This window comes from Cervus canadensis, chromosome 14 (assembly GCF_019320065.1).
Source record: "Cervus canadensis isolate Bull #8, Minnesota chromosome 14, ASM1932006v1, whole genome shotgun sequence".
Lineage (NCBI taxonomy): Eukaryota > Metazoa > Chordata > Mammalia > Artiodactyla > Cervidae > Cervus > Cervus canadensis.
Genome location: NC_057399.1, coordinates 17,296,569 through 17,584,926, shown reverse-complemented (window position 1 = coordinate 17,584,926; position 288,358 = coordinate 17,296,569). Strand labels below are relative to the sequence as shown.

The following is a 288,358-nucleotide window of genomic DNA, read 5'->3' as shown; positions in this document are numbered from 1 at the left end:
TCCTCTCTCACTTTCTCTCTTTTTCTTGAGATGTTATTTTTCTAGGCAAGCAGGTAGCTTCCTAACTCCTTTATCAGTTTCAGTCTAAGAAATGGAAATTCTGAGATATTTTCCTCTTCATCTTTGAACAGGTATTTATCTTCCTAATGTTTCTCAGAACCACCTGTGAATTTGTACATAGCTTGAGATTATCAACTGGATTCCAACTTCTAGCCTTAGTTCTTTCTAGTTCTGGGAAGCTATGCAAGCCACGTAAAGGTTTAACATAGAGCACATGAAGTATTTTATCTATATTTGACAGATGAAAATCTGAAGCTCAGAAAAATTAAGTGATTTGTCCAAAGTCACAAAGCTATTGAGTGGAGTTTTGAACACTTGACTTTGATCAGTCTAGCTCCAAAATCCTTGCTATTGGACTGCGTGCATCCTGGCATCAGTTTCCTCTCTAATAATAATCATCTCTGCTTTATCTTCCAAAGAATTTTTGTGAGGATCCAGTAAAATAATATTTGTGAAAGTGTTTTATAAACTCAATATAGTGATATATTCAGAAAGGCTAGAGAAGGACATTTCCAACAGAGAAAAGCCTCATGGTCAGGGGCTTGGAAGGCAGAGTCTGACATGCCTAATATAGAGTCAAATCACACTGACTTGAGTGGGGCTTCACGTGGTAGAGCAAGGATCTACAAATGTTTTCTGTAAACAGCCCAAAAGTAAATGTTATGTTTTGTGGCCCATTTGCTTTGACTCAAATCCTCCCCTCTGCATAAAGGCAGCCACGGACAATATGTAAATAAGTAAGAATGGCTAAATTCCCATAAAACTTTACTTACATACACTGACATTTGATTTTTATATACTTTTCACTTATCACAAAATGCTATTCTTATTTTGAATTTTATTTCAACCATTAAAAATGTGAAAGCCATTTCTACCTCACAGGGCACCCAAAAACAGGCAATGGGCCAATAGGACATAGTTTGCAGATCCTTGCTACAGAGCAGCAAAACTGATGAAGTAGCTGACTCATCTGTATAATGTTTGATAGCCGCCCAGTGTCACTAAAGTTCATTAGGAAGAGGATTACAAGACTATTAACTTTGAGCTGCTAGAAACCGAAAAAGGTGACTAACATCAGATTGGACTACAAGGAATTTTGTAGTATGGTTAACAAGAGATCTGAAGGTAGAGATTCCAGGGCCTGTTCAGACATTTAATCATGTCATCAGTGACCCAAACTCTTTTCATCCTTTTGCTCCTCTGTTCTCAACATGTTGGCTTTCCATGTTTATGGTTCATGCTTCTTACTCCTAATATTGCTGCATGGATCTAAGCATCATGTCTTCATGATACTGTCTGCAGCGTGAAAGAAGGGGTAGATGATTCACCAACAAACCTTCCCCTGTATCAGTCTCTTTTGTCAAAGTAAATGTTTTCCCAGAATTCCTTCAGCAGAATACCCCTTAGCTAAAATTGGGCCATGTGGCCGAATCCTTGAATTGAAAGGAAAATGCAGTTGTCATGACTGGCTTGTATCAATCATCATTTGTCTTAGCATGTGCCTGCTCCTATAACAGAGTACCATAGACTGGGTGGCTTAAACAGCAAAAATGTATTTCTCACAGCTGGAGAGACTGGGAAGTCCAAGGTCAAGGTGTTAGTAGATCACTTGACTGGTGAGGACCCTTTTCCTGGTTTGTGGATGTTAAGCATCACTCTCATGAATCTTTTTGTAAGGGCACTAATCTAATTCATGAGGGCTCTACTCTCATGAAATAATTAGCTTCTTAAGGCCCCACCTCCAAATACCACCACACTGGAACTTTAAGCTTCAACATATTAATAGGGGGTTGAAGGGGACAAGCATTCAGTCCATAGTCCATTTATCGCTTTGGCCCAAACGAAACTAGAATTCCTTTAGCAAGGAGGAAGTGGAGTGTTGACTGTTGGATATGCCACTGACAGGACGTGCCTCAATGAAAGAAACAGTGTCTTGTGAGAAATTGAGCTAGAAGCCAATATGAAGTACAATGGAATTTCTGTGTCCCCACAAAATTCTCTTTTACTCCTTATCATGTAATATGGAAAGTATAAAAAAATACTTCCATTTTTCTAAATCAACTGTAAGATTGCTGAAGGCCAGGACCGTACTTCATTCATTATGGTGCTCTCGGCATCTGGCACATGACTGCAGTTTAGTAGGCTTTGAGAATACTTGTTGTTAGAGCTTGCTGGCAGAGTTCAAGAAATCTACCACCACATCAGTATTTATTACTTTTTTAAAAAATATACATTTATTTATTTATTTGACTGCACTGGATCTTACTTGCCGCATGTGGGATTTAGTACCCTGACTAGATCAAATCCAGGCCCCCTGCATTGGGAGCATAGAGTCTTAGCCTCTGGATCATCAGCGAAGTCCCCAAATGTTTATTTTGTGTAATTTGCTCCCTATCACATCTAAGGACACATGTACTTAAATAGCACAGTTTATACCAAGTCACGCATGCTCATTCGCAGACAAATTTCTGAGGTTGGCTTCCTTTGTAGCTGGGGTTTTCTATATGCTGCACCCTCTTAGCCTCAGGTCTAAAGCCCCTTGATCCATCCACCCCTCATCCTCTTGATCCTCTCCTCCCACCTTTTTCCTCCATCCCCATTTCCCATGACCTCAGACAGGGATGACAAAGGAGTCTGACCTAGGGTGCCAATTCCAACTGTACTGGTGGCCAGTAGAGCCCATTTAAAGAAATTGTGAGCATAGGACATAAAGAGAGACCAGTGTTTGCCTGTCCTAGCCTCAGCGGTTCTTGGAGAGTATTGCTTGATCCTCCCCAGAGCTAAGGAGGCTCTGCCCTCAGAGTCACGGTGGCTGCAGGACTTAAGAAAGCAAAGATCAAGGGACATGAGGCTGCAGTGGTCCAGGCCAGCTAGAACATTCTGTCAGCGTGCACTAAGAAAGAGAGAGACAATGGCCAAATTATGGGCTGAAAGCCAGCGCGGGCAGCAGGAATTGACAGGTTGAAGAAAGGTTGGCCTTGAGAAAGAAGACGAAAGAGAGAACCATCTGAGCAGAAGGAACTATTTTCAGGCACTACATCTCATGTCTGCAAAATCCATTCTCTATGCCAATAATTGTTATAGGAACAGCTCTTAAGTAAACTAGGTCTAAGGGAAAAAAATGATCTAGTGACTATACTGTTCCCTCAATATGTGTGAGAACAGTCCTACACACACACACACATGCAGAGTCTTACACTTTTTCATCATTAGGGTTGCTTTTTTTTGGATTTTCACCCTTCTTAGGAACATCACCCTTCTCTTGGATTCTCCTGTCACCGTAGAGGAATCGGTTGTGCAGCCCCTGAGCTGAAAACTCAGCTGTTTTCTTATCAGTATGCTGTACTGGCCTGAAGGCTTATTTTCATTTTAGGTATGTGTGTTGCTGGGAGCGCTGAGTGGGCAGCAGATTACAAATAGAGGCCTTAGGCAGTGGTAATTGAGGGCTGGTACAGGCACTGTGGCTAACGGCTTAGAGGGAATATTGCTCCTGACTAGGTGCAGAGAGGCTAGAATTTTCCTGTGAAAATAGGAAGTGTGGACAATGGTTAATGACTTCAAACTGCAAGTGTCAGAGTATCTGGGGAATCTATTTGCAAGGTTGCCGTTAAAGCCCTGCTGCTGAAATTCATCCTGAGTGTTGCTAATATTGACTGTGTTGTCCTCACCTGGCATATTACCTAAGGTTGTTTGAAAGGACTTTCTCCCACCTCCATCCCACTCCATTCACTGGTACCCAGGATTTTCTAAACAGAAGCTAAAACTTGTTTTCCACAAATTAGTTCACATCGAGGGACTATCTGTCATGTGGTAGGTATTTGGTGCTTTGAGAGATGAATTGTGCTTACCTAAAGGAGTTTACAATCTGGAAAATTAGATTAAAAAAATAAATTAGACAGAAAAGTAACATGCTGGCTTAAATTGGCATGCAGTCATTTATCTTTCTCACCATCAGAAATGCTCTCTTCAGATGTATCTCAAAATTGTCCACAAAAGAACCTCAGTGATGACGAGAAAGAATGCATAGGACTGGCACTCTGGGGACAAGGCCCCAAATAACCCCATCAAAACCCCAAAGTTTTAGAAATTTTGTGCCGTATATTACAGCCCTCATATCTACATTCCTAGAACCGGAAGGGCAGAAAAAAAGAAGGGCTCACCCTCTGCCTTTAAAAACAGATCCTTCATTTACATCTCAATGACCACCAAACAGGCATATAGCCACACATAGCTGCAAAAATGTGGCCTGTATTCGAGGGAGAAGTGTGCCTAGCTAAGTGTGAAGTTAGTTTGGAAGGAAAGTGGAGAATAGACAGGCAAGGAACAATCATACAGACCTCTTCTGGCCTCCATCACTATTCCATTACCACTTCTGACTTGCATCCCTTATTCCGAAAGTAACTGGGCTGGTATTGCAAGAATTCCCGACTTCCCATCATAACAATTCAGACTTTTGTTGTTTTATATATATGTTTGACTGTGTTGGGCCTTAGTTGCTGCATGCAGGATCTTTAGCTGCGGCAGATGAACTCTTCGTTGCAGCATGTGGGATCTAGTTCCCTGACCAGGAATCAAGCTAGAGCCCCCTGCATTGGAAGCACAGAGTCTTAGCCACTGGACCACCAGGGAAGTCCTACTTTCATTGTTTTTAAATGTCACCTCCTTCACCCAGCCTTCTTAGGTTTTCCCTCTTGCTTACCTGCCTCTTAGGGGCTTCCCTGGTGGCTCAGCGGTAAAGAATCAACCTGCCAATGCAAGAGATGTGGGTTCAATCCCCGGGTCTGAAGGAGCCCCTGGAGAAGGAAATGGCAACCCACTCTAGAACTCTTGCCTGGAGAATCCCCATGGACAGAGGGGCCTGGAGGACTACAGTCCATGGAGTCACAAAGAGTCAGACACAACTTAACGACTGAACGACAACAACATCCGCCTCTTAGGAACTATCCAAGCGCTTTATGTTTCTTTCTTGGGCATGCACGATTTTTACCTTGCTGCATAGCTATTTCTGTCTACTAAATTGTAGACGTCTTGAGGACCAAGTCAATTTTAAAATCATGTCTGTGGCCTCTCGATGTCCTGCATACACTGGGAGTTCATGTGTTTGTTTCAGGGTGAGCGACTGTCTCATACCGGTGGAAACAAGGGACGGCCTGGCATGGGCACCATGGAGACACACACGTTATCTTCAGTGGCTGCAAAGATAATATATTGTGGAGATTATTTCATTTAGCTAAGCGGATTTGGTAAAAAGGAAAAATGAGTTTGTTTGGGGACTACTGGGAGCTTTTTAATATAACTGATGCTGAGAGTCTCAAGATTTGGGATAAAACCCTACCCCAGACAGCTCATGAAAGCATCACATCTACGAAATTTGCCATTACTGAATGACATGGTGTAGAAAGGCTGTTAGTGAGGGCTAATGCCTGTACAGACGGTGTAATGAAGAAACGCGAGGTTTAGGCACAGGAAACCACAGCTCCAACAGAAGGAGCTGAAAAGATATAGATAAGATTAGTGACATATGTAAAGGCCCAGATACTGTGTGACAAAGTCTACCCAGCTGAATAGGCTGAAACCAGAAGTAATAGCAAGGCCATGTTCTCCCTAATCCTCCAAGATAAGCTGTTCCATCCAGAATTATCAGCCAACAATCTTCAGGGTATCAGGCTGAAAATGAAGTTTCAGACTGCTTTGATTCCTCATCCATAAATGAGAAAGTGCCTGAAGGATCTTTATTTATTCTCGCTCCCACCGAAACACTCTTCAAAAAGTGCCAATATACTAGCAACAGATGCATAAAGCTTCCCTTCCTTTGATTGACAGAACATGATATAAAGCAACCCTCACTTGACATTTCAGTTTCATAAGACTCCTAGCAGGGGGAGGGAAAAAAATTCTTGAAAAAAAAAATCCACTAGAAAATAAAGAGGATTTATGCAAACTCACATGAATGTTTTCAGACTGAAATTTAGCAGTTTTATTTCTCTCCAGCCCTTATTTGATATTTCAGGTTGCAGACGAATGATTTCAGCAGGAGTAATTTCAGCCACGTGCTTCTTAATGTTTATAACTTATTAAAACAAAGTATTTACATGTTAATGTTTGTTGATTACTGGGTGTTTAAGTTGCTTATTTATAAATGATGGGGATATTCACTCTGGGGAGGAGGTATTTAATTTGGTGCTGTGTGTGCTTTAATTTAGATTTCAAAATAAGTAACTGAATGAGAAAATGTCATCCACACCTAAGCATTTCAGTTTCAAAAGGTCATCCCATGGTTAGTTTGTGTATTTAGAAATTCTTGTCACATTGTTCAATAAGGTATCCAAGTCAACTGCCCCCCTCTACATTTTTCTAGCAATCGACATATAAATGTTCTCTTTGAAATAAGAACTGAATTTAATGCCTACATATTCCTTAAGGAAGAAGGATTGGAAAGTCTTCCAGATGAACGTTTTAGAAAGATACCAATTCTCTTCTGTTATCAAAGGTATTTCCTTTTATATTTAATTTCTTTATAAGTTTTTGCAAAGATTACCTGGAGTTAAGTTGTTCACATTCTGTGGCAAGCATGGTGTGCTAGAACTCCAGCAGGCCAATATTTTCTGACAACATCAAAGCTACTTTGGATCTCGAGGTTGACTTGACATCACTCAAAGAGCATTTCAGATGGTGTCTTCAGACTGCAAAGACAACTCTGGGAGAGTAAGAGCAGGAGAAAGAAGATACAAAATTGGATAAACCTTGGCTAGATGGAAGTAAGTTTTATTTCAGACATCATTTAGTTCTCTGTGTCTCCTGCTTTCCCCACTCTCAGTGGAAGAGTAGAGAGAAGGCAACTGTTGCTAATAATCCTATTATCAATTTTTGTCCGATGATGTGATGAGTGGTATTCCTCATCTCCTGCGTGGGCAGGCAGTTTCTTTACCACTAATGCCACCTGGGGGGAGGGGGGGGAGAAGCAGGGGAGTGGCTTAAAATCTTGGTTGTTTCACCAGAAGGAAGTGGAAACTTAAGGAAAGCAGGCAGGGTGGTAATGTTTGCTTTATGAACTGCCAAATTCATATCTTGACGCTTAAGTCCCTAATGTAGAATATTTGGAGATGAGGGTCTTAGGGAGATCATTAGGTTGTAAGGTGGAACCCTCATAACGACATTAGTACCCTTTTAAGGAAACACATCCTCTTCCTCTTGCCCTCCCTTTTTCTCTCTGCCTCTTCTTTCTCTCCCATTATGAGCATACTGCAGGAAGGAGGCTATCTACAAGTCAAGAAGTGGTCCTAACCAGACGTCAGATCTGCCTCATCTTGATCTTGGACATCTCAGCCTCCAAAACGATGAGATATTTATGTTCATCATTTAAGCTATGCTGGCAGTGGTATTTTTGAAATAGTAGCATGACCTGACAGACGGTTCCTAATGACGGTACACTTGTTGACAAAGAAGTACTCTCAGAAAAGTCAGAAATGAATTGTTAAATTGCCCCTCACAAACCTTTTATTTTTTTTTTAATTCAATTGGATGAAAGATTCTGTAATGCCTCCAAATTTCAACCAGTGGCCAAGGAGCACTAAGGACTCTTTATGAAGAACAATCTTCACTGTGGAAAAGAAAGCTTTGTCTAATTCCTATAGCAGGAAAAGAGAAGAATTAGCTTGAAAGATAGACTTCTACTCTTCTTTTCATTTGGTATCCAAAGATTCATCATAGATAAAATAATTCAAATGATACATGAGAAATGGATGTAAAGCGTGGGCTTTGGTGCAATATTAGAGCTACACAAGTCAGCCCTAGAAGAAAAGATCTATTTAAATTTTACATATATGCTTACCTGTGAACCCTGAATCAGAAATAACTTATAACAATATATATGCATTGTTGTTTAATATATATATTATTGTTGTTTAGTTGTTAAGTCACATCCAACTCTTTTTGCGACCCTATGGACTCCACTGCCCATGGGATTTCCCAGGCGAGAATACTAGAGTAGGTTGCCATTTCCTTCTCTAGGGAATCTTCCCCACCCAGGGGTTGAACCTGCATCTCCTGCATTGGCAGGAGGATTCTTTATCACTGAGCCACTTGGGAATCCTTATATATATCATTGGTCCCTAAAAAGTTCCGGGCTTGACTACCAAAGCCTGTTTATAATAAGATAATTGCTTTCTTTTTGATAATTGTATTTACTTATTTTTGGCTGCGCTAGGTCTTTGCTGCCTTGTGTGGGCATTCTCTAGTCGTGGTGAGCAGAATCTACCCTTCACTGTGGCGCGCAGGCTTAGCATCGCAGTGGCTTCTGTTGTGAAGCACAGGCTGGAGGCACGTGCCCTTCAGCAGTTGCAGCTCACAGGCTCAGCACTCGCAGCTTCACAGGCTCGGTAGTTGCAGCTCACAGGCTTAGTTAGCCGGCAGCTTCTGGAATCTTCATGGACCAGGGATTGAACCTGTGTCCCCTGCATTGGCAGGCAGATTCTTATCCAATGCACCACCAAGGAAATCCAAAGGCCTGAATATTTTAACTGTAGTTGACAATGCCTCTACCCCTTCAACCTATTTTATCAGTTCACTTAACCATTAAATAAATTACGAATAAAGTAACTTCTCTTTCATTTATACCTGGAAGAGACACCCAAGATATTACAGGTTAGGAGTAGGGATGTGACTGTAGGAACTTCCACTTTCTGGGGAAAATGCGAAGTTATCCTGTAGCATTTTAGAAGTATTTTATCATACCTGGAAAAGGAGAGACACTTACCAGTAGACAGTATTGAAATAAATGGTTGGCACAGAAGTTTCTCCTAAAATTTTAAAGTCCTTTTCTTAAAAGTTCATATGGTATGATAGGAATTCTGTATATTTTATCTCATTTATGTTTCATAATAACCGTACGAAGTGAGTACTGTAATAATTCCCACTTTACATAGAAAAAAAAACAACTGAAGCTTCCTTCTGAGCCTAAGTGAGAAAATGTCAGTAAATAGATGGAGACCACACAGTTCATGAGCAGCCGAGTCCCCATTGTTCTCAGCTCTGCCTGATGGCAAGCCCAGCCTGTGGTCACTTTATAGTGCTAGCTTCTGATTCTTATAGTTGGGAGTCCCTTCTACACATCTCTTGCACAAATATTTATTTTATTAATGTATTGTGTTGAAAAAAAAAAAAACAGCCACAGCCTCTGTTTTATTTGCAAAATCTCTGGATCTTCAAGCACAATGAAAATACTTCAGAATATACAGTCTGCACAGGACTGCCACTGTGTTGCTTATAATTAGTGTGGTGTTTGTGTGCATGTTTAAAAGAATCATTCTATCATTCAAAACTATATTTTCCATACATAAGAATACATGCTTTGCTAAAGGTGACATATCAGAACAACACATAATTTCAGGATAAGCATAAATTAAATTTAAACTTGTTTTAAAATACAAAAACATTAAATATACAGACTAGCCTCCAAAAATGGCCATTTAACACAAAATTGTTGAATAATTCATTGTGTACTATATAAGCAAATCCTGCATTCAGTTGACATTGGTACAGGTCACATATAAGATGATGCATTTACTATAACTCATGGCCACTATTTATTGTCTAAATTTCTTACAAATACATAATATTATCTATAGAGAGACCAGATAAAATATGGATGAATCAGTCAAGACTCCCTTATTCCCTTCCACATCTGTACAAGTCACAATAGATGGCTTTTACAAATAGGCATATCCTCATTAGCACAGGAAGTGCATTCCCAGAAATGGGAATGCTAAGTAAATCAGTACCAACCATTCTTATTATGACACAGCCTCTGTGAGGATGTGGTTCCCCACATGGCATTTTGTTCAATCACTGACAGTGCCTAAAATAGTCCTTGTTCAAGAGCAGACACCCAATAAATATTTGTTGAATGAATGAATGGTTTATCCATTCACTTCAGCATCCCTGAAGTCATCACATGCCTTTCAAGACTGTTTCTTCTGGGTACTAGCCACGCCACTGCAGCCTGTTTCCCTGTCTGCGGGGATGTTTATCTGGCTGAGCGCTTCCACCCAGCCTGGTTGTGGGTTGATCTTTTCACCCTGTTACCCCACCTGTGAGCTTGTCTCTTGAAGGCACCCCCAAGCCACTGTCACCCTCACATTTGAAAACCCCACTTGGTAGTCTTATTTGTATTATTCCCTTCCTCTGGCTTATTCAAAAATACACTTATTATTAGCAATTCTGAGTCAAAGTAGTTCAACTGAACATGAAGCAACAGCAGACTTAGAGACTCAAAAGAGTGAACAAACTGACTAGCAAACCGCATTTAAACTGAACAAAGTAGCTCATGTCTGTTACGAGTCACGGAAGGGGCCTGGCATCCAAGGCTCTCTTCTGTACCAGTCACCCTTTTATAAGAAACTTAGCTATAAATAACATTATTTGTACATCTTCAATAAAAGTATGTCTTCAATAAAAGACATATGTCTGTCTTCAAAAAAAGTATTTCAGAGACAAAGAGTAATAAAGCAGATCAGTAGCATAGAAGAGACTCCTAAATACACACCTGCCTTCTAGTTAGAAAACAGCAGATATGTTTTACTCTTTTCTTTTGCTTTACTCTTTTTTTTAGCTCAGTCATAAAGTGTACAAACCTAAAATATAAATTTTAATGAATGCTACATAAAAAATAGCCATCACACAACCCAGATACTGGTCATTACCAGCAAAGCACACCCACATATCCCCTTCCAGTCATTATTTAAAGAACTCTGAAGTTCATGACCAAAGATCAGTTTGCCTATTTTTTACTTCTTGTAAATGTTTATATAGTGTAGACTCATCTATGTCTATTTCTTTCACTCAGTCTTTTTTCTGTGATTCATCACTGCTGTTGCAGGTAACAGTAATTCATTCATTCTTATTGCTGTATAGTATTTCATTGTATTAGTGTATCAAAATGTATCCATTCGTTTTTAAAAGGCATTTGAATTTTTCCCAATTTGGGCCTCTTGTGCAAATTCTTGTACATGTTTTGTGCTGCATGTATAGCATTTCTATTGGGTATATATCTAAGAGGAAGATTATCAAGGACAAGCAAATTTTTAATTTTTAGAAGGTATTGCCATAGAGTTTCCCAAGTTGTATGAGAATTCCACACACATGGAACTTTTGATATATTCTGGAGTTTTTTGGTTTTGGTTTGTTTTAGTCATTCTTGTGGATGTATGACTCTATTTGCATTTCCTAGGTACCTTATGATGTTTAATGTCTTTTCATTTATCTATTGGTCATTTATATATCCTTTTTCATAAACCATTCAAATTATTGCACATTTATATTATGTTGTCTGTTTTTTCTTATTGATATACATAAGATATATATTAACACATAATATGTTGTATATGTAATATAATGTGTTACATATATACATATAGGTGGTGCTAGTGGTAAAGAATCCGCCTGGCAATCCAGGAGATGTAAGATATGCGAGGTCAATCCCTGGATCGGGAAGATCCCCTGAAATGGGGCATGGCATCCCACTCCAGCATTCTTGCTTGGAGAATCCCATGGACAGAGGAACCTGGCAGTCTACAACCCACGGGGTCACAAAGAGTCAGACACAACGGAAATGACTTAGCACCAGCACCATATATGATAGGAGCTTTTTGTTGAAGATGCACATATAGCAAATATCTTCTTCCAGTCTCTCTCTACTACTCTCTCTCTTTTCACTACTTGAAGATGTCATATGATGAACCTTAGTTCTGAATTTTAATGCAGCCCAAGTAACCAATCTTTCCTTTTATGGCTAGTGTTTACTTGTATTCTATGTAAGAAAATTGTCTAACTCAAGGTTAAAAAAATTCTTCTACATCTTCCAAGCAGCTGTATGATTTCAGCTTGTACATTTAGCTTTGTGATGTTTCTGGAATTGATGTATGGTGTGAGTAAGGGATCAATATTCACTTATTACTTTAATAGGGATATCAACTTGATTTAGCATTGGTGTTTGTTTTGTTTGGATTTTTAAATAATTTTTAAATGCAATTTTTTTCATGTTTTTAAATTAAGATATAGTTGATGTACAATATTATATACTATGGGTTTATAACACAGTGATTCACAGTTTTTAAAAATTATAGTCCATTTATATTTACTACCAAATATTAGTTATATCCCCTGTGTTATACAATATATCATTGTTTCTTATTTTATATATAATTACATGTGTGCATGTTCAGTCTCTAAGTCTTGTCTGACTCTTTGTAATCTCATGGACGGTAGCCCACGAGGCTCCTCGGTCCAAGGGATTTTCCTAGCAAGAATATTGGAGTGGGTTGCCATTTCCTCCTCCAGGGGCTCTTCCCAACCAAAAGATTGAACCGGTTTCTCCTGCATCTCCTGCATTGGCAGGCAGATTCTTTACCACTAAGTCACCTGGGAAACCCACGTAATAGTTCATGTACGTCTTAACCCCTTACCTCTATTTTCCCCCTCTCTCCTTCCCTCTCCCAACTAGTAACCACTACTTTGTTTTCTGTAGCTGTGAATCTGTTTCCCTTTTTGTTATATTCATAAGTTTGTTTTATTTTTTAGATTCCACACATGTAATATCATATCATACACTATTTGTCTTTCTCTGTCAAACTTATTTCACTTAGCTCCAAGTCCATCCACATTGTTGCAAATGGCAAAATTTTGTTCTTTTCTATGGCTGAGTAGTGTTTTATTGTATATATTCTGGCATCTTCTTCATCAATTCATCCATCCATGGATACTTGTGTTGTTCCCATAAGCTGGCAGTTGCAAATAATGCAGCTTATAAACATTGGGTCCATGTATCTTTTTCAAGCAGTGCTTCTGCTTTTTTAGGTATATACACAGGAGGGGAATTATTGGGTCATATGGTAGCTCTATTTTTAGTTTTTGGGAATTAGTCACTGTGTTCTACAGTGGTTGCACCAATTTATATTCCTATCAGCAGCATACAAGGATTCCTTTTTCCTCCACATCCTTGCTAACATTTGTTATTTATGTCCTTTCAATGATGCCATCTGACAGGTGTGAACTGACATCTTATTGTGGTTTTAATTTGCATTTCTCTGATGATTAACAATTTTGAGCATATTTTCACGTGACTGTTGGCCATCTGTATGTCCTTTTTGGGAAAATGTCTATTCAGGTCTTCTGCCCATTTTTAAATTGGATTGTTCTTCATTGGTTGGTGTTAAGTTGAAGTAACTGTTTATACATGTGGGATATTAACTTCTTATCAGTCATATCATTAGCGAATATTTTCTCCCATTCAGAAGCTTGTCTTTTCATTTTGTTGATGCTTTCCTTTGCCATGCAGAAATGTTTAATTAGGTCCAATTTGTTTATTTTTTGCTTTAGGAGGCAAATCTGAAAAAAAAAATACTGCTATAATCTATGTCAAAGAGTGTTCTCTGTATGTTTTCTTCTAGGGGTTTTATGGTTTCTGGTCTTAGATATAGATCTTGAATCCATTTTGAGCTTATTTTTATATGTGGTGTGAGAAAATGTTCTAGTTTCGTCCTAAAACATGTAACTGCCCAGTATCCCCAGTAACACTTATTGAAAAGACTGTTTTTCTCCACTGTATATTCTTGTCTCCTTTGTTGTAAATTTGATCTATATGTATGTTTTTGTGTCAGTACCACACTGTTTTGATTACTGAAGCTTTATAATATTCTGAAGTTAGGAACGTGATTCCTCCATCTATGTTCTTCTTTCTCAAAATTGTTTTGGCTACTTCAGGTTTCTTTATATTTCCATACACATTTTAAAATTATTTGTTCTAGTTCTGCAAAGACTGCCCTTGGTATTTTGATAGGATCTATACTGAATTTGAAGATTGCCTTGGGTAGTATGGTCATTTTAACTATATTAATTCTTTTGATCCATAGACACAATATATCTTTATAACTATTGTCTTCAGTTTCTTTCATCAGTGTCTTACAGTTTTCTGAGTATAGGCCTTTTAGCCCCCTTAGGTAGGTTTGTTCCTAGATATTTTGTTCTTCTTGATGCAATGGTAAATCATATTGTTTCTCTAATTTCTCTTTCTGTTAATTTGTTGTTAGTATAAAGAAACATCACAGATTTCTGTGTATTGATTTTGTATCCTGCCACTTTAAAAAAAAAATAACCTTGTTTTACATTGCCTTGAATGTAAATATAATATGATTTGTTGTAAAATCATATTTATGTGAATTTGTTTCTGAACTCTATTGTTTCCATTGATCTGTTTATTCGTATTTGCATCAATCCTAGTTTAGTTCAGTTCACTTCAGTTCAGTTCAATCGCTCAGTAATGTCCGACTCTTTGCGACCCCATGAATCGCAGCACGCCAGGCCTCCCTGTCCATCACCAACTCCCGGAGTCTATCCAAACCCACGTCCATTGAGTCAGTGATGCCATCCAACCATCTCATCCCCTTCTCCTCCTGCCCTCAATCTTTCCCAGCATCAGGGTCTCTTCAAATGAGTCAGCTCTTCGCATCAGGTGGCCAAAGTATTGGAGTTTCAACTTCAGCATCAGTCCTTCCAATGAACACCCATGACTGATCTCCTTTAGGATGGACTGGTTGGATCTCCTTGCAGTCCAAGGGACTCTCAAGAGCCTTCTCCAACACCAAAGTTCAAAAGCATCAATTCTTTGAACTCAACTTTCTTCATAGTCCAACTCTCACACCTATACATGACTACTGGAAAAACCATAGCCTTGACTAGACGGACCTTTATTAACGAAGTAATGTCTCTGCTTTTTACTATGCTGTCTAGGTTGGTCATAACTTTCTTTCCAAGGACCAAGTGTCTTTTAATTTCACGGCTGCAGTCACCATCTGCAGTGATTTTGGAGCCTAAAAAAATAAAGTCTGCCACTGTTTCCACTGTTTCTCCATCTATTTGCCATGAAATGATGGGACCGGATGCCATGATCTTAGTTTTCTGACTGTTGAGCTTTAAGCCAACGTTTTCACTCTCCTCTTTCACTTTCATCAAGAGGCTCTTTAGTTCTTCATTTTCTGCCATAAAGGTGGTATCATCTGCATTTCTGAGGTTATTGATACTTCTCCCGGCAATCTTGATTCCAGCTTGTGCTTCATCCAGCCCAGTGTTTTTCATGATGTACTCTGCGTATAAGTTAAATAAGCAGGGTGACAATATACAGCCTTCATGTACTCCTTTTCCTATTTGGAACCAATCTGTTGTTCCATGTCCAGTTCTGACTGTTGCTTCCTGATCTGCATACAGGTTTCTCAAGAGGCAGGTCAGGTGGTCTGGTATTCCCATCTACTTCAGAATTTTCCACAGTTTATTGTGATCCACACAGTCAAAGGCTTTGGCATAGTCAATAAAGCAGAAATAGATGTTTTTCTGAAACTCTCCTTGCTTTTTGATGATCCAGCGGATGTTGGCAATTTGATCTATGGTTCCTCTGCATTTTCTAAATTCAGCTTGAACATCTGGAAGTTCATGGTTCACATATTGCTGAAGCCTGGCTTGGAGAATTTTGAGCATTACTTTACTAGCGTGTGAGATGAGTACAATTGTGCAGTAGTTTGAGCATTCTTTGGCATTGCCTTTCTTTGGGATTGCAGTGAAAACTGACCTTTTCCAGTCCTATGGCCACTGCTGAGTTTTCCAGATTTGCTGACAGATTGAGTACAGCACTTTCACAGCATCAACTTTTAGGATTTGAAATAGCTCAACTGGAATTCCATCATCTCCACTAGCTTTGCTCAGAGTGTTGCTTCCTAAGTCCCATTTGACTTCACATTCCAGGATGTCTGGCTCTAGGTGACTGTGAGTGATCACACCATTGTGATTATCTGGGTTGTGATTATCTGGGTTGATTATCTCTTTTGTACAGTTCTTCTGTGTATTCTTGCCACCTGTTCTTAATATTTTCTGCTTCTGTTAGGTCCATACCATTTCTGTCCTTTATTGAGCCCATCTTTGCATGAAATGTTCCCTTGGTATCTCTAATTTTCTTGAAGAGATCTCTAGTCTTTCCCGTTCTATTGTTTTCCTCTATTTCTTTGCATTGATCACTAAGGAAGTCTTTCTTAGTTCATGTGATCGTAATAAACTATCTATATAAGAACTTTCTTTCCTCTTCTTTAAGGTTACCTTTGCTAATTTTGGCCATTGGCACTTCCATATCAATTTTAGAATCAGATTGTCAATTTTCACAAAAAAGTTTATGAGATATTTTAGTTTTAGGGAGAGTTCACGTTTTAGCAATAATGAGCCTTCTCTTTCTCAAACATGGTATGCCCTTCATTTATTTAGATATTATAAATTTTGTCTGAGTGATCTTTTAAAATTATCTATGCAGAAATCTTGTACATCCTTTGTTAAATATATCCCTAAGTATTGATTTTTTATACTATCGTACATGTATCTTTTTCCATTTTAATATATAATAATTTATTGCTAACATATAGATATACAATAATTTCTTTTGACTGTTTTTAGATTTTACAGTTATACAGTCATGTCATCGGCAAATAAGATAATTTGCTCCTTCTCATTTCAGTCCTTCTACTTTCTATTTTTCTTGCTGACTAAGACCCCTAATAGAATGTTGAATAAAAGTGATGATAACTGATATCTTTATGCCTTCCCAAGCTGAGGGCTAAAACTTTCAGTAGTTTAACCTTGAGCTGATTATTTCTTGCATATTTGTTGCATATTTTGACAACTATTATCTGACTGGAGAAATTTATTCTGAGTATACTGTGAGTTTTTATTATGAGTAAATACTGAACTTTATCAAATGATATTAATGCATCTATTGAGATGGTCATATACTTTTCTCCTTTATTCTAAAATAGAAGTGAATTTCATTGATCGATATTTCAAATGTTAAACCAAATTTTTATTACTGAAAAACTATAACTTGCTTTCTACTATTATTTTTATATATTTCTGGATTTAATTTGTAAATATTATAATTTTTGCCTCTATATTAATAAGAAACATACACTGGCAACATAGCACCTACTTCTTTTTTTGTGCTATGCATTAGGCCCTTGTATATCCATTGATTATCCCTTTTGAATATAACAATGAGTACATGACCTTCCCAAACTCTGCAACTATCCCTTCCCTCTGGCAACTGTAAGTTCATTTTCTAAGTCTGTGAGTCTTCTGTTTTGTAAGTAAGTTTGTTTGTATCATTTTTTTTTAGATTCTACACATAAGGGATATCATATGATATTTCTCTTTCTCTGTCTGTCTTACTTCACTCAGTATGGTACTCCTTAGGCCCATCCATGTTCCTGTGAATGACATTATTTCATTCTTTTTAATGTCTGAGTAATACTCCATTGTATATATGTACCACATCTTCTTTGGGCTTCCCTGGTGGCTCAAAGGGTAAAGAATCTGCCCATAATGCAGGAGACCTGGGTTCAGTCCCTGGGTTGGGAAGATTCCCTGGAGGAGGGCATGGCAACCTCTTCCAGTATTCTTGCCTGAGAATCCCATGGACAGAGGAGCCTGGCAGGGCTACAGTCCATGGGGTCGCAAAGAGTCAGACATGACTGAACAACTAACCACACACAGCACTAACTACATCTTTTTTATCCATTCCTCTGTCAATGGACATTTATTTTGCTTCTGTGTCTTGGCTATTGTAAACAGTGCTGCAATGAACATTGGGGTGCACATATTCATTTGGGTCATGTTTCCCTCCATATATATGCCCAAGAATGGGATTGCAGGGTCATATGATAGCTCAAAATAGTACCTACTTCTGAATTAGCAGCATCACATGACTTCCTACCCATGTTTTGGTAAACAGAATAACTTCTTTCAATTAGAAAACTGGCATCAGTGCTATGTCTCATAAAAATCAAAGGCTTGCTATGGAGAACAGTGTGGAGATTTCTTAAAAAACTGGAAATAGAACTGCCATATGACCCAGCAATACCACTCCTGGGCATACACACTGAGGAAACCAGATCTGAAAGAGACACGTGCACCCCAATGTTCATCGCAGCACTGTTTATAATAGCCAGGACATGGAAGCAACCTAGATGCCCATCAGCAGATGAATGGATAAGGAAGCTGTGGTACATATACACCATGGAATATTACTCAGCCATTAAAAAGAATTCATTTGAATCAGTCTAATGAGATGGATGAAGCTGGAGCCCATTATACAGAGTGAAGTAAGCCAGAAAGATAAAGAACATTACAGCATACTAACACATATATATGGAATTTAGAAAGATGGTAACGATAACCCTATATGCAAAACAGAAAAAGAGACACAGAAATACAGAACAGACTTTTGAACTCTGTGGGAGAATGTGAGGGTGGGATGTTTCAAAAGAACAGCATGTATATTATCTATGGTGAAACAGGTCACCAGCCCAGGTGGGATGCATGAGACAAGTGCTCGGGCCTGGTGCACTGGGAAGACGCAGAGGAATCGGGTGGAGAGGGAGGGGGGAGGGGGGATCGGGATGGGGAATACGTGTAAATCTATTGCTGATTCATGTCAATGTATGACAAAACCCACTGAAAAAAATAAATTAATTAATTAAAAAAATAAAAAAAATAAAAAAAAAATCAAAGGCTTACATAAACATGAGTGAATATAGCTGAGAGTTTGATGAACTCTCTTGGGCTATGGATCTGCATAACAGAATGTGGAATGGAGGGAGTCGCTGGCTCTGTACTTCGTGGCCATGTCTGTGAACCTGCAACTGTCTCTTGTTGATGGGTGTAATAAATCCATGTAATGTTCTGCCTTTAAGATAAAGTCCAGACTCCTTAACACAGGTCTGTGGGGCCCTGGGGTCTACATATCTTTCACCTCACATCTCACTCTTCTCCTTAGTTCTCCCCTGCAATCCTCTTGCAACCTAGGTGACTCATTCATATTGACTTCCTTGCAGTTCGTTCAGGATGCCAGGTTTTCACTCATCTTGCCGGCTGCAACTTGCTTCTCTCCTCACAGCAACTTCATTTTCTATTCACAATTCAGCTTAAGTTTCCTCTCTTGGTATGACTCGTTATATAAGGCTATGACTGGGATTAGATACTTACCTGAGTTTTTGTCCTATAAACTTGAGCAGCATATAAAAGCCAATCTAGAAACATGTTTATTTGACTATATGAATAAAAATGTATGTACTACCATTATCTCACATAGTCATCATCTGATCACATGACCTTATATCTACTCATCTTCTCAGTATAAGAACTAAAGACCAAAATAAAAGTGCAAAAAAGAAAACTAACCACTAATTTATTCATTGCTTAAGTCAGCAAATAATTATTGAATACTGACTCTGTGCTAGGCACATGCTACACATGAGGGATATAGCAGAAGACAAGAGAGGAAAATTCAAGAAGTTTATTCCCTTGTGAAGGAGACAACCAAGTCAACATAAAGAGGAGGAAAAAGGGGTAAATATTTAAATTACAGTTGAAATCAACTCCATAAAAAAAAAAAACAAAAAGCTTACAAAACTCCAGAACATTGAGAGTGGGGAATATTTATCTCAGTGAGAATTGTCAGAGAAAGCCTCTTTCAGGTGGTGACAATGAAACTAACTTTGGAAGAATTGAGAAACAAGTCAAGATTCTTACCCTAACACAGTTCTGAACCAGGATACTTAAACAAATCATTATTCTATTCAATTTTGCCTATCTCATCAGTTCTCAAAGTGTTATCCAGGGACCAGTAGACTCCTCCCTTTCAAAGGAGCCAAGAAGTCAAAGCTATAATACTAAAAGATCATAATTGTAAAGTTATCTTGCCTCTTTTACTCTCATTACATCGTGATAGTGTGAAGATTTCCAAATGCTACGTGACATGTGATGTCACAATAGATTAAATGAAGAAGCTATCTTTTACTAAAACAGATATAAATAAGATTTGCAAAAAATGTATAACAATGCCATTTTCTCACTGAATATTTTTATTTTAGCCAATATGGATGTGTTGATAAACTATGTATTCTTTATGTTAACATGTAATGAGTTTATTATTGCTATCTCATAATAGTTTAATAAATACTTTAAGGATTTGCCAGTTTAATTTCTCTTATGGTAAATATCAACCCACATAAAGTAGTTCTCAAACTAGTGTAAAGGGGTCCTGAGACCAAAACATTTGGGAACTGCTGGTTTAGTTGGTAGAGTAAACGTCAGTTAAAAAAAAAAAAAAATCAGTAGATGAAATGAAGATACTTTAGATGACATATATGAAATGATTCCTTACAGCTCTCCAACTCTGAACACAAAATGACAGCATGTGCCTGGGAATGCAAGCGTTCAAACATCTCCAGTGTTCCTAGAAGTCCAATGTTTAGCAGGCTGCAGACAAAAGACTCTGGGTATTTGAGTAAATGTGGTCAGGGCTCCACAGGGAGGAGGGTTCTCATCTAGTTATTTGGTGCCTTGTAAATCCAGCCTGAGCATTTTCTATTTTAATTGGGAAATGTTGTAGCCTCTTGCTCATAGCACAAGGGATAAGAAACCAGGCATTCTTAAGGGAAATAAAAATAGAACCAACTCCTCAGTTTAAATTTCTGGAGTCTTTTCCTTGAGATGTTGCCTACAAGTTTCTCCCAGCCAATTACTCTGCACCAGGACTGCTAAGTCACTGTCCAAGATGATCAAGCCTAACTCCATGAAATAGTCAATCACTCCATGCCGCTGCCTGCTCCCTGGGCTCCATGGAGCAGTCTCTTCATTGTATTTGAGTCTGATTTTCACTTCCATTAGTGAATCTAACAGCCACAAAATAGCCAGCTATGAAACTGAGCCATAAGATCAGTAATGGATGAAACGTTTCTTCAACATTCATTTAAAAAATTTTTTTCAGTCTTCTGTCATTCCAAAGAAAAATTATCTATTTCTCTCTGTAAAAGTCATATTTACATTGTACCTGAAACTAAATGAGAAACAGTGAACAACAAAATAAAGTATCCCACCAAAAAAAAAAAAAAAAAAAGGAATAGCAATGTGTTTAATTGGCAGACTTGGGGAGAGGCTATTCTTATAGCCTTGTTTAATGTACTATACTCTAAGAAACATATTTGCACCAGATTTGCAAGGAGAAATTATCATATTACTTTGAGAACCCTTCTGTGTGAATTTAACCTTTTGCTAGGTTTAACTTTTCCTGTAGTAAATAATCCCATGCAGATTTATAAAAGGTAATATATATGAAAAGTGCCTTCTAGTATAAAGACATATACTCATATTTTGGATTATTATTGTAACTAAGGAAATCAAAATAAACTATGATCTCTTTAAAGAAAGGCTATTAACAGTATTTCCATTTAATTCTTTCCATCAGTACCTAAAGGGTGCCTTATTGAATCCAGAGTCTCCTTTTTCTTGACTAATGGAACATTTCTAGACTGAAACTTTGGAGTATATATGCCATCAAGTAAGCAATTGGAATCAGGAACACTCTTTGTTTAAAGGGTCTCTAAATCTTCCCTGGATACTAATTAATCTATTCCTGAAATATTATCTATTAGTGAAGTTCTACAATATGCATCCCACTATGTACCTGAATACTAAAAAAAAAACAGTTTGTAGATGTTAAGACAGAAAATGAAAAAACTTTACTACTATATAATTCATATATATTTTATATAAATTTGATTATATATTATATATGTAATTATTACATTATAATCACTTGAATTCTATAATTATTGTTTATATCAAGAGATATAGTTTATAATTATAAACTATAAAAAGATAGTTAGTTTATACTTATTTATATGAATTTCTTTGAGTGCATTGATACATTCTCCAGAGCTAGACTTACTAATTCAGATAATCAAAGGGTTTTCAGAATTTTAGGGGAAAAAACATGAAAAGGCAGGCATTAGAATAGCAAACTCAAAATAATTGTAATTGCTATTCTGAGGATTCAATTTATTTGAACAAACTTGACTAGTAAAAATAATATTCAATGAATATGAAGATGTGGCTTCTTCATTGTGTTTCCCTGAAATAGATTGTTAATAGTTTAGAAGACATAAAAACACTGTAAGATGAAACTACATCAAGTGAAATGACTCTGTTTTTAAAGACTATGAACAGCTGAATACAAATCTGTCAACAGAGTTTTATAAAACTTGTCAAAACTGGTAATAGATGGTAGGTATGCAGATATATAGATAGATAGATAGATATGGCAAGCTTCACCTATCAGTTCAGTTCTGTCGCTCGGTAGTGTCCGACTCTTTGCAACCCCATGGACTGCAGCATACCAGGCTTTCCTGTCCATCACCAACTCCTGATGTTTACTCAAACTCATGTTCATTGAGTTGGTGAAGCCATCCAACCATCTCATCCTCTATCATCCCCTTCTCCTCCCACCATCAATCTTTCCCAGCATCAGGGTCTTTTCTATTGAGTCAGTTCTTCATATCTGGTGGCCAAAGAATTGAAATTTCAGCTTCAGCATCAATCCTTCCAATGAATATTCAGGACTGATTTCCTTTAGGATAGACTGATTGAATCTACTTACAGTCCAAAGGACTCTGAAGAGTCTTCTCCAACACCACAGTTCAAAAGCATCAATTCTAAAAAAAAAAAAAAAAAGAATCAGTTCTTCAGCACTCAGCTTTCTATATAGTCCAGCTCTCACATCCATACATGACTACTGGAAAAACCATAGCTTTGACTAGAATGGACCTTTGTTGGCAAAGTAATGTCTCTGCTTTTTAACATGCTGTCTCCGTTGGTCATAGCTTTTCTTCCAAGGAGTAAGCGTCTTTTAATTCCATGGCTGCAATCACCATCTGCAGTGATTTTGGAGCCCAAAAAAATAGTCTCTCACTGTTTGCATTGTTTCCCCATCTATTTGCCATGAAGTGATTGAACAGAATGCCATGATCTTAGTTTTCCAAATGATGAGTTTTAAGCCAAATTTTTCACTCTCCTCTTTCACTTTCATCAAGAGGCTCTTTAGTTCTTCACTCTTTGCCATAAGGGTGGTGTCATCTGCATATCTGAGGTTATTGATATTTCTCCTGGCAATCTTGATTCCACCTTGTGCTTCTTCCAGTGCAGCATTTTGCATGATTTGCTCTGCATATGTTAAAGAAGCAGGGTGACAACATGCAGCCTTGATGTACTCCTTTCCTGATTTGGAACCAGTCTGTTGTTCCAAGAAATGCAAAAAGGCAAAATGGTTGTCTGAAGAAGCCTTACAAATAGCTGAATAAAGAACAGAAGTGAAAGGCAAAGGAGAAAAGGAAAGATATACCCATTTGAATGCAGAGTTCCAAAGAATAGCAAGGAGAGATAAGAAAGCCTACCTCAGTGATCAATGCAAAGAAATGGAGGAAAACAATAGAATGGGAAAGACTAGAGATCTCTTCAAGAAAATTAAAAATAACAAAGGAACATTTCATGCAAAGATGGGCTCAATAAAGGACAGAAATGGTATGGACCTAACAGAAGCAGAAGATAGTAAGAAGAGGTGGCAAGAATACACAGAAGAACTATACCAAAAAGATCTTCATGACCCAGATAACCACCACGGTGTGATCACTCACCTAGAGCCAGACATTCTGGAATTCGAAGTGAAGTGGGCCTTAGGAAACATCACTACAAACAAAGCTAGTGAAGGTGATGGAATTCCGAGTGAGCTATTGATGATTCTGTGAAAGTGCTGCACTCAATATGCGAGCAAATTTGGAAAACTCAGCAGTGGCCACAGGACTGGAAAAGGTCAGTTTTCATTCCCATCCCAAAGAAAGGCAATGCCAAAAATGTTCAAAGTACTACACAATTGCACTCATCTCACACACTACTTTTGAGCAAAGTAATGCTCAAAATTCTCCAAGCCAGGCTTCAACAGTACATGAACCATGAACTTCCAGATGTTCAAGCTGGATTTAGAAAAGGCAGAGGAACCAGAAATCAAATTGCCGATATCTGTTTGATCAAAAAAGCAAGAGCTCCAGGAAAAAATCTACTTCTGCTTTATTGACTATGCCAAAGCCTTTGTGTGGATCACAACAAACTGTGGAAAATTCTGAAAGTGATGGGATTACCAGACCACCTGACCTGCCTCCTGAGAAATCTGTATGCAGGTCAGGAAGCAACAGTTAGAACTGGACATGGAACAACAGCTCTCCTATAGAGAATGGAAAACCACCTTACAGTAGAATGCTATATACGTAAAAGGCATGACTGAATTTATGAAATCACCATTTGCCACCTATTATAGAAATAATTGATTCAGGCAAGAGTCATCAAAAATGCTAATACTGGCAGATCAAAGCTTGATTATAAACAGTATATTTCCATAGTCTTAAATGTTTCTCCACAAATTGCTATTACTCATCAATTAACAGGAACAAAACATATATTAACTAAATTTACAATGAATAAACCTGGAAAATATCATCTAAAGTAAGTTATAAAAGTTAATGGCACCAAGAATATGGATATCTTGTACCTGCAGAAATGTTGCTCCGAGAAGAACATACTTCAGTTCTATGATACTTCTGACAAAAATGCACCAGAAAACACTGGACAGGTTATTGGGACATTATACAAGATAATTGGTTTTTACTCGTCCAACATATCGAGGTCAACAAAGACTAGGGAAGACTCACAAATTGTTTCAGATTGAGGAAGAATTAAGAAATATGAAAACTAAATGCAATGTATGGCCTTGGATTAGATCTTATACTTTGTAAAGGAAATTAGTAGGACAACTGGCAAAATTTGAATAGATCTGGCTTCCCTGGTGGCTCAGATGGTAAAAAGTCCACCTGCAATCCAGAAGAGAAAGCAATGGCACCCCACTCCAATACTCTTGCCTGGAAAATCCCATGGACGGAGGAACCCGGTAGGCTACAGTCCATGGGGTCGTGAAGAGTCAGACATGACTGAGCGACTTCACTTTCACTTTTCACTTTCATGCCTTGGAGAAGGAAATGGCAACCCACTCCAGCGTTCTTGCCTGGAGAATCCCAGGGACGGGGGAGCCTGTGGGCTGCCGTCTATGGGGTCGCACAGAGTCGGTCACGACTGACGCGACTCAGCAGCAGCAGCAATCCAGGAGACCAGGGTTGATCCCTGGCTCGGGAAGATCCCCTGTAGAAGGGAACGGCAACCCACTCCAGTATTCTTCCCTGGAAAATCCCGTGAAGAAAGGAGCCTGGCAGACTACAGTCCACAGTGTTGCAAAGAGTCAGACACAACCAAATGACTAACACTTCATGTATAGATTAGCTTAATAATATTTTTATCAGTGTAAATTCCTCAAATTTAAAGATTTGACTATGATTATGTGGGAGAGTGTTCTAGGAAATATATATTGAAATCTTAACTATGATTATGTGGGAGAGTGTTCTAGGAAATATATATTGAAATCTTTAGGGGCAATAGGGTATCATGTCTAAAACTTTATCTTAAAAGGCTCAGAAAAATATAATATATTAGGCACACCCTCTTTGTGCATGTGTTATGTGTGTATGTATGAGGGTGGGAATGGTAAAATAAATGTCCTAAACTGTCAGTATTTGTGACCCTGATTGAAGGATACACCAGAGATTTTTGTACTGTTTTTGCACCTTTTCTGTAAGTTTAATATTATTTCAAAATTAAAAGTTAAGGTAAAAACTCAATTCTCTCCCACCTTTTAATAAAAGGACATGAAATCATGCTTTTATGATCATAAGCACACACAAATACAAGAAGCTATGGTCCAGAGAGTCTAGAAAAATGATTCAGGATAGTATTAAACTATCAAAATATAACAAGGAAAAAAGTCTATTTCACCCAGTTCTGTCTCTCAGGAGATGGATATCAAAATTTGGGTTCCAAATTTATATCCACTTTTCTCAATTCAATTTATTGATTTCTAGTCTCTCAAAGATTCATTTTGGCAGATTGCATCCCTTTCTAGTATTTCTCAGTAAGGCCACCTTCCAAATAGCCCTCTACAGTTTTATAAATGTCCTCTACACGACCACATATCATTTCCCTCTTCTGTAGAAAAATAGAGAGATTTCTAAATTCCTAGACAATTTCTAAACAATACCTAGTACTTTAATTTGAGGTATTGTGCCTAAAAATGATCTCTTTTCTCCCCTAGATTTTGGAGTTAAAGTAGAGAAACTTCAATGTTATGCAGAAAAGATATTGAGTAGATACTGAATATCTACACCCTCTGTTTCTTTACAAGATAGGAATGTAATGCAGCCAATTTCATGTTTTCTCTCTGATTTTCTCTAATTCTAGATATTGAGTTTCATGATTAAAGTTCCTCTGGGTATGATGTTTTTAAGGGAATCTTGGTAAATCTTAAGTTTGTTGGTGTTTTAAACTACTGTAAAGCAGTATTTTCTCTGTGCCACTTTCTTCTAAATTTCAAAATTCCTGATCAATTAAATTAGAACTTGTGTTTTAGAAAGTTAAAACCTTCTCACTCAAGAGAAACTACATAGTGTTTTTGCTGTTGGGAAGATAAAGTCATTGAGTGTTGGTATAAATCTGTTGTTACAGAGGTCCCAGTTAGATTCAAGTTGATGATGATGATAACGCTGACGACAATGGTGGTGATAGTGAGGATGATGATGTTGATGGAAGAGGAAGAAGGAGAAGGAAGATAAAATAATGATGCTAACTATTATAAGTGCTAACATTTGAGAACTTACTTAGGCCCTCCTTTAAATGTCTTACATGCCCTTGACATATTTGGTCTTTAAAATAATCCTATGAAGTAAGTATTATCATTATGCCCACTTTACAAGTGAAGAAACAGGTAAGTTGCCAGAGGTCACAGAACCTAAAATGTGGAGCCAGATTGCAAACCAGGTCAGTAGGTCTCTTTCACCTTGACATGTTGAATTAGGAGTTCTTGCCTCCTCTATCAACACTCAGCTGCTAGATTTCCTTGACTTTTCAAAGAACCCAGGAGTTGAATGTTAAGAATGCTAAGCCTGTCCACTGTTGTAGTTCAGATATATGTAGATAGGTCTGACACACTTCTGAGGAAAGGGGACTATGGAAGCAAGATTGTAGGGGGATGTGTGTGTATCTGTGTTTGTGTCTGTGCGTGTAACAGACAGACAGACAGAGGGAGGTTGAGATTCATAGATGAGGGTAAACTCAGTAACTGCTGAAAGCAAAAGGCAGCAGTGCTTCTACATAGAAGGACACTGTCCTGGAATCCACCCTAACGTAAGAGTCAGGAAAGTGTCTCTGCCTTGGGAAGATGAAAACTAAATTGCAAAACTGAAAGAAGAAAGAAATTCAGGTTAAATTTCAAGCAGTTCTGCTGGGTGGTCCTCTCCGATGCCCATTGCAACAGAAGAGGGGGACACGAGAGGGGACAGGCACTCGCAGAGGACGGAGGGTAGAGCAGGGAGCCCAGTTGTCTTTGAGGTAGAGATGGGTCAGCCCCACTGTCTAGGCAGCAGAAGATAACATTAGCAGCCAGGTGGCATCAGAGCGGCTCCGCACTCAGCCACCAAGTGAGGCAGGCTGCGCAGAACCACAGGAAAAACAGCTGAGGAGCAGGTGCATTGCCTGGCACTTCTCACATGAGGAAACCTTTCTTGGAGCCTGAACTGATGCCCAAGAAAGCAGAAGGCCCGAGTTCCTCTCTTTGAGAGACAGAAAATCTTGAGTTCTCAGCCTTGGGAGTAATCTCTTCAAATGACTCGTTCTCAGACTCCCAGCTCTTGGCACCCAAGGACATTTGAGTTAGCAGTAACATTAAGCAGACTCTTTTATTAGACTGCTTCCTATTATTTAGTTCTTAAGATCCCTGCTTCTACTTCATAATTTTCTGTTATAAAGACGATCCAGGAACAAACAAGCAGGCAAATTATGAGCCTGTGCATTTTCCCGACAAACCAGCCAACCATCTAAATGTAACTGATGATTTGCTATCTTTCATGCTTTTTTCCCAACTATAGGTAAAAATTTGTTTAGACATTTAGATAGATCTGGAACACTACCATGACTTCATTCTTTCACTCATTCAGCAAACATTTGTTGAGTGCTTTCTCTATGTCAAGCAGCGGATCCATACTGTGAACAAAGTTTGTAGTGTGGGGAGAGAGATCATTGACTCAGTGCATAATTAATAAGTTAATTATTAGGGTTGTTAGAAGGCACAACTGCCATGGAGAATAGAAAAAGTAGAGCAGAGTAAAAAGAATCAGGAACCACAGGCAAGGGGAGATTGCAGTAATAAATAGCATGAATAGTTTTAATTTTTATTAATGGGAAGGCTTCCCTGGTGGCTCAGATGGTAAGGAATCCTTCCACAATGTGGGAGAACGGGGTTTGATCCCTGGGTTGGGAAGATCCCCTGGAGAAGGGAAGGGCTACCTACTCCAGCATTCTTGCTTGGAGAATTCCATGGACAAAAGAGCCTGATGGGCTACAATCCATCAGGTCGCAGAGAGTCGGACACAACTGAGCGACTAACGCTCACTTTCTCACTTAGTAATGGGAACAACTTAGAATTGTTTAATCTGACTCAATCCCAGCCTGTCTCCAAATGTGCTGCCAACAACCCATAGTGAAGTTGTCCACATGGGAATTTCCAGTTGGGATAATTTAGCTGGAATCATTTAACTTATTAAATGTAATCATTTAACTTTGTATATTGTGGTAAAATTGATGATATGTTATAGAAATGCCTAGTTCTAGAAATTAAACAGTTTAATTAGAAAACTGTTGACTGCTCTTCTCACAGGTAGGAAAAACAGATTCTGAGAGTCTGAGTGATTTGCCCCAAATCATTCAGTCATTAAATGTCATAAAGAGAAATACATCTTCATCAAAAAAAAAAGTCTTTTTTGTAGACACAATTTTCAAATTTTCTGTAATAAGATCACTCTTATATTTCCTGTTTAATTTTTATTCCTCATTCCCACACCATCTCCAATTCACCCTATTTCTCCCAGCCTTGGCCCTTAGTTAAGTAGGGGTGGTGGCAGAGGGGTGTGTGTGTGTGTGTGTGTGTGTGTGTGTGCGCGCGTGTGTGTATTCTTTAGGTGTTTCTTTACATAAGTACTGGAAAATATGAATACATTAGTCAATCCCTTTTAAACACAAAAGCAACATATGGACAGCATTCTGTATTTTCTTTTACTTAGTGGTCATTCTAAAAGAGATCCCTTAGGTATTCCCCTAAGTTCTCCAGTTCCTATCTTGCAGTGAAGGACATAATACTAGCAGTGATCTTTTCTTGGCAGAGATTGGGACTATGGAAGAGTTCTTGAATCACAGTTTCAGTTAGAAAGGCTGCAGTTTAATTCCAGACAACAGAAACCTGACTTACAGAGACTCCAACAAACTGGCGTTTTATTTTTCTCTTATAACAAGAACTCCCCAGGCAGGTGGTTGTTGGCATCGAGTCAGTAGCTCAAAAATGAATCAGGGACCTGGATCTTGTTTTTTCATGCTACCACTCTTGAAAGTTGGCATTTATCCTCTTGCTGTTGCTTTGCAATTGTAAAAAGCTATTGCACCTTTGGGCATTATCTACATTGGAGGGGCTGGGATTAAAAGGCCACTTTCTCAAGCAGCTTTCAGAAAGGAAACTCTCTGCCAGGCCTCCCGTTATACCCCAGAAATGATTGGCTCTATCTGAGTCACGTGCCCACTTCTAGACCAATCACAAGCCAAGAGTAATAATGTCGCCTTGGCCCATATAAACCCATCAACCCTAGGAGCTGATGGTGGGATCCTAACCTCCCAGAGATCCAGGGTGGCTTTTGTTTTGTTTTGTTATACCTCTTCCTGACCCAAGGGCTTCCCAGGTGGCACAGTGGTAACCAATCCACCTGCCAGTGCAGGAGATGCAAGAGACATGAGTTTGATCCCTAGATTGGGAAGATTCTCTGGAAGAGGAAATGGCAACCCACTCCAGTGTTCTTGCCTGGGAAATGCTATGTCCAGAGGACCCTGGAGGGCTGCAGTCCACAGGGTTGCAAAAAGTCAGACACAACTAAGCATGCACGTGTGAACAAAGCAGGGTTCTTTTAGCAAAAAATAAGAGGGATCAAGAATGATTATTAGGTGGGCAAAAGCCAATATCTATCTCTAGTAGTCACTGCTTATATATTTTAGATCTTAAGAAGTATGAGGTTTCTATTAGCTATTGAAGGTCTAATACATCTTCTCACAACCCACTCATTGTTTCATTAGGTGTCCTTACTTTAATATATTCTTTCAAGAACATAGATTTTAAAAAATTAAAAGTAAAATTGTATGAGAACAAGAAAATGAAAACAAATGGGGGGAATTTAATTTCTTTTACTGTCTGTGATGAGAGGAAAATAGGAGTTCTGTACCTGGCTAGATTGAGAGTATGTCAGAATAAAAATCCATGCTCTATTAAGGCTATCCCAAACTACACAATAAATATAGATCAAATAAATATATGCATATCCTAGCTCTGTCCTTAATATGTACTAATTGCAAAGGGAAAATTATTGACTTTACAGTAGAGGAATCTGACAGACATCACTGTAATCAAGGGACCAAAGTTAACACCATTAATAATGAGATCAGTTGAAACCCTGTGTCACCTGAAAGGATGCATGAGCAGAATAACTTGCCAAATATGTATAACCTATATCTAATCATGAGGAAATAGCTGACAAGCCCAAATAAGAGATATTCTACACATTGACTGGCTTGCAACTATCAAAAATATCAAGGTTATGAAAGCTAAGGATAGACAAAGAGGAACTGTTACAGAGTGAGCAGAGGCTGAAACTCAGTGACAGCTAAATGCAATGTGTGATTCTGGACTGAATCCTTTTGCTGTAAAGAACGTTATTAAAATAATTATCAAAACTGGAAAGAGGCTGGGGAGTAGGTGGCTGGAACAAACTGATTTTAATTTCCTGATTTTGATGTTCGTATTAGTGGTATAGCAAGAGAGTGCCCTTTTGTTGGGGGAGGAGGACTAAAAGTATTTAAAAGTGATGGAACATTATGTCTGCAACTTATTCTTGAAAAGTTTGGAAAGAACAAGGTTTTCATATCATCTTTGCAGGTTTTCTGTAAGTTTGAGATTGTTTCAAAATAAGAGCACGCCTCTTAATTATGATATATATGATATATAGAGATGCCTATTCTTTATAATGACTGCATAGTATTACGTTATAGGGCTTCCCAGGTGATTCAAATGGTAAAGAATCCACCTGCCAATGCAGGAGCCACAGGATATGCTTGTTCAACCTGTGGGTCAGGAAGCTCCCCTGGGGGAAGAAATGGCAACCCACTCTAGTATTCTTGCTGGGATAACCCCACGGACAGAGGAGCTGTCTGGACCACAGTCTGTGGGGTCACAGAGAGTTGTATATGACTGAAGCGACTGAGCGCGCGCGCACACACACACACACACACACACACACACAGTATTCTGTTACAGGGACAGGACTAGTTTTCTAAAGACAGACATTCAGGTTGCTTCAATCTGAGGCTATTACATCCTATGCTGCAATGAATATTTCTGTACCAATACTGTTTTGCTTTGCACATGTGCCACTTTATAAAATAAATATCTAGAAGTAGCAATTAACTTATTTTAAATGGAAGCCATGTTATAAGATATATATCATTGTTTTTGTTTAGTTCCTAAGTCATGTCTGACTCTTTTGCAACCCCATGGACGATAGCTCGCCAGACTCCTCTGTCCAAGGGATTTCCCAGAGAAGAATACTGAAGTGGGTTGCCACTTCCTTATCCAGGGGATCTTCCGAATCTAGGGATCGACCTCTGTTTCCTGCATTGGCAGGCAGATCCTTCACCACTATCTGAGCCACTAAGGAAGCCCCAATATATATATAGTGAAGTGAAAGTCACTCAGTCATGTCCGACTCTTTGCGACCCCATGGACTGTACAGTCCATGGATTTCTCCAGTCAAGAATACTAGAGTGAGTAACCATTCCCTTCTCCAGGGGATCTTCCAAACCCAGAGGTTGAACTCAGGTCTCCCACATTGCAAGCGGATTCTTTACCACCTGAGCCAGCAGGGAAGCCCCAATATGTATAGTGCACAATGCAAAATGATGAAGTATTAGCTAAATGTATTTTTTGGCTGGTTAATTTGGTTTAATAATACTTTCATTTATTGCTTCAACAAATATTTTTTGGTTCACTGCTGTAGAGTAAGTTCTATATCAATTCTAGAAACAACCCAAATCTTTTGCCTTCAAAAACATGAAAGTTTGAGAGATCTAGCAGGACAAATTTCATTAATTTAAAAAATTTTCCAATTTAAGATATGTCTTTATATATTGATAATTTTTAAGTGGAGGAAAAAAAGAATTAGTAATCTTTTTTGCCCTTGAGGTATATAGAAAAGTTTTGCCAATGTGGAAAGGAAATCTTTTTAAAAAATTTAGATACTTAACTAAAATTACTTATCAGCCATCATTTTACTATTAATATCATATTCATTAGTATTGACATTGTTAAGTCATTTCAAGTAAGTCCAGTTAGACATTTGACACACCTATTTCTCTATTTTTTTCCTACACTTTAAGGTTACACTGTGCTTCCTTAGATGTAAGTTTTGTCAACCCACTCCTAAAAGATTGAGAACAATTGCCCATCTCTTCAAGAACAAAATATTATTTTCAAGGTTGTTTTTTCCACATCTTTTCAGAAAAGAATTCAGAAGTAAATACATTCATAAAAATGTTTCAAGCATAAGTGGAGGCCACTAAAGACACCACTCTAGGAAACTGACACTCACAGAGCTGACAAATTGCATAAATGGCCTTTTATGGATATTGATACCAGCTGTGCAGACAGAGGAGGCCCTCTGTCAAGAATTCATCAAGGAGATCCACAAAATAAATAATTGTGCAAATCTCAGACTACTCTTAGCCAGCATGGTTAAGGAGCAAATAATAACAAACAATTAAGCCTCCAATTACAAGGAAATAATTCTCTTAAGGTCAAAAAAGTAATTCCTCTAAATTGAGGACCTCAGTGAAAAAGTTTTGAGTTGGATCCAGAGTTGTAGTCCAAATTTGAAGTCAAGCTCTGATTTTTAAAAGACAGTCAAAGCCCTGGTTGCAGAAGAATGTAGTGGTTAGGAGCATGGCATTGGCTTGGAAAGGTATCTTTACAATTTTATAGTGTGAACATCGCATGGGTCAATGATATACCTTCTAGGAGTTCTAGTTTCTTCAGCCATTTAAGGGAGAAAATAACATGGCTCCTCTGTCCAAGGAATTCTCCAGGCAAGAACATTGGGGTGGGTTGCCATTCCCTCCTCCAGGGCCTCTTCCCAACCCAGGGATCAAACCGGGGTCTCCTGTATTGCAGACACATTCTTTACCAGCTGAGCAGCCAGGGAAGCCCATTTCTAAGACCTAAACAGAAACCTAATGTATCTAGTCTTAAATTTGCATCTGGATGTGCAGCTTGATTTTTGTTGGACATTGAGCAAGTCATTAAAGAACCGCCCTGAGCCCGCTTTTCCAGCTTTACCTATCTCCACACTTCCCCTAGTAACTTAAACTTCAGAAATGATGCCCATTAGTTCATGTTATAGTTCCCTGTACTGTCTCACGTCTGTTCCTCTTCTATGTTCTTCATGATCAGCTCAAGGGTGACATTCACCAGAAGTGTCGTCTGGCCACTGGCTTTTCCACCTGGCCAAGTTCAGCATGTGCCTGTGTGTGTTGTTATCTGGCTTCTGTTTGGTTTATTTAAAGTCCATGCTTTTTCCCCTTCACCCTCTCCTTTTCCTCCACATCCATCCTGAAACCTTATGCAGGACAGAGGGAGCTCCCAGCTGTTTTCTTTCCATCAGTGTCCCAATAGGGGGTGAGGAGAAGTGAGGGGGGGATAGGGAGAGGTGGGGTATACAGGAAGTGAGAGATGCATGAGGATGAAGAGGTCCATTGGGATCAGACTGTGAACTGCCTTACATGTGAAGGAGTTTGCCTAAATCTTAAGGGTAAAGTCTTATGGCGCCTACAAAGGGTTTTAGTAGAACAGTGGTAAGGATCTGATATTTTATTTAGGAAGATGGCTGGGTGCAGTGAAGAGGATAGATTGGAGAGATGGAAAGATGTCACAAGTGCAGATTGGACCCTGAGAACAATTCTTGCTGCAAGAATTCTTCCCTCTCCTCTTCTTCGGGTTTGACAGGAGTTGTTTGGATGGTGTATGGGCACAGGTCAGTGGCCTGTGTCAGGAGCGCTGGAGACTTCCAGAGCATCAGGGGGTGGGTGTCAGGATCCGTGAAGCATGAGTCAGACTCAGCAGTGCAGTCTCTCCCCAAGCTCCCCTCTCAGTCCTGCTTTCCTTTTAACAGAGAAGGTGCAGGTAACACATATAACTCCTAATGAAAAAACAGAGTTCGAGAAACAAGGAAAGACAACAGATAAAGAAGGAGCATGCCTATAAAGCTAGTTACCACTTTGCACATGGACTCCATGCAAATAGGGAATTCCGTCTCAGTGGTTCTAAATTTTTAGTTGTGCCATAATCACCTGAAGGACTCATTACACCAAAGAATCCATAGTTCAGATTCTGAAGGTTTAGGGTGCGGCTGGTAATTTATAACCATGGCTCAGACAGTAAAGAATCCACCTGCAATGCAGGAGATCTGGGTTTGATCCCCGGGTTGGGAAGATCCCCTAGAGGAGGGCATGGTAACCCACTCCTAGACAAGTCTTCCTCCAGGACAAGACAGAGAAGCCTGGAGGGCTACCATCCACGGGGTCACAAAGAGTGGGACATGACTGAGTGACTAAGCACACAGTACATTTACAAGTCTAACAAGATCTCATTTGAGACCGATGCTGGTGGTCTGAGAGCCACACTTTGAGAAGCTCTGTTCTGTTTTACTCTTTTTGATCCCCTCTGTTACCTGCATTATTTCAACAGAAGAAGAAATAGTTATTGGAAGACTAAATAAGCTATCCCCTGCCCTAGGTAATAAGTAGAAAACAAAACTTTGGAGCTAGGTTGTGTTTGGCTGAAAAGCCCACATTTCTTCCCCGCTCATGTTCCCCTTTCCTCCACAGCCATCCTAAGACCTTATGCAGGACAGAGGGAGCTCCCAGCTGTGTTTTTCCATTGACGTCCCAATTGCCCAGAGCTATTAGGAAAGAAAGAAAACTATTCCTTCTTTCTGCGTTTTGTACAATGCATATGTTCCTTCCTTGTACTTATAAAGAAGGCTCATTGCCCTGAGATATTTCTTCTGCATTATATTTTTTTCCTGAATTGTTATAAGCACCAACAATAAATTTTGCCCCAAACAGGAGTTGATAACCCTCCTGAATTTCCAAAATTATCTCTTCAGTATAGTTCTCTTTTAAAATGGAAGTATAGTTGATTTATAATATTGCATTCATCTCGGGTGTACAGAAAAGTGATTCAATTATATATCTCAGTGTAGTTCTTATTGACATAGTTTAATATTCCTTGAATCTAGCTAGCATTTTTGTCTCTGTATTTTGTAATAACTCATCAAAATTTAATTTCATAAATCTAAATTTAAAAAACCTAATGTATTCTTCCTCTTCCCCTCACTGTCTCCTTTTCTTTTCCCTCTTTCTTCCTTTTATTTCCCCCTTTTCATGCCTCCCCCTTCCTCTTGTTTTTCATCAGGTAGGGCTGAGCAAGGCAGATAGAGTGGGGGAGAGAGTAACCCAGCTTGGGATGTTAAAACTCCAGTGAAGTGAGGAAGGTTCCACACTGGGTCTTGATGGGTGGCCCCATATGTGACATTGCCAAATTTAGCAAAAAAAATGGAAGGCTAGTTAAATTTGAATTTCAGTTAATCAATGAATTATTAATATTTTTAGTGTAAGCTTATTTGCCACAATATTTGGAACACACACTTAAAAAAATTGTTTACCTGAAATTTGAATTTAACTAAATGTCCTTTATTTTATCTGCCAAGCCTACCAGTGTGAGATGTCAGAACGCAAATATCAGGGATGAGAAGGGTATGAACATGGGGGAAGGACCAGTAGGGACAACAGCTTAGAACAGAGTGTCAGCCAGGTGAGTTGACAAGGATGCTCCTAAAATAGAAGGAAGATGGCCCAAGAGATTGCTTATTAAGATTGATGCCTACTGTGAATGATGTTGTGGATGGGAGCTACAAAGTTGAAAAGGAGAAAACTAGAATGAGTCCTATATTGTAGGATTGGTATTGGAGATGCAAGTGTGAATTCATGGTTGATCATTTGAAAATGTCACATATGTTGGCTTTATATGCATAGACTGTCACTGGAATATGCATACAAAAGTGCAGCAGTATTTACCTTAGGGAGTAGAAGTGAGTGGTTGGGGCAATAGATGGAAAATTACTTTTCTTTATATTTCCTTTGCTACTTTTTAAATTTTATGCCACGTGCTCATATTACCTGCCCTGGACAGTATTTTTTTCAGCTATTTAAACATTTTAAAAAAAAATTAGATCTGTTTCAAACCTTAATATTAGAGGTGACCAAGAACTTAGAGGTTTGTCTAGCCAAATTCATGGTATAACTGAAGACAAAAACAGTTAAGTGACCTACACATCCTTTTTCATGTTCTTTCCCAATATCTCAGGATGCTGAATATATTTCCTTATGTTCTACAGTAGGATCTTGCCGCTTACCCATTCTATATATAATAGTTTGCATCTGTTGGCAACCACAAATCTGTTCTCTGTGTCTGTGAATCTGTTTCTTTTTTGTAGATAAGTTCTTGTCATATTTTAGATTCTACATATAAGCGATATCATATGGTACTTGTCTTTCTCTGTCTGACTTACTTCACTCAGCTTGATAATCTCTCTATGCATCCAAGCTGCTGTAAATGGCATTATTTCATTCTTTTCATAGCTGAGTAGTATTCCATCTTATATATGTACCACACCTTCTTTATCCATTCTTCCACAGATGGACATTTAGGTCATTTCCTTGGGTGTTGTAAAGAGTGTTGTTAAGAACACAGGGGTGTGCTTATCTTTTTAAATTATAGTTTTGTCTGGATATATGCCAAGGAGTGGGATGGCTGGATCATACACAACTTTATTTTTAGTTTCTTGAGGAACATCCAAGCTGTTTTCATAGTGGCTGTACCAACTTACAGCCACCAACAGTGTGGGAGGGTTCCCTTTTCTCCATACCCTCTTCAGCATTTGTTATTTGTAGATATTTTAATGGTGGCCATTCTAACTGGTATGAGGTGGAACCTCATTGTACAAACTGCAAACTTTTCATTTGTTATGACTATATTAGCTTTATTTCATCAAATCTAGCAACTCTTTATGTTCCATAAAGAAATTTTAAAAGTGCTATAGCTAATGGAAAGATAGAAACCACTGTGATGTGCATGCTGGTTTCAGACATGTTAAAAACATGAAAAAATACACATCTTAAAATTAATGTAATATGATAGAATTTACCAAAAGGAAAAGATACAGAATATAAAAGGTCATCCAATGGTAACTGAGAAATAAATGGGCATAAGTAAAGAAAATTAGGCTGACATTTAAAAACCTTACAAGAATTGGGGGGGTGGGGAAACATGAAGATATAATGAGAAGTAAATACCTCAGTCTTTGTACAATTTGGAGCAAGAAAGCATAGACAGTTTGCACACACTTGGAAGTAAACAAAAAAACATAAAATAGAATTGGAGTACTTCTGAGGAAGACATTCACTGGTGTCAAATAATTTGGCCAGAAACTGAAACCCACTCCCTGTTTTATAATGACATGTCAATGGGAGGTGGCAGATGTGCATTTCTGCATTGGACACAAAGAGGTAGGCAACACTGAGGACCACCCAGGCGGGGTAAGGGTGGAGACCACCTCTGGGTCAGCACAGGAGTGAAGTTAAAGGGGCAACAAAGTAAGAAGAGGGTTTTATGAGGTCTGTAAATAGGTAAGTCTAAGCATGAATGCCCTAGAGAACTATAGGCCTGTCTACTTCTTCCATTGACCCTGGTGAGATACAGAAATTGAAAAATAATGTGGTTATGTATTCAGGTAACCTCCCCCATACCATCAGCTAATCAGCACCATGTAACCAAAGTTGAATTCCGAAAGGAGGGAACTATGTCTCCGGAGGGATGCAGAGGCTTTCCCTAGTGTCCCAGTCTGGGATGAGAGGGGTCCAAGCAGTCTGTGGATAAGATCCCCTGGAGAATGAGGTTGGAGAGTAGGGTGTTCAAGAGGGAGTAAACACTTCATTGAGATGTTGAAAGAATTAAGTGAATGACATTACCACATCTGTCATGTGGTAAGTGTTCAATGAATATTATCTATTGTTAATTTTTTTTTAAAAGAGCTTTGTCAACCATAAAATACTATACAAATACTTATGTTGTATAGTCTGTTTTAAACATCATCAGGATTAGATTCTGATTCTTGGCGCTCACAATCTAGACCTCTTGCAGCATGCCACATTATGCTTATTTTATGCACTATTACTTTAAATTGAACCCTTTTTCAATAAACTGCATCATATAAACTTGTTCATAAACAATAGTTTTGTGCATGGTGTGCTGTGTATCTTTCAGATATTTCCATAATACATATGCACAATGTAATATAAGAACATAGATTTTTCTTTTAAAGAGCAAGACTTAACAGTTTCTCCTGAATTTTATTCTGTCATTTGACTACATTATATTTCTGATGTTCAATTTGTACTGAGTACATTATGGACTTCTCTAGGGAACAGAAGGAAATTTTTTAAGTAAACATAAAACGCTCTGATAAATCAAAACATGTGAATGAGATTTCTGTTAAAAAAAAAAATAATGTTCCACTCAGTTTTGAGACTTCAAATAGACTTCAAATAAAAACCATCCACACAAATGCAACAAAAAATTATAACATATTTGTTATGGAAATAATGCATAGGCTTATTTTTAAAGGTTAGTTCCTATATACATACAAAGGGAATCTTGCTATAAACTAATTGTGATGAAACTTAAAACACTGTAAATTCTGTGTAGCCTGATTTAAGCTGAAAATAAGAAGTGAAATTTTTTTTTAAATCCATACATAAAGGCTTGCCTCATAAATGAGCCATAGTGTCTCTCATGCTGAAGACTCAACTGTACTCTAAATATCACAGAATATCACCTCCAATATCAGGTCTATGGAAGTATGACCTTGCCTGGCCCACTCACAGATGCATTCCCAGTAACTAGAATAGTGTCTGTCATTACAGGGCTCAATAAATATTCCTTAAATGAATAAATGAATGAACAATTCACATACACACTCAGTGATTTAAGAAATCCCGATCATCAGGAGATTGGGATTAGCAGATGTAAACTATTATATACAGGGTGGGTAAACAACAAGATCCTTCTGTATAACACAGGAAACTATATTCAATATCCTCTGATAAACTATGATGGAAAAGAATATGAAAAAGAATATATATGTATAACTGAGTCACTTTGCTATACAGCAGAAATAAACACAACATTGTAAATCAATTATATACTTCAAAAAAATTACACACACATATATATATCTCCTGATTACTGATTATCAAAATACCAAATATAAAAACAGATCATTAGGGAAAAGTCCCATGAGCTTACAAGTTTGGCACAGGTCAAAGTGCAGCAGGGGCACAGAGGTCTGGAAATGTCAGCTCAGCCAACTAACCAATTAGATTTAGGAAGTCACACAGCTAAGCCATTTACCTTCTCTGGTTTCAGTTTCTTCACCCCTAAACTGAAGGGCAGACAGACTAGAAATATGATTCTGAAGACTCTTCCAATTCTAAAATTCTGTGATGCTGTAAGTATAAAAGACCCATCTCTAAAGCATTTATGAGTAGGTTTACTAATTTTTTCCTTGAGATGAAAACAGAGAAACTTGTAGCTAAATCACTATCAAAATGGCAATGTGGTAGAGACTTCTGGGTGTCCTCCAAACCTCTTCTCCCATTCCTGGGCACAAAGTGTGACTGCATTTCCCATTCTTCCTCTGCAGTGTAGCGTGGCCAGGTGCCCACGTGTCCACATCTGAAGGATAGACTATTAAGAAGTGGTGTGCACCACTTTGAACCATGGTTCAGAAAACCATCCTCATATGCTCCGCCACTCCCTTCCCCTTCCTGATGTCTGGAATCGTGACACCCATACCCCGCACTGTGCCTCAGACACATGTGTAGAGAGTCACCATCAGTCTGAGCTCTGAAAAACCCTGTGGAGTAGAATATCTACTCACTTTCTTACCCTGAAATGTTGGGAGACAATTCTCCATGGCCTTTCATGTTTCTCCGTGTCCTGGGAGCAGACGCACTGGCCACCGTTTTTTCAGGCTATCTTTCCAAGATGTAAAGATAGTGAACAGCCTCAGAAGATGGAGATAGTGTCACCCATAGAAGCAAAGAACAGGTTGCTTTATTGTCCAGTGTAGTTAATATAATATCTCCCTCTGGGGCAAAGAGCATCTTTGCTTGCAACTCACTATGAAAGATGCACTTTCCCTAAACCGAAGGATTCTTTCCTTGACTCAGACTCACTCTGTGTGCAGTGTTCACCTGGGACACTTCACATTGCCCCGTGGGACTTGAAGAACATGGAAAAATGACACAAACATGAAGCTCTCACTGCTTTCTGTGGCATGAGTAATCAAGTCATTTGTCTCTGACCTGGACATTTTGTGTCTTCTGCCAGCTTCCAGAAATCTGTGGCAGGCTAACTCATGAGACTGTGAATAGAGTAGGATCTCAGATTTTCACAGTTTTTGATACTTACTTATCTTAGAAAAAAACCTGATATCTTATGGGAGCAAGCCATTACATTTTGGGTGTGTGTGTGTTTTTGTTTTTTTGGTTTTTGTTTTTTTTTTTTTTTTTTTAGTTTTAACTAATATAGCAGTAGTCACTTTCCTACTGAAAAATCAACAAGAAATTAGAATAAATTCCCAGGTGGTGCAAGTGGTAAAGAGCCTGCCTGCCAATGCAGGTAGACACAAGAGATGTGGGTTTGATCCCTGGGCTGAGAACATCCCCTAGAGAAGGGCACAACAAACCACTCCAGTATTCTTGCCTGGAGAATCCCATGGACAGGGGAGCCTGGTGGGCTACAGTCCACGGGGTTACGAAGAGTCTGACACGACTGAGGTGACTTAGCACGCACCTTATCTTTAGTCAAATAAGATGATGAAAATAAACTATATGAGTCTGTTAGGTGAGGAATTGAACTAGGTAAATATTTTCAAAATGTGTTCAAGTAGACACTAGTCCTATCAGATAACTTGGTGAAAATAATGCACTGTATCCAAATATGTTTGCAATGCGCTCACAGTTTGTAATACCCTCCAGCTCATGCTGGAGCATCAAGCGGCGGAGAGGAGAATACACCACATCCAAGGTCAGGAGCGGCGGTTGCGCTTCGCTGGACTGGCGGGGTGAAGATACTCCAGGTCCAAGGTCAGAGAAACCCCAATAAGACAGTAGGCACTGGAGCAACTGTGAGGAGATACCCCACATCCAAGGGCAAAGGAGAAGCCCCAGCAAGATGGTAAGAGGGGCAAATTAAGATTTAGAATCAAACCCCATTCCTGCCAAAGACACTCAGGGGGCTCAATCAAACCTCGTGTGCACCAGGACCCAGGGACGCCACAGAGACTGAGACAGAACTGTGTCTGAGCGTCTCCTGTGGAGGTCCGGGCAGACGGTGGTCTGCCACAGGCATAGAGGCTCTGGGAGCAGCAGACCTGGGTTTGGCATAAGCCCTCTTGGAGGAGGTCACCATTAACCCCACCATAGAGCTGCCAGAACTTACACAGGACTGGGAAATAGACTCTCGGAGGGCACAACAGACCCTTGTGCACCAGGACCAGGAGAACGGAGCAGTGACCCCACAGGAGACTGCCCCGGACTTGCCTGTGGGTGTCCGGGAATCTCCGGTAGAGGCCTGGGTCGGTGGTGGCCTGCTGCAGGGTCAGGGCACAGAGTGTAGCAGTACATGCCTGGGATCTTTTGAGCGAGGTCACCATTGTCTTCATCACCTCCACCATAGTCTGGCTCCAGGTAAACAGCAGGGAGGGAACACAGCTCCACCTATCAACAGAAAATTGGAGTAATGATTTATTGAGCATGGCCCTGCCAATCAGAGCAAGACCCAGTTTCTCCCTGAGTCAGTCTCTCCCACTAGGAAGCTTCCATAAGTCTCTTATCATTCTCCAGAGGGCAGAGTCTGAAAACCACAATCACAGAAAACTAAACAACCTAATCACATGGACCACAGCCTTGTCTAGCTCAATGAAACTGTGAGCCATGCCGTGTAGGGCCACCCAAGACAGACAGGTCATGGTGGAGATTTGTGACAATTTGTGGTCCACTGGAGAAGGGAATGGAAAACCACTTCAGTATTCTTGCCTTGAGAACCCCATGAACAGTATGAAAAGGCAAAAAGATAGAACACTGAAAGATGAACTCCCCAGGTCGGTAGGTGCCCAATATGCTACTGGAGATCAGTGGAGAACTAACTACAGAAAGAATGAAGGGATGGAGCCAAAGCAAAAACAATACCCACTTGTGGATGTGACTGGTGATGGAAGCAAGGTCCAATGCTGTAACGAGCAATATTGCATAGGAACCTAGAGTGTTAGGTCCATGAATCAAGGCAAATTGGAAGTGGTCAAACAGGAGATGGCAAGAGTGAACGTCGACATTTTAGGAATCAGTGAACTAAAATGGACTGGAATGGATGAATTTAACTCAGATGACCATTATATCTACTACTGTGAGCAAGAATCCCTTAGAAGAAATGGAGTAGCCATCATGGTCAACAAAAGAGTCTGAAATGTAGTACTTGGATGCAATCTCAAAAATGACAGAATGATCTCTGTTCGTTTCCGAGGCAAACCATTCAATATCATGGTAACCCAAGTCTATATCCCAACCAGTAATGCTGAAGAAGCTGAAGTTGAACAATTCTATGAAGACCTACAAGACCTTCTAGACATAACACCCAAAAAAGATGTCCTTTTCATTATAGGGGACTGGAATGCAAAAGTAGGAAGTCAAGAAACACTTGACAATAGTAGGCAAATATTGACCTTGGAATACAGAATGAAGCAGGGCAAAGGCTAATAGAGTTTTGCCAAGAGAATGCACTGGTCATAGCAAACATCCTCTTCCAACAACACAAGAGAAGACTCTACACATGGACATGACCAGATGGTCAATACTGAAATCAGATTAATTATATTCTTTGAAGCCAAAAATGGAGAAGCTCTATACAGTCAGCAAAAACAAGACCAGGAACTGACTGTGGCTCAGATCATGAACTCATTATTGCCAAATTCAGACATAAATTGAAGAAAGTAGGGAAAACCACTAGACCATTCAGGTATGACCTAAATCAAATCCCTAAGCATTATACAGTGGAAGTGAAAAATAGATTTAAGGGGCTAGATCTGATAGACAGAGTGCCTGATGAACTACAAACAGAGGTTCGTAACATTGTACAGGAGACAGGGATGAAGACCATCCCCAAGAAAAAGAAATGCAAAAAAGCAAAATGGCTGTCTGAGGAGGCCTTACAAATAGCTGTGAAAAGAAGAGAAGCAAAAAGCAAAAGAGAAAAGGAAAGATATACCCATGTGAATGCAGATTTCCAAAGAATAGCAAGGAGAGATAAGAAAGCCTTCCTCAGTGATCAGTGCAAAGAAATAGAGGAAAACAATAGAATGGGAAAGACTAGAGATCCCTTCAAGAAAATTAGAGATACCAAGGGAATATTTCATGCAAAGATGGGCTCAATAAAGGACAGAAGTGGTATGGACCTAACGGAAGCAGAAGATATTAAGAAGAGGTGGCAAGAATACACAGAAGAACTATACAAAAAAGATCTTCATGACTCAGATAATCATGATGGTGTGATCACTCACCTAAAGTCAGACATCCTGGAATGTGAAGTGAAGTGGGCCTTAGGAAGCACCACTACAAACAAAGCTAGTGGAGGTGATGGAATTCCAGTTGAGCTATTTCAAATCCTAAAAGATGATGCTGTGAAAGTGCTGCACTCAATATGTCAGCAAATTGGGAAAATTCAGCAGTGGCCACAGGACTGGAAAAGGTCAATTTTCATTGCAATCCCAAAGAAAGGCAATGACAAAGAATGCTCACACTAACGCACAATTGCACTCATCTCAATCACTAGCAAATTAATGCTCAAAATTCTCCAACCAAGCTTCAGCAATACATGAACCATGAACTTCCAGATGTTCAAGCTGGTTTTAGAAAAGGCAGAGGAACCAGAGATCAAATTGCCAATATCTGCTGGATCATCGAAAAAGCAAGAGAGTTCCAGAAAAACATCTATTTCTGCTTTATTGACTATGCCAAAGCCTTTGATTGTGTCGATTGGATCACAATGAACTGTGGAAAATTCTGAAAGAGATGGGAATACCAGACCGCCTGACCTGCCTCTTGAGAAATCTGTATGCAGGTCAGGAAGCAACAGTTAGAACTGGACATGGAACAACAGACTGGTTCCAAATAGGAAGAGGAGTACGTCAAGGCTGTTTATTGTCACCATGCTTATTTAACTTATATGCAGAGTACATCATGAGAAATGCTGGGCTGGAGGAAGCACAAGCTGGAATCAAGATTGATGGGAGAAATATCAATAACCTCAGATATGCAGATGACACCACCCTTATGGCAGACAGTGAAGGAGAACTAAAGAGCCTCTTGATGAAAATGAAAGAGGAGAGTGAAAAAGTTGACTTAAAACTCAACATTCAGAAAACTCAGATCATGGCATCCAGTCCCATCACTTCATGGCAAATAATTGGGGAAACAGTGGAAACAGTGACTGACTTTATTTTCTTGGGCTCCAAAATCACTGCAGATGGTGATTGCAGCTATGAAATTAAAAGACGCTTACTCTTTGGAAGAAAAGTTATGACCAACCTAGATAGCATATTAAAAAGCAGAGACATTACTTTGCCAACAACGTCCATCTGGTCAAGGCTATGGTTTTTCCAGTGGTCATGTATGGATGTGAGAGTTGGTCATAAAGAAAGTTGAGCGCCGAAGAACTGATGCTTTTGAACTGTGGTGTTGGAGAAGACTCTTGAGTCCCTTGGACTGCAAGGAGATCCAACCAGTCCATCCTGAAGGAGATCAGTCCTGAATATCCATTGGAAGGACTGATGCTGAAGCTGAAACTCCAAAACTTTGGCCACCTGATGCGAAGAACTGACTCATTTGAAAAGAGCCTGATGCTGGGAAAGATTTAAGGCGGGAGGAGAAGGGGACGACAGAGGATGAGATAGTTGGACAGCATCACCAACTCAGTGGACATGAGTTTGGGTAAACTCCAGGAATTGGTGGTGGACAGGGAGGCCTGGCGTGCTGCAGTCCATGGGGTTGCAAAGAGTTGGACACGACTGATCAACAGAACTGAACACAGTTTAAATCTTTCCCCGTTCCTCCCTGGAGAGTCACAATGCACATAAGTTTATTAAAGACTCTGAGAAATCCTGTAGTAAAGAAAATTATTTGCATTATTTAACCAGCAGTATTTCCTACATTTTTTCAGCATAACCTCTATTGACATTCTAGGAGATGAGTGTTCCGTGGAATACACGGGGGGAATGCCGGGCTAGATCATTTCTAAAATCCTTTTGCACATCTATGATTCAAATGTCTGAAAATAAGTAAGAAACACATTGTTTCATGTATTAGACAAATGTGAAGTACAATCAGTGCTTCTTAAACTCTAATGTATCCCAGGGAATCTTGTTAAATTGCAGATTCTTATTCAGAAGATCTGTGTAGTGCCTGATATTCTGGATCTCTATTGCCCAGGAGATCTCAATGTCACTGGTCCACAAACCATTTTCGAGTAGCAAGGAACTAAGCAATACAAAATAATAGTCATACTCATGATGATTAAGGCATTAGCAAATTGGCAGATAAGGCAATGTTACTGCAAATTTTTACTATATATTTAAAGTAAATGGTCCACACTTGAGGACAATATTAGACAATTTAGGGATGCTTTCAGAATTGCTCAAAATTACCTGATGAATTTAGGGACATGTTTACTTACTAGAACAGTGTGTCAGTGTGGGGTTCTGCATCACTGTATAGCTTATTTCCAATATACAAGTTCGAACACAGGCTCAGGCTCTTCAATAAAGCCGCTAACAGTTTGTGATTCAACCCAGGAGGAGGGATTTATTCGGCCAGATTTTAATCTACATACTCTGGATTAAAGATGACAAAAATTTTTTTCCGAGAAAAATTTCTTTCTTTGTTTTGTTTTCTCCTAGCTCAGCTTTGAATGTTGTTGACCTATGTTTCAAGAATCATTTTCCCCACTCTGCTCTAACAGCTCTAAAGCAGATTTTTAAAAACAAAATATAAAGGCAAGGCATGTGAGATCAGGTGGAAAGGTTATAAGGAGATGCGCTTATAGGAGCAAAAATAACTTAAACCATCAGTGAAGTTACTTCCAACAACGAAAACGAGAGAAAGTTTGACATGTGCTAATTAAGGAATTTGATATGTGTGAATTTGTTTCCAATTATGAGATCTGAGTCCAATAATGAATTCTTTGAACCTGTTTCCAAAGTAACATATTTGGTCCTATAATAAAATTTCATCCCAGTCTCTAAGTAAAAATAATTTGCCACCTTCATGATAGTGAGAGGGAAAATGTCAAAGAAGGTACACTGCATGCTCTCAATGGAAAAAGTAATTTTAAAAAAATTTAAATGATAAAGATCTGTGTAAAATGCATGATATTACATGAAATAAGAATAAAAGAAAGGTCCTTTCTTTTATTGGTCCTATGAGTAGACAATAAGAAAATGAAAGCAGTTTAGTATATGGGGTGATTAAAGCTTGAGTGAATTTTTCTTTCATTTTTCTTTCTCTTAACACTGGATTTTCACTATTGATAGACATTATGTTATTTAAAATGGGCTTCCCTGGTGGCTCAGAGAGTAAAGAATTTGCCTCCAAGGCAGGAGACCAAAGTTTGATCCCTGGATCAGGAAGATCCCCTGAAGTAGGAAACGACAACCCACTCCAGTATTCTTGCCTGGAGAATTCCATGGACAGAGTAGCTTGGAAGGCTATAGTCCATGGAGGTGACAAACAGTCAGACAGAACTGAGGGACTAACACTTTCCCTTTTTTTCACTTGTTAAGACAGCTCTTGCTGATAGATCTGTAGAAACAGTACCAGTTATGTTAATGGAACTTGGAAAAACACTGTATTTGTTTTGTTAATTTTTTAACAGTCAAGGGGAGAAATATTGAACTTCTGCCAATGTGCTGTGTAAGACTAAACTATACATAAGGAATAGATAAGAAACAGCAGAAAATGGACGGCCCATCTAAAGTGAACTCAGTTCACTTTACAAAGGTACTTGTTTACAAAGGTGCAGTTGGTCAGGGCTTGGGGGAAGCAACAGGGTTTAAGGCAGTTCTTTGGGTTGGGGTTTAGCAGACAGGGAACTAATGTCACCATTGGGCTTGTCTCTGGGACCCCTGCGGGTGGCTGAATGGAAAGGATCACTGAAGGGAGGAGGCGTTCTGGCCGGGGAGGTCGGGGAGGACCAAGGAATAGATAACCTGACATCCTGCTCCTCCTGCCCTCTCGTGTGCTGGTGCATCCTATCCGTAGATCCCAACCAAAACCAAAAGACAAGGGAGCTGGTTGGTGTAGGTCGGCTTCCTGGGCCCAGAGTAAGAAGGGTAGATTGTGGACCTGGAGGGATAAGTGAAAGAGAAGTAGAACAAAGCGCTATGCAGCAGGGCCGGATGGGGTCTGTCCATTTACACATGTGTTCACGTGAGGGCGCATGCTAAGTGCTTCAGGCTAACGCTTATGAAGAAAAACATGGCTAAAGGCGTTTCTGAAAACCTGGAGCACTGCACAAGCATGTTTATTTCTCCTCATGTGCCAGAGTGCCCATGCTGTGTTTGCTTGGCTGAAACAAAATGTCCTAAGACATCCTGCACTCTCCTTTGAATTAGTAGCAAGAGCTAATGGATCTTAAAATAAGAAGGCTCTCGCTCTGACCTTTGCTTAAAAATCACTCCTGATCACACCCTTATAGCAGGTTGGTGGTGGTTTAGTCACTAGGTCATGTCCAACTCTTGCGACCCCATGGACTGTATCCTGCCAGGCAAGTCCATGGGATTCTCCAGGCAAGAATACTGGAGTGGGTTGCCATTTCCTTCTCCAGGGGATCTTCCCAACCCTGGAATTGAACCTAGGAAGTGGCAATCCACTCCAGTACCCTTACCTGGAAAATCCCATGGACAGAGGAGCCTGGTAACCTACAGTCTATGGGGTCGCAAGAGTCGGACACGACTGAGCGACTTCACTTGCCTGCATTGCAGGCAAATTCTTTACTGACTGAGCTACGAGGGAAGCTCTAGCAGATTCTACATGCATATGTGTATGTATAAATATGAAAATGAATAAATCACTTTTATTCCCTCAGGAGACTCTCCTGACTTAATAATTAGCACCCCCCATAAAGATACTTTACAAATTTTTTTTGCTAGAAGTGTAAATTAATGATAATGGTGATGATGATGATAGCTATCCCTTATTGAATGTTGACTATGTGTCAAATTACCTGCAGGTTAGTTACTATTATTGTCTCTTTTTTAGCATCATATGGATGAAGAACTGAGGCTAAAGGTAGTTCCTTATTTTTTGTAAGTCACATGACCAGAAATAAATGACTAGCATTTGGGGGCCATCAGACTACAGAGCCCAAGAATTTTTATTTATTTATTTGGCTGTTTGGGTCTTAGTTGCAGCACACAGAATCTTCAGTCTTCATTGCAACATGCAGGATCTTTAGTTTCAGCATATGAACTCTTAGTTGCGGCGTGTGGGATCTAGTTTCCTGACCAGGGGTTGAATCTGGGGCCCCTGCATTGGGAACACGTAGTCTTAGCCACTGGTCCACTAGGGAAATCCTCAGAGCCCAAGATTCTAAACACTCTTGCTTCTTTCTCTGAAAATAGTGCATTATACACTTTTTTTTAATATTGAAAAAGATGACTAATGTTCCCTAAAACTTTTGCTTGAAAGCTAATCACATAAAATGCAAAAGAAAAGACATCAGAGGCAGGGTGAACCCAGGTGAAGTGTCAGCCAAGGAAGAAGGTTCTACATTGATCTCTGTCTACTTGCAATCCCCTGCCAGTCACGGATGTTCTCTGTTTTGCACCATTCCATCTAAATTGGAATATTTGTCCTCCCCTTCCCTACATGATTGCTCTGAACACTGGTAGCTAAGTTTGATAATTCCATTGAATCTATATTAAAGTCCTGAAATGTGCTAATAAAATGGTTTTGCTGTAGGCCTTAAACTTATTCCATGTCAGCTTTGTTCAATGAAATTCTGAGAAATCTGATAGAATTGTGCAATGTGCATATGGCCATATTGCATCTGTCAGTGTAAACCAGCTTTACTAACATGTTAAGCTGCTTTTATAAAACATACTGATCCACCAAACCAAATATGGAGAGCCAAGTATTATCCATGTTACTGCATAGACTTCAATGCTCCAGATATTACAATATTATAAAGAACTAAATCATAATTCTCACTCTACTTTGGAATACCCAGGATAAATAGACAATTATACATTATTGAGCCTTGATACTTCTCCAACTCTGGATGACTTGGCCAGTTTCTGTATCAGATGATAGCCCAGAAAAAGATATAAAAATGGAACCCCTCAGTAAGCCAATTTAATGACTTGCTAACAACTTTGACAAAAAGGTTAACGATGAAATTAAAATATTTATGTAAAATGACATATTGAGGTTAACAGTGGAATTCAATTATCCATGCTATCCATTAGCATGGAAGGCTGAGATGTTTCCGTAAATTTCCTGAAGCTTTGACTGCCCCATAGCTTAAGCCATATTTAGCAGAAGAGATGAGAAAGAATTCACTGGCTCCAAACTGATCAGATTTGCCTCGTGGCTGTGTGCCAGTCTGTGCTAGTGCAGATGTGTGAATTGTAGGCTGCCGAAGACAATTCTGTTATATTTCTTGTTATTGCTACAGGCTAGAGGAGACTTTATCTGGGCCAGACCTGCATTTCTGAAACAGCTTCATGTAGTGGTGACGTGTGTAGTAAAGTTTTTGCCACATTGGTATCTGCTCTCTTTTTCCCCAGGTTTCCTTTGGGAAGCTACTCCATGTCTAATCTCAGATCATGTGGTTGAGATGGAGCATATGACCCACATTTTGACTATCAAAGCAATGAATTTCCTTAGTTGTATTGATTCATTCAGAGGTGGACTCATATACTGGGCCTGCCCTTACATCAAAATTCCATCCCTCTTGGGCACATTGATTGGCTTAGAAATATGGGCATAAACCCATGTTAATCCAACCATGGTTAATTCAGAGTCTTGGAAAGGTACACCCCTCAAAAAGTCTTTTCTGCCAGAATGACTGGCACTATAATAATAATATATAATTATTATATATCATTATATATTATTATATAATTATTATAAATATATACAATATATATAATAATAATATATAATCTTACAGTTATGGGGCACCTGTATGGAGTTTAAGAATGAAGCCCATGAACATAAATGTAGAAAAACTGGAGAATCTAACACCTGATAATGTTGTTTGAGCCCCTGGATCAAAATAGGCCTGAAGAAATAAGTACTGCACTTTCAGTGATATTAGTTACTTTATCCTTCTTTTTGAGATTGACTTGAGGTTTCTGTCACATGCAACAAGAGAGTTCTAAATAATATGCCTCCTAACTATATTTAGTCTCATCTTCTAGTCCTTCTAGAAAAATCCTATTACTTGATCTAGCACTCCCTTGTTAAAGAACATTTAATAATGTCTCTTCAGAGCTTAGTCCTGCAGGCATGATCCAGTCTAGGTCTTGCCTTGGCTGGCTCGAGCATGTGGCTTAGCAGCATGAGGCTAGTTGGGAGGAAGAACAAATAGGACTCAATGCAAGTGATCAGGAGACCATAGCCTGCTTGGGAGAGGAGAGTTGTGGCATCTGGGAACAGTGCCCTGTGGTCATTTCTAAAATCAGGAGTGAAATAGATATGGACAACTGAGGACATGAAACAAATATTTCGGAGATGTAACTCTGGGAAATCTCAGTCTCCAAAAGGAGCCATGCAGTTCCGGGGCTCGGTGAGCTTCCCTTGGTCCACTGGTCCCGTCTGGCAGACCAGAGCTCACTTTGGACAGCAACCATGCTGAGCCTCTCCTGACTCACCCGGCAGGCGGACGCAGGCCGCCTCCACGTGCATTCCCCCTGTGGATAGTCACTCAAGAAGTCAGATGGTTCTGACTCCGCCCCGCAAAGCCCTTTAGTAGCTTCCACCAGAAGAAGCAGAGGCCGGAAAATAAGGTGGCTGCCAACAGGTGTAGCAGGCCTTCCAGCCCCCGGGGTGGAGTTGTATGCCTTGGCTTGGAAAACAACCCAGACCTGGGCTGAAGTCCCAGACCCAACAGGAGTGAGTAGTACAGTCTTAAGCAAGGGTTGAAATTGTCTATGCCTCAGCCTTCTCATCCACAAAATAGTTCTTCCCTCAGAAGTTAACTGTGACGATTCATGGAGAAAAATGTATAAAATGCCTCCCACGGAGAAGTGCTCCAAATCCTCTCTCTCATTACACCCCTACACTGTAGAGAAGCTGGATGTGCCATTTCCTATCCATGGCTGGTGCTCTCTGTTTTTCCAAGTTCCATTTTTTTCCCCTTATGTTTCCCTTCTGAAATTCTACCCTTCCATTAAAATTTAATTCAAAAGCCATCACTTTCATGACGGCTTCCTTCCAACTAGATGGAATCTTTCCTTTGGCTCTTGCTTTTCTGTAAGAGATAGAAACTTCCTTCATATAGGGCAGGAGTTCTTAATCCTGGCTGCATATTAGAACCACTTGGAAATCTATTAAAAAATATTGATGCCTGGGCCCCTATCCCAGAAATTCTGATTTAGTTGGTCTGAGGTGAGGCTCAAGCATCAGTATATTTAAAAAGCTCCCTAGATGATTCTAATGTGCAGTCAAGATTCAGAACTGATGGTTGAATGAGTATGTTCTTAAATAACGTTTGTCAATGAATCAAGCTAGGATATTAATGGCTTAAAGTTTTAATAGACTAAACTTTAAAAACTTGCATTTTTATTAAAAGCAATGCAATACTATGCCTGAAGAATACAAAGGTAAATAATACATTTTTAATGTTTAACTTAAAGGAAGGAATCATAATTTCACTAAGGAGGTACATAAGAGCTGCGAGCATAGAATATGATATATGAGTAGTCGCCTAGAAATATAGCTAAAGTATTTGGGAGCATGAAGCAGGGAAATCCCCTAATTCAAAAGTAGCAGAAAAAGAAGAGTGAAAGAAGCCTCAGTGTGTAGGTGACATTGGGCTGAGTGTTGAAACATGAAAACAGGTTTGCAAAGTCAGGGGTGGAAAGGCTTTCCAGGCCATATAAGGAGGTGTCAAAAACCATGGCTCATTCCAATTCATACACCTTTCCAAACCAAAAATTGAATTGCTAGTAGAGAAAATGGCAACTCTCTGCCAAGTTCTTAGTTGTGAGAGGATGAGAGGATATTTTGAGGGCAGAGGTCTATGTCTCAAATTACGCCTGTAGCAGACCACCTCAGTTGCAACGGACCAGCTCCAACTGCAGTTATTTTTTCCAAAAACAGAGAATGAGTTGCCTTTCAAATCAAGCTCATAGGAAGGATGACTGTGACATGGTTCCAGAATAACTGTACCAAGAACTGGGGTTCCCTAACAATCTATCGTCTTTCTTTCCTCTTGCTTCACTCTGAATGTCAGTTTCATAGTTGCAGGCTTGATTGTCTATGCTGCCATGGCTGATGTCAACTCCTGGATTCACAAGTTCCTAGCTCTTGCACCTATAAAAGCATTTTGAGTAACCTTAATTAGGTCCTGTCCTTTGTCTAGCTGTGGACAAGGAGGTTAACCTCTGACTAACTGATCACTATGGCCCAGGAAGCAGAATCAATAGAAAGATGTCAGTTCAGTTCAGTTCAGTCGCTCAGTCGTGTCTGACTCTTTGCGACCCCATGGACTGCTGCACGCCAGGCCTCCCTGTCCTTCACCACCTCCCAGAGTTTACTCAAACTCATGTCCATTGAGTCTGTGATGCCATCCAACCATCTCATCCTCTGTTGTCCCCTTATCCTCCTGCCCTCAATCTTTCCCAGCATCAGGCTCTTTTCAAATGAGTCAGTTCTTTGCGTCAGGTGGCCAAAGTATTGGAGTTTCAGCCTCAACATCAGTCCTTCCAATGGATATTCAGGACTGATTTCCTTTAGGATGGACTGGTTGGATCTCCTTGCAGTCCAAGGTACTCTCAAGAGTCTTCTCCAACACCACAGTTCAAAAGCATCGATTCTTTGGCGCTCAGCTTTCTTTATAGTTCAACTCTCACACCCATACATGACTACTGGAAAAACCATAGCTTTGACTAGATAGACCTTTGTTGGCAAAGTAATGTCTCTGCTTTTTAATATATGTTGTCTAGGTTGGTCATAACTTTTCTTCCAAGGAGTAAGTGTCTTTTAATTTCATGGCTGCAGTCACTATCTGCAGTGATTTTGGAGCCCAAGAAAATAAAGTCAGTCACTGTTTCCCCATCTATTTGCCATGAAGTGATGGGACTGGATGCCATGATCTTAGTTTTCTGAATGTTGAGTTTTAAGCCAACTTTTTCACTCTCCTCTTTCACTTTCATCAAGAGGCTCTTTAGTTCTTCTTCACTGTCTGCCATAAGGGTGGTGTCATCTGCATACCTGAAGTTATTGATATTTCTCCCATCAATCTTGATTCCAGCTTGTGCTCCATCCAGCCCAGCATTTCTCATGATGTACTCTCCATATAAGTTAAATAAGCAGGGTGACAATATACAGCTTTGATTTACTCCTTTCCCCATGTCAGATTCCTTTTAAGTGAGGCTAGTGGTTAAAATAAACATTTCTTAGAAGACGGGGTGAGTGTTGCTTATAAAAGAACAGAAGAGTATGGGCACATCTTAGAGATAAATCTCTACCACTATCCATCTCTTGGTCAACCAGCTCTCTCATATACCAACTTCTTCCTATGTAAATAATTCCCCCACAGCCTCTGTAGATGACTGGTTGCAAAATTACTCTAATTCCCCTCTTTGCCCTCTACCATGCCTTTTGCAACTACTTCCATTAACAGGTATAGTCTATTTTCCTATCCTTTGAATCCAGGCTGGCCTGCGACTTACTAAAGCCAATTGAACAGGATAGAAGTGACAGTGGGCTAGTTCTGAGCCTTGGCTGGAGAAAGCCCCTGCATACTTCTGCTCTTCTATTAGAACTCTGCCACCAACATTAGTATGAACCCAGGCTAGTCTGATGGAGGATAAAAGAGCCTGGAGGCAGAGCCAGATCATTCTAGGTGAGGCCTTTTTACCTGGCAAGCCCCCCACAATCCCACCATCTGAAGCTGGGACTCATGAGTAAGCTCAGGCAAGATCAGTCAAACCCAGCCAAGACTGAAGAGATGCCCAAGCAACCCACAAACTCAGGAACTAAATAAATGGTTGTTGTCTTAAGCCACTGGATTTTGTGGTCGTGTGTTAACAGAATTTTTGTGGAAATAGATAACCAATATCACCACCAGTTTAATTCAATAATCCCACATGTAAACACAGATGGTATTCAGCTCACCTTGAAGCAAGTAGCTGAATGTCTAGTATCACAGAGTGATGTCTGTTCTTGTCTGTTAGGTGTAGATGTGACTTTTAAGATATTAATATTTAGTGGTATCAGAAAATTAGGAGAATGACAATCAAAACTTGCCACTTAGAAATGGGAGATGGAGAAGCCACATGTAGGGGAAAATGCTAACCCTAGCACTGAGCCTTCCTGTTGATCTTTGCTCAGGAATGCTCGATTTCCTTTCAAAGTGGCCCTCAGGCATTCTACACAGGTGGCCTTGGCAGAAGAGTGATTCCAGCATCCCCCATATACACACACACACAACATACACACACACACAAATCCCACTGGTCAGGGATAATAAGATAAATGATGACTTTAGAAGGTCTCATTGGCATCTATGTATTGAATCATTTCCCTGGCAGTATATTGAGTTCTTTAATTGGCCAATCTGGTGGCTCTGGTTCTGCCAGCTGGGAGATTTTCCTTTTCCATTTCCATCAGCAGCAACCGTGAGAGAAAGGAGAGAGGCTTTGGGAAGTTTGAACACCTCAACCATCCAGCTCACCTACAATGGGTGCAGATCTAAAGGTCTAAGGATTTCCTCAGGGTTTAAACCCCTGTGTTCAGATTTGAGATTTCTCTGGCAACACCATAACTTCTTAAGTGCCAGAAATGTGGTCCAGAAAACAGAACATCACTTTTACTTTTTTCTCCAAGCCTCTGTCTGTCTAGGCCTTAGTTTAAAGAATTAGATCTCTGCCTCTGTCTTGTGCTTGGAAGGGTAGATGGAGAAGGGAGGCAAAACTAATCTCTCTTCCAACCCCGACTAATGCTTGGGAGGAGTCTGGGACATCAGATTTTCTAATTCCCCTGGCATTTTGCCAGTATGTCACTTTAGCTTGGGCTAAGAAATAAATTTTTGCAATTTACCAATGCCTGGATATCAGTCCTTCAGCCATATAGGAAACTAGAGAAGGACAGAAAAGAATTGGTTTGACAAAGCCATTTCTCTCTCCTGCTGGTCAGCTTTCAACAGAGGCCAAGCACATCTTTCTGTTGCAGCCCCATAGAGTATGCAAGAGGCAGCCCCCACACTCCACCATCATGACATTTTCCATAACATCTTCCAAAACTTCAGTCTTGATGGAGATGGGGTTTGAATTCCAAGAGACTGCAACTACAGTTTAACCCATAGCTTCAGATCTGCTTAACAAGCCAGGATTTAGGCCACATTCTTGGAAGATTTTTCAGAGGAAGAAGGGTGCTTTTCCTAGAACTTCCAACATTCTGGGAAAACAAAAGAAATCCTTGACTACCAGAACTCCATACTGAACATTGCTCCTCTAGGGTTGCCCACTAGGATTGATTGGTAGGATTGCTTTCAGTGCTGCATCCAGAGGGATTCTGAGGAATGAATGCCATAATTAATTAGTTATGTCTGGGAAGGTCAAGAGATAGGCAAGTAATAGGACATATGTCATGTTTTACTCTTCTTGTTTTACATCAATTAAGTGTAAGATCAGGTCAGCTATGTGCCTTTGTCTTTACAGGATAAGAATTTAAAAATTTGATAAGCCTTTGAGATAAAATTTGAGAATAGGCTCATATGAAAAAACCTTCACTTCCAGGTAGAATACCTTCACTTTTTGGAAAACTAGTTCATTTGCATATATAAATCAACACTGTCTACAGAAGATTATATTTGCACTCCAGATATGCTAATGCCATCCCCAGTTGAAACTGTCACATACTTAAAGGTTACATATTTCTTTCTTTTTAAATAAAAAGTCAGATAATCACTGTACACCTCATGTTCTATTAAAATAATTTCATCTCTTTGAGGCTCAGATAAAACACCTGTTCTGCGTGCATCTCAGAACTTCCAGTATTGTGATGATCAGATATACTTTGAATACTTTAAAATACTGTATGAAAGTTATTTTTATTGTTTTCTGCCTTGAAAATTGTGACACTCTCTGTAAATTATTTTCACCCTCATGAACTTTAAAATTTTGGCTACCTAGCTTTGGTACTGCCTTCTAGACTGTTCTAGTTTTCTTTTGGGGTAGCTCTCATATGCTGTGAAGATGGCCTTGGCAGGAGTGTGATTCTTGCTCTCTCCATCCACACAAAACTGGACAAGAGTGGAGGCACCACTCATTCCTGAGACTGTCAACATGCAGGCAGATGAGGAAGTTCAGCAGAATCTGGTGCTTATTTCTGAGATACTGGCTCTAGAATATGGGTGGAAGTCAGCAGCAGCAGTAGATGTGGTCCAGCCTTCAAGGAGGCCGTGATAGAGGCCATGGCCTCATTCTAAGTTGATTGTTCTTGAGAGTAACCGTGGCCATGGCTCCTGACTCCCAGCCTGCCTCCTTGTCTTCTGTCCATCTTCCAAGTCACATTTTCCACTCTCCCATTAAACTCTCAATATCTAATAGCTTCTATGAGTCCCTGTCCTCTTTTATTTTACATTTTCATGTATGTATTGCAGTCATTTCTACAGCAAAAAGGAGCCAAGAGTGATGTAGTGCCTGAGAGGAACAATAAATGTGGACCTCAAACACAGGTCAGTGTCTTGTTTATTGAGCCTGAAAGGTAGTAAGTGCTCAATAAATATGTGTTAAATAAGTGAAAGTAGGGGATAAAACGACCTCTGACTTCTGTACTCTAATCAGCCATGTGCTGATCCCAATTCAGCTCCAGACAATGAGTCTGAGATCAAGTTAGGGACAGCCAAGCTGGCTGCATCTGTCCTCTTTGATGAGGGAGGGAAATCTTTCCCACAAACCATGCTCCTGGCATCTCCTGCTTCCACCTCTGTCAGCACCCCCAGCTTCCAGGGTAGGCAAAAAGTCATGTATCCCCCCTGGGGCTGGGTACTGTGTTGCCACAGATATGGGGTTTTGTCAGTAAGGAAGACATGGGTGACTAGATATTGGTTAAGCAACAAATGATGTCTTCCAGGAAAAAAAATCTAACACAAAAGAGATAATAATCCTGGCCCTCCGAGAGTTAGAAACCATGTGAATCTGGACCAAGGAAATGGGAAACCTTCCTAACAAACATGATTCCTCATCCCCATGGTCCAACCTCTCTGCTCCAGGCCAAGCAAAATGTCCTTGCAGAGGATGTGCTAAGTCTAAAGATGGGGCCCTACTTTCAGTCACAGACATGTAAGCTCTGGCTGGGGAGGACTTATTTCTTCAGAGGAACCAGAATTACTATAGCTGACCAAGGTCTTCTAAGTCTCAAGGTTTCTACCTGTCAGCAGTGATGACCCCGAACTGCTCGGCATCGAAGGCTCCAGCCTGTGGTGTGTTTTCCATAATGCAGCTCTTCTGGCCAAGTGTTCTTTGGGCTGCCAATAGTCCTGCCGAATCCTCTCTGAAGGCCTTAAAGGGCTGCTGCAGATTCCTGTCCCTTCAGCATGGATGGTCCCAGGGGAACCCCACTAACCCAGCAATGACCCTTGCCCCTCTGACCTCTCCCAGAGTTCCGTGCCTCTGACCGCAAGAACTAAACAGTCCCATACTATGCCCTGCAGAGGCCCCAGACACTGGGCCCAGGGAGCGGCTAATTGGTTTTTTACAAGCCTAAGATAATTCAGACATTTAAATATTGATGTTCATTTCTGGGCAGCTATAAACACAAAAAGGGGGGAAAAACATGCTTAACTGTTTCCTCTCATTTGGTCTCACTGTGATAATGGTTCTCAGTCAATAAGACCGGCTTTCTAAAAAGGGGACTTGTTTGCATCAAAAGAGATGTTCACTGTGCTCCATCTCATGACAGAATGGTCCATTACTTGGTGTCTACTCTGTCCTCCCATATATTGGGGTGGCAGGAGAGCTATAGGAATCCTGAGTCTGGGGCTGAAGGCAGAATAAATATATATAGCAGCACTCAAGGAAGCACTTCCCAATAGGCAATGAGACTCAACCGAGGATGGGGTTATTAGACAGCCGATCAAGAGTAGGAGCCGTTGTCTTCCTCTCTTTACAGCACAGCTATGAGGAAGGACACAGGTGGGACTTAAGATGCCAGGGGTAGATCACAGAGCTGACACATCCAGAAAGGAACCATAGTACCAGTTCTATCCCTCCTCTCCGATGAAGGCATTCTGCGCTTGTCTTTTTTGTCAGGCCCCCAAAACCACTTGCCCATATGTCCCTAGCATCTGCTCACCTTTTTTCCTTCTACTATTTTGTACTGTTTCTTGAAAGTTCCCCTCAACAAGCCGACAATAATTTATTCCAATGCTGAGATTTCTGTTTTCACATGTGTTTATTATATTAAAAGCTCATAATCTACCCATAGGATCCTCTTCTTTCTTAACCAGGATCAAGGAATACTATTAAGATGCAGAAACAGTGTTAATGACAGCATCCCTTGGTTCAATTAAAGCATCATTAATAATTAATAAATAAATAAAGCACCATTAATATGACAATATAGGTCGTAGAATTGCAATTTGCCAATTTACACATAATTGAAAGATGGTCTCTCTCTCACAAACTTATGTTAATGGCTACCTTATATTTGCTTCCCAGGTGGCTCAGTCAGTAAAGAATCAGCCTGCAATGCAGGAGACCCAGGCTCAATCCCAGGGTCAGGAAGATCCCCTGAAGAAGGAAGTGGCTACCCACTCCAGTATTCTTGTCTGGGAAATCTCATGGGACAGAGGAGGCTGGCAGGCACCAGTCCATGGTGTCCCAAGAGTCAGACATGACTTAGCGACTAACCCACTGCCATGTTATATTTTGTAAGGTTTTCATATTATCACTCTCTAAATTCTAGACTTCATCATTCTAGAATTCTAGAGTCACATATTCACTTATAGTACAAATCAGATGTTAATAGAAAGCACAGTTTCTTTCATTTTTCTATTAAGTGATCCCTTATAAATGCTTAACTGGGTAGCAAGGGAAAAAGAAAAAGCTCAATTTCTTTTAACAACCCAGAAGATTTCATGTTCTTGATTAATTTTTACACTCTTTCTACCTAAATGCTCTATTTTGGAAGAAATACTCCATCTTTCAGATTTCTGCTTTCCTTTCCCTGTTTTCCCTGGGAGGGCCTCTCAGCAGGCAGGACATGGGGAACGGTGGGGCTCTGTGGCTTTGTGGTGGTTTAGGGCAACCAGGTCTTCGGGTCAGCAGAGTCTACCCTGGATCCTCACAAGGTTGGCTGCAGAGAAACTGGTCTGGGCTGCCCAGGAACTGAAGACCACAGAGGGTTGGTGGCTCTCCTTCTGGGAGGTTCTGCTGGGAACTGATCTTGGAGCCCAGAGCTAGCATGACTGCTGGTCAGCATTCTCCTCCATCTGAATCTGGAGCTGGTCATTTCCCTGGTGACTTAGTCCCACGTTGCCCTTGCTGGTGCTGAAGACTCCCAGTGGAAGCTGACCCAGGCAGTCTGCTCCGAAGTCCTCACTGATGCCCCTACACAACTATCGCCTTCCTTCTAGAAAGTTCCTGTCAGACTCTCCTTTAATTTTCCAGACTCCCCTTGGCTCTTCTGGGTCTCATTCATGCCATGGAGAAGCAGACAGCAATTCAGGAGGTCCGCCTTCTGCCTCATCTGGGGGGATCTGTGAGTTTACTTGGCCATGGTTGCTCTTGGTTGCTGAGGGTGGGTGCAAGGTTCAAGCCTCACAGAGCCCCAGGTAGAAAGGAGAGCATAATCCCCTCTCTTCACCTTTTCACTCAATTTAGCACATTTTATTGAATCAAAGATGCCATTGCTTTTAAGATCTACCACTCTTCTATACGCTGCTTAAAAAAGAAAGTAAGTGTCTAGGAAGATCCATGTACACGTCCTGACGCATTCTGATTTAAGAGAGGTGAAAACGTGAAAATCTGTGTACATGAAATGAGTGGATAGTTCGTGCATAACACGTGTTCCTGTCCAGAGCGTTGCCCCCATGAAGACGGAGGCATCTTCTAACCCCTACGAACCTTCCTCCCTCACCTCCTTTTCTCCACAACCCCTCCACAGTGAGAGGAGTATGGTGCGGGCTTTTTATTTCTTGTCCCTGCATCTCTCTGTTACTCCAGGGCAGAAAGCTTCATCACCTAGGTTCCCCTTTCCATGGACAAAACTCATCTACTCAGTTCTGCCTAGCTCTCCATGAGATTAAAACAGTGAATCTGTAAAGTCTTCTGTTTTGACAAGGCTTGGCTCTCGAGACTACATTGACTTTTGACCAAAAAAAAAAAAAAAAAAAAAATCCTTTTTTATATCAGAAATGAAATATTAGATTTTTTCCCCCTTTCTGAACCATTTCTATAGAAATCCCTAAACTTCTAGGAGGCATGCTCTTCGGATGCCCCTGGCAGAATGAGGAGGAGCTCAGTTTAAGAAAATATGGAACAATCAAACAAAATCAAGTGCATCAAACTGTTATTAAAAAATTAACCTGTTTCATTTTTATCTCACCACAGGCCTAGCATGAATCAACAGGCAAAACTGAACACGTAGTAAATTCTAGCAGAAAAACAAAGAATGAAGATATTTTACTTGTTCCCATAGCCCCTTCTTGTGAATACTTCTGAAGGCGAAATTTGTATCATTGATTTTCTTGGCAATTTCCCATCAAAAAAACTAAATTTTTCAAGGGACCCACTGTGGATGTTGAGTTAGTAGTTGACCTCTTTGCCATTTCCAAATTGATAATATCTCCCCCACCAAAATAACCCCTGAGCCCTGCACATTTTGTATTTCTTCATGTAGCAATCTTTGGATGAAGATGAATATTTGCTTCTTTTTGCTATTCTAGTATTAGTATTTCATAGACGGGAAAGAGGTTACACGTGAAAACTGTTATTATTATCTTGTATAAATGTGATGTTTTTTAGTGTTATTTCAGAGCAGGCCAAAAGAGAAATTCCAGGGGCAGGATCTGCCACAATGTAGGGGTTTTGTGCTGCCTCTGAAGCTTTTTTCTTCCTGGCTTTCTTTAAAAAGGAACTTTATTGAGATGGCTGGTGAGATAATAGGAGTGGTTTCTCTGGCCAGGTCTTAGCTGGCTATACAAGGAACAACAATCTCTAAGGGCCTTTCTCCTGGCTAGTTTGTCCCAAGACACTGCCAGAAGATCTAAATATAAACTTAAAGCAATTGTCAGGTCAAGAGCTGATAGTACTACGAGAACACAAAAGAGGTCACAATATGATGACATTTGCTTGTAAATAGGCAGCTAAAAGAAGTGAAAAACCACAGAATCACAGGGATGTTTTCCTTCATAATTTTTGTTCACCAAAAGCTCATTAATTATTTCTCTTTTTTTCAGTTACAGTGTTTTAATCACAGGACTGTCATTTAAAACATGATTTTAAGGGAAACTATCATATTCCTTTAAATATGCATTTTGAAGTGTAATTTTTACCATATTTAGGGCAAACGTGTGTGACACTAAATCTCTAGTACCCTTGACTTTAATACAGAAGTCATCAAAAGTGGAAGCAAGTGAGTGTTGCTGAAATGTACATTATAGAAGTTTGTTTTGGATAGTGACAGTGAGCCAAGCTATGATCAGTTTTACAAACTGATCTTTCGGATCCAAAAATGAATGGAAGGTTTTAGTTAAAAGACATTTGCATTGTATTGGAGGGATTACTGGAGACGGAACATTTTTTATAGTATTAACTGTTAATGACTTTACTAGCTGCAAGTATGAACCAATATTTTCTCATCAGTTTTTAAATGCTGCTTGAAATGACTCCGATGCCTTACCCTGAGTAGCACTTCCCACCAGAAGGTTTATAGGCTGCAACAAACAAAAAGGGCCAGTGAATCTGTTTGTTACAGTCTACTTACTAAAGCTGTGGCTACAATACTCCAGTGCTGAAGTCAGTGAAAAGGCATCATCCAAATACAATCCAAGGAAAATGCAAGCTGATACAGCACAAAGATGCTTTGTTTAAGAATGGCAGAAATTTCCAGCAACTATCTGTAAAAAAAAAAAAAAAAAAATGCAGGATGGGAGGGAATGTAATCAAATAACAAAACAAACCCAAACTAAAAGAGAATCTTTATAAACCAGCACAAGGACACTTTGTTTTTAAGTGCACACAATGAATTTTAAAGATCTTTGTTCAGAAGGGAAATAAAGTATTATGAAGGACTGACACATTTGATGGATGGATGGTTTCTGAAAAACCGCATTATCAATTACTTTTCCTTGTTTGGCTCCAGTCCAGTAATTTTTATTTGAACAAGCCACATGCTAGCATGGTTTTGATTGCAGGAAGTGACTGGTTGTTGTTAAAGACTACTATTTCACTGATGAGCTTATCTGTTCCTCCCCCTCCCCGTTCTGATGGAACTCTGATATGAAAGGCACAGCTTCAGTTGTTATAAACAGAGTCAGGGATTGTTTGGCAGACCCACCCGTGTTTTGCTTTCAGCCTTCCGTGGTACAAACCGGACAATATATTCAGCAGCGCTTCAGAAAACAAACACTTGAATTTGGCTTATTTCTGTCTTTGACTTTGATATGAAAATTTGAATTTTTCTGACATTCAAACCCCTTGTAAATCTAAGTTGTTAGCAAAAACAGTTCTGAAAAAAAATTTTTTTTTTATTAGACATCTATCTCAAGTGAACCTTTCTGAGAAAAAAAGAATCTTTATGAGACAGTCAACCTAAAATGTGTCAAGGATCTTCTCAAACAAAGGGTGTCTTGTTCTTGCTTCACGTATTTTTCATCTAATCAAAATAAGTACATTAGAACATTGCTCATTGGTCTACACATAAGAAACATAGCTAATTAAACTATACTATTAGGTATTATCAATCTTGCTCTGTAATTAAAGAAAGATTTGGGAGTAGCCATCAGCAGGCAGGAAATTATCTATGAAATCAACTGTTGATACTCATGGGATGTGTGTGTGTGTGTGTGTGTGTGTGTGTGTATCCGCTATTCATGATAACTTCCTTTATGATTAGATTTTTTGCATGTTATCATGCCTGAAACTTAAACTATTTCTAAATTCCCAGGATAGTATTTTGACAATAGGCTGTGGATAGTTGCTTGAGTATGGTTCCTAGTTCTTTATTTTAAATGTGAATTTTAGTGACTACCTCCTCTAATGAGAATTTAAAAATAAAAGATAAAAAATAAAAAGATGGGCTTAGCAACTGGGTCATTTGATTAATAGGAACATGAAAATAATTTGAATGAATTAGGATGTAATCTTGTTCAGTGGAGGAAATATAAATTTAGCAACCATTTGCTGATTCACTGGTTCGTATCAAAATTCTCCTAAAGAAAAACCCCTAGCATAGCAAGATTTACCAAATGTATTATTAACCACAACTTATTCCCTGAAAACAAAATATATTTTATATCAAAATGATGTATCTAAGTGTCATATTTCTTTCTGACTTAGAAAAGGATTGTTTGAAAATGGCAAATATAAAACAAAAAACTCTTCTGCAAAAATAATCTTGGGTTTGAAGCTTTTTTTAGAATGTAGATTTTAAACAATAATTTATTTCATTTTGGCTATGCTGGGTCTTTGTTGCTGTGCAGACTTTTCTGTAGTTGGGCAAGCAGGGCCTACTCTCTGGTTGTGGTGTGTGGACTTGTCATTGTGGTGGCTTCTCTGGTTGTGGAGCACAAGCGTTAGGTGCACGGGCTTCTGAACTTGCAGCACATGGGCTCAGTAACTGAGGCTCGTGGGCTTTAGTTCCTCCATGGCATGTGGGCATGTGGGATCTTCTGGGACCAGGGATTGAACCTGTGTTCCCAATATGGGAAGGCAGATTCCTATCCACTGTACCACCAGGGAAATCCCCTGGGTTTGACTATTACTCTGCAGTGAGCAGGTTGGGTGGGTTTATGCAAGTTAGGGAACCTGTCCAATAGTCCATGGGCTCACCTTTCAGATGAAGATGAAATAGAGGTAGATCATTTATATGACAATGTCTGGAACACTTAGTAAATGTTAGCTACCAGTAGGGTTGATTACATGCAACCTAACTGTGAAATAAATACAGGTCCTTCACAGGACATAATTGAAGGCCATGAGGGAAGGTTCATAATAGAAATTACAGGCTTTCCAGTCCCCTAAGTCTTGACAATCAAAACGTAAAAAACAAAATCACACATCCCTTTTTATCACTATTTATTTATTTTTTTATCACTATTTAAATTTCCAGTTGAATTGACTAGTTAGAACTTTATTTGGCAATTCTTTCTCCCAAGGGAACATTTCATGCAAAGATGGGCTCAATAAAGGACAGAAATTAGTATGGACCTAACAGAAGCAGAAGACATTAAGAAGAGATGGCAAGAATATACAGAAGAACTGAAAAAAGATCTTCACTACCCAGATAATCACAATGGTGTGATCACTCACCTAGAGCCAGACATCCTGGAATGTGAAGTCAAGTGGGCTTTAGAAAGCATCACTACGAACAAAGCTAGTGGAGGTGATGCAATTGGCAGTTGAGCTATTTCAAATCCTGAAAGATAATGTTGTGAAAGTGCTGCACTCAATATGTCAGCAAATTTGGAAAACTCAGCAGTGGCCACAGGACTGGAAAAGGTCAGTTTTCATTTCAATCCCAAAGAAAGGCAATGCCAAAAAATGCTCAAACTACCACACAATTGCACTCATCTCACATATTAGCAAACTAATGCTCAAAATTCTCCAAGCCAGCCTTCGACAATACCTGAACCATGAACTTCCAGATGTTCAAGCTGGTTTTAGAAAAGGCAGAGGAACCAGAGATCAAATTGCCAACATTTGCTGGATCATCAAAAAAGCAAGAGAGTTCCAGAAAAACATCTGTTTCTGCTTTATTGGCTATGCCAAAGCCTTTGACTGTGTGGATCACAAAAAAACTGTGGCAAATTCTTAAAGAGATGGGAATACAAGACCACCTCACCTGCCTCATGAGAAACCTGTATGCAGGTCAGGAAGCAACAGTTAGAACTGGATATGGAACAACAGACTGGTTCCAAATAAGAAAAGGAGTATGTCCCCGTGCTTATTTAACTTACATGCAGAGTACATCATGAGAAACGCTGGGCTGGATGAAGCACAAGCTGGAATCAAGATTGCTGGGAGAAATATCAACAACCTCAGATATGCAGATGACACCACCCTTATGGTAGAAAGTGAAGAAGAACTAAAGAGCCTCTTGATGAAAGTGAAAGAGGAGAGTGAAAAAGTTGGCTTAAAGCTCAACATTCAGAAAAACTAAGATCATGGCATCTGGTCCCATCACTTCATGGGAAATAGATGGGGAAACAGTGGAAACAGTGGCAGACTTTATTTTTTTGGGCTTCAAAATCACTGCAGATGGTGACTGCAGCCATGAAATTAAAAGACGCTTACTCCTTAGAAGGAAAGTTATGACCAACCTAGACAGCATATTAAAAAGCAGAGACATTACTTTGTCAACAAAGGTCCATCTAGTCAAGTCAATGGTTTTGCCAGTGGTCATGTATAGATGTAAGAGTTGGACTATAAAGAAAGCTGAGCGCAGAAGAATTGATGCTTTTAAACTGTGGTATTGGAGAAGATTCTTGAGAGTCCCTTGGACTGCAAGGAGATCCAACCAGTCCATCCTAAAAGAAATTAGTCCTGAATATTCATTGGAAGGACTGATGCTGAAGCTGAAACTCCAGGACTTTGGCTACCTGATGTGAAGAGCTAACTCATTTGAAAAGACCCTGATGCTGGGACAGATTGAAGGCAGGAGAAGAAGGGGATGACAGAGGATGAGATGGTTGGATGGCATCACAGACTCAATGGACATGAGTTTGAGTAAACTCTGGGAGTTGGTGAAGGACAGGGAGGCCTGGCGTGCGGCAGTCCATGGGGTTGCAAAGAGTCGGACACGACTGAGCGACTGAACTGAACTGAAGCTATGACTTTGTATATAATTGGGTTTTTTTTTTAATTTATTTATTTTTTACTGAAGGATAATTGCTCTACAGAATTTTGCTATTTTCTGTCAAACCTCAACATGAACCAGCCATAGGCACACATATATTTTATATGTGTATTTTAATAATTAGTAAAGTTCTATTTGTGTATGAAGTAGCTTTATAGATAATAAAATTTTAAACTTAGTTTCATGCAACTTTGATTATAAATTTTCCTAAGAATTGCATAAATAATTCAAAAACATATGTGGCTAACATACTTCATTCAACAAAAAGTGAACTGTCAAAACTTAAGTGTCAGATGTGTTTGTGTGAGACTGTTGTCAACACTCTGCCCTCGAATGGATAAAACACATACAGTTAGGATATTTTTTGCCAGTGCAGTTTTTACTCTCTAGTGTTTACTTATTTATTTTTTTTTGATCTTCAAGGAGATTTCTGAATCTGACTAATTTTTACAACATGATTCACATGTTTACTGTTTCTGGAGCAAGACGTTAGTGAATACTGATTGCTGCATAGCAATCTAAATGTTATATAAATGTTTCTAAATACAACTTGCAATAAATATTTGACAATTCTTTATTTTACATTTTCAATGTCTTATTAAAATATATATGACAATTACAATATGACAATAATAAATCATTTCCTACATGATTAACACATATCTTACAATTTTTAAAGAATATAGAATCCTCCCAGGACAGAAAAGCAAACTGTTTCAAGAAAGCATAAGCACCAAATCTCTTAAGTGTGTAAAGGAGAGATGGTTGTCTATGCTACTGTTTAAATCCTTGATGAACGTCATTCCTGGAGGTTATAAGATTATTTTCAGCATGGTTTCCCTTTTAAAAGCCTTAATTTCTGTTGAAATTCTCTCTGGCTAAATTATACAAAAATGCCTTGATTTGGATTATAAACTGAGAATGGAGAATGAGTGAACAAAAATTAGATTCAGAAATCAACCCTAAGCTACAAAAACACTGCAGTCTAGTAACTGTGCTGGGAAAAGGTATGCCAATTATGCTCTTGTTAACTGTGCTGTGAAATGAAGGGAGATGAAGAAGTGTGGCTAGACTGATCAATGGATGAGTGGTGTCTATGACTGAGCCCTTCAGAGGGCAGCTCTAGTGGAGTGGAAAGAAGTGGAATCTGAAAGCTCAGGTTGGATTCCAACTTGCTTGTTTACTAGCTGTATAATCTTCAAGAGGCCATTGATTTCTCTGAACATCAGTTTCCTCATCTGTAAAATGGGATTTTAATACCCATCCATCCTATCTTCTTGCTCCTTTACATACTGCTAATACCAGATGTAATAATATGTGGCAGTTGTAGGTAAACCCTCATGGCCCATACAGAGATAAGGTATCAGATGGTCTCTCTTATGGATCTATTTAATAAAAATCATACAAATCTTTTTCTACCTCAAACCAAGCAGCAAAAGTGGGGGTGTCTCCATGAATGAAAACTTCCTAGAATATCAGTCTTTTCTAAACATAGTAGTGCACTGGACCAGAGTTTACACTGTGGATGACGGTTCATTCACACTATTTTACATGGATTTCTATTAAAGGGAGTCATGTGATTTACCAGAATTGTTCCAAGCTACATAATAGTTGAAGACAAGTCCTGAATTGAATTATGGCAGTGGGAGCCCACATAGACTCTTAAGGTTTTGCTCACTTTGTAAGACAACTGATCCATTTTCAACAAAGTGAACTGCTTCTACTTCTTCCAAATAACATTCATCCCAGATTGCTTTGGAAGAGGGAAAGAAAAGGTGATCAAGCTTGGCAGATGATCTTGAATGTAGACCTGTTCTATATGACCAATGCAAGTCCCAAATTATAAAACAAAACATTTTTCGAGCTGCAAATGTTTGCATTAACATGCAGGGAACATATACCTCCTTTATGGATGAGATACCATATGGCTGAAATCAGAAAGGTTAAAAGAGTAGGCAGAATTAACCAGATCAGGTTAATTGTGAACTTTCACAATTCCAGTGAAAATAATACTGGACTTTCAAGAATTATTTTCTCGAACAAAGCAGTATGGAATTGAGTTATACTTTCCTACCCCTACCCCATTCCCATGCTGCCCATTTTCAGAAAGTAAATGCACAGTTTTTCCCCTGTAATATCTACCTGCAGGCTGTTGTGATAGTTAGCACCGGTGGGAGCCAGTGCGAAGGCATGACAAGAGCAGCCGAATGGGTGTGAACCCTGCTGCTGTGAAAAGTAGAAGGACCTGAGCTTAAGCACAGTTCTTCTCTTTTGAACTGCGTTTCTCAAGCCTTCAGAGACTCTGAGGTGAGAGGCTGATGGGAGGAAGGGAGCCAAATTAGCTTCCTGCAGCCTTGGGAGTCCTCGGGTTCAGCTTTTGCCCAGTGGCAGCTGCAACACAGTCATCTACCTAATTCACCCTCCACTTTTATTTTAGCCAGAAAACATCTGCTGGGAAAGGAGTAAACCATGCAGGTGGGGTGTGGTGTGCTTAAATTGCATAAATTCAATATCCACTTGTGGAACTCAAGTTTTTGTACAGATATGAAATAAGGAGGTAGAAGACAGAAGTTGTGATCTCTGCTTCAGTACTTGCAAGCTCTATAACCTTTAGCAAGTAACTTCTTCCTGAGCCTCAGTTGATTAATCTTTCAAGTGGGGATAATAATACTTTATTTACTTAAAGGCAGAGGCTGAATGGAGCAGAAAAATCTCTTGAAGTTTTCCTCTAGACTCAAGTAAAGATAACATGAGTATTTCTCAAGTAAGAGGGTTGTTTTCAATAGTGTGTTTCTTAAATATGATTTGCTTTATCAGCTTGGAGTATAAAGAAACTCACAGCTCCTTTTAAATATTCAGACTATTAATTGTTCAGACTAGCTAGAAATTCAGGATCTCTCCAAACACTCTGAACTATTGCTGACATAAGGTATGACTGTTAAAGACAGGATGCCACTCATCATTCCCACACACTCAGCCATTTTTCCTGAAGCGCCGCATTAGTACCAGGGTGAGTAAGGTGAAAGAAGCTTCCTATCATCAACCAGGGGTTCTTTCAGAATGAGAAAGACCCATACTCTCTGCCTCTGGCACCTGGGTCATCTCCTCCAAGAAGCCCTCCATAACCTCCCATCTAAACGAGTTATGCCACACCAGCCTCACCTACCCACTACCCTGTCTTTATTTCTCTTCATACCATGTACCGCCACTTTCACATTTTGCTACTTGCTACTTGTTCAACTCTTTCTCTGCCTCCCTTGATCAGGCTGTAAGCCCCAACAGGGAAGAGATTTTGCTTATGCTGTTTATGTATCAGTCTGAGTCCAATTAGAGGAAAAACACATAGTAATTTGAGCAAGGAAAGTTTAGGATAAAGAATTATTAACTATGACGGGAAGTGGGAGTAAAGTGGGATTGGTGAGTAAGAGGTAAAGAATATAAAAATAGCAGATACACGGAACAGCCATTATCTCTAGGGCTGAGACAGATGACTCAAGAAACAGCCTCCCCAAGACCCATACATAATCTACGGCTGAAATCAAGAACTTGCTCAAGAAGGCACAGCTGGAGTGGGCCGGCCCTGCTGGAAATCTTGCCTTTCTGGCAAGATCCAGAAACCCACATTCCAGATCTTACTGGAAACACATCCTCTGAGGTGCCAGGGAAAGCTGTTTGGGAAGATGTCTCATCAGGGGCACTCAACTCCAAAACCAGTCAAGGAGGATCGTGGAGGAAGCTGCTGGCTGCTATGTGGTACTGACTGTCACCCGTGCTGTAGGAACCTGCTGGGCTTGCACACCAGAACCAGAAACATCCCTTCCTATGTCTTTCCAGTCCCCTCTGTTATAAAAGCTTTGGTACCAGGGGCAAAGGAAACTATTTTAAGGGCCCAGATCCATATTCACAGAACAGGCAAAGAGGATGGATACATTTGGAGCTGAGAGGCGATAAATCAAAACCAGCCACACTTACTGCTAAATTCCCTTATCCTGGCACATATTAGGTGTTCAATAAATATTTGATGGTGGAATAAATTATTTAGAGAATATAAGTGGAAATAATATGCTTGCTTTGCATAATCACTTTAAGATTGAAAGCCCCTGGCTTAGCTTCTAACCTGAAAGCTGCTTCTGAGCCTCAACCCCACCCCCACTCCCCAACTGTGAAGTAGGGATAAGACAAGCCCTCAAGTGATGTCAATAACTTGACTCAACAGTTTGGGAGAACTGCAATGACAGAAGCACAGCCAGAGAGCAGAGGAGACACTCTGTGTTGGGACCTAGGCTGGGCTATGGGTTGCTTCACTTGGCATCTTTCTGAGACATCCCTGTGAGTTATGTAGATCTGCAACATGGTCAAAATGTGAAACATATCCAAGTGATGCATTTTAAAATTACACTCAATAAAAAATAAACATCCTTATTTCTCCAGCCAGTATTCTGTTAACACAAACGGTCAGAAGAGATTGGGACGAAGGTCCCTAATACAAGTATTTGATACTTCCAAACAGAGCATAGTTTCCCCTTTGTCCAGGGACCCATTCAATGGCTTTTCAGGTTCTCTTATTAGGATTCTCATTCCCTGTCCTGGGAAATAACTGCACAGAATTTCCATAAATATGGCCTAAATGATGCCGAATCTTTCTGTATTGACACAGCATGGCTTTCAGTCACTAATGCCATTAAAAAATATTTACTGACCACCAACTATGTGTCAGACATCATTCTAGGCATTTGGAGTGATGCTGTGAACATAACCAGGTCTCTGTTCTCATGGAACTTGCTAAGATTCTGGCCAGAACTTCCTACAGAGGCACTATGGGCAATTTAACAAACTACTGAAAAACTCCAGTGGGGTGGGAGTAAATAGCCAACCCTAGAATAATTGCTGGTGTTCTTAGAAGATTCACTGTCCTAGTGTAGAAACCGTATCACCCAAGTCTTTTAATTTTTGGTTTTTGTGTTGTTTTTCAGTCACTAAGTCCTGTCTGATTCTCTGCAACCCCATAGATTGCAGCACGCCAGGCTTCACTGTCCTTCACTATCTCTCAGAGCCTGCTCAAACTCATGTCCATTGAGTCGACGATGCCATCTGACCATCTCATCCTGTGTCACCCCCTTCTCCTCCTGCCCTCAATCTTTCACAGCATCAGGGTCTTTTCCAGTCAGTTGGCTCTGCCCATCAGGTGGCCAAAATATTGGAGCTTCAGCTTCAGCATGAGTCCTCCCAATGAATATTCAGTGTTGATTTCCTTTAGGATTGACTGGTTTGGTTCTTGGGAATGTTTCAAAATAGTGCAGTCCAATGGAAATATGTGAGCAACATAAAGTAAGAAGGAAATGGCAACCCAGGCCAGTTCTTGCCTGGAGAATTCCATGGACAGAGGAGCCTGGCAGGCTACAGTCTATGGGGTCGCAAGAGTCGGACACGACTGAGAGACTAAACACACACATGTTGAGTTATTTTACTTTTTTCTTTTTTTGTGCTTACTCTTCAAAGCTTCTTAAAGTGTAAGTGTAGATGTGGCACATCTCATTTTGGACTGGCCACATTTTAAGTACCCAAAAGCCACCTGTGTTTGGGTACTGGACAGAGGAAATTCAGAAAAGGCCTGTGGAGTCCTCCATGCTCTTATTTTGGGGAGGGGGAAGATATTTGCTGAATCAAAACATTCTGTGAAGTCTAGTTGCAGGATTTTAGTTAAAAAAAAAAATAGAGGAAGGTGAAGACCACCATAGACTTCCTTAAAACTAGTCCTTTAAAGTGCCCAGCGTGGAGAGAGGCTCATAGAACGTGATAGGTTGGACAGTAACTAGTACATTTGTTGGATTCGTCCACTGAGGCAAGGGATACTATTAAGAAGAATTCTTCATGAATGCTGAGCCATCTCGGTCAATGTCTCAAATTAGAGGAGGGAAAGGACACTCAAAAATACACATCCAAAACTCAGACCTCTTAAGTTAGACACACACACCCTGCCCCCGCTTGATTTTATCTGAATTCCTCCCGCCCCTCTCAAAGTTGGAGGCTAGCTAGGAAAGACTGAAAGCCGCACGGCTTCCCCTTAACCCAGGGAGCTACCCCTGGCAGGACGAGGACTAGTGGTGGAAAACCTGCCGGTCCCAGGCCGTCCCTTACTGCCACCAAGTCCACTCTTATTCCTTAGCCTCTACCATAGGGATGCCCTCCCCCAGGCTCCAACCCCCGGACACGCCCCCACCTTTCCAGCCCTGGTCCCCAATCGTGGCCGACCCGTCACCTCTCGCGTGGCTTCCTGCCCGTTTCAACCGCGACAAGCTCGACTTGCTCTTCCAAAAAAAAAAAAAAAAAAAAAAAAATCGGGAAAATGAGGGGCAGTCTTCTTCCGGATGATCTGGGAGAGGGAGCATCTTGGGGCGTGAAGGGCCGTTTTCTTCCCTGTGGCGGGGACCAGCATCTAGATGACACTATTTTTCCCGCTGACCAACTGATAGTGTGCGGGGTGCAGGTGGCTCTCTCGACAAGGTTTCTCTGGGAATCGGGCGACCCCTGCCCACCTCGGGCTTCCAGTCCCACCCCGAAACTCCACGCTGACGCCCCCGCGACCCCCAGTCTTGAGAGTCCTGGGGGAGCTTCCTTGCAGAGTTGCTTGGGGAAGGCGGCCCCACTTCGGGGTTAAACGGCAATCACAGCCCGCTCGGGACTCGGAGGGCACCCCCCCGCCTCCTCCCGCGTCCCCGCCCCCCACCCGGGTCAGCGTCTTGCAGCTCAGTCTCGGGCTCTGAACAAGAACAGGGGCCCGAATCCGCGTTCACACGGAAAATTATGCCGGCTCCAGCGGCGCGTAAAATTGATGTGAACCGAACGAAGTGGGATCGGCCTGATCCTCCCTCTCTTGTCTCAACAGGGGTTCCGGAGCGTTACACAAGGCCGAGCTTGTCTCTTTAAGGAGACATTGGACCCTAATTAGTCCGCATTCCTGGCGCGGACCGGAGCAAGGGGCCGAGGATGTTTGGGTTGGTGGGGGGCGGGAAGGAAGACGAGACTCGGAAGATCTTCTGATTAACTTCCAGTCTTACCGCCCCCTGTCCCCTCTTTATTTTGCCGCCACCACCACCACCAACATCCAGTTCTGAAGATGCAGCCAGGGCAGCAGCAGCAGCAGCCACCGCTGCTCCCAGGCCCACGTTACTTTGATTGACAGCCGAACAAATGTTTCCCCGGTTCGAACGCTCGCGCTAAGGAACGTCAGCCAAGGCTAAGCTCCGCCTTGGGCGTGCCATCTCCGCCCCGCCTCCGCTCACCCTATTTCGTTGCAGTCATTGGTCCGAGCCACGGACGACGCCCGGGCCCCACGTGGGTTCCAGCCCGGCCGGCTCCTCCCCTCTAGCTCGCCATTTGTCAGGAGTGAAATGATGGGCAGTAACACAGAACGGCGATTAATGTTCAGCCACCTCTGATTGGTTGTTGGAGACGCCTACCGCGCCGGGGGTGGGCGGGACGCTTGGAGAGCCCCCCAAAGTGGTCGCGTGGCCGGCCGGTGATTGTAGTCAATTTGACTGAATCCTCACCTACCGTCGCTGGAGGCGGACTACATCTCCCGGGATGCTCCGCGGTCCCTCCAAGGACGGTTGTGAATATGTATCAGAATGTTAATGATTAGCGGCTGCTAAATTTGGTCAAAGAAGTCACCTACACAGAGTGTGTTGTTAGAGCTGTTCTGAGCGGGTGTTTCAGCTGTTGGCTGCTTTCTTCCCCCTCTCACACACTTGTATATTATTTTGAGGTGCTGTTCGCAGAGTTTGAAAGGAGAGAGAATTAAAAAAAAAAAGCCGCAAGCGTTTCACTCTTTTATTTTTATAATCCCCTTCAATTTGGGGTTAAAAAAAAAAGACAAGAAAACAGGAAGGAAGAAAAATAAGGAAATGAGATGTGGTAAAAGAAGCTAAAAGGTGCCTTTTAAAAGATCGTTGCTGTGAGGTGAAAAAAATCTCCAGAGAAACCAAAAGCACCGCCGAGACCTCTTCCGAACCAAAGGAGTTTGTGTTTGCTTTTAGGAAAGAAGAGAGAGATCATTCATTCGGAGGAATAACAACCAATTAAAAGACAAATAAAAAAAAGTTTGGAGTGGGACGCCGAGCGAGCCAGCGAGCGAGCGGGCGGCGCTGCCGGCGGGCGCTGGGGCGCGGAGCTCGCACTTTCCCGTCCCGGGTGAGCGGCGCGGCCGCGGCGCCGGGCTCGGCGGGCGCGCCTCAGCGGAGCGAACGTCGGAGCGTTGCCGCGGGAGACGCGCGCCGGACAATGCCCGCGGCGGGCCAGTGACGCCCGCGGGGAATGCGGAGCGGTTCGGCCGCCCGCACCCAGGCGCCGCCGCCGCGCGTTCTTGCTGCCCGCGTCACGCGAGACCCAGCGGGGTCCGGGACCGTCCGAGCCGCCTCTCGGACCCGGCCGGCCGCCGCCGCCGCCTCCGCCTCCTCCTCCCTCGGGGCCATTAAAGCCAATGAGCCGCGCGCCTGTGCCCAGCGCAGCCAACTAAATCGGTTTGGATGATTCGCGACCTGAGCAAGATGTACCCGCAGACCAGACACCCGGTGAGTGCGGGCGGTGGGGGCGCGGGCTTGCCGGGTGCCGGGGGATTCCCCGCGTCGCCCCCTGCGCGCTGAGTTGTGTCTTTGGCCTGAGGGGCGTGGAGGGCGGCCCAAACCCCGCACGCAGCTCGAGAGTTGCCCTCCACCCCCCGCCCCTGCCCTCCCCGGGCGCGGGGGCACTTTCGGAGAGGGGGTGCGGAGAAGCAATTGAGTTGTAGCCATTTTCTTATTGTTGTCTTTGAAGCCCCTGGAAGCCGCGCGGAGCTGTTCGCCGTCCCCGCGCCGCGACTCCTGGAGGAGGGGTGGCGAGCGATGGAGGAGGCGCGACTCCGCGCCGGGGCGGGGAGGGCGCCCTCCGCGGCGGCGCGGCTTGTCCGGCGGCGGCTCGGGAGTGCGGGGCGCCGGCCCCTCGCGCCGCGGGCCCCGGGGATCAGCGAGCCAGCCGACGGACCGACCGGGAGAGTGGCTGCCGCGTGCCCCCTCCCCCGACCTGACCGCGGCCCGACGCCATGGCGCGCGTCCCCCCGACGGGCCAGTTTCGATTCCGGGTGGGGAGGCTGTGGGCGCGGCGCGCCGGCCCCGGGGCCCCCGCCGTTGACGTGGGAAGGGAGCGGGGTCTCGAACCCGCGGGGTCCCAGGCGGGCGCGAGAACGCGGGGGCCCCGGGGCCAGCCTCGGCCCGGCTGTGTGGCCAGGGGAGGGGGCGGGAGGAGAGTTTTCCTGGTTCTTTGCCTGCGATGACACCCCCCACCCTCCCGCCAGTGCCGCGTGGTGTTTTCTCCATCTCTCTGCCTCGCTTCTGCCTTGGGCTAATTAAATATTTTATTGTTGTTCTTTAGGCACCGCATCAGCCTGCTCAACCCTTTAAATTTACAATTTCCGAGTCCTGTGATCGGATTAAGGAAGAGTTTCAGTTCTTACAGGCTCAGTACCACAGGTAAAGATATTGACTTTAGCTGATCCTTCTGTTTGCTTAGCTCTTGTCTTCCCCCAACATACACTCCCCCCCCCTTTTTTTTTTCCGACACCACAAAGGTATTACCATGTTTCCTTGTGGGCAGAAAGGGCAAGTGAAGGCCTCTTTTCCTTAGGCAGGTGTAAAGAAATGAAGCGTTTTCTCCTTTTCCCGTAAATTAAAAAAAAAAGGCCGAACAATCGAAACTGGGGACACTTGGAAAACGCTGAGGCCAAACTTTCAATATTGATTTATTGGGGCCAGGCGAATGGACGGTTGGGAACATTCTGGGGCCTTTTGACTTTCTTGGTCCTTTATTATTCCGGGCTTGATTCCTTCTTTCTTCTTTCTGCCATTCCACTGAAACCGAGAGCCCAGAGCCTTAGGAAGTCGCCAAGTAGGCGATTTCATTACTTTTATGCTGAAAAGATGTTTTTCTCTGAAGAGACAATCATTAGATCTTAGAGTACCTTTGAAATATTTTTCTTTCGCTGGATTTTTAATGGCTTGTATTGCTTATTTCATAAATTACGGAATCAAAACAAGCCACTGAACCTGATCCACGCCTTGCCCCTGGGTGGTGGTATTCAACTTGTCTCTCTTTTGGAGGGAAAAAATAAGACATCATTCATAAGACATGCTTGATTCATATTTTCATTAATCTTTTCGTGGAACATTAAAGAAAAAACTCCCTTGTGACATTTTTAGGGGACTTACTCTTGCTTGGAGATGTAGGCATTATTGATGTTTATTTCCTCCTTCATGTTGTATTTAGTGAATTTAGTGAATATTCATTTCTGAATGAGATTCTGGAGTTAATTGGCTAGAGGGTTTTTCTTAAGCAAAACCCCCCACATTTGATCCTTGTTGAAAGGACAAGCCCGGACTGGTTCCACTCACCCTTTTCTCTCCTGCCTGTTTTTCAGTAATGAGGGTGGTACTTAAGATAGTTGATATGGTATTTTGTAGGTGATGATTTAGAGGCGGGAATGTGTATTTGAAGGATGTAAGTCAAGATCTGGGTTGTACTTAGATTTCCTTATTTCTTGAACAGCCTGAAGCTAGAATGTGAGAAACTCGCCAGTGAGAAGACAGAGATGCAGCGGCATTATGTGATGGTAAGAAAACTGTGTCGCAGATTCAGAGTACCTTTTAGTTTGGGGTACCAAAAGCTAGAAATACGTTCAGATTGCTGGAGGCTGCAGGGTTAGAGGATAGTTGCTGTGCAGTGCAGTTGAAGTTGTGGGAATGTGACCATTAGCAACCTGTAATTCAAGGATGTTCTAACTTGCCTCTGACAACCAGCTTTGATTTGAATTTTCGAAAAGTTTAGTTGCACAGGGTATAATTTTCTGTGCTTTGTTTTTACAGATTGAAAAAAAAAAACCTCACTTACATTTCGTTTAGAGTCATAGGCAAAATGTTTTTGTGTTAGTGGTTTTCTTTGTTGTTTTATTGCTCTTGCTTCAAACAGATTTTAACCAGGGAATTTTTCAGTAAACTGTTAGTTTTAAATGTTTTAAAATGTTTTATTTCTTTTAAACAATGGTGAATAAGAAAAGACACTAGACATCTTTTCAGATTTTCCCTCCCCATTCTTCCTCGACATTGTATATTCCTAGTGTGTGTGTATTTGCGTGTGTTTTGTGGGTTTTCAGTTTCTGTACTGTTGAACTGTGGATTGTTGTAGCCTCCGGTACAACCGATTCGTTCTGCCAGAATTTCTTTAATGCCAGTTATACTACATGTTTAAAACAATCAGATCTGCTTTTTCAGAAGTATTACCAAGTGTATTTTTATGCTTGTTCATAAAGGCTCTAGAGTAACTCATTCATTTCCTATCAAGCCTTTTTCCTTTGAATGTATGAACATGAGTAGTGTCCTTAAAATGAGAAGCGAAACTCTGAAGTAGCATCACCTTTTCAAATAGTTCCTGTCAAAGCCTCTGCATTTGTATGAGGTGTGTTGTTTTTGTTATTAACTTGCCTGCTGTGCCTAGGAATTAGAGTCCGTAGAGTACCACATTTTCATCAGACCTTTGTGAGTCATCCGCTTGTGATGTATAAAGATCATTGGAGGTGTTAAGAATACTATGTTTGAGCTTGTTTTTCTTACTTTTGTGAGTTATTCTCTTAGATTCTGTGTCTTAAGGTGGCTTTTAGTTTACTAAGCTGAAGATACTCATAGAGTGTTCTTCCTGATGTGCCACCATTGGAAGGATGGATATTTTGGTTTAGGCGAGGCTTTTATGTTTACTTGGGGACATTTTGAACAAACTAGGAAGCTTGTTTGATGAAAGGCTCAAAATTAATTGCTTTTCCTTCTTTGACAGTATTATGAGATGTCCTATGGGTTGAATATAGAAATGCACAAGCAGGTAAGCTATTATTTCTTTGTAAGTGTTTTAAATGACAGTAATACTGTGCACTTTAAAAAGGAAGTTGTATGTTTTGCAGTTTGATTCTGCACGTTTTTGTGGCCACTTGTATTTTAAAAGTCCGTGTACTGGAGAGAATGCTCTTTATTCAGGTGTGGTTCCTCATCTGTTTAGCATATTATCTTCATTTTAATCATTTAACAATGTAATTTAAGGTGTCTGAATGCATATTAAACTTTGTACACTTTCAAAAGCAGGGTGCTGAAATTTTTAAATGTTTTCTTTTGAAAGAATTAATTTATGTATTTTGAACATTGCAGACTTGCCTAATGAAAGCTTTTCTTGGAAGATATTAAAATGTAAAATTGTAAATTGTCTGGAGTTTTCCTTGGGTTGGTGTGAAAGAATGGATAGAGGGTGAGCTGGGAGGATCAAAATGAAATCTGTGGCACTACAAAAGAAACTGATGTAAATTCCTTGTACTGGCCCCCAGAGACAACTTAGTTGGGTCTTACCAGGAACTGTAACTGTTCCTGCCAAAATTTGCACAGACTACATGAGCCTGATAGGAGGATGTGATAAGGTTCAACCCTGGGTCTTGAAATCTAACAATTAGTTCTGCCAGAAAAACAGAAAGGGAAGAAAAAAAAAGGTTAGTCCGAAAGTGTTGAGAGGTATGACTGAACCAGACCTTTTTTTGCAAGAGACTGAATAAAATGGCTTGGTTTAAGTTTCCTAGAAAGAAAAATAGCATATATGTATAAATACTGTTTGGCAATAATAATATTAAGAGACATTTGTTTTAAGTGATCTCCTAGTGAAAGTGCTTCAGATCTGTGTCATCAGCCATTTCGGAATAGGTGTGTATGTGTTTACCTGCTGGAAAAAGATGAGGGAAAAACAATGCTTTTCTTCTCTTATATTCATGGATTTCATTACCTTCTAAGATTAAAAAATGTAAAATGATCACATACTGTTAAGCTCTACCATGTATGGATTCCTTTTTCAATATGGTTAATTATTACATACTCAAAACATACTCACATCTTTAAAAGATGACTGTTAGACAATAAAAGCAGTCAGATAGCATTTGAAAACAAAAAAGTTGGGGGAGAAAAAGCGTCGTTACATTGATTATTTCAGATACTTTCTTTTTTTTTACTTCATGTGCTATTTGATTATGTCAATATTAGCATTATAGTATAGTTTGTTGCATGTTAAAATTCTTTATTATTTTGGCATCCTTGCCATGTCTGTTCAGATAAGTCATGTAAATAACTCCTGCTTAAACAAAATCCATAAACTTATGCTTGGGTTAGCTTGAAGCCCCTTAGCTCTACCTTACATAAATAATTCACAAGAAAGATACTGTTTGTTAATTATGCTCAATACATGATGTCACTTTAGATCTGGATCTTGTACATGTACTCCGCCCCCCCCCCCCCTTTTTTTTGGTCCTCATCCACCACCCAGTACTAATTAGTGTCTTTTTAAAGATTGGACCAGGTGATTAATATCCCTTTATTTCTCCTCCTGTATCTTATTACCACTTAGTTTCCAGATCTCTTTATACTGTTTACAATTCTGAGAGGCACAGAGCTTGTATTTGGCCATATGTATTTCTTTTAGGGGGCAGGAGGTGCTCTATAAGATCCCTTAATTTTGCACATTTTATACTTCTGTAATTCTGTCATCTTCTTGTCCAGCTGGCCTCAAATGCCATCCATTTAAAATTGAGAATGGACTACATTTTCCCTTTTTTTCTCTTGCTTTTAAATTCAATCATATCAAGAATCCTGAGGGCAGTTTATCACATTATGAAATACAGACAGCCCTGCAAACCACCTACTTATTATATTTTCTTTCTTTCCCCCCTTAAGCACAGAGGCATATCTGTCTTTATTTGTTTTCTTAGGCAGACAGCCTTGGTTCCTCTTGGCCTCTCTTCCAGATGCACTCGCTGGATACCCTCGTAATGGAAAGCAGCAATAAGGCAGGGAAGTTGCCCTCCGGCATAATTGGGCCTAGTTCTCAAGATCGGGTTAGGCTTATTCACTTATTAGATTTGTGTCTCTGAAGGGTTCAAGAGTAGGAGTCCCTGGGGTCCTTGGAAGTACCCTAGTAATTGGTGGCCCTGATATTTGAAACCTTTGTGTATTTTTTGGTTAATGCTCCTGTTCTTGGCTGCTGCCAGCCACATAGTATTTATTTTTAGAGAAATTTTTCACTGGAACAGAAAATGATGGCTGTGCTGGAGTCATGACTCTGTGACTTAGCAAATTGATAAAAGGATAAAAGCCCAGAGCAGTGACAAGCGGGGTGGGGGGTCCAGTATTTATGGTCTCTCCCCTTTCTGTATGATATTCCTCCTCAGTCACCCTGTGCTGATTCTGATAGAGGACTGTAAAGTGAAACCTATGGGGAATTTGTCATTCTGAAATGAAAGCTAATGTAATTAGTACCAATTAAAGTACATTTAGTAAATTGGATTTAATCTTAATTAAGCCTGCATAATGTTGCCAATTTTTAACAATTATGTTTGAGAACATAATTAATTTAAATTTTGGTAACTGAGTAAATAGCATTAGTCTGGTAGAATTAGTTTTTTTTTTTAAGGGGAACTCAGTGACATGACATGGAATTAGAGCATAAAATATGAATCTAATTTCTGGTAATCTTTAGTAGGATCAATAGAGCTGAAGTTGGGAGAAAACCCAAAAAAGTTAGAGCGGAGTGTTCTAGGCTGTAAAGTGAAATTAATGTTTTGCCACTGTCTTTAAGTTCTAGCATGAAAGTGAAGATGATAAGTGGGACATGGTTGGAAATGGCACATGTTTTGTTGTGATTTCTTCATAATGGGATTTTTTAAAATGAAAGAACGTTGGCCTTCATTCCCTAAGGATTTCCCTCAGTTGGGTCTTTTTGTTTTTTTGTTTTGAATGGGACAGGTGGTGGCCGGTGGTTTAGTTGTTACTTTTTTTGTCCCCTCCTGCTGATTGTTCCTTATACATACAGAGTGGCTTCTAAATGGGTCAGTGACCGTGGGCAGAACAGGGTGGTGCGTTCTGTTGATAACATTGCTAAATGCTGCTTGTTGCCATCCTTCACCTGTAATGCTGTAATTAAAGAAGAGGCCCTGATTTAATCTGACAGCAGGCAGTTACCACTCTAAAAAGTGAATGTTGGATGTAGATTAGGAACAATGGATATGTAAATTCGACCTGTAGGAACTGTAAATGGAGACGAACATACTACATTTCGAGAACATCTATGATTTGCTCATAGTTAATAGTCTGCAACTTGCCAATCTCTTTGCATTTAAAAAATCAGCTTAGTATTTGAATTTTAGAAATCGGAAAATATTAGAAGTCTGCAACACTTAGAACTTGCATTCTAATGTACTGCACACGTATATGTACATGTCTCTGTCTTTGTATGTGAATATATACATGTTTTGGAGAAGGAAATGGTGACTCACTCCAGTATTCTTGCGTGGAAAATTCCATAGACAGAGAAGCCTGGTGGGCTACGTCCATGGGGGTCACAAAGAGTCGGCCACAACTGAGCAACTGAGCACCCACACGTGTTTAGGTTGCACATATATGTGTATATATACAGTTATTATTTTTTTCCAATCAGAGCAAGCAAACTCCTGTTTCACTATAAGCCATGTAAATTTTATTACAAGACTTGGGCCACAACCATTTGAGTGCTGCTAAAATATTAATTGAATAGAAATGAAAGGGCCTTGCCAACTGATAGGATATCATAATCATAGCCTCTCTGGTCGATGGTAAATGATGATAAATGACATTAGGAACCTTTTAGCAAATTGTAATAACTACAAGGAGGGAAGCAGTATGGATTTGCATTATATCTGATACCCTCTAGTACCAAGTGGATTGCCAATACTGCTTGTTTAGCATTTTCTAAGGGCAATAGGATATTGATTTCTGACTTACAAGGAACAGCTCTATTTTCACCATTGAAAAGTATTGCAGGTTGTTAAGAAGAAATTGACTTGAAGAGGCCGACTGCTGCCCATCATGGAGCAAATAAAGCAAAACTGCCGAAGCATGGTGGAGCAGCGAGACGGGCCCTCAGCAATTTGTTGCTATTAATTTACCATGCTCGACAGCAAATCAATCGGCATCTACTTCATCTACTGGAGAAAATGCTGTCCAGGGCAGATAAAAGGCTCGGCATGGTACAGAGAATAGACTGGATTGGCTAAAAGGAGGCTGCAGTTAATGTGTAAATAAGTGAAATCAAGGCCACAGTTGCAGAGGAAGCTGTTGTTAATTAGGTTGGTGCTTTTTCGTGAACTATTTTAGAAAGCAGCCGAGGATTTGGAGAGTAAAAAGAGATTTATTGAGGTTGAAGTAATACACGACTGGCCTGGCATTCCAGCCTTGAGTGTACTTGATTCTAGGGCGCAGTAAATTTATCTGGGGACAGTGCTTGCAGTGGAAGCAAGCACTTTGTTTAAAGTTCTGTTTAGACCAGGTTTCCCATAAGGAAACTTTATTTGTGGAGCTTTACTAATTTCTTGTAGGTGTCTTATCTTAGACTGTATATGCTTGAATTGGAGGAGTAGATGCAGGAGTAGGCAAAAATGTGGCTGTTGTTTTCTTACGCAGTGACAGTTTTTCAGGAATGAATGTGATTGAACTCTTGCGTAATAATGAAAGGGAATTGTCGAAGATGGAATGTTTCAGCACAGAGTAACTTAATAAACCAGTGAAAATTTTGCCGCCAGAACTTTCTTTTGCTGTATAAACCTTAGGAAATAATAATCTAGAGGGGCTGAACAGTGGTGGACACTGCCGGACCAGAAATTCTCAAAGAGCGGTTACAAGTGAAATTTCGATAATTGTGTGAGAAGCTCTAGATATAATTAGGAGAGCATGGAGGGGAGGAGGCTTGTGTTTTTATTTTTCATTAAAGGTTTAAAGCCACCTCTTCTAATTTATGATTACCTATCCTTCAGTAGTATTCTATAATTAACATTAACTAAACAGAAGTCATTGATGATAATTTTCCCCCTCCTCTCTGATTGGACATTTTGGGATGAGGGCTAGCTTCAGTCTTATTTTGTAAGTCTAGATATATGTAGATTTTAAGTAAATTTTTTCCCAAACTGAGAGGATCTAGTGTTTGGACAGTTGAAACCAATTGTGTCGGTGCCTCGGGCAGGGCACGGGAGCTGTTGTTTCACATGTCACGGGACCGTCTAGAGAAGGAGGTCTGGAGGAGGAAATTTAACCAGTCAGCGTGTGTGCATAATTAGCATTTTCTGGATTGTGTGGGTTTCCCTCTTTTCTCTTCTTGCATGTTGGGTTCTTAGTTTTCTTTCTGAGGTTTTATAGACTATCTGAAGATTTTTCACCTGAAGCAGTGATTGTTGAGTGGAATTGGAATTTCCTTTCAGTAGACATGAATGTTTATTACCTATCTGGCTTGTGCTTACAGCTGATCTGGGCACATTGCCAAAATTCTTTAATTCTCACAAAGATCCTAAGAAAGGGATTATGACCCATCAAAGAATGATTAAACAGGATCAGATCTGCACGAGGTGATACAGTTATTAGATAGTGGATTCTGGGTTTGAGATGAATTTACCTGGAAGGGTGTGTGTTGGGGGATGGGTCTGCCTTTGTTTGGAGATCAGGCCCCAGCTCTTTTCTGGAATGGAGAACTCCTGGTAGGCTGGGCTAGTCCTTGGGTTTGCCCTTGAGCCACTGCACTTTGGGCTTATACCCAGACTCCCGGAGTGTGGGGGCATTCTCTGCATCTCTGCCTGGAGTCCGGGCCAGAGGCTTGGCCTGAACTCTTTCTCCATCTATCTAGACTGCTTTCAATGGGTGAGAGGGCTAGGGTCGCTTTCGCTTGGAGTCTAGTCTCCCACGCATGGGGGCGAAGAGAGCTGCTTATTTATCAAGATGAGTTTGCTTCCTCCCTGGGTAACCTATTTCTCATTTGTTTACCAACTTGCTTTTCCATTTAACTTTTATCTTTTCCTTGTGGCCTCTAAAACTATGCCTGAAGACAACGGGCTGTTTGTTAATCACCATCTTGTGGGTTTTTGAAGGGGGAAGCTGGGAGGGGAAAATGTGATGTTTTGTGGCCTCTTTGTAGTTCAAAAAGAGGTTCTTAGATGCAGGAAATCGCTCACAACTCAAACTTTTAAATGAAGGCAAATGTTTTGCTTATACTGTTGAAAGACTTTCTTTGCAGCATTCAAACGAAGGGATAGTTCCTTTCTCACTGCCCCTTAGTCCCTACTGGATGGTGCTTGTTTTTGTCCCGTTTGCTTTATTTGCTGGACAGAATTCCTTGTATCCTAAATGATGTTAGTTTGAGCCGGGTTGAATTAGTGGACTGAGGGATAAGATGCATCTTTTTAGATGCTGTTCCAGCCTCAATGAGGCCAGGATAGTGCAGGCACTGGCCCTTGGTTCTTGCCTTCTTCATTTTGTCTTTCCTTTCCTAGAATTGTACTTTTTTTTTTTTTTAACTTTTTGTTTTTGCACCATAGACTAGGTGAAGGCAATTGTGAATTAAATGTTTCAGATGTGTGGTTAGAAGAAATTTGTGTTTGGTTTTAGTGAGAACGTTTTTATTTGATATGACTGGATAGACTGGCTTATGGCTTCAGGACAATAGTAATCCCTTGATGGCTCCAGAGCCAGTGAAAGGGATGTGATATTTAGATGTTTTCCCTTTCTCCCTCCCCATAACTCCTCTTAAAAACCTCTGGTACTTCAGCTGTGGTGGCAGATCCAGTGGTCTAGTGGCTCATTTACCGTCAGTTCTGTGGGCTGGGCTATTGGAGAGGAGTGGGAGGCAGCACGTGTAGGTGCGAAAAATGAATATTTACACTGATGATGACAGTTCGCGAGACTGAGGACAGGACTTGGTCAGAGTAAGTTCACTGAAAAGAGAGTTCATGAAACTATTCACTCCCAAGAGGGAAGGGCCTGAGAAGTTTTAGTCAGAAGCAAAAATGAGAGTCATTTTAATGTGGCCTTAGTAACAGCTGTCGGTGGTAGTTGCTTTCTGTCTGTAAAGAGGGATTTGGCTGGCAATCATCAACGCAAATCTATATGCCCTCTCTGTTTTCATTGGACTTGACCTAGTGTTTATGCCAGGCTTTGACAGTTTCTCTACCACCGAGCCCAGCTTTCCTCAGAGTTGCTGTGTGTAACTGTACTCCATCCAGGGGGACAAAGGGAAGTGTGGGTTTTCTTAGCTGGATTGTCAAAAAAGCAAAAGAAAAACATTCCCAGATGCCGCCCAGGTCCTCTGCCATCTGGTGCGTGGGTCACTTTGTCATCATTTTTGAGGATTTTGCCCACAAATACTTCACAAGTTGTATTGTGGAGGGAGCTTCTGTGATAGATGGAGAGAAATGTGGCAGCCCTCCTGGGCTCCACCGACAGCCTGTCCGGCCTGCTGGATCTCGGCCCCCATACTCACCCCGAGCTTAGGCAGGAGAGCTGGAGCCAAGAAAGATGGATATTGACTTTCTGATTTCCTCGCGAGTGTCACTTCATTGATATCATTCTAATTGGGATTGTGTTCTTATTTTTGAAATACATATTCTGCTTCTGAAAGTCTGTGGGTTATTTTGGATAAAGAGTCTGAAAATGCAAGGACATATAACAGAAAGAAGAGTAATTGTAGAAATTACGAGCACTAGTTCCCCGTAACACCTTTCTTTACAGAGAGCTTAAGGCTTTTATATGTTCTCCTTAATCTTCCTGATGTTCCTGTAAAGCAAGTGGCAAGCTTGGATCCCTGTATTTAGTTTGCAGTGGAGTACCTGACAGTTTGCCAAGCAGTGTCATTCCGCTGGCCCCTTGAACAGATGACACTGGGGCTTAAGGGCTTAAGGGACTAGCCCGGTGTCGCAGTACAGGAGGATCAGCACGCGGGCTGGTAGTCCAGGGTTCACGCGGGTCAGCGGGCGTCCAAGGTGCTGCTGGCAGGAAAGGAAACAGTAGGTTTCTTGACTTTCCTCTCAGGGCTCCGTGCACTGGCCGCACTGTTTCCAAACACCAAACAGTGCACTTGTTTCTGGGAAGTTCTTGGCTGTGTGCAGCATGAGAAGATGGGGATGCTCCTGGCCCTCCAAGAAGTGTTAGAGTGTTGCTAGAGACCTGATCCCTGTGTGTGTGTGAGCACAGAGCCTCCCTCTCCTCTCTGCTGTTCCCAGAGTCCTGCCCTGCCAAAATGGAGGCTTGGGATCGCAAATTAAAATAGGAAGCCCTTTTCCACTGTGAGCACAGCGCTTAGTGAAACTGGCTGTTTTCGCATTTCTTAAGTATACTGTGCAAACACTAGGTATGAACTTGTTTCTCGCCAGCCTCCTCGCTCCCACGTGAAGTTAAGGCTGTGTGAAAACAGGTGTGCCGATGGCCTCCTGCTGTGTCCCTGGTGCTGAGAACTGCGCCTGCCACACAGTAGGTGTGCATGAAATACTTGGTGAATGAGGGAGTCCCCGCATTCAGATCGAGGTAGCCAAGAACGTGTACGGTATTTTTAAGGGTATATGGAGGTTGTAGGATAACGAACATTGAGCTTCCAAGCCTAGTAAGGCCTGTGGGTGCCTACTTATTAAATTTGTGGAAAAATGACAGGAAAGATGAAGTAAAAAGCACCTTAGTTTGGTTTGCTTTTTAGGAGCAAGTTAGGCTAGTTAAAGTAGAATACATGTATTTTAGCATGTGGGATTTGCCTTCTTAAAGATGGAAACATGAATCTTTCCTAACTGAATTTAAAATTCAGTTTGAACATCCCTCTATCACTTGTCAGAGTGTATCTGAAGAATTCTTTTACTATTAATAGGTCTGTGTACTTGTGGTTTGAGTGAGTGTGGGGAGATACTGATCTTAGCCATAGTGTGGTATGCTTAGCTAACTTCTTTTCAAATCAGTAAAAATGCAAGCTTTTGCTTCTTTTCAGGGGACAGGGAAATGAAGATATCTTAGTTTTTTATTGGTGGGGAGGGTACCGTGTCATTGAAAGTGTAAGAATCCTAATCATAACAATAAGTGATTTTAGAGAGCTTGTTTAGAGGTAATATTTTACTTATTCTCACAATAACCTTATGAGGTTACTGCTCTATATTATCATTGTTATTTCCATTTTGTATTTGAGGAGGCTGAGGCACATAGAAGTTAAATAACTTCTACCTACCTCTTCTACTTCTATCTTCTACTTCTACTTCTATCAGCCTACCTAAGATAAATCCTCGGTTTGACTGAATTTCAGATCACTGGTATGGTAGGTATTTCTGTTGAATCTCCAAACATTTCAGATGCTCTGTTTGGAATACTCTCCTACGTCCACCAAAGTACTTTCCTGAATCAGGATTCAGATTCCAGTTCTGACCTTGCCAGTACCCAGCTGTGTGATGCTGCCGTGTACCTTAACTTCTCAGCACTTTGCTTTTCTTAGTTTCAAATAAGAGTGTAAGTAAACACTGAGATCTCTTAGTTCTTTTGTCTAAAATGGCTCTTCTGGTTATTTTCTATGACCCAATGGACAGAAATAGAGACTTCTTTTCAGTCTCAGAAAGTCCCTTTTAACAACTATTTTCAGAGGGTTTTGTTCTTTTAAACTCCAAAATTAACCTATTATATTTTATATTTTATAGGATACTTTCTCATCCATGATTTTATTTAGATTCCAATAATGTTGCTAAAGCATTTCCGCATCTTTTGGATGAATAAAATGACTCCAGTGTTAAATGACAAAGTCACTCAGTTAATTAGTGGATGGTTCATAATTCACTGGCTCCCTGAAGGCCATCATTCAGGCCAGAGTAATGATGCACAACTAGAATAGTTATTGTAAAACATTTAATATTAATGTCATATGGTTTCTTCTGTTTTTGTTTTTTTTTTTTTGGCCATGATACACATATTAATAGTCCTCTGACTGGGGATCAAACCTGGGCCCTGGCAGTGAAAGGCCAAGTCCTCACCGCTGGACCACTTAGGAATTCCCTAAAATTAAATATATTTTGTATGTATATAATTCTAGTGCTGCTTTAAAGTGATTTGCTTTTATACTTTTCTTTTGGCATATATAGTGTTGGAAAAGTATTGGAAAATTTAATCATACAGCTTCTAAAATCATGTAAATTGAAGTGTGGTCCAATAATTTTCTCCTAAAGTGCTAGAGGAGAATATGTAGTAGTTTATTACCTGTTGTGTAATTAGCTCTGGTGGCTCAGTTGTAAAGAATCCACCTGCCATTGCAGGAGGTGTGGGTTTGATCCCTGAGTTGGGAAGATTCCCTGGAGAAGGAAATGGCAACCCATTCCAGTATTCTTGTCTGGGAAATCCCATGGACAGAGGAGCCTGGCCAGCTACAAATCCTTGGGGTCACAAGAGTCAGACACAACTTAGTGACTAAACAACAACAGCAATTAGCTCCTGGGATTAGTTACGCTTCCAGAATCCAGTGCGATGTCAGTTTCTTTAGCTAAGGTTTACCTTGATGATGCTCAGGGTGAAGCAGGCCTGTAAACTGGCTTACAGTGAATTTGAGAGCTTAAGTCATTGGGTTTCTTGTATTGTCTTTTACTTAGAGTTAAGTTTGGACTTTTCAACTTGGCTTATAAGTTAACTGTAGGTAAAAAAAAAAAAGTGGGGGGAGAGGGGGAAATGTATAATCTTGGCCTTTGGTGAATGAAGGACATAGTAGAGATCAGGTTCCATCACTAAGGTATGTGCTCCAGAAGAGAAGGTGGTTTGTTCCTGCCGTATCTCTGACACCTGAAAACAGTTTTTGGAACTTAGCCGAGGAAAGGCTGGAACAACTGAAGGGATGGTTTAATTTTTCATTTGTACTGCATTTCCTATAGTAGAGTATCAACCATTAGTATATGAGCTTTATTTCTGAGCTCTTAGGCAGGACTCATTTTTATGAAGAGCAACAAAGGTCTCGATGGGCTATCCAAAGTTAGGAGTTGTCATTGCAGTTCTCTGCCACAGGCCCTTGAGCTGCTGAGGGGAATTTTTAAAATTGAGGATTGGATTCATGTGATTTTAAAATGACCAGTGTTAGCAAAAGGTCTATTCCTAATTTCATTGCTTGACAGTAGTGGCTTGCTGTTCAGTTAAGTTAACGTTTTGAGTCAATTTTATGTGTGATGAAAAAAAAATTTTTTTTAAGAATTTTCCTTTGAGCAGTGTTAGGCTATTGTAGACAGAAAAAAAAAAAAAAAACAGAAACCAAAAAAATGCTACTGTTGCCAATATTTTACAACCTAGAACCTGTGTGCTGTGTTGCTAATTTCAGAGGTGTGGCCACATCTTATGTGTCTTTCTCTAGGTTAAGAGAGGATCAGTGACTTTGTAGTTACAGATTGTCCATATGTATTGTTGTTCCTTAGTTGCTGAGTCATGTCCAATCCTTTTGCAACCCCATGGACTATAGTCTGCCAGGCTCTGCTGTCCATGAGATTTCCCAGGCAAGAATAGTGGAGTGGGTTGCCATTTCCTTCTCCAGGGGATCTTCCGGACCCAGGGATCCCAGGATCGAACCCGAGTCTCCTGCATTGGCAGGTGATTCTTTACCAGTGAGCCACCTGGGAAGTCTGTCCATATGTGTACCTTTGACAAATATTAATGATAATACCAGGTAACAATTGAGCACCTATTGCAAACCAGCAGGTGCGCTAGGTGTTTCAGATGTATTGATTTGTTTAAGTGAAGTGAAAGTCACTCTGTATCTGACTCTTTGCGACCCCATGGACTTGTACCGTCCATGGAATTCTCCAGGCCAGAATACTGGAGTGGGTACCCTTTCCCTTTTCCAGGGGATCTTCCCACCCCAGGGATCGAACCCAGGTCTCCTGCATTGCAGGTGGGTTCTTTACCAACTGAGAGCCACAAGGGAAGCTCGTTGGTTTGTTTAAATCATAGCCCTTAATTAAGGAAGAGATCTGGTTGCCACGATTGTATATGAGGAAAGTAAGGTAAAGAGAAGCTAAGAAATTTGCCCAGGACTTTGAAGGGTGTAAGTGGCAAGAGTCAGCCCAGCCTCAGAGCCCCTCCTAAAGGACTGTTGTTAGTATGGGAAGCTTGTTTTGTTTTTGGCTTTTACATGTACCTAGCTAGCCCGCTGTGTTCTGCACACAGTGAGCTTAAAAGTGTTACAAATAATAGTGGGTCTACTTTTGGGTGTATATATTTGTATCAGAAAAAGCTTTTTGTGTTCCCAGATTAGCAAATTCTTTGCCCCCTAATCCTTGTAGCGAAGTGGTGTGGAGGGGAGCAGTCTTCCCCTTAACTCAAGCGGCTTTTTCTGCCTCACTGCCCAACCCCTGCTCTGGCTCTGCTTCACTAACCATACAAGTGGATGGAACACTTCTTTTTTTTAACCAAGTGGAAATAGCTTTGGTCTTCAGATTCAGTTTTTAATTTGCAAAACAATTCCTTTATTTGCTTCAGGACTTTCTGCTATTGTAACAGTTGAGTGGAAACATGGGTTGAGGGTAGTTTTTCAGCCAGGGTTGCAGGGCCATGCGCACTGCCATGAATTGGTTAGTTATTCCAGGTTGGGGAAAAGGAGTATACTTTTTTGTGAAAAAGTGCACTGGGTCACTGAACTGATGGTTCATCTTTATTGTAGATTGCACTGCTGGCTTATGGCCTGATGACCACAGGCCTATATTTTTGTGCTTCTGACCATGACATTTCTAAAACAGGCACAGTACCTTTTATAACCACCTGGGAATGTCCAGAGGACTGAAAAATTATTGAGTGCCTGCCTGGGATGAGAATTGGAACTGGGGGGTCCTTGACTGGTTTTTAAAATATCCACAGAGTCCTTGAATTTATATGCAAAACCGTGCGCCTTTTTCTGTGGGAGAAGAGTTCGTAGCCCTCATTGATGCAGAGGGAAACCAGAACCCGGAAGGAGTTTGAGAACTATTTCTCTAGGGCGGTGCTCTCAGACAGAGCAGCCCCTTTCTCCCAAGGACGTTTGGCAGTGTCTGCAGATACTTCTGGTTGTCAGAGCTCAGAGGTGCTACTGGCATCAAATGGGTAGAAGCCAAGAATCAGCTTTGTCTGACTTCTCTAGCTCATTGTATCATGGCGAGAGAACCTGTAAAACTGTACTGTGTTTTCAGGTGTTCTCCCCTTCTCATGATGATAAGCAGAGTTGAGTTGGTGGTAATGGGTTCTAATGTCAAGTTCAGAATGAGGATGTTACATGGTTTTCTGTAATCATCATTTTCATTGGAAATTTCTTGATTTTTAAGTGGGGCCAGTTTGTCTTCGCTACCCATTGAGGGTCCCAGAATTAGTCACTTTTTAGTTCCCTTCTGTTGTTGTTCAGTCACTAAATTGTGTCCACTCTTTGTGACCCCATGTACTGCAGCACACTATGCTTCCCTGTCCTTCACTGTCTCCCTGAGTTTGCTCAAACTCATGTCCATTGAATTGGTGATGCCATCCAACTGTCTCATCCTCTGTCGTCCCCTTCTCCTCTTGCCCTCAATCTTTCCCAGCATCAGAATCTTTTCCAGGATCTCTTCACATCAAGTGGCCAGAGTATTGGAGCTTCACCTTCAGCCTCTGTCCTTTCAATACATATTCAGGGTTGATTTCCTTTAGGATTGGCTGGTTTGATCTTGCTATTCAAGGGACTGTCAAGAGTCTTCTCCAGCACCACAGTTCAAAAGCATCAATTCTTCAGCATTCAGCCTTCTTTATGGTCCAGCTCTCACATTCGTACATGACTACTGGAAAAACCATAGCTTTGACTATATGGACTTATGTCTGCAAAGTGATGTCTCTGCCTTTTTAATCCGTTGTCTAGCTTTTCTTCCAAGGAAAAAGCGTCTTCTAATTTCGTGGCTGCGTCGATTTTGTAGCCCAAGGAAATGAAATCTGACACTTTCCACTTTTTCCCTGTCTGTCTGCCATGAGGTGATAGGACTGGATGCCATGATCTTTGTTTTTTGAATGTGGTTCCTTCTAGGTAACAGTTTTTCAAAAGTATTGTCTTTCAATAGCCTTCCTCTGTTCATGCTGAACGGTGCCAGTGTTTCAACCATTTTCTGGAGGTACCTGTTCGGTTATTATTACCAAGATAGGATAGACTGGGCCACCTGAGAATTCAGTATAACACCTTGGCTTGATCGGCTCCAACTGAGAAATTAGGGCAGCTCTTGCTGCAGGATAGTCCTTCTGCTCTTTCCTTTAGCTTCTGGTTAGATCAGTGTGTTGTGCTTGACTTTGTCTAGTCCTGATTACATGTGGTAAACAGAATGGAACCTGGAGTTTTCTAAGTAGCCTATGCATCTAGAATATGAGTTTATTATATTTTTAAATGTTTGGGCACTGTTCATTGAACTTGTTTGATTTGGGCTTATTTTTTCCCCTTGCATATTCTGTTGTGCCATGCTATGAATGTAGATGACTATTTTAAAGGCTTTTGATTTGGGGGAGAACACAGAACTGTTTGGAAGTGTGGCTTATTACTTCTAAGTATGTCTGTTTTGGTTAACCTCAAAAAATATTATAGTTCACCTAAAGTGGCCAATAAAAAACATAGTGGCAATTTCACAGTTACATGCTTGAGTATTTTTTGGCCAAGTTGGGGAATCCAGAGTGCTTGTTTGGGCTTTTTAATTTTTTTGGTTTGGACATTTTAGTAGAGAAAGTGTGTCCTGCAAAATTCCAGAGTGTCCTTAAATTTTTTCCTGTATGTAGGTTCCAGGAATGTGGAGATGACAGCTCTTCCTTGTAAGCCTTTAAAAAAAAACTTTTTTTTTTTTTTAATTTTACATTTTTTGAGGTTTTAGATTTAGGAGACCCTGGGTCAGACATAGTACATTTTTGCACAGAAGCCTTCTTAAGTAGCAGCTCATTTACAAAGGCTTTATACAACTGACCCAGGAAGGAGACCCATGGTTAGGACCTACTTTAACCAGATCTAAGCAGAGCTGATAGGATTTCCTTACTGTCTAAGGAAGAACTCATAGCATATTTTGCGTCAGTTTAGGATGTATGTAGAAAAAAGTTTGAAGAGCTCTTTGTTGAATTTGTTCTGAGATGGTGTTCATGACAACTTTCCAGATTTATAACTTCCAATTTTTCTTTTTTACAGTTTTCTTTTTTACGTTATTCATTTTTGTTTGTTTGAAGCTCATACAAAGATTAATTTTCTGAATAGAAATTTTTAGCTTCTCAAATTGAAATATTTAGAACTAGCCCTTACAAGGGCTTCCCTGGTAGCTCAGTTGGTAAAGAATCCGCCTGCAATGCAAGAGACCCCGGTTCGATTACTGGGTCCGGAAGATCCTCTGGAGGAGGGATAGGCTACCCCCTCCAGTGTTCTTGGGCTTCCCTGGTGGCTCAGCTGGTAAAGGATCCGCCTGCAATGCAGGAGACCTGGGTGAGAAAGATCCCCTGGAGAAGGGAACGGCTGCCCACTCCAGTATTCTGGCCTGGAGAACTCCATGGACTGTATTGTCCATGGGGTCGCAAAGAGTCAGACACAACTGAGTGACTTCCACTTCACTTCACTTCAGACCTTACGAAGATTAAGAAGATTATAACCTAAAGACTTAAACCTGAAAAAAAGAACTAAATTGTCATGACATCGTTTATTCTTCCCTTATTGATAGAGTTGCAGAGTTAAGTCAGTAGTGCTGGACACCCCAGATGGAAGGCAGAGGCGATAGTGGCTTGTAACTGTTCATTCAACACATGCTAACTGGTCTCATTCTTTGTGGAGGCCACTTTGAGGGTTAGAGTGTTAGGGGAGATTGAATGCTTGCCTCCATGAGATTCTAATGCTCTAATGGCGTTTGGCCCAGTGTGGACAGTACGTGGCAGTGTGTGGTGATGACACGCTTGTGCCATAGGCAGAAGAGGAGGAAGTCTTCCTGGCTTGGAAGTGATTAAGAATGCTGTTACAGAGGATGTGGGGACATTTTAGTGGGACCTCAGAGGAGGAGGTCTTTTGGACAGGAAGAAAGGGAGAGAGGAGGATTCCAAGTGTAAGGCACAGAGACAGGAAAAGTGATGTCCATGTTCAAGTGGTGGTTACAACCATTCTCAGCCTGGTTGGTTGATAGAGGAAATAATGGTTGAGGAGGTGGGTTTGGGAAGCATTATAGAAGGTCTTAAGTGCTGCTTCTATTACATGGGCTATTGAAGGAAAGTGTAAGGAAGACAGTAGGGCAGGGACCATGTCTGTTTGCTAATTTGCTTTGTTCTCAGCAACTTGCATGGGGCCTAACAGCAAATGTTCAATAAATGTTGGTTGACATGATTTGAGTGGAGAGGGCCATGAAGGAGAGAGGCTGGGCTGAAGAGATGACATGTCCTGGAAAGGAGGAATCCAAGTGAACCTGAATGAGGAGTGTGGAAATGAACAGAGAAAGACCTGAGACATTGACCTCTGTAAACTCTCAGAATCAAGGTACCCTTGAGAGAAGAGACCTTGGAGGGGAAACTCGGTCTTAATTATGCAAGTGGATGAGGTGCCTAGGGAGGAGTGAGGGATGGGAACAGAGAAGGAGGACAGGGAGTTTGTGGGTTCCCATCTGCCTCCATATTAGCACCTTCCCTTCATCTCCTGCCAAATCTGTTTTCCTGCCAAAAACCTCAAGGATTCGTTTTCAGCAAGATTTGTATTTGTGCCTTTATTCTATACCCAGACCACAATGGACTTTGCCAGGCAGCCCTTTGTGGGCTGTGGTTTTTGGAACTTATCGTTTTAAGGAAGGTGTTAGACCTTTGTGTCAATGTATGAGAGAGAGACTCTTCATCATTTTGCTTGATTAACTGCCATTACCTTTATATAGATACAATAGTGGGAGTTTGCAAATTATCTGATTTTGGCTTTTATCCTTTTTAAGTTTGGTTTTTTTTTTTTTTTTTTAAGATTAAGAATAGGTACAGAATCCTTTAAATTATTCATCAGCCATGGAAACTCTTTGCTTCAGTCATTCTTCTGTTGCTTTTACATTTTTCTGTCATTCAGTCAACATCTGGATAGGTCAATGATTCTTTATCCTTTTTGTGTTGAGAAATTTTATGTAAACATGAGGCTGAGTCTCTGTAATTGTCTTGAGAAACGACTGTATTTCCAAAGAAATAATTATTCCATTGTTCATTACGTATGAGCTAAATACCCAAATTACAATTTGATGTGAATTACATGTGTGTGGTTAATTTTCTTTTTTTTCCTAATTTGAAGCGTATTCTGTATTTTAAAGCCTTTTCCCTCTTTTAGGACACTTGTCTTAAGCTGGTCTAGTTGAGTGAGAACAGCAGTGATAGTAAGGAAAGTTAAGTAAACATGAAATTAAAAGGCCATAGAGTACATTTTGGTAAACCAAAATATTGCTTGGTGGCATAAAGCCACAGATCCATTCCAAAAAAAAAAAAAAAAACATGCGGAAATGTGGTTTTGCTGTCTGTCATGCAGTCTGTTTCAACTGTCAGAAACATTCGTTGCTTTATGGGGTATTTTTTTTAAGTCTGACCGCAGCTTTTAATTTCCTTCACTCCACCCACACCTCTCACCACACCCCCATGTATCTAGTGCTAATTTACGGGCGTTTTAAATGTAATGACATAATCATCAATCTCAGCAAAAGTTTCTTGTCTTAGGTATGCCAAGTATCACTTCTGTACTTTTGGGAACTTTTGTCAGAACACAGCGATTGTCCTTGGTTTTGAACTTTGCTTTCAAAGTTAAATTGGATCTTTAATAGGTGGTTTGGGGCTGCTTTTTACTTTTTGGTTTTTGTTTTTGCTAAAAAAAGTAATACAGAGATTTTAGAAAGAAAAAGACTCATTCATGGTCCTGTCTCTGACCTAGGCAATAAGCCACAGAGTCAGTGTTCACTGTGTCTCCACTGATTGCACTGTGACTGGTGGAGAATTGTGTCCCCCCTACCACTCACCCCTGCTGTCGAAAAATACTGGACGAGGTTCAAGGGTCTATACACAAAATAAACATGAGCATGCTTTTATTTCATTTAAAAGTACAGGAGTATTGAGAAGCATATACCAAAATGAAACCTTCAGTTCAGTTGCTCAGTCGTGTCCAACTCTTTGTGACCTCATGGACTGCAGCATGCCAGGCCTCCCTGTCCATCACCAAGTGCCAGAGCCTACTCAAATTCATGTCCATTGCATCGGTGATGCCATCCAACCGTCTCATCCTCTCTTGTCCCCTTCTCCTGCCTTCAATCTTTCCCAGCATCAGTCTTTTCTAATGAGTCAGTTCTTTGCATCAGGTAGCCACAGTATTGGAGTTTCAGCTTCAGCTTCAGTCCTTCCAATCAATATTCAGGGCTTATTTCCTTTAGGATGGACTGGTTGGATCTCCTTGCTGTCCAAGGGACACTCAAGAGTCTTCTCCCAGCCTCACAGTTCAAAAGCATCAATTCTTTGGCGCTCAGTTTTCTTTATAGTCCAACTCTCACATCCATATATGACTACCGGAAAAATCACAGCTTTGATTAGATGGACCTTTGTTGGTAAAGTAATGTCTCTGCTTTTTAATATGCTGTATAGATCGGTCATAGCTTTTCTTCCAAGGAGCGAGTGTCTTTTAATTTCATGGCTACAGTCACAGTCTGCGGTGATTTTGGAGCCCCCCAAAATAAAGTCTGCCACTGTTTGCACTGTTGCCCCATCTATTTACCATGCAGTAATGGGACCAGATGCCATGATCTTTGTTTTCTGAATGTTGAGTTTTATTATATGTGCTGCCGAAGTGAGCCCTGAATGTTGAGTTTTAAGCCAACTTTTTCACTCTCCTCTCTCACTTTCATCAAGAGGGTTTTTACTGAAAGTGCTGCACTCAATATGCCAGCAAATTTGGAAAACTGAGCAGTGACCACAGGACTGGAAAAGGTCAGTTTTCATTCCAATCCCAAAGAAAGGCAATGCCAAAGAATGTTCAAACTTTAGCACAATTGCACTCATTTGATACACTAGCAAAGTAATGATCAAAATTCTCCAAGCCAGGCTTCAACAGTACGTGAATGGTGAACTTCCAGTTGTTCAAGCTGGATTTAAAAAAGGCAGAGGAACCAGAGATCAAATTGCCAGATCTGTTGGATCATTGAAAAAGCAAGAGACTTCCAGAAAAACATCTATTTCTGCTTTATTGACTATGCCAAAGCCTTTGACTGTGTGGATCACAACAAACTGTGGAAAATTCTTAAGGAGATGGGAATACCAGACCACCTGACTTGTCTCCTGAGAAACCTGTATGCAGGTCAGGAAGCAACAGTTAGAACTGGACGTGGAACAACAGACTGGTTCCAAATCGCGAAAGGAGTACAACAAGGCTGTATATTGTTTATTTAACCTGCTTATTTAACTTATATGCAAGAGTACCTCATGTAAAATGCTGAGCTGGATGAAGCACAAGCTGGAATCAAGATTGCTGGGAGAAATACCAATAACCTCAGATATGCAGATAATTTCTTATGGTAGAAAGTGAAGAGAAATGAAAACCATAGATATTTAAAGTTCGTTTGATTTACTGGTAACTGTGAGGTTTCTTTGACTTTTTTTTAAAAATGGGCAGCACAATCCTAAAGATTTTTTAGGATCTACTGTTAATTCAGCCAGTAACTTCCTGTGATTTTGACAAATCATCTAACTTTGTGGGTCTCAATTTCTCGTCCATTTCCATAAGACGAGGGTATAGGACTGGATCAGTGTGTTTTATAAGGTGCTGATTCCCAGGCTACCTAACCTGCCACCTGGGCATCAGTATTTTTCTAAACGCTCCAGGGATGTTTCTGATTTGCGGCAGGGTTGAGAGCCAGTGAACTAGAGGAGTGCTTCCAGACTGTAATATGCTTACTAATCACTGGAGATCATGGTAAAATGAGATTGTTTCTGTGGGTCTAAAGTGGTGCCTCATATTCTCCTTTTCTAATGCTCCCGTGATGCCCATTCTGTTGGTCCAACAACCACTTTTTGAGTGTCAAGGAGCCAAAATCTCCAGAATTTTTTTCCAAGTCTGTTAATTTTTATTTCCGTGGTATAGTTTTGGTAGTGCTTGGGAGTCCATGTGCTGCTTGAATAAAAGTCTCCACTTAGGATGTCAAGATTGATAGGCAGTGTGGTGTCTCTGTGTAACTTCTCATTGCTTAAGTTTAGACAAGCATCTCTGGAGCAGTTCAACAGATGGAAACAGTTTGAATGGTGCATTGCTTAGGTAGCCTGACTGAGCTTCAGCTGGTGTCTGGGGTGGTTTCATGGCTATGGAGATGAGGGGCACTTTTCACCTCTCCCCTCTCTGCTCACTGAGACCCCACTCTGCTAAGTACTTAATGCTTTTAACTTCTGTCTCCTTTCTTCTCATCCTTCAATGGCTGCCCTGCTTATATTGGTCTCTAGTTCCTGAGTGATGTTTTGAGTGAATGAGCAACAAGAATCGTGAAATGGTTTATTTTGTTGTAATTTAGTTTCTCATGTTGGCACGTTCTTTGCAGAAAATGAAAATTAAAGCAAGCAAAACTCTAATTTTGGAGTGTATTTTGTTGTGAAAGATGGGCAGGTGTCCTTAAGCTGTGACATGTGTCGTGCTCTGCTTTAATCCTGTCATTTAGAATTAAGAATACAGTATATAATTGTGGTCTTTTGTCTTTGTTTGTTGTAGCACAGTAGCAGACTAGCAGGCAGCGTGATCTCATGGGAAGACCCTGTGGCTGCGGTGTCTGCAGAACTGATTTCTAGGCTGTCGCCCACACTGAAGTAAATATGACTGTGGACGCTTGTGTCTCTACACAATCAGGCAGGGCCTCAGGGAATGCTCCTTATTGGAGCTGTGTTGGAGAATTTTGTGGCCATGAAAGGGTTAGGTTATCTGTCACCTGTTTTTAAGTCCCAGGCAACAAGAAGTTAGAGTTTGCATTGTAGGAACGTTGATGCTCGAGCTGTGCTGCTCACTGTGGCCCACGGACTTGTGCAGGTCCTTCAACTGTTTGCTGCTGGTGGGCCTTAAAGAGCTTGCACGTGCGTGCTTAATTGCTAAGTTGTGTCAGACTCTGTGAGACCCTGCGTACTAATACCTGCCAGGTTCCTCTGTCTGTGGGATTTCTCAGGCAAGACTACTGGAGTGGGTTACCGTTTCCTCCTCTGGGGGATCTTCCCGACCTATGGATCGAACCTCCATCTCCTGAATTGGCAGACAGATTCTTGACCACTGAGCCCCCTGGGAAGCCCCAACCAGACTCTAATCAGTGTACTCCTCTCTTCATCAGGAATATCTTCATTGTTGAAAAAACGAAACCAAGGAACAGCAACAACAAAAAACCCCCACCTAGCTGACTTAATTCTGAAACGAGCCCATTAGTTTCTTGCTGATAGGCAACAGTTTGGGGACTGACTACTTTCGGTAGCAGTGCTTTGGAATATTAAATCAGAAGGCTTATCAGAGTTGTTTTATAAATTAGGAATAGATAAATTGATGTTCATACAATGAAGGAAAGTTTAACCCCCAGAATAAAGTACATTTAAAAGCCACTTAGGTGAAAAGTAAGATCAAGTTCAACATGTTTAAAATGTTAAGTTAAGGCATCTGACTCAGTCACAGGTGGGAAGCTGAGACACCCTGCAGCTTGTGTTTTGGTTAATGCAAAACTTGTTTAAATTCTTCTGAGTACTTCTGAATTCTTAAATTTAATGACTTGCTTTAGAAAGAAATTTTGTTTTTCATTTTCATCATTTTCCTAACACAATATATTTCTGTAAGGCTCAACTGTTATCTGTAGTCTTAAATTGCTAGAAGCTTTGAAATTGAACCTGACTTCCCCTCCATCTCTTCTCCTCTCCCCCAGCCTCTTCTTTACTCTTTACTACGATATATAAAATTTACTGCATCCAGGGCAAGTATCTGTTTACCAAGAAAAGAGGAAGAGAGATCCTTTGCCAGTAGCAAAACATAAATACCGAGAATGTCTTTTCTGGGTCACAGTGCAGGAAAGTGGAGAAACAGCAGATTTTCTGGGGCTGGGCCTTTGACCTTATTCCTCTTTTTCATCAATTGGAGGGACTGTCCTTTATTATTACTGTGCCTGGGAGTCTGTCCTCCCACCCCCTTCTAGATCTGGAACTCTTCCCCCGTGCAGTATAAATTAGTGAGTGATGTCTTCTTAATTGAGAGACAGGAAGAGCCCTAAGCTTCAATCGATACCTAACAATACAGCTGCTCAATTTGTAGCACTATCTAATCTCAGTCTGTCTTAAATAGTACTACATACCTGAAGGGATTATATTAATAAGTCTACTCATAAATATTTCTGCCAATGAGATGTGGGGCAGCATTATTCTTCCCATTTCGTGGTTGTAGAAACAGAGTCCCAGATCACTTAGGGTTTGCGTAAAGTCAGTGGTAATTAGAGTCTCCTTGGGATATGGGACTCCACAGTTTGTCGTTCACAGTATCTGGTATGCTTTGCAGAATGTTCTGCCACTTGAGTCTGGATTCTTCCTGTACCTTTCCATAACTGTCCCCCCAGGTAAACCTTGAAATCAGCCTTGTGACTTCCCTATCTTAATGAATGGTGGCACCATATACAGGCTTTACACGTTGAAATCATGGATTCCTTACTTCCTCCCATTGCCCAAATCTAGTGACGTCACAGCGGGCTGCTGATTCTCCCTGTGTGGCCTGTCTCCTGCCTTGTCCTCCCCGTTATTCCCCGTCAGACCCTTGCTGTCATGCCGGGGGGACAGCTGTGCTCACCTCGAAGCTCATCACCCTGCCTGCAGCCTTGCCTGCTCTGCTCCCTCCTCTGGGCTTGCGGGAGCTCTGGGTACACTTCTGCACCTCTCTGTGTTGTGTCATTCTTCAAGGGCCCTTCTCCACTCCAGGCAGTCCAGCCAGTGTTTCCAGCATGGCTCTAGCCTTTACAGCCTTTACCTAGGTGATCTTGTCTACTCTCAGTAGATGAATCCTCATTTTTTTCCCTACAGTCTGGATCTTTCCTCTGAGACCATTGCATGTAACCTAGTCCTCCTTACCCTTGAATGTGTCACAAGTGCTTAGACTCAACATGTCCCCAGATGACATCCTCCCCCACAAGCCTGCTTGTGGTCCTGTGATCTTTATCTCAGGAAGTGCCAGCACCAGCCACCCCATTTCTCAAGCCAGAAACCCAGAGGCAGGTAATGATTGCCTTTCCCTTTCAGTAGCCACACCTTGTCAGTCCTCTGGTCTTTTGCTGTTCTCCCATACTCCCACATTTGTCTCCTCTCCAGCTATCTGATCATGGTGCATGGCTAAACCAGTTTACTCTTCTGTGGCTTTATCTGTAAAATGGGGGCAGAGGTCATCCTCTTACATTGTTCTCCACTGAAGTGGAGTACCTGGCCGAGAGGAAAGCATCTGTGCATGTTAGGATGTGGAGGATGATACTTATCAGGATCATGAGTAGTAGTACCTTTACCACCGTATTTAAGATGACTCACCGTGAGTAATCCGGTTGTCTCTTAACTGGTCTAACCATTTTGGAGATAATCCCAGTACCTTGGGTTCTTCTGGACCTGCCTATTCGGCCTTATCTTGTCCCCTTTCCCGAGTCCTGTTTGTAGAATCTGAATGTCGCAGGCTGTTGGCTGATCCTTTTGTGGAATGTTCTTGAGCTTTTCCCTGCCCTCTCTCCTTTGTCTAGCAGACTCACTTCACCCTTACTCAGGAAAAAAGTGTCTCCTGTGAAAGCATTGAAAAATACCCTGCATTTTGTTTTTTCTTGTGTTTGTCTCATTTGTTAGATTATGGGCTCTATAAATCTTGACTTGTTCTTCTCTTCTTTTTTCAGAGGGTAACACAGTGCCTGGCAGTATACAGACAAGTTTTGAAAAACTAGGGAATTAATGTGGCTTACATGGTGTTGCTCTCTCCCCGGAAAGTCACTGTAATGACTTCAGCAGGAAGGGGTTTCTTCCACCCTTCCCCATAAGTTGTTGGGCTTCTCTGTGTACCTCCTAGGTACCACACGCTGTCTGTTACTGTGTTTATTTCCATTTAGTCTTCATCTGTACTAGATTATAAAAACTTCAAGTGAAAGTGAAGTCGCTCAGTTGTGTCTGACTCTTTGCGACCCCATGGACTATAGCCTGCCAGGCTCCTCCGTTCATGGAATTTTCCAGGCAAGGATACTGGAGTGGAGTGCCATTTCCTTCTCCAGGGGATGTTCTCGACCCAGGGATCGAACCTGGGTCTCCCACACTGCAGGTAGACTCTTTGCTGTCTAAGCCACCAGGGAAGCAAAAACTTCAGATGGTCCAGATCAATTTGGCATTCACCTCTGATTCCACCGTCACTCCCAGGTTAGAGTAGGAGTGAATGAAAGAGCTGATATCTGAAAATGCCTTGTTGAATTTCCTACATTTGTGGTGCAGTGAGAATTCATATTGTTCCTATTCTCTGAAATTGTCTTTCATCCTCCATCTTTCCTCTTGTGGTATGTTTTGTGGTTATAAAATCTCTTCTGTCCTTCCACAGCCACTCCAACACAATCAGTGACAAGAAGCAGGGTGGAGAGCAGAAATGCCCTGGAGTGTCTTGACCTCCTGTCTGGTATTTATCATAGCTTTCCTAGGAATCGTCCTTGATAGGTCCTTGCTGGCTCCCAAATAAAGTTCAAGCTCTTTAGTGTGGCATTCAAGACCTTCCACAGCCTGACCCCAGTCAACCCTTTCTGTCCTTATTTTCCACTCTTTTTTATTGCCTGCATCCCATGCTTCAGCTTAATGGTTTTCAATGCTGTCTGTACATTAGAATCACCTGGGGGGAGCTTTAAAATAAAATGCTGACGTGTGGGTTCACCTCTCTGAGAGTGAGTTCATCGGTCTAGGGTGAGGCCTGGGCGTTGGTGTTTGGGAAAGATCCACTACTAATATTACTAATATTAGTGTAAATCTAGGGCTGGAAGCCATTGACCAGCTTAGTGCTTCCCATGAAATATAATCTCCTGTAAGAGCTCTGAGAAGAAAGGATTCCACAGTCAAAGAAGCTTGATTAGTCCTGCATTTTTATATACACCTTTTCAAAGATTTATCACATTGTCCATTGAGAGGCTCTGGGATGTCAGCAGGAAAGGAACCTGTTTAACTTAAGCTCCATGTGGCCATCTGACCACGGAGTTCTTTATGTATATAATACCTGTCAAGAACATCTGCATCACTTGGCATAGAACCTACTTTGGGCAATGCTGCTTCCAGCCACATTTCACTTTTAAGTTCCTTCTTTATTTGTCTTTCCTTAACCTCTCAAGTAAACCAGATACATCCCTTTCCCCAGGCTTTTCTCTTTAAGCCCCCCCCCCGCCCCCCCAACACACACCCTTTCATCTTTTTCCTAGCGTGGTTCAGCGTCTGAAATTCCTCTCCATATACTTGTGTTTGCTTCTGTCTCCTGCCTCCACCGCCCGAGTGTGAACTCTATGACAGCAGGAACTCACTTGTCTTGTTCACTCCTGTATCTCCCTCCCTGTGTCAGCACCTCAAGTAAGCCTGACAGATTGTAGGTGCCTGATAAATATTTGTTGATTGGACAGAAAGGCAGTGTTATATTCATGGTTTTGGCTGTTCCTAAGGTTCACATGTTTAAAATTTTTTACCTCCCTGAACAATAAAGAGCAGCTAGATAAACATTTTAAAAGTGACTAGGAATATAGGAACACAAGTAGATGATAAGTCATGTTCTACGCGTTTAATTTTCTCAGCTGCCTGGTAAAATATTAAAGAAGAAAACACGCAGAGGTGAGTGTGAGCCTGATGATAGGAAAAATACTGTTCTTTTTCTGATTATAGAGAGCTCTGAGTCTGTGGTATGGGACTTCTTTTTAAATTAATTTCTTAAGCAGCCTGTCACTGGCAGCTTCTCCCAGTTCATAGGAATCGCACCTGTGTGAGTCACTGACAGTTTGGATGAGGAGTCAGTGAGTTCTGGTGGACTTGTGTGTGTCATATACTGCACCAGTGACGGAAAAACTCCGCAGGAACAGGCAAGGGATTAGTAAATCTGAAGTTAAAACTTGCTAAGTGTTAGAACCCTCTTCCAGTGAGCATATTCACCCAGGTTTGTCTGGGGGTGGGGATTGGGTTTGTGTATCTAAATCCATCTTTGAGATCCCGTAAGTGTGGTGCTGCAGCAATTCCTGGGCCTTGTTTGGAAGGGATTCCGGTGGCATCATCTCTAAGGGGGTCTTCTGCAGCTGTGGCCACTCTCCCCAAGCCTGGCACTGAGCGTCCGACTTCTGAGCGGGTAGATGGGCCTGAGGTAGTCTACGCTTGAGCTCGTGTGTATGACCCCTGTGACCTACTACACCTGGAACTGTCAGGAATTGCTCTTCGTGTGAGATCTGTGAGGGTGCTGATGCCCTGCTGGGGCCTTCTCTTGAGCTGTTAGAATAATTACTGATTCACTCTGGAGATACCACTGGGGAGATTAATCATGACTCACCATACAAGGTGCCCTCCTAGCATGCCATCTAATAAATACCCCATCTCCAGTGGGTCAGGTGATCACAGTCTGGTGTGAATAATCTCAGGAAGGAGGTTGAGTGCCATCTCCTTTGTATTTCTCAGATGATCTTTTAAAACACACGTCCTGCCAGGGTTTCAGAATGAAAGCTTTAATCATTTACTTATCAGGCAGGAATTGTCCAGAGTGGATTTGCATTTCCTTTTGTGTCCTGCTGTGATTACTTATTATTCTTTCTGAGCAGTGTGCCATCCTAAATGCCAGAAAAGTTATGTATTGGGTAGGTAAGCATACGAAATCAGTATAAGCAATTCTCTAGGTGGGTATCCCTTTATGGTTGAAGTGTTCTAACTATTCCCAGACAATGTTACATGCTTGCAAAAGATTCCAGGAGATTCCAACCATCGGACCTGGATTGCAGTTTCTTCTGGTCATTCAACAAGTATTTTTGAGTGTTTTCTACAAATCAGGGTTGGGGTATAGACAGATCTCTCTGCCCTCATTGATTCTCCGTTCTCTGGAACCTTGCTACTCAGGGTGTGGTCTGCAGACCTCTAGGGCCAGTGTCACTTTGGAGTTTGTTTGAAGTGTAGACTCTCAGGCCCCACTCTAGCTTGGATTTTAAGCAGATTCCCAGGTGATGATTATGCACACTAAAGTTTGAGAAGCACTACTGTAGTGCATGTAAACAAAAACATAGCTGAGATAATTTCAGGTGATTGTAAATGTTGTGAAGAAGACTGTAAATGAGCTGGAGAAGACAGGGAGACGAGTCTCGGAGGATGGTGAGGGAAGATGTTTGAGAAGGTGTTGTGTGGACCGAGACTGAAATGATGAGTAGGGAATGAGCCATGAGATCTGAGAAAGGTGGCTCCAGGCAGAGGGCCTCTCCCTTATCCTTCCCAGGCTTAATCTATCCCCGTTTTTGATGCCAGGGCCAGAACTCTGGCAGCCCTGTGGATGGATGCACTGGCAGGCTGTGCCTGGACCTGGGTGGTCGTGCACGTGTTTGACAGGGCAGAGGAGTGCAGGCTGTGGAGGAGCACAACTCCGGCTTTGAGAAGAACCATTTCACTAAGTAGAGGAAACAGTTGAAGGGGACAGAAGGGTTCTCTTGGCAGTGATGGCTTTGAAGAATTGGAATTTTATATAATTGGGAGGAGGAAGAGGAAACTGATGGGGGTCATTGTAGAATTGAAAGGACAAGAGAAAGGGAATTGCTGAGGAATATGGATATAGAGAAACAGTCGGTGGAGCTGGTCAGAGACCTGATGACTGAGTGCAGAAGAAGCCTGTAGCCCAACCTAAGAGGCAGACAGAAAAGTAGAGCTTGTCTCTTTGTGTATGAAAGGCGCCTTTTGGCTTTTCTGGGAATAGGTGTACTTGAGGAGAACTTGGGAAGGCCCATCACAGTTCTTGGTTTTCTTGCTAGCTTTATTCCAATATTCAAATTCCTGTCTTCAGACATTTCTCACATACATTTGAATCATATAGATTATGCTGGGGAAAATAAAGGTGAACGATCTTGCCTTTGACTGTGTGGAGAATTCTGAAGGAGATGAGAATGCCAGCCCACCTGACCTGCCTTCTGAGAACCTGTGTGCATGTCAGGAAGCAACGGTTAGAACTGGACGTGGAACAATGGAATGGTTCCAAATTGGAAAAAGAGTTCCTCATGGCTGTATATTGTCACCCTGCCTATTTAACTTGTATGCAGAGTACATCAAGCAGAATGCTGGGCTGGGTGAGCACAAGCTGGAATCAAGATTGCCGGGAGAAGTATCAATAACCTCAGATATGCAGATGACACCACCCTTATGGCAGAAAGCAAAGAGGAACTAAAGAACCTCTTGAGGAAAGTGAGAGGAGAGTGAAAAAGCTGACTTAAAACTCAACATTCAAAAAACTAAGATCATGGCATCCAGTCCCATCACTTCATGGCAAATACATGGGGAAACAATGGAAACGGTGGGAGACTTTATTTTCTTGGGCTCCAAAATCACTGTGAGCAGTGACTGCAGCCATGAAATTAAAAAACACTTGCTTCTTGGAAGAAAAGCTACGACCAACCTAGGCAGCATATTAAAAAGCAGAGACATTACTTTGCTGACAAAGGTTCGTCTAATCAAAGCTATGGTTTTTCCAGCAGTCATGTATGGATGTGAGAGTTGGACTATAAAGAAAGCTGAGCGCCGAAGAATTGATGCTTTTGAACTGTGGTGTTGGAGAAGAGTCCCTTGGACTGCAAGGAGATCAACCAGTCCATCCTAAAGGAAATGAGTCCTGAACATTCATTGGCAGGACTGATGCTGAACCTGAAGCTCCAATACTTTGGCCACCTGTTGTGAAGAACTGACTCATTGGAAAAGACACACTGATGCTGGGAAAGATTGACGGTGGGAGGGGAAGGAAATGACAGAGGATGAGATGGTTGGATGGCTTCACCGACTTGATGGACATGAGTTTGAGCAAGCTCTGGGAGATGGTAAAGAACAGGGATGCCTGGCATACTTTCAAACTTGGGGTCTCAACGAGTTGGACACCACTGAGCGACTGAACTGACTGATCCTCTCCTACTGTGGGCACAAGGACTGTTTGTCCCTTTCACTATTACCAAGAATGAAAATGCTTAATCGTAAGTCCACATTCAAGGCACCTATACATTTATGTCAGTGGGAAAGGTGGGGGGGGGCAAAAAAAGAAGACAGAGAGTAGGTGAGACACAGGAGACATCAGAAAATAGCTGGCAGGTCTTGCTGTGTGATATGCTGGCCCACGAGTGCAGAGGAAATAAGCACGTGCAAAACTTGAGTGTCTCTGACCAGTTCCACCTGATTCTGTGAAGGCTAGTGCTTGCCCCCACCCCTCTGGTAGAGCTGAGTATAACCTTACCATTGGTTCCAGTATTTTTCAGTCTTGAGAACTGAAATGATTTGACCTTGTGGGAGTAATTGGATGTCTGTCTGGCAAAATGATTGTCATTCTCAACCATGATAAACTATCACTCATCCCTTTAGGAACAGTATTTAAATACAATAACCAGAACCCAGAAGATGTTGGTAGGACGAGCAAATGTCTGGTAATTCCCTTAAAGACTTTCTAGGAAGCTCAAGGGGCGCTTTTCTTTAAACTATTGCAGAAATGCATCAGTGAAATACAGCTTCACCTTTGGGGACAGATGGGAAGAGTTTCATGAAATGTAGGCATTCTGTGATACTCTCCGGGAAAGACATCGTCGCCTGTGTTCCTGCACTAGCACCACACCCATCTATCTTGTTAGAACAAAGGAATGGGGAACCTCAGTGTATGCAGATAAGTGCTCGCTGGGTACTTTAAAAGCACACTTAGCATGCAGTAAGTGGCATAAACATGGGTTCAAAACACAAAGCAGATTGACCTTGCTTGAGTTATTACAATTAATAGACTCATTGCTACTCCCTAGGGGAGGGGAGTGAATAAAACATATTTGATTATTGGCACTTTCATATCATTCAAGGTAATATAATTGAGTACTTTTATATAGTACCTCTTTTTTGTTAGAGGAAGTAGAATGATGAGAGCTTTTACAATTGTCTTAGTACTTTTCAGAAGACAAAAAAGTCTTCTTAGTTTGAATCAGTCCTTTAGGGAACTCATAGATGTCCTGTTAAATTGATTCTTACAATGTTACTACTTCATTATATTGCTTTATTGAGCAATATAAAATATTTTGTGTAAAATAATCACGTGTATGCATATGGTTTATCAGCTTGCTAGCAATGCTGATAATACTTTGGATTTAAATCTAAATCTCTAAGCCTTATTCCAGTCTGGCTTTAAAAAAATACAATTAGTTTTATTTATTAACATGTTCTTACCTCTTTTGTAAAGTTGAATTTTGATGACAAGATAAACACTTGTTGTCAGTTTCAAGGAATACTACAACTCACATGTTTTTTTCCTATGTTTATTAAGTTGGGAAGAATTTCTCTTTAGTCTTCTGACTTTAATCTGTGGACAGGCAGGACCAGTTCCAGAAATTGTACTGTTTCTCAAATAATTTAGAGCAAATCAATAACAAATCAAGGTAATTTATTTAATGATTGAAATTAAAAAAAATAGTCTTGGTTGTATAGTAGTAAAAGGGGCTTGAAGGAGAGAGTTGGATTTATTTGTACTTACTCTGAAAAACATTTCAGACAGAATAAGTGAGGATTTTTTTTTCAGTTTTTTTGTGTTTATGTATATGATGTATGTTCTTGATAAACAATACAGTAAATAGATTCATCTTAAATTTTTTTGGCAGAGAAACTGCTATATAAAAACAAATTAATTGTGAAATGTTACTCTTTGAGAATGTTTTCCTGAAACTATAACTGTTTTTTTGCACCTCCCTCTCACCCCATTGGCTACAGAAATAGTATTGTTTTGTTGTTCTGTTTTACTTCAACAATACTATATAGTAGTGTTGTTCCTGTTTTGATGAGAGAACAAAAACACAAACATTTTTTTAAACTGTTCCTTTTTATGCATGTCTTTGATCAAGTAATCTGTACTTTCTCTCGTTTATTATGTCACTAAAGTAAAATTTATTTTTTAAGGAAATCATATAGGCAGAAATAATCAAAATAAGAATTAAATATTTTATTAGGACGATTTGAGGGGATGTAATTCAGTTCAAGTGTAGGCTTAACTAGTTTTTTGTCTTAAATAACTAGTGTAATTTGTTACAAGTAATAAAGAACTTATGTGATACAATGTGTTTTAATATTTGATACATTTTAAGGGATTGAATTGTGAGATTCTTTTCAGTGCATGACATTGCTTTCCCATGATGCAAGGTAGTTAATAAATCTTGCAATGATTGTTGAGTTGGAGTGTGAAGAAAAAGGGGATAAATGGTTTCTCTCAGTGTTTTTCTGTTTCATTACTAACTGGTCATGCTGCCAGTCTGCTGGCCATCACCACTTTGGGGGGGGTTATTTAGCCTGTCAGCATTTGTGTGCCAGGTGTCAAGTGCGGAACCAAGGGACTCTCATAGAATGCCCTTTTTGTTAAGTTGCCTTTTCCTAAAATACTTTGTGCAAGCAGGTTTTTGTTTTTTTTTTTAGTGGGCTGGTCATTGTTTTTGTTGGTTCTTATTGGAGGGTGACATAAAGGTGGAAAATTATAGGAAGGGAAGATAGAATGGTAGTGAATTGAGGGTAGGAAAATATGTGTGGAATTTTTAAAAAAATGAATATCTTGATGGATTGAGGAAGTCGTAATAAAAGTGTCAAAATTGTTAATGTATTTGACAAACTATGGCTGCAAAAACAATAATTTTGTTATATTTTGGCATGAGCAATTGTTCTTTTATGGGGGCCATTAATGCTGTTTTGGAATATCACGGGCATCTGAAGGCAGTAGTTAGCAGTTCCATAAAGCTCTGAATACCATGATAACATCCAGAAAGCCCCACAGCAGTATTTCAGAATCTCTGCCCGTTTAAATGGGCTGTCTGTGAATGGACTTGCTCAGGGATGCATGAGCCGCTTCACCTATAAATTTGATTGGAAGCTACAGTGCTGGCATAGGCTGATGGATAGCAGATTAGAGCCCTGATTAACCATGAGATTCGAAGACTGGGAATATATTGTCTAAGCAAGATTCGTCAGATGCAATCAGAATTTCAAGTGGTCAGATGAAATTCAAATGTGTATTGTGGGTTTTCCTCCCCTGGTGCTTTTTCTCCTAGGTTGCCTCCCCGCCCCCCCACCCCCAACTCCCTTTCTTTCCACAAAGCTGAAAAATACTTCTTTGATGAATCTGCTCCTTACCCTAAAGCTGTCTGTCTGTTATTCATCAGAAAGCAGGTCGCAGTTCAGTGAGCAGAAGAAAAGATTTTAATAGAAGCTGTGCCAAGGGCTGTAATGCATCATTTTAGGGCCCTAATTACATTACAATGACAAATATCAATGGTGACAACAGCAATAACCTACATCCTTTAATGGCTGTCCTGGAAAAGGAGTTTGGGCCCCACGCCATTAAATTAGACTCAGTTTCAAAACATAGGCCATTAGAAGTGTGTGTCCACAGTATTATTGGCTGATCGGTGAAGCCCAGTGGAAAGGCCTGTAAATAAATGATGCCTCCCTAAAGCTGGGTCCTATGGGACAAAAGAGGCAAAATGAGATGACCATGGAAGCAGCAGTGTTTCCGAGGCAACTGTAGCTTTCAAAGTGAGGAATGACCTGCTTAATTTTATGAAATCACACACACGCATCCAACCCGCCTGATTCCAATTAGCCAGACCAGGAAGATCCATTGGCATGACAACTTAGAGAAATTAAGAAGTCTTTTAGACAAAAGGAGACATTTAAAGACAAAGTTTGGAAGGTTTCTGCCCCCGCCACCCCGCATTCTGTTGTGTATGTGTGTTAACATACATGAATCAATAAAAGAACTTTCTGACTTTTCTACATTTATTTTTGAGGAAGTGTAGATTTGCTTTTTTCATAGTTGCTCAGACTTAACATAGCCTCGGCCCCAAATTAAAGGAGCAAAATAAATACTTCTTGGTTTTTATTTTGCCAGATGAGTGAGTTTCCTTAGAGTAGTTTTTATTGCCTAGATTATGTAGGCAAACTAAAGAACTCAGTTTTCTTATGTGCCCACACATTTTTCAACCCTCCTAGCAAGGGACTATTTTATTTATGTAAACAACATAATGAGGAAAATATGCTTGGCAGATGGTTCTGAGCATTAGAATCATCAGTTTGGTCTGCCCCAAAGTGTCTCATTATCTTTTATTCTCTCCCCCTCCACCTCTCCCTACGAAAAGCTTAACAACCAAATGCCTCTGAGACTGGTGCTTTCAGTCTGGTGAATGCTACTCTATTTTCTCAGCTCGCGCTGGAATTTCACCCTATAACCACTGTGGTATGTTCATCCAGGTGGAGAGTGGTTTGGTGATTCCCACTGCAGCTTTTCATGGTGGTTTAAGCATTCTTAAAGGATAGCTAAATGCTCCACGGGGCCAGGGCAGTAAATTAAATCAGGTCAGCACAGTTGGGTCCTTATTCACTGCTGCTTATTGGTGCTGCGTTTTTGTCCATCCTATTAGGAATGCAGGCTGGAATGGAAAGCTGAGGTCTGAAACTTCATGGTGAATTTGTGTTTTCTCTTGGCTGGCAAAGTTTTTAAGGTGCAAGTATTTAAAAGGTCGCAAAGCCACAGAGTGAGAAGGGTTGCTGAGAAAAGAAGGAAACCTAGATTGCACAAGTAGAGTGTCGCTGTCATTCTGGTTATGACTTAGCAAGAAAAGGAGAATTTTTGTCCTCTTATAAAATGAGGAACTGGCTGTGGATGGAATTTATGTTAAGAATGTCTTGGGGATAGTAATTGCTTTTTGTTTTCTGTTTCCCATCAGTTCTTGCCTCTCCTTTTCCCTACTCCGTTATTTAAAAATAAGCTATTTTGATAGATGTTAAGTGAACTTAATTGCAGTCATCTTTTCACAGTTTATGTAAGTCAGATCATTATGCTGTACACCTTAACCTTATAGAGTATTGTATGTCAATTATATCTCAATAAAACTGGAAAAAATTTTTGTATATATGTGTATAAAAACCCTGTATCTACATGTCACTAAACTATACAAGGAGCCGTCTGCTAATATAAATTAAGGTGAAGATCAGTGAAGCTCTAGGTAGCTTTTTATAGAAAATGTATTGGTATTTCTTTTTTATTTTTAACTTACTGTAGCATGCTATTTGTCTAAAATTTGAACACTTACAAAATTAATAGAGAATAAACTATTATCTGACATTATTGGAACTTTTGCAGCTCAGTACAGTGATAATTAATGTTGCCGAGGTTAGCCTCCATATATAAACAGTTGCTTTTTTGCATACTGAAAACCCTGATGGGGCACGTTTGGAAGTTTTAATGGTTGAGGAAAACATGGCATTTTCCAGCAGTGTATAACTAAGGATCTGAATTAATTAGGTCATGTGGGTGGGTTGGGTGCTGTTCTTTTGGAAGGTTGGAGACGTGATCATGAAATCCCAGTGCCGATGTTTAAAGCAAAGGCCACAAATGTAGAAGTCTAGTGAGTTATTGAGAAAAGTTGGGGTGTAGGGAAGGATGTATCTTTACCATCTAAACTCCAATCAAGGTTTTATAAAGAACCACATAGAATGAATAAGGGTCCTGTTAAACGCTTTTGAAAACAGATTCCAATCGTGAAAATTAAATTCCTTTTTATGTCGTCCTGCTGCTTGAAGATTGACTTTTTAAGATGAGTGCTGGTTAATAAATTGTGGTATTAACGTGGCACTGTTGTCCCTGCCTCCTCCTAATGGGCTTGCTGATGGTAGTTTGCCTCTTCCTTAGGAAATATGACTACTAGAATATAAAGTGTGTTTTAATATCATCCTGCTAATATTTTGGGAATTTGTAACCAGCTGACTGTTCTCTTTATTGCTTTCCTTTTTTTTTTTTCTTTCTTTTTTTTTTTTTTTGCAGGCAGAGATTGTCAAGAGGCTGAACGCTATCTGTGCACAAGTCATTCCTTTCCTGTCCCAAGAGGTAAGGCAGGTGGTTTCAAGCATTGGGCTGGAAGGTACCGTTTTAGTGTTTTTGCAGATAAAACTGATTCTTTGGCCTTGTCTGTCTCTTGGTGTTTGCATTGCATATTTCTAAGATACAGTGTTCGCACTCCAACTTCCACACCTTATTAACATCCATTGGAATATAGTTGTTTTTATATAATGGAGTATTTTCTAATGTGCTAAGCAAAATTCAGTTGTTAAAATACTTTGCTGTCGTTGGACTACGTAGTGTTGCTTAGAATTATGATTTTGTCATAATGGCATCTAATAAGGCAGATTGAAAAATTGCCCAGAGGACAATAGCTGGTTCTACACTTTTGTCACTGAGCATTAAGGATTGGCAGAAGCTATATGAAACAAAGGTTTTTCATAGTAAACAAGCTAATGTAACTTTTGGCCAGCAGCTTTTCAAGTTACTTCTTATTACCTGATGAGCTCTTTACATAGTGGGTGCCTTTGGGAAAAGACACAAAGGATGGACTCGGGACTCACTTCTCAGTACCAGGGCCTTCACGCTCACCATGCCCCAGCGTGCAGCTCACCTTGCTTGCTTCCACTCCTGCTGGTGGACGTGTGCACGCTGCCCACAGGTGTGCTCAGGGCGGGATGAGGAGGTGCATTTCTATTGCATTGTGGCTTCCTGGTGGCTTTTTTGCCCCCCCTCTGCTTGCTTGCTTGCTTTTATTAGTTACAAAGTTTGGGTGCACCCGCTGGAGAAGGAATTTTTGCTTCTGGACTACTGAATTCTTCATTTGCTCAGGTAAGATCAGCTGTGAGAAGGAAGAAGCTAATACATGGAGTAGCTGTCTGCCTTGCAGCCACAGTGCTGATGCCGTGGGCTGGGAGGCAGTGAGGCACTTTCCTCCCACCCTTCGGTTGGGTCACACTGCTTTTCAGGAGGGCAGTTCACCTGCCTGCCTGCCTGCAGGCTTGCACTGAGGTTAGCATGCAGCCGGTGTGTGAACATGCATGTATGTTAGAGGTATGTGGGTCCCTGCCTGACTTCTTACTCGATCATTATTGGGTTAGATCTCAACAGCCATGACGACCTTTCAGTGGGAAGATATCCTTTAGGTCTCTGGTATTCACAAACTGTGGACTTAAATTAACATCCTGAATTCAAATGCTTTTGTAGATCACAAACAACAAAGGATGTATTGTCTTTCTCATCCTTTAGCTGTGACCACAAAATCACCACCCACTGTATCCCCATTTACCTATTTCTACTTAGGATTTGCTTGTTGACCAGATTACACGGAGTGGGGAAAGGCACCAAAGGGGCCTATTTGCATTTCTTTAGGAAGCCTGGCTGCCCCTTACCTGAGCCAGACCAGCCCGTGTCTCTTCTTTAAGCAGCTCTGCTTCATGGAGACAGCCAGTGGGAAGAATGTGTAACCCGTTGTGCTCTGGACAGGCTGAGGTGTTGTTCACCAAGGCAGAGGGAGAAGTCTGAATTTTTCTTGGGGTGGTGTTAGATTTTAGACTTCCGCAGGCACAGACTCCTACACATAATTAGCAGTACAACTTATTCCTGTGGCATTTTTTGCGGGATCTGTGAGGTTATGTTCAGAGGTGGGAGGAGATCGTGGGGTGTTGGTGGAGCTAGCTCATTTGCCAGTAGGTCGTTCTCCCACGTGAGTTATGTTGTTTGTGTGAGCAAGCCCGGTAGGAACAGAATGTGTAATGGTAGTGGTGCTGAGCAAGACTGGACTGGAATTAATTGGCTCAGGACGTCGTAGCCTGTAGAGGAAAGCTGTAGGGAGATGCTGGCAACTCCTTTTCTGCTTTAAGCTGGGAGGATAGGTGTCATAATCTCACTGCTATTTATTTCCCTAATACTTTTGACATTTCTTGGTTGAAATCCTTAACATGTGTCATGAATGACCTGTGTCACGGTTTTCTAAGTCCTGATTCTGTGTATGTCTTCTCTTCTACTTGCTTTGGATCTGATTGGCTTTTCCTTTTTTAGTTTCCTAAGGTGTGTGTATATCCTTTAGTGTGTGGGCCTCTGACATGTTTGTTCCTGTCCATTCCAGGCCTCTGTGATGTTTTGTGTCTGAACACTGCCCACCTTGTTTCCTCTTGTGGGCATTCTCTGAGCATCACATTCCTCGCTTCTATCCTGAGGCCAGATGGACTGTAATCTGGAGGGTGGGGAGGAGACAGGTTATTAGAGGAAGATGAATTCTATTTCCTGTCTCTTCAGAGGCATGGAAAATCACTCTTGCATGGCTGCAAGCGTCACTTGGTGCTGGGACTGAAGGCTTTTAATCTGATCTCTTAACACCAGCTCTCTGTGTGACAGTCTTGCTGCCAGGATGGCAGCTGCGGCATTAGAATTCATTGTGAAATATTTTTGTTTAAAAAGTAAATGAAACTAAAAGTAAATAAAAAATGGTTTTATTCCTAAAAGTATTTAGAAAAAAAATAAAGACTAGTCCTGAAGACTATAGTGTGTAAGCTACAGGACAGTGATTGGAGCTATTTTTTGGAGTTTCCCAGGAACAGGAGGTAAATTTCCAGACATCTAAATAAGTCTGTTTTTAATTTAGCTCCCATGTGCTGATTAATGTACCTGCTTAATATCGCTTGTGTCTAGGTCTAGTGTACTGCATTTTCTAAAATTAAAAAAATATAGTAGTGAATGACAACTATTGAATAAATTTAGTTTTACCTATAAGACTTTTGGGGGGAAATAAGTTGTATAATTACAGCTCAAAGACTTGGAGTATGTCTACGTATATAACGTCAGAGAAAAGTATTTTCTTATTAGGTTTCACTAAAACACTTTAAAAAATTATAGCCGTCTCTACTTCAGTGATGTGCTTACCGCACTCACAGCTACTTCCAGAGTCCCAGAGATATTGCCAACTGTTTACATGAAGTGAGTAGTCATCTCTTACAACTCTGAAAAATTTCACCGGATCCTTCAGTCAGAATTTCAAGAAAGCTATGAGTTGAGTCCTCACCTACCTGAAACTGCTCTTTTCTCCCACTTTCTTTTGGCTTTAGGGGATGGGTAAGACTTCTTTATATCCTGTGGCCCTCAGATTTCTTCTTTAAAAGGCAAATCTCAAAGTAGTAAATGGGAAGTTCTCTGTCTCATTTCAGGTCTTGTTTGCTGAGGAGGAACTGTAATCAGCTTCCTGTTGGCAGTTCCATAAGCAGGAGATGGCCAGGGATGATGACGGTCACGTCTGAGTCCAGTGCTGGGCTCCCTGTTTATAACCTAGTTAAGCTGGGTGACCTTTAGCAAGTGATTTGCCTCTTTAAGCCTCAGTTTCCTCATCAATAGGATGACGTTAATAATAGCATGGAGCACATAGGATTGCTGTGAGGAATACCTGGGATTGTCCGTGTGCAGCTTGGCGCATAATAATAAGCAGCTATTGAGGCTGACTGGCAATAGTAGCTGAGCAATAGCCGAGAAGCTCTGAGTTCCCTTCTAAGAGGACCTGGAGCCAGACCTCCTCCTCTTTTACTCGCTGCTCTTTGGAAGAACGAGTATTGCTTATCTTCCTCTCTGATGTCCTTACAGAGGAAAAAAGTATAAATTAAAACAACTCAGGGCTGTGAACTAGCCGAAAATTCAAGTGAGGTAGCCTCAAGGGCAATTCTCTTCTAGCTCTCAAAAATAGTTTTCCCATTTAGCAAACACCTGTCTCTCCCCAGCCAGCAGAGATCCAAAAGGGTGACAGCTCTTCAAGGTGCTCAACCTGTGGAGCTCAGGAGATGCAGTGATTTTGGATGGGCTCTGTGTCCTACCCACAGAACTATCAGAAAAAAAAAGTTTCTCAACCCTGTTGGGAGGCTGGCTGTTTTAAATACCTGGCGGCTTAGCTGTAGTTAATTTTGTTTTTCCAAGTAGTGTCTGTGGATGAACTCTCTTTTTTCATCAGCGATTTCAGGATATAGCTTGAAGACCCTTAGACCTTAGGAGCCCTCAGCAAAATTGAAGAATGCCTATAAGTATGGGCTTGTCTCCTGTGTCCCCTTGCCCCCTTTCCAGGGACATACGTTTAGGGAGATTCTAACGTAGATTGAAAACTGTGTGCCACTCGTTACACCCTGGCAGCAGGGCACAGTGTTTCTGCTAATTTGGCATTTGCACCAACTCTGCCTCTTGCTGGCTTTTTACTGGGAGAGTTCATCTCTGTGAGTTGTAATACTCCCATACATGCTGAGAGGAACCCCTTTTGCAATGTATATTATATGTATTAACATGTAAAGCACTGGGGAGAGTGAAGGCCAGTAGTTGTCGTTGTTTCAACATTTCCTGGGAAATGAATTTTATTCCAGCTTATTTTGGGTCCCAAGGCATTTGGAGAGGAGGGAGGGACTTGATAAAAACTGGGAGGAGTTCAAGGTAATGCTTCCCAAAGGGCTGGCTGGCAGTCTTCCTGTGAGGTGAGCTGGGCCTGCAGCTCCAGGGGCTGCTTCCAGCAGTGGATGGTTAGCTCCACACAGACCGTCTTTCAGAACAGAGGGAATACCATCTTTCAGAACGGAGGGAGTATTTTTTGGAAAACCAGTAAGTATTATCTTATCCTATTAGATTAAGCATTAAGTAAATATCGGGCACTAGCTAAGGATCTTACTTAGAAGACATTTGTGCTTTTTGGACTTTTCCCTCCTTGGATTATAAGATGGAATAGTTTATTTTTGAGATGGTTATAGAGTATGTTTCATGGTGACCAACAGGTGTTCTTAAGACATTTGAGAACCTCAGACCCCTAATAGATTATAGGTCAGTAGATGGTAATGTATTATGTGATAGTTGAAAGTCTTCTTTCCCTAGAGTAGTGTGTGTATTTTTCAGAAACCTGTTGCTCCCCTAGTAAGGAGCAGAGTCGTTGAGAGAATTAGGTTGTGCGTGAAGGAGTGTGCTGAGAGCCCAAGGACAGGCAGACTTGGGACCAGATCTGGGCTTAGTCACTGGCTTCTTTGATCATGTTGAACACAATACTTTTATTTTTTTTGGATTGAAGTTTTCTCATCTGAAAAATGGGACACCTGTTCTGCAGGGTTGCTATATGAGGACTAGTGATCATGGAAAAGACCTAGCTGGGTATCATGCTGCTGTTAAAGAGACTAAAGGAACAGTGATTTGGGCGAGTTTGTTTTCCTCTCAAGTAACAGTTTGCATAGAAGCACCTGTAGCTAATTTGGTGACTCCACAATATTGTAAAGTCAACTTCCTTCTATATTGATGTTCATCATGCCTAGCACCACCACATCCTCCCCCAGCCAGCAGGAAGGGTGAGACAGGACATGTGCTTTCTCTTTTTTAAGGACATGATGTGAATGCTGCTCCCATTTGTGCTCACTTTGCAATGGCCAGTGCCTAGTTACGTGCCCATAGCTAGTTGCAAGGGAGACCTGGAAGTGTAGTCCTAGCTGAGTATGCCCACCTAAAACTTACACTAATGGAAGAGAAAGGATTTCAGGAGACAGCTAGCAACTGTTTCTAGATACAGTGCTATGCATAAAATAGTGAGCATTATTATTATTGCCAGTGTTGATTTGAAGGGAAGTCCTATTGAACCAGTGGTATGTGTTTGTTACAAACTTTAGCTCTGACTATATAATCAGCACGACCCATATTTTAGCAATCACATAAAAGATAAAATAATCCATAGTTCTTGTTATAGAAATCTCCTGCCGGGTCTAAACTGTAGAAAAAGAGTCACCCATCAGGTATTGTTTATCATTCATACATCCACAGAGGGTGTAAAGGAACCCGACATGAGCAGTGATGGGCCCTGTGGGCTGTCTAGATCTAGATGCACAGCCTGTGTTTATGCCCATACTTTATAAAAAGCACAGAGACTTGTGAAGACACCTCTCAATTGAAGAATGGAATATAGGAGGTCACTCATAGGCCTGCCATATTTTATATTAGCCTTGCTGGAAGGAAAATGCCACTTGAAACTGGAAAAGTTGTTAAGGAAATCGCTTCTGATAAGTGGAACATTTGTGAGCCCTTAAATTATATCTATCTCAGACATACCCCTCGTCTATCTCATACATACTCTTGTACATACATCTTGTCCTTGAGCTGGAGAAAATGGGATCAAAATTTTTGGCAGTTTCCTTCCCCTCCAAATCATGGAAAATAAATTAGATAAGTCATTCTTGGTTTTGTGGAATTTTAAGACATCCAGAAAAAGTAGCTCAGGTTGATTGTTTTGCAGCATCAAATTTGATCCATTTTAGTGTCTTGGACTTCAAGCCATTTGTATCCACAGCCTGAAGTAACCTGAAAGGTATGTTTGTACCTTACTGGACAGGGTGAAAGAACAGGAAGTGGTCCCTTAGGACCAGTGTCTTCCTAATTCACGTTTATTAAACCATGGTCATCATTAGATTTGGAGAAATGACATTATTCATCTTTAACCTTGTTTTCGACAGGTTGTTACAACTTGTTTCTAGGACATTCAGTGCCAGTTTCCCTCCTCCTCTAGACCTCTGCAATTCCTTTGCTAAGGTTTTTTATTCCTTGAGTTCTTTAAGCAGAAAGCAGGCTTCTTGGAGGCTGTAGAGGAGCCCAGATTGGAGTGAGCAGCTCTTTTTGCCTTGCATCTGTGAATATTAACTTGGGGGAAAAAAGAATTCAAATCATTATTTTGAACACATTTTAACAAAAAAGCTCTCTGATCATTAGAATTTTTAGAAGTAAAAATTTTAAGTCTTTTTACTTTTATTCTTATATTTGTCTAAAGGAAAGGGAACATTCCAACTTGAATGCTTTTGGGGGCAAGTTTAATTTTAACTCAAAACTTTTTATTTCCTAGTTAGCTTTTCTAACGAGTAGTAGCACCAAGTAGTTGTGTTTGCTCCAGAATTCTGTAGGTTTATTTAGGTGATCTACCTTGCATTTAAATAGTAGAAAATAATACACAATTATATAGTAATTACAATTGTATAGTACCGATACCACGCATTTTAAGTTCCAGTAAGCTAAGATGCCAGTCAAATCAAATGACACATGAATTTCTGTTTCGTTATTTCTACTTTCCATAAATTTGGTCCTTTTAATTTGATGAAAAACAAAACCTTTCACTATGTTATGAGATAATGGTTGTATGTGTAGTGCTGTTTTTTTTTTTTGGCACCCAGCTTAACATGATACTGAATTACTCTGGACTGCATTTTGCATGTATAGAATCATTGTAAAATAGAAGTTGAAAAATGTGATCAGTCACTTTCCTATTGCGCCTTAGGGAGGAAATGAACAAAATGCAGTGGTTACATGCACGGGCGGCAGTGTTCTCGCCTCATAATGGCACCAGGTTAACTTGTCTTACTCCTTGTTAACTTTGTGAGGAATCAATGGCTTGTGGATAACACGGTTTGATGTAGGAGAGCTTGGCTGAAATCACCAGAGATCCCCTGAGAAGTATGCAGTGACACCTGTAAGACCATCTTCCGAGATCATTGGTTCAGCGCCAGCACCCTTCACCGGACATTCTGCTTTGCACTCAGTGTTGGTGATGTGTTGTGACAGTGCTGTTATGTCTAAGGATGTCCTAAAATGACTGACACACCTGGATTGGGGCTTTAGCGGATTTGGACCAGTTTTCTACTTTTTACATTGGGCAACCTTTCATTTAAAACATTTTTTCTTAACAACACTGAGTGAGGCATCAGAGCATAATCCTGTCCCATGTTCCATGGTTGACTAATTGGCTTGTTCTGCATGGTTGTGTATTTGGATTGACAGTTGGATACTTGGTGAGATCCTTATGGTAGCGTCATGACCTGCTTCCCCTTAGGAAATGAAAGATGGTTCTCAAGAGGGAGAACTTTTTTTCGGTAGGCTTTTTTTGCCTTGCATCTGTGAATATTAACAAGAAAAAAATAATTCAAATCATTATTTTGAACACACTTAATCAAATGTGGGCCTCCTTCCAAAGGCAGCAGTGGCAACTCTTATCAATATGTGTCCAAGAAAATTGGTGCATATTTGAGAACCTGACTCATTTCTTTGACTTTTTGTTAGATAGCAGTTGGATTATTACTGGACCTAAGCTTTAAGGTACCTTAGGTTAGAGCTGCATTGTCCAGTATAGTAGCCATAGCCATAAGTGACTATCTAGATTTAAATTAAGGTTAAATATGAGTGACTTTGTGGCTCAGACAGTAAGGAATCTATCTACAATGTGAGAGACCCAGGTTTGATCCCTGGGTCGGGAAGTTCCCTTGGAGAAGAGAAGGGCAGTCCACTCCAGGATTCTTGCCTGGAGAATCCCTTGGACAGAGGAGCTTGGAGGGCTGCTGTCCATGGGGTCGCAGAGAGTGCACATGACTTGAGTGACTGATGCTTTCCCTTTGACTTTTCAAAGTTAAATATCATTAAAAACTCAGTTTCTCAGTCACAGTAGTCACGTTTCAGGTGCTCAATATCCACCCATATGTGGCTAGTCACTACAATACAGATTAGAACATTTCCAGCATTGCAGAGTTTTGTGTTGGAAGGCTCTGGACCTGTAGAACTTATTGGACATACCAGTAAAGAACGCCCTGCCTGCATGTGAGTGAGAATGAAGACGTCAAGGCCACATGGTCTGTACGAGAAAGACACAGGCGACAGTTTCCAGAGTGTGTCCTGAGAGCCAAAGTTCCACAGCCAAAATTGTTTGGAAAGGCCTGCATACATATTTGCCCTCTTTTTGAGATTTGAAACTGAGCAGATGAGCAGTTTGCCTGGTGTTAGTTGAATTAAATCTTGTGAGTTTTAAAATTTTGTTTTGTGTAAGTAATGCCTAATTTCTTCAGGGACTAACATTTCTTGGAATAATATTTAGGAAAGACTGACTAGAAGGATTTTGGTTGAATTTAAAGCTTATTTGTGTTAGTAAACTGTTGAAAAAGGCTCAGTGGGTTTTAGTCTGACTTAATAGACATGGAGTGACACTTTTACTGGGGTTTGATCTGCTTAGGATCCACTTGAGTCTGGATGGGCAAGTTGGGCACAACCAGAGGAATATCTAGAAGGATGGGTCTCTGAGAGACAGTGACCTTGAGATGTTTAACTTGGAATGGAGAAAATTGAAAACACGCATCATGCCATTTTCAAATCTTTGAGGTGCACTACTGTGGAAGAGAAATTAGAGGCAAATTGGGTGGGAAGAAGTTACAGGGAGGTCGAGTTCTACTCAGTGATAGAGCCCATTGCCCCAAAGTGGATAAAACTTGTGTGTGAGGTTGTGAGTTCAGGCCCCAGTATCTTTCCCCTTAGAATATTGCATTAGCTCTCTCCCTCTAATCTGGTTCACCCCCTGTCATCCAGCTTCGCCACTATTACCAGATCCATCTGACTAAAATGCAGAACTGATAGCACTCAGTGGCTTAAAAATTTTAAATAAGAAGTATCTTCCCAGGGTGAAGTCCAGCTTCTTTGCCTGTCATGCAAAGCTTTTCACCGTCTGGCCTCCTCCTGCCTCGCAGAGTTCACTCCCCACTGGTGTGTGGTTCTGTGGAGCATGCCCGCACCACACTCAGACGACTCCACATGCCTACTTCTGTTGTCCTTTTTGTGAACACCTCTTCCACGTGAAGGAGTTTTCCGTATGTGTCTTTGCTGTGCGCGGGAAGGACCTCAGAACCCTGCCTTGCCTTCTGTTTCCAGCTTCGTCCCCTCCCCCACCGTCCTTCCGCAGCCACACCTTCTCTCTGTTCCCTGATGGACATGCTTCTTTATGCTTCGGGACCTTATCCAAGCTGTTCGCTTGGCCTTCGTTTCTCCTTGCTTTTTACTCACAGGACTCCTGCCCGTTCTCCTAGTCTCAGTTGTTAGGGCCACTTCCTTAAAGAATCTTCTAGAGCTCTAAGGTTTGATAAGCTGTTTTTCTGATTAGCAATTGTGTAGCATCCTGTAGTCATCTTTGTGGAAACTATCTTGCAATTGTAATTACAAAACCTCTTGAGTATTCACTGTCTTGTTGATTAATCTCGGTTCCTACCACAGTGCTCGACACAGAGTAGGTGCTTAATAAATAAATTGAATGAATGAATAAGAAAACAAAGCCTTTCCTTGTTGCCTCAGGAATTGTGCTGACCATTCCTGCCAATAATCTTCCCTTGTAGTTTAAATTCTTGTATTAGAAGATGCTCTGTGTGAATTGTGTATGTGTGGGGGAGGGACATGACGTGTGTGTGTGTGTGTGTGTGTGTGTGTGCGCGCTCAGTCATGTCCAACTCTTTGCGACCCCATGGACTCTAGCCCTCCAGGCTTCTCTGTCCATGGGATTTTCCAGGTCAGAATACTGGAGTGGTTTGCCATTTCCTACTCCAGGAGATCTTTCTGACCCAGGGCTCGGACCTGCGTCCCCTGTATCTCTTGCATTGGCAGGCGGATTCTTTACCACTGTGCCACCTGTGGAAGATATATGTGTGTGTGTGTGGGGTGGCATTATCTCTTGCTCACTTTTGCATTTCCACATATCTGGAGAAGAAACCTAGCTCCTTGTACATGTCTGTCCTTACTACCCCTATCAAAAAGAGAGAGATTAAAAAAAAATTTTAAGTTGTGATATAGTTTTTTTAAACTAAAGTTTTTTTTAGATTTCTAAAATTTTTATTGTCATGCCCCAAAGTATTGCCATGGCAGGTATTGCCCTAATAGTGCCCTCTGAGAAACGTATGTTCAACATATAAGGAATATATATTCTAGTGGTTTGTAAATGCCTGATTTTCAGTAGGCTTTATTGGACTTATCATAAGCTTGTATTGTTTTAGTCTCTTTCTTGTAGGAAAAAGTGTTTTCAGTACTTTTAACTGATTAAGTGCAAAGGTAATTTTATGGTGATGAAAGTAAGTAGGCAAGTGATTCAATGTATGGAGTTTCATTTTACTAGTCCTTTTTTACAACCATGCATGTATTCCCTAAATCACAGAATTTATTGAGATGTAATTTACACATCATAAAAATCATTTTAGGTGATTTTTTACTAAAAAATTATTTACTAAAAATAATTTTTAGTAAATTTCCAGAGTTGTGCAGCCATAATCAAAATTGAGATATTTCTGTTTGGGGTTTTTTTTTTTTTTTTCTTTTGGATTTTTTTTAGAAAATGATAAATCATAGTATTTTAAAGAATAAATATCTGAGCCCCCCGCCCCCTTTTTCTTTTCTCTTCCAAATCCGAGTTGGAGGCTCCTCTCTCAGAGACCTGTGGCTTATTAATACATTCCTAGTGGCTCCTTACTTGGTGATACTGATAGAAAGTTCAGACTGGGAGTTTGTATCTGAGTGAGCAGCTTGAGACTGGTCACAGGACTCTTCCTCCTCCAGATTTACTGGGGCTAGATGGCTGTCACCACTTGCGGTGAGGCCACAGAAGAGATCGGCAGGAAGTGGGAGAGGAAATGAGATGTGGGTGGAGTGGGAGGAGAGGAGCAGATGGGGAAGGGGAAGAGAAGAAGAAGAGAGAGCAGACAAAATGGGAAAGCCATCACGGTTCTAAGATGTGAAAACTTGCTGTATCTTCTGAGCCAGAGAACTTATATGTTAAAATTTGAAAATGGAAAAACAATGCCTCTTTGGGTGCACTTGTGAGAGTATTTTGGGTTTTCTTCCTCCAGTGTTCATTCTTTTATGATCATTTGCCCTTCCTGCTGCTGCTTCAGGGTGTGATACAGCATTGACCGTGTGCTGAGTGAACAATGTCGGAGTGTTTCTGGTGCTTTCAGAACTCGTGGGGAGGATGCATTCTTTGTCTTAGGGAGCTCCTGTTGAAAAAGTCCTTAAGTGCCACATGATTCACAGTTGTAAGCAGAAATAGGGAAGTAAAATCCTGAACTACAGGTAAAGTTCAGTTGTGGTATTAGCCCATGGCCATTGCCATGATAGAAAAGGAAGGAGCTGAATCATGACTTCCATTGTCATTTTAGCTTTTTAGCAAGAGTTTCTATAAAAGCATCTGATGTCAGTGTTACGGTTCACTGGTGTGTTTCTGGTTTTCTCAGTAAACGTACCTGATTTTAATGCCAAGTCAGAAAGATATCCCCACTGCCTAAGGCATCTTTGCTCATCTTGGCAGTTGGAATCCAGTTTATGAAGCAAGAGTTGAGTGATCTTCATGGTAGAAAGGCCCTAAGTAGATGTATTTTCTGCATCTCTCTCTCATGGAACTGTTCTTTGAATACTTAATGTGAAGGAGATGATATTTCAGTTACATGGAAGTAATGTACAGAAATGGCCCAGGGTGAGAGCTTTTAAAAACTTGAGTTTAATGAATGGGTGCATGAATGGAATGAGATGTGTGTTGGATAAGGGTCCATGTATTCCTTTGGCTTTCAGTTTCTTAGAAGTTTTGAGCAGCCATTGTTGAGTGTTGGAAAGTAAAAGGTAGAAAATGCCATAAAAATTTTTGTCCATAAATTCACTTTGAGTATTAGCTAATTCCCAGGATATTCTGCAGGGTTTTTGTTGGCTTGTTTTTTCTACTTTCTCAGTGCTGCTAGTTTTCACTATGCTGACAACCAGATTTGTCCTAAATCTCAATATGAGCCCTGTGCTTGGTACATGGAAGCTGTTCAGTAAACATATATGTTATGGTCAGGTAGTCTTCACAGGAGAAGAACTGTGATTGGCCATTTCTATCACCTATGCCTCTCTGTTCCCTCCAGTGTTTTCATGAATCTTTAGGATTTTTACTTTGAGAGAAAGAGGAAAGTGAATTATTTCACTTTGGCAGATATTTTAAAGATGGATGGAAATAGCTATCAAGATTTGGGGGATTGCTTCTGAAGCTCGTGTTTGGAAATAAACTCTTGCAATTAAAAGAATCAAGGTATAATGCACTGATCAATTATTTGACAATTTTCTTTGCTTTATTCATGGGCATAAAATAAAGATTAGGAAATCAAGGGTGAAGACACCACATGTAGATAAACTGAAGCAGTTTCCTTTCCCACGTCACCTCTCCCACTACCACCTTACACAGCTGGGAGATGGAAGTAGTGGTCACCAAGTTTATCCCAGTAACTGTGTATTTGGGGACTTTGGAATATAGTATTAGGTAGGTCACATATGACTGATGGCCTTGCTCTTTCTGTGCATTAAGTTGTATGATAGCTGAGCTTCATATGCACCTCAGACCAGTAGAGAAATTAGTATATTTCTCAATTGGAATCAACCAAAAGGAGACTCTCCCCAGCCACACAGGAGTACCTATTTTATAGCACCATCTCTTTGGCTTTTCGTTTACTAAACCGAGTTGAAAAAAGTACAGGAAAGACCTATTTTAGACTGAATTGAGTATGGACTAGAGTGTTCAAGTGTATTTAGTTAGGAATAATATTTACATTTTGGGGGTACTTGTATAAGTACTTGTGTATGTCCAGGTATGAGTGCCTCCAGGCAGAGACTTTTATGACATTTAACTTCTCTTATATTAGAAAAATTAGTAAAATCAGATATTGTTCTTTCTCTTTAGAATTGAATCGTGGTCAGCGGGATTTTCCTATATTCTCCATCTTAAGTTTTCAAAAGAAAAATAACACTAGGATTTTAGTTTTCCTGTTGCATTTAAAAGCAATACCTGAAGTCCTTAAACTTGACCGCTCTGCTGGCAAGAGTTGTATGTTTGTAATATCTTTTAAATATGCCACCCTTCCTGACAAGTAAAAATAAGAGCACTGAAACATAAACACTGAAGTCTGTGTGTCCTTCTAGTGTCTTCTCTAGCAAATACCAGGTGGAAACTTAAAAATAAGTGCTTTTAGGAAATATTTTCAAAACATATTTTTTGTTGGTGGCAGAGAGTAAGGGGATATAGAGAAAGCAGGTGGGATGGGTGGTTTTATTTTGTTAGTATATCGGAAGATGTTGGGTCGTAGTGTACTACTGACTCGACAGTACAATTTAATTGCTTCTATCAGTTGTAAGCGAGCATCCTTCATGGAGGCACAGGGACGATCCCTGTGATTGGATGTCCAGTTACTCCTTAGCTCTGTAGACACAGAGGTGCCCTAGACAGTCTTCCACCACTTGGGGCTTTTATTGGAATATGGAGACCCCTTGAATCCTGTTTTGCATGTAATTAAATTTAGAGGACATGTTAGGAAAAGCTGTTCTTGACTGACCAGAAGACAAATAATTGTATTCTGTTTCTGATCTTCATTTATAGCACCAGCAACAAGTGGTGCAGGCTGTGGAGCGGGCCAAGCAGGTGACCATGGCGGAGCTGAACGCCATCATCGGGGTACGTGGCCTTTCCCTTTTGGCTCTGATCATCTCAGTGTGTGTCGCTGGCACTCTCGAGTGCGCTCTCTAAATTTTGTTCAGTCAAAGAGGCAAAGGCAATAGAGGATCCCATAGTGAAATGGAGCACTTGGCCTTCAATCTTGCCAAGTTTGATGGCTGCCTCAGAAACTCTGGACACATTCTTACCAATTCCAGTTGACATGTTCCTGAAAATTCTCCCCGTAGGGAGACTAGGTAGTTCTTTTTCATAGTATTTCTTTCCTTCACAATCAGCCTCTATTGCTAGCCTTTTGCCAGTCAAAAGACACAGATTGCCCTAATGTTAAAATCACCTGATTTCTTTTATCTTTCCTCAAATATAGGTTGTCTTAATATCATGTTTAGTGAAATAAAATACACATTTTCACATCTCTCTGCTACTCTTCCTCACCTTTGATGAGTGATTCTTAAGGACTAGTGTCCATTTGTAGTAAAAATGATAGATGAACTATATAGCTTTTTGCAAAATCAGCGGCCCAGTTGGAAAATCCCTCACAGTACCAGTAATATTGCATAGAAATCCTGCTGGAATTCGTGGGTTTGAGCAGTTACTCCAATTCCACTTACATTTTTGTTCTCCTCAGTTAAGGTAACCAGTAATAAAAAAGGTGCTAAAACTTAGAAAGGCAAGAAATCCTAGCTGAAAAAAAGCACGATATTCACATGTCTGTTTATGCAGCTGTTAGGAGTGGTTCTGTAGATTATTTTAATGAAGACATGTCAACTGTACTTTCCTCTTTCTGCCTCCCCCCAATACTTTCTTTTGTGTATAGATAATACACAAAAGTCTTTTCTCTTTTTTTGCCCTCAGTGTATCAAACACACTTTGAAATGCTAATTATTCCATTTACTTTCATTAAAATTCAAATTGCTGAGTGAAGATGCGGATAAGGGTCGCCTGATAATCAATCTGAAGTGAAGATATTGCTTCAATTATGCCTCTGTCTTTTAACAAGGAAATCAGAACTCTGGCATGGCTGCCGATGGTTGTGGAGCTATAGTCTGATGGCAGCTTGTTTTTTAATGGGCTATTTTGAGCTCTATTTTGTGTCCCTCTGACCACAAGAAAATACTGGTAGTAGATTAGAAGGCATAGTAAATGGAGAAGAGTAACCTTTATTTCCTTGGAAGTGCCCCTTGGAAAGAAGAGGATGAATCACAACATCACAACAAGCCATGTAGAGACTCGTTTCTTGTACATTTTCTGTGTTCTGGGGGTAGGGTAGAGATGAGAGATGATTACATTTCACAATTAGTTTTTATTTCCAGAAATTCAGAGAATGGCAGTGTAGTAATTTTTTTTTTTTAAACACTGAGAAAGCTTAAATTTTCATGTTAGCATATATGTACATACCAGCTGTATTTGCTTGAAGCACTTGTTGTGTTCCTGTTGGGATATAGTTCGGTTACCAAATCTCTCAAGATCACTCAGCATAGAACCTGTTTTTCTTACCTGCTATCCTGTCTCCTGTTGAAGGAGAGAATGTGTGGGTGAGGACCCATAGGAGAGCCTCCTGGGTCATTTCTGGTGTGGTGTTTATTTTTATATGAACTCCTGAAATACAGGTAGCTAGCCTACCTCATGTCTGGTGGGCAGCCTTTTCTGGAAAGCTTTTTTGTTTCTTTTTGAGTTTTATTAGTTACTGTCTGTACAATGGTGAGATTAATCTAAATCAAAACTGCATTGTGTTGGATGTTGCTTAAAAATATGAGGGAAGATATAAAAGCAGAACACGTTCCCTTTCTTTCATCACATCAAGTATATTTTTAACACTGTTTTATATCTATTTCATTTTTACATACTTTGTTTTGAATGGGATGGCAGATTGCCTTTTCTCAGGCAGAAGATGATTTGTTAGACTGTAGCTGAGTAACTGACAGACATATTGTGCATATATGGGTTTAATTATTAAAGCTAATTTCATTTGGTGACCTAAAAACTTATTTGAAGAACTAAGTCAGTAGAGCTGCACGCTATCAAAGCACTGTGTGCTATAGTTTGTGGATCTGATGGCAATTCCAAATTATTTGTATCTGAGCTGAAAATGGAATCAAAATCATGTAATCTGACTGTTCTGAAAAACAGATTGCAGAAATAGAAAAACAAAACCAGCAGTTTTGGGAAATCACAAACCAAGTGTGAAGGGAAGAGCCCCATCACAACCGACTCACTTGATGCATTTCTGTGGCTACTGTTCGTTTTCTTCGTTTCAGCCCCTCTTAGTACCTCGTGTCCACTACCTTTCAGAGTTATAACATTGTGTACCTGTATATGCACCTACTGTTCTGTGCCCTGTTAGGCATGGCTGTGTCGTGAGCTGGTGATATTTTGACCTGCTGCCAAAAGTGACGAGGGGTCAGTTTTAGATTTTTGTGACTTAATTTTTTAGGTAGTCAACAGTGATTTTCTGCACCAAGGGAACTTTCCCTCCTGAGAGGCAAAGACCCATCTAAGCCCCTGCAGACCTTCATTTATTTGCCACTGCATATGTATCTGTTTTATATGTAGGCACACCATCCAGACAAGCGCAAATGTTCCCCAATTTAATGAAATCTGATGAAGCACCTTTTTAACTCTGCAATATTATTCTACCTTCCTTGGTAAATGAGCCAAACCAGTGATCCATGCAGTTTAAATGCAAAAAGCTGAAGTGAGCCTGAAACCTGGAGAGGCGGCTTGTTCTCTTGACAATAAGCTAGTTGTGTTTAATGGAATGAAACACAGTTATAATGATTTCTTTCACAGGTCATGTTCAGTTTAAAACTGTTGATAGATTGAAATGAGTTAAATATCATTTGTCTTTTATTTATAAGGAAAAAAACCCAGGGAAAGGCCTGTGTTGTTTTCTATAGTTAATATTTCCTGTTTTGCTTTGAATTGTTCATTTTTCCCGTTTCCTCGAAGCTTTCCCAGAGTTCCTCCAAATGGGCTGTGGGAATGTTCTGCATCTAGTTAAATCATGTCATGTGTCCTGCTAGCCACTGTGTTTTTAAATTAGGATCTCTGTAAGATCACACTGTTGGAACAGCACACAAACTGTAGTTTTAAATCAGTAATATGATCTAATTAGAAATGATGTTTTCATTTCCTGTATTATTAAATTGAGTCATCTGACTATCTTAAAATGTTTTTTAAATCCATTACACTGTATAATCAGCACATGCTGTGTGAATGTGGTGATGCTTAAAAAAGGAGGCTAAGTTGGAACCGCATAAGAATTTCACCAAAGAAACTACCATTAAGAAAAAAGTTTTGTCAGTATGGACATTGGAAAAGGAAATGTTTAGCCTGTAAAAAGAGGAATTGGGGTTCCTCTGGATTCCTTCCTTCACTTTTTTAACCTCTTTGAGGAAAGAAATGATATAAATATGCATTTTTTTAAAAAAAGCACACCCCCTTAAAAAATCCTTAAGAACAGGTATGCCATGGTGTTGTAGGAAAATGCAGTTTAGCCCAAGAAATGCTGAACCTCAATTTTTAGCAGTGACATTTTAATGATAGGAAGTCTGCAAAATTATTTGCCATCAATTGTGAAGGCAATAACAAGCCTTGGTGGTTTTTCACACACTCTGTGTTAAGTGCTTTCAGAATGACAGCGTAAACTGTGTTAGAGAACTCCAAGGAAGTAAAACTGATTAAAATGTTCATGCTTGAATGGTGCTGATGGAATAGTTCATTTGGACTTTCTCTACCTCCTGCAGCTCAAGCTGAAATATTAAAATTCAGTGGATTTAAATCTCTCTCCTCTCAGCTCAGGAAAAAAACATTACATTTTAATAGGTTTTAAACCCATAATTCATTGGTTTGGAGCAGCACTATTAAATCTATTTAAATATTACTTGTATTACTAAGGAAATGATTTAAATGACTCTGCCTTTACCATTCTATGTATTTGAGTTAGTTTAAAAAAAATAAAGACAATGCCCTCGGGGTTTTTCCCTTCTCTTAGCATTTTGTGTTCTCGTCCTTGTCATGTGACTGGCTCTTAAATCACACACACACCCCCCATATGCATTTCAGATTGGCATTACAGCTCGACCCCTTGCAGTGTGACAGTTTTAAATGGTGTGTCCTTCTTTTTCCATTACAGACTTAAAAACAGCCATTTTAAGTTTCAGAGACATTTAGATCCACCGTTATGATAGTGTCCCTTGTTGTCTTTATGAACTAACTAGCCATTAGGCAACAAACACCCCGACAGATAAGAATATGTGTATATATGAAAAATATGTGTTTTTCCCGCCTTTACATCACAGCCTCCAATAGCACAAAATTTGAGATGGAAATACAACTACTCTTTTTTCACAAAAGCAAAATTAGAAGTATCTGAGAGCCGTACTCTTTCTCTTCTGTGTTTGCTAATAAAGGGCTTTCCAGAGGTATTGTTAATCTTGCAGTGGTTATGCTGTTAACCCTTTGGGCACAGATATCTCTGCAATGCGGAAGCGTTGTTATCCTTCCTGGGCCCACCTTACCCTCATACCCTGCTATCTACCTTTCTCTCTAGTCATTGCCATCACAGGTTTTTTTCTGTGGCTTGGCAACACCTCTCCTCAGCTGACTGGGAGGCTCTTCTGTTCCCCGGTCCTTACTGTGGGGATCCACTTTTCACTTCTGCGTATGAATGTGAGGGAGTTTCTCCCGACTGTGGGATCATCCCAGACTCGGGCAGTGGAGTGCGCCCCTGCTCTCCGTTTGTTGGGTGATTTTGAGGTGCATTCTGCACACACTCCTTCGCTGAAGGTCCCAGCTGGATGGCGCTAGGCTGCCTGAACTAGGGAACCTTGTTCTGAGGTTCCCTCCTCCCCTGAGCACTGTGCCCAGAGCCACCCCCGTTCTGGGGTCACTTCTCCAGGTGCAGCCATGCCTTGTCCTGGAGGATCTAAGAAGCTCGGTATTTGACCTCATAGGCCTCAGCCTCTCTAAGGGGACTTCGTGGTGTAGGCAGGCAATTGAACTGAAGTGCCACAGTCATCGTTGGTTTTCTGATGTGAGTTCTATGCATGAAACATTTTTTTTTAACATCTCAGCTTTTACCTTATTTTTTAAATGACTACTTTTCAATGAACTGACAGTAACTGAAAGCTACTTTTCAATGAGCTTCCCTTTCTTATTATTCTCCTATCTGATTACTGTTGGGTATTTTCTAAATGTATATAATATGGAATAAACTTAAAAACAAGCTATAAAATAGATTTGTGTTTTATCAGAGATTGTTATTCTAGCTTTGTCATTACTAAACAGTGTGCCTGGAGCTTCAAGTCTTTACAAAAGCGCTGGCCATTGGCTACCTAATGTACACAGATTGATGGGATAAAGGTTGGGTCTAGGGGGTTGGTCTTCTGCAATTGTAGGGCTTTGCTTACCTGCTCTTACAAAGCATGATAAACATGATTGTATCTAAGTTAAAGAAAGCAGTTTTAACATCATTCTACACATTTCTCCATCTTATATTGGTATGTCTGCCCTCACTTTTTTTTTTAAAACTTGTTCATTTATTGTGGATCAGGGGATTGTGTTACTGAGTGATGTAGCTATAATCTAATCTTTGTGCTGTAATTTGATGAGGCTCTAAGAGGCAGTAATTTCCTTTCATAACAAAGACGCTCATATATTTAAGTAATTTTTTTAACTCTGTCTCTACCTCAGAACTCTCTAAAAAACCTAGATACGGAACAGAATTTCTAATTTGTGTTTATGATATGCACTCTGTTGATTTCTGTTACAAAGCTTATCTAGAAGAAATTTCTAGAAGTTAGTCGGGTTTGTTTTTATTTGTTGTTAACCTGACATGCTACTGTTCTGCTCTTGTTGCAAGAGAAGCCCTTCACTCCCTCCTTTCCCTAATAAATGTATTTCCATAGCTCCAGGTAGAGTTAAGCAAACAGTGTTAGAGGAGCTGCAGAATGTGTCTGGGTGGGTACATGTGACTTAGCTTAAAGCACTTGGGCTTTGGCTTCCACTAGAAGAAAGTGGAGTTACCCACCTGCCTTTCATTCACACCAGTGCACAGCAGGTTGAGCCTGTGTTGGGGTCCAGAGTACTGGGTGGAACTATTATACAGAAAAGATTTCACTCAAGGCAGCTTGCAAGCTTGCACACTGTTATTCCTTTTTTTATTGGTTTGAGAAGTGAAAGTGTTAGTTGCTTGGTCATGTCCAGCTCTTTGCTACCCCAGGGACTATAGCCTGGCAGGTTGCTCTGTCCATGGAATTCTCCAGCAAGAATACTGGAGTGGGCAGCCATTCCCTTCTCCAGGTGATCTTCCCGACCCAGGGATAGAACCAGGGTCTCTTTCACTGCAACAGAATCTTTACAATCTGAACCAGTAGGGAAGCCTCTCTCCACCCTGGATCCCCTCCTCCCCCTACCAAGTTTTGCTTCCCCTTTTCTAGTTCTCTTACTGACTTCTTCCCAGTAATGTTTCTACAAGCAGCATCACCAACTAACTCCCATGTAGCCAGACCTGTTCCCTCGTAGACCCAGCCTGCCTTGTGTCTCTCACAGCTGGGAGAGAGAAGACAGGCTCCCCACCAAACAGGCAATTAGAGGATAGATGCCTTAGACTAAGTTTTAAGGCCTGTTGGTGTGTGTCCTCCTCAAAGCTCTCTAGGATATCAATCTACTTAAAAATACATTTGTGATTTTTTTTTTAACCCACTACAATATTGTAAAGTAATTAGCCTCCAACTAATTAAATGAAAAAAAAAAAAAAAAACATTTGTGATTTTATAAGGACTTTTGTGAAAAGATGGAAACCTTTTATAGACTAGTAAGAATAATTTAATCATTACATCAAGTTGTTCATTCGGTGCAGCCTATCAAAGAGGCACATTTCATTTTTACTTTGAATATTTTTAAATGTTTTCTGGAACGTGTTCTGAAAAGATCCTCAGATTACACTTAAATCATCTTACTAAGATTTTGGTATTTGTAAACTTTTTGGTTTCACATTTTACCACATGTAAATCAACTTTTATTAGCACATTTTAATTTCAATAAAATGTTAGTGTCCAAGGACAGCAAAATAGAGAAACAAGTAATAGAAAGCATGGTAAAAATTAGGCTATATTTATTTATAAATTTGTATTTTTTAAAATATTTGAAATAGGGAGCATTACCTACTCATTATTAATATTATGTATATTTTAAAAATTTATCAAGATACAATTTACGTAAAGTAGAATTTACCCTTTAAAGCTTATCAGTTCAGTCGCTCATTCGTGTCTGACTCTTTGCGACCCCATTAACTGCAGCACGCCAGGCCTCCCTGTCCATCACCAACTCCCAGAGTCCACCCAAACCCATTTCCATTGAGTCGGTGATGCCATCCAACAATCTCATCCTCTGTTGTCCCCTTCTCCTCCTGCCCTCAATCTTTCCCAGCATCAGGGTCTTTTCAAATGAGTCAGTTCTTCGCATCAGGTGGCCAAAGTATTGGAGTTTCAGCTTCAACATCAGTCCTTCCAATGAACACCCAGAACTGATCTCCCTTAGGATCGACTGGTTGGACCTCCTTGCAGTCCAAGGGACTCTCAAGAGTCTTCTCCAACACCACAGTTCAAAAGCATCAATTCTTCTGTGCTCAGCTTCCTTTATAGTCCAACTCTCACATCCATCCATGACCACTGGAAAAACCATAGCCTTGACCAGACGGACATTTGTTGACAACGTATTGTCTCTGCTTTTTAATATGCTGTCTAGGTTGGTCATAACTTTCCTTCCAAGGAGTAAGCGTCTTTAATTTCATGGCTGCAGTCACCATCTGCAGTGATTTTGGAGCCCCCAAAAAATAAAGTCAGCCAGTTTCCACTGTTTCTCCAGTGATAGGACCAGATGCCATGATGTTAGTTGTCTAAATGTTGAGCTTTAAGCCAACTTTTTCACTCTCTTCTTTCACTTTCATCAAGAGGCTCTTTAGTTCTTCACTTTCTGCTTTAAGGGATGGTGTCACCTGCATATCTGAGGTTATTGATATTTCTCCCGTCAATTTTATAGTCTTATTCATTTTGACAATCCAGTACAGCCATGTGACTACCACCACGCTCAAGATGCAGAATATTTCTCTCCTGCCACCCCAAACCCCCTTGTTCTTTGTGGTCAGTCTTTCTTCCTACCCTAGTTCTGGCAACTGCCCATGATGGTTGTTTTCTCTCCCAAAGTGATCCTTTTTGATACTGTCATATAAATGAAATTATGCACTGTGTAGCCTTTTGAGTTTTCATTTTCACTTAGTAAAATACGTTCGAGATTTGTCTGTGTGGTTTCCTATATTGGCAGTTAGTTTGTTTGTACAGCTGAATAATATTCCATTGTTTGAATATACCAGTTTGTTTTCGCCACTCATCCTTTGAAAGGGACGGTTGGCTTATCTCCAGGGTTTAGTGATTGTGAATGAAGTGCTAGTAAATTAACATACAGAGTTTTGTAAATTTTGTTGTTTTCCCCAGAAGTCATCATGGTTAGTATATGTTTAAAGTAACTGATATACTATTGTTCTTACGACTGACACAGTTTCCCAAAATGACCATCCTGTTTTTCTGTCTCACTAATATGTATGAAAGATCCTTTGCCCCACATTCTCTAGCACTTGGAATAGTAGCTTTGGGGCATTTTTAGCCATTTCCAATAGGTGTATAGTAGTACTCGTGTTTTTGTGCATTTCCCTAATAACTAAAGATGTTGAGTGTCTTTTTGTGCTTATTTGCCATCTCTGTATCTTCTTTGATAAGTATCTGTTCAAATCTTTGCCTATTTTTCTTCAGTCTGTTTTTTTAATCATTAATGAGAGTTTAAAAAATTATTCAACATAAGTACTTTATGTATTTTTCAAATATTTTCTCCCAATCTGTAGTCATCCTTTAATTTTTTTTGTTAGTGTCTGTTGAAGACCAGGAGTTTTTAACATTGTCTAATTTATGACTTTTTTTTTTAATGAGTCTTAATTTTGATGTTGTTTTTCAGTAAACTTTGCCTCAATATTTGTGGCAAGGCCACAAATGTTTTTCTCTTATGTTTTCTTGTTACTTTTAGAACCATGATTCAGTTTTAGTTAAGTTTTGTTTATGGTGTAAGATATGGGGATTTGGGTTGAGTTTCTTTTTCTTTTCCCTAGGTGAATATTTAATTCAATTGTTCCCACACCATTTGTTGAAAATCCGTTGACTGTCGTGTGGGTCCGTTTTCTGGACTCTTACTTTGTTCTATTAGACTGGGTGTCTCTTGGGATTTCTTTTGCCATTGATGACATACTGTCTTGATTGCTGTAGATTTCACTATTGGTAATTCCCTAGTCCATTTTGTGTTTTTGTGTTCTTTTTTCTTGATTGCCTTCTTTCCCAGGACCCCTCAGAACTGTAGTCCTTAACTGTCAGTGTCTGAGAGACTGGCTGATGAATGAATGGGAAGAATCCAAGCTCAATAGCACAACTTACCTCATTTTAAAAATGGCATCTGTTGTGCCTCTAGACTTCCGTCTCTAAGATGCCTGCTCTGCCATCTGCCCCGTCCCCAGCACTTGTGCTGGTCTCCTGCAGCTTCCTCCTGACCGGCTTTCTTGTTTGTGCATCTGTCTCTGTCTTCTTCCTCCTGCACACAGCCGCCAGAGTGGTCTTCTTCTAAAATATTAATTGGATCTTATTGCTCCTCTGGTTATAGTTTGCCTCTAATGGCTGTTTATTTTGGTTAGAATGAAGTCTGAATTTCTTACCATGGCCTGCAAGTCTCTGTGTGAGCTGACATTTCACCCACCTCTTCGATTTCACATACTCTTCACTCTATGTGACTGTCTTTCAGCCCCGTTGGTCTCTTTCTTCCATCCCTGGCCACCCCAGGCATCTTCCTGACTAAGTGATCGTGCATCAGCTCTTCTACCCTCTAAAACCCCCATCCTCCACGTCTTGACATGGTCTTCGTTATACTCCTCTTTAAAATCTCAGCTTAAATGTTACCTCCTGAGAAAGGACTTCCCTATCTGGCAAACTGTAGTAGCTCTTTCACACCCAATTCATTCTCTGTAAAGTAGCCTGTTTTTATTTTCCTCAAAACTTTTACCATTTATTTGTTCATGTATGTTTGTGAATTTCCCTTCACTTGCAGGTGGGATCTTGTTCCCTTTTATAGTTATGGTGCCTAGAACAATATGGAGCTTATTTTCAATAAATATTTGTATAATACTCATAACTGTTCAGTAAACATGCAATAATTTGTTTATTTAATAACTTCAGTAAATATTTGTTAAATGAGCAAATATTCTATTTTGACTTAGCATTTTGGTTTTTTGCCCCATAATTTTGAGCCAAGATTGAGAAGAAGGGAGTATGGGCTCATTAAAAATACGTAATCCTGTGTGTCACTTATAGGGACTCTTAGGAATTTCATTTAAGAGTATTTTCATCTATAGAAATCAGGGCTGGAGATAATAGCCACAAAAGTCCTGTCCAGTTTTCTAACATTGTATGGTTTGTAAGCCTGTTTGTTTTGATGACTGACATTTTTATTTTAGAACTTGAGGGACTTTTGTGTCAGCTGTTTCTCTAGATTTATATCCCTATCCTTATGTTCTTCTCCCTCAAAGGGTAATTACAAATAGTCATTTATGGAGTATTCGCTTTGTGTCAGTACTGTGCTTAGCATTTGCAGACGTGATTTTGTTTAGGCTTCATAGCCACCCCAGGTGGAGGGGAGTATTATTGTCCTAGCTTTACAAATAATGAAACTGAAGCTCTGAAGGTGTAAGTAGTTTTCTGAAGGCCGCACAGGGAGGAAGTGGCAGAACTGAGGACCAAACTTAAGACTGATTTCAGAACTCACCCATTGAACCATTCTGTTACACTTGTCCCTTAGTCGTTCCCTTGACTCTGTTCTTTGACTCTGGGATCAATAGGCTCTTTATCTTGAGCTCCAGTATAGTATTGTCCAGTCTTTAGTGTCCAGACCTCAATGAGGGAAGTGAAATTGGGTGTGCCTGATGCCCATACTAATTGGGTAGGCTAAGTTGAACTGTGTATAGTTCCACATATTGGTTGAATACTCCTGACTCATATTATGTTTCCTCATGTCTGTTGTAACTTCAGTTTCAGTTCAGTCACTCAGTCGTGTCCAACTCTTTGCGACCCCATGAACCGCAGCACACCAGGCTTCCCTGTCCATCACCAACTCCTGGAGTTTACATAAACTCATGTCCATTGAGTTGGTGATGCCATCCAACCATCTCATCCTCTGTTGTCCCCTTCTCCTCCCGCCCTCAATCTTTCCCAACATCGGGGTCTCTTCAGATGAGTCAGCTCTTCGAATCAGGTGACCAACTTATCTACAACATCTACAACATCAGGTGTTGTAACTTAGTGTCGTATATAAGAACCAAAAGTTGTCATAAACACCACTACCAAGACAAATATTTTTAACCTAGGTCTTTGGATCTTGGATTTCATGCTTGGCTATCAAGCTGTCCATTAGCTCCCTGAAGTATTGGCAAAATTGTGTGTTGGAGTGTGTGAAAGATGTACATTGTCCAGAGAAGAAATTTTTGTCTTAGGTTCACAAAAAGTCTTTAGCGACACAAAAAATGTTTGAGCCTGTGCCTTAGCAAGAATCAAAAACTGCATGAGAGCCTGATACAGTACTATACTTTTTTGATAAGAGTGTAGACAGAAGGCAGTTGTCTACAGCATCATGAGGAGACATTGCTGCATAATTGTTCAGAAACTTGTAAATCAGAAGTTACACTTACTTTGTGTCTAAATAGTGCCCAGGGGATGAGGGAGATTCTCGAACTATTGGTGGGTAAAAAAAAACAAAAAAACTGCATTGTGTTGATATTGTCACAGGTATTGTGGAAAATAAGTTAACCACATTAAACACTTAATCTTGAATAACTAATGATAATAACTGCTTGGGATTTTTTTTTTTTTATTAGAAGGGATTAACTGGAGCCAGCAGCTACCTTCACATAATTGTATCAAAAGAAAATGCAGGCATGTAAATCTTTGAGAATACTTTATTAGTCTCTTGTTCATACATGCATCTTTTAAAGTTCTGAGGCTCAATGATGACTAAGAACCGGTCTCTGCCTCCTGGCCCCTGTGCTTGTGATTTCATGGGATGGGTAGATCCATAGATGGAGAAATCATGTTGATGTGAAGTTACAAATCAAGCACATGGGGACACCAATTAGGATAGCAGTTAATCACTGAAAGCAAAAGCCTACAAATAAGCTCATCAGAGGAAGTAGTGGGTGAGGGAGGGGGATAACTTCTGGAGGACCACAGCAGAGGGCTGGACCAGTATTGTGTGTGTGTTGGTCCCTCAGTCTAACTCTTTGTGACCCCATGGACTCCATTTGACCCCATCAGACTCCTCTGTCCATGGGATTCTCCAGGCAAGAATACCAGAGTGGGTTTCCATGCTCTTCTCCAGTGGATCTTCCTAACCCAGGGATTGAACCCAGGTCTCCCTCTTTGCAGGTAGATTTCTTTACCATTTGAGCTACCAGGGAAGCCAGCAAGGGGGGATATAAGTAACTTAGAATGCGTAGAGTTTGCCAGGAGAGTTGGGAGACTCCTATTTTTGAAATTATCTCATTCCTTTATGAGAAACCGTGTACTTTTTCTCTCATTTCTCTATCTTTATCCATCCTACTTGGGAAAAACTGCTTCAGTAGATCTAGTAATATTGCAAACTTAAATGATGATGTTGATCTAATAAACAAGGCCTAGAGCTAACCCTATCCCCTAAAGCTTTTAAGTAAAATTTAATGGCACGTTCTTGAATCCTTTTTAAGGCAGCTCCGTGGCTATTCTGTTCTGTGAGTCTCATGCATTTTTTTCCCTTGACAGATTCAAGTAAAGGGGGAGAGTTTATCTCGGTGTCCAGGCTGTCTTCTGTGACTGACAGGGCCAGGGCCATTGTGATCCCGGAGCAAAGTGGCAATCATGTGTATATATTTTTTTTATTTCCCCAGATGTTTCTCTAGGTTGACCCAAAGCAATTTATGGACACAGTTAATATCTGAGAAAAGAAACTGTTGAGGGCAGGAGTACAATTCAAGCTGCTGTCTACCTGGATTGAAAACTCAAACTTTGTTTTGAGGTTTCTTTCAACTTGTACCCTCAAATGGTCTACAAGCAAAGATAATGTCAAGGCAACTTTCTTGGTTGTCTCTTCAGGCTGAACCTGTCTCCTACCCTGGAAGCTAAAACATCCAGGTGCTCCATCCAGCCTTCCTCACAGATGAGCTGTGGGGCATTAACCCTGTCCAAGGCAATGAGATGTAAAGAGATGCCTTTTTGTTTTTTTCCCTCTTTAACAGAAAGACCCATAAAGAGAAAATTGCTCTCTTTCTCTGCTCTACCTTGGTTGTGTAAGGGCAAGTTAATGTTCAGTGCTGCAACAGCCATTTTTGGGGGAAATGGCATGTGAGAGGGATCAGGAAAACCAGAGATGTTGACCCAGAGCCTTGATATTGGTATCATCCAGGCAACCCTAAACTTGTTATGTGAGAAATAAAAACCCCTATTATTAGGCCACTTTCATCTGGGTAGTCTATAATTTGCAGAGGAACTGTCTTAACTGATATACTGTTGAACCATGGTGATTCTCCATACATATCAGACAGAATTGGCAGCCTAACCTTTAACCAGTTGGGGGACCACTTAAATGAACTCTAGTATCTATACAATGGCATGTACTATACAGCCATTACAAGTGATGTAGTCAAAGCATTATTTAGGGGCCTGGGAAAATGTTCTCTGATACACTGAGTAGGAAAATAATCATTTTAAACTACAGATGCATGATTTTTTTTTTTAATGCTTATATATGCATTGAAAAAATGCTGGATGGACTCATTAACATTATAGTTTCCTTTGGGTGGTATGATTATATGCGACTTTAAGTTTTTTTCCATTCTGCTTGTTCACATTATACGTAAAACTTATCTAATCTTAAAAAAGCTATTACTGGGAACCTAAAACTACTCTATAGTTATTAATTAAAAATTGTAAGGATTGTACTTATAGGTTCATTTCTCCTCTCTTCTGACCCATGTGAATAAATAGTACAACCATCTACCCAGTTGCTTGGGACCCATCTTTGCTTTGGAAGCCCCAGGTGGCACAGTGGTGAAGAATCTGCCTGCCAGTGCAGAAGACACAAAAGATTCTGGTTCGATACCGGGGTCAGGAAGATTCCCTGGAGTAGGAAATGGCAACCCACTGTAATATTTTCACCTGAGAAATTCCTAGACAGCAGAGCCTGGTGGGTCCACGGGGTTGCAAAGAGGTGTGCACAGCTGAGCATTCTCCACATATCCTTGCTAGGTATCTTGAATTTCTCCTCCTCTTCTCTTTCCACGTGTGTGTGTGCCTGCTTGATCAGTCATGCCCGACTCTTTGCAACCCCATGGACTGTAGTCTGCCAGGGTATTCTGTCTAAGAAATTTTCTAGGCAAAAATACTGGAGTGGGTTGCCATTGTCTTCCCCAGGGAATCTTCCTGACCCAGGGATTGAACCTGCATCTCTTGGCATGTCCTGCATGGCCAGGTCGGTTCTTTACCAGTTGAGCCACCAGGGATGCCCTCTGCTTTCATAACCATGTCTTTTAGCGCCGTCTCCAGACTAGCTCTCAAGTCCTTGTTCTCTTTGCCACTTGTGCTGCTGCAACCCTAATCCAAATCATCATCATTTTTCGGTTTGAATCCTTTTATTAACTTCTTGCTGATCTCTCCTTTCATCCTGGCCACTGTCAGACCTAGTCTCCACATACCATTATGAATGTTTAGGTTATCTAATACTCTAGCTCAGAATGCTTATTCAGCTCAGTGCACTCAGTCGTGTCTGACTCTTTGCAACCCCATGGACGACAGCACCCCAGGCTTCCCTGTTCATTACCAACTCCCAGAGTCCACCCAGACTCATGTCCATTGAGTCCGTGATGCCATCCAACCATCTCGTCCTCTGTTGTCCCCTTCTCCTCCCACCTTCAATCTTTCCCAGCATCAGGGTCTTTTCAAATGAGTCAGTTCTTCGCATCAGGTGGCCAAAGTATTGGAGTTTCAGCTTCAACATCAGTCCTTCTAATGAACACTCAGGACTGATCTCTTTTAGGACGGACTGGTTGGATCTCCTTGCAGTCCAAGGGACTCTCAAGAGTCTTCTCCAATACCACAGTTCAAAAGCATGAATTCTTCAGCACTCAGCTTTCTTTATAGTCCAACTGTCACATCCATACATGACTACTGGAAAAACCATAGCCTTGACTAGACAGGCCTTTGTTGGCAAAGTTAATGTCTCTGCTTTTTAATATGCTGTCTAGGTTGGTCATAACTTTCCTTCCAAGGAGTAAGCGTCTTTTCATTTCATAGCTGCAGTCACCATCTGCAGTGATTCTGGAGCCCCCAAAATTAGTCTGTCACTGTTCCCACTGTTTCCCCATCTATTTCTCATGAAGTGATGGGACCAGATGCCATGATCTTAGTTTTCTGAATGTTGAGCTTTAAGTCAACTTTGTCACCCTCCTCTTTCACTTTTGTCACAAGACTCTTCAGTTCTTCTCCACTTCCTGCCATAAGGGTGCTGTCACCTGCATATCTGAGGTTATTGATATTTCTCCCGGCAATCTTGATTCCAGCTTGTGCTTCGTCCAGCCCAGCGTTTCTCATGATGTACTCTGCATAAAAGCTAAATAAGCAGGGTTACAATATACAGCCTTGACATACTCCCTTTTCTGTTTGGAACCAGTCTGTTGTTCCATGTCCAGTTCTAACTGTTGCTTCCCGACCTGCATACAGGTTTCTCGAGAGGCAGGTCAGGTGGTCTGGTATTCCTATCTCTTTCAGAATTTTCCACAGTTTGTTGTGATCCACACAGTCAAAGGCTTTGGCATAGTCAAAAAGCAGAAATAGATGCTTTTCTATGTCTTAATATAGACCAGTGAAACAGAGTAAAGTACCCAGAAGTTGTTCCAATTTATATGCCAAAAGGGCAGGCAGATCAGTAGAGAAAAAGATGGTCACTAGGGGGTTAATGGGTTATTTTTGTGGAAAAAATGAAATTGGATCCACCTGTCTCATTATATGCAGAAGTCAACCTGAAAAATATAAAAAGACAGAACTTTAAAACACCCAAGAGGACTTTTTATCTTGGGATAGAGAGGGATTTCTTAATGGGTCACAGAAAGCGCAAACCATAAGGAAAAGATATTACTCAGTTAAAAGCATCCGTTCATCAGAAGATGTCTTAAAGAAAATGAAAATATAAGCCAGAAAGTGAGAGGAAGTTAACACATACAATTATCCAGGTTGAGGAGGTTAACACATACAGTTATACAGCTTATAACAGTTATGGACAACCTAAAAGTTCAAACTTAACAAACTCATTACTGCTTAAAGCTCTCATTATTCTTAAGTGAAAGTGTGAAGCCCTTTCTGTCTATTATCTGATTCCCATAATGTTGCATCCGACCCCACTTCCTCCTTGCTCGCTGGATTCCCACCCGATTTCTTTTTCTTCCTTTGTCACCACAGGCTCCTTTCCAGTTCTGGACCTTTGCAGCCGTGTTTCCTCTCATCTCAGATTCTCTTCTCACAGCTCTCTGCGAGATGCTCTCCTTCTCATCCTTCAAGTCTTGGTTCAAAGGTCACTTCCTCAAAGGGGCTATTTCCAATTCTTATGAATGAACCATTACTTAGCGATTAAGTCAAGGCCTCTGTAGTGAGGGAAGGCCCTGTTGGGGCGGCAGGTACTTCACTGGGCTGGATGGTGAGGACTTGTGTTCCATACTTTTCCTTACAGGTATTGGCCTGTAAAATTCTGCACCCAATTTCAGTGTGGTTCAGTTGGTCAGATGGCCAAGCAATTCAGCACCAGCTGGTTGTGTCGTACAGTTTATCTGGAGATAACATCACATCCCACAGGCTAAGGGCCAGCCCCACAAGAATGCCCCTACTCCCTACACCTCAGACACCAGCCCCAAATCCAGATTATCCTGTGTTTTTAGCAGTCTCCTCATTGAGTTTAATTAATTAGCAGCTCACAGAACTCAGAGAAACATTTAACTTACCAAATTGTGTGTGTACTCAGTTGCTCAGTTATGTCCGACTCTTCGCAACCCCCTGGAGTATAGCCCTCCAAGGTCCTCTATCCATGGAATTTTCTAGGTAAGAATACTGGAGTCGGTTGCCATTTCCTTCTCCAGGGGGTCTTCCCAACCCAGGGATTAAACCTGTATCTTTTGCATCTCCTGCATTGGCAGGCAGATTCTTTACCACTGTGCCCCCCCTGGGAAGCCCTAACATACCAAATCACCCATTTTTTAATAAAAGGATGTAACTCAGGAACAGTCACATGGAAGAGCAAGACATGAAGGTGGGGCGCAGAGCTTCCACGCACTTTCCAAGTGCTCTACTCTTCCCACATCTCCCAGTGTTCCACCAGACTGGTAGCTTTCCAAACCTTGTCCTTCAGGTTGTTCCGGAGGTTTCATTACATATGCATAGTTGCCCAAATCAGTGGCAATGCACTGGTGACTAACTTCAATTCCAGCCACTCTCCGCTGTCTCCCTGAAGGTCTGGTGGGTGAGACTGAAAGGTCCAAACTTCCGGTTTAGTGGCTGGTTAGCTTAACAACCAGCTCCCACTCCTAAGAGCCCTCCAAAAGTCACCTCATTAGCCTAACAAAAAGCACCTTTTATTGCTCTCTTTGCTTTGGAAATCCCAGGGATTATTGGAGCTCTGTGTCTGGAACTGTAACTTAGACCAAATACATGTTTTTTATTGTGAATCTCAGTATCACAGCCTGGTTCAGTGTTGTTCCATTGCAGTTCCTAGATTGACTAAGTAGTGAAAGCCGTAATGAACATTTTTTATTTAGAAAAAGAAGAGAATAGAAAATACAGAAGTGTACCACACATAGTGTTTGGTATTTGTTAAACTGTTGTTTCATTTTCTTGTGTATTCTGTGCAGATGTACAACATGCACACACACTAGTTGTGGTCAAAAATGTTGGAAAGCAACTAATCTGTCATCTGAGGTTCATTCTCCTTCTAAAGTTCTAAGGTCAACTGCAGGGTTACTGAAGAATCTAAAGTAGATAGGCTTTTCAGATACAACTTTACTTTTAAAAAATACTCTAACTAAAGAAAACTTTTCTGAGCAGGACCCTTTAGCTTGATAACTTTAATGACTACAACACAAAATGGAAGCATTGGTTTCAGTAAGATAGTGTGTTAAAATCTCTTCAAAAAATTATTTTTTTAATTAATTTATTTTAATTGGAGACTAATTACTTTACAGTATTAGAGTGGTTTTTGCCATACATTGACATGAATCAGCCATGGGTGTATATGTGTCCCCGATCCTGATCCTCCCTCCCACCTCCCTCTCCATCCCATCCCTCAGGGTCATCCCAGTGCACCGGTCCTGAGCGCCCTGTCTCATGCATTGAACCTGGACTGGCGATCTATTTCACATATGGTAATATACATGTTTCAATGCTATTCTCTCAAATCATCCCACTCTCACCTTCTCCCACAGAGTCCAAAATTCTGTTCTTTACATCTGTGTCTCTTTTGCTGTCTCGCATATAAGGTCATCATTACCATCTTTCTAAATTCCATATATATGTGTTAATATACTGAACTGTTTTTCTTCCTGACTTACTTTGCTCTGTATAATAGGCTCGTTTCATCCACCTCATTGGAACTGATTCAAATTCATTCTTTTTAATAGCTGAGTAATATTCCATTGTGTGTATGTAAAATCTCTTCAAAAAATTCTTTAAGTAGTTTTTGAACAAAAACCTCCATGAAATTTTATTTCAATTATTGATTTGCTTAGAAATACTTTTCCTAGTAAACTGTGGACCAATTCAGAAAAAAAAAAAAAACAATTCTAATAAGATTTCTGATGGGGAAGTTAATATTATAACAACTCAAGTTTTTTTCCTTTCCTTTTCTCGCTGTTATTACTTTGTTGAATTAAAACTGCAAGTTAAGACAGTAGAATCCTTGGCACAGGACTCATGGAATTTTCTTCTTTACTTGTTACCTATTTTCCCCTTAAAGGTCATTCCAGAGATTTTGAGGACAAGAAGATCTGTGTTTTCAGTGTGAGAAACTTACCCTTGCAGTGATAATCTTTCTTGGGTTACTGTAAATGCCCATCTTTCCCCTGCAGTAAATCTCATGTTTTAAATCATCAGGAAAGAATAAGCTTAGATTGTAAATTTCCTTCCTTTGTTCTTTTTTATATTCTTACTTCTGTGTATTTGCTTAACTTTTAGCTTTTGCTAGAGATATTTATTCAGAGCAGGAACTGCCAGTTTTCTGGCTAGAAGGGTGCATCCTATTTTCCCCACCTCTACAACTATAGCGGAGTGGAAAGAACAGTAAAACAAAGTGTACTCATCACGTGGGCTTCCTAGGCGGTTCAGTGATAAAGAATTCTCCTGCAGTGTGGGAGATGTGGGTTTGATCCCTGGATCAGGAAGATCCCCTGGAGAAGAAAGGGGCAACCCACTCTAGTATTCTTGCCTGGGAAATCCCATGGACAGAGCAGCTACAGTTCATGGGGTTGCAAAAGACTCAGATATGACTTAGCAACTAAACAACAGCAACAACTCATGACCTAGACCTGGACTCACCAATTAACATTTTGTCACTTTTGCTTTGTACGTGTATACATGCAGACCGAAGACTTATACTTTGTGTGTGCCAAATTGTTTGAAAGTAAGAGGAAGACTTGATAATATTCATGCCTTAAAACATCAGTGTGCATCTCCTGTAGTTTTCCAGCATGAGCACAATGCAGTTAAGGCATCCATCTATGTAGTGTCTGGTTGATATGCACATTTGTCCAGAAAATGCCCTGGATACCACATCTTTCTTCACAGCAGTTGTCCCTCAATCTGTCCCGCACGTTCAGGAGCGCTTTCGCTGTGCTCTCTTCAGTCTTTTCTCACACTGCTGAGAAACAGTTCCCAAACATTTCACTTTATGACTTTGTCATTTTGAAGATCCTAGGCCAGTCTGTGTCCTACAATCTGGACTTGTGTGGTTGATTTCTCATGTTTGAAAGTGAAAGTGTTAGTTGCTCTGTGGTGTCCAACTCTTTGCTATCCCATGGACTGCTGCCTGCCAGACTCCTCTGTCCATGGGATTATCTAGGCAAGAATACTGGAGTGGGTTGCCACTTCCTTCTCCCGGGGATCTTCCTGACCTAGGAATCGAACCAGAATCTCCTGCATTGCAGACAGATTCTTTACCATCTGAACCACCCTAGATTCAGGTTAAGTATTTTTAGTAAAAACACTCCCTGGCTGATGTTGTGTATTTCCCAGTTGTATCACATTGTTGTTGAAGCTAATCATCTGTGGATGGATATTCTTTGACACTGAATAACCCGTTCCCCAGCAACATTTCACCCAGTGGTTTCAGTGTTTCTTGATGCTGTGAATAGATTTGGAGTAATGAAGTGGTAAATTCTAAATTCTTTTCCTTTTAAAATAATATTCTTTCCTGCCTTCCCCCTTGCTCCTTCCCAGTGAGAGTGAGTATGTGTGTAAATATAGACTTTGGGATACTTTTTCCAGTGATAGCAGCAATCATTTATTGGGCATCATGCTAAGGGTTGTATTTGCTCAATCTCATAAAATTTTCCCAGCAGCCTTGGAGAGGTAGGTTTTATACCTGTTTCTACATTTTACATAAAGTAACTTGAGGTCATGAAGTGACCTGCTCTTGCTCACAGAGATGGTAAGGGTTCTAGCCGAGTGGCTCTGATGTCCCTTCATTGTGGTGCATCCCCGCGTATCCTCCAGGATCTCCTTTCTCAGGCTCCTCTCAGCCCCCACAGACAGGGTTCCTGTGAAAGGGCACCTTCTCAACCCAGGGATGTAGATAGCAGTCCAGTCTCGGGTGTTCTCTGCGCTTGCTGTTTGTTTCAGCATTTGCTGCCTTCTCTTGCCTGGCTCCTGTGTCTGGCCCCTTTCTTACTTTGCTCACAGAATAAGGTCTTCTGGTTGGGCCAGGGCACACGTGTTCAGTGCACCCAGCTTGGTCAGCTGGTTGGAAGCATGGTTGTGGTCCTGAGAACTCTTCTCTGATTCTTGGCCTCATGGCATGACCCATCATTACACCTGTTTTCTTGGGGGCACCATGGACTGTACTCCTGGCAACGGTTTTTAAAATTGTGTTGCAATCTATTACAGTTTTTATTCTTTATGAGGTTTGAATTGTCTCGAGTTTTGCCAGTGAACATCCCTTAGGGTTGACGCATTGTCCTATTTGTCACACCTGTTAGTCTTGCTTTCTGGCAAGAGGTGGAGCAGGCTCACTTTGTTTTTTTGTTTGTTTGTTTATTTAAAGAAGCCAAGATATGGCACCAAGTGTGGTCATTGCTGCTAGGGTGTCATTACTTCTAGGAAATTTTTTGTTGTTTTTTTAATCTTTGCAGGGTTTTCCTGTTGATAGCGTTGTAGAGTGAAGCGTGCTGGACGAGGAAGCCTCTGCTTGCTTCCCAGTTGGAGTTGTCCAGAGTTGCCCGGGATTTGTGTAGACTGAGTCTCTACACTCACACTGATCTTGCTCAGGCATTGATTGGTCAAGGAGTTGGGGACATTTGATTAAAAAGAATTTCTTTTTTTCTGGCAGAAAGACATTTCCTCTGAACTTGATCCCTTAGTAGTTCTTTTTTTGCCTTCATTCCAAACTTGAAACTGTGAGGAGATAATTCTTTGTTTTATAAACTTCAGTAAAAACTGTTAACAGAATTGAGGCTGTATCTACTACCTCATTGCTATATATTTTCAGAAATAATTACTGGCTCTTTTTCACAATTAAATTAATTATCCTAATGGAGTACTTATTTGTTTAAGCTTAAAGTTCACTCCATTTTAGTGTTTATTCTCTTGAATGACCTATCAAGGGAAACGAAAAAAAAAAGATTTTTATTTTGTATTGTGGTTTGAGATAAGAGAGTGTTTTCTTTTTTAAATAAGGCGCCCAAGATAGAAGAATTTTTCCAATGTGTATATCTTTCTCAGTGTTTTTTTTTCAGTTATGGTTACATAGAGTATATTTTATTTTAATGTTAAGTGGTACTACAGTGTATTCCCTGCTCTTTTTTTTTTTTATTGTTTTTTATTTTTTCCTTATAAAGCAAACATTTTTTTTTTTACCCTGTTGCTTTGTGATTAGAGTGGTGTTTTTATTTAAAGATGATCGCTAATACGTTGGTTTTATTGACTAACCAGGAATCATTATCATTTATACCTGTCACTCTACTGCTAGGCTAGTTTCTAGGGAGAGACTTACAAAGAAGCTTAAAAATGACCACTGAATTTAGAAAGTGATTTCTTTTATTGATATAAACATTTAAAAACCTACTAAAGTATTTCAGTATATCTGTCTTACATTTTTATCATCCATCTTTTGGTAACTTAATCTCATTTTTATTTTATAGTTTTATATTTTAAACACTTGCTAAAAATAGCTCCTTTCTATAGATGCCCCGAGTGTGCTTTTTTGTTTAATATTTGTATGTATAATGGATGACTTATAAAATGGGTTTATGGGTAGCACCCTCATTTTTTTTCTCTCCTAAATTCAAGGCATAATCTATTCAACATTACGATTATAATTTGGATGTTGTCATTCATAAAATCTTGAAAGGACTTTATAATTTTGGTATAAAAACAAGTGAAAAATTAAAACCTCAGTGCAGTGTGGCGTTCTGGAACAGAAAAATGACATTAATGGAAAGCTAGAGAAATCGGAATGAATTCTGTGTTAGATTAATAGTATGTACAATGTTAATTTTTTTAGTTTGATAAGTTCTCTAGGTGTGTAATTTTTAAAAATTTTTAGTTTCGATAAAGTCTACAGGTATGTAAGGCTCTTTTGCATTAGTGGAAGTTGGATAGAGGATATATAGGAACTCTCTTTATATTTAGTTGAAAATTGATTTACCAAAAGCTTTAAATCTGTGGCCATATGACTAAATAGTGGTGAGCCAGGTGCTAGGGTGCAAAGAGTCCTGAGGCTGCTGTCTTCTCCCCAGAAGGTCACAGTCTTGTTGGCAAGTCAAGGTCATCTTCTCCATAAACAGATGAGTAACAGTACCTTTATGAGGCAGCCTGTGCCAGTGAATGATACAGGGAGTCCTGTGAGATAGTAGACACATGGCGTGTTTGGAGAGGCCTTTGCAGAACCGGTGAAACATGAGCTGAGCAGGATAGCTGAGTACAACTTCGATAAGTAATGAAGAGGTGGTTCTAAGAGACAGGAGCGGCCATGGATTGAGAAAAAAAGTATTGGCAGCGATGATGCAGTGTGGGTTCATTGCAGTCAAAATGAGCCAGTGGAGATTGGTACTAATCAAAGTATGGGGTGCTGAGGGTCTAACTGATATGGTGGGACTGAGAATTGACAGGATCCCAGGATGATGGATATAGAGACACAAAAGGAAAACAAATGGGTGGTGACTGGTAACTTGAGGCAGCGAAAGTTACTTAGGGGATGGGTTTTGTTAAACATTTTCAGTAATGCTGGACTGCCAAGTAGAATTGTATGGGAAGGAATTATACCAGGGCTACTGGAGCATAGGAATGCAGCAGAAGGCTTAGGACTCTAGTGAACAGAAGGAAAAGTCTAGAAGGAAGTTTAACAGCATTCAGAGAGGTAACAAAGAGAGGCTGTGGTGATCACGTTCAGGTTCCCAAAGCAGGTAGGGGAGAGTCTCGTAAGGAGGATATGTCAGAGGGAAAAGTGACTATGAAACCTTGAAAAATTGCTATCTCAGTGGTCATCAGTTTTTCAGATTGATGGGCCTGAAATCCAGATTATGGGGAATTAAGCAGTAAGGAGTGTGTGTGTATACAGGAGGGGGTTGTTGACCTTAGTTTTTGAAGATGTTTGGCTCTGCACAGACAAGGATATATACTTACGGACCTAGCTGAAGAAAGTAAAGGAAGGTTATTTAAATTTAATAAACATTTATTCAGTGCCAGTTATGTGGAAGATACTGTGTTAGGGGCACTGGAGAACACAAAAAGTGATTAAAATATAGTGTGTTTTTCCCCTCCTGAAAAAGTGCTACTTCAAGTTCTTTTATTGTTAGACAAGTGTTAAAATGCTAGAGATGACGCTTGCAAGCAGAAGAACAAAATTAGTGACAGAACTAGCAGCAGAGAGCTGGAGAATTGATGGAGCTGCGAAGGGAGAGGGAAGAGATGGCAGGTGCAGGTGAGGAGTCTAAGCCTTGGAAGGCAAAAGGGATCCTCCCTCTGCTAAGACAGGCACAGTGGAGACGAGGAGAAGACCAGTGTGAGAGCTGTTATGAGACAGGATAGAGCACAGGTGAGCTTTCACTGTGAATGGCGTGCGCTGCAGACTAGGGGTGAATTTTTTTGCCTTTGGAAAGTTCTGGTTGAATGGGAAAATGAAGCTGTTACTGCTTATTTTTGGTCCTTTGAGACAAAAACAGAAGTGAAACACTTGGGCCACTGAGGCATTGCTTTTAGCTTAGGATTTGTTTGTTTGTTTTTAATGTCTTATAATGAAATAAACATTTTTAATTGCTCAGATAGTATGTGAATCTTAGTGTCTGCAGTTAGCTAGGCTGTGTGTCAGATGCAGGTTCTCACAAAGCTTAGAGCCTAGGAAAGGTGGTAAGAGGACATAAAGTGAAAGTGTTAATCACTCAGTCATGTCCGACTCTTTGTGAGCCCATGGACTATAGCCCATCAGGCTCTTTTGTCCATGGGATTCTCCAGGCAACATGCAGGCTTTTAATAAATGCTTGCTGATTGGATTCTTGATCTGAGATAGAAAGTGGCTACATGCCCATCCTGTGCACACAAGGAAGTATTAGAAGATTTAGAGGAGAAAGTGAATTGGAGCAATTTTCTGGCTATTTCAGTAGAGAAAGGTTTTGAAATAAATTTGCCATATGTTTACCTAAAGACCTTCTTTCTTTGTAGACCTATTTTCCATATGTTTAGAAAATATTTTGTGCTCATATTTTTTTGGTCACAACTAAGTATCAGTACATAAGAAGTTATGAACGTGATTTTGTCCACTCGAAGACAGACATTATTTTGAACTATCCAGTTAGATAGCACATTGGCAGGACTTGAGCGTGAGCTTTGGTTGTTGGGGTGTCTGCCTCACTGCTCTAATCTGCTACTTCATGGATGTAAACTGGCCTTGAAAATTAGTACTTAATTTCATTGACTGTATTTTAAATACAAGTAGCCAGAAAGTAGGTGTAGGTTAATAGGAGAAAAGAACTAAGTAGAGCTATACTTTGACTTACATAGTCAGACGCAGGAAGAGAGAACAGGGGGAGGAGGAGGGAAGTAAAAGTATTGACGATTTGAGGAGGAGAGGAAACAACACTTTTTCTCTGAAGTACTTTTAAGATCATCCTTACCAGTGAAGGGAAGCAGAAGGTGCCACCCCACACATTTTTGAGAAAGCTATTTTGTGCAGTCCTGCTTGGAAAGAAAATTATAGAGAAGACTGTTTAGGTATTACAGGATAGGCCTAAAAAGTGATTCTCAAGGTATTAATTAAAATGTAATCACTACAGAAGTTAGTCTGAGATTTTCTCAACACTTGTTCTCACAGAACACTGTTAAGCAGAGTCTTGGTTGACGGGACTCCTGTTGAGGGACATGTTTAACTTCACCGTGCCCCTGCTCCTCCCGCTCGGAAGAGGCAGGGAGGCCTGCCCACTGAGGTTCCCGAAGCCTCACTTTGCTTCCGTGGAGGTCAAGCACCCCCCTTCCAGCCTCTTGAGGGCTTTCTCCATGTGTTGCCAGTGTGTGCTGGTAAAAATGACTTTAAACTCTTGTCAGCACAGTTACTGGTGCATGCATCACAGTCCCACTCAGATAAACCTGTCACAACACAGAGGCGGCCGCGGGAGAAGAGTACAAGGGCAGGCCTCTAGCTTTTCATTCGAGCATCACTAAACGTGCGCAGAGTGCCCAATTATTTCAGCATTATTGAGCAAGCCTACAGGAGGACCCAAGCCTTGCTGCATTAGATTTTCTTTAGTAATTTGCTCAAGTACCGCTGAGGACACTTAAAGGGCTTAAAACGGTGGCTGCAACCAGTTTCCTTTTCTGGGTTGTTAATTCAGGTTTTCTCTTTCAAATTAACTCTGGCCGCATGCTGTGCAGCGGTTCTGGGAGAACTGTTTAACACTAATTTTCTCAATTTTCAGCTTTTTTTTTCTTCAGCATAACTGCTTTAACAGTTAGTCACATATATGTTTTGATTAGAGATGTGTAATAGTGAGGCTCTGTGTTTTTGGAGACCAAAATACAGACACTTTGTTGAGGAAATCTAATTTCAGCTATTAAAAGTAACCTAGATAATTTCACTATTTAAAAATTAGGTTATTTACAGTGCATTGCAAAACCAACAAATCCAAATAAAAAAGATAGTGTTTCTCTGTTATTCATCTCCCTCCCTTAAAAAAAAATATTTTATATATATATATATATATATATATATATATATATATATATAAATAAATGGGATGTATGACCCTTTGTATGTTTTTATAAAGGATAGATCTTTCCTTCATGGGTGCTGGGCTTTGCAGGGTCTTTTTGCACCACTTTCCTCTCCTCCTGTTGTTGAGGGGTGACTGAGATACAAGGAACAAGTTCAATATCTTTGTCTCGTTTCTCACAGCAGCAGCAACTCCAGGCCCAGCATCTGTCACACGGACATGGTCTGCCAGTGCCTCTGACCCCACACCCTTCGGGGCTTCAGCCGCCTGCCATTCCGCCCATCGGCAGCAGTGCCGGCCTCCTGGCCCTCTCCAGTGCCCTGGGAGGCCAGTCCCACCTTCCAATTAAAGATGAGAAGAAGCACCATGACAGTGACCACCAAAGAGGTGAGTGATTTTCTCAGAGTGTCTGTCTGGTATCACCTGCTGCTGCTGAGGGTCGGTCTGGTCGTCCTTCTTTGTCCTGTTTCTGGATTTCATTTTCCCTGTGACTAAACAGGATTTCCCTTGGAAGGCAAATTAATGATCGGAAGCAGTCTTTGCGCAGTGATCCCCTGTTGACTGGCAAGAGATAATACGCTCCCCAAAGGTATAGGGGGGATGCATTTCCTGGTTATTGCCTCTGATCCTCTGCTGCATCCCCAAGTCTAAATTGGTAATGAAGTGCCACAGTGCTCTGTGTTTGAAATTGTGAGTGGCATTTATTAGCTAATTTTGACCGAATCCATTTTGGGGGAGGTTTTACTGATAAAGGCTCACTTCATAATTTGACAGACCTAATTATTATTTTTAAATCAGGTCAGTCTGTATAGTGCAGTGAAAATCTTGTAGGTAAGAGAATATTTAGGTAGTCGTAGTAATTGAGAAGTTGGTTTAACTACCTCTGTCACCCAGTCTGTTTAGATGAAAGGAACTCATTTCTGTGTATGAGAACAACACAGCTGTTGATGTAAATGATTTAAGTTGGGTTCTTTCTACTTTGGCTTCTTCCCTCCCCTGAAATAGAGGATAAGGCAGACACATTGTGATCTAACCGTATGTTTATAAGGTGCTTGTTAGCAGCTTTTATTATTTAATGACAGAAAAGCAAATGAAAGCCTCTCCCAGCATTTCTTGGTGGGAATTTACTTAGTCCTACAATGGGTGGTTCCTGGTCGGAAGGGTGTGGTTAGAATTAAAACCCCGGATCTCTTCTTGTTTCACTGCCATTACCATGAATTATAATCTTGGGTAAATGATTTTTATCACATAAACATAAATTTCCCTTCTCTGATATTAGAAACTCTGTACTGTTTGTCATACAGTTATCTTGGTGCTATGGTCCAGAACTGAGGCGTGTCTGTAAACACTTAAGTGGAAAAGTCAATAAGGAGTATAAATAACAAGAATGTCCAGCTTTGGTTTCTCAAATTATGTCAAAGGTAGCTTGGTGCTCTGTGGATCTGGCCAAGTAGTAATTAACTTTAATTAATTAACTTTACAGAAAAGTTGACATCTGTGTCATTCATTATTTAATAGAGATCAAATTTGACAAGTGAATGATTTTATGTAAACTAACTGGTACTTTTCTTTTTTGCTTTCTTCCCCCCTCTTGACCTGCCCTTGTTGCTGCTGTTTTGCCTATAGACAGAGACTCCATCAAGGTATGTCTCAAAGTTACAAATGAAGGAATGACTTACCATCAGGCTCTAAAAAATTTGAATAGATTTAGTAGTGGATTCTTTGAGATTTGCCAAGATGCTTTGGTGGGCTTCACCGAATAGTGGTGAACTGCATTTTTAGATTCTTTTGGTTGTGCATTTGAGATTTTTGAAAAAATTGGTCCCATTTCTCTATCAGAATCAAGATTTATAGAACAAGATTGAATTATAAGATCTGGCTTGTGTTGCTCTTTTTATTATATCTTTGCCGTGTGAAAAAGAATAACTGCTTTTCTTGAGTTAAGCTTTGGCTGTAAGATAGGTAAAGATGGGGAAAAAATCGGTTTGTAAGGAAATACACATTTTGGGAAACAGTTCCAGCCTGCAAAATCCTTTATTAAAACATTTAAGAGCATTTTTCTTCACCAGAAAGAATTGTTTTTTGTTTTGTTTCTTAGTTTAATGACATCTTGGTTTCCAGTATAGCAAGTTATTCTCCTTGGGTTTTGCATCTGTCTTATCTGCCTCCTCTGTGTCTTTATAGAGAAGTTATAGGGAAAGAGGAAAAGTATGCTAGGGCCTAATGATTTGGATGTGCTTGTGTAATACCATAATGGGGTGTGCTAAGGATACCTGAATTTATATAGTAAGCAAACAAGAAAAACAGGAGACTGTGGCAGGAAATGAGCAAAATATGAAACTGCTTGATAACTTTTGGATCATGCACAATGTAAATATGCTACAGTATTGTGGATAATTGTGTTACGCATGCCATTTATATTTTGTATAGATTAGAAAGCAAAGGAAGTTCTCAAGCACAGACGCTGTCAATTCGTTGTATTTTACAGTAGTTGAATGTTTTAGAGCATATGCAGTTATAGCTCTTGGCGCTTTTAATGAAGTTAGGCATACAGAAACTAAAATCTACAGAAACTAAAATCTACAGAAACTAAAATCTTCCCTTGAAACCACCTGTGCTGTCACTCTGAATGCTGCTTTATTCCTTATTTTTTTAATAATAAAGAGGAAGTAGAGTTTTTCCCCAAAGCCATTAAATGATAGAAAATAAAATATATCTATTTTACCCTTAAAGAATCTTTGTAATTTGAAAGGGTATCTGCATACCCACAGAAATGTCAACATTGACAAATAGGAACTGCACACTTTGAATTATTTAATTTTGCATTTACAGTTGTGTCCTTTGTTGTGTAGTATGAGCATCAATACCTAAACTCAAAAGCCTTCTTAATCAGAGTGTAGTAAGTTCTCTGCACATATGTACTTAGGAAGTAGTAAGTAAATGGCATTGACCAGGATTTGCTGATAGCAGCCCTTGGAAAGCCTGCCTAGTTATTCTGAGGCCGGTGACATAACCATTCCCTGCCTTCATATGATAAATACATACCTTCAGGCAGGCCAGTGAGCTAAACAGAAGCCTCCTCTCATACCCCACTCCCAGAAGACTGAAAATATTTATACTCCAGCGCACACTTTTGTGTCAGTTTCATTTTATAGTTCCTCATGCCAGAGTAGGGTATATTTTGAAATCATATATAATCATTCAAGATGAGTCTGGGAGTAAGTATCTATGTAGCTTGGAAACCAGGGGAAAAGCAAAAGGAAATAGAGGCGGATGATTTTGCCCTGATTTATTGTGGCATGGTAGCTATAAATAGATGTTTTTGTTGGGTACCGTTTTTGAATTGAAGCTTCGCTGTGTCAGGTTTGGGGCTGTCCTGTGGCTTTGCTAGGTGAAATAGTTCACTAATTTTTATAAATGTGTTCTGTGACACTCAGAAAAGCAGTTAGCTGCTTGTTCCATTGATCGTCTTCATCCTCCCATAAGTGGTTCCTGGTTAAGAGGGGCTTTTTATTATTGTCTGCTGTGTGACTGGAGATGGTTTTTATCAGCCGGAGCATGCCAGTTGCCTACAGCTGGAGTCAGGCTTGTATGAAATAATTTATTCATGCAGGATAATGCTCCTTAACATTTAACAGGTAATGAACGTGACATAAATTTCCTTCTTGCTTTTAATTTTTCCCTTTCCTCTTCTAATGTGCAAACAGGCTGCTCTGGTACTCTAAATAATAAGTAATTTTTGGCCATCTGTCAAAAGGAAATTTCAATGCAAATTTAAATTAATGGTGCCTGAAATTTTTTATAGCTCTCTAAAAGCCTCTAATGTGCAGAAAATTCTGAATCTGCTGGTAGTAATTAGTGTTGCATGTAATGAGGATGTGGGCAATGTTATACAGTCCCAGTGTAACATTTTGATATGGTAGCAAAATTTTGATTTATATGAGGTTGTGGATGGGTTTAATTGTGAGAGACAACTTTAAAATGTTTTCTTGATGTTACAGATTATTAAACAGGACAGATTTCAGAATAGCTTATGAAATATAAATTTAAACTTACTGTAAAGATTAAGGTAATTAAGGTGCTTTACCTTTAGGTGGCAAGTAAAAATGAAAGAAATTCCCTTGTCAAAGTGTGGGGCTTTTTTTCTTCCTTTTCTCTTCTTGAAGGTTCTGTGGCTACTAAACCAAGTGCTGTTGGCTTTATTGATCTTGTTTTCTGTAGCTCCAGTAGCCAAGTTCATTCATAAGCCTGTTATTTGCAGACTTGCACCTGTCGTTTTTCAACAAGGATGGAGGATGTAAATATGAACCTGAAAGAGAAAGCACTGTAGGACCCCAAGGACCATTTTATTTGGTGAGGAGAAACCAGAATGGTGTGTGTTCTGGGGCTTTTATAGGAAGGATCCAAGGCACCTGCTTGTCACTTGGCCATCCAGTACCCACGTTCATGTGCCCATTGTAAGCCCTGGATTTAGAGGCTGAAAATGGCAGGAAACAAGACCATAGTCCACTCACACTCTTAGTTGGAAGGGTAGAAAGCACGAAAGAGGTTCCTACTTCTCCTTCCTCAGTGGGAACTTTTTCAGCATCTTCTGGAGTTTCTCTTGAAAAGATCCATGTGAAACCAATGAAATATTTTCTGAGGTGATAAAACCTTCCTCTGCCCCTCCCTCCTGTATGCTGAAGGGTAGAAGTTGGTGTCGCCAGAATGGTGACAGAGCAGACATTCCCATCTGCTTCCAGGAGCTTCCCAGTTGCTGGAGGTCCCAGTTCATGAGGAGATAATCTTTAGGTTCCTCACATCACTCTGTTTCCACCTCATTGACTGATGTGTGAGGGTGAGGATTCAGAATTGTGAAGGCCAGATTGCCTAAAACTTACTAGGAATCTGAAATTGAGAAATTCGTTTTATTACACCCCAAATGTCTATACCTCCTAGCAACAAATAGCCACCAAAATCAAGACCAACTTGGCAAAATTCACTATCACCAACTATTGATTAGCTCCATGGCCTCTCCCAAGTTGGTATTATTGTGCTAACCTTATTACTTCTACTTCCTAAGTCCTTCTTAAGTATATTATGTATTCTTGTTTTTTTCTCCAGCATGCAGTAACCTCCTCAAGTCAGGCCCGTGATGAATTTGAAGTTTTTTATTTGTAAAGTATAGCATAAGTACATTGTTCTCCTCTAAGTGGTGGTGTTTTTACTTTTATTATTTCACTGGATTGTTTTTCCCAAAGTACCATATGCATCATCAGAGTATGATCGTTTTTAGTGATTTTGTACATTGCCAAATGAACCTCCAGAAGCGCTGCAACATTTAAAAATGCCAGATGCAATATTTGAGTATGTTTTCACACAATCCGCCAATCCTGAACTTAATAGCTTTTGTAATTTTTGCTGGTATAATAAGTATGAATAGTGCACTTCAAAAAAAATTTTTACATAAAGATATTTTTCAAGTGAAATGTTTTTCTTTGCGTCTCTTTGCTATGTTACTTGGTCCTGAATGGATTTCTTGTTTTTGTTTAAGGGTCTTCATAATGATCTGCATATTAGTTGTATCTGTGGCAATGCCTTTTTTTCTTGTCTTCGCTAGATTTTGGTATTTATTCTGTGTAGATGACGCCAGCGTCACACTTTGCTTTTTTTGTTTCCTTGTCTGTTTGGTTATTCTCCGTTGTCAGTAAAGGTTTATCAATGGAGAATTAGACTAAGGCTGTTTTGTTCAAATTGAAGTGTATGATTCAGGCCAAGAAAGCCCTTCAGCCTCATTAGTTGAGTGTTAACAGGTGAAAGTGAGTTTTTAGCTTGAATTAACAGAATGGTTGCTTGTGTTGGCTGGTTCACTTTATGCATCAAAATTTAATGGTGAAAGGTTCTGTTCCAGGGTCTTGTGTGACCTGTGTGACTTGGTTTTTGTTCCCTTCTGCCTCTTTTTACTGTTGCAAAGAAATATCCATCAGAAAAGAGTGTGCCTTTAATATGTTTAACCCCTTGGCGTGTCCTTTGTGGGAGAAAACAGAGAAGAAGCCACTTGAGGAGGAAGGGTGGGCCAGTAGGAGAGGGAATAACCATTTAACCCAGGCAGTTGGGGTTTTAACACTCACTTCCCTTCCCCATGCACCTGTGTAATCTTACCCTTCCTGAGAAAGCTTGGTGGAATTAATTGCCTATAGACTTTAGAAGGACACATTGTAAAAAGACAAAGGCATAAAGTTGAAATCCATAAAATACTATAAAGAGAGGATATAATTAAAAAACAAGCATCACCAACAAACTAAACTGTAGCAGGGCTTGCGTTATCTCCTGCTGTCCCCTTAGACATCAGTAATCTGAGAAAGTGTGTGTCGTTAAGGGTTGTAACTTGGACTCTGTCCACTCTAACCTATTGAAAAATTATGTGAAACCCTAGTTATGCAGTCAACCCCACTGATCTCTGAGCATGCATAGCTCATAATTCAGATTTCATTGTGAAGGTAGTTGGTGAGGAAAGCTTTGTTTATTTATTATTTTGTATATGATTAAAGGTTTAGAGGTGTTGAGACCTTGCCCAAGGTTACATAGCCATAGCTGTCCTCAAAGGAGGCAATTCCAGCATGCATTTTACCCTTGTGTACTTCAGTACTTAAAATGAACACGTTCTCTAAATAATGGACATTTTTTGGTAACCATAATGCCCTCAATCACTTGATAATTCCTTGATAGCTTCTAGCTTTTAATATTTAGCCTACAAGCAGATTTCTATGATTATTTCAAATAATTGGTTTGCAAGAGTTTCCCTCTTTTTAAAATTTTTTCAGTGCCACTAATTTGTTGAAAGAACCTGGGCCAGCCTTCCTATAGGGTGGCCCATATTCTGAATGTCTCTGTGTACTTCTCAATGGTGTCACGAAGACTTTCTGCTGTATTGCACCAAGCAGAGTCTTTCTTATAACGAGGGAATGGGTAGAAGAATGACGCCTAGGTTTGCATGAACATGTTAGTGATAAACAGTTCAATGAAGTTTACTAATAATCAAGGGAGTAAAATTTTTAGAAATGTATACTGATGATCAATTGATAGGATTCTATTTGTATGCCTTTACTTTGAGACACAGACTATCATGTATTTGCAATCCAACTCCACTTTCCAAACATACATGTAATTGCTTAAAATAGACTTTTAAAAATATATTTTCGGGTGGGTAGTGTCCTAGATGCCCTGTGCTTAAGCAGAGCATAGGTTTCTCCCACCAAATTATCAGCTCCTTAAGGGCAAGAATTTTATCTTCTTTGTGAAACTGTGTGGGAGGACAAATTAAGGATGAGTAGGAAGGAAATCATAATGTTGGGTTGGCCAAAAAGTTCATTTGGGCATTTCTGTAACATGGAAAAACCCAAACAAACTTTCTGGCCGACTGGTAGAATTAGGATCTCTCTAGGTCAGCTCTGTGTCAATGGACAAGTCACTTAACTTCTCTGGATTTCAAAGCAGTTAGTTACTACTCTAGGCATTTTTTCCAAGAGTTTGAAATGTAACTGTTTTCTTAGGTTATTCAGTCCTGTCCCAGAAGTGAATTTTACAATACAAATCTTACACCGTGGGATGTATTTCAACAATAAAGTTGGCCATACCATTAGCCAAATAAGCACAGTGGTAATTATATTTCATTTTGAGTATCGAGTGGTAGGGAAATAATTTAATGTTCTAAAGTTTACCTTTCAAGGATTTGATTTTCCAAAATAAGACAGTAATTTAAAAGTAAGTGTTTTAGCATTATGCTTGCTGTTTTAGTTCTTTGTGGAGACATTTGTTTCTACCATATTCCTGTTTGGGATTACTTTATCACAGAATAATCAGGAATTTAGTACTGTCTATGGGATTATGATGCAGTAATTTGTTCAATATTGTATTGATACCTGCCTCTAGGCATGTAAGCTGTGTGAAATGTAACAGGTGCCCTAATTCCAGAAAATATGCTGTAATTGTTTGTTTGTGGAACAGATGAATAAATATCTTTAGGGCATAGCTGGTCCTCAGGTGGTGAGCATGAATGGATCGGTGATGAGACTGGGGAAGCCGTGTTGGCTGCACCCTCCTCCACCAATCACTGAGGCAGAACAAATATTAATTAACAGGGGCAGACTGGTTGTGGGATCTGCCTTCCCCAGATGATTTTTGGCAAGGGCATTTTAATTCTTTTCCTCCATAAATCAACCCTCTTAGTTACCAGACAAGCATTTTCATCCCGAAGTTTAATGTCTCTTAATTTTCTTAATTAGAATGCATTTCATCTCTTGCAGAAATATCACATCATAAAGTTTTTATTCAACATATCTTTTTTAAGTTTTAAGGGGGCTCAATATTTATTTGTTTAAACTGGCATTTGAATTTTAGAAGCTTTTGTTTCTCAGAATGTAGATAATTCTTCCAAAAAAATTATTTAAAAGAATGCCTGACCATCTTTTTTACATTCATATATAGTAAGATTTACCATAACCCACTCTGGAAAAATCATAAAATTACCTACAGGGATGCTCAGTATCCTCACTTCTCTGTTTCTTGAGTTATTTCTGCTGCAACACTTACTTCTATCCAACTTATACATTTTGTTTTATGGTGCTTTGAAGTACTTCACATCTTCTGGGTTAAAGATTCTCTGCACCTGGGGGCCAGCCGCTAACAAGGGTTGTAATTTTGAACGTGAAGAGGAGTCATATCTAATAATTACCGTGGCAGCTGCCGTGGGACATGGTTGAGCAAAATTTGAGCTTCATGAAAGAGGAAAGGAAGTTTGCTGAGGGCTGACTGATACCTGCTGCAAGAGTTTTGGATTCTTTTAAATAAACTTGCTGTTAGATGAAACTAATGAAATCATATTTCAAAACTAAATAATGCTGCTTAGATCTAGCAAATCACAACTAAATCTTAGAGTTGAATACTTAGTTGTTTTACTTTGAATCTAAAAACTGAACAAAGTAAATATGGCAAACAAAATATGATTGTATCAGATTCCTTATTCAGAACCAGTCCAAATATGTGTGTATCTATGTGTAATAAATTTTACAACTTTAAAAAGGCATTTTAAGTGTCAGCTAGTAGAACTTTCGGGACTCTGTTCTTCCACTTGAGGGGACACAGGTTCGATCCTTGGTCAGGGAATTAAGATTCTGAGTGCCACATGATATGGCCACACACACACACACACACACACACACACACCAAAACTAGTATAGTCATTTTAATTTCTGTTTATGTGTGATAGTTGTAATTCCAGTTTATGTGTTTAGTTGTAATGGGTGGCTAAGCCCCGTCCTCCCCCCATCCCTAGGTTCAGTGACGCCCCTGGTTTTGCTTCACTAGAAATGGGTAAAGCAGCAACATACACTTGCGTGAAGTCTCCTCACAAGCAGTCTGCCTTCTTCCTTCACACTGTTTAGTATTCCATCCCTTCATCAGCCACTGCTGTTCACAACAAGCTTACCCTTTCCTGTCCCTCACCGTGACCATAGGGTGAGCTTGAGGAATTCTTTTTCAGGAAAATGGACTCCCTATTTAATTGTATCACACCCTAAGGATTCTTAAATTTTTTTTTTTTTTCCCTCCCAGATCGGTACTTTTCAAGTTGCTGAGTGTTCATATTTAAGAGAAGGGGAGGGGAAAGAGAGGTTAACAGGTTAGTGATGCCACCCAGTGAGAGAAGCCAGTAGGCAGTATAACAACACCTCATTTTTATTTATTCTTCCTTATGGCCATTTTAATTATTTTAGAAATTTTCGAGAATTCATTTATCTTTCTTTAAACTTCTGTTTTCTTGAACGACATTTGGCCTTTTGAACAACAAAATAAAATTGGAAATGCTAATGTTTTGAGCCATCTAAAGGAGGAAAATAAAAATGTCACCATGGTAACAAAGCTGCTTTCTAGATGGTTTCCTAAGATATGCCTGAACTAGAAGCAGATGTCTGATTTGAGAATCTTGCCTCCTTCAATGTAAACAAATAACTTCTGGGCAGGTGTTAGAAATAATATGGAAATCCTATTAAGGGGCCCCGGGTTCCTGTCAGTCATGAAGCCCGTGCCACAAAAGGGCTGGTTGTCACATAAAGGCGCAGAGTAAATTCTCATTAGGCCTGAGCTTTTCCCAGGAAATGATTGTCTCGGTGTGTTCCTTCTCCTGTGAATCTGAATGTAAGCTGTTGCTTCTATTGATCTATTCACTGGCTTTATTTTTCTCCTCTTCATTCCAGATCCTCCCTCGCCCCCGCCAGCCTGTATTCTCCCCCCTCACCCACCCCTTCCCTTTAGATTAACACTTGATCTGTGCTGCTGCTCTGAGACTTGTGACATTTGTGATTTTAACCTCCCACCCTGGGTGGGGGAGGAGGGAAGTCACTCTTCCATCCCTGGGGCCTGTGGGACAAAGAACCGGGCTGATAAGTACCGAGGGCTGTCTGCAGCCACACAGCAAGAGGCAGCCCCAGTCCTGAATACTGTTCTGTGTACATTTACTTGTAGTTGTGTGTTATGAATTAAGCAGAAACTAAAAGCATGAAGAGACAGTGTTTTTATGAACTTTTCCACACCTACGTAGTTGTCTGGTAAGCCAATAAAACTGCGCTATACAAAATGGTAGCCACTAGCCTCAGCAAGCTATTAAATTTAAATTAGTTAAAATGAAATAAAATGTAAAAATCTAGTTCCTCAGTTGCACTTGTGACACTTCAAGTCCTTGGCAGCCGTGTGTGGCTCTTGTAACTGCCATGCCCGCGCCGCCATGGGAGAGTACCATCATTACAGAAAGTTCTGTAGGCCAGGGAGAGACTTCAGCCTGATAAAGGCTCACTAACTAGTTCAGCAATTTTATCTGGTTAAAACCGACGCCTGATATTCAAAAGCAAAGCTTTCTCCTGATGCATAGAAAATAAGGGGCATGTGTGTACTTGGTTTTGTAGCTTTACTCTTCAGAAATGGTTGATATGGTCGACTGCATTAATACAGTGATCTTTTAAATGGTTGTAGGCCTTTTTTTTTTTTTTTCCTTTCTGGTGGAATTGATTGAGCAGTTTAATGTGAATCTTCCCAAAATGGACCCCCAGGAGATACTTTTTAATGTTTCTAAACAGAAAGTTGAGGTGGTGGTAGGCGGGGTTGAAGGCTGTGCATAACGATGCTCTTTATAATACTCAGAAGGTTAAATGTGGATAAACACTGAAAACAAGGCTTCAGAAAAGCCTCAGTATTATCATGCACCATTTCTCGGACTGTAGTCCCTGAGACGCACTTCATAAAGCCAATAAAGCGCGCACTGGTGGTCTCCTGTTGCCCTAGCAACGGACCATGGGGCACAGTGTATGTGAAATGCATGAACATCTGTGAATTAATCTTTTTTAGTTTGTTCTTTTCTTGGCACTGATTGGCCCACGTGGGCTTGTGCCTGTGACACTGTGTGTGGAGGGGTAATCCGGAGCATTCCCCAGGGCCTGGCCCCGACGTGGATGGTGGGGCCGCAAGTGAGGGGAGCTGTGCCCAGTGGCGCGTGAAGCCGTGCGGCCGGCTCAGTGCTCGCACCTTCGGGTATATGGGGGAATGAATGAAAAATGTCCTAGTGAATCTGGGCATTACTGGGTTTATTGGACCGCCCTGAAAAAATAATCTTTAGAGAAAACTGAAATAGTCACTTCTGTTTATACCACAGCTATCCGGACCTGAAAGGTCTCTGAGTTATCCCACATACTTGCCCCAGCCCCAGTCCCTGCTCCAGGGATTAGAACCAAACCATGTTGGACTAGTCGGAATGAGACTCCTGAATTGGACGTTTAGGCTGGAATCTGTTTTGATAATAAAACCTGGTAGTAACCTGGTCTGACCTAATTTAGAGCAATTTTACCTTGAGCTGGTGACAGTTCTGTCCTTGGGAGAAGAGAGCAAGCTGAGTAAATAGAGACACACTCAGGAACAGTACTTGGGTATTGTTGGAGTTGCGGTTACTCCCCTGCTGCCGACAGGATTGTCTTCAGTTCTCGCGCGCACTGCGGCAGCCTCCGCAGACTGTGTATTCCCTTCCTCCTGTCACGACAGATGCTCCCTTGTAAACTGCTTTGCTCATCCTCCTCATTTTCAATTTCCTTCTCTACCTGTTTTTCTCCTACCCTTTTTTCCTCAGCCTCCATTCTCCCTTAGGGGTCAACCCTCTTTACTGGGGATGAAGGAAGACTGTTACTATAAAATGTCTCATGCTGGCTGTGGTCTGTCATGTATAACCTGTGGAGTGAGAAATTTTGTTCATAAATGTCTTAAGGCAAAACTCTGCTTCGTGCTAGTCCATTTGATTTGCTTGATGGTCATTAATATTCAGGAGCATATATATAAGTAGGAAGAACTCTTTGTCAATTTATATGTTCTCCTTTGACTTTTAAAAAGGCACAACTGTACCTCTGTAGCTGAGAGATTTTCCTGATTTCCTGTTAGACAACTAAACAAAGATTATTATTTTAATGGTTTCTGACTCGGCAACCTGTTGGTCTCGACAGATGAACTTGAAAATTGAGCAATGGCTTCTAAATTATTTAGTTAGTAGGTGTCAGTTTGGCAGCTGGAGGGCAAATAGGCCTGCATTGGGTCATTTGGATGCATAGTAAAATTAGGTATAGTCCCGCCCCTCAAGTTGTTTTCCTGCTAAAGTATGCAACTTGAGATATGCTGCCTTCTGAGTAGAATAAAATGCATTAATGAATCGTTCCCCTTCATTTCTTTGAGCTTCCAGTTAGTCCCAAATTCCCTTAAAATGTACATGTAGAACTAGTCTGTGCTGTATGGAGGACTAGCTTCTAAAGGCGATCTTCTGAGGAAGCTGCCAGGGCTAGTGTGCAAATAAATGCAAAAAAGGAACCTTTGGCAAACTCCAAGGGCAGTGCCAGTGGCAAAGTTCTGTAGGCTTCCCATCTTGATGGTGCCTTTTACTTTTGTTCAGATACTGTTTTGTATCAGTGAAACAGTTGGACCATAGAGCTAAAATATTATCGTCAGACTTCTGGATGTTTGAATTCCACTCATTTGCTTTTCAAGTAGTTTTTCTGATTGGGTCGGGGGGGGGGGGTAGTTTTCTGTTGCTGTCTTCAGTAAATAGCCTCTTTTCCATTCAGATGGAATTTTCTTCTTTCAAGAGTCTTTTTAGAAGTTTATCAACTTTGTAGTTGTTACTTGAAGGCAGCCTCTGAAATACAACAGTTACAGGAAATATGAAAGACCTTTAGGAGGGAGTAGCATTCATGTCCTGGACAAGTATTTGTATTTTGAAAGCACAATTCTTTATGCCCCAAACCAAGAATTGTTGGATACTCCTGGTAAGAAATGCACATTCTACAGCAGTAAATGGCAGTGAGTAAGCTGGCTATAGTGAGGAGAGGAAATGAGTTTGAATGAGTTTGAATCTCTACTGTTTCCTTCATCTGTGTTTGACAGATGTTAAGTGTGTTAAAAGCAGTAATTTTGTAATCTGGATGTGGAAGGCTGGGAAAGAAAGAGAACACAAATAATACAGAAGGGAAAAGATTTCCAGCCTCCTGATATTTTATTCTTACTGTATATACTGGTCCAGCAATCAGGAATAGTCCTTGAATTTTATTTTTAACTTTTTAATTCTTATTATGTTTTTAAAGTATTAATAGAAATAAAATCATACTTTGATTACTGTTGATATATGGATCTATAAAAACAAATGGTACTTAAGGGAAAATTTTTCTCACAAGATTTCCTTATACACACACAGTATTGCAGTGGAATGTTTGGTGATGGGACAATTTCAAAAGATGGGGTTCCCAAAATTGTACATGATACTTTCCTGTTAGGCCAACCCCTAGACTTTGTGGGATCTGGTAGAGATTACAAATAGAGTCCCTCAAATCGTATGTTTAGGTATTTTAAAGTTATAAATTCAGTTACTAAATATACCTTCATAATCATCTGAAAGGCAAGGTTTGAATTCACAATTCTCAGGCTCCCATAGGAGTTCATTGCCGGACAACGTGGGCCTTCACATGTTTTCTTATTGATGCCCCAACTCTCATGTCAAAGCTTCCGTACACCCCAGTGGCACCGCTTTGGTCTGGGTGTGCCCACATTAACAGTCTTTTCTTGGAGACTCTGAGAAAAAGATTGGTTAGACTTTGCACGTGGGCCTTTGGGCAGGAAATTTCAGGGTCCTGATACCCGGCTCTTGGTTTAGAGTGAGGTAGGCAGAGGGTGTGGGTGGGTATGTCCTCTTGGTCCTAAGAGAGGACTGAATGAGTGCCCAGACCCTCGGTTAGTCCCCTCTTATCCAGCTCTTTGGTTTGTATGTGATTTCACAAGCCATACATTTAAGAGAAAAGAAAGAGAAGTGAGGATTTGAGACTGCTACATCTCAGAATAATTCTTTGTTAAATAAACATCGACATTTTAATCAAAATTAGGCCAGAGAATTGACATTGTCAAATATCATCTTCACAAAAGGTACTTTTAAACTTCGCTTTGTAGGTGGAAACAGCAACCCATTTCAGTCTTCTCGCCTGGAAAATTCCACGGACAGAATTTGTGGTGGTGGGCTACAGTCCACCACTGGATCGCAAAGAGCCAGACACAGCTGAGCACACACATGCAGGACGTGCCTAGCGAGGCTTTTAAACACTTCATTAAAAATCAGCAGTTACATTGTACCTGTTCACAGTGCTCCTGAGAGGCAGGGGAAACTTAAAGCTGAGTGAGGTAGGAGATTGGGAGCCCCAGGGTCAGGGGTCGCCCTGAATGGCTTTTCACTGGGCCCCCACCCCCAGGCTGGGCCACAGGTACGCGTGGCTCTGTAGGTTCGACCTAAAAGGATTAGTTGTAAAGACTCTGCTTTCTTAGACTAAAGATGATCACTTGGAGCCAGCTCGGGGCATGGTTTCTGTTTTCATCAGCTCCTGTCCCTTTCATGTGCTTCCGTGGTGGGACAGCTGGACGTGCCACAGAAATACCTGAAGAGTCCTGTTCAGCAGTTTACGTGGCATGTCGTTGAATAATTCACATAACAAATGATTAGACAAGCACTTGTCCATCTGACTGAATTATTCTACATGTTTGCCGAAGCAGAGAAGGAGGAGTGCGGCGTTTCCTCCTCCAGAGGGTATACAGTGGCCGTATTGACCCATCTAGTTATTGGGTTTCAGCCTTTTGTTGACATTGTTGTAAATGAAAGCAGCCCGGAGGAGCTCGGAGCAGCTGGGCTGGATAATTGTGAAGAATTCCTGCTTGTTGCTGTTACCCCCAGTGTTTGCAGTGGGTTGTTTGCTTTGACTTTTGTTGAACTGTTGACAAAAGCATTAGATACAAATGGGAACAAATAAAGTGGTGAGATGCCAGGAGGGCTTGGCAGGAGTAGTGGTTTTCATTCTGACTTAAATAGGGGATGTCGGAACTTATCTAGATGGGAAATGGAAGGTCGTGTCCGTGTGTGTGTGTGTGTGTGTGTGTGTGTGTGTGTGTCTAGAACTGTTTTCTTTTCAGGTACCTGGAAACTAGCTTGCTGTTTATGTACCTTGGCTTACAGAGGTGAGAGAATTAAGAAGGCCATCGTGTCTTAATAACCTTAAAAAAGCCGCACTGTACTTATGCCCTTCAGGTGTGTTGCTGGCCAGGAATGCTATAACAAATCATTTCTGGATTGCCCCTCCCCAGCTTAAAAAAAATACATTTTTAATAATGGAAGTATTTTGGGTCGGGGAGATGACAGGCATGATGTGGAGGTAGGGAGGATTAAGAAAAACAGTATATGCTAAAATAGTATAGCTAGCAGAATGGAAGTCATTTACTGGAACGCTTTTAATTTGGTTTAAACAAAATACTCTTTTGTATATTCAAATGGGGAGTAGTTCAGCTGTTGTGAAGCCAGAAAATTAATGGTATTTTTAGTGAAATAGCAAAAGCATGTCAACAACATAGCTGCAGATGATAATGCTGGCACTTTATTCATGAGGAATTATCAGTGCAGGTTACTGGACAACATAGTGTGACTGAAAATGATTGAGTGTCGGAGAAGCCACTGTCCTTCTGCTCGATGGTTTTATTTTGCATTTGGTCTTCCTCAGGCTTCATTTGTGCATGTATTTTCCCATATTTTCCCTATCATAAACCAAAATATAAGGTCTTTTTGGCTGAGGCTTGTATGCATATTCCCTCCCTTAAAATGCCTCACAGTGAAGGCTTCTCTCTTTGCGTATTGACTGAAAGGCTACAGAGTGTGTTTTCATGGCACAGATGGTCAGTGGAGGTGGGTGGCCTTTGGAGAAAGGTCCCTCTGAATAGGTCTTTGGGAGTTGTCTAAAAGCACCAACTGGCAAGACTTCCCACAATGCATGAGGTGGATAACTGTCAAAGAATTTGCCTGCCTGGCAAGTAAAGGATTTGGAATATGTAGTAAGGCCAGAAAAATGTTTATAAAACCTGGGCAAAGATAGACAGAAGCTGCATTTATTAGGAAGTTAAAACACCCTCTGAAAACACCCTCTGGGACAGTGTATTTCCATGATATGATAATGGAAATTGTTCTGAAATGTATTTGAATGGTTCTGCTAAGCCGTGTCTTATGTTTGGTCTCCATTTTGGCTCAGAGCACCCTGGGTACCATCAATAAAATGTCCTTTTGTTGGTACTAGTTCACCCAGTGTCGGGGCAGAAAGGCGGCCAGTGTTTCCTCTTCACTGTGTTCTGTTCTTCGGCATTATCTGTTGGATTCTCCTCCTCTGCCAGTGACAAAAGGAATACATGTATGTTTGTGTAATTGTTCTTTGGTTTCAGTTGACCAAATCTTAAGGAATTCTAGTGGAGAAGAATTTACTGAGTTTATGTTAATAGAAGGAATGTTAGATTGTTTTAATCTTTGCAACATTTCTAGTCCTAGAGATTAGTAATCAGTTGGGAGGTAGGTGGCAACTTCATGGGCAAATTTGTTAAAAAGAACTGCAACTCAAATGCTCTGCAAGTTGCAACTCAGAGTGATATTTTGTTTATCACTAGGTGATCAAGTAAGTGTAGAGACCTAGATCTGAAGTTCATAAGGAAGAAATCCCTGAAAAGACTGAGTTGGGGATAAATGCATCTCTGTGACCAAGTAGGTGATGTGTCTGACAGAAGATGGTACCTGAGGGAGGTGGTAGTGAAATCATTCTAACTTTGCAAGTTAGAATATATGCAAAGACAGTAAGGCAAGAAGTCTTCATTGTTAACAAGCCAGTAGGAGTGAGAGAGATTAAGACTTCACAGACTTGACTCAGCATGATGCCAAAATTATAAAAGACCCTGGGCAAAAATACAGTAAAAGGCTTATCCGTGAAAGGAATGAGTTCTAGAGCACCTCACTTAGGCCAAGACAAAGAGATGGACCCCCTGCACCCCTCAGGCTGTGGTCAGGGCCACAGGGTGAGCATGTTTTGGAAGAGACTCGTTTTGCAGACAGCTGTCTTCCCTCCTCCTCTTCTCCCACTCACTCCTGGAGCAGTATTCATGTTTGCTGTGTTCTTAAAGCTAAAATAACACCCTTGTAAAGGATGACTCAAAGTCGTCTCTTTGTACGCTTGGTTTGAACCACATTGCTCAATGTTGGGAAGCCGGTGGGTGTTGGGACCACTTCACATCGGTGCACATGACACCCTATGAACCCCAGCCAGCCTACGGGTGAAACACCATGCAGGGATGCTGGTTAGAAAAGCAGGCTGTAGGCTCAGGTGGCCTGGGTTCAAACCTTGCGTTCTGCCATTTACCAGCTTTGTGACTTTGGGCAGGCTAAATCCCTCGTGTTCTGTTTCTGCCATGAAGAGTGGTAATATACATTTTCAAAGGTGCTTGTCGCTTAGTAGATGCTCAGTGAATCTATTTTTTTTTTTTTTTTTTTTAGTGTACAGTATGGATAATTTGAAAGTAACTTGATTCCATGTATTTTTGAGGGGTTTCACATTTAAATTAACTTGCATTCGACAGCAGAAAGCAGAAAACTAGAAATGTGCCAGGCTATGGAGGAAAGTATTCTGAGATTAAAATTTTGCTGCAGAAAATCTACAAAATGGACCTTTGTATGTGCAGATGGTTGAGAATTAACTTTACCTGATCTGAGCACATATTTAAATCTAAAGGGAATTTTGTGATTCCAGATAGTTCAACCTCGACTGAGAATGTGACATGTGACCTTTTCATTTTTTGTTTTTTTGAGAACGTGACTTTTATATGTTTTAGAGCCAAAACCACTTGCTACTCCTAACAGTTGAGATTGGAGACCAAACAAAGAGAGCCTTATGGGTTCCTGTCAGCCTGTATCCTGGTTTTAAAAGCCATTCCCCTGCTGTGCCAGTTGGAGAAGCTGCTCACTAGCCTGATGGTGACCTCCTTACTAGAGGAGGAGTGACTGAGGATCGTGGCCTCTGGTCTACCTCGAGTGTTGCTGGGAGCCTCCTTTATCTTCGAGTCAGATTATCTGTACAACAGCCGTCTCCCTCCAGGGCTGTAGGCCATCCCGCCCCGCGCCCCTCTCACTGTGTGGGGAGGGGGACATACCCAACAGGCGCTTCTTGGGCAGCCAGGACTCTGCCTGCTCCTCAGTCCACTGCCTCACAGACCTCATCCCTGTCAGAAGGCTGGCCGGCTGGGGAAGGAACCCCCATCCCTGCGCGCTAACACTGATTTATCTGCAGCTCCTTCTCTCCAGGCTGAGTGCACAGCAGTGTCATGAGGTGAGAGTCAGTCAGTCTTGGGCCTGGCAGGGTGCGTCTGAGGGAACAAGGACACTGGCATCATCTGGGTGCAGGGGGGACACAGGCCTGGGTCCTGCAGAGGAGGCGAGGGACTGCACCCCACCCCTCTTTGAGCGTGCGCTTCTGAAGGTGACTGTTGACAAAAAAAGGATTCTCTCAGGGTGCTGTCCATCTGCTGTGTGTCCAATAGCAAGATTGGCCTCAGTTTCTCTATAAAAATGTCAGTCTGGAAGATGTCCTGTGGCCTGTGCTGTTGGGGGTGACAGGTGCACTGCCCCAAAGCTGTCTTCCAGGGGTTTCAGAAATAAGGAGCCCCTCCCTTTGGGGAGAGGGTGCCCAGAATGTGCAGTTAGATTACTCAAAGGGTCAATGCCAACAGAGTCCAAGGAAATGTTACATTTTCTTAGTAGGAATGACAGGCCAGAGTTCTAGAAGGAGGCTCTCACCGGGCATAGGGTGGTGCTTCCCTCCAGGGAGAGTGCTGGCACAACTCGGCTTCCACGGGGACGGGCAGTGAGGGCCCCTGGCAGGTAGGAGTTCAGCTGCCCACGGGGGCCAGGGCCTGTCTGGCAAAGCCTTTGAGGTGTCTTTTCAGAATGACTCTTGTTTTCTAAGAATTACCTCTTCTCAACTTTTAGAACCGTCTTCCTGGGTGATCAGTGATCGCCTTTTCTGTGAGAGAGAGGACCTGAAAAGTGCCAGGCTGTATTTGGGGCAGCCCATTTCTACTAGTTGCCAGGCCTTTGTTTTTAGGAAAGTGACGTCTCCTCTGAAGGCCCACGAAGCTTTCATGGGGTCAGCTGTGCTTGAGAATTCTGAAGTATTTGTTTCTTCTTTGCTTCTCCTACCCGAGATGCCATTTTGAGAAGGTATTAGCTCAGATTTGGAATCTCACATTGCTCTGGTTATCAGAACTAGATGCCAACTGTGTTTCTTTGTAGAGATTTACTTCTGTTTAAAAGATAAGGAAAGGGAACCCTCTTACACTGTTGGTGGGAATGCAAACTAGTACAGCCAATATGGAAAACAGTGTGGAGATTCCTTAAAAAACTGGAAATAGAACTGCCATATGACCCAGCAATACCACTTCTGGGCATACACACTGAGGAAACCAGATCTGAAAGAGACACGTGCACCCCAATGTTCATCGCAGCACTGTTTATAATAGCCAGGACATGGAAGCAACCTAGATGCCCATCAGCAGATGAATGGATAAGGAAGCTGTGGTACATATACACCATGGAATATTACTCAGCCATTAAAAAGAATTCATTTGAACCAGTCCTAATGAGATGGATGAAACTGGAGCCCCTTATACAGAGTGAAGTAAGCCAGAAAGATAAAGAACATTACAGCATACTAACACATATATATGGAATTTAGAAAGATGGTAACGATAACCCTATATGCAAAACAGAAAAAGAGACACAGAAATACAGAACAGACTTTTGAACTCTGTGGGAGAAGGTGAGGGTGGGATATTTCAAAAGAACAGCATGTATACTATCTATGGTGAAACAGATCACCAGCCCAGGTGGGATGCATGAGACAAGTGCTCGGGCCTGGTGCACTGGGAAGACCCAGAGGAATCGGGTGGAGAGGGAGGTGGGAGGGGGGATCGGGATGGGGAATAAGTGTAAATCTATGGCTGATTCATATCAATGTATGACAAAACCCACTGAAATGTTATGAAGTAATTAGCCTCCAACTAATAAAAAAATTAAAAAAAAAAAAAAAAAGAAAAACAGGAAAAAAAATAAATAAAAGATAAGGAAAAGGAATATACATCTCTCTAGCTCAAAAAACCCTAAGGAGGAGTAGACTAAGTGGAAAGTTTCTACAGCCGCAATTAGAGTTCTGTTACAGAAACAAGTGCAAGTGAGGGCAGGTGGGCTGCAGAAAACTCAGCCCAGGGACTCAATTAAAAATGCTTTAAAAATGTAATTCTAATCAATTTGGGTAGTCTTAGAACATTACAAGATGTGTGAAAACATACCTTAAATGCCAGCAACCAGTGAAAAGGGCATAGTTTCAGAAACCCTGCTATAAATTATGTGCCTTTGCCTTTCAAAAATGTAGAGGATGTATCACTGATATTCAGAATAAATATGAGAGAGAATTGTACAGTCTTTGCATCTTACAAGAAATGAAATTTTTTAAGACCTAGTTTTGTTTGGCCTAAGATTCCCAAATTTTTTTCTGATTGTCACAACATTTGTTTTGGGAGATGTACAAATCAGACCTGACTGTAACAAACACCATTACAACAAAAATATCCCTATAACCACACAATTTCTAGACCCCAACCAAAAATCCACTTACTTAAAACAATATTGAAGGAAACCCAATTCCATTAAGGCAAAACAAGTGGGTTAGTCTTGGAGGTTTTTCCTTCATGATTTACTTAACCTCCTGGAATCCATATACATGAATTGGCAGTAAGTGATTTTAGAAATGTTTGTTTACCTTTGGAATATATTACATGATTTTTAAAGTGTTGTTTCCTTTTCAGATTTTTTCTGTAGAAGTCCATAAGAAGTATTTGCTTCTGTGGGAGCAGTCCACCCCAAATGAAATGCTTCTGTCTGACTCCCTACATTGCTTATTTTGGCTTCTCTTATTTTTATATCTAGAAAGTATCTCATATATAACTTTCCCCTAAGAAAAATTCTAGTGTAATTTACATTTTACTTACTGCAGACACTGAAACCACAGGCTCAGAACACAGCTGTAGTGACTGGTCACTGTCACCCGTGAGTAGTGCTGGCTGGCCTCTGGCCCTGGTTGACGGTTGCTTACAATCCCGGCTGTGTTGCCCTCCCTCAGAGGGATGCAGCTTATAGACTGGGCAGTTCCAGTTGGTTGCTCCTGCTTCTGGTGTCCTTGGGCCCAGCACCCTGTCTTCTTCCTCTTCATTGCCCTCAGCTTCTGCAATCCTTTTGCATGCCACATGCAGGGTCTACTGCTTTCCTGGAAGTTAATGAAAATCTCTAGAAGGCAGCTTAGTATAGAATGAAAATGTGTACTTGGTAGCCACTGTCATGGGTTCTAGACAGGTCTACCACCTGCTCTCTTTGTGATCTTGGACAATAATAATAAAAAATAATTAACATGGAGGATGCATTTATTCTGCGCCGACTGAGTCCTTACAACCATCTTTCTGTTTATTCAAAACAGCCTCCTAAGTGGAGTTTACTAGTATCTCCAAGTTAGATTGAGGAAAGTGGAACACAGTGGGTTAAGTGACTTGCTATGGTCACCCGGAAGGTAAGCAGATGAGCTGATTAGAACTAAGTTAGTCCCCAGAGTTGTCCTCTTCATCTCTACACTGGGATCAGTGGAAACATCATCCTATGTATTAATGCCTCATTTGGTATAGGGTTTTTAGAGAGAGGATTAGAGACATGTATGAGGAGACCCAGTGAAGTGTCTTCCACTTAGGAAGACAATTAATAAATTGTGTATGAGCTTATCTTTCTTGTCTGTCAGATCCATAAAAATTCAGACTCAATGGATATTGATTCTGTGTACCTATAATACTGGTGTTGTGATATATCCCTTTGTGTGACTTGCCTGTCATATGTCCTTAGAATGTAAGCTCTTTGCATGGGTGGTGTGTGTTTTTAATACTTTGTGTGGACTTCCAAAATGATGCTTTGAGGCCATTTTTATTTCACAGCCTTTTGGAATGTCATCACACAATCCTGTGTGTGTTTTTGTGTCAAATTTCTCATATCCAGCAGATGTATCCTCCTCCTCTTACAGCTCGGAATCTGTTGTCTGATTAAAAATTATGCAAATGGAAAATCTGACAAAGATTTTAACTTGCAGCTTCATCCACTTGCTGGAGATTAATAGGAATACTCTTATAGTAACAAAATTCCCTAATTTGGATTTTATAGTTTGATATCATTGTCATTTCATGAAGAAGCAAGGGTAGGTTTTTTGTTTTTTTATAACACTGCATTTAGTGATAATACTTTCTACCTTTAGTGTCTATAATCATTTATGATGTTTGTGTCTGTGCTTCCTGCTCTTCATTAATTGATGAAAAAACAAATGCTTGCGTTTCCCATGTTTTGGCTGTTGTTCTTGTCAGCTGACTTTTGGAGCTTTAGGACAAGGGTTGAAGAGGGACCTCTTGTGTTTCATAACTTAGAAGGCCCCTGTGTACTGTTCTGAGTTTTCCTTCCCAGTCTCTCTATTCTCTCCCTCTTCTGCTACCCTTCCCCCTCCAAAAAGGACAGCTTAGTACCTTTAGAATAGAACAGAGAGGATAGTTGGGTGGCAATCACAGAGGAATGAATGCTTGATTCCAGTGCTGAATCAATTTGTTGAGGATAACTTGAAACTTAAGTTGAAGCCTGCATATGACGGAGATTTTTCTTTTAAAATACCAAATTGAGGCCCCATGGCTTGACAAAAGCATTTCTTGCTGATTTGTGAGTCTACTTGAAAAGAATTAATACAACAACATCTATTTCTGCTTTATTGACTATGCCAAAGCCTTTGACTGTGTGGATATCAATAAACTGGAAAATTCTGAAAGAGATGGGAATTCCAGATGAACTCACGTGCCTCTTGAGAAATCTATATGCAGGTCAGGAAGCAACAGAACTGGACATGGAATAACAGACTGATTCCAAAGAGGAAAAGGAGTACGTCCAGGCTGTCTATTGTCACCCTGCTTATTTAACTTATATGCAGAGTACATCATGAGAAACGCTGGGCTAGAGGAAGCACAAGCTGCAATCAACATTGCTGGGAGAAATATCAATAACCTCAGATATGCAGATGACACCACCCTTATGGCAGAAAGTGAGAAGAACTAAAGAGTCTCTTGATGAAAGTGAAAGAGGAGAGTGAAAAAGTTGGCTTAAAGCTTAACATTCAGAAAACTAAGATCATGGTATCTGGTCCCATCACGTCATGGCAAATAGATGGGGAAACAGTGGCTGACTTTATTTTTCTGGGCTCCAAAATCACTGCAGATGGTGATTGCAGCCATGAAATTAAAAGATGCTTACTCCTTACTCCAGCATATTAAAAAGCAGAGACATTATTTTGCCAACAAGGGTCCGTCTAGTCAAGGCTATGGTTTTTCCAGTAGTCATGTATGGATGTGAGCACCGAAGAATTGAGGCTTTTGAACTGTGATGTTGGAGAAGACTCTTGAAAGTCCCTTGGACTGCAAGGAGATCCAACCAGTCCCATTCTAAAGGAAATCAGTCCTGGGTGTTCATTGGAAGGACTGATGTTGAAGCTGAAACTCCCAATATTTTGGTCACCTGATGCAAAGAGCTGACTCATTTGAAAAGACCCTGATGCAGGGAAAGATTGAGGGTGGGAGGAGAAGGGGATGACAGAGGGTGACATGGTTGGATGGCATCACCGACTCAATGGACATGGGTTTGGGTAGACTCCAGGAGTTGGTGATGGACAGGGAACCCTGGCGTGCTTCGGTTCATGGGGTCACAAAGAGTCGGACAGGACTGAGTGACTGAACTGAACTGATTACACAGAAATTAAATCTTGTTTATCCAACCTCAAACAAACCACTTTAATTTAAAACAAAAATAAAGCATGATATTGGGCTATCCTGTAAATTCAGAGTGTATAGTCATTAACAGCTCTTTTGTGACTGGGTGGGGGGCTTCACCATCCCTCTCTCTTTCATTTCCTAAGCAGTGTCAGTACCACCCTGATTAGTCATTTACTTCTCTCTCAAACATAGTTCTCAGCTTTACGTTATGGAGCTCAAGTGAGGTGAGAGAGATGGTATCTTAAATTCCTGTAACAGTCACTATGATCTCATTGGATCACAGGCATCATGATGCAGAATGCTTAAATCTAGATTGCTCTGGTGGACTGGCAGGAAGGAGACAATATTTTATGCTCATTTTATTCTACTGTCATATTTGATAGTCTGTTTATCGCCACTGATGTTTGTTTTAGATACTCTAATTAATAAGATGCTTCACTTTTTTAGCTCCCCAAGGCCTTTCCAGCAAAGGACATAACCAGGAAGTAAATAAATTATTGCTTTTGTTACCACTGAAACCATTTTGGGTCAATAGTCTAACTTACTGAGTACCTTGCATTACTTTTTAAAATAAAATATATAGAAAGAGGAGGAAAAAAGCCAACTAGGGATATGGTAGAAAGAGCACCAGATTCAGGGGAATCTGCCTAATTATCTTACCTTGGCCATGCCGTCTATTCTCTCTCAGCCTCAGGTTTCCCACCGGGTTGCATGACCACTCAGGTTTTTGTGAACCTAGAGTTTATGGTGTATTGTATGATACACCCTATGAAGTATTTTGTTTACTTACTATTTAACAGCAGTGCATTAGTGTGCAAAAGCCCCAGTGTGTTAATTGGAGCTAGGTATTATTCTTTTATACACTCAGGTGTTCTGAATGAAATGTTGGAGCTCCTTCAGACTTGTTGATCAATACTTGTTCAGTATTTTAATTTACTTCCTATGTTTGAAGATGTATTTTCCACCATAAATCCATGATACAGTGATGGTTTTAGCCATGAATCAAACAGTGGTATAATGGAAGTAGAATGGATTTGAAATTGGATAGATCTAGGTTCAAATCAGAATCTTTCTTAGACTAGTAAGTTACTCCATTTCTCCCAGTTAGATTCTTTATAATAATAATATTATCCATTTCACTGGGTAATTACAAGATTAAATGAGACAGTGTGTTTAAAGTACCTTGCAAAGTGTTTGGCTTCTAGTCATTTCTCAGTAAATGCTAATATCATGTATTCAAAATAGTATTCTAGCTAATTCAGAATTACTACTTGCATGCTGTTGTTGTACAGCCTAGAATTAATTAAGTTTGTGGCATCTTTTGAAAGATATCCACGATGAAAGTAATAGCAATAGCTAGACCACTAGAGCATCCAGACCACGTGTTGCAGACCAGCATTAGGTCCATGTTATCTGCATATCTTACCTCATTTTCAGGGTGTCCTTTCCTTTTCCTTCAAGAAGTTCATTTTAATTACCTGTAACTACTGAACTTTGATAACAGCAAGGGATAAGATGACATGGTAGGGACTCTTCAACTTGATAATCACAGGTCCTGATCACTTGTTGTATCTTCATTGGGCTTTTGGTAAGACAGTACTGTATTTTGAATTTATATATAATTATTGATAGATTTATCTTTTATTTCCTTTTCTGTAAACAAACTTACATAGAGCCTGTACTATCCCAGAAGTTTACAGATGAGGCATCCTTCCAATTATCCTACTTCTGAATTTTGTAGGCTTGTCATTAAATTTATACCTGTGTAATTGTACAATTGTGGGTGCTCTTTTGCCTGTAGAATCAGATGTGGGCAGTGTAAGAAGTTCTTTTACATTTATGAAATTCAGAAGTTTCAGAGGGAGGATTATTGAAAGATTAACCTAACCAGATGCTCTAAGTGAAATTTCTCTTTCGAATTCCTACTTGTGTATAAAGGTGAGGATCAGCTCCATGGTCAGAGGAGCCTGGCAGGCTACAGTCCATGGGGTCCCAAAGAGTCAGACACGACTTAGCAACTGAACAGCAACATCATCAGATCAGTAATTTGTTAGCACAGCAAGTAGTGAGGAATACAGTTGTGATGTAAGTGAGAGAACTATTTTGTACTGTATTCAGTCCCTGTGTCTCTTATAGAAATTAGTAGGAATTGTGTGAAGTATATTCAGAAATACATGAAATACGATGCAGAGAGGAAATTATGCGTATTTACCAAAGATCCAGGAAACATCAAGTTAGAGGTGTAAACTGATGTCTTTGACAATTAGAACCTTTGTAACCTTATAATTCTGACTCTGTGAGGCTAATGAGGTAAGGCCAGAAATATTGTGTAGGCTTTAATCTGTATACATTGTCTTGGATAAACATACTTATTTATCAGCAGAATTCAATTACAAACTTTAACGGGAAACCATCTGCAGACCTTGTTCTAATCCTAGCTTTTCCTGTTGCTAGCTGCAGTACCTTGGACAAGTCCCACACCTGCTTTTTTACTTTGTATTAATGTCAGAGTAGTTGGACCAGGAGCTCTCCAAGGTTGTGTCTACATCTAAAAATTCAGATTCAATCCAGGGAAAATTGTGTGTTGATGAGTTAAAAATAAGTCTGAGTATACTTTATCCACTGTGCTGAAAGGAGTTCTTCATCTGCCAGTTCCATAAGCACTATGTTGTTTTTCATGTTGAGGTGTACAAATGAGAATAGCTTATATACTTGTTGGATTTTTAGGTTATTTGTTAGATAAAGTGCTTGCTTCATGCAGGGTGCTGTAGCAGAGGCAAAGGTCTCTTGGGCACAGGCTTTTTTCTTCGAGTGACAGGACATACACAGAGAAGGTCTAAAGATCTCTAGCTTTCAGATTACCGGGTGGTGGAGCTCTCTGGGGAATTGGAGGTGTAATGTCTCTGTTAAGGCGACCCTTCTAAAAGCTTATTGCCTTTTCTAGCCACATAGCCATAAGTATTTAGTGATTCAGTGGGTAATTTATTAAGAAAGTCATACTGTACATTCCAAGGGTTCATTAACTGCCTACTAGACATTATTTTATGTATTTTTTAAATTTGATTTTTTTTTCATTTATTTTTATTAGTTGGAGGCTAATTACTTTACAATATTGTAGTGGTTTTTGTCATACATTGACATGAATCAGCCATGGATTTACATGTATTCCCCATCCTGATCCCCCCTCCCACCTCCCTCTCTACCTGATCCCTCTGGGTCTTCCAGTGCACCAGGCCCGAGCACTTGTCTCATGCATCCAACCTAGGCTGGTGATCTGTTTCACCATAGATAATATACATGTTTTGATTTTTTTTTTAATGACTTTTGGGTGGCATAAGAAAATGTTATTAGTGAAATCTTGGTTAGCTTGAACTCACCCTGCCTGGATCTGAGGTAACCTGTTGCTGTCAAGACAGTGCTATGAGGAAGGCCACCCTAGTGCAGAAGCTGGCAGTTGCTTAGTTTGGATCAGGAATCATCATATTCTGTGGTTTTTATTAAATTAAAACTTTATTTTAAAAGAGAGGGCAAGATCCAATGAATTCTCAGAGTCTTAAAAATTAGGCAGGCCCCCATTTCCCTATCCACTACTCTGAAATCCAAAAATCTATGGAAACAAAGAGGGTTTTTGTTTGGGGTGTGTGTTCTTTTGACTATGGAAATACTAATATTTAATTATGGGGTGCTGTCCCACATCCTGCTACAGTAAATGTATCTTACTGCCTTTCTCAAATTCCAGAAATACCAAATTCCAAAGCTCATCTGGCCCCCAAGAATTTCCTGACGTGCAGTGTCTAAGTACAGCCTTGGGACTCCTGTACTTATCTTATCTCTAACTTTTTCATGGACAGAACGCTTTGAGGGCAAAGGCCTTGTCCTTTTCAGCTTTGAACACTCCTGTATTCCTGTCAGGGTGCCTCTGTTACAGTGGTCACTTGTTACACTCTTGAATAAATCTGGGAGGGGAGAGAAGAATGTTTGGACAACTTTAGCCCCTTCTCCTCCAAACCAGTCGGCAATTTCTTGTCCAGTGTCGTAAGCACAGGTTAAGTCATGAAACTGAGCCGACTGATAACTGAGGTTATCAGATGACAATTTACGACCTTTCTCTTGCATTTAAAAATCACTACAGTCAACATGCCCCAGCATCTGAGAGTGGTGCACCGCCTCTCGGGGTGGAGAGCAGATCACGCCGTGTGCAGACCCTCCATTCTCCTCGTAGCTTTTTTGAGTGCACCCTGGGGGACAATACAGGAATATACCACATTTCCTTGCAGTTATAGAGGCCAGACTGAGTGGGTGGACAAGCTTTGGCCCATAGGCCAAATCCATATCCTGGTTCTGTTTGTGGGGTTGGCGGGGAGTGACCTATGAGCTCTAAGGCTGGTTGGTATTGTTTAGTTGCTCATGTCCATGAGTTGGTATTGTTTAGTTGCTCATGTCTCTCTTTTGGTGAGACCCCATGGTGGTATATACATTTTAAAGGGTTGTAAACAAAACTTATGCAATAGACATCTTAATGTGACCTGCAAAACCTAATAAATCTGATTGCTGTCAAGCCATTTCCAGAAAAAGTTGGCTAATCTTTGATTTAAACCATTAATTTAACTCCCAGTTTACTTCTCCCTATCTTTAGAAAGAATTCTTTCTTTCTCATCCCTGTTCTCCCTTTAGGAGTCTACTGACTCAGTGGTTGTTCTTCTAGGTCTTAGGTGGTACTTGTTTTCATGAAATGATAACCCTTAAAGATAGTTTTTATCCACCTTTCAAAATCTCAGGAGGAAATTTAGATGAGGACAAGATGGAGAGTTAATCTGAGCATAAATAAACATGAAGTTGAGAGTTGTTTTAATGCTCTCATATGGAGAGAACCAATTACAGAGCTTCCTCGGTACCTGTCCTGACTAATTACATGAAGATATAATTTCTTTGATCCCTTTATCTTCAAAATTCCTTTGATTCACAAAATTGTGTACATAATCTGAATACTGAGAATTATTTAAAAATATTGACTTGGGAACATATTTATTGCTTTTTAAAGATAGGGCATTTTATATCTTGTCTTTTTACTCCATGAATTGATAAAGTGTGAATAATCTCACTGACCTTGTCATAGTCTCCTTATTTTTTGTCAGGGTATTAGTGACAGTCACTTGAGGTCTTGAGTCAGAAGCCCTGTATTCTAATGCCAGCTTTATTTCTTTCTATCTGTGTGACCTTATGCAGTCACTTACCTCACTAGAGTTCTGTTTGCTCATCACTAACATGGTGGTGTTAATACTATCCTAACAAAGTTTAGGGGAGGGCAGATGATATAAGTAGAAATTACTTGAAAATTATAGTGTTTTTCGTATGTTAGTTGGAGCTGGTGCCGCAATAATGAATTTATGATAGTTTACCATTTATGCATGCCAATTCATTTCTTCATTAGAAGTTATCAGGCTGAGAACCATAAAGGAATGAGTTTACTTTTTATTTTACATTATTTTCATTTATTCCAATATGGGTAGCTTGAAAAGGAGAAAGGGGCATTTTTTTCATACAGTGCATATTCTCAGTTAAATGGTTATGTCAGTTACCAATGCTGTGTAATAAACCTTCCAAGACTTAATGGTATAAAGTGAAAACTATTTGTTATGTCTCATGAGTTTTTGTGTTAGCTGTGGAGTTGGGAAGAGTTCTTTGACCTGTGCTGGGCGGATCTTGGCTAAATTTGCAGGGTAGTTTAGAATGTCTTCAGCTCTTCCTCATGTATCTCTGTACCCAGCCCTCCAACAGGCTAAGGCTTGTTCTTTTGGCAGCAGCAGAGTCCAAGAGAGCCTCTCTTTGCACTGCATGCTACTGTACCATTGGCCAAAGCAAGTCGCATGACCAAATGTGGACACACGGACATGTGCAAATCATGGCCACTATTGTAGTCGGTCTACTCAGTGGTCCCAGAGGTAAAGAAAAATCAGCTCAAGTGGGAACCAGATGGTAGCCTGGCATTTTTGTCATGGTGGTTTCTATTCCTGAGAACACCTTGCATAATTTCAGTGCTTACATACTCCCCATTCCTCATCACTGTACCAGAACTGCAACAGCCTCTTGATCTGACTCTTCGGCAGAGAATAGCCCACACCCAAATGTGCACCTCTTATGTTTTAAATAATACAAAGAATATTGTTTCCAAGACAACTTTGATGAAATGTCAGCTTTCTCTAGGTTCTAAATCCACATAAGAAGCATTGTTATCCTCGTTCCTGCTGGGTAATTTGTATACTGCAGTAGTTTTGTTTGAAAACATGCCTGTTGTTCTTTGAAATATGCTTAATGCTAGATTAGAGAGCTTCTTTTTTTTTTTCCTGTTTATGTAAGCTCATTTCTAAAGCATTTAAAATAAAGAGCTTGGGCATGTATGGTATTTAAAAACCCTTCACATGATGTTTTTAAAACAGATCAATTTCAGCATTAAAATGTTAGGAATTCAGCCAAGGAAAATTCAACTTGGATTGTATAGCTGTAATGATAATGTATTATAACCATCTTTGAAAGTGATTGTACCAGCAGAGTTAAACCTGGTGAATTACATAATTTAAGAGTGTTTGCCAGAACACTGTTGTAGGGGGATCATTCAAACCTTTCCAAACAATGGCAAAACGAAAGATGGATTGTAGTTTGAGGTATTTAAATTATAAGAAGAGTCACAAAATATCTAAAGATAACTCATTTGAATTTAACAGAAGGTCATATGTCTGAATGTCAGTTATCACGCTTAACTACTTGGCAGAATATTAGGATGTAAGAGTGTGATTTCTGTTTTTTAGCTACTTTGGCTTGGATTAAAAATGTCTTGTGTTTGCTTATTATTTATCCAAAAAGTGTTTTCAAGTCAGAAGCAACTTCGTGATAGAGACTATTGATTTCAGATGTGTACTTCCGAACAATTAAGAAAATGTGTGTATCACATCATTTAAGTGAATCATTAATCTTTTCAAAGCTTTGTTGTTGTTTTAATGAAAAAACACATGTATTCTTACTTTATCCCTAACCCAGAAGCCCTGTGTCTCAAGGGACCACCCAGCGCAGAAGGTGTGTGTTTGTGGGTCTTACATCCTATCTCCTGCTGCCCTCACTCATTCAGAGTCTTGAGTCAGAGAGAATGTTTTGGAGGGTCAAGTTCATCATTTCACATTATAAATATTTTTCCTTTGGATAAGGGCTACAGGTTGAATTCCCTGGTACTTCCAAAGGTGGAGATGAGGCAGGATTCTGAAAGAAACGAAAAGGGAGTAGGAGAACTTTTGTGTAGAAATCTTAGCTTTAAAAAAGCCAGTGCCTCTTCCTTAACACTGAGGCCACATGGATGTGGTGGGAAAGTCCTCTAGAAGTAGTTCCTGAGACACGTCAGCGACATTGTCACCATTATTTGGGTGGGGCAGGGAAATAGACGGACTGAGAGAGAGAAAGGCCACATCGAGATAGAAGCAGAGATTGGAGCCAGCTGCCACAAACCAAGCAGTACCAAGGATTACCAGCCACTCCCAGAAGCTGGAGAGACAAGGAAGGATTCTTCCCAGAGCCTTCAAAGGGAGCATGGCCCTGCCGACACCTTGATCTCACCCTTCAGCCTCCAGACCTGAGAGAGAATGAGCTTCTGTTTCAGCCACCTGGTTTGTGGGAGTTTGCTTGGCAGCCCTAGTAAACAAATATAGCTCCCAAGAGTTAAGTTTATCTGTCAGTTTTGTTTCATCATCAGTATAGTAAGTAATTGCCATGTGATATTAAATATAGTGACGATCTACATACACTAAGCCACAAAGCTTACCTGTTACATGTTTTGTGAGATGTGTTATTCAGTGGCTAGTCAGCTGCAGCCCCTGTGCTCAGGCTCCAGGGACGTAGTGGTGAAAAGGACAGAAATGTCTACCGTCCTGGGGCTCATGTTTTATTGGGGAAGAGACACATTCATTGCAGGATTAACAGTGATGAAATTGCTTCAGTGGCTTTTACGTAGCCTATGTTCTTATTCCCCTTTTTGCATCCTCTGAAATCTTAATTGACCTTTGAATCCAGTCTTACGTGATGTAACAAGCCTGCCAGTTCTTCCCACTTCCTCATGGACTTGGGTCAGTCTGGCCACACGTGGTGTGCAGAGCACTTTGCACTCCTTGGAGCACACTCACTTGAGGTGGCCCCAGGATGCCACATTTTCTGTCTTGTCTCCATCGCCCTTCAGAAAATGAATTTGGAGAACTCAGAACTTTCTCTTCTCTGGGTTTGGGGTTTTGTTTTGTTTTTACGCATTCTAATGCCCTTTTCATCTTTCCTATTTACAGAATTGGTGAGTTTTCACTTTACACATGTTTGAGGGAATTCTTGGCCTAAGTCAGATAGGTGTGAAGGCAGCCTGATCTGTCAGATGTGATGAAGCAAGCCCCTTTGTCATCCCCTTAACCCCTTTTGTGTCCTCTTTTATTAATGATGTCTTGCTTCTCTGTATACAGGTTTGGTTTCTTTTCACAGTAAGCAGGCATCATTCCCTGTGCCTTTTATTAAAACCAGAAGATCATTTTCTAGTATCTGCCCTGTGTTAGCTTGCCTGAGTTACTTTAGCCCTCAGGTTTCAGGTTTCTTCCTGTAGAAAGTGACGAGGTTGAAGTGGACAGGTGCTTCTCAAAACTGGTAATGAGTGCGGACTCAGCAATGTCAGTAGGTAGGGGGTGGGCCTGCAATGCTGCACTTCTTACAAGCTCTCAGAAGATCTCATGGCTGCTGGACAGTGAACTATACCTTGAGTAACGGGGACAAGATGACGTCTCTGGTCCCTCCCAGCTAAAGTTGAGAGCTTTCCTGCTCTGTTCAGGGAGTCTGTTCATATCTGTGAGCTCACATCCAAAAGGCCTCCCTCTGATCTTGCCACCCAGTCTTCTTCCAACCCCTCCACACTGTGATCCAATAGAAAGGACCAGGGATGCTCCCTGCCGTCCGGTAGTGCTGGAAAGAGCCAGATGTCTGCAGTTCTTGTTTATCGCTTAACCTGTTTTCTTTACTCTCTTACTGAAGCTAAACCCACGATCTGATGCATAATTAGCACCAGCCTTCAGGTTACATAGCCCTTTTTGTGGCTGTTTGCCTTGGGTTTCTCCCATTCTTTACTCTCACAGTAATGGTAGATTTATAACCGTCCTCATAACTGTGATTAAATGTCTCAATTCTTTTGCTTTATGTGGCATTCTTGGACACTTAATTACACTACATTAAATGGTACATTGTTGCTGTCAGTGCAGTTGGATTGCAGTGTGGATAGCATCTATGGATATTTTGAAAAATGTTCCTATCATACAATTTGAGCGTGTAAATAGAAGTGCTGAGCATGCATAAATGCGCTTTAAGAAATGATTTCTTTATTACTGTTTAGTTGAACTGATGGCGACACTAAACATCAAGACTTTGATGTTTTATATAGCATTCTTCCCCACTAATTAACTTCATTAGTGCAGTTAATTATGGAGGAAGAATACCGTATAAAACATCAAAGTGTTGATGTTTAATCACAGCTTAAAAAAGAAGTTTTATACCCTTCGATTGCCAAACACATTCCAATTAACTGAGGAAGGTCAGAAATTCTGTTTTCCCTCCTCTAGTCTTCAAAGCTTTTCCCGACTCTTTTTCTCGTTGATCGTTGGTTACTGGTTACTTGAACCCAAGTGCTAATCTAGACAAGCTGACAGAGGCATGTGGAGGGTGAAATCTCTTCCCACGAGCTATAAACCAGCAGAACCGAGACTCAGTCTCTGTGAAAGGCAATGAAGAGGGAGAAGGCAACGAACACAGAAATGAGGACTTGGTTTTCTCTTGTGCCCTCCCATTTTATTGTTAGCTTAGAGCCCCTCCATTTTCCTATCTGCTACCATATGTTGCCCTTCAGAGCCACTTCTCAGAGGTCAGATAGGCATTTTTCCTTAGTAAGCTCTGACTGCAAAGCTGAGGACACATACCTGTTTTAAAGGGTATCGGGTGTAAGTGGAGGCGCTGCTAAGTTGATTATGTGAATTCTCAAATGACTAAGCAACATGGCAGTAGTCAAGCAACAGGAACAACAAGAACTCCTTCTCAGGTCATTTCCCTATGGTGTGCGCTGTATCAGTTTTTATTGTTTTTGTTTTTGTTTTAATCAAGCAGGGGTTTATAATAGCAATAATGTAATTCAGATAAGCAATTATTATAATTGACCTTGGTGATGAGTATCCTTGGCTTTTACCACAGTTTGCTTAATACCTGAGGTTGGCCAATTATCTCATAATGCCCACTTTATTGAGATTATTGTTTTAATTATGGCACTCAGAATACATCACTTTGTCAGCATTTGTAGAGCTGTGTGTGGGAACACCACGTTCAGGCGTTCAGAGATGTGGAGAGCTCCGAGGCTCATCTAGAGACACGGTCGTGGTTTTTCTCTCCCTCAGCTCCAGACTAGGATTTTGAAAGACATGATTTTTTACCAGTTAAACGTGGTTCTTCCTTGGATGAGCAGCCACAAGGAGATAAAGTCCAGGCTGCTGTCACCACTGCTGAGTTAATTGTGCTCTGGGAGGTGACTTAGCTAATGCGTAGGCGAGGCTGGTCCATTAGGAGTTCCAATCACGGGAAGCACAGCTGCTGCTGATTTTCTGAAAGTCTCAACTTTAGAATCACCTGGGGGCTTTTAAGTTGCCTAGTCGCACCCGGCCAGTGAAAGCGCTGGGTGCAGCCCAGGTGGGCGTTCTTTAAGCTCCACGGGTGATTGTGACACTGGTGATTGCTGCCAGAGGGGAGAACCACGCCAGACCCTGAGCAGGTTGCTCCGTGCCCCTTGTCTCATCCCGGCCCGTGACATCACCCCAGAGAGGACAACACCTTCTGGAGTCTTTGTGGCACTGTGCTTGTTCTCCTCCACGTCAGCCTAGCCTCCTCACGTGCCCGAGATGGCCTTAGCACAGGTTTGGACCCTAACAGTGCTTTCTCCTCCTTCCCAAACAGTGCCCAGTCTCTCTCTCCCATGGGACGTCTCAGTGGATAAATCCTAGTCCTTCTGGAACGGTCACTGTGCTCTTGCATAATCCATTCTGCTGACCACAGAAATGGGTCTTACCTTCCTTCCTTTAAAGTTCCTTTGAGTTAAGAATCAGTATTTATTCTTTAGCATCTGTCTTAAGTACCGACACTCCACCTTACAGGAATTTAGCTCTGAAGGATGAGATCAGTTGTTTCCAACCCTCCCCTGTCCCTCACTGTGATAAGCCTGGAAGATGCTGTTCATATGCTGCATGTGGGCTCTCCAGGCCCTTAAGGTTAGGAGCGTTCTCATGGTATACCTGACTCATGCCTTTCTTTTTCCAGTGCTAACCTTGATCAGATTACAGATAGATAAGGATGACATCACTGTGTTAACAAACTTGATTCCATTCTAATTAGACACATACATCTATCTATACCTTTGTACACTCAGGAATACACACATACTTAGGTGCACACACACATATGTGTTACTATGAAGTAAAACACTGAGTTGGGTTATACCCCAGCATCTCTCTGAAATCCATCCTCTTTTTCCCTTCTTCAATGCTCCCTCCAGTCCAAGCCACCAGCACCTCCCCTGGACCACTGTTTTGGTCCAAAGCCCTGTTACCTGGCAGACCCACTTAGGCCCAGCCATCAGCACTCATAAAGCAGGGACGCCAAAAATGATGAAAGCGCAGCCTTGAGGGGGCTTCCTAGGCGACTCTTGTAGAGAACGCATCTGCCAGTGCAGGAGACTTAAGAGAAATGGGTTCCATCCCTGGGTCGGGACGATCCCCTGGAGGAGGGCATGGCAACCCACTCCAGTATTCTTGCCTGGAGAATCCCATGGACAGAGGAGCCTGGCGGGCTACAGTTCATGGGGTCACAAAGAGTCAGACCCAATTTAAGCGACTTAGCACATACACAGCTTTGATGATCTGATTCAGAATTATGGTACTTTAGCATTCATGTAAGGTTTCTGTTGTACACTTAGTATTGTTTTCATTTTTAATTACCGAGAGTGGAAGTAGGCAACATAATCTTTCTCCTCTTAAGTGCTTTTAAGAGTCTTAACTCTGACTCTGGCCCCCCTCTAACACAGAACTTTTCAGAGATATCCTGAGTGATTTTTTAGACTGTGCTCCCCTTCAGGGGCACTTAGAATAAAACACTGGCTTCACCATGGCCTGCTGCGCCCTGCAGAGGCCCGCCCCTCCCTCCTCTTAATATGGCCCTTCCCACGCTCCCTCCGCTGTGGGCGCCCAGCCCTCCCGTCCCTCTTTGGGGCCTGTGCATCTCTGCCTGTCTGTAGCAGTGTTCTCCTGGCTGTCACGGGATTGGCTCTATTCCCATGTCAGCCTGCATGTCCTCTCTTTTAAGAGGCTGTCCCTGACCAGCCTGTCATTAGTCTCAGTCTTAGCATCCAGTTTATCTCCTTTGTAAAACACTGCCATTTTCACTTATTACATTACTGATTTATTAATTTCTTAGTAATAATGTCTCTTTACTGGGAGTGCTCTCTGAGGATAGGGTCCTCAGCCACCCTCTCTGTTGTGTTCAACTCACTGCTGTGGGGCCCAGCAGAGTGCCTGCCACCCGGTCGGTAATCGGGTCAGTAGTAGCTGGTGGTATCCTCTTATTAACAGAGGGGTGTGGGGTGTCTACTGTGCTCCCCCCACCCCACTAGTCCTGACACAACGGAGGGGTGGGGGTGTCTGTGCTCCCACCACCCCACTAGTCCTGACGCCTCAATCACTGGAGAGTCGTTGGTGGAGCTCCCCTTCAGTTGGGATTGCAAGTCTGGTCTTCACTCTGTCAACCCTAACTCCAGGTCAGGCTGGAAGGTGTGTTTGGCATGAATTCTGCAAATCAAGGGAAAGAGTAGAACTTCTCAAGAGAGCAGCAAGCCAAGGGGGCAAGTAGATGCCCAAACTGGAGAACAGGCTGTCGGAAATGTTCAAATTTGGACAAATAGGGTGGCTTTTCCCCAGAATCTGAGGCTTGAGAAACTGCCCATAACTCTCTTTGAACTCTTTCAAAGGAAGGCAAGAGGAGACTTGCCCAGATTGGGCTGCTGACAAAGGCTTGGCCTTTGCCCTCTGGGGCAGATTCCAGAAGTAAGCATGAAAGAAAGGACAGTCTGCCGCTGCTGCCGCTTCTTCTGGTTAGCTCATCTAATCTCCAGTACAATCCTGTGGGAATGATATCCTTATCTCCATTTTACAGGCTTGAAAACTGAGGTGGGGTGGGGGTGGTGGGGAAAGTGCTGGAATCAAATGCTAGTGTGTGGTGGAGCTGAGACTTGAAACCAGAGCGCTCTCACTCTGCAGCCTGTGATGAGTTCATCCCCCACTCTCCCCTCCAGACTCCACAGCGCTCCAAGACTGTGCCTTACTCCCCTGGTGTCCTCAGAGCCTAGAGCAGCTAACACAGAAGCAGCCATTCAGCTCAAGTTGTAGGAGCGCGGCAGAGTCAAACTCTCTAGGTTCTGCTTGTGAAGTCTTTTGTTATCCTTCCAGAAGAGGAGTCAAACCTTGTTTTCCGTCCACCACGGAAGCACTTCTGCCTCCAGTGGGCTGGCTGGCTCTGTGCACTCTCCTCCAATCCCCCAGAAGGAAGTCCATGGCTGTGTGTGAGCAGACTTTCTTAGTGGCTCCGTGGTGTGTGCCGTGACCTTTGATTAATCGCCTGCTCCTGGAGGCTCTCTGTACACACTCAGTGGTGGGATCATCTGCATCTAGGTTCCTGTGCCCTGGACGCCTGCCCCACAGACTAGCAAGACGATAGACCGCTGGCTGTTAGCAGAGGGCTATCCTGAGATGGCCTTGGTGTGCTTGTGTGTGTGGGCACATGTGAAGAGAGGCGGATGGGGAGACATTCATACCACGGAAGTCATACTACACTTCGAGTTAATTTTATCTTCATTCATTCAGCAAAAACTTTTCTGGGCCATTCTTACGTTATAAAGCCATATTTAGTATTAAATAGCAAAAGCATACTACTGAGATGCGATTCTTCCTTTTAATACAATCGTGACAGATAGAATTGCACTCTCCTCATTTCTCAGGGTGATGAGGAAAAGTATTTTCTTCCGGTCTTCAGCATGCCACTATTACCGCACCATTTAGGTCAATGCCAAATTACACTTGGCTCCATTCAGTTCTGTTTACCCGAGTAACGCTGTAGTGATTAAATGTCACTGGGTACACCGAGTATACAAAAGTAATTAACCTAAAAGGACATGTTAGAATAAGGGTCAACAACCTCTTTAGCCTGTAGTGCTACGGGGAAGACCGTATTGACAGAGGTACCCCTGCCGGGGCAGGGCTGGGGGGTGGCCGGGAGAAGAAGGAACTGGAAGGAGGAAAGGTCAGCCAGAGCCACAGCGGAGCCCTCTCAGCTGTCAGGGATGACAAGAGACAGGGCTCCGAGACCTCTGCTGTCGTTCCCTTATAACTTAGCTCTCTGACCTCTGATCATTTGAGACGGGGTTCAGGATGGGATTACACTGGGGCCTGACTCCCCTTTCAGCATCTCATCTCCAGTTAGTGGAATGCTGGTTCCTGGTTAGCCTAGAGAATTCTTAGCTTCGTGCATGCTGCTGCTTCTAGTGTTTTGCATATTTGGTCAACCCTTGCATCTTCAGACCTGGTTGTCAAATAAAAGCCACTGTTTGAAATCATGTCTTTGCACCGATTTAAAGTTGTGTCTCTGAGTATCTGTGTCTCATTTGTTTTTATTCCTCAGTATACTGAAGTCAGTGTCTTAAACTGATTGATATTAATGTTTTATGTTGCTTTACACACTAAAAATTTACATAAAACTCTAGGTAGTCATCTTTGTCTCAAAAATCAACTGATATAAAACAAGTATGATATCTGCCCCCTATTTGGCCTTTTCTTTCATCACCTATGTGGGTACTCTTAAGAAAACAACAACAAAAATGGCAGTACTGAGTTTTTTCCTTGACCACAACCTCCTTGGGAGATAAACATTTCAAGTGGATCCCCAGGGATCACTGTTCTCTAAATGAGTGGCCACAGAAAGAACTGCTGATGCTTGCATTCTTCACGTGGTGGGTCTATCAGGCCGGGTTCATTTAGATCCTGCCTTTTCAGCGGTCAGACTTGAGTAAGATTTGTTTCTCCCTGGCTGCAGACAGCTGATGAGTTCATGATGAGAGACAGGAAGAGGGGAACCAGTTGAAAAATGTCTCCCTTATGGTGAAGATTTATCTCTTATAGAATAAAAAAAAACTGGTAGCCTTGTTACATTTATGCAACAACAAATACTTCTTGCTTGCTTACCCAGAGGTCAAGCCTCATGCTAACCTTGGAGGAGGGGGCCTCTGCCCTTGATTGGTCAGAAGGAGCAGCAGGGAAAAGGCACCACTTTTGACCATATGAGCAGGTCAAGTTTTATATTTTCTCTTACTGTCTTTTTAGCATTGTCCTGAGAATTGTCCTGTCACTGTGACCCCTTCCAGGTCCTGAGAGTGGGCTTTTGTGTAACACTTGGAAATGAATTATCTGAGGAGACACACATGCTGACAAAGCAAGAGACTATATGGGAAAGGGGTGCCTGGGCAGAGAGCAGGAGGGTAAGGTAATCCAGAAGAAGTGGTCTGCCTCTTAGCACGAAGTCTCACGAAATGGGATTAGTTTCTGGGTTCTCTCTAATCAACCACTCTGACTCAGGGTCCTTCCTGGTGGCACAGGCATTGCTCAGCCAAGGTGGATTTCTGTGAGAAGGATTCTTGAAGATTGGTAGGACATATGGACTGGCGTTTCCTCTTTGGACCTTTGCCAAATTCTTCGGATTGGTGGTAACTTGTTAGTTCTATGTTCCTTACCAGGACCTCCTGTTGTACAATAACTCAGGCAGGTGGTTGCTTTCGTGCCTGACAAGGGCAGGGAGTTTCGGTCATTGGTTCCCCTAACACCTACATTGTTTTCTGAATTACTACTTCCGAAGGCTACTTGTCTCCTTTGGATGTGCCTACTGTGTGCACCTGAACCAACCACCCCTACCCTCAGCTGTTATTCTGACCATGACAGTCATTATATTGAGTGCTGAGAATAAATAAAGACCAAAAACACACAGCCTTTAAGAATGTATAATTTCTCCTCTCAAGATAATAAAAATAATATGAAAACAAGATGTATGCATGAGTATTGATACTTGAAGAGATCAAGTTTTGCATTCGTTCATTTGTTCAGCAGCCTTTAATTGAGGCAACAAACCCAAGTGCAAAAATGCCTGTCTTCATGAAATTTGTAGTCAAGTAGAAGAGGCAAGCAAATAATCAAAATAATGGCTGTGAGGCTAACAGAATTTTGCCAAGAGAACGCACTGGTCATAGCAAACACCCTCTTCCAACAACATAACAGAAGACTCTACACATGGACATCACTAGATGGTCAATACCGAAATCAGATTGATTATATTCTTTGCAACCAAAGATGGAGAAGCTCTATACAGTCAGCAAAAATAAGACCAGAAGCTAACTGTGTCTCAGATCATGAACTCCTTATTGCCAAATTCAGACTGAAATGAAGAAAGTAGGGAAAACCACTAGACCATTCAGGTATGACCTAAATCAAATCCCTAACAATTAAACATTGGAAGTGACAAATAGATTCAAGGGATTAGATCTGATAGATACAATGCCTGATGAAGTATGGACGGAAGTTCATAACATTGTACAGAAGGCAGTGATCAAGACCATCCCCAAGAAAAAGAAATGCAAAAAGGCAAAATGGTTGTCTGAGGAGGCCTTACAAATAGCCAAGAAAAGAAGAGAAGCAAAAGGCAAAGGAGAAAAGGAAAGATATACCCATTTGAATGCAGAGTTCCAAAGAATAGCAAGGAGAGATAAGAAAGCCTCCCTCACTGATCAATGCAAAGAAATAGAGGAAAACAATAGAATGGGAAAGACTAGAGATCTCTTCAAGAAAATTAGCGATACCAAGGGAACATTTCATGCAAAGATGGACTCAACAAAGGACAGAAACGGTATGGACCTAACAGAAGCAGAAGATATTGAGAAGAAGTGGCAAGAATACATAGAAGAACTCTACAAAAAAGATCTTCATGACCCAGATAATCACAGTGGTGTGATTAGTCACCTAGAGCCAGACATCCTGGAATGTGAAGTCAAGTGGGCCTTAGGAAGCATCACTACGAACAAAGCTAGTGGAGGTGATAGAATTCCAGTTGTGCTATTACAAATCCTCAAAGATGATGCTGTGAAAGTGCTGCACTCAATATGCCAGCAAATCTGAAAAACTCAGCAGTGGCCACAGGACTAGAAAAGGTCAGTTTTCATTCCAATCCCAAAGAAAGGCAATGCCAAAGAATGTTCAAACTTTAGCACAATTGCATTCACCTCACACGCTAGCAAAGTAATGTTCAAAATCCTCCAGGCTTCAAGAGTACGTGAACCGTGAACTTCCAGATGTTTAAGCTGGATTTAGAAAAGGCAGAGGAACCAGAGATCAAATTGCCAACATCCGTTGGATCATCAAAAAAGCAAGAGAGTTCCAGACAAACATCTGTTTTATTGAATACGCCAAAGTCTTTGACTGTGTAGAGCACAGTAAACTGTGGAAAATTCTTAAGGAGATGGAAATACCAGACCACATGACCTGCTTCCTGAGAAATCTGTATGCAGGTCAAGAAGCAACAATTAGAACTGGACATAGAACCACAGACTGGTTCCAAATTGGGAAAGGAGTACGTCAAGGCTGTATATTGTCACCCTGCTTATTTAACTTTTATGCAGAGTACATCATGTGAAATGCTGGGCTGGATGAAGCTGAAATCAAGATTGCTGGCAAAAATAACAATAACCTCAGATATGCAGATGACACCTCCCTTATGGCAGAAAACAAAGAAGAACTAAAGAGCCTCTTGATGAAAGGGAAAGAGGAGAGTGAAAAAGTTGGCTTAAAGCTCAACATTCAGAAAACTAAGATCATGGCATCTGGTCCCATCACGTTATGGCAAATAGATGGGGAAACAGTGGCAGACTTAATTTTTGGGGGCTCCAAAATTACTGCAGGTGGTGACTGCAGCCATGGAATTAAATGACACTTGCTCCTTGGAAGAAAAGCTATGACCAACCTAGACAGCATATTAAAAACAGAGACATTACTTTGCCAGCAAAGGTCCTTCTAGTCAAAGCTGTGGTTTTTTCAGTAGTCATGTATGGATGTATGGAAAGCTGAGTGCTGAAGAATTGATGCTTTTGAAGTGTGGTGTTGGAGAAGACTCTTGAGAGTCCCTTGGACAGCAAGGAGATTCAACCAACTCATCCTAAAGGAAATCAGTCCTGACTATTCATTAGAAGAACTGATGCTGAAGCTGACACAACTGAGCGACTGAACTGAATTGATGTATGGACGTGAGAGTTAGACTATAAAGAAAGCTGAGTGCTGAAGAATTGATGCTTTTGAACTGTGGTGTTGGAGAAGACTCTTGAGAGTCCCTTGGACTGCAAGGAGATCCAACCAGTCAATCCTAAAGATAATCAGTCCTGAATATTCATTGGAAAGACTGATGCTGAAGCTCCAGTACTTTGGCCATCTGATACGAAGAGCTGACTCATTTGAAAAGACCCTGATGCTGGGCAAGATCGAAGACAAGTGGACAACAGAGGATGAGATTGTTGGATGGCATCACCAACTTGATGGATATGAGTTTGAGCAAGCTCTGGGAGTTGGTGATGGAAAGCTAAGCCTGGCGTGCTACAGTCCATGGGGGTCACAAAGAGTTGGACACGACTGAGGAACTGAACTGAACTGAATGGCTGTGATACAGATGCTGGGAAAGAAGTAAACCAGGGACTATGATAGAGATTTCTGGGAGGGATCTTGTTGTATCGTGTTCCCAGCAAGACTTTTTCTTGAGAAGGTGATACTTATCCCGAGGAATAAAAAGTGTAAAAACACTAGCTGCTCAGAGGTTAGGGAAGGGCATTTTTGGCAGAAGCCTGCATTAAGGGATAAAAGATTTTGGAATGTCCAATACTCTGAGAAGGTGACTTTCAACTGGATTGAAGAAGGTAGACAGCAGCCAGATCAGAAATTTGTGGTAATTGGGATTAATTCCTGTTGTGACTTGAAGACGTTTTAGACCTGTGTCATCTAATGATAGCCAAACGCCATGTGTGTTATTGAACACCAGGACTGGCCGGTCCAAATTGAGATATGCTGTAAGTATAAAATGCACATCAGATGTTAAAGACTTAAAAAAATTAAATGTTTCATTAATAATTTTGATATTATAAATTGACATGATACTTTTTGATACATTGGGTTTAATTAATCTGGTTAAAATTATTCTTACCTGTTTCTTTTAAATTTTGTAAAACTCTGGCTACTGGAAAAAAATTAAAGACATATAGGTACATGAGTAAGGTGTGTCTGACTCTTTGCAACTCGTATGGACTGTTGCTGGTCAGGCCTCTCTGTCCATGGGCTTTCCCAGGCACGCATACTGGAACAGGTTGCCATTTCCTTCTCCAGGAGAGCTTCCTGACCCAGGGATGATATCCTCGTCTCTTGTATTGGCAGGCGAGTTCTTTACCACTGAGCCACCAGGGAAGTTGGAAATAAATATATCTGTTCAGTTCAGTTGCTCAGTCTTGTCTGACTCTTTGCGACCCCATGGACTGTAGCACGCCAGGCTTCCTTGTCCATCACCAACTCCCGGAGCTTGCTCAAACTCATGTCCATCGAGTCGGTGATGCCATCCAACCATCTCATCCTCTGTTGTCCCTTTCTTTTTCTCCCTTACATCTTTTCCATTGAGTCAGTTCTTTGCATCAGGGGGCCAGAGTATTGAAGTTTCAACTTTAGCATCAGTCTTTCCAATGAATATTCAGGACTGATTTCCTTTAGGATGGACTGGTTGGATCTCCTTGCAGTCTAGGGGACTTTCAAGAGTCTTCTCCAACACCATAGTTTAAAAGTATCAGTTCTTTAGCTCTGAGCTTTCTTTATAGTCCAGCTTTCACATCCATATATGATTACTGGAAAAACCATAGCTTTGACTATATGCACCTTTTGTTGGCTAAGTAATGTCTCTGCTTTTTAATATGCTGTTTAGGTTGGTCATAGCTTTTCTTCCAAGGAGCATATGGCCGATGTTAATGTTTCTCTTAGTTCTATTCTAGAATACAGTTCATTTTGATATTTTAATAAAGGATGTTAACCAGATTGGCTAAGTGATCACTGAAACTGTTTTGCCCTTTTGAAGTGGTATGAAGAAGACCTAGATTTTGCATTTCTGGTTAGCAACCTTGAAACTGTTAGGAAGCCTACCTTTAAATTGATACACTGTTGTTTCCTTCTCTGTTCTCGGTGAATTGCCCTCTGATATTGTATGGAGTATATTTGCATACATAATATATGAGAATATATATGAGGCTGTGTGGAGTTAACACTCTTCGGAGGAAAAAAATGTTTAGCCTTTCTAATAGACTAAAACACTTTACTGGGAAAAAACAGCAACATGAAAAGATTTTCTTTTCCAATAAATTTTAATAGTTGCTTAAATGAGGCTTCTGGTCCATTAAGATACAGCTTGCCAAGTCTTAAATCTGAGTCACTTTTTTTCTCTGAGCACCTACCCTATTTCACCTTCTTTCCATGCAGTTGTTAGAAGTGTGTTGATATTTTGATTCAAGAACACAGTACAGGAATGGGTCTAAAGCCAATTCACCATCCCAGAAAATTCAGGAAGGAAAATTTTGCCAACCACTTACCCCATGTTTGTTTTTAGGGCAATCAGACTCATGTACCACATCATATTTATCAGTAAGACCTAGTAACATTGATTATAAGGCATTTGGAGAATGAATGATTTAGGGTATATTTTATAGGTACGATTCTGAAAAAAAAATCTCAGAAGAAGGTGGCAGTTGCATGTGACTAATTTATATACTGTTTGCATATAAGATGTATAGAATCTACATAAATGAGGGGAAGCAAATTCTGGGTGGAGGACAGATGCACATAGGAATATTAGGTCTTGCAAGCCTTGAGGCAGTTCATTAAATCTGAAGGGCATGAAGTGATTTTGGGGTGATTGGACAGTTTAAAAGACATTTGTTACTTGTGTGCAATATTTGTGTGTACTTGGTAATTTTTATTATGGTTTCTGGGAGATTGTTCATCCTGTGCCATCTCTGGTAATAAATTCATCCTGTGCTTTGGATTGTTTCCATCAGTGGTCATGGAATGTACTTGGCCCCTCTCATCTGCCCAGTTGCTTCCACATGTGACCTACAATTTGGACCACATGCAGATAGTGGCTGTCAAGAGAGGAAGCGTAGGTGCCTGTATAAAACCTGTACCTTTGGTGTCAAAGCGTCATGCCCCAGCAGCTTAGCTGGCCAGCTAAAGTAGCTGTCTTTAATGATATTTCTGGGGTGGAGCCAACAGCTTTTTTCCAGGAAGAGGAAATAACAGTCCAGAAACCCCAAGAGGACATCAAGATAATGTTCTAATTTAAAATCAGTTTTATTGATACCTTATAAATTATTATGGCATTTTTTTTCCTGACCAAGTAATACATAATGCTGAAACCTTGGAAGCAAAACATGAATGACCGAGTATTAAATTGCTATAGATTCTGCTGCATGAAGGAGAAAATATGTAGGACTTCTGTGTATCCTAAGTATTTTTAACTCATGGAACCCTACTGGAGGGCAGGGGAGGTATTTTATTTATCTTTGTATTTTGTACTTAGTGGGTCTTCAGTAAATAACTTGTTCAAATGAGTCCATATGTGAACTGAGTAAAGATTGTGTGGTGTTTTCCGCATTACCAAAGACGTAATAGCTCTTCATGGAGTTGCAGATGTTTCACAACACGTACTTTCCCCTAATCCTCACAGCCACCTTTTAAGGAGGAGCTCCTGTTATTCTCGTTTTGCCCACTGAAAATGGAAGCTTGGGAGAGGTTCAGTAATTTGTCCAAGGTCACACAGCAAATGGCCTCCAATCCATAGCTGTTTGACTCAGTTACCCATAGCGTGACCATCGTGGTTACTACCTCTCTTCTTACTTATTCCTCTGATTCGATGGAATTTTGATTGTCTGCAAAAGAGTCTGGAATCGAGTTTTTCTCATCAGGAGAGAGGCAGAAAGACAAAGAGGGCAGTAGACCATTTTAAAAGAACGTGTTGTTCACAAAATGTTACAGAAGGTGAAACATTTATTACGAACTGACTCATTACTTTACATGGAGATTATATTAAATCTTGTTTAACGAGGGCAGTCTTCCGAAAGTCCTAGTCATTTTTGAAGGTGAATTGATTTATGTTAATTTGAAAAAAGCAAGTTCCATAAGGGTTATATACAGATTGTGTTTTTAATGACTTCCTTAATCAGGCAGGTTATTAAAAAAAAAAAAAGTCTTACTGTAATGAGCAGTAAACTGACAACCAATGACTGGCTTAGAGCCCTACCATATTCAGGCTTTTCACTACCAGGATGCTATAAATTTTAAGCTAGTTCACATAAATTTGCATGTGTTATGAGTCAGTAGGTAAGACGTGTGTTTTGATCAAATAAATTTCATTTTAAAGTTTTATACTTAATTTTTCCCGTTTGAGGATTATTTTCTCTGTCTCTCCTGGTTATTTCTTTATAAATGAGATAAATGTTAAAATATTAGTTTAAAAGAGCTCTGTGAACAGGAAAAGAAACATTTTGCATAATGCTGTACAGTATAATAACCTCAATCAGAAATGTGCTGAGAGATGGTATGGTTAGTTTGGTATAGAGTTTATTCAGGATATTCCCTTTGCTTCAGAACTTGTTGAAAATGTTTCACAACCATGAAATGCTCTGAGGACCAGGAGCCACGCTTAAGTCTGTGTGACTGGGATGCTAGGGCTCCTCCTGAAGGCCCCTCTGCTTGGAAGGAGGGGTGGACGGAGCCCCTGCTGATCTCCATCTGGCCTTTGTGTAGTCAAGAAAGTCACCGGTAATCTGTTTCTGAGACATCAGTCTTCTGCAGAGGAAGTGATGATTGAGGACATTGGTCATGGCATCAGTAAAGAGGCAGCAAGGCTCTGGGGCCTGACTTCTCTGTCCTCCCCACCCCTACTGCCATAAATAAACTTCCCCTGAATTGCCCTGACCTAAACTAATTGCTGTGCTGAAAGAACTGCAGTTAGGAGTAGCAGTATGTTCATCCCCTAAAGTGGGCTGGTTTTGATAGTAAAGATACTAGAGAGCAGGTGTAAAGTGGGGATAGTCCAGGACTTGCGGTCACCCTGACCAGATTTTCATGGTTCCCTCTGCCCTGTAATTATCCTCTTTATGTGTTTGAAAGCGGATTTACCCTTTGGTACCGAGTAGATGGGGTATCAGCTGATGAGCAAGCAAACCATAACATGAGTTTTAGAGTTCTTGATCATGTTTGTCTGCTCAGCCTTGGCATATTCTTGCTGGTTGGGATTTTGTAAGTTGGCAGGGACATCTGAGCACTGCACCTGTGCCTCTGGAAAGTGAAGTTAGCTTGAAATGCGTTTGAAATCAAATTAGAAAGTCCAGTGTGGAGGTGGTATTTATAGTCTTACCTGAAGTATTACACCAAGACAGTATTGTGATTGTTGAAGGATGTGTTTTAGTTCACAGCAGCCTATGGGAGCCCTACCATTATGGGCCATCTGCATGTCTGTGCTGAGAGACAGTGCTACCCAAATGCTTTTTATTGTGTGCCTGGGTACTTAGTCTGTCTGACTCTTTGTGATCCCATGGACTGTATCCCACCAGGCTCCTCTGCTCATGTGATTTCCCAGGCACGAATGCTGCAGCAGGTTCCCATTTCCATACTCCAGGGGATCTTCCCAACCCAGGAGATCAGGATTGCATCTCCTGCAGTTGGCAGGTGGATTCTTCACCACTGTGCCCCCTTGGAAGCTCTGCCCAAATGCTTAGAATAGTCCTTATGTGAGGCTTCAAATAGAAGATCCACACTAACTCCGCAGAAAATAATGTGGAGGCTCAGTTACATGCCAGGGACTGTGCCTTATACTTTATGTGGCTTCTTTCACTTAGCCTTCAGAGCACCCTGGTTGAGAAAGTGAGTGGGGTGTTGTTGACTACACATTGAGACTGAACAACATCCCCAAGGCTACAGGGCTATTAAGAAGATTTTTAACCCAGGCAGTCAGACTCCAGAGAGACACTCTTGCCTGCTGGTAAAATCTGTGCTACCTGTTACTATAATTAGCTGATTATAACACCACCACCTCTTTGGGGGTGGAGGAATGCTTTATAGAACTCTTTCTCATACTTGGTCATCTTTGATCTTGAGATGACAGAAGAGTCATGATGAAGGGGTGGGGCCACCCTTTTCAATTGCTGGAGGGCTTTGGTTGTGACATCAGTAAAGGGTCTTTCTGACTTTAAGCCTGTCTTCTCTATCCTCCTCACCCCCACCATCATAGACAGATTCCCCCTGAGTGTCCCTGACCCAGACTCATTCCACACTGAATGAGCTACAGTTAGACTAGCAGTTTTGCAACTGACTTGATCAACAACCTTAGTAAAGTCCAGGCTGGGTTTCAGACTAGGATCAAGAATTTTTCTCATTTTGAGCTACTCTGATTTATAATGTTAGGAATAACTGACTGTAACGCTTCTCTTTTATTACCAAAGCAGTTAGGATTTCCATGTAATAGGATTCATATATTTTATTATTTTTTCTTATTTTCATTTTGTTTCCCTCCTCTTTATCTTTTATTAGACATCTACATCCTTTTTTTCAATCTATCAATATGTGTTTACTTTTTAAAATTAAATTTCTGTTTTTTAATTCTAGGTTATTAGTTTTATTTTTTAGAAGTTTTTACTAACCATTCACATTTAAGATATTTTGCCCTCTCCAAATCAACCACTGCTTTCTCAGTGTGACTCTTTGTTCATAACAAATTTGCTAATTTACATGATGCAACTGTAAGGAAAAAAGATCTGTGTTTAATGTTTCTAAGTTTCTAGTTTTATAAAGCATAATAATGCAACTCTGGTAAGTTTCTTATGTAATAAGTTAGGGAAATACCTAAACTGACTAAGCTGTTAAAATAACAGTAGAGAAAAAAAAATAACAGTAGAGAAATAAAAATAAGCTTTTGTTGTAAAATCCTGATTTTTGTCTTTATCAGTGTCCAATTTCTCCTATTCACATGTCTAGCAAAAGTCCAAATGGCCTTCCAGTGGCAGAATGGTAGACTTGTTAGATTCATGATGAGAGTCCGTGCCAAGTCCAATTTGATTCTAGAGCAATTATGTTATTAGAACATTGCTGATTGCCCCAGTGTCTATTGTTCGGCTTAACCTTTAAATGCTAGTGGTAATTAACTACTTTATCATTCTACTGGGAAACTCCAACATGTAGAACTCTGTTCTACAGTAAAATTCACAAATAAAGTGCTACCCACAGTTCCTGAAACAGCCAGTTTAAAAAGAAAGAGCTATTTGCACATGTGTGCCAATAAATAAACATTACCATTTAGTATTTTTAAGAAAATATTTTATTATTGTTTAAAAATCAAGTTTTCCTTTTTGACCCAGTAACAGCAATGTTCAGTGGAGAGTATCAAAATCAAAAGACTCGGTGAATCATACACAGATGTACTCATTTTTCTTCTTGTTGTAAAACACCACATTAGTAGGATGAAGGGGTGTAGAAGTATATGATGGAGTAAGGCGAAGAAGGGGCAGAGCCACCACGTTGCCAGACCTAAGGGGCATCATGCCTCAGATCCTGCTCTACTGAACGACCTCCTGTGGATTTGTTCAGCCAAGGGGCCCTCTGGAAAGGAATGTACCACATGAATTTTGGATTACGATTGAGGTGTGCTGAGGGTTTGTGCAGTCATTTCTGTTCGTAAAAAATAATTCTTGGCAGCTCAGTGCCACTCATTGTGCTGGGTATCCCCCCCATCGGGGGTCTGCAGCCTGGAGTGGGAAGGACCTGCCTGACAGTGTCTGAGAGAGTATCAAACAGTGAAGCTAGAGCTGGTTCTTAAGAGTGATGAAAGAGGGTTTCAAAGGGAAGATCTGAGAGAAAGGACATTCTTGAAAGCCGGGGGAAAAAAAGGCTCCCAGTGCAGTGACAACAGGCCCGGGATAGGGTGGAGCGGCAGCATGCTGAGAGCTCTGAGACCAGGCCCGGGCTGAAGTGGGGCAGAGAGAAGGGCTTTGAAAGACAGCTACATTCAGAAGTTGGGGTGTTTTTCCCCTGTGGATGGTGGGATGCCGTTTGTCATTTTTAAGGGGGTGAGAATCTCTGGAAAGAGATTTGTTTGAGTATCCCAGAAATGTGGAGGATAGACTGGAAAGGGGAAAAACTAGATATAGGGGTTGGCATTAAATTGGTAGGTAGTAGCTCACAGATGGTGTTTGTGTGCATGATTTCAATGGCATAATGGTTGTAAAAGCCTGATTGCATTGGGTCATGGTAGGAAAGCAAAGCAGAAGCATTGAAGCAAGTCTTATGGTCTGGGAATGAGATTGGAACTCAGTGAACATAGATGAGAGTCAAGAAGCTATCAGTACACGTTATGAAATTGTTTGACTTGTACTGTTTTGCTTCTGTCTTCAGCCTTTAATGGCTAATGCCTGCCGTCTTTTCTGTCACCAAACATAAGAGTGAAGTTTGAGTAGCAGTAGTTACCATGCATGGTTCCTACATTTAGAGTAATCATATAAAACCTTGAGACGGACTGATACAGGAAGGAAGCGTTTAGAATTATTCATCCCCTGTCAATGGGAACCCACTTACTAGCCCTCAGTCTTCTTCCTCTAAACTCCCACCCTGCACCCCTGCCTCTGGAGCTAGTGGAGGAGTTGCCGTCGTCACATCTGACCACTAGGGAGTGATCTTTTCATAGCTGTAGTGACCCAGGGTGGGCTTCCCAGGTGGCACTAGAGGTAAAAAACCCATCTGTCAATGCAGGAGATGTAAGAGATGCAGGTTCAATCCTTGCATAGGGACTATCCCCTGGAGGAGGAAATGGCAACCCACTGTAGTATTCTTGCCTGGAAAATCCCATGGACAGAGGAGCCCAGCAGACTGCAGTCCATGGGGGCGCATAGATTCTGACACGACTGAAGCCGACTTAGCACGCATGCATGCATCAACCCAGAGTGGGAAGGGAAAGGCCTGTATACTCTTAACAGCTTGGTGAGCGTATACTAAGAGCAAAAAGGAGATAAAATCTCATGTGATTTTAAAAAATGACAAGATTAAATGACTGGTCATCTCTCAATTCTGCTTCCCTTTCTAATTCCAGAGCTCTTCGGTATCCCCATCAGCCAGTTTCCGCGGTGCTGAGAAGCACAGAAACTCCACAGACTATTCCTCTGACAGCAAGAAGCAGAAAACTGAAGACAAGGACATTGCAGCTCGTTATGTAGGTTCACTCGCCTTTGCTTTGGGGGGGCAGTTTATCCTGCTTTTTAATCCACAGCCTTTTTACCCTCTTAATGTTACCAACCAAAACTAGACCGCAAGATAACAACATTCTAGGAGAGAAAAATAGTTGATACAGTTGTAGCTGAGTGTCAGTTGGCTGACTGAAGGCCTGTGTTTGCAGGTGAATGAGCCAGGAAACAGCGTTTCATCTGGCAACTAATAGAGGACTTGTGTTCCGTATTATTTCTGTTAGGTGTATTTGCTTCCTTCCATACATTTCAAGGTGGTAGAATTTTCTGTGGCCAGCTAGAAATGTTAAGGGAAAATGTAAAATCACAGACAACCTGTTAAAATGTCTGGATGACCTCCTGTGCTGAGGAATGTAGCACGTTTTGGTGGAATGTTACTTCCAGAGACATCCAGATGTGTTCCTAGCATGGACCAAAGCTCATTTCCCTTCAGTGACTGCTGCTTCAGATCAGTGAAGGGAGCAAGCGGGATGGGACTCCCTGGTGTGGAGGCACGCAGACCACGTTCCACTTCTTGCCCTGCAAGACTGCAGGCTCAAAAGAAGCCAAGAACTTGAATTTTCATGTGAAACCTCCTGAATCAAAATTGTGGCTTCTTACCCAGTCTTTGAAAGACACTGACAGAACTATCCCGCCCATCTGTAGGCTGGATTATGTAGCATGGGCAGGCCAGGTGGCACCTGATATTCTAGACTAACAAGCCATAAGCTTTGACTTTTCAACTAAAATGGAATCATCCTATTACCTATCTCATGGCATCATCACGAGGAGTAAAGAACGCAGTACGTTGTAGAGTGTTTAGCACTGATTGGTGCAGTTCGTTTTTATAACGTGTGAGGAATTAATTACTCTGGACTTTATCTAGGGTAAATCTGGCTGCTTTTTTTTCTTTTTTTTTTTTTTTTGCTGGGGGAGGAGATAATGCTTCTCCATTGTCAATGCAGGACAGCGATGGTGAGAAGAGTGATGACAACTTGGTGGTTGACGTTTCCAATGAGGTATGTTTGTGGCTCATTTGACTTCCTGCTCTTACCCTGTTTTAACAATGACTAGTATCCCAACAATTAGTGTCCATAATGTTTTCTTAATTTCTAAAGGGACCCACAATTTGTTTATCTGGAAAATTTGTGTATTACACATCCTTTTTTATTGTTACTCTTGTCTATGAAGTGCACATACGTTCTGTTACCAACAGGAATGCACACCAGACATCTGTGGTCAGTCTACAGGTCTCCTTGACAAGTTACTTGCAAATTTGTAGAGTTTTTATTTTTGTTACTGTTTTAAAATAAATATGATAAATTTTGTAGTATTTTTATTGACCGCGATACTGAATATTTTCTACAGCAATTTAATAAGTCTTACGGTCTGTTCCAGAACATTTTTTTGCTCTTAAGCTATTGAAGACTTTTGGCTTGAAACGTCCACACCAAGTACTCTGGCATTGTGAATGTGCTGTGCTGTATTTGATACCCTTGATGTTCCTTTGTAGGATCCATCATCACCTCGAGGGAGCCCAGCACATTCCCCGAGAGAGAACGGCCTGGACAAGACACGCCTGCTCAAGAAAGATGCCCCCATCAGTCCAGCTTCGATTGCGTCCTCCAGCAGTACTCCTTCCTCCAAATCCAAAGAACTTAGCCTTGTAAGCAGTTGTTCATTTTTCTTGGGCTTTCCCAGGAGGCACTAGTGGTAAAGAACCTACCTGCCAGTGCAGGAGACATAAGAGACATGGGTTTGATCCCTGGGTCGGGAAGATTCCCAGGAACACATGGCAACCCACTGCAGTATTCTTGCCTGGAGAATCCCATGGACAGAGGAGCCTGGTGGGCTACAGCCCGTGGGGTTGCAAAGACTTGGACACGACCGAGCGACTGACACTTTCCTCACTTTCACTATCTTTCTTTGCATTGCCTGTTTCCAGATGATTAATTGTAATTAATTCTAAAGTTTTATTTTTCTTCATTTTTCCGTAGGACTTTGATCACTAAGTATATATATATGTTCAGTATTCAAGTTTAATTGGCAGAGGTACTTTGAAACAGAGTGGGCTCAGTGACTTGGTGATGGATGTTTGTTTTGTGAGTCTTTTTGTAAGGATGGGGGAAGGACATGGGGAAATGTAGAGAAACATGTCTCAGCGAAGATGAAGATATACACATTGGGGTTACAGAGATGGTTTTGTCATCTGTGGTTTATGGTAAATTTAGTTTTTGGCTTGGATGTGATTTTGTTGCTAGCTTTGTTTTGAATTATCAAGCTATATGACTGCAATAATTTTCCCTTCCTAACTAAAAAGTAATCTGTCATTTATAAAAGACTGTCCTGAGTCACACCACAAATCACAAATGCAAAAAATGAGACTGCTTGCAAGTCAGGATAATCTCCCTGTAGCCCCGTCTTTTGTGGCTGTGTAGTTAATTGCATTTTTATGTGATGTGTCTTCCTTTTTCCTCACCAGTTATTTCCTTATAACATAGTGTTAAAAAAAAATCAGTTTTCAAATAGCCTTTTGAATTCACAGTTGAAAGAAAGAAAATTCCTCAGTTTCTCTGCAAATTTGGAGGCTGTGTCTGGTACAGGGCTGGATTTAGTTTATTTCTGTTGTTTTCTCTTGGCCTTCTGGCCTGTTAATGGCAGCTCATCTGTGCTGATCTCTGTGATGATTCAGACTTGGTTCTTTTTTAAGGGGACCTGTTAACCAGGAACGCCTCTTGTGGCATGAACAATCCATCAGGAACCCAACGAAACTACTCAGTCTTAGAGCAACCAGCAAGTGGCCTGTCACATCGGGACATCGCGAACTGTCAGCCTTTGTCTGACTCAGACCAGTTTCCTGGAAATGGCCTCCTCTGCCCCAAATTCAGCTCTGATTTATGTCCTCCCGAACATTGGTTTTGTGGTCTCAGGGAACACTTTTTGTTTCTTTGTTAGCTCTTCTTTACTAATAAAAAGAGAGGCCCATGCTGAAGAATCTTCCATTTCTTTTTCCTCTCCTCCTTCTCTGCCTTTTCAAATGTTTAACATAATTGTTAAAATTGTGTTCTAATTACCAGTGTATTCCATTATGTCTCTTGTTAGAATGAAAAATCTACTACTCCTGTGTCGAAGTCCAATACCCCTACTCCACGAACCGATGCACCCACCCCAGGCAGTAATTCCACTCCCGGATTGAGGCCGGTTCCCGGAAAACCGCCAGGAGTCGACCCCTTGGGTTAGTCAGAAAAAAGTTTCTGTGTACATATTTATGCTTCCTGCTTTTAAAGAAACTAGAGCAATTTAAAGAGTGTAATACATTAAGAGTACAGTGATCAGCATGGACTGGCTGTGAGTTTTTTTAGTCCGAATCAAGCACCTGGCACTTACCCTGTCTGACACATAGTAGGTGTTCAATAAATTAAGGCGAATGTTTGAACCTTGACGAAAGCTTGAATGACTTTTGCGAACATTAGAATAAGCTTATTTGAATTACAGATCCTATTTCTTAACATATGTAAGAACGTGTTACTCCTTGTATTCATTAGCCCTCATTATTATTTCCTGTGTGTGTCCTTGGTTTTTCTCCTCCCTTCTGTTTGGGTCTGTAGCTTCAAGCCTAAGGACCCCCATGGCAGTACCTTGTCCATACCCAACCCCGTTTGGGATCGTGCCGCACGCGGGGATGAATGGGGAGCTGACCAGCCCCGGAGCTGCCTATGCGGGGCTACATAACATCTCCCCGCAGATGAGCGCAGCTGCTGCTGCTGCTGCCGCGGCCGCCGCCTACGGGAGATCACCAGTGGTATGTTGTGAACTTCTACAGAATAGAAATATTTCAGAGCTCAGAAAATGGCCATGCGTATTTTTACCTAGGGTAGTTTTTATAGCTTGAGGTATCTATGGAGCAACCTGTGCTTACTTATAAATTAAACTGCATGTCGTTATATTGTACGATTCATTTTCTTTCATAAGATAGGGGCAGTTTTTGTGTGTTATATTCCTTAAAAAAAAAATTCGAACCTACAGAAGTAGACAGATAATATAATAAATATAGGTCCCCTTTATTTGCATCATGAGCTTCAATAATAATACTGTTTTTTTAATGTTTGTTCCACCCCCAAGTATGTGACCATGAAATCATGTATATCCTCCTGTCATCTCATCAATGAATACTTGTATATTTATCTCTAAAATCCTATTTAAAAGCGTCTATTCTCCTAGGATTTGGAAAGGTACTGAGTAGGATGAAATGAGTTAATGTAACTATGTTTATTTCTGCTGCCTTGCTTGGGAACACTTTTAGGTTGGATTTGATCCACACCATCACATGCGTGTGCCGGCGATACCTCCAAACCTGACAGGCATTCCAGGAGGAAAGCCGTGAGTACCAAGCCCTGTGTCTCGTGCTCACTGTGTGTCTGGGCCCTCACTGGCGCTTTAGCCTCTGAGAGCTACTGGGCAGTGTTGGAAAGTTCCTTCAGCTTGCAGGGGTTTTTAGTTGTGGGGTTTTGGTGTTTTTTTTTTCAGAATATTTTTCTTTTTTTTTTTTTTCTTTTTAGCACAAGGCAAGAGGTAATGAGGTGGGGTTTTAGATTTTCAATTTAAAATCTCAAGCTTCTGATGTGGAAATGCAAATTGCTGGGGCATCTCTAGTAGTCAGATCTTCTCTACATCTGTTACTGATTTCAAGGCAATTTTTTCATTGTCTTGGGGGAAAAAAGTCATCTTATGTGCAAACCTAGATGCTCAAAATTAGAGCATGTTAGGGAAAGACAAGTCAAACTTCAAAGGCTGAAAAGAAAGAAGCTCATTTGTGTTTCTGGAAAAGGTGGCTTGCTCAGTTGGCTTCCTGTCCTGTGAACCGGGTATTTGGAGCCTCTGCAGTCATGGCCCCCTCCAGCCATGAAGGTGAAACACACACAGCGGTGGTTCCTCTTCTTGTACGTGCTGATCTCTCCCATGTGTCATTCCTTATCCTTCATTTTAACCCAGTGCACCTGATTTTTATTACTGCCTATGCACCGTTCTCTGCTCTTGGGGGCTCACAGTTTATGCTTGTTCAAGAAATGCTTGAAGATGTGTGCCAGCCTCCCCTTTCCCTGACCTCCTCTTGCTGGTTTATTCACTGCTGCACTCTCAGGATTTCATTCTCACCCTGTTGTTTCCCGCCTGTCTTCTTTTTTCCCCTGTGTTGCCGGCCCCACAGCATTAAACATGCCTGACCTTGACCCCTCCTTCACTTTCCACCTCATGTCTCATGTTCTTGGCTCTTCCTCTGCAGCTTCTCTGCAGACTCTACCCTAAACTTCCCTGTTGCGTCATACACAGTATTGGTTCCATAGCCAGATTGCTCAGTAAATATTTGACTGATTAATAAGTGAGTCAAGGCAAACTAGACTTTGAGTTCCTTGAGAGTTGAAGGTATAAATATCAATTACCATAAAACTCTGTGTATTTGTGTGTGTTCGGCAAATAGTTGTTGATTGACTGACAAGTCTTGTTGACCAAGAACCCTGGTGTAACTGAAGGTGAAAGTTTGGTCTGTTTCAAGCAGTGACTAAACAACAAGGTCAAGGATTAATCAAATAAACTGAATGCCTCCAAGTTTCATATAAATCTGTGGAGATAGAGAGGTTTCTTGAGGGGAGCAGTGTGGTCTGTTTCCAGGTACTGTGTGGACTTACTGCCTAGTCACCAGGCAGGGGTACCCAGAGCTGTAGTGTAACCACTTCCAGGTGAGGTGGTGCGTCACCCTTTCAGTAGGGCTGGTGGGTAACAGGATGGCTAAGAGTTTTTGTTCCTGGAATTACCAGGTCACACCTAATGCAGTTGGCAAGTGACATCAGGAAACCCCAAAGAGAGCATGGTGTGTTCAACAGGGGTTGGGTTCTGGAGTGTGATAGAGCCAAGGTTGAATTCTGACTCTACCGCTTGACACTAGGAAGGAGCTGACTTTATGCAGAGTTTCTCAACTTTGTGAGCCTCAGTTGGCTCATCTTTAAAAACGGGGCTGGTACCTCCCTGATAATAAGGGCATGAGGATGAGATGATATGATAGAGGTTTAGTACAGTGTTTGGTTTACAGTGACTATTCAGTCACCTGCTGCATTATTTCCCCTTGAGCTTTGCCCAGGTTATTATCAGTTTTTCAATTGCTTATGCAATAGAACATAGTGGGAGGCAGAGATACTGCAAGAAGATTAGACTGAGCATATTAGATTCCCTCTTCCTATCTTTGTGTGTCTTTAACAAGGCACCAAGACATACATATTAGCACTCAGTATGCATATAGAGAGAAATACTTTTATTGTAGATTTTTACAGAAGAGATGATGTAACATGGCTTCTAGATCACAGGGTGGAGAGTTGTGACACGCGTGCATGTTTTCCAACAGGAAAACTATCTTCTGTGCTAAAACATAAAACATAATAGAGCACCTAACAGCCTTCTTCATCACATACACAAAGGAACTGCTTTTCTTTAGAAGGACTTGAAACAGTTGTGCCTCTCTCTCCTTGTTTTGTTTTGTGTTTTTTTACAGAAAAATTGCTAGATAGTATCACAAATTATAATTAAATGTGTGTTCCAAACTAATGAATAAAATAGCATTTACTTGCTAATTCACATTGGGTCCTCTTGTTTATTCTGGTGAATTAACAGAAGTTCCTCTCAATAAGTAACTGAAATGACAACAGAGTTTAATTTTAACATCAGCCAAAAGTGAACTTTTTCCCTCACATGCTACTTATATGAGGCTTTTATAAATAATATAAAAGTAATCAATTAAAACCATTGCACTAATTATATTGTGGGAAATGGCATGTGACTTCAGCCATAACAAAAGGTCTCAGGTTTATGGGTTTTAAGCTGCTCACAATTCAGAAATTCTTCTCTGCTGTTGTTTTTATTTGTTTTTATAAAGCAAGATTTTTCAAAATAGGACAAGTTCCTGGCACACAGTAAACTCTCAAGTTTTATTTGTTGGCTGGTTAACCTACTACTAGTGGGTTCATGTGCTCCCAGAACCCAATCTTCTGTCCTACTGAATGCTACATGGAGTGCAACAGCCAGACCTTTCTTTGTGAATTTAGGGTCTAGTTCAGTCTTGTGAGACATCAGGTACTTGGAGAAGGTGTCATGAAGCTTGAAAGTGATGAGTGTGATGTTACAGAACCAGGCCCCTCTCAGAGGGAGGAGGAGGAGGAGGTACGGGTGGGGACGCCAAGAGCCTTCTGAGCTGTGCTGGGTTTTCATCCAAATCTGACGATCCAAGTAAAATTTTAAGCGTCCTCAACACACATGGTTTAAACAGGTCGATTTGCAGATGTCTGAATTGTTTGAAGTATAGTTCTGTCAGGAAGTCCAAACTTCCTTTCTCTTGACCATCTCCTTTGGAGACCACTTGTAGTAGCTCTTTGTAGCTTCATCTGCCGAGAGGGAGAAAGAGAGACAGATGGGGTAGAGAGGGTGGGGGGCAGAGAGAGAGAGAGAGTTGAGTGTATGTATGTATTTCTCTGGCTTCCTGCACCTGTTACTTCCAGCCCTCTATTTTCGTGATTTGTTGGACATCTCAGCTGGGCATCTTGAGTGTGTATTACTTGCAGAGCAAATTTATTATATTCACAGAGTGCTTCTCCAGATTTACCTGGTTTTCAGTGTACTCTGTTCCTTGCTCCCCTGTGCTCAGACGCTGTCATTATTGGCTTCTTCCTCTCTTCTCTCCAGTTAAGTCCTATAGGATTTTATATCCGCTGTTACTTCTCGTGTGCCATCCTGCTCCTTACCTGTTTCAGGTGCCCCATTGCCTCTCATCTAGATTATTGGAATAATTGTCTCCTATTCCTCCTATCTGTTGTACTCCTAGCTACCAAATTTATTCTGAGTGGCTTTGCTCCTCCTCCTACAAGCATTCTTCAGTAAAATCTATTTGTGAAATTCTCAGGCTGACCTTTCGTACATTGTGTGTGTGTGTGAGAGAGAGAGAGAGAGATTTTATCAAGCTGGCTCCTTCACCACTTAACTGTTTTGTCTCATTGCTGAATTCCTGAATTCAAACCAATCCAGGACTTCCCAAAATCATTTCACCTCATCCTTTTAGAGCTGTTTCCCTCCACCTGGAAGGGTTTTCCCATCTTCCTCTCTCTTTGGTGAAATCCTTCCATTCTCTAAAATCCATCTCCAGTACCATGTCTCATGAGACGTAAAGTTTATTTTTGCTTTTTAAACCACGACAGAACTTCATTCTTCCATCTTGCACCTGGTGTTGTAACCACTTTTATACTTTTCTCATCATACTTCCTAGATTATAAGCCACTTACGGGCAAGGCCAACATCTTACCTGATTTTGTATCTCTGCATGACATCTGTATCAGAATATGTGAATAAGGAGTATTGATGCATTTAATTAGATAGAGAAAAAAATGGATTTTTAAGCCTGCACCTCTCTCATTTCTAGAAAGGTTGGCTTTCATTACACGTTCCAGTACTTGTTGCTAGCTACACATTAGAGTTTGTTGAAATCTGATAATAAATATGTACTATAGCTTTCTTTTTTCCAGTCTTAAGTATCATTTATATATATATATATTAAACAGAGGGCTACATTATACCCTGAATGCAAGTAGACTCTTGAAATTCTTAATTCAGGGAGTTCCAAGAACATAGTAGGTGCTCACAGAGACGTTGGGGTTGAGTTGAAGAATGTCATGTTGAAAACCTCAAAAGAAATTATGTGCCTGGTTTCTTAACTATTTAAATTCTCAAGGCTCTTTAAAAATCATTAGTTATTCTGGAGGGGAGTGAAGGGATAGCTTTTCAAGGAGATTATCATTAAGAATGTATAACACCATCTCCAAACCTGGAATAATCTTCCTGCTTTCTTTAAGATTTACTTCATGGCCTCTTAATTGCTAAATCCATTAGCCTTTGTCTCCCCTCAGAATTTCTCTGCTGAGGAGACTCTCCACCTGCAGCGCTCCATGGGCTGCCCTTTGATTTACTTCCCATCAGCCTTCCTCGGAGCCAATGGCAGGCTTACAAAGGCTGTGCTGCCCTCCCCACCTCCCGTTCCATTCCGGTGTCTTCCAGAACTGAACTCATTCTGCCTTCATGTGAAAACCCAACCCATCTCAGATGTGTGCCTGAGTCTCCACCCCCGCTTCTGCCTTGTTGGGAGATATCTCTGTTATTAAGACTTTACACTTGGCTTGGGATCTTCCTCCACTCAGAGGCTGCCGTCATCCTGGGTGTCAGTGGTACGCAAGATCAGCCCTTCCGTAACCTCATCTCAGGCCTCAGACCACATCATCTCTAATGAACTTCTGTCCTCTTTGACATCATTTATCTACTTAATAGAGCCCAGGGAAGACCTTGTCATCACTCTCCACTGTGTCACCTCCATGAGCCCCACATGCCATCGAGAACAGCGTTCTCTGCCTCTACGCAGCCACAGAAATCTTTGGAATTGCAAATCTCTTCCCAGCTTTCTTACTGTCTCTCAAGCGTAGGATACTAGCTTCTCCCCTAGATTGCCACGTTAGTCCCCTGACTGGTTTTCCTCCTTCTACAATCCTTTCTCATCCAACAACTAGAACGATCCTTTGAAAACATGAATTGAATTGCATCACTCCCTGCCCTACACAGAAGTCTCCAGTGACTTCCCGTTCTGCTCAGAATAACAGCCCACAGTCCACAACATTGCCTCTGAGGCCTTTTTAACATGGATCCTGCCTCTTCCTCCAGCCTCTCACTCTCCAGTGAGTGCTTGCTGGCCTCCTCCTCACATGGCTCTTCTTCTAGAACTTCAGATTTGCTGTTCCCATCCTGCCATACTCTCCTCCTCTCTATATGTGAGACTGCGTCCTGCCTTCAGGGCTCAGCTTGTACGCTATCTCAGACCTCACTGTGCACCTTTCGTCTCTCTTATCTGAAACCCTGTGTGTGTGTGTGTGAGAGAGAGAGAACTGCTGTCTGAGGTTATTTATTTATTTGCTTATATATTATCTCTCTTCCCTTCTAGGATGTAGGCTCTGGAGATAGGGACTTTATCTATGTTGTTCACCTCTGATTCCCCACCATCTGATGGTACTTGGCAAATATTGGGCATTTATTTAGTAACTATTTTCTGACTGAGTAGTATAAACATTCTATCTCCCTCTGGCCTTCAGTTGACCATCCTCTTCCTCCTCAGATCATCTTCCTTTCTTGGCCAAGGTAATTTAACATCTGTTGTTTATATTGCAGCCCAATTGGCCCAAATGGGGCAATTTTCCCTGTTCTTCTCACCTTGTCAAATTCTCCATTGTTCATAGCACTGACCATATGACAGCTTTATTTATGTGAGTATCTCACTGATGCACCAGTGTATCAGCCCCTCAGCCCATCTGCCAACTACCCCAGCGCCCAGAATGTAACTTTAGGGGAACAGGGGATATGCGGGGTTTTTTTCTCTTCATTGCATCAAGTGCATCACGCACTGGGATACCCGAGAAATAAGTTACTGACCATCTGTGCCACCTTTGCATGTTATCCTGTCTCCTGATTTTCTTTCTCTCTGACTGCTCTTGCTGGGGTCCCCTAAATGTTGTAAGCATTTTCTTAAGTTCTGTGTCTAGTCTGCTCATTGCATAGTCTGCCCCAGGTTTACCCTTTTCTGCTCCTTTAGCTTCAGCTCTCACCGACACTTTGTGGATGAGCACACAGTGATCTTTCTGACCTAACCTCTCTTCTGAATCACAGTATTCAACTTCCGGTTGAGACGTTTGATTCCTCACCTGCCCTCAAGTTGAAGAAAACCATACTGTTTACCTCCCCACATGTCTCCCCTTTGGTTATGCCTCCCTGTCACCCTCACTGATGCATATTGTAGCCTTGCTAGTCAGTTGGTTCCAAGCCTGAGCACCCTTCTCAGCATCTCTCGCTCCCAGGCCACACATCCAACACGTCTCCAAGTCCTGCTGCTTTGACCAAAGAAATATATTTCTTGGTTTCCCAGCTTCCCACCACTTCCCCCCTCAGCAATCTGACATACTGCTTCTCTTCCACATCCCAGTTCTCAGTGTAGTCTACAGAGCAAGGGAAAGCCCTCTGCCCTCTGGTCCCTAAATCTTCCACAGCTTTGTCCTTTCTGGGGACTATCAAGATGTTGTTGATGATATTCTCTCAGTAATGGGTCAGATTTGGATGCCTGTGGCTATTCTGTAGACTTTTGCACTAAGGAACTAGAAACTGTTTTGATTCTAAAACTTCCTGATAGATCCAGGCTCCTGTCCTTTGTCTACCCCTAAATGCTTTTCCTTGGTATGTCTTTCATAAACTCCTTTCCGTAAACAGAGCACATTCTAAAGCTCCATGCCAAGGAACATGACATCATTTCCAAAGTGGGCTGCTGCCCGTGATGTTCCCTGAGACAGGCCCTGCTCCCTCCTGCTCACTGCCAACATCTCCCGCCTCCTGGAACCCAACTTGCATCATAACAGGCTCACTTGTCATCTGTTCCCTGAATTCAGTGCCTTAAGAATAGAGGTGTCTACTGAGGGAGGTGCTTGAACTTAAGTGAACTAAATGCTTTTACAACTAGAGGGTTTTCCCTGGAAATGATTTGGAAATGGAGTTGCTGATACGCACTAACAGGTGGGCATCTGGGGCAGTCACACAGGAGGCTTTTTTAGGTTCTGATTCCATTGGGAATTAGTGGGATTTGTTATTGTCAAGTCTGATGGAACTTAATCCAAAAAAAAAATGTTTTTATTCTTTTTGGTGTCCCATATGCTATTTCACCATGTAGGCTTAAAGCATTGTAATGCCTTAAAAGTTCATAATTTGAGCTTATTGATTTTCATTAGTAAGTCACTTGATTGGAGTGAGGTGATCTATAGGTTAAAATTTTATCACAGGCTTCTGAATCACCTGAATTACAAGGCAATGCCAGTTTGCATTGGAAGTGTAGATAGTATACTGGGCATTGGTAATCTTATTTAATTCTCTGAGAAGTATAGGTAGCATTCACTCCATTGTAAAGACCCAGAGGAATCGGGTGGAAAGGGAGGTGGGAGGGGGGATCGGGATGGGGAATACGTGTAACTCCATGGCTGATTCATGTCAATGTATGACAAAACCCACTGAAATGTTGTGAAGTAATTAGCCTCCAACTAATAAAAAAATAAATAAATAAATAAAATAAAGATAGAGACTGCGTCATCACTGGTGTCATACAGCAGGTAGCGAAGAGCTGACCTGATATTTGATCAGAGACTTAGCTCTATAGCTCTGAAAGTTAAGTTCTTTCCACCATATTCATTAAATTTGACCTGTTTGCAAATCATAAGTAGCTCTGAAAATGTTTTATTTCTCATCTCATTGCAGTGATCAGTTAAGTAACATTTTTCACATTCTCCCTTTTCCTGTCTTGTCTCCTCCCCACTGTCTTAGGGCATACTCCTTCCACGTTACCGCAGACGGTCAGATGCAGCCCGTCCCCTTCCCCCCAGACGCCCTTATCGGCCCCGGCATCCCCCGACACGCTCGCCAGATCAACACCCTGAATCATGGGGAGGTGGTGTGCGCAGTGACGATCAGCAACCCCACGCGACACGTGTACACAGGTGGGAAGGGCTGCGTCAAGGTCTGGGACATCAGCCACCCTGGCAACAAGAGCCCCGTCTCTCAGCTCGACTGTCTGGTGAGTGAGCATGAATGAACATGTTTTAAGCCTTCATTCACAAAATAGGCTGGATGTACCAACAGCATGCAGATTGATCCTAAGTGGGTGGCTGTCTTCAGTGGTTTGTGGTTTTTAACTCGCCTCTTGTCTTCTTTGAGTGACTCCAGGTAGATTCATCTGGTTCATCACATGTGGCAGGTACTCCAGTAGTTTTCATTCACCCTCCCCAGTTCCTGGGAGCAGGCACTTTACTTGTTTTCCTGTCCGATTAAAAAAGTTTAAGAAAACTAAGACAGGACTTCCTTGGAAGTCTGGACTAGACTCTGCACTAGAGGGATGGGTTCAGTCCGTGATTGGAGAACTAAAATTCCATATGCCACTTGGCGGTAGCCCCAAAAAAAAGACTAAGAGCCCATGGTGGTTTCTGTGAGAGTGCTCCCAAGTATCAAAATCTGTCACTTTTTGAAGACAAGCAACTTAATACTTCATGTCATAAATGCTACTATTGCTGCTGCTAAGTCACTTCAGTCATGTCCTACTCTGTGCGACCCCATCCCTGGGATTCTCCAGGCAAGAACACTGGAGTGGGTTGCCATTTCCTTCTCCAATGCATGAAAGTGAAAAGTGAAAGTGAAGTCGCTCAGTCGTGTCCGACTCTTTGCGACCCCATGGACTGCAGCCTACCAGGCTCCTCCGTCCATGGGATTTTCCAGGCAAGAGTACTGGAGTGGGGTGCCATTGCCTTCTCCGATGATAAACGCTTGCTACCCCCTTATCTGTCTCATGGGTATTCGTCCTTCAGTTACTTAAGAAATTTCAGTTTGATTTTTCTTCCTTGGGTAGACAGGAGAATTTTTGCAGCAGCACAGAGCTAAATCAGTTTACTATAGTTACACAAGACTCCCCTAACCTCATGAGCTGAGGACTTGTCTTTTTTTCTGTCACTTAACACACCTTGGCCAAGCCTTGCCTCCGGTTGGGCCTGCTTAATCAAGCCCACAGTGTCCCTCGGCCAGGTAATGCTGGGCCTGGCAATCGGAAGGGACTGCAAGGTGTCTAAGTCCTTGGCACTTTCTTGGCGGCAGAGAAGCAGGGCCTTGCAGCAGCCAGATCTCTGTACCCAGTTTCCAGGCCTGGCTGCTCCAGGGTGATGAGGGCTGCTGAGTCTGTAGGTGCAAATGACTCTGGCGGCTGGTTGACTTGCTGGTGGTGGGAGTGGGTCTACATCTTTGTATTTTCATGCTAATTAAGATTAAATATCTCAGTACTAAATTTTGTAGATCAAGTTTAAGTACTTCCTTAATTTCATGTAATTTGCTAGCATTAATCCACTTTATCATTGTCATAAGTGAAAATGGCTCATTAAAGCCAGGAGGGAACACAATACTTTTATGGATTTCTGCTCTCATGTTAATGCTGTTTTCCTTTCCTCATGAGTAACCTCTTGATGGGTTTTGTCTCTACAGAACAGGGATAACTACATCCGTTCCTGCCGATTGCTCCCTGATGGTCGTACCCTAATTGTGGGAGGGGAAGCCAGTACCCTGTCCATCTGGGACCTGGCGGCTCCCACCCCGCGCATCAAGGCAGAGCTGACGTCCTCGGCCCCCGCCTGCTACGCCCTGGCCATCAGCCCCGACTCCAAGGTCTGCTTCTCCTGCTGCAGCGACGGCAACATCGCCGTGTGGGACCTGCACAACCAGACGCTGGTGAGGTGGGTCAGCAGGACCCTGCGCCAGGGCCGAGGACTTAACTGTGCTGTGCCAGGGAGCTGTGTGTGTGTATTTTCAAAAAGATGAAATACAACTATCTTACTCAAATTGTTAAGAGGAGAGAGCCATTTTAAAATGCTGTAAAATCTTGTTTTCTGCACCATTTGAACTTTATTGGATAAGGACTTCTTTGTTCTTTTTTTTTGAATTATACTAAGCACATCCAATTCACATTTTAAAATATGAGGTTGATTTTACATAATTAATACATGTAAGGTGTCCATGAGCTTATTAGACACCTATAATTTGTTAGCCATCTGTGCTAACAAGCCATCCTTGTTGATAGACACTCGTTGAGAAGGTTCACCGTGTGTGGCTGTCTCCTTGGTGCCATGTATATCTGACACATTCTTTCCTTTTGACAAATAATCGTTGAGCTTGTACACTGGGCCCAGGTGTTGCGTCTGGTGTACCTCACCCTGAAAAGGTTTAGATGATCTAGTCCCACCTTCCAGAAGGAATAGAAGTAATGGTATTTGTGTAGAAATGAGGTGATACAGGATTGGCACTGATAGGAAAAGCCCTGAAGCACATGCGATCTTCAGGCATCAACACCTGGGAGAGCAGGAGACAAGAGGTGTGAACCGCTGACGGGTCTGCGGAGATTGTGATGGAGCCCAGCGACAGGGTGAAGGAGAGGAGACCCCTGCCGTCCATCTGTAACTTATTTTGCAGGATGCAACTCTATGAGTGATTCCAAAAACAAAGTAGTCATCACTTTTTTCCCTTTAGAGTAAGGTTCTTATGAGGAACTGCTTCTAATCCCCACCCCCAGCACCCGTTTCTTACACATTTTACGTGCTCCTTGGGCAGCCTCATATAGTTGCATTGTTGCTCAATGGCAGAATTTGTCCTGCCCCTTCCTATGCTGCCCCCCCCCCCGCCCCCAGAGCTTTCAGAAGGGAAAGATCTGCTACATCCTCCTACCTTCTCTCCTTCCTTCATATCCCAAGGATAGAGTAGGTCTCAGATGGTATATTTGATTAATTCTTATTCATGTAGCTGTGTTCTCTTGTTTCAGATGGACATCTTTTTCCTATCAGTTATTTCAGTCATGTTTTAGCATATGAGTAATTTGAAGAGTACTTCCTAAGTTTTCATAAATAAAAAGTGCAAGAGATTCAGCATCTCAATTAAACTTTAATCTCTCTACATATATGCTCTGTTATTATTTTGAATAATAGAAAACCTAATAAACCAAAAGGACATTTACCAATCAGGCCTGCAGTGAAACTGATGACTGAGGAATTCTAAACTAAGTTCACCTAAAAACTTACAAAGTTCAAGGACTTTTCTCCATGTTGGCATCCTCAGGCAGTTCCAGGGCCACACGGACGGGGCCAGCTGTATCGACATCTCCAACGATGGCACCAAGCTGTGGACGGGCGGCTTGGACAACACGGTCCGGTCCTGGGACCTGCGCGAGGGGCGGCAGCTGCAGCAGCACGACTTCACCTCCCAGGTGCGGCCCGGCACTGCCGTCTTAGAGACGGGTTGTGTGGGTATGTGCGAGGCTTGAGCAGCGGTTCGTTCACCGCGTGGCCGGGTGGCACGAGTGGTAAAGAACCCGCCTCCTGGTGCGAGAGACATAAGAGATGCGGGTTCGATCCCTGGTTGGGAAGATCCCCTGGAGGGGGAGGACATGGCAGCCCACTCCAGTATTCTTGCTGGAACATCCAATGGACAGAGGAGCCTGGTGGGCTGCAGTCCATAGGGTTGCAAAGGATCGGACACGACTGAAGTGACTTGGCACACCCACGACTTTGTGAGATACATGAGAGACTCCAGCAGCAGTGCCTTTACCGTGTGACAGTCACTTTTGACGCTGAATTAGATAAGGAAACTTTTATTATTTATTGTCAAAATACAATGGTGTATATTTTATTGACAGATTTTTTTTTTTAATCTCGTTTATTACAAGCTTTTTGCAAACTTTTATTTCCATAACCATTACTCTGTAGACCTTTGAATTTCTCACAATTGATTAGTAAGTTAGATTGTGGACATCTGACTCATTACTTGGGGTTACACGTTTGCCTTTGATTTCTTCCTGCACAATTCACATTGTCTTGATGTCCTTCATCATTTAAGTAGTAGCCCCAGAGGAAGCAGTGCCTCGCCTCCCTGTTAAAGGAAGCGCATCCTCTGTAGCCACCGTCATTGTCTGCTGTTTCCATTCTAGATCTTTTCTCTGGGCTACTGCCCAACTGGAGAGTGGCTGGCCGTGGGGATGGAGAACAGCAACGTGGAGGTGCTGCACGTCACCAAGCCGGACAAGTACCAGCTCCACCTGCACGAGAGCTGCGTGCTGTCTCTCAAGTTCGCCCACTGCGGTAAGCGAGCCCCCTGTGTCTGCCGTCTGCCCTTCCGCCTGCCTGCTGCTGCATTTCAAGTCAGGTCTTCAGTTCAGGGGTGTGTCCCTCCTCGGAATTCGCCTGCTTTCTCACACAACGCCTACTTCCCTAATACTGTGTCATTTTCTGGTGTCTATCTACTTCATCCCTGTCCTAAGTATAAATAACTCATTTATACAGTGTGAGAGTGGGCTTTATTTTTCCAGTGAAAAGAAACTTACTTGTTTCAGATTAGGTAAGTTTTCTGTGTTATCATTGATGCTCTGTAACACAAATCTTGGGATTCTCAAAGAGTAATAAACACTGCCTTTTTTGAAACCCTATTTCTTTAGGCAAATGGTTTGTAAGCACGGGAAAGGACAACCTTCTGAATGCATGGAGAACACCTTATGGGGCCAGTATATTCCAGGTAACGCTTCACATGTGTAGCCTTCACTCCCAGTATGCTCACCGCATGGTTCTCTGTGCTGTGTGGTTCTCTCTCTTGTTTACATGTTAGAAGTTTCATGTCTTCTCTGAAATTTCATTTTTTGCACTGTGGCTTTTAAAAATTTTGTGTAAAATTTGAGCATTTTGCTTGAATACTAATTAGCATCTTATTAATATTTCTGTCCCCACTACCCCAAAAAGAGTGCTATAGGAAACTAAGGAATTTGGACTAATTTTATAAACTTTTATTAACTCAGTGGTACTTTGTGTAGTTTGTGGAATTATTTGTAGGAGAACTGGATTGTTGGCATGATACACACACACAAGTCTCATCTCTCTTGCTAGTATGTGAGAATTTCATAAGCAAGTCAAAGATTTCCTTTTTAACCTTATGTATTTGGGATGCTATTTCCTAGGTGGTTTTAGGAATAGCATAATAGATTTGCAGCCTTCTTGACCACGTGGTATTAAGTCATCATAGAGGAGATTAATTCATTTGAATCTAAAACTGCATATATTGAGTGAAAGTACTGTGCAAGGTAGTAAAACAAAAATAGCATATTCATGCTGTCTTGGAGTTTATAATGTAATAGAGGAGTTTTTGTATCATAGCTTTTGGACGGTCCCAGCCAGCACTTTTTTAAAAGATGTATTTATTTTTGGCTGTGCTGGGTCTCTGCTGCTGTGTGCGGACTTTCTCTAGTTGCAGTGTGCAGGCTTCTCATTGTGGTGGCCTCTTTTGTTGAGGAGCGTGGGATCTAGGCTCATGGGCTTGGTAATTGCAACTTTGGGGCCCTAGAGTGTGGGCTGAGTAGTTGTTGTACATGGGTTTTGCTGCTGCAAAGCCTGTAGAATCTTCCTGGACCAGAGATGGAACTCATGTCCCCACATGAGCACACAGATTCTTAACCACTGGACTACCAGGGAAGTCCCCAACCAGCACTTTTTTGAAAAATGAAAGTATTTTAAGAGTATATCTTTTTATCATAAGTGTGTTGTATCTGCTGGTTTGGGGAGTAAAATGTATTTAATTCAGGTTGCGATCTGAACGTTTGAGAAATGGTGGTAGTAGGTTAGCATCTACATGTCAAATATTTATTTATTTTTTTTGCCTGTTCAAAGCCCCAGTAAAATCTTGTGGGATTTGTTTGTTTATTTAGCACAGTTAAAAGTTAACCGTGAATGCTTTGCAATTGGTGTAGTTGGATGTGGTACTGGAATTCTGTGAGGGGTACATTTGTCCTCCTAACTATTGAACTCACTCCCACTTGCAAATTTACGTTCTGTTTTTACATGAGGGTTAACTAGGATTTATATTAGAAATAGTTTTACATTCCTTGTCTCAAAAAAAATAGTCTTTTCAGTGCAGTTCCCCCTTATTTAACCTCATCTAGACTCTGAGACTAACCCTCTGAGGTGGCAGACGGGTAAAATAGGGCCAGACAGGTTAAGTGATGGTGTCTAGTGTTCTGCAGCTCCCATCTACACCCAAGCCATCTGAGTGGAACCAAGGGTTCCCATACTGAGAACACTGCCCTTCGCTGGAGACCAGGATTTGAAGCAAAGCCTTCCGTCGTCAGCAGGGCGCTTGTACCTTGGACTTGCCTGGCGCTCAGCTCCCAGTCTTCTCCGCCCCTTCCCCAGTACCGAGGCAGAGGGAAGTGTCAGTGGGAAGGCACCTGGCCCAGCCTTTCTAAGAATAGACCTTAAAGGGACTAAGGGGCTGTTTCCTCCTGGGGCTTCTTTTTAGTTAAGGGAACATGCTCTGCTTCTTTTTGCTCTGAGTCCTCCAGTCCTGCCTCTCAATATTCATGGGTTTTTCTTTCAGTCTTTAACGTGTTTGTGTGTCTCTTTCCCAGTCCAAAGAATCCTCATCGGTGCTCAGCTGTGACATTTCTGTGGATGACAAATACATTGTCACTGGCTCTGGGGATAAGAAGGCCACGGTTTATGAAGTTATTTATTAAGGACAAATCTTCATGCGGAATGGACTCCTTCTCCTTGTAGCACTTTTTTCTCTCATCCTTCTGTTCCCCCGCATCCAAAACCAAGGATTTCCTATTACTCATTGCAGTTGTGGAGTCAGCCCCTCCTCCCCCACTTCCTCCCTGCTATTGAATTGTGAATACTCATTAAGAACCTGTGATATCAAAATCTTCAGCTATCTACTTGGAAGATCATGGATAACCCTACTTAACAGTGAAAGGAATCTTTAATTATGTATTATATCTGTAATATATTTATTTTGTTTAAAGAAGGCTTTCTAACAATGACTGACTAAATAAAGCTGTCTGTTCCTGCATTGGTAATGAAGATGCGTTGTACTTGATACCCGTCCCCCCCTTTTTTTGGCAAAGGAGGGGAAAGGAAGGTTTAAAATAACTGATTAAAAATGTCACTAAATGTAGACTAATGACTGTATAGAGATGTGAAATGTATAATTACATATGGAAGCAATATGTTGCTGTGTTGTTAGATTTTTTGTTTTTGTTTTTACATATTTTAAAAGATGTTCAGAAATTTAAACAATTAGAATGTGACAGACCACATATTCATTTGAGTCTATTCGGACAACTTTAACAAATATATCTATAGCTTTAGATTATACTCGATAAAAGTACTTGGACTTTTTCTTTTTTTTTTCTTTATTTGACTTGTTGACAAGTGTCTTTGTAATATGTTTTTAATTCCTTTTTTATTGTATAATAGACAGATGAACAAATCAAATTTGGCCTAAAAGGGAGAACTAAATCCCTTCTGGATATTTTTGCCACATTTCTTTGCAAAGGGAGATGTATGCCTTTGGGCAGTTTTGTCTAAGAGAAATTAGGGGCTATTTTTTGGCATGTTCTTTGGGAATGGCACAGATCCAGGGGAGGAGTCCTCCCACTGTGCAGGTCAGGTCTTTTACAAAACAAGGACAGCAGAGGAGGATTTGCAAGGGCCTTCCTCTGAAAACCAGGAAGAATGGACTCTCACCTGGGATGAGGACTTGCTTTCTTTACCTCCGGTTCTTTCCATGTCTTAGTTGGATGTCCCCGAAATGGACACAGGCTGTGCCGTTGTGCCAGAAACATTGTTGTTATCTTTTATGTTGTTGTTGTTGTGTTAAACTATGATATGTGACTCCTTTTTTTAATTATTATTATTTTGTTCGAATGCTTTAAAAAAATCTTTTAAGTCTGTGGATCTGCTGATGTACAGTGCCTTTGCTGCTATGGATCAAAATCAAGAGAACTGTGTAGATAAACTTTATTGTATAAGTAGAAAATTACTTAATTTCATACTAGAAATGGATGGATGCTGCAAGTTGAAACGGACTGTCCATTGACGTTCCTAATGTGGTAGCAGAAAACAAAATGGTGTCTTAAGTGCTTCGTGTTTGATGTCATTAACAGTTTCGTAAAACTCTACAGTGTAGAAAGATTTTGATACTAAACTGTGCATTGTACATAGTTCTAATGCATTGTATTGACCACCAGTACTTCTATAATGGTAGATTGTTTGTGCATTCAGACTTTTAAGCATTAAACATAAGTAACTTCTAGTATGCTTATTTCTAATTCTTTGTTTTGCTGACTTTAGTTTTTTCTTTTTTTTTTACTATGCCACTCCTATATATGAAGACTTATTAGTTTTATTCAAGGGAGGTTGTTAAAAAGTCATGAGGGCTTTTTATTGTTGCTCTTTTAATTCTGTCTTTGTTTTCCTGAGAAGAGCTAGAAGGGAGAGTGGATAGAAGTTACTGATGACAGGTTGCTACCAAATATTTATTGATTGCCTCTTTAGTTTGTCAAAAAGTTGGCTTGTTACTCAGAAGTCTTGATGTCTTAGACCTGTACTGTGCTGTGCTGTTCAGTATGGTTACCACTAGTTAGCCATTTGTGGCTATTTAACTTGATTAAAATTAAAAGTTCAATTTGTCAGTCATACTAACTACATTTCAGATGTTCAGCTTGCCACATGTGCCTAATGGCTATCATGTTGGACTCCATAAATTTGTAGGACATTTCCATCATCACAGAAAGTTCTGTGAGACCAATGGTGCTTTAGAGTTAGCACATGCATGCTATTTCCAGCCTTTGCAAAACATTCCCAACATGATACACTGAAGTCTTTGAAAGCTTAAGATCCCTTGGGCTGCTCCTGGTTGAGTGTGTGAAGCTTCAGCATAAGAAAGCACTTAAAGAATTCTAAACTTTGGGACTCAAAAACCTATCATTTTATAGATCCACTGGGTAGAAAGAAAGCTGAAGATTGGGAGCCTCATGGTGGTCTGGAGTGTCTCAGTGATGTAGCTGTATGAGGTATTGAGTGGTCAGGTGCTAAGAATTTAGCAGTTTTCATCGTGGAAGTAACACTTCAAATGTGAGTGGTATGAGTGCTGCTATATCAGATAGGATAATGTTTTACAGTATTCTTAGCTTAATTATGTTTATCCTTCTTAAAATTTCTTTAAAAGTAATAGCAATTTTTTGAGTAACAGAAAAATCATTTTGGCACAAATAATATGACACTTGCCTACTATGTTGGCACTTGTAGAAGAACATGTTTGCCTCAAGGAGTTAGAGTTCTTGTTTGGTGCCTGGTGGGTCAATCTGTGATGCCTTCAGTTTTTCTCTTTATAAGGAGCCAAAGCACTGGCCCTTATTCTGGATTAAAAATGGAGATGAATGCATAATCAATCCTAGCTTTTTAAAATAAATGGGCATCTTTTTTTCTCATTGCTGAGGTTTTATCAGATTAGATTTTTACGTGTCTGATATCAGTCTCAGGCCTAGATTGATTGCATAACAGTCTTGATGTTATTGATGTTTTAATTACTTGGTCTTCCATAGTTTTTACTCCATGTATGGCCTTGCAGGGTCTGAAGAATGACACAGATAGAATCACCCTGAACCAAGGAAAACTTAGTTTCAGTGAAAGAAGAGAATGGTGTATAGGACTTGAAGGTTGACTTACATAGAACTACCTAGAAATAAGGAAAATCCCAGATTGAAGACCTTTCAAGACTGGCAGGTCAAACATAAGGTGATAGATGCTCGCATCTTCAAGTTTATAAATACCTCCCTTGTGGCTGCTACTTTTCTGGCTTTGTAACCCGTGAGCTGCGAAAGATCTCTCTTATCCAGGAATGGTGTGTGCTGAAACTAACCACAGGCTTATAACACCCTGCAAGTGGTTGGTATTCTGCAGCCATGGGATATCCAGAAACCCAGTTTCAAGCTGTCTCATAACCATGAAGTCCTGGGACCCCACAGCCGAGAGCAGGAGATGTTGATGGCACATTCAGAAGGCCGCGTTCTGGACAGAAGCACATACAGCAAGACGTTGAGTAGCTAGACCACCAGCAATGCCCTCCGCTGTCAAGACAGCCAGTTTTGTATCCTCAGCTGAACACTCTTGGACTGGCAGCATATAACTTCGGGGATTTGTCAACTGATATTTTTGCCAGTTGTAAGGGAATTTGTACTGGAATACCTTGCCTGGCATTAAGTAAGCAGTTAAAAAAGTATAAAGATGTGGGTACCCAAAGAAATTCTTTTGACATTCTTCGGTGTACTTTTCTATAGCTACCAGCTCCTGGGTAACCTATAGAGTGAGGTCAGCAGTGAGCCTAGGGTCTGACCACCCCTCAGTTTCCCACTGGGGCATCAGCAGCAAAAAGTAGTCTTGCCACCATCCGTGTATTTTGTTTGTTTTGAGCTAATTGCGTTTATCTGCCTTTCAGTTCAAGCTTCCATTCAGAGCTGACAGTGGAAATACTTTCATTTTTAACAACCCAAGCACTTCAGAAAGCCTCTCATGTGTCATAACATTGTAACACCAGGGCTGTTCTGGTGCTAGGAACTAACTTTGCTTATAAGCTTGTGTGAACGTTGTGTTTTAGTCTTACTTGGGTTTCTGGCAGCGAGTGACAGAATTTTTTGGGTCCCAGATAGGAACTAGAAGCAGAGCTGAGCTCTCATTTACCTCTCCCCAGGGAAGGAGATTCTCAGCTGGGATCTTAGCTGTTTGGCCCACAGGGAAGGGGAGTTCCCACAGGGCTGCCTTCAGTCCAGAGGAAAAGCACAAGCACGTGTTTTCACCAAAGTCGCTCTGGCTGATCTCACAGCAGGCCTAGACAGGCTGGATGCTGAATTTACACAGAAGGGCACAGAGCTTCAGAGGAGAAAAGTGATTTTCCCAAACTCTGTCTTCCAAAGAAGATAAGTCAGTGTGAACCCCAAGGCTCTGGACTTGCAGCTGGGGCCACCGCCTCGTGGGGCAGGTGGGAAGGAGGATGGAAAGGGAATCTTCCAGATGCTCTCACCTTGCTCCTCTTTGTTGCTTTTCCCATGACTTAACCAGCCTGGAGACTTCTGCGTCACAGCCCATCTTTAAAACTCCTGGAGTCAATTGCATACCGTATGTTGAGTTCCTGCATGTGAGTAGTCACTGTGTACTTGAGGCAAAGACACACCGTGGGCTAGTAGATTTACCCATGCCTGACCCCGATATCTTACTGCCTCAGGCAGGAAGCCCCAACCACCGCCACTGCCCCCACCCCAGTTAGACTTGACATTGTGGTTTGATGAAAATATTTGGAACTAAGAAGTTTTCTGTTCTTTTGACAGGAAACTTAAACTCACATAAAAGGGATGATTTATTTGAATTGGGTGCCGCAAACAAACACATACTAAAAGTACATATGAGGTGTTTGGGTGTTGAGAATTTAGGCAGTAATTTTTTTGACTCTGTTTAGATGGAGCCCACGCTAATTCCCAAATGGTTTCTAGTGACCCATCGTTTCTCCCCAGACCTAGGTAGTAGTTGGCCATTTCTCAATCTTTATTCAGTTTTTCCACAGCATCTTCTAAAAGAAGCTGGTGGTACCCTGGCTGTGTTTTGTGTGGTGGAAAGAGTGAGCTGAGTTAGGTTTTTTTGTTCTTCCAGGAGGCTGGGAAGTAGCAGGAGAATGAGTTGGTGGGAATTATGTCAGAGAAAACTGTCAGGGCAAGAATGTGCCCATGGACCAACAGCACGTGGACAGGGCAAGACCCCATCAGGAACCACCTTGAGGAATGGAGTGAGATCCCCGACACCATGCATCCAGCACAGAGTCTTCCTTAAAACAACTTCACATTATTTGAAGAACTTCAGACACCTCTGTGCCCCCAAAGAGTTCAGCTTCAATACTCCTCACCTTGTTGTTTACGGATCAAGTCTTAGCATCATGCATCCAACTCAGAGAAGCCTGGTGCTGCCAAGAACCAAGCACCACCGCCAAAGGCTGTTGGGCTTTCCCAGATGACTGAAAACAGCGTTTACAGGACCTGTTGAAGTCTTCTGTTGAGCTTTACTCTTCAGTCTCCTGCAGACCCGCACAGCCTAGGGAGACACTCAGTGTCAATGAAATGTGATTTCAGGCTTTATGGCTGGGCCAGGAAGGTAACGGTGTCCAAGCGGATGGTCAGTCAACACTACTGCGTGCACATGGTTAGGCCTCAAGTTCTCTTGTCAGCAAGAGCAGCCTCCTGGGCGCAAGGTGGCGGTTGTGAAGGTTGCTCTGAGAGGACAGAGGCCTTGATTCACAGATACCTGTTCCTGACCGAGTCTTAAAAGCAAACCATAAAGTGCCCCTAGTGAGACTTTTAGAGTGTTCAAGGCTGCCTAAAATGGAAGGATTTACCTCCAGCCCCTGAAGGGCGGTGGGTGTGTGTTCACATCAGGAGGGTCAGGCCCAGGTGATTGCCCTGGACCGATGCCAGCTTTGCAGACTTCCTCATGTGCAGGCAGCCTTGAGCAGGAGCACCAAACATACTTGAGTTCAATACCTACAGACTTGTGGCAGACGGCGTCTCCACCCCATGGCCTTTTGTGCTTGTTTGAACATGTCTTTTTCTAGCAGAAGATTTGTTTTCACATGAGTTACAACAGCATTACGGTGTCTTTTTCCTAATAACATGCTATTAGATTTGTGGAATTCATGCAAACCTGGAACCTAGATCCCAGACCTGCAAGAGTGAATAAGATAAGGCAAGTTGGTGTCATTCGAGCTTATAAAGGTTTTATCTTTTTTCTGTTCCTTTATTGAGATATAATTGACACATAACATTGTAATTTGACAATATATAATGTAGTGATTTGATACACATATAATGTTGCAAAATGACTGCCACAATAAGGTTAGTTAACACACCCACCACTTCAGTAACTGTGTGTAGTGAGAATATTTTAAGATTTACTGTCAGAGCAGCTTTCAAGTATACAATTCAGTACTGTTCCATAGAGTCACCATGCTGAATATTGGAGCCCCAGAATGTACTGTAACTGGAGGTTTGTTTCCTTTGGCCAGTGTCTCCCCTATTTCCCCCCAGTCCCTCTTGCCTTATCCCCACATCCCTGGAGACCACTATTCTATGCTGTTTCTGTGAGTTTGGCTTTATTTAGATTTTGCGTCTAAGTGGAATCAGAGAGTATTTGTCTTTTTCTGTCTGACTTATTTCAGTTAGCATCATGCCCTGGGGGTCCATCCATGTTGCGAACATTAGAATTGCTTCCTTTCTCCTAGCTGAGTAATGTTTGTGTGTGTGACTGTGTATCACATTTTTGTAACCCATGTGTTGATGGACACTTCGGTTATTTCCATTTCTTGGCTATTGTGAATAATGCTGCAGTGAACATGGGGGTACAGATACCTCTTCAAGATACTGATTTCATTTTCTTTGAATATATGCCCAGAGGTAGGTTTACTGGATCTATTATGTGATAGTTCTATTTTTAATTGATTGAACAATCTATCTCCATACCGTTTTAGTGGCTGTACCAATTTACGTTTCCACCAAAAGCACGCGAGGGTTTCATTTTCTCTGTATGTTCACCAACATGTATGTGTTCTTTGAGAAAAAAATATTTAGGTCCTATACTCATTTTTAAATCAGATTATTTTTTGCTATTATGTTGTATGAATTTGTTGACTATTTTGGATTTGAACTTCTTACCTGATTGTGAATTGCAAATATCTTCTTCCATTTCATGGGTTGCCTCTCTATTTTATTGGTTTTTTTTTCCTTTTGCGGTGCAGACAGCTTTTTAGTTTGAAGTAGCCCCACTTGTTTATTTTAAATGTTGTTGCTTATGTTTTTGGTATACCTCGAAAATGCCAAGATCATTGTGAAGGAAATTTTGCCCAATATTTTCTTCTAGGAGTTTATAATTTGAGGTCTTGCATTTAAGTCTTTAATCCATTTTGAGTTAATTTTTGTGGGTGGTTTAAGATAGGGGTCCACCTTATTATTTTGCGTGTGATTATCCAATTTTAACACCATTTATGGAGAAGACTACTAATGTCTTTTCCCCATTGTGTATTCTTAGGTGCCTTGTCGTGTACTCGTTAGCTGTATAGATACGGATTTATTTCTGGACTCTCAATTCTGTGCCATTGGCCTCTGTTCTTACGCTGGTACTATGCTGTTTTGATTACTCTATCTTTGAGGTGTAGTTTGAAATCAGAGAACATACTTCTAGCTTTGTTATTTTTTTCTCAAGATTGTTTTTGTTATTCAGGGTCTTTTGTGTTTCCATACAAATTTTAGCATTGTTTTTTTTTTTATTTCTGTGAAAAATGCCACTGAAATTTTGATAGGGATTATGTTGATTCTGTAGATGACATTGGGTAGTATGGATTTTTTGACAGTGTTCTGATCTACAAACACAGGCTATCTTTCCATTTATCTGTGTTCTTTTCAATTTCTTTGATCATAGTTTTCAATGTAGAGATCTTTCACCTCCTTGGTTAAATTTATTTCTAAGCATTTTATTGATTTTCATTGTATTCCACCCAGAGGCACTCTACAATCAAGCACATTAATATTTCTGGGACAAAACAAATGTTCATGCTAAATGGAGTAAGTGACAACTATACTTCTACACCTCAGTTCAGGGTAATTTTGCTCCACATGCATCATGAAAAAATGTCTGGTATTCTTTGATTTTTCCATCTTGGAAATGGAAGTGAAGGATTTGTGAACCTGTACTCCTGTATCATTGTGGACAGTGACTACAGCCATGAAATGAAAAGACACTTTCTCCTTGGAAGGAAAGTTATGACAAACCTAGACAGCATATTAAAAAGCAGACATTAGTTTGCTGACAAAGGTCTGTATAGTCAAAGCTGTGGTTTTTCCAGTAGTCATGTACAGATACAAGAGTTGGGCCATAAAGAATGCTGAGTGCTGAAGAATTGATTCTTTCAATTCGTGGTGCTGGATAAGACTCTTGAGAGTCCCTTGGACAGCACAGAGATCAAACCTGTCAATCCTAAAGGAAATCAACCCTGAATATTCATTGGAAGGACTGATGCTGAAGCCAAAGCTCCAATACTTGGCCACCTGATGCAAAGAGCTGACTCATTGGAAAAGACCCTGAAGCTAAGAAAGATTGAGGGCGGGAGGAGAAGAGGGGGGCAGAGGATGAGATGGTTGGATGGCATCATCGACTCAGTGGACTTGAGTTTGGGCAGACTCCAGGAGATGGTGAGGGACAGGGAAGCCTGGTGTGCTGCAGTCCATGGGGTTGCAGAGCCGGAGATGACAACAACAATTCCTGTTGTCCCCATTTTACAGATAGAAATCAGAGCCACAGAGGTCAAGTGGCTTGAATGACAGCAGGTTATTCTATTGTGTCAGCATGTCAGTGACTGGAACAAGGTTGCTCAGGTGTTCTTCTGGCTCCCTCTGTTATACTGCGGTCTCATCCCTGTATACCCTTCCAAACCTTCTGCATTTCTTCTAATCAGTTACTAAAAATTACCCATTATGCCTAAGAAAAATACCACATTTTTCCTTTAAAAAGAAAAAAAAAGGGCCTGAACTTTGCTACCACGTCCTCATCTCTGAGAAGCTTACTTCTTGGTTTGGTCCTATTTTTCTGTGTGACAGAATCTGACTTTTAGACAAAAGCCATTATTGAAAAAGCAATATACTTTAATGATAACAAAAACGTCAAAACAGCAGCAAAAAACATGAAGCATCAAAATACCTTTAAAAGAACTTGCTGATTGGAAATGTCTTAATCCATGTTTTGTTTTTCTCTTTTAAACCTCAAATGTCCATAGTTTTATTTTTTTTTTTAATATTACTCTTTTGATAAAATGGTGTATTTCGTTTTGGCCTTGTTTTTGTTTTGTTTTGCTTTGTTTGAAAAGTACTTTGTAGTATGTACACAATAGTCTTGTTGGAAAGATGGGTCACACGGGAAGATTTTCTTTGATTACCAGTGTGTGTTTTGATTCGTGAGCTCATAAAAGCCCAACCACGGCGGTTAAAACAGAATTGTTTACAGTCGTGTTATAACTGCACTGAGATAATAGGAGGCCCTGCTCACAGGATAGATTGAGCTGCGAGGCAAAGAACAGAGATTGCTCGAAATCCTGGGAGCCACTATTCCGAATCCACAAAGGCGTTTGATCCAGTGCTCTAATTTGGGGACAGTTTGATTATGTACCCTGCATGCTTGCTCTCAGATGCCTGTATGAAACACATTGATTCTCTCCATCACCAAGAAAGGAACTCTTAGGGAATTCAGAGAGATGAGTTTGTAGTATTTTAATTAGGGTCTCATCACAGAATTTGGACCAAAAAGTTACTGTCTGAATTGCTTTCCTGTGAAAAAACAAGGGCTGCCCAGAGCCAGTGCAGGTATGTATAGCTATTTAGACGATGTGTAATTGATCCCTGAGGAGAATTGCACAGCTATGAATGTTTTAAGTGTGTTCTCAGGGTCATCTTTTAGGGATGTTGCAGAGTTATAATCTTGTTCATCTATGTGGTCCTGACAAACCTCTCCTGAAATCTCCAGCCATCCAGGGAGGTATCACTGTGTCCAGTATTGAACACTGATGCCTTGCATCACCCTCTCTCTGGAGATAAGGATTGTACACAATGCCGGTGACAGGCGCATCAGCCAATAGTGAATGTTCACTCTTCCCTTGGGTAACCTCCCCCCCACCCCCGCCCTCAGGCATTTCCAGTGGATATTTGCTCTCTTGACTATTATAAGACTAACTTATGTGTACAGAAGTTTCCCTGTAAAGTGTGGCAATAATCAAGCAGATTAGCAAGTATGTTGAAATTTTTCTACAACTTTTTACAATGCAGGTAGAGACTTTTCTAAAAGAAAAATTTCTAATCCAATGTTTCCTAAGACCAAATCTTAATGTCTAAGCAAATACCCTATCAGACGTGTTTGGGGCTCCCAATGTTAAAGGGATGTTGATGGGAAAGTTGGTCTTTTTTGCCACATATCTTTCTGAGATGTTTTTTTTAGCATTATCCATGTGGCTCAAGTTAAATTCCTTAAAACCTAAAGTTTGCTAATGCTGAGTTGTAAAAGTCCTATTGCACGTGTGTGTACCATCATGGTGACTTAGGAAAATAGGCTTTATAATTAGGCTGGTAGATGATTGAGAACAAATCTGAGAGGAGTTAAATATCTATTCATTTATTCAATAAGTGCTGATTACATAGCTCCTCTGTGTTTTAAAGAACTGAGTTAGGCACTGGGGATACAGACATGGTCCCTGACCTCATGGACTCCGGCATGGAATAGGCCTGCATGTGGGCAGTTAAGTGATGGCAGCGTGGGTGGGTGGCCAGGACACCCAGGGGCGTTCAGGACACTGTAGGACTACATGGAGGGAAGCATGACCCAGACTGGTGTGGGGTCAGGGAGGCTTCTGGAAGAAGTGACATCTAAGCCCAAACGTGAACAGTACATAAGGATTGGTCAGATAGGTAGTTTGTGTATATGGGGGGGTGGGGGGTGGGGGTGGGTGGGGCGGGGTGTGAAATAATGCAATAGGAAACAAATGCAAATGCCCAGAGGTGACAGACAGCATGGAGACTTCCAAAACTGTGGGCGCCCTTTGGTGTGGCTGGTGATTAGGGTGCGGGGGTGGGGGTGGGAGCTCAATAACCAAAGGCAGCTAGACCCTAAGACCCTCATCAGCCACTTAAGGATCTTCAGCTTTCATTAAGGGCAGCGAGGACCTATAGAGGATTCAAAGCAGAGGAGTAATATTATCAGGTACTTATTTTGAGAGGATCACCCAGGTACACATGAAAAATAAAGCAGGAGAATGGGCTGAGCCCAGAAATTACTTAGGAAGCTATAGCAGCAGCTCCGGTGAAACAGGAGGCCAGCCTTGAACAAGGATGGTGACACTGGGAGTGTGAACAGGTCCCCGGAACATTGAGGGGGATAGACTTGACCAGGACTGGTGATTTATTGAATGCTGAATTACGGTGGTTATTCAATTATTTTTCTGTTCCATTAGCACTCAACAGAAAGTGACCTTGACAAATGTAAGTGACAAAGGGATTTCCTGGAAGGCAATTGGGATAGGCCACAACAGCCTGGGGTCCAGAAAGCAGAAAACTTCATCTTTTCAAAGTCTACCGAAGTCCAAGCAGCCACTTTTTTCCTAGAGTGCTGCCATAAAATGTGTTTGTTCTAATCATTTCTTGCCTCTCAGATATATTCATTCAGAATTCAATTTCAGGGTGCAGCCAGGGTTGGTGTGTTCTGTTAGCATCACAGTGGAAGAAAGAGGGGCAGGACCATAGGAGTGGACAGCCCAGTGGCGTGGAGGGAGTGATAGAGGGAGGTGTCCAGTGTGGGCCTTGATCCCTGGGGGGCATGGTGGGGATGATGGTGGTACCTCCCCTGAGAGAGCAAAAGGAGCGGTATGGGGAGTGGCATTTAGTACTGGGCATACACACAAAGAAAGTGAAAATACAAGTCTAGAGTCGGAGAAAAATGTCTAGGCCGAGGAGGTAGTCATCAGTATCACGTTGTAATAGAATCCAGGGGGATGGAGGAGATGGTGTAAGGATGGTGTAGTATGCAGGGGAGGGAGGCTTGGCAGAATGTACAAAATTGAGGTGGGTGAGTCTACAAGGAAAGAAAGGTAAAATAAGTTGAACACGGGCCATATTCCAGCTCTGTGATGGTGCCAATGATCCCCACTTCCTGGTTTTCACACTTGTGTGTAGCCTACCTCCCACACTGCCAGAATCCATCTGTGTAATCCATAGGATGTGCAGGTTATAGGAGGTCATGGAAGACACTGGCTCCTGTTTTGCTGCCATGTTTGTGAGCACCTTGTAAAGAGGTCCGTTATGATGAGCATCTCAGGTCTTCAGCCAAACCCCTGTGTGAATGACCTTAGAGGTAGATCCTCTAGCCCAAGTCATACCTTGTTTGTAAAGTCGTGAGAGACCCCGAACCCTCACCACCCAGGTCAGCTGCTCCCAGATTTCTGACCCACATAAACTGAGATGGTAAATTTTTTGCTGCTTTAAACCACTAACTTTTGAGGCAATTATACAGCAATAAATAACAGGCTCTTTGTAGCTTAGATCTTGATTTTTTTTCCTCCTCCATTGATTCAATTCCCACTCTCCAGTTCTCTTTGCATCACGTTTCATTTCTGATCTCCCTCCAAATTACTAATAAAAATCAAAGAAAGCTAACATTTTCCACCTATCAAACTGGAAAATACTTTTTCAAAATCCAGTGTTAGAGACATTGTCATATACTGCAGATGAGAGTTGAAATTAATACAACTTTTCTGAAACACTTTAGGGAAATGTACTTCAGTCATTTTAATAATGTGTATTAGTTTTGATTCAAAAATACAATTTCTATGATTTTGCATTAAGAAAATACCAGAGGACATAAGGTATTTCTTGCTATTGTTGTTGTTTTGAAATCTGGATACAAATGACAGAAACCCAACCTGAAAAGGCATAAGCAAAAACAGAGTTTATTGGTTAGGGGAATCTAAAGGTTTTAAGAACTGAGGTACAGAAAGGCAGACGCAACAGGATCTCAGGAACAATTGGAATCAGAGCTTGAATGTTTCCATGTCTTGTCCCATCACCCTTATCTGCTGTTTTCTGGGTGTTCTTTTATTTTTAGGACAGACTGGCTTTTCCTAACAGTGGGAAGCATTGATCCAATGGATGTTCTTAACAAAGGAGAAGGTATGACTAATCTCAAACTTTGTGAGTTCTAGTACAAAACAATTCTGTGGAAAGACTCTGAAGGCTCAGTCTGGATCAGAAGCTCACCCATGGAATAGTCGGTTGCAGTGGTGGCAATTGGCGTCTGTTGACTTATGTACCCAATTTAGATGGATTGGTTGTGTCTAAGATGGCAAGGATATGAGAAAACATGGTCATTTCTGTCATAGCTGTGTGGTCTTGGAGAAGGAGGAGGGGTGTGGTGCCTCGGCAGGCAACCCCGCCAATGGAAACTTTCCCATGTCATAAGCCAGACACTAGATGGAGTATGATGTCCAAACTATGGAAATGGGAGGTGGGGATGAGCAAGTGGAGTGAAATCAGATAACCATTGGTGACTTCCGGTTGATGGCAGAAGATAGGACACTTGTAGGTGTATCATTGAATCTCCTCTCTAAGTTACTTTCTTGAAGTGGACTCTTCTGCATGTGAATGAAAGTGAGGAACTTTAAAAAAGATATATGTATGTTTATTTGACTGTGTTGGGTCTTAGCTAGGGCATGCATGATCTTTGTTGTGGGATGTGGAATCTTCAGTTGTAGTTCCCTGACCAGAGATCAACCCCAGGCCCTCTGCATTGGGAGCGTGGAGTCTTAGCCACTGGGCTACCAGAGAAGCCTCAAGAAGTTTTATCACATGCCTGCAGTGTGCTTAACTCTGGGGAAGTTACCTATATACCTCAGTATCTGAATACATTGCATATATAAATATATAACATTCATATACACACATCTTATAGGAAATCTCATTTCTGATTTCAACTCAATAGACCCATTTTAATAGAAGGACATGGAAGGCTGAGCAAATTTGTCTAATTTACCCGAAGTTCTATAACTAGCAAGTACTCAAGCCAATTTTGAAACCCTGACTCGTATGTGCTATCTCCTTATATCATCTAACCTTTCTCAAAAATTTTACCCCAAGACATTTTAAAGATATGGCTTGTCTTTCACTTAGCGCTTAATACACCATTCTTTTTGCATTTTATAAAGCTTGAATTTATGAAGTTTGATTTTCTTCCAAATAAAATGTATACCATCATTTCTGCTTATTTATAAAAAATGTCAAAATAATTTGTAATGAAACATCCCAAACAATGTAAATTCCATACCTAAATTGTCTCAGATGTCGTTAGAGAGTTGACTTTTCTTAGGGAGGGGAACGTCTTCTCCAACATTCTAGTTTCTGACCATCCGTTCCTCTTAGAGTTGTGATTATTCCCCACACGGTAGCTTCCCTACCTACTGTTCCTTCTCTGGACAAGTGTCATTGAACACAGGCTAGGACTGTGTTTGGGACTGGTGAGCACAGTGAAGGGTCCACGAGTGACTTATTTCTGTGCCTAATATGCTCCAAGTTCCTGCTGCCCAGTCCCCTCCCTGCCAGCTGCACGCTGAACCCTGCGAGCTGTGCTTTCCGGGAAGCCTGCACAGCGAGTCTCTTCTGATTTGCAGTCATCTGTTGATGAGCATACGGAAGGCAGATTCAAGAGCTTTGTAAAATTCAAGCTCTGTTACATCTTTTTCATCCCTCTGATCTACCAGGCCTGTCACTCTGTTTTAGAAGGAAATTAGATGGTTCTGACAAGACTGTTCTTCACAAAGCAATGTTGATTATTACCTAGTATTCTGTGATCATATGGGTGTTTGCAAATTGATTTTTTGATGATTTGTTCTAGTGTTTTCCAGGTATGAAAACTAAATTGACTACTCTATGATTTTCAGGGCTGTCCCTTTCTCAGTTTCAAATATAGATCTTATCTCTACTTTTTTTTACTGTTTAGTGGCCTCACTGATCCTTGTCAAAATTTTTAAATTGCTTTTGTAAAACATCATTAGGCTTCCTCGCTTGAAAGTTACATAAGGGGAAGCACTTAGAGGAAATGATGGCTTAAATATTTACAGTTTGTTTTTTGTTTTAAGAAAACACAATAATAAAAAACTAATATCTGGAATTTCTTACAGATGGCAAACTCTTAAAAGATTTACTAGACTACTACCCACAGCTCTAAGGTTAGCCTTAAACAAAATTTGAAATTTAGAAGGATACCATTACAGGGGCAAAATGGTAAGTAATGCTTAGTGAGATAGTAAAGAATGTTTAAGGATACTGATTCAAATATTTCTTCCCCTTGGCAAGTTTGCTTTGTAAAAGACATAACAGATTATAAGATAATATATACTTTTGAGATATAAAGAGATTTGTTGATTAGCAGAAATTTGGTCCTGTCCAAAATGTCCATTGAAACATTTGGCCCATGACAAAAGGTCCTTGAAATTTGTCCCTATTGAAAATATCCATGAGTGTATTTGGCTCATGCCAAATGGTCCTTGATACTTGGTCCTGTCAGAACATCCACACTGAGAACATGTTCCTGGGTTCAAATATCCCATAATGTTTGTTTATACTTTGGTTTACAAGATAATACATAAAAAATACTATCATGTTTTACTTGTTCAATAATTGTGCTGTGACTGTATTGCCAATAATAATGCTTCTTGCCTCCACGGTGTAGCTGGTAACGGCACATAGGCTCGGTAGATGGGTCAGGGTCCAAATCTTGCAGAGGAGCATGATTTATGTTGACTGTGTAAACCGAGGAGGAGTCATAAATTACAGAAATGCACAGAGGGCGAGAAGTGAAGGATGGATCTCACAATGAAAGGTATGTTGATATGTTTGGTACATTAGTGGTCCATTAAGGGCATTGGGTTGAATGTGCATGGGTTGTTCAGTGAGGGCAGAATTTGAAAGGAGGAGCTTGGTCAAGCTGCTTTGTAAAAGGGGCAGAGAATGTGTTGATATAAACACTTTGTGGAGCAGATAACATGTTCAGGAGGAGTGAGAGCAGGTGTACTTTCCTACCATGTGGCTGTCGGGGATAAGAACCCAGCAGGAGGAGGATACTGGGCATCTGATTAACTCCCCTACAGCTATCCCATTGCCCAGGGTTAATGGGCGATGTTTCCCGTGAATCAATGTCCTATACAGGTACAATCTTGGTAGACCACAAGGAGCATGACCTCTCTTTGTATAGTTTTAATGGGAGTGACTGTCCAACAGCATGGACTACCACCACACCCTCAGCCGGTGCCTTCCTACTGGCTGATCCAATCAGCCACTTAACTGAATCCATAAGACATCAGTAAGATTTCCCCTGCCAATTAAACCAGTGACCACTGGTCAGACAGTCACAAAAGAAAACACACACACACACTTGCTTGACAAAGTGACATCTTTGAAAATTCTCACTGTAACATGGCGTAAATAGTATACCCACAAAAAGAAAAGCCAGCGTTGCATTATAGTGGCTTTTTCCCATTTATTTTCCTTTAACAGAGGAGACTCTGCAATGTCCAATGTACAACTAGTCAGGATTTGGATAGCATTGTCATCCAAGGTGAGATGGAAGAACGTAAGCACAATATTGCTGTTGAAGGGAAAGTAAGAGAAACCCAGAATAGGTTGAAAAGATGTGCAGAAAAGAATGAAATAAAACATCATCACAGGTATTTTGAAGAAGTCTCCATGACATTAACAATGAAGAGGTCTTATTAATGCTACCACAAATGAATTCATTAAAAAGGCAAGTAAACAGAATTCAAAGCAGATGCCAATCCCCAAACCCAACTTCAATGCATGAAATTGAAATGTCTGAGGTGCATAAAGACACCACATGTGGAGAACTATTTCTTATGCACAGTTCTGGTGCTCAAGATAACACAAGAATTCTCATTTACACAACTTGGACAACTGTTCTTGTTGTTCTTTGTTCAGTTGCTAAGTCATATCTGACTCTTTGGGACCCCATGGACTCCAGCATGCCAGGCTTTGCTGTCCTTCATCATCTCTTAGAGTTTGCTCTAACTCATGTCCATTGAGTCAGTGATGCCATCCAATCATCCCATCCTCTGTTGCCCCCTTCTCTTCCTGCCCTCAGTCTTTGCCAGCATCAGGGTCTTTTCCAAGAGTCAACTCTTTGCATCAGGTGGCCAAAGTATTGGAACTTCAGCTTCAGCATCAGTCCTTCCAATGAATATTCAGGGTTGATATCCTTTAGGATTGACTGGTTTGATCTCCTTGCTGTCCAAGGGACTCTCAAGAGTCTTTTCCAGCACCACAGTTCAAAAGCATCACTTCTTTGACATTCAGCCTTTTCCAGATTTAAAGGCCAGTTCCATGTTATTTAGCAATGGCATCTTTAAGATGGGACTATCACAGATCAGTCATTTCCTCTGCACAGTATGATATTAGGTTATTTTATATCATTTATGCACTAACAATGAACAGTGAGAAGACACTTCAAGATATATCAACACATAGATGAAAAAGTACTTGTGTTTACATGGGAAAGAAATCTTGACCCTAACCCTTTGTTGTGCACGATGGATTTTGAGATTGCAAATACGAATGCGATCTGATGACTCTTACCACATGCACAAGCAAAAGGATGCTTGTTTTCACTTTTCATCATCACTGTGCCAGAAATATATCTTCTTTGGGTCTAGCACACAAATATAGGAGAATGGAAACTAACACCCAGAAGTGTGTGTAAGTTGTTTGGACTTCTATTTTTACCTTTGGAAGATGTAAATGAAACTTTTGAGTGCATTGTGGAGAAGGCAGAAGAAAATTTAGATGACCATAGATTACGTCGAGAGAATGTGTGTTCACAGAAGGCATGGAGGAGGTAGAAGATCAAAAAACTCCAAGATTTCTGCCAGAAACCTGGAATGTTCATACATCAGTAGTGAACCACGGGGCAAGAAATGCACTGGAAGGCTGACATATCTCATTTCAGAAGCTGGTGGTAGTACATCATCCTTCATTTGGAGATTTATTGAAGTGTTAAACTGTGAACGGCAAAGCAGTGAACAATTTATCACCCAGGTTCTTGGTGGTCGCACTCAAATATGGCCACCAACTTCACGATAATACACATACAATCAAATTGATATAACTGAGAGACAAATGCAAAGCCAGTAATCAGGTAGATATATAGATGGTAAAGTGTCTGCCTACAATGCGGGAGACCCGGGTTCAATCCCTGGGTTGGGAAGATCTCTTGGAGAAGGAAATGGCAACCCACTCCAGTATTCTTGCCTGGAAAATCCCATGGACAGAGGAGCCTTGTAGACTACACTCTCCATGGGGTCGCAAAGAGTCAGACACAACTGAGCGACTTCACTTTCACTTTCATACTTAAGAGCAGTTGCTCATCCTTTAAGAGTAACCTTGCTGAACTTTATGATGAGGAAGAACAAGAATGAGTGTGAAATCCGAATTTCATCATCAATTATAGTAAAGATACTGTAAATAAAACTTTAACCAATTTAAATGTGGCACTAGAGGTAAAGAACCTGCCTGCCAATGCAGGAGACATAAGAAATAGAGGTTCAATCCCTGAGTTGGGAAGATCCCCTGGAGGAGGGCATGGCAACCCACTCCAGCATTCTTGCTGGAGAATCCCTCTTGCTGTTCAGAGGAGCCTGGTGGGCTACAGTCCACAGGATTGTACAGAGTTGGACACGACTTAAATGACTTAGCATGCAGCACACATGCATTATGTAATGAGTCATGGGCCAAATGTCTCAGTGGACATTTTGGACAGAACCAAGTCCTGCAAGGGATTTGTTTAGCTCTCAAAAGAATAATCAATACTGGAGATCAGTGTTTTCTCCTGGCATTTGGATAAGTTCAATATCATATTGGAAGTACATTGAAATCGTCTAACTAAATTATTGTACTTATTAGTCAACAACCAGCTGACTATTACTATGTGGAAATGATATAAAGATGACAGTTATTTGAGGTTGTGCTAAATTCATAGGAAAACCAGAGTCAGCTGTTAAAATCTCCACCCCCCTAAACATTTGTGGGGAAAACTAGGTGAATATACCTGGGTGTGCTCTGGAAAGGGATTTCCTTCATTCTCTAGTTACTTTCTTGGCACCATCATAGGCTCATTGGTACACTTAGCTTTGAAGTCTCCAAGCAATAGTTCAGTAAAGAGAGCTTTGTAACTCCAAGGCAGACAGAACCATTTTTCAATTGCAGAAGCACTTAATTCTTTCTCACTTTAAGTGTGAAAGCCATTTGGGCAATAGCCCAGGCAGGGTATTGCAGACCGGGAGTGAAAAAAACTCTTGGCCTCTAAGAAGAAAGAGTAGGGGAAAAAATTCAGTTACCATTTAAGAGACTAAGGAAGAAAAAAAAAAAAAAATACTGCTTTTAGAAAAAAAAATGCTTTTGGCAACTGTGCTTCAGACTCTCAAATTTGGAAGTTAAACATGGGAAAATGTTATAAACGAGTTGCACCATATTTGTCTATCACTCTCTTTTTGAAGTGGCAATCTGGGTGACTGGAAATTATGAACACATCTCTATTCTAGTGCAGCTTGCTGAGAACTGCAAGTTATAGACTGAAGCCTGCCTGTTGGGCTGCTGCTTATAAATAGAAGGAATCTGCTTCACACCATTGAGTGGGAGCTTTGGGTTGGTGTTTTGCACGTGTGTGAAGGCAGCTAGTGTGTATTTGATGGGACAGCTCAGCTGTCGGGAGCTGGCAAGTAGTGACAGAAGGGAAAAAAGGGGCCCAGTAAAGAGCCATTCTCTGATGAGTGTGAACATCTGATTCTCTGACGTTCTCCTTGATGAGTCGGGGTGTTTCCTGTAGCAGCATTCCTCATGCTCGGCCTCCGGTGCTGGGGCCAGCTAGAGCGTCACAGAGGAGGCCAGGCATGTTCTGGAGGATCATAGAGTTTCACACGCACCTGTAGCTGTTTGGTAACAGCTCATCCTCCAAGATGACAGGCATGTACTTCCTTCTTGTTTTTTGATGCTGGTAGTTATTTCCTGAGATGAGGGGTCCATAGAAATTTTGAGAATTATGGGCTGTCCATATTCAGGTAGGAATACATATCCTTAGAAAAGAACAATATCTACTGAGTAGGTTACTGCCTTTGCAACATCTTATTTAATTCTTACAGTAACACAATTCTGTGGGTGGCATAGCCCAACTTAAATGGGTGGAAATGGAAGTTCAGGGAAGTGGAGGGATTGGCTCAGAGTCTAAAACCAGTGAGTGGTGTGATCAGTCTACCCAGCTTGACCTTGACTGCCCGTGAGCAGTAGCTTCCCCCTTCCCCATGAGTAAAGCACACTTGTGTGCAGTGCTGAGAGCCTGCTCATCCTCGGAGACCCGTGCCCTGCTGTTTGCCGTGTAGCTGGGGTTCACTTGGGTCTTCACACCTCTGCAAGAGGAGAGATGCAAGTTCGGTAGCCCGCGCCCTCTGGCAGTTCTGTCCGGAGGCCACATAGTTCCACACCAGGCCTGCTTTATAGAGGGGGACTGTAAACCACCTGTCAGCACTTTGTGAGCCTTTTTCAATTTTCAGGCTGAACAAAAAGTCCTTATTCACCCCTCTGGGACTGCTGTCGTCTGAATGTCTCACGGGCCCTTGGAGCACAAGACTTCGTGCTGCTCACCTGGCCACATTTTTCACAGCGACATCTGTGTTCCTTTCTTTTTCCTTCCCTAGCCCCTGGTTCAACTGGGATGAATATACTACTGTTTTCTTACACTTAGTGTCTAAATAAGTCAAAAGTATCTTGATTAGTTGATGCAATCATAGGGATGGTTTAAAGCTAATCCAATGACAGTATTCAATTATTTCTAGACTTCTGTCAGTTTAGTAATAAAATTCCTCACCAACCTATTAACAAACAAACCAAAAAAAGCATCTTGCAGAATCAGAACTCTGTAGTACCTTCAGCAGAGACCTTACAAGAGCGCCATTGGCTCAACCTGGTTGAACACACCCAGGCACTGGATCCTAAAAGTTGGTCCAAGGACATGGGACTGTTTCCAGTGAGGTTTATACCAGACCTTGGCAATGAGTGAATGAACAAACAAATTAATAAATGAGCATAAGTTTTAAAAAATGAATCAATTTAAAGAAATCATCTTTATGTCCTTCATGACTGTGTACATGTGTATTAGAAATGTCTTTTTCCTGAATTGATGGAAATGATAGATGGTCAACGTTTGTTTTCAATGACCCATCTTACCCTTCCTCTTCAGCAAATGGTCAATTCCATATGATTTCCTATAATTACCCTCCCCCTCAAATTTCCTAATGAATTTTCAGGTTCCCTGAAATCCTAAATCTGGGAAACAGTCATGCCAAGTGTAATATCTGTGTCTCTACCATCCTAGACCTGCATCTCCAAACTCCATCAACAGAGAGAGTCTAAGATTAAAGTAGAAGGAATTGGGAAGAAGAAGAAAATCCCATTTGCTATAGAAATATATTTTTATATTATATAGCAAATATATTTTCCTCTTCAAGAAGAGAAAATATATTTACATAGTCATGCCCGACTCTTTGTGACCCCATGGACTATACAGTCCATGGAATTCTCCAGGCCAGAATACTGGAGCAGGTAGCTGTTCCCTTCTCCAGGGGATCTTCCCAACCCAGGGATCGAACCCAGGTCTCTCACATTGCAGGCAGATTCTATACCAGCTGAGCCACCAGGGAAGCCCATATATTTAAATTACACGTAATGTAATTATCTATTACATTAGTTGGGTGTGTGTGTATGTGTACTCAGTCATGTCCAAGTCTTTGCAACCCTATGACCTGTAATCTGCCAGGCTAATCTGTCCATGGGATTTTCCAGGCAAGAATACTGAAGTGGGTTGCCATTTCCTTCTCCAGGGGATCCTCCCAACCTAGAGATCATCTTGAGGTTAGGGGCATTTTTTACTGAGACTATTCAGAGTAGAAGCTTTAATTTCTTGGGGGTTTGAGAAGTAGCTTTCAGTTCTGTCTCATCTATTTTCTTTTAGTCTCTTTCCCTCTTTTCATTTCCCCCTCTTCTCAGTTCTGAGCTTGTACCTTCCCTGCCCTCACCCTTTAGAGAGCCTAACTTATCACAGCCATTAATGAACTCATTGAGGAACACCTGAGCATCTCTGTCAATGGCGACCCAGTGGTCCATGCTGGGATGATATCACCCTAAACATCCACCCTCAGAATGAACACTGTTTAGTCTCCAGGAAGTCACTTCTCATTCCTTGTCCTTTGTTCTTAAAATTAAAAAAGTGACTTCATCCAAAACCATGAAGTCTTCCAGGCTGTACCACTGCTGCTTACATTGGAGGCAAACACTGCTTTGGAGTAATGTGGGAAAAGATCTGAGCAGCAGAAGTGCTTAGGTAAGAAAAAAGATAAATTAATTAACTTGTCAAATAATTTTTCTCTGATAGCATGAATATGACGGAGTCTTGTGTGATCAAGTATCATTTCCCAGAGGTGCTGATCATCCACTTTCTTCTTTTTTTTTTCCATCCACTTTTTTTTTCTTTGTGGTTCCTGAGGTATTTACAAATTAGCTCAATGTTCACAGCACTGGTATGTGAAGGTTGAGGAACATTTTCTAAAATTAAATAATCCAAATGACTACTAGTCTGTATGGATGTGGATCTAGGTACAATGTGAAAAGTATTTTTCTTTATACTATTACATGGCTCTAGATATTGCTTTAAAAGATGGTTGAAAACCATGATATGCCAATTTATATACTGAAACTAAAATATTCTATAATTTTTTGTGGTAGCAATAATCTATCATACACATCTAAATACAATGTTTGCTTATCATATATAAAGGAATTTTATTAAAAACTCCCATTACTCCTGCCCTTACAGAGTGAATGTTCTTGACATAGAAATTAGCAATTAAAAATTTGCCATAGAACTATAATATTTCAAGAAATGTGTCTATTTTATAATTACTGTCAATAGAACATAAAATATATAAAAACATTGATTATAACATAAGAAGGCAAATTTTATGGAATATCTTTGTGAGTTAATGACAGTGCTCTTACTTATCAAACATTGCTAGCACATCAAGACTCAGACATGCACAATGTAATTATATCCAGTCATCTATGAGAGTTTGTTGGCTTTCAGTCATATGAAAACCATAGCTTTAAACAAAGTTTTTCACCCTATTACTGTGAATATGTATTTGTCCAGGAAGGGGGTGGACTATGTATTATCAAACAGGTTAACTTGTTTTAAGTCTTATAATTATTTAGATCTATGTCTGTGGGTTTCCATTTGAATACCTGCCCAGTTTTGTCTTGATTCCTTCACTCTTCCTTCTTTTTGTCTCTCCTTTTGATATGCGTCTACTTTTCCTAATTTCTCTCTTCTCTCCTCTTTGGCTTTATCCCAATTTAAGTCTTATTGCATTATCTCAAATGCTTAATAAATGCAATCTTTTTATTTGGGGGAAATCAAAGCAAATCCATCTCTGAGGCTCCCTATCTCCCAGATGGCAAGAAAAGCCCATCTTAGCCAGGGAAGAGAAGGCCATGAAGGTGCAATTATCCTCCTCTTTCTTTAGGGTCCTGTCGCAAACCAGGAAGCTTACACAGATATCAAAAGGCCCTCACACGACAGGACCTCAGGTCGATCACCGAAATTTTGTGTCCCAAGCCAAGGGACTCAGTGAAGGTAACCAGTTCTGCAGCTTCCTCACAAAGCTGGGACCCAGTCATCACTGCTCCTGGGAGGCTGGTGGTTGGAGTCCAACCTCTTCAGGACCCCTCAGTCATTCCCTCATGGGGTCCCACCACCTGCCTCCTGCGAGGGCTGGTGTGCCTCTTACTCTTTGAGGAGTCTGCCCCAACCCCTTTCCAGTCCGGAGAAAGTCTCTCTGCTTCCTCTACCAACCTTCAAATTCCCCCAGCCTCTCCTTCCAGGATGATTCCTTCAGGAATCCCATGCTTCTGGAAAACATACCTGAGCATCAAATTACCGAAAGGCAGCTTCCACATTTATGAATTACAAACTCATCTAAAGTAAGGGACTGGACACAAAGACCAGGCTGTCTACTTGGAAGAGGGGAAAAAAATATAGGAAGTGTTAGTTGCTCAGTCATGTCTGGCTCTTTGCAACCTGGTGGACTATAGCCTGACAGGCTCCTTTGGCCATGGGATTCTTCAGGCAAGAATGCTGGAGTGGGTTGTCATTTCCTCCTCCAGGGGATCTTCCCAATCCAGGGATAGAACCCAGGTCTCCTGCATCATAGGTGGATTCTTTACTGTCCGAGCCACCGGGGAAAAGCAAAACAAATTAATGTTTTAAACAAATATCACACATTTGGACTTGGGGCATGAGATGAGGAGGGCACTGTCTACTTAGTTCTGAAGATCTAAGAAGGGCTGGGCAATAAAAACAAAGGCCCAGCTAGAATTAGAATTGATTTCAGTTTTTAAGGGCAATTTCAGATTTCTTTTAGGTTATCCATTCAGCTCACTGGAAGAGTGATGGAGACAAGGTCTCAACATTGTACTTCTGGCCAGGAATGAAGTCAGTGTACTTGGCTGCTGCATTCCTTGAGGTATGTCTTGGAATTTAATGATTTTTCTCAAGCTCCTGGTCCTGCCTCTCTTTAACATCGGCCTGTTGTCCTGTATGTACTAAAATATAGACAAAATTAAACATGCTTAGAGGTGAGTTTTTTACTTCTTTTACTCACTAATTCATTCCAGGAGTATTTGTTGTGAGCCTTCTAATTGCCAGGCATTGTACTAGGTGCTGGGTGTGGGGGTGTGTGTGTGTGTGTGCTTATTTGCTCAGTCGTATCCAACACTTTGGGGTCCCAAAGGTACTGGGTGTATATTGGTGAATAAAATAGACATGCGTTGCCTTATGGAATTTGTAGTTTAATAGATGAGATAGTTCCACTCATCTCACATGCTAGCAAAGTAATGCTCAAAATTCTCCAAGCCAGGCTTCAACAGTATGTGGACCGTGAATTTCCAGATATTCAAGCTGGATTTAGAAAAGGCAAAGGAGCCAGAAATCAAATTGCCAACATCCCCTGGATCATCAAAAAAGCAAGAGAGGTCCAGAAAAACATCTTCTGCTTTATCGACTATGCCAAAGCCTTTGACTGTGTGGATCACAACAAACTGTGGAAAATTCTGAAAGAAATGGGAATACCAGACCACCTGGCCTGCTTCTTGAGAAATCTGTGTGCAGATTAAGAAGCAACAGTTGGAACTGTACCTGGAACAACAGACTGGTTCCAAATCGGGAAAGGAGTATGTCAAGGCTGTATATTGTCACCCTGCTTATTTAACTTATATGCAGAGTACATCATGAGAAACGCTGGGCTGAATGAAGCACAGGCTGGAATCAAGATTCCCAGGAGAAATATCAGTAACCTCAGATATGCAGATGACACCACCGTTATGGCAGAAAGTGAAGAAGAACTAAAGAGCCTCTTGATGAAAGTGAAACAGGAGAGTGAAAAAGTTCAATATTCAGAAAACTAAGATCATGGCATCCGGTTCAATCACTTCATGGCAAACAGATGGGGAAGCAATGGAAACAGTGACAGACTTTATTTTTGGGGGCTGCAAAATCACTGCAGATGGTGACTGCAGCCATGAAATTAAAAGACGCTTGCTCCTTGGAAGAAAAGCTATGACCAACCTAGACAGCATATTAAAAAGCAGAGACATTACTTTGCCAACAAAGGTCTGTCTAGTCAAAGCTATGGTTTTTCCAGTAGTCATGTGAGGATGTGAGAGTTGGACTGATGGACTATAGAGTTGGACTATAAAGAAAGCTGAGTGCTGAAGAGCTGACGCTTTTGAACTGTGGTGTTGGAGAAGACTCTTGAGAGTCCCTTGGACAGCAAGGAGATCCAACCAGTCCATCCTAAAGGAAATCAGTCCTGAGTATGCATTGAAAGGACTGATGTTGAAGCTGAGACTCCAATACTTTGGCCACCTGATGCAAAGAACTGAGTCGTTGGAAAAGACTCTGATGCTGGGAAAGATTGAAGGCGGGAGGAGAAGGGGACAATGGAAGATGAGATGATTGGATGGCATCACTGACTCGATGGACATGAGTTTGAGTAAGCTCCAGGAGTTGGTGATGGACAGGAAGCCTGGCGTGCTGTAGTCCATGGGGTCGCAAAGAGTTGTCCATGAGTGAGTGACTAAACTGAACTGAAGTGAGATGAAATAGTAAGCAAGAAAACAAATAAATATAAAAGAACCTAAAACAATTAAAGAGTTGAAGGAGTTAGGAAGGTTTTGCCTTCTCCATAGATGGCTCAGAAGAACTTCTTAACTCTGAGAAGAGACATGTTCTATATCTTGATAGAGATTTGGCTTACATAGTCATATGCATTACCAATTGTCATACAATAATTTACTTAATATTTGTTCATTTCACTATGTATGTTATATAGAAATATATAAGGCAAGGAGACAAAAAGTCAAAGAGAAAGGAAGAAATAAAAGAAAAACAACTGCTGAACTTTAATTAATGATATATGCATGTTGGAGTTTTGGGGGTGAGTTGCACTGATGTCTATAATTTACTTTGAAATACATGAGAAAGTAACATGGACTGGTGTATGGATATATAGATGGAAATGCAATAAAGCAAATATAATCAAATGTTAAGAATGTAGAATCTAGATCGTGAGTATATAGGATTCACTCTACAATTCTTCAGCTTTTTTTTTTTTTGGTATTTCAATATATTCTTAATTAAATGTTCAGGAGAAAAGCAGTCACCACTCATTGGTGACTTACCACAGTCTGTTAGTTACTGTGCCATGCATATTTGATCTATTACCTGATGTACTAAAGAGAACAGTTCATAGTAGATATTGCATTTTCTTCTGTTGTAAATTACTAAATCTCTAAATTGTACATTAGGAAACTGGGGCTAAGAAAAGTCATACAACTTGCCTAGGGCCATATAATTTAGTGGCAGGCCTGTCTTCAAAGTCTGCACCTGTGCTAGCCAGTATGGTGCCCACTGGTCATACATGGCTCTTGAGCACCTGGAATGTAGACATTGTGTCTGAAGAAATGAACTTATAATTTTGTTTAATTTTAAACTGAAACAAATTAAATTCAGTTCTTAGAAAACTCACTTCAGTTACTGGAAAAGTTCCAAGGATGTTTTAAGGTACTTTTTCAAATGTAGTGTTTATGAATTCTAGATTCTTACTAAATATTCCCAATAAAAATTTAGCATTCAAACTGGAATGTACCATGACTATAACAATAAACACACTTTTAAGACTTAATGTGAAAAAAAGAATGTAAACTATCACATTTATAATGTTTATATTGATGAAATGCAGAAATGAGGATATATTTTTTAAATATTTAAATATAATTTTTTATATTTAAATATAAAAATATTTATTTTTGGCTGCCTCTGGTCTTCATTGCAGTATACAGTCTCTCAAGTTGTGGTGCGAGGGCCTAGTCATGTGGAATCTTAGTTCCCAAAACAGGAATTTGTGTCCCCTGCATTGGTGGATGGATTCTAAACCATTGGACCACCAGGGAATTCCCTGAAATGATATTCTGATGCAATGTGTTAAATTTTAAATATTAAAATTAGTTTCATTTAAAAATGATTACATGTGAATTATATTATATTTCTATTGGACAGATTTGGCCTGTAGTGTTCCTAGTGTATACCAGCATGTAAAATATTCATATTTAGGCTAAGGGATACAAGTTACCAGGAGCAGGGGTGGGGTGTGATGAGTTAGCCATGCATCAGTTCACTAAGATCTTTTGTAACTATGTGATCCTGATCCTGAGAAATTTGATTTAGAGCTTACTATGTACCAGGGACTATTTTCAACTGTTGACATTTATAAATTCAAGGATATTTAATCATTACCACAACTCTATGAGGTAGGTACTATTATTATTCCCATTTTACAGATGGGGAAATTGAGGCCCAAGGGTACATACATGAATATTTAGTTGCAGCTAAATCCAAGTAAAGGAACCACTGCCACTGAGATACACTCAGAATTTAAAACTTACTCTTTCAGAACTTGCTTCACATGGCTTAGATTTAGAGATTAGGTTTCAATCTCTCAGACTCTTGAGAACATTTTCCTCCACTGGCCCCTTTTCCATACACAAGCAGCTCTTTGAATTGTGCATCCCTTCCCAGAATTCTAAGACATTTATTCTAACAATGTGGATCAAACTAGATAATTGGCCAACAGGAGTATATACTGTAGCTGAGCAAATGGGTTATTAGAGGGTCCCATTTGAGAATTCATCATTTTCTTTCAGTAGAAAGGGCAGTTTAATCTCTCTAAAAGCCTGCCACATCCTGTGATAATTGACTTAGCAATGGAATTGCCTTGCAGAAAGCTTCTGCATTTCTGCGGCAATGATGCTGATGGAGGTCTTGAAGAGGCCCAGGAACTGCTGGGTTGTTCTTCCTAAATATTCACAGAGGCAGAGAAGGTGACTACTGCATTCGGAGGCAGTTAATTTCCTAAGTGCAAGGCTTTGTTCATTATGAAGAGAACTTGGATGGGCTGGTGTTCTAGAAAGTGCAACAGAGAAACTCAGGTGAGTTGTCAAAAAGTTACCTGAACAGCTTCGGCAGTAGTCACTGTTGGTTTTCAGTACCAGAGATCAAGTCTTTCCCCTCTTTTATAAGCATGCCTTAACATCTGGGTCAATACCAATGTCAGTTATAATCCGGGTCTATTTCCAGAAGGCATTGCCTGCTGTGGTTATGAGACCCAGCGCGTGTAGGCTGTTAGCACACTGGCAAAGATTTCAAATGGTGAAAGAGGAAGCTCTAGAAATTCAGGAGACTGTCACCCTAGTGCCAGTCCTCAAGAGAGTAGAAGGTGATAACCTGGGAAAGTCTTAAAGAGCAGAACACTGAGGATGCCCAGTGGTAACTCTCACATTCTCCTAAAAGCACAGAAGCTGCCAAATATAAATATCCAAAAGGTGTTACCTTCCGAGATCACAAAGTTAAAGTGTCCAGGTTTGTTAATCACCAGTGACAGATGGTGGGGAACATGTTGCATTTTGATGGGTCTAGACTATTGCTACTTTTTTTTTCCCAATAATTTTATTTATCTCTGGCTGTGCTGGCTCTTCATTGCTGTGTGGGTTTTTTCCTCCAGTTGTGGTGAGTGGGGGCTTCTTTGTAGTTGTGGTGGTCGGGCTTCTCATTACAATGGCTGCTTTTGTTGCAGAGTGTGGGTTCTATGTGGGCAGATTTCAGTGGTTGCAGCACCTGGGCTAAATAGTTGCATCCCCCATGCCCTAGAGCATGGCTCAGTAGTTGTGGCACACAGGTTTAGCTGCCCCTCGGCATGTAGGATCTTCCCAGTGAAGTGAACTGAAGTGAAAGTACTGGAGTAGGTAGCCTTTCCCTTCTCCAGGAGATCTTCCCAACCCAGGGATTGAACCCAGCTTTCCCAGATTGCAGGCGGATTCTTTACCAGCTGAGCCACAAGGGAAGTGCAGGATGTTCTCAGACCAGGAATCAAATGTGTGTCTCCTGCATTGGCAAGTGGATTCTTTGCCACTGAACCACCAGGGAAGTCCTAGACCTTTGCTACTTAAAATGTGGTCTTGACCAGCAGCAGCAGCAGCATCACCAGGAAGCTTGTTGGAAATGCAAACTCACAGATCTCACCTCACATCATCTGAGTCAGGATTTGTGGGACTGGTGGTCAAGAATCTGCATTTTAACAATACTGCCAGATCAGTGCTTCTCAAACCATCTATGATGAAAGACACATTTTGTTTGAATTTGTCACTAACCAATCCTTTTGTATTCCTTATGAAAAATGTTTGGCCTCAGTTAAATAGCAGGGAGGGAACACAGCTCCACCCATCAACAGAAAATTGGATTAAAGATTCACTGAGCATGGCCCTGCCCATCAGAACAAGACTCAGTTTCCCCCTCAGTCAGTCTCTCCCATCAGGAAGCTTCCATTAGCCTCTTATCCTTCTCTATCAGAGGGCAGACAGACTGAAAACCACAATCACAGAAAACTAACCAATCTGATCACATGGACCACAGCCTTGTCCAACTCAATGAAACTATGATCCATGCCTTGTAGGGCCACCCAAGACAGACGGGTCATGGTGGAGAGTTCCAACAATTTGTGGTCCACCGGAGAAGGGAATGGAAAACCACTTCAGTATTCTTGCCTTGATAACCCCATGAACAGTATGAAAAGGCAAGAAGATAGGACACTGAAAGATGAACTCCCCAGGTCAGTAGGTACCCAATATGCTACTGGAGATCAGTGGAGAAATAACTCCAGAAAGAATGAAGAGACGGAGCCAAAGGAAAAACAACACCAAGTTGTGGATGTGACTGGTGATGGAAGCAAGGTCTGAAGCTGTAAAGAGCAATATTGCATAGGAACCTAGAATGTTAGGTTCATGAATCAAGGCAAATTGGAAGTGGTCAAACAGGAGATGGCAAGAGTGAATGTCAACATTCTAGGAATCAGCAAACTAAAATGGACTGAGATGGGTGAATTTAACTCAGATGACCATTATATCTACTACTGTGAGCAAGAATCCCTTAGAAGAAATGGAGTAGCCATCATAGTCAACAAGAGAGTCTGAAATGCAGTACTTGGATGCAATCTCAAAAACGATAGAATGATCTCTGTTCATTTCCAAGGCAAACCATTCAATATCACAGTAATCCAAGTCTATGCCCCAACCAGTAATGCTGAAGAACCTGAACAGTTCTATGAAGACCAACAAGACCTTCTAGAGCTAACACCCAAAAAAGATGTCCTTTTCATTATATGGGACTGGAATGCAAAAGTAGGAAGTCAGGAAACATCTGGAGTAACAGGGAAATTTGGCCTTGGAGTACGAAATGAAGCAGGGCAAAGGCTAATAGAGTTTGCCAAGAGAATGCACTGGTCATAGCAAACACCCTCTTCCAACAACACAAGAGAAGACTCCACACATGGATATCACCAGGTGGTCAACACCTCAGTCATATTGATTATATTCTTTGCAGTCAAAGATGGAGAAGCTCTATACAGTCTGCAAAAACAAGACTGGGAGCTGGCTGTGGCTCAGATCATGAACTCTTTAGTGCCAAATTCAGACTTACATTGAAGAAAGTAGGGAAAACCACTAGACCATTCAAGTATGACCTAAATCAAATTCCTTACAATCATACACTGGAAGTGAGAAATTGATTTAAGGGACTAGATCTGATAGACAGAGTGCCTGATGAACTATGGACGGAGGTTCATGACATTGTACAGGAGACAGAGATCAAGAACATCTCCAAGAAAAAGAAATGCAAAAAAAGGAAAATGGCTGTCAGAGGAGGTCTTACAAATAGCTGTGAAAAGAAAAGTGAAAAGCAAAGGAGAAAAGGAAAGATATTCCCATTTGAATGCAGAGTTCCAAAGAATAGCAAGGAGAGATGAAAAAAAGCCTTCCTCAGTGATCAGTGCAAAGAAATAGAGAAAAACAATAGAATGGGAAAGACTAGAGATCTCTTCAAGAAAATTAGTAATACCAAGGGAAGATTTCATGCAAAGATATGCTCAATAAAGGACAGAAATGGTATGGACCTAACAGAAGCAGAAGATGTTAAGAAGAGGGGGCAAGAATACACAGAAGAACTATATAAAAAAGATCTTCATGACCCATATAATCATGATGGTGTGATCACTCACCTAGAGTCAGACATCCTGGAATGTGAAGTCAAGTGGGCCTTAGGAAGCTTCACTCTGAACAAAGCTAGTGGAGGTGATGGAATTCCAGTTGAGCTATTTCAAATCCTAAAAGATCATGCTGTGAAAGTGCTGTACTCAATATGCCAGCAAATTTGGAAACCTCAGCAGTAGCCACAGGACTGAAGAAGGTCAGTTTTCATTCCAATTCCTAAGAAAGGCAATGCCAAAGAATGCTCAAACTACTGCACAATTGCACTCATTTCACATTTTATTAAAATAATGCTCAAAATTCTCCAAGACAGGCTTCAACAATACGTGAACCATGAACTCCCAGATGTTCAAGCTGGATTTAGAAAAGACAGAGGAACCAGAAATCAAATTGCCAATATCTGTTGGATCATCAAAAAAGCAAGTGAGCTTCCAGAAAAACATCTATTTCTGCTTTATTGACTACGCCAAAGCCTTTGACTGTGTGGATCACAACAAACTGTGGAAAATTTTGAAAGAGGTGGGAATACCAGACCACCTGACCTGCCTCTTGAGAAACCTGTATGCAGGTCAGGAAGCAACAGTTAGAACTGGACATGGAACAACAGACTGGTTCCAAATCAGGAAAGGAGTATGTCAAGGCTGTATGTTGTCACCCTGCTTGTTTAACTTATATGCAGAGTACATCATGAGAAAAGCTGTGTTGGATGAAGCACATCTGGAATCAAGATTGCTGGGAGAAATATCAATAACCTCAGATATGCAGATGACACCACCCTTATGGCAGAAAGTGAAGGAGAACTAAAAAGCCTCTTGATGAAAGTGAAAGAGGAGAGTAAAAAAGCTGGCTTAAAGCTCAACATTCAGAAAACTAAGATCATGGCATTTGATCCCATCACTTCATGGCAAATAGATGGGGAAACAGTGGAAACAGTGTTAGACTTTATTTTTGGGGGCTCCAAAAATCACTGCAGATGGTGACTGCAGCCATGAAATTAAAAGACGCTTACTGCTTGGAAGGAAAGTTATGACCAACCTAGACAGCATATTAAAATGCAGAGACATTATTTTGCCAACAAGGGTCCATCTAGTCAAGGCTATGGTTTTTCCAGTAGTCACGTGTAGATGTGAGAGTTAGACTATAAAGAAAGCTGAGCACCGAAGAATTGATGCTTTTGAACTGTGGTGTTGGAGAAGACTCTTGAGTCCCTTGGACTGCAAGGAGATCCAACCAGTCCATCCTAAAGGAGATCAGTCTTGAATATACATTGGAAGGACTGATTTTGAAGCTGAAATTCCAATACTTTGGCCACCTGATGCAAAGAACTGAGTCATTGGAAAAGACCCTGATGCTGGGCAAGATTGAAGGCAGGAGGAGAAGGGGACAACAGAGGATGAGATGGTTGGATGGCATCACTGACTCAATGGATATGAGTTTGAGTGAACTTCAGGAGTTGGTGATGGACAGGAAGGCCTGGTATGCTGCAGTCCATGGGGTCACAAAGAGTTGGACACGACTAAGCGACTGAACTGAATTCTTTTGTAACATATCATAGACATCAAGACAAATTCAGTAATCATTCCTTGGGCCGTTTCAGCGATATCCTTTGCTATATAACTTTTAAACACTTAGTTCTCAACTTGTTCTGTCAACTTTTTTTTTTTAATTGGAGATTGGTAACAGTTTATTCGTGGGATGGTACCGGTCTGTGGACCACACATTGAGTAACACTTACATAAGCCATAGCTCTCTGGTACACTGGTATTCCTCAGGCCAGAATGATCACTGCTGATGCCTGGAATGCATGCATCTTCCCCACAGAACACCAGTGAGCCTCCTAGAGAATAAAGACATAGATATGAGAGTTAATCAGGAACCACCCCTTCTATTTAATTTGGTCATACAGGTATCAATGCTAAGCACACTTTCAAATAACTCATTTTAGCTGAATCATATCATGCAAAATTTGTTCATGGGTGGATCACCTTCTCATGTTATTACATTAAGATGGTGAGTTACAAAGACTTGCTTTTCAAATAGCATTACTGTTGTGGTTCAAGAAACTCACAGTTGACATGAGCTTGTAGATGTTATAAAGTAAAGTACATTTATTTTTGCATCTCTCTTCCAATAGGGCTGAATTTCTAATTTTCTGCTGAATTGCTGTATTACAGAATTTGGCTAGTCAGATGACATTTGGAGTTCATTGAATTGTAATGGGTGAATAAACACAGGGAGAATGATTCTTTCCTGGACTTGATTTTAGAGTTGTCATTGTCACACAAATTGAGGTGTTTAATAAAAAGTTTGCTTTAATCTTTACTCCCGTTTGGTTATCCTCATCCCATAGCCACATCTCTTAAAATTTCATTAAAATACATTAGGGCTTATTACATCCCTTGTTTATATTAGAGATTCTGTAACAGAAGGTGTCAATGATGTAAACATTATATAAAAGTAAAGGCTTCAGAAATGAAAGCAGTGCTTAATGGAACTGCTTTGCTAGTGGGAAATGAATTCAGATATTATCCAGAACCAGTTCTTACTCTGAGATGCTCCCCACTTACAAAGAGTGTCAAAGAGCCTTTTAGCAACCTTCAAAAAAAAAAAAAAATCTATGATTGTTTACATGAAAGTGTTTCAAACTCTTCATCTGCTATAAATTGTCTACAGCCAAGTGGGTGCATTAGGATTTATACTGAATCTCTTTATCTGGTAAGATAAAAGAAATGTTTATAATTTCCTTGAAATGTATTTGCTTTCCTCCTGGCTTTAGATAATACCGTTAACCTTCTAAAAGGAGCCATTTATGAAATAGCTGTTTAACCTACAGCACAAACGGTAGCATAAGCCCTTTGGTATTTTCTAAGTCCAAAAATGAATAATTGTGCCTTTTTCAATTATTTGACCTCTTCTGTATGAAGGAGCCTGGCTTGTGAAGTTTATCCAGTTGTTAGGAATAACTGTGGCAAATCATTTTCCATGGTTTCTGTTTGGTTCCTTGAATTCACATGTGATGAAAGGATACCGTAAAGAAACTGCAAACTAAAACCACAATAAGATACTATTTTACACCCACCAGAGGGGCAAATCAAGAAAAAAGCTGACAGTCCCAAGTGTTGGTAAGGATGTGAGGCAAAGAGAACTCTCCCACAAGCTAGTGGTAAGTGTGAGCTGGTACAGCTGCTTTGGAAAACAATTTGATCCTATGCAGTAAAGCATGTGAATACAACTCCGCATTTCTGTCCCCAGGCGTCCACCTTACAGAGATGCTTACTTATGGACACTAGGCTACACACCAGAATATTCTCCTTAGTGTGGTTTATTTATTTGTTTTTGGCTATGCTGGCCTTCACTGCTGCACATGGGCTTTCCTGAGTTGCAGCGAGTGGGGGCTACTGTCTAGTTGCGGTCCATGGGTTTCTCATTGTGAAGGCGTCTCTTGTTGCAGAGCAGGGCTCACAGCAGGCAGGTTAAAGTGTTGTGGCACACAGGATTAGTTGCCCGGAGGTATGTGGAATCTTCCTGGACCAGGGGTCAAACCCATGTCCCCTGCCTTGGCAGGTGGAATCTTAACCACTGGACCACCAGGGAAGTCCTACTGTAGTTTCTAATGGCAAAAATTCCCAACAGGAAACTCAAGTGGCCAGCTACTAGGAGAAGGGATAAATTCATATTGTTACAATTCATCCTGAAATTCATACAATTGCAGCAAAAAAAGGAAAAAAAGAATAAAATATAACTCTATGTGTCAGCATGGATTGAATCTTAAAAGCATAAAATTAGGTAAAAAAGTAAGTTCTAAGAGAATACATACAATACTATTTCATTTGAATAAAGTGAAGTGATGTGCAAAACTAAGCAGTATACATATGAGATAAAATGATTATGAAATGCAAATAGATTCATTAACAGAAAATAAGATAATTATCATCTTTTGGGTAGAGGGAGGAGCAATCAGTGGAGGTGAATCAGTGAGTCAGTGAAATCTGGAAGTACTAGTAATGCTCTATTTCTGAATCGGGGTTGTAGTTACATGGGTGCATTTAAAAAATCACACAAATATGGTCTGTATATAATTTGCAAGCATGAACTTTCATGACAAAATAAAAGTAAATGAAAAAAAAAAGTTTGTCCTAAAAAAAAAAATGGAAAAAAAATTTTTCCTAAAAAGAAACTATGAGACCTCTATCTGCCTGATGAGTTCCATTAAGTTAATCGGGCTAACAAACTATCTCCAGTTGGCTTAATAAAGTGTATTTTTCTCTCATGGCTACATGTCCAGTGAGAATCACCAGGGGTCTTTGGTTATTGTGGTGACTGGGGGTGAAAGAGTTTCTGTGTTTCAGAGCCTCTAGGACTACTGCCTGTGGAAAAAAATTATCACCAGATCATCACCAAGGGGAGGAGGGGAAGGAGGAGAAGGAACAGGACAAGTCAAGCACTTCAGATTGCTCCCTGGAAATGGTAGGTCACCTCCACTCACATTTTATTGAACAGGTCAGGCTCTGCTAACATCAAGAGTGTTAGGGAAGTGCAATCTTACTATGTCTCTGGAAAGAGAACCTGAATGTTTGTGAACAGATCTGACAACCAGACTGATTTCTATACAGCCATAGCCAAATGTTGAGTTCACTGCTGCTTCTCGCAAGGTCCAGAAGAATACACATTGCAGCTCATCTGCCATTTCGCCTCTATTAAGGATTCAGTACTTTGAGAAGGCTTCTTTCTTGATGGTCTTGGGAGAGAATCCCTTCTAAAGATAGGATACTTATTTCAAACAAAAGTCATAGCCTTGAAATAAAATCCTCTTTTCAGGATGAAGTTTTGTGGGTCTTCTTGGTATCTGTGGAGGTAGAAGGCAAGGATACTCAGAGTTCTGCTTCCAGAATTGGAAAAAGGCATGTTCGGGTGGCAGTGGCTGCAAATAGGAAATGGCTGGCGGGGATACCAAGAGAAACCCAAGCCTATTTCAAAAAACAGAAACCAGCAGTAGCAAAATCATGGCCAAGATCTGCCCTTCCCTTTGTGTCAGAATGCCAGTGCCTCATATGAATTGGACATGCCTGAATCTGGGCAATCTGGGGGAGTGAGCAATGATATGCCAGCCACCTCACCTGGCAGCCAGCCCTCAGTATCTTGTCCCCAGGAGTAGGGCAGAGGCTGGCTCTTTGCTCTCCAGTCCCATTCCTCATCCCAGATACACTGGGAGACTGTGTCTCCCAACCTCTTTTGCAGTTAGGATTGGGCCATGGGATCTGGGATCTAGAAACTTTAACGTGGTGGACATGACATGATCTACAGACCTGATCATAAACCAGTAACACAATATTCACACTTTGTTACTCCCCTTGTTTTGGGCTAAATGCAGAGGAACCACCCTGAAGAGTCAATCAGATGGTAGGAGCCTGGGTCCCCAAATCACCTCATTGAAGACCAGTAAAAACCCAATCAGAAGATGATGTGAGCAAGAAATAAGTCTTTATTTTGTGAAACCAGTGAGATCTGGGGGCTGTTAGTTTTACTTTACCATAAAATAATATAAGGGATCACAGCCCCTTTCTTCATAACAACTGCTGACAAAGGACTCGGCTGGGCTGAACTCAGATAATTATCTATGACAAGTCTGCTTGGCATAAAAGGAGGGATTTATCATCTTTTCTTACTACCCTCAAAATGGATAGACAAACCAGGTTGTGCCCCTGTGCTGGGTGATCATTGAGTTGCTGTTATAATTTGAGCACATAAATGCTTCAACTGAATTAAAAAAAAAAATCATGCCACGTAGACTTTCTGATTGTCTTTGACTCTGAACATTGAATTACTTCTTCAAATGATATAAGAGCTGGATATTTTTAGCAGAAGGTGTGATATGACTTAAGAGATGATATAATCCTATAAATATCTGGACAGGCTGCTTTATATGCTTTAGGGTCAATTAGGAACAATAAGCCCATTGGATGGAGGAGGATACAAGATCCAAATGCTATTTTATGTATGTGGAATATGGACACAGAAATGCCCATAGGGAAAAGACTAAAGTCCAGAGTAGATGAGCAGACAAAAATGATGGTCAGGAAGGGAGCTGTCCGGTGAATTGGTTTGTTTTTTGGTTTTTATGCTGTTGTTTTTTTTGGCAGTAAGAAAAGAAGATAAAATGCAGACTGTAGTCACAGTGGTGGGGCCTGTAAGTGACACTTTTGTGCTCATGATGGAGATGTGGTGGCCCAAAGTGGGTTTACTGTTCCTTACAGAAGGAAAAGAATAAGCTTGTACTTAGTCTAGGACACACAGTGACATTGGGGCAACTCTAATGGCTGGTTAACCTCTCAGGAAGTGACACAGCAGCTGAAGCACTTGAAGTGGTTGGGTCTTGTCACATGGGGCCTTGCATGTTTGCTTGCCAAATGCACGTCCAAGCAGCAGCCTGGTCACTGGTCGACTCATGAGTCCAACCTAAATGTTGATTCTATCACGTGTTACAGGTGTCGCCCCGAGTAAATTCTATCACCCTTTGGAGCTACAATGTCCACCCACATCTATAAAATGAGGATTCCATAGACACTTCATGAGATGCAAAGGATAAAACATGTGAAAACGACTACAGTGGTGCCAGGCATGTGACCAGCATTCAGTCATATTCACTCCCTTCACGCTTTCCTCTATTTGATAGTAAGTTGAAATGGCATCCCACTCCAGTACTCTTGCCTGGAAAATCCCATGGACAGAGAAGCCTGGTCGGCTACAGTCCATGGAGTCACAAAGAGTCGAACACGACTGAGTGACGACATGCACACGTCCTTGAGGGAAGGATCATGGCATAGTCATGCTGCATTGCCCCAAGGGCCTGGAATACCGTCTGGAACATTGCAGATGTTTGATAAATGTTTATTAAATGTGCAACAGAAAGGGCTGAGGTGAAACTTTGGAGCTAACTCTTGGACCCTAGTAAATTAACATACTGAGTTTTTTACGAATTTCCCTTAAGATGAGTGTGTTAGGAACACCTTAGTCTCAGCAGCATTTAATAGACACCCAAGTGACTGGGGCTGAAAAGATACAAGCTGACTTCTCTCTCTCATAAAAATCATGTAAAAGGCACTGCAAGGCTGGTGTAGCGACTCCACTGTATGTCCTGGTGGCCTTTGCCCTCTTTGTCCCTGATGGAGCAAAGGGCGTAAGGGGTGGTACACTGCCACTGTCTCTAATGACACACCCAAGAATCTTCGTCTCTCACCTCCTCTTACCAGAAGTTCTTGCTACAACAGTGGCTGGGAATGGAATTTTTATCCCAAGTGTCTGAGTAGCTTCAATTATTTGGAAAGGGAGACTAGATACTAGAAAACAGCCTGAAGTTTCTTCCATGGTCTTTCCTCTATAATAGTTTTTGAAAAATGGAATGATTGCTGGCCTACTATGCTGGGCCATGAGGATGGCAGCCACTTCCCAGTGACGGAGCAGCAAAAGTCTAGAAGCATCCTGACTCCCAGATAAATGAGGAGCCACCAGAGAGACTTCTTGAATTGTCCGTTTATGGGTGAGAAATAAATTGCTTTCTTGAAATCCATATTATTTTGGATCTTTGTAATTCACAACTGAATGTACAGTTGAAATAATGCACAGAGCTGGTGTACAGATGGCTCTCTGTAGCTCTGTGTGACATGAAGGGACTTTTGCCTTCCTTCCCAGGGAGGAGCAAGTGGTCCCTCTCTCTTCTGACTTGGCAGCTACACTGACTGGCAGGAAATCACTCTTCTCTCCACCCAGCTGGGACTTCAGCCTATGAGCTACAATTGAAGTCAGGGGTCAGTTAATGTACTGTATTGTACCCCAGTACCTCCAGTTTATCTCTTCTCACTTATTGGGTTTGTACTTGTGTTTTATATCAGCAGAACATATTGTACAATACAAAAAAAAAAAAAAAAATCAAGCCAATCAGAAGTAATCAGATTATAAAACACAGTCATCCTTTCTGTAGGGACTCTCAGTATGTGAAAATGCAGATACATTGAAAGCGCTGCTCTCTTGCTCTCCTAGAAGCTGCACTTTCCGCATGGCCCCTCTGGCCAGCAGACACCACAGGATGAGAGCTGTGCCCAGGCCAGCACCCAGAGCTCAGCCGCCAGCAGTGCCTCCACCACCTGCTGTGGGCTCCCCCACTGCTGCTCCCCAGCAGCCAGGTCTGACGGCCATGCCACTGCAGCCCGCGTGGCTGTGGGTCCTGTGTTCGGCCACACTCTGGGTCATGCTCTGGGTCATCACTGGGGGCTTTGGAGGAGGGGTCACACTCTGGGTCGTCACTGGAGGCTTTGGAGGAGGAAGTTTGCAAGGCCTGCCGTCACTCACCAGGAGCCTCAAGGAACTCAGCTGTCAGAGCAGCAGTAGCAGCATGGCCCATGCTTCTTTCAGGTGAAACTCTTTTTCGCACACGTCCAGAACCAGGGGGACCTTAAGCTTTGTGAGGGTTTCATCAGGGTTCTGAAACAATGCAGATTGGTGAACAGACTGGCTAAATCATGAAGTTCCAATTGAAGACATGCAAAATCATCTCTCATGATCATGTTGATTTAACATCAAAAATATAACTGATGGTGAAGACATACAGTGTGAAACCACCTCTTCTCAATTATTAATACTTTTTGTGCTTCAGGATTACAGTAAAAGGGTGTTTTCACTCTATAGAAGTTCATTGAGATGGTATTGAGTTTGGGGCTGGGCAGATGTCTGTGTGGCCTCTTAAACATGTTTTTCTGATGTTATTGGTGTGAATTCATTCAAATAAAGTGATTTTTCTTTAAAAAATGCATCTGTAAGATGAAGCTCATTACAAAATAGTTTGCTGAATACCTATATACTTTAAAATAGTGACATTTTCTTACACATTTATAATACTGTATCCAAATTACTTCAACTTTTTACCTAATTTGTCTGTTACATAAAATGGGATACACAAACTTAAAGACCCATTCTGTGTCTGAATAAAAGAGATGGAATTTTATCAATATAACATTGTTTTCTACTTTGACATTAACAGACTGTATGAATAACTGGAAAGAATAGTAAAGAAATATTTTCTAAATAAACAATAAAGGAATAAAATATTGTTCTAGTTTGCACAAGATCAAGCCATCCTTATTTCTTCCTGCTATGTTTTACCATAAGCTTTAACACTTTTTTTCCTCACATTTTAGAATTCATACCTTGTGTACTTTATAGTTTATACCTTGTATGTTTTTAATGTCATTAAAAAAAATGTCTAGGCATTTCCCCTTCTTACTCTGTAGCTGTGACAGCACAGAAAGTTGAAACTAAAATAATTATGATCCCTTAAGACCTTCAGGTTATGAAGTAGACCAGGCTTCATCTTAACAGTTTTTACCTCTAATAACACAGAGAAATAGAAAAAGTGTCTACAAGGAGAAACCAGCCTCTTATCTGGGCTATCTTTTCATTATGAGTTCTTTAAACAAAACAAAACAAAACAAACAAACAAAAAAAAAACAGCAACAAAAAACTGCTTTAGCAATCTGTTCCCTTGCTTTTCTTCAGGAAGAACATTAACATATTTCATGAGCCTCTGAATCTATTTCCTGAGTCTATGCAGAAGTCCACTTTTTTGTGAGACATCAACTAAATAACTCATAAGCTTTTCAGCCTTCGTCCCATTTGCAGCTCATGCTGCCACTTCGTGGGGAGGAAAGGCCTTGGCAAATGTCCACGTCCCCACACCAGGCAAGAAAATCAATGTTTGCAAAGAGCATTGAGCACCAACTCTATTGGATCATGCCAGGACAAGTGGACCATTCAGAACCACTATTGGAGCTCAAGTTGAGGTGTATTATCTTCTTTTCCATTACCAGATAGTCAAGGATTAGAAAATCTTTTATCAGTACTCCAGTAAATACAAGTTTATAGAAAGAAATTAAATTAGCAGAGGAAAAGCACACATATATACAAGTGATACATGAGTATATAACCAACCCTTAACACCTGTAGGTACTTTTCTGCCTGGAATATCTGCTCTCCAGCTCATTCTCCTCACTCTCTGCCCCTGGGAAGCAACAGGCTCCCTTTCCAGGGCTGCCTCACCCAAGGCTGGTTTACACTCCCAGCCCTGACCTGCCCAGAGTTCTCTGAGACTTCTCCAAGACTCCTGTGAACATCCACTTCAGAGTTTTTGCTTGCCTGGTTTCTGGGTTCCCCATGTTTGGTCCTGAGCTACAGTGCCCTCCAGTTAGAGGAAAGAAGCAGAGAAAACTCCCTCAGATTCACTTCTGAAGTATTGCTTTACTTTTTCTTCTTGCCACTGTGTTGCTGGCCCATCTCCTCCCTCTATCTATTTTCAAGCCAGACAAAGAAAGAAATGAGAAAAATATCAAGCAACTCCTCTCCCTGCTTCAGAAATGACCAACAGAACTCCACCTAACCACAGACCAGGTGTTTCCGGCTCGCATTCTTCTGCCTGACAGACCCCTGCATGGGAGCTCTGGTAACCACTTTCTGTTCTGCCTTTTGTTTAGCTCCTGCATGAACCATAGGCACCCCCCAGGGTTGAGGACAGTGGAGTGGAATGTCAGCCATTTTAATCCTCCTGGTTTGCAAGCTTAGTGTCTCTGTGATCTCAGATGTCATTTTACCTCCTTGAGCCCCCGTTTCTTCATCTGTAAACTGGATATACACATGCCCACCTGATGAGTCAGAAGGAGCCAACAAACCCTCAGACTTAGTCTCTGAATAGTTTTTAGAAGATTAACCACACGTGTTCTGTTAATAGCTAAAAGGCAGACTCACTTAAGAAAGCAGAACTGGAAGTATCAAAATCTAGAGATTTTCTAATGATGTGCTTCTGTGAAGTTTAGCTGTGTTAATTAATTTAGCTGGGTGGGGGTGGGTGAGGGCTCTGCCACGTGGTGGCCACTCCAAGAGGCTGGCCCTCCTCTGCCTTCCCTTAGAACAGTCCTCTGTAGAGCCCAAGGGTCATACTGTGACCAATCGCCAGATTTGTGGTGGAAGTCCCGAGGAAATCAGGAAAGAAGGGTGAGAAGTTACCTAGTCCCAGGCAGGACATTTGGAACGTCGGATTTTTCTTCCTTGAGCAGGCTTGTGATGTGTGGTCCCTTCAAGCAGAAAGGGTAGAGGAGTGACCCTGAACGTGTGTGACCACTCACACACCACGCGAGACTTCTTGAGACTTCCGGGGTTTCCTTACTGGTAGAGAGCTAGGCGACGGAGCGTGCGCACACGAGGTGAGGCTTGCCTGGGTTGTGGTCCTTTGAGATGTTTTCTAACGTCACTGTGGTTGACCCTGCAACTGCTCAGAGCGATGGTTGTGGATGCAAGGTGACACAAGCTGTTGCTGACGAGGGTCCTCTCTTGAGAAAGCCTTCCCGTTTCTCTCCGTGTGTGGTTTTTGCTGACAGCAAAGAGGTGGGGATCGAATTGTGCTCGGCCTCCACCATCCTGGGTGGCTTAGGCCAGGCAGTCTGCAGGGCGCTGGGTATTCTGCATCTAAGGCTGCCGCGGAGAGATTGATGGCTGACCTTTTATTCTTATATCCTGTGTGTACGCGGACTGCACCCTTATTATGGGCCATGCGTTGTTTTCTAAGCGCTCTGCTTGCCTTAACTCATTTATTCCTCGCAGGACCGCTGTGAGGTGGGCACCAATTTTATCCCCTCAGCACAAAGGACCAAACTGAGGCAGAGGGAGGTGAAGCCGTCTTCATGCCCTTCTGTTACTAGGAATCGTTTTGGCTCTGCAGTTTTTGACTTGTGGGTGGCAGTTTCCAGAGGGTTTTTTTCCTGAATTGTCTGGTCTGAACTATTTGCTCACTAAGCATTTAAGTGTTTGTTTCAGATGATGACAAATGAACCAGACAGGGCCAGGGAGAGCCCTGTGAGGTGGTATCACTGATATTAGACCCGTCCAAGCCATGGAGCAGGTGGCCTGAGTGAGCCGCTTATAGGACACACCTGTAGGTTTCAGCTCTTTATCAGTCTCCGACCTTAAGTCCTTGCTTCTAGAACACATTCCGTGTTTCCTTCCAAAGTAAAGGCATCAGCTTGCATCCCTTCCCAGGTAACTCCTTAAAGGGGTTTCAATAACCCATGCAACTTGGATACATCTCTGGAGCAGTTTCCAAGTTGTATATTGTAGCTTCAGTCATGCTTACCTTAAAACGAATAAGAAGAGATTAAGAATGGAATTAAATATCCAAGATCACTCCATTCTCAGACTGAACTGAGAACATTAAACATTTCTAAAAATGCTAACATTTGTATGATGGATGGAGGCAACAGCAGTTGAGTCCTCCCAGGGAGGAGAGACATTTGCAGGTTCAAATGTTTCTGCTGAAAGCCAGTCCCAGCCTCTTTCCTTCCTAAGCAACCGATGCTTCTCATTTTTTCCCACTGGATGGTCTCTTTGTCCTTGCTTTTTCAGAGATTAAATAGCCTTCTTTGTAGAGGGTGGGGGGCATGCTTTAAAGGTCTCACTAGCATCTCATTTGCTCTTTGGAGAGTTGGGTTTGGCAGCAGAGATGGGAGGGCCTCTTTGGCTTCCAGGAGGAAATGTTCTGCTCCTCTCTCTTCCCTGTTAGCCTTAGTCCAGAGTACGGAGGCCAACTCCTCCTTGCGAGGGAAGCTCTGATCTGACCACCAGGCTTGGACCGGCTTGGCCTGAGAAGATGTTGGGATAATGTAACCAGCAAGTTACCTGTAATATCAGCTGGTCAATGAGTAGCCTCCCCAGCCACAAGGCAAAGCTCGACATTGCTGTTTGAAAAATAATAATCTATTATCATTTTTGTATATCTTAAGCTCAGGGCCCAGTAGTTCAAAAATAAAAGGTGAGTACAGAGATTCTTCTTGTACTCTATTCTAATTTGGGGGCGAGAGGCATTTGTTTTCAAACCCAGGTGATGTTCTATATCTATTAGGGCCCCCAGTTGAATAAAGTATTAGACAAGTTTCTAGAGCTTGATACCAATTTCCATCTCTACTTTTTCAAGACAGTCTGATTTTTGGCTATTGAACAGGATGCTTGTGATATGTAAATCTCATAAAAATACATGGAGATTAAAAATATGAGGGCCTGGGCACGGACTTTGACCTCACCTCCTGACACCTCAGCTCGGGCACCTGGATAGGGAAGACACGGAAGAGGAGAGGACTTTGGAAGTGAGTGGTGGGAGTGGGCATGTGTCACTCAGTCCATGTGGTCAGTAAAAATTTGGAAGGAGGCATGAAGTGTCCCCTAGTCTATTTTAGATCCCAATGTTTTCTTTGATTCCCAACAGTTCTCAACTTCTACAGTCTCTTTCTGGTCACAACCGGAATCTAGTGACTGAAATCAGAAGAATTTCACCTACTCCTAAGTGTGGGCAAGACTGGAAAAAATGTATATCAATCATCAAGAGTCAAAAACTCGGCTTCAACAATATGTCGCTGGTGAGTTTAACAAGCTTCACTTTTGACATAAACAAAACACAGCATTGTAGTCTTTTCCCATCATACTTTAAGCTTGATTCAGTGGGATTAATTTTCCTCTGCCCCAGGATGTCAACTCTGGCAGATCTTATGCTTTTGCCTCCAGTCTTATAAAAAAGATCCTCCAAGGTCACTTTAGGTTGCAAACACAATCTTAGTTCAGTAATTAGAATGTCACGGCGAAGATGTTAATCAAAACTTAGAACGTGACAGCATTCGGTTGTTTGCCTTCCTTCAGCTCTGACTTGCTTCAGGCATGGTCCTCCTGTCTTTACGCCTTCTCCCCTGCCCCTCCCTGTTCACCCCGCCTTCCTCTCACGCTTTTCCTGCCTGTTGGTTCCTCGCCAAGGTCAGAGATAGGAGAGAGAAGGGAATGTTATGGTTTCACTAGGCTGGCAGCTTTGTTACTCCTGAGCCTACAGCTGCCTTCCTGAGTTAGTTACTGATGGTTAAATAGACTTTTTCCCCATGGCTGCTTTTCTGCGCTCTTTGTGGTGCTCTGCTGAACTCTCCTGCAGCTTCCAGTAGCTATCTGGATTCTTCTCTATTTCAGCTGGCCATTTGTAACTCCTGCCTCAGCCTGTGGGAATCCAGTGACACCCTTCCAACCTCTTCCACTCAGGTTGGCTCCCCTTCTGTGTTACCCTGTTGGGCAGGAGCCAAGACAAGATGAGCTGGAGCTCTCTCTGGCATGGCTTACATCAATTCCCAGGATCTTTTGCCCAGTAAACCCTGAGGCTGCAGGCTCATACCACCACAGAGCACAGGATGATGCTCCTTGACAGAATTAAAATTGGTTGGAAACTATCCTCTATGAAAACTAAGTATGCATAAATATTAGTTAATTTCTGTTTTTCTCAATTGTGTGCTGTGCTTAGTCTATCAGTCATGTCTGATTCTTTGTGACCCTGACTATAGCCTGCCAGGTTCCTCTGTCCATGAGGATTCTCCTGGCAAGAATACTGGAGTGGATTGCCATGCCCTCCTCCAGGGGATCTTCCCAACCCAGGAATTGAACCCAGGTCTCCTGCAATGCAGGTGGATTCTTTACCATCTGAGGCTTTAAACCAATATTTCTCTCTGTTAGAGATAAAGATACAAAAACTGTATTTGATCCATCATATATTTTAGAGTTGCAAATTCTCCCAGAAAGATATCATACCAATCCTACCTTAATGTGGATTATTCAGGCTTTGGTTCCTTGCTTTTGTTAAATGCAGTAATTTCACAGGTTTTTTGATATTTAAGTTTTGGTTTTGTGAAAATAAGATTTGAGGGTTGAAAGAGTTGTTATTAGCGTGATTTAATTTTTCTTGCTTTTGAAGTAGCAAAAATTCATTGATTTGAGGGTAAATTATTTCTCTGGAGAAAAATGTAGTATACAATGAATGAGGGCTGATAACGTGTTTCCTTGACAAGTCCTTTTAAGAGGACTTTCTAAACACAAAATGCTGAGTGAAATCTTGGGAAAGTGTTGCTTTTTTTTTTTTTAGTAAGTGAATAGGGATCCACTTCACCCTTTTGTTTCTTTCATACTCTTTAGGAATCCTTTCTGAATCTACTTACAATTTTTTTTTCCTGCTTTGAATGTTAATACTGTATGGAACAGCCAGTTTATATATGTTTTAAACTCTTGCCTGGCTCATTAAAATTCATTTTTAAGAGTTCCTATGTAGCTTAGATTTGTTTAAATGTTTAAAATCAATAACATATCAGGTCTGGTATGGTTGATGGAATAAAGAGAATTTTGAGTGCAAAGTACTGAAATTTAATAAGCTTTGACAAGAAAGGGTAAGATCTCTATTCTTTAGAAACCAATAGTAGATAATAATATCTTGTAACTTTATAGTTCATTATCTCAGTTGATTCTCAACCCTTATGTGACAAAGGCAAATCAGATTATCATATCCTCATGTTAATGACAAAGAAACAAGCTCAGGGAGGTTGAGTGAACTGCCCAGTGTCATCCTGCTGGAATGTTGAGGAAATAGGGCAGGAATCCAGGTTTGCTGTCTCTGAGTCCTGACTTTTTAGATTATAGCGTCGTGATTTTCAAGACAGAAGTGATTGATTACTGTTAGCACATGCAAAGTTGGATGAAATGGTTCCTCTTTCCAAAGGCTAGTTGAGAGGTGGACCTGAAAGACAGACAAGTCATGAAATTCTTGCAATAAAATTTGGTAAGGACAATGATAATAGCTATTAAATGAGGCACTGAGAAAAGGAAGGTCTAATTCAGTCAGGGGTGGGCACGGGAAGGAGTTTAAGCTTTGGTTTTTGGTCCATGACATTATTTCACTGCCACAAGACCTCTTTGTAAAAAAAAAAAAAGTCTCTCCCCTCCCCATCCTGGCCCCTGTGGTCAAGAGACTGAGTGAGGAATTAAGTTGATGGTATCAAATACAATAACTCCAGCTGAACAAGAAAGTCTGTGGCCGTGGAAGAATTCTTGGTCTGGGAGTAAGGGCCCTTCACAGGGAAAGACAGTAGAATTAAGGCCTATATAGGGAAGATGGCTCCGGACCTTCAACCTCACTTGCTTCAGAAGTCATTGCAGCTCATGGTTATTTTCCAGAGATGGCCACAGCAATATTTTGTCCCCCATGCTCTTCTACAATAGTATGACCCTCTATCCCCCTACCAAGAGGTTGAGTCTAATTCTTCTTCCTGTGAATCTGGGCGGTCTTGTGACTGCTTAAACCAGTGGAGTGTGGGAGAGCTGCCGTGGGATTCAGAAGACCGGTCATAAGAGGCGAGTCCCAGTGTTTGCTGGAACACTCTTGCTTTATTCAGACTGTGCTGTGCTTAGTCGCTCAGTTGTGTCCAACTCTTTGCAACCCCATGGACTGTAACCAGCCAGGCTTCTCTGTCCACGGTGATTCTCCAGGCAAGAATACTGCAGTGGGTTGCCGTTTCCTACTCTAGGGGATCTTCCCAACCTAGGGATCGAACCCAGGTCTCCTGCGTTGCAGGCAGATTCTTTACTGTCTGAGCCAGCCGGGAAGCCCAAGAATACAGGAGTGGATAGCCTATCCCTTCTCCAGGGGATCTTCCCAACACAAGTATCGAACCAGGGTCTCCTGCATTACAGGTGGGTTCTTACCAGCTGAACTACAGAGATTCCCTTATTCAGGCTACTTTCTATAAAAATGAAATCTATACTATTAAGAATGTACTTAAGCCATATGTATCTTCTCTCTTTCTCTCTCTCATGTACCTATGTTGATCTATCAATTATTGATTTATTGATCTGTGACCATCTATCTAGTAATCTATCTTTCTCAGTATAAGAGAAAATGTTTTATTGCAATTAATTCTGTTCTGCTAATTGTTCTTTTAATATTGGAGTCAAATTATGGATATGTGAATTTGTTTATACAAAGAATAGAATGAAAGTTGAAAATAGATCTATTTGCTTTCTAATAAGACTGTTCAAAAGGAAGAGAACTGGTGGAAAAGGGGGAAATGTCTAAAAATGCCTAAAATAGTCTGACCTTTACTCCTGTATAACCTCATGTTTTCTGAGGTTTTTTTTCTCTTTCTCTCCAGGTCCTCTTACTCAATTTTTTGGTAGCCTCCTTGGCTACCTCTTACTTATGTCTGCCTCTTAGTTTTTGGTGATTTCCACAGTTACTTCCAAGGCCCACTTTCCCTTCCTTTTTCTTTCCATTTCTTCTTTCCTTTCTCCCTCCCCACACTCTCCAAGGATGATCTTATTCCCTTTTTTGGCTTAACTGCCATTTATTGTAGACCATCATTAACTCCACAAACATTTATTGAGTGCTTTCCATGTGCCAGACATTCATCTAAGAGCTGGGGATATGGTTATAGCTTAACATATTTAGTGGTTTTATGCTTGTGAATTTTATTTTCAACTGGCAGTGATCACCACAGAAATTCAAATATTATTGTATACATTTACATTAACATATGTGTCCTGAAGATGACGCATGTTTAGGAAAGAGTAAGTGACTGGTTAGCAGCCTGAGCCAGCAAACTTTTCCTACCTCTTAACTTGGAAACGTATCTATTATCCTTGGAATTAAGGTAGCGTGATTGACGAGAACATACTTTTCTGTTTTGACGAATATTGCACTGTTTCAAATGCAGTTGGGAAGTCCTCGATGATGACAGTTATTAATGGCAGAAAGCGTATTTGAACTGGATGTCAAGAGGGGAAGAACTAGGAAGTGTCATCTTACTGTGGTCTCCTTGGCTCTCATTGTACTGGATCACTGTGAGCCAGTTTCCAGACTTGAGATGATCTTGATTGTGTTCTCTCTCAGACTGAAGTTATTTGGTAATGGTAACAAGGACTTTCCAGAGAAATAACTAGGGGAAATACCATAAAACCATTTATGGAGTTGAAAGCAGACATCTTTGGTGATGTTCATATTGGGCAAAGACTGTGCCTCATTTTGGATTGTACAGAAGGACATTCTTGGCTTCCAGCAAATTCTAACCCTAATGGAATTTGCAAAATTATTTGGTTTGGAAAGATATAGAAAAGTCGATTTGAAGTCATCATGTACCTTTTACTTTCAATCTACTGAGGAGCTTAAAAGTCAACATGAAGCTACATTCACCCCACTGGTACTGTTTAAAAAAAAAAAAGCATTTCATTTAAAAATAAAAATAAAAAAGGTCCATCCGCTACCAATGAAAAGCTACCATTTCCCCTAAACTTTGTGGGTATTTTTTATCACCATGCTGTTTAATCCTTTTCCTTTTGAATTCAAAACACTGAAGGGCTTTGTTCTAAAACTATCTTTCACCAAAGCAGCTGGTCTGTTACACATAGAAAGAGTGCTTAACTTTTACAAAGCTTAGCATTCTCTTCTTATAGCCAAGTTCTCCTGTTCCCTAATGCCAGTCATTCCTAATTATCCTCAACTGTGTCACACTGTCTCCCGAGGTGCTCTCTGATATTTTAATACCAAAGACCTGTAGGCCAATTATTTAATCACACCCTGACCTAGTGATGCGTTTCCTTTTGTTCTGCCTAGGCAAGAAGTTTCCTGTTAAACTGAAGAGAAACACAAGTCCCTTTGTGATAGGCATGGGATAAAACATAGACAGGAGAAATTAATAATATAGTGGAGTGCATCTTTGGGTGTTAGCACTATCAGAACTCATAAAATTTCTCTGAAGCATGGTAACTGCTGAGTATAGCAGAGTGGGAGGACGTGAATACTTACTGAAATACCTACTGTGTGTCAGGATTTGTGCTATGGTTTTCCTACGCTTTCTTATTTAAATCTCACAACAAAAAATAGGAAGTGGTTATTCTCCCTAACTCACAGATGAGAAAGCTAAAGTTCAAAGATATGAAAAACGTCGATGCCAAATCATCCAGGTAGTAGAGGACACAGCCAGTGTTTGAACCCAACTTGAATCCAAAAGCTTTGTTTTCTCCCCAGTGCATTATGAAACTATGTATGGTATCCATCAACTGTTTTATTGCATGATGCCTCGAGAGAGAGAGCCAAGACATCCTCACAATTGCTTTAAATATAACGCTTGACCTCCATAAGTGACAACAATCAGAGCAATGACCGTCACAGACGGTGAGGAAAACGGTTTACGGTCTGCACACATCAGCTCAAGAAACAGTCTTGACACTCAGATTGACAATCCCCTTCTATACCATCAGAGGTGAAAACCCGGGTCTCTTATTTTCCTGTTACAACCAAAGAAAACAGGAAGCATTATGCTGGCTTTTCTGTGTTCAAAGGATGGGATCAGGTGCCTGATTGTGAAGATGCTGCATGTTGATGATCCACCCCTTACCTTCCACTAATTGGCTTCTGAGTGCTTTTCCTCCAAGACTTAATTAGAAACACCTTACCTGGTGCTTTAATAATATGAAGATTTTCTTCATTGTTGTTAAGCCATTCTTCAAAAAAAAAAAAAAAAAAAGGAGAGAAACTTATTCAAAGTTTAGTTTCAATATGCTTGAATTTTAATCTCATATTTCTTAGCTGAAGCACATTTTTTCTTTTGGATCAGAAACCACTCCTGGCTGCTATCAAGAGTAAGAAATACCGTCCTGAGACAGATGTCTGTTTCCTCTGCCAGGCTGGTGTGGAAGCCGACCCGTGTTTCCTCCCCCATCCGAATGCTGGGGAAGCAGCAAGGAGGTATCAAGCATTCTGCCTAAAACATGTTTTCTCACCCCAGTGCTCTTGCCACTTCCAACGTCTTTAAAAATAACAGCAAAATGGCTCTGGAAGTAGATGGCATTCATGTGAGGTAAGTCCCTAAGAATCATGCCTATCCTGAGAGTCAGGCAAGGACAAGCTTTGAGTCGGGTCAGACCTGGATTTGAATCTCACCCCTAATGGTTTATCAGCAGCTTTGTCTTGGGATAGTGATGGGTCAGGACCTTTACTGGGATCCTGGAATTTTAATTAAGACTCATAAATGGAAGACAATGGGCTGTAAGTGCCTATAACCTTGTAAAGGGAGTCTAGACATTTCTTTATAGACCTTATTAGGAAATGGTAAAACTAGTCTTTGAACGCTTGGTTCTTGGCCCCCATTGTCCAGCTCCAGTCTACATCACAGAAGGTTAGTTGGTGTGGTAGAAAAAAGGGGGATTCTTTGAAGGATATGAACAAGATTAGAAAATGCTAGGTAGATAGTTCTCCTCTGCTTCCTTCTTGGCCTCAAACCCTAGAAAATGATTGTTAGAGACAGGGGCCATCTGATGGAAAAGAAAATTGACATTTCACAATCTTGCTATTTGCTTGATGACCTAAAGCAGAGGTCAGCAGACTTTTTCTATAAAGAGCCACATAGTAAATATGTCAGGCAGCGCGGGCTCTTCCGTCCTAGATGCAGCTGTTCAGCTTTGCCGTTGTGGCGTGAAAGGAGTCCTAGGCAGTGGGTCATTGTGGCTGAATCCCAACAAGACTTTCTCTTCAAAACTCTACTGGTCAGACTTGGCCTGTGGGTCACAGTTTGCCAACCCCTGACTTAGAAATTTACCTCTAGTTCTTTGGGTTGGATCACAAGTGAATTCCTAGAATAATTTTTGATGAGAAAATAAAGGCTAGGGTCTTCCATGATGACCTCATCAAGAAAAATGGGGAAGGACTTTGAAATGGGCAAAAAAAAAAAAAAAAAAAACAACTGGGTATTTTTAAATGAAAGTTAGACATTGCCTAAAACTCTCTTCTTGGTTATTTGAGTTACTTTATGACACTGTAAATTATAGAATGTTGATAGTAATGGAAATTACTCCTGTTCATAGAGATCCGAGTGAATGTTATCTGAGGGAGATGCAGTTGATTCCCCCCTCTTTTGTCTCCAAAGAAGCTAGTTTTATATAAACTAAGCAAATGCCTTATTTCATTCTAGTATTCCCAAGGTCCTAAATACATATCTGTGCTTTGAATGCTTCTTTGAACAGGTTCTGACACCTTACTGGTTCCCTCATTAGTTATTAAGTTTGAGGTCATCTTTAATAAATGTTCATTTTATATTTGCATGGGAGTCACAATGTTGTCTTTTAACATCCAGGAAGGAGAGTGTTAGAGTGTCAGAGTGCTCACGCATCGCTTCAGAATTCTCTTGACCCCTCACCTCCTACTGAAATCACTGCTGGTGTTTTGTACAGGTATGGTGAAATAGGGCCTGACCCCAGGCCCACACTGCATAGCCTTCCCTTCCTGCCCTGGGGCCTCTCTGATATAGCAGCTATGAATTCATTTACACTCAACTTGAGATTGTAGGGCGTTAATACCAGTGGGGCCACACTTGACCAATGGAGGAAGAAAAATGGTGGATAAATGCTTCCTACTTTCCTCAGTGCCTCCAACTCCCCAACCCTGAAATGCATTTCTCACAGGTCCGCAGTCTGTCCTGACATGATTCCCTACCCTTGTCCTCTGTGGCCGGCCAACTTGATAATGTATACGTGTGTTGGCTTTGCCTCCTTCTGTTCCTGTCTTCTCCTGCTCTCTTGCTCCTTTGGGATTATTACTCTCAAATAAACTACCTGCAGGCAAAGCTCTATCTTGGACCCCACTTTTTGGGAAGTTAGGCTAAGACAGGGAGAGACCTATACCTTAATGCCACACAGGCATTCACAGTGTTTCCTGGAGGCCATGTTGACTATGAACAGGATAGCTAGGAGTGAACTGTGCTGGAAGAAACCTGTCCGGGAGGAGAGTTTGCTGGGACGCGGTAGCCCTGACAGAAAGAGAATGGGAATTCAGGTGAAGTTAAGGAGGTTAGCCTGAAACCTGCATTCCCTATGCCGAGAAATGGTACAGTGAGAGGTCTCTGAGGAGGACTTGGAGAAATGTCCACTGAACCCCATAGGAGAGCCAGAATTCGATGACTGCTTTGCAGACGTTATTAAACATATCAAAGAGGACTGGGAAAAGCATCAACTGAGAAAAGAAGCATCTACTTTTTTACTACTGTTCCACCTACTGCTCTTGACCACAGAGGAGGTAAGGCGACCGTGAGTTGATGAGGAAGGCTTTGAATTAAAGGGAAGAAAAGAAGAGATGGTGCCACTTTCCCCCCTTCACTGATCGTCTGTAAAATTGTGAGTTAGGATTAAAGGCGCAGGAGGGGAGACGTTCTTATTTGGTTGAGAGACTGAAGTTTTGATTTCAACTGGATTAGACTTCAATTAGACCTTAGTGCCTTCTTAATACCTTCTTTTTAATGCTGAAAAATGATGAAAAGCTTTGGATTCGGTGTCAGTTATTGTCAAGGGGGCAGGTAAGGAAAAGCTGGCAGTGTGGAAGGGCTCTTTCCTGAATTTACCCCATTCAGTGAATTAACTTTTCTGGTTTTATTTTCCTCACCTTCAGAATGGGGATATTAGATCTACCTTATAGGTTTATTTGTAAGGATTCAGTGAAATGCTTGGTGTGGTGTATATTGAGACTGATCTATTAACTGAAAGAGGGAATGACGGTACAGAACTCAAGATTCCACTGGACAAATGTTTTCACTCATTGAGTGATCAGACATTGCCTCTTTCCAGTCAGCCTTTAAAAACTGTTGTAATCATCAGAGTGTCTTTTTCCCAGCTAGTTGGGCAGGCAGATCTTTTATTTTTACTATTATGGCTCAGATGATATTGCTGCCCAGCACTTTCCCTGTCATCTTTTTCTGATGCTCCTCTGTGTAATTTTCCGTTTGTTACCTAAGAACATCAAGGCATATTCTCATGAAACTTAGCACCATAATTAATAAGGAGACATGGGACTGAGATGCACATGTTTTGTTTCGTTATTTTTTTTTCTCAACTGCTTTACCTTTAACAGTTTAATTCTGGACATATACATCTTGTGACTTAAGATGTTATTTGTCCCTCATCAGAATGAAGGTGTCATTTTCAGGGTGAAATTACAGAATTGACAGAACTTAATCTTCCCGAGCAAGGCAGGAGTGCTTCCCTGCTTGCTCCTTGGTGCTTCTGACTTAGGCTTTGTTCTTGTTATTTTATCTTGCCGAAAAGTATGTGTACAAAGCATTTGTCTAGGGACTGTGACTGGCTCTGACAGTATTGTCCAAAACCTCAGCCATCAATAAGAGTTTCTCTTATTGACTCCCACCCCTCACGGTCTCCCCGAATGTACTTAGTAAAAATTTCCCAAAGAAGAAAACAGTGACATGTGAGAAAGTATGAAAAATTCCTTCTGTGGTACTGGTGATTATACCAACAGCCCATAAAATCTTTGCAGAGGAGCTGTAGGCATCCCGACCTCAGTCCAGGGCATATAGGTCTCCTTAACACAAGCAGGAACATGTTTCCCACCAGAGTTGGTCCAAACATAAGTCTGTCTCCTCTGAGGAAGAGAGGTCTAGGGGACATCTGTTTCAGTGGTTTTGTGGCAGGTCTCAAGCAGAGCTGGCCCTTTGTAAAATGTCTGAGTCTTAGAAGTTTGGCACAGGTAACATTTTGGCTACTATTTTAGCATTTTCCCCCCACTCCCAGCCCCACCCTCCTTTCCATCTGCTCCAAGCTGCGCATGGTACCTTGTTCTCCTGTTGGTCCTTAAGGTGCACCATGCTTGGCAACACAGTAAAGCTTCAGTGAGTACTTGCTGAATGAATAAATGACACTGATGACTTTTTTCCCTACCTGTTGCCAAAGGGCTTGTATTTCCCTGTGAAGTGGTTTCCAGTGTGTGGCCCATAGAAGTCATGGAAGAGACGTGTTGCAGTAACCCCTGTGTCCCCAGACATCCATGTCCACCAGGATACCCAATTAGGCACATTTCCATGATCTATATGCTACTATTTTTCCATGTATATAAAGGAAAGTGGGATTAATGAGTCATAATGTTTATAATCCTTACTGGACAGGGCTTAAAAATAAAGATGAAAAGGTGTAAATCTGTACTGATTGCTGTGACAGGATGTTGATAAGTAATTTTGTGAGACAGCTTGGTAATAAAGTAGTGTGCAAAGTGTGATATCATTCCTGAAAGATCATACATAAAATGCTGGATAGATAAATAGATTGGTATAAATCAGGATACAAATGAATTGCCTGACGAGTGCTCCTCATTTTTAGTTTATTTCTTCATTTTGGTGGAATATATCACCCACTTGGTTTCTGGGAAAATGAGCACAGGGAGTTTAAGTTTTTTTTTTTTTTAGGTCATTTATTTTTTTGCTGTCATATTTTTATTTTATAAGTTTTTTTTTCCTTCTTATGCTCCTTTTTAAAAATAGTGTTCTCTTCTTAGTCCATGGGTATGATTTTCCCTAATGTCTGGACATGTAATTATAATTTTTAAAGTGTTTTTCTCTCTTATTTTTCTGCAATTTTTGTGTTGTTGTTGTTTTGATCTTAGACTTTGCTGTTTGATTTTGGTGAACTGTAGTGACCATATTTAAGAACAGACATTCGAGGTGAATGCATAGTGTGATCTCTAGGGTGTGATGGAGCTCTGCCAACTGGTGGCCTTCTGTTGGTGGCTTCTCTGAGACCACCACTGGGTCATGTGCGTTTCTCTAGCTTCCTGCTAGTGTGGAACAGTTTAGGAGTCTGCCTGTCATCATTAGGAAAGGTAACCAGGAAAGGGACTGGAGGTCACTGTTTAGAATGTACATTTTCCCTGTCATCTCCCACTTTTCAGCTTTCTGCATGACCCCAGTGCTCAGCTATGCCTGGCCAGTAACTCCAGAGTTGCTTGTTTAAGTGCTCAGGATAAACCTCTTTGTTCTTTCCTGGGTAGAGAAGGTGAATACCTTCAGAAGAGAACTGAATACCTAGGGTAGAACAGGCATCTAGGTTCTAACTACTGCCTACCCAGACTTCAACCATAAAATGTCTTAAGGTATAATTTGCAAACTGTATAAGAGATATATTTGACTTGTAAACATACATTTTGATGTATTTTAAGTCTACTTAATATATTCAAAATAGAAATGTAATATGTTTAAATTATATTTGTAATTTAACTCAAAAAAAATTTAACTCAAAAAAAATAATGCTTTGACTATAATGTTAATGTATGTTCTTTGCTGGAGATAGCTAGTTACTTACCCAGGCAATTAATTTATTTTTACAGTTGGTCATGCAGTTAGTTAAGTTGAACAGGTGATTATTTTTCATATACCCCTTTCTTTTTCTTTTTATCATCTTACATGGTATAATATACGTGTTTTCTATAAAAAACTGATGCAGAAGGGGGGACACAGAAATTGAACATTCCTTCACTGTCTCTCTCACTCCTCAATCATGCATTCCTTCCCAGAAGTAATCAGTTTTAAAAACTGGTGTCAGTAGTCTGTACTGCCTTTGGGGCTATTATCTTAGACTTCTCCCTTTAATTAAGTTAATATCTACTAGCATGCCTACTGGAAAATGCATGCAGAAGTTCAGGATACCACCTTTCAAATGCATATAATTTACTTCAATATTGGAGCAGGTTTGGTGGAAGGTAAAGAGCTCTGCCCTATGTGAATTCTGGTTCCTTTCAAGAGCTTTCAATTAATTGTAACAGGCCACTATTTCCCCAGGTTCCATGGCTAACTGAAGAATGACTATCATACAAATTGATTCTGCAGATCATAACATTGGGTATCAGACTTTAAGAAAGATGATTTTAAAGAGTTTCCTTGTATTCCATATGAGGAAGGAGATCCAACTGGGAGAATTAGAATGAAATGAAGAATCCGAGCTGATGCCAGAATCAAAGCCTGTGTGCTGTGAGAGGCATTCAAATAATTTTTTAATGAACTGGTTCTTTTGACTTATTTTAAGATCTATATGTAGGGGGAAGTGAAAGCATGACAGGAATGAAATAGATGGAAAAAAACTAAACAAGATTCTGCCCCATTAGTTATGACTGACAAGGAAAAGATAATAGCCAAAGAGCAAACGGAGTTTGTTAGCAGAGAAAGATAATGATAATGGAACTTTCACAAATATATCAGAGAAGAAGTAGATAAAAGTTTTTTAAAAGTTCAGTAATCAGTAGAGATATGTACAGTGTGAATGACTCAAATGTGGTTGAGATATTGGTGTTTAAATCCTGTCACTACTAAAGTAAGAAGTGAAGTTTAGAGCACTAATGACTAATGGAGGAAATTGCAAACATGGCTACTAAAAATGCAGATAAGTGACTATTTGTACTGAGAAATTTTGAACTTCGATTTATCAGCACATGTAGTTGACATGCCTCCTCTTGGGTAACATGAGAATCAGCTAATGTGCTTACCAAACCACTTATGATGCATAATTTTTATAAGATAATTGTGCTGATTTAACATGAACTAAATATTGAAATACGTTGAAGTCTGGAGCTGCCAATTTTCAAATAAGGAAAGCAGGGAAGCTGAAATAACAAATTATTTGAAAGCTCTGTGGTTTCATTCTTCAGACGGACCTCTCCTCCCGTTTTGCTCAGAAGGCCAGTAGTCACAAAAAGTTACCCATAATCCCTTTTCTAATGTGAATTTAAGCTAAGGAGATGTGCATACACTTGTGTTTTCATTTCCTCTTCACCTTTATTTTCAAAAGAAAGAATAAAACCATGTTTGTTGATTAAATCCTGGGAAATCCATCTGTGTAGTAGACTGGTCCACAAAGTGTATCTCCACACAAGTACCCATCGAGCAGTGGGAGGAAAATAGTAGAAAATCTATTTATCTATTTATTTACTACTAATATATTATCTAAAATTAGAAAGCTTACTAATGTTTAATTTATTGGTTGACACTTATTTTGGGGTGTTTCACAAATGATTGGATATTGGTAGATTGTCGACTGCTCTCTGTAGCCTGTGAACTTTTATAGTCTATGTGGGCCTGTTACAGTAGTATTACAGAGGATATTATCTTGTTCGAATTTCAGTCTTTAGGCGGAAAGTGGACTAAAAAAAAAATCTGTCAGAGACACGGAGATAAAATATAATGATAGCAGTGATTAGGCATAGGCAAGCATCTAGAACATGGCAGTGCTGACATTTTACCCACCCCTAATATGAGTTCATGTCTAGCCATCTAAGAGGCAAAAGCAATAGCAATCTAATCATCATACTATTAGATGTAAAGCTTGGAAGCTATTAAGAAAGCTTTTTTACATGTGAATTTACACCCACAACAAAGGGATTAGCTACTGATGGTGTGAAGTCATCATGGTTCACCAAATGCTTAAAAGTAGTTTTATTTCACTTTATCTCATCCTCTAAATTGTCTAAATCTGTTATGTGTATAAACAAGTTATCTATATTTTGGAAGGACTTGCCAAAATTTATTAATAGCGTACAAAATTTAAAATGCCTGGAGAACATTATGTGAGAATGTATTAAAAAGAGATGGTACGGAGATTCTCAAAGGGGATGCTCTTTAATGTTTACATGTGTTTCTTGCCTTGTATGTCATATACATAAATTCCATGATACGTACTTTGCAATAACTAAATGACTTTGCCTTTATGAATTCTTTTACAAGTTGGTCATGGCATTTTCCTGGTTGTTCTGTGGTGTGGAAATAAATGAAAACTAGTCAAGTGAGAAAAACAAAGGGTATTTGTTTAGAGCTTGCTATATAGTAAGGGAGTTAGTCACCATCGCTTGTGTTTGGTGGTGACTCAAATGCAGGCAGAGGAGTGGGAAAACTTTATAGTGTAAAACAGGGAAGGTTTCAGGTATGCCCTGCCTGGTGGTTGCTGGGATGGGGAAAGCTAGAGGTGTGGGATAACTAGAAGTAGGGCATCATATGACGTGACTGGTTAGGAGCATGTTTTTGGCTTTCTCTGGTTGATCCTAAGTTGTAAGCAAGGACAAAAATTAGGGAAACTGTCAGTTATTTATCAAGTCCTGGCAGCTTTGGACTGATTTTTACAGGTGTTACTGTCTTGCTTCCTGGATTGTTCCTAAAGATATTATAGAACTAACTTCCTGCAAGTATGGCTTATAGCAGTCTGGTTTTCTGGGCTGATTGTTGTAGATAAAGGCTTGGCATTCTGGGCAGGTTTCTGAAGGTTGTGGGTCAGAGTTCTGCTTTTGTTTATGGTTTGGTCATTGTCTTGTGTATTTAGTCTCTTAATGGCTATTTAATTTTATGATGTTCCTTTTAGTATTTCTCTTTAAAGAAGTCCCTTCTGGGGGATGCTATGCTATTATTTTCTGTTTTGATAATTTATTGAAAAGTCTGCAAAATGACTTTAAATAATTAGATAATCCCTCCTGTATGCCTCTTGAATGTTGCAAAATGAAGACAAATAGCTGAAATCACAGCTCTGGGTATTTTCTAGGTATATGTTATTCTTTCCAACCTTTGGGAAAGGTGAACTATGATGTTGAAAAAGGGAGAGACTATGTTCTAGAGTGCCTCTGGGATCATTCTAAAAAATCTCTCTCTCTCTTTTTACATCCTTTGCTTTGTTGAATTTTCTTAACACCCCCAAGAATTAAAAACATTACATTGAGAGATGCCCCTGGTGGTCCAGGGATTAAGAATCTACTTTCTGATTGCAGGGGACTCAAGTTCCATCCCTGGTCGGGGAACTAAGATCCCACGTGCCTTGGGGCAACTACGCCCCCAGGCTGCAACTAGAGAAAGCCTGTGCCAAGACGAAGACCCAGTGCAGCCAAAATAATAAAAATAAATAAAATTTAGAAAGTGAAACTTAATCATTATATAGAAACAACTGCAAAACAATCCATCAAGAAGGACAAAAAGAAACTTAAGGCAAAACCAATATGAGATCTTGGGGCCAATGTGAGATTAGGATTTTGGAGGTTGGGTACTTAATATGCTATAGGTCAGGAGTATAGGGCAGGAGTTGGATTATAAAGAAAACTGAGCACTGAAGAATTGATGCTCTTGAACTGTGGTGTTGAAGAAGACTCTTGAGAGTCCCTTGGACTGCAAGGAGATCAAACCAGTCAATCCTAAAGGAAATCAACCCTGAATATTCATTGGAAAGATTGATGCTGACGCTGAAATTCCAATACTTTGGCCACCTGTTGCGAAGAACTGAGTCACTGGAAAAAACCCTGATGCTGGGAAAGATTGAAGGCGGGAGGAGAAGGGGACAACAGAGGATGAGGTGGTTGGATGGCATCACCCACTCGATGGACTTGAGTTTGAGCAGTCTCTGGGAGTTGATGATGAACAGGGAAGCCTGGTGTGCTACAGTCCATGGGATCGCAAAGAGTCACACATGGCTGAGCAGCTGAACTACTTAATATGCTGCCTCCCCCAAACTGTGAAAAAGAACTTTGGAGGTAATGGCTCGTTTGTCTCAAAAACAGTGGTGCCTGAACAACATATAGGTCAGGATATCCTGGTGGTTGTACTTCAGGAACGTCCCATGATACGGCTGTGGTATCTCATAGGATCACTAACCACCATTTGATTTCAAGATCATTGAAGTCCCATTTATGCTTGATTCTTAAAAAGGGCCCCTTCTTGATAATTCTAGAAACTCCTCTTTTCTTATACCATATCTATACAAAGTAAAATAAGCATGCTAAAAAAATTCAGTATTAATATATTCCACTTAGAAGTTTTCAGTTTAAACTACAAAGACATTCATTCCAAGAGGCAGAATTCATCTCAGTTTCTTAAAGTTAAATGTATGAAATTCAGATAAAAATTACATTTCTTATTAAGAAAAAAAATTAAAACACCAGTTTTTAAAAGTCTATGCAAATCACTATAGAAGCTAGTTTTTAAACAAGTGTTTATTAAATATATTCAATGTGAGTAATCATAGAGAATCTGGAACAAATAGAACAATGAAAGAAGATAGAAAATGTACCCAGAGACTTAAGCCCAAAGAAAACTAGTGTTATCTGGATATAATTCTTTTCAGTCTTACTTCCCCTAGGAAGAGATTTTTAAAATAACATCTATTTAATTTGAGTATGATGTCATTGTGTGAATTTTGTTTTGTTGGCAGTTTAAATTCATTCACACCTCCTCCCCTCTTTGTTCCTTAGGGTTATTTCTAGCTATTCTGAGTCATGGAAGCAGGAGGAATTCAGAAATACTGAATTTACTGTATTTGCTATAGATTTGTCCATCACCTGAGGATGGATACTCCTCAACACTCTAGGGACTGTGGCCCTTCATAGAGTGATGCCCTTAACCATCTTCTAGAGTGTGGTCAAGATTTATCAGTTGCCATCGATCCCTGGATCAGGAAGATCCCTTGGAGAAGGGCATGACTACCCACTCCAGTATTCTTGCTTGGAGAATTCCATGGACAGAGGAGCCTGGTGGGCTCCAGTCCATGGGGTTGCAAAGAGTTGGACACGACTGAACAAGTAACACTAACTAATAACTATTGGAGAAAAAGGAACATTATTGTGGGCTAGATATTTCCTCGACAGCAGCTCTCCAAAAGCAGGGGTTTAGGTAGTGATTACTGAAGCCCTGTAGAGGGAGAGTGGGGCAAGATGAGGTGGAATGATAGATCAAGTGTTATGCACTAGCCCAGATACTTTAACACAAAAACCTCAGTACCAAAGCACTAGGTAGGGAGACTGCATGGAAGGGAGAGATTCTGAAGATTCCAGAAGTGAATTTCGTGGAAATTTTGAATAAAAAAAAAATTATTTTTATCTGGTGACACTGGGTCTTTGTTGCTGTGTGGACTTCCTCTAGCTGCCGTTAGTGGGGCTGTTCTTCATTGTGGTGTGTGGGCATCTCATTGTGGGCTTCTCTTATTGCAGGGCATGGGCTGTGTGGCGCTTGGGCTCAGTAGCTGCAGCTTGTGGGCCCTAAAGCATGGGTGCAGTAGTTGTGGCACGTGGGCTTAGCTGCCTGCAGCAGGTAGGATTCTAGCTCCCAGACAAAGGATGGAACCCATGTCCCCTGCATTGGCAGGTAGATTCAACCACTGGACCACCAGGGAAGTCCCAGAAATTTTGATTTTTTATTTTTTTATTATGCACAGATCCTAAAGGACTTACTGAGTTATGTTTGACCAAGAGCTGATTAAAATGTCCGAAGAAATTTGTCTTATAAGTCTTAATAGCAAAAGTCGTGTCCACTCCAGATGGTTACTAACTAAGCAGTCCACAGTTCCCTACACTTCCCTTCTCTGAGTCTGCCCTGTCTTCTTCGTTTTCCACAATCCATAGCTTGTTCCTTTAAAGTGCTCTCTTCCCAGCCCTCAGTGCTCCTTTCTCCCCACCTCTTGTGTTTCCCAGAATAAGATACCCCTCAATACAGAAATAGTGATGTTTAGATAATGCTGTGGTACTTTGTCAATTTTACAACCTCTGCCTGCCCAAGGAATGTCAAAGATTCCCACTCTCTACTGGTTTCTGCTACCTCTGTAAAGGGTTTGGGGTGGGGGTGGAGGAATGAAAAAAACTTTTGACTCTGGACTGCAGTTAGAATTTCT

General features: G+C 41.1%; 1 protein-coding gene, 1 long non-coding RNA gene and 1 pseudogene across 10 annotated transcripts; all 3 read left to right on the top strand.

The window, feature by feature from the left end:
- Window positions 1-74,346: 74,346 nt before the first annotated feature.
- Window positions 74,347-226,956, top strand: TLE4 (TLE family member 4, transcriptional corepressor). Of its 9 annotated transcripts, none has more exons than XM_043486458.1 (20): window positions 74,347-75,266; window positions 76,102-76,199; window positions 77,272-77,335; window positions 78,550-78,594; window positions 113,584-113,646; window positions 127,805-127,879; window positions 154,628-154,829; window positions 156,069-156,085; window positions 206,064-206,183; window positions 207,159-207,212; window positions 207,707-207,859; window positions 209,296-209,428; window positions 209,802-209,995; window positions 210,497-210,573; window positions 218,623-218,872; window positions 220,321-220,568; window positions 221,941-222,088; window positions 222,809-222,959; window positions 223,313-223,389; window positions 225,269-226,956. In XM_043486458.1, the coding sequence occupies exons 1-20, from the start codon at window positions 75,222-75,224 to the stop codon at window positions 225,374-225,376; spliced, it is 2,322 nt and encodes a 773-aa protein (XP_043342393.1). In that variant the 5' UTR covers window positions 74,347-75,221; the 3' UTR covers window positions 225,377-226,956. The 9 variants fall into 9 exon arrangements, with proteins under 9 accessions (XP_043342393.1, XP_043342392.1, XP_043342397.1 ...); XM_043486457.1 differs by having other exon boundaries at window positions 154,625-154,829; XM_043486460.1 differs by lacking the exon at window positions 74,347-75,266 and adding an exon at window positions 75,613-75,811.
- Window positions 226,957-264,839: 37,883 nt separating this feature from the next.
- On the top strand, window positions 264,840-265,546 carry LOC122452931 (annotated as a pseudogene).
- Window positions 265,547-268,282: 2,736 nt separating this feature from the next.
- LOC122453359 lies at window positions 268,283-278,187 on the top strand. The gene is made up of 4 exons (XR_006273014.1): window positions 268,283-268,366; window positions 270,324-270,474; window positions 276,523-276,765; window positions 278,038-278,187. It is a non-coding gene; the product is annotated as an uncharacterized LOC122453359 (long non-coding RNA).
- Window positions 278,188-288,358: the final 10,171 nt, after the last annotated feature.

Coding starts and splice junctions, on each gene's coding strand:
- TLE4 (XM_043486457.1), top strand. CDS start 75,222: ATGATTCGCGACCTGAGCAAGATGTACCCGCAGACCAGACACCCG. Junction 207,213..207,706: donor TGGTTGACGTTTCCAATGAG/GTATGTTTGTGG, acceptor GTTCCTTTGTAG/GATCCATCATCACCTCGAGG. Junction 209,996..210,496: donor CCTACGGGAGATCACCAGTG/GTATGTTGTGAA, acceptor GAACACTTTTAG/GTTGGATTTGATCCACACCA.